Below are 265,365 nucleotides of genomic sequence, written 5' to 3' on the forward strand. Positions count from 1 at the left end.
GTGGAGATACTAGAGACTTATGTACCTTCGGTAGATGGTAATAAATGGGAACAACCGGATACTTAACCATCAAGAACAAATACGTTTCTTTATTAATGTTCCCCTCATCTAGTGCCATTTCTAATAAAGATTTTAATTCGTCCTGGTAGATACTTGTGGGGTCTTTAGCAATTTTCTTATAGAAAGCTATATCATTAAGCTGTCTATGTGCCTCCAAGAGATAATCCCCAAGATTCTGGATAACCAAGCCGCCACCCTTATCGGCTTGCTTGATAATAATCTCCTCATTTTTCATGAGTCTTTGGAGTGCTGCTCTCTCAGATCTTGATAGGTTATCCCGCAGAGCCATAGCATCCCGTTCAGTACACAGCTCCCTAAACTCTCTCATAGTTGTAGTGTAAAAACCCTCAATAAAAGGACCTCTATGCTGCAGAGGATAAAATTCTGATTGTAATTTGAATTTCTTATGATCTATTCCATTAATATCATAGACTTTACTCAATCCTTTAGTATCTGGGACATTCACCACCCCTCCATTTTCACTATAAAGTGATTCTAAAATCCCAAGACATTCGTCATCTTGTCTATCTAAGCATATAGGTGACCCCTTGATGTTTTGTTTATGTAGTGATTTTTTAATAAAATACCTCTTTCTACTTAAAGTGCGCACAAATCTATTGAGATCCACAAAGAGAGTAAAAAGGTTCGGTTTATCCTCAGGGGCAAATTTCAGGCCCTTATTGAGTAAAGAAATCTCAGCTGGTGTGAGGGTTCTTTTGGAGAGGTTGAAAATACTCCTCGCATTTAGAACCTTTTTACGCTTTTTGTGGGCATTCTTGATTCCTCCCCTGCAGCCTCTAACCCTTCCTCTCTTCTTCTTTTTGGAGTGAGTAACATTCTTTGGTTCTCCCACGAGTTGTTCTGTGGGTCCCCCGATAAATGATGTCGCCTTTCTAAAAAATTCACCTTAGTTGACTTGTCCTGGGATTCATCTCTTAAACCATCATTACTTAAAGCAATTGTATCTCTTGGATTCAAAACTTCATATCTGTTTCTATCCCTCCATGAATCTTTACTATGGGACCTCTGTCTCTGAAAACGTTGTTTTTGGGATTTGCTGGAATAATTTCTATTATCATAATGAGCTTGTCTCTGAATTCCTCCTGTATCCCTATGTGAGTATCCCCTATCCCTAGTTGGAAAATGATTATTGTTATAGTATCTTTTTTTTAAATTTGGGGAAACCACATTAAACTGTCTCTTAGTGGAAGAGGTTCTATCTTTCCTATTATACGTCCGTACTTGATCCCTATTGTAATCCTCTCTATCTCTATTTAATTTATTATGTTTCAATGAGATGAGGGTATTCTCAAAATCCTGAACCTTCTTGTTCACCCTCTGATCCTTCCCTTCAAAATCTGGATGATTTGAATGAATTTGTAGTGCTTCTTGTATTTTCTCTATTTTGACCTGAATGGTTTGTATTTTATGTTCTCTATGTTTAATGAGAAGCTTCATTAGACTTCTTGAACAATTGTCCAACATTTCATTCCATTCTAACAAGAAACCGGGGTCATCCTGAAAAGAGCATGATTTAAACAATCTCAGACCCTTCGGGATCATGTTTTTATCCAGGTATTTCTGCAGTGTAACCTGATCCCACCAATGTCTGGTCTCTGGAATGAACAGGTCCTCTAATTCATTGAAGAGGCCAAACATATCCACACATTCTAACGTGGTCAAATGTTCTCTATGATCAGTCTCTTCTGACATATACTGCTGTCTCCTCTCAAGACGCTCTGCCATACACCTCAAAGTAGGCATAATTATTAGTGATAGTGACTATAATTTCACAGATTTTTTAAATTAAATTTCAAAATTCAATAAAATTCAATAAAAATACACACACTAAATAATCAACATAGGTTCATGCAGGCTGCCTCAATGCTAATATGGATAAACCAAATATGGAAAAAAAGAGGAAAGGGCGCCTCCCAGAGCCTATGTTGAAATGCTGCTCGCTGCTCTCAGGGGAATAGGGTATTAGCAATCCCTAGACAATAGAAGACAAAAACTAGAGAGAAGAGAGCGCAAGCAGACTGTCACTGGCCTAGACTGAGGATGTTGTGAACTCGGGGATTCTTCCGATGGTTGGGAAGAGGAACCACAACTGAGCCGGAACAGGGGTGGCCTAATGTAGGATTTCCTCATACAGGACGCTGACAGTGGAGCTTGGTGAAATATTGAATAGCTTTATTGCAGAAAAAGAACAACTTAAAGTCAAATGTCAAAAAGGAATTAATGAGGGAATGTCCAGACCCACTAGAGGGTTTTGTGAGCAATATTAGAGATGCTGGCAACTGAAGAAACTGTGGGAGATGTTTTAAAAGTCACTGATAACTTGAGGAACTTATAAATGGTGGTTAAGGCACAGATGGATAAAGAACTTGTGAGCGGAGGTTAAGACTCTGGTAAATTGAAGAACTTAAGTGCAGAGGTTTAGGAGGCTGATGATTTGCAGAAGTAAGAATGGTGACTGAGACGCTGATGATTTGAAGAACTGAAGTGTAGTGGTTTAAGACGCTGTTGATTTGTAGAACTTGTGTACAGTGACTGAGACGCTGATGATGTGAAGAACTGAAGTGCAGGGGTTTAAGACGCTGTTAATTTGTAGAACTTGAGAACGGTGACTGAAACGCTGATGACGTGAAGAACTGAAGTGCAGGGGTTTAAGACGCTGTTAGTTTGTAGAACTTGAGAAAGGAGACTGAGGGCCGCAGCCCACGCTGATTCCTAGGAGCACCGGTGACTGGGTCGCAGAGAGATACACCGACCGCTGAATACACTGAAACCGGTGCAGGGAGCTGGCACCTGGAAATGCCGGAGACACTGGAGTACAAGCTTCGGAGATCCTTGCCGGGAACAAGAGCGCTGGCATCTACGTCAGGGAAAGACGATACTCAGGCGCTGAGGCTCTGTCCGGCGTCTGACTTTGAATCTCCCGCCACCGCTGGATTGGCGGAGCAGTCTGATGACGTCACCTGCCCCCCGTCCACGTGATGCCGGGTGTCAAGGCGGCGCCCATGCCCTGGAGAACCGCCGGGAGCAGCGCCAGCCAGACGCCGGAGCCCGTGGCCCACCGAAGGCGGAGGCCGCGACACAGACCAGCAGACACGCAGGGGTAAGCGCGGCGAACGCCGCCTCTGGCGTGTGACAGTACCCCCTCCTCCAGGAGTGGCCCCTGGACACTTTCCAGGTTTTGTTGGATGTCTGGAATGGAAAATCCGCACCAGTCGGGGAGCCGTAACTTCAGTAGCTTTGACCCAACTCCTTTCCTCGGGTCCAAAACCTTTCTATTCCACCAAATACTGTAGATTATTGTGAAGATAGCGAGAATCAAGAATAGCTTTGAGTTCAAAGTCCGTACTCTCTTCAGCCTCTGCAGAGGTTGGCCTTGGGGACTTGGAATGAAACCAGTTCAAAACAAGAGGGCGAAGAAGAGAGACATGGAAGGAATTTGGTATCCGGAGATGGGGAGACAATCCCAATTTGCAGACAACCGGATTCAAAACTTGTAACACCGGATAAGGACCAATGAACCTTGGAGCGAACTTCATAGTGGGCACCTTCAAATGGAGATTGCGGGTAGAGAGCCATACCCTGTCACCAACCTTGTATTGAGGAGCTGCCCGTCGCTTCCTATCCGCAAAGAACTTATAGCGGCCAGAAACTCTCTTGAGGTTGGCATGAACTCGACTCCAGATTTGACTGAAGTGCCGAAGAGTAGAGGCTGCAGCAGGAACTTCTTCTGGAGGACAAAAGGGTAATTCTGGAACTTGGGGATGAAATCCATAATTAATGAAAAATGGAGACTCACCAGTCGAGGAGTGATATAGATGATTATGGGCGAACTCGGCCCAAGGCAACAGCTCCACCCAATTATCTTGTGAGGGGGAGAGGTAGACACAGAGAAAAGTCTCTAAGTCTTGATTGATGCGTTCAGTTTGCCCATTGGTCTGCGGATGGTAAGCGGATGAAAACTTGAGTTTTATTTGTAAGGCCTTACAGAGGGCTCTCCAGAATCTTGCCGTAAACTGTACCCCTCGATCAGAAACTATTTCCAGAGGTAACCCGTGCAGGCGGAAGTGTTCCCGAATGAATAACAAAGCCAACTTAGAAGCTGAAGGTAACCCGGTCAACGGAACAAAATGTGCCATCTTAGAGAATCGGTCGATAATCGGTGTTATGACCCTTAGAGAGAGGCAGTTCAGTAACAAAGTCCATAGAGATATGAGTCCAAGGTCTCTTGGGAATGGACAATGGGTGCAACAACCCCGCAGGAGGCAGACGAAGAATTTTGTACTGAGCACATTGAGGACACGAGTTGACATACTCTTGAACGTCCTTCTTCATAGTGTGTGGGAGTAAGATCTTCGTAGAAATTCCCACATCTTTTGAACTCCTGGATGGCCAGAAAACTTGGAAATGTGAGCCCACTGCAACAATCTTGGTCGAAATTTAGCTGGCACAGACATTCTTCCAGGAGGAGGACCCAACGCGGTGGGAGCCACAGAAATAGAAATTGGACTGAGGATTAAAGCCTTTTCAACGGAATTCTCCTCATCTGAAGCTATTAAGGAACGGGATAGGGCATCCGCCTTGGTGTTAAGAGTTCCAGCCCGGTACTTAATGACAAACGAAAATCGGGCAAAGAAGAGCACCCATCTTGCTTGACGGGGATTCAAGCACTGGGCCGTCTTGAGATACAGCAAATTCTTGTGATCCGTGAAAATCGTAATTAGGTGTTTAGCACCTTCCAAAAGATATCTCCATTCTTCCAAGGCAGATTTTATTGCCAACAGCTCTTTGTCTCCAATGGTGTAATTTAGCTCAGCAGGGGAGAACTTGCGAGAATGGAAACCACATGGATGTAACTTCCCATCTGGAGCGTACTGCGAAATTACGGCACCAATGCCTACCGTAGAAGCATCAACCTCCAGAAAGAATGGTTTTAAAAAGTCTGGTTGCTGAAGTACCAGAGCGGTCATAAAGGCTGCCTTCAACTGAGCGAACGCTGCAACAGCTTCAGAGGGCCAATGGCTTGGGTCAGCCCCCTTCTTGGTTAGGGCAGTAATAGGCGCCACAATAGTAGAGAAACCCCTTATGAATTTCCGGTAGTAATTTGCGAACCCTAAAAATCGTTGCACTGCTTTCAAGGAAAGAGGCTGAGTGCAGTCCCGAATAGCAGAAAGTTTCTCCGGATCCATACGCAACTCCGTGCCTGAAATAATGTAACCCAAAAATGGAATAGAGGGGACCTCAAAGGTGCACTTGGAAATCTTGCCGTAAAGATGGTTCTTTCGCAACCGAAGAAGTACCTCCTTAACTTGTATTCTGTGCTCAGTGAGATTCTTCGAAAATATCAGGATGTCATCCAAATATACCACTACATTTAGGTATAACATGTCCCGAAAGACTTCATTAATGAATCCTTGGAAGACGGCGGGGGCATTGCTGAGGCTGAACGGCATTACCAAGTTCTCATAATGCCCGTCCCTAGTATTGAAGGCCGTCTTCCATTCGTCCCCTTGTCGGATACGTATCAAGTTATAAGCTCCCCTTAAATCGAGCTTAGTGAAGACTCGAGCTCCGCGGACTCTATCAAAAAGCTCCGTGATGAGCGGCAAAGGATACTTATTCTTAATGGTGACTTCATTTAGACCACGATAGTCGATACATGGCCTCAGGCCTCCGTCCTTTTTCTTCACAAAGAAGAAGCCTGCTCCCGCCGGGGAAGTAGAGGGACGGATGAATCCCTTCTGCAGATTAGACTTGATATATTCTGACATGGCTTGAGTCTCGGGTACTGACAAAGGATAAGTACGACCCCGAGGTGGCATTTTCCCCGGAATGAGCTCAATAGGACAGTCCCAGGGTCTATGCGGTGGTAACTTATCGGCCGCCTGTTCCGAGAACACATCTGTAAACTCTCAATAAGCCTCTGGAATAAGCTCCTCGTCCGACTTGGAAGACACACGAAGCGGGTAGACAGGAGTGAGACAATTCGAGTGACAAAATGGACTCCAAGAAATTATCTGTGTCGACCTCCAGTCGACGTGAGGGTTGTGAAGCTTGAGCCAGGGAATACCAAGGACTAGATCGTGAGGCATCTCCTGAATCACAAGGAACTCCAGATGTTCTTGATGCAAAGCTCCCACTTGCAACTTGATTGGCATAGTACGACTTGAAATCAGAGCATTAGGAATTTGGGTACCATTAATAGCAGTTATCGTAATAGGTCGTTCGACCGACTGTAACTTCAAACCCAGATTCTGGGCGCAGGAAAGGGAAATAAAATTCCCCGTAGCCCCTGAGTCCAACAGTGCCTTAACGGTTTTGACTTCAGACTCAGAAAACAGAGACACGGAGAGTAAACAGTCCACTGCCGGAGAAGATTGAGAAAAAACCCCTAGCTCGACTTCTCCAGAACAAGCTAGGACTGCCCGTTTCCCGGGCGAGACTTGCAAAACTTGAGGAAATGATCCGCCGCTCCACAGTAGAGACAAAGTCTACCCTCACGACGACGCTGACGTTCTTCTGGAGACAACCGAGACCGATTAATCTGCATGGGTTCATCTGGACTTGAAATAACTGTTTGCTTAGAAGGAAGAGATCGGACTCTCGTCCGGTCTGACCGACTACGTTCACCACCTCGTTCCTGCATGCGAAGATCCACCTTTACACAGAGTGAGATCAACTGTTCCAAGGAATCTAACAGATCTCTAGTAATCAATTCGTCCTTTAAACGATCCGAGAGCCCGTTCCAAAAAGCAGCCCGAAGGGCATCATTATTCCAGCTCAGTTCAGAAGCTATAGTTTGAAAGTGAATCACATACTGTCCCACTGTACGAGAGCCTTGTCGAACTCTGAGCAAGTCAGCAGAGGCAGCAGTCGTCCTGCCGGGCTCATCAAAGATCCTTCGGAATGACGTGATGAAGTTGGTATAACTAGAAACTAACGGATCTGATCGCTTCCACAACGGTGACACCCACTCCAACGCTGAACCCTCAAGCAAAGAGCTAATGTATGCCACTTTAGACCGATCCGTAGGGAAGTTATGTGAGAGGAGTTCGAAATGTACCTCACACTGACTGAGGAATCCACTGCAATTTTTTGGATTCCCGTTATAACGAGGAGGAGTGGGAAGCTGAAGGCGTGACCTGGTTCCAGACATGGAGGGAACATTGCCAGATACAACCACTGGAGCGGATACTGGAACTGGAGCTGGAACCACTGAAGCCAGAGAAGTCTGGATTTGATCCAGCCGGCCAGATAATTCCTGGAGATAATGCATCACCTGATTCTGTGCTGCTTCCTGACTCTGTACTCGGGAAACCAGGTCCTGCATGGTGCTTGCCTCTGGGTTCCGATTCCCCGGGTCCATGTGGCCTGAGTATACTGTCACTGGCCTAGACTGAGGATGTTGTGAACTCGGGAATTCTTCCGATGGTTGGGAAGAGGAACCACAACTGAGCCGGAACAGGGGTGGCCTAATGTAGGATTTCCTCATACAGGACGCTGACAGTGGAGCTTGGTGAAATATTGAATAGCTTTATTGCAGAAAAAGAACAACTTAAAGTCAAATGTCAAAAAGGAATTAATGAGGGAATGTCCAGACCCACTGAAGGGTTTTGGGAGCAATATTAGAGATGCTGGCTACTGAAGAAACTGTGGGAGATGTTTTAAAAGTCACTGATAACTTGAGGAACTTATAAATGGTGGTTAAGGCACATATGGATAAAGAACTTGTGAGCGGAGGTTAAGACTCTGGTAAATTGAAGAACTTAAGTGCAGAGGTTTAGGAGGCTGATGATTGCAGAAGTAAGAATGGTGACTGAGACGCTGATGATTTGAAGAACTGAAGTGTAGTGGTTTAAGACGCTGTTGATTTGTAGAACTTGTGTACGGTGACTGAGACGCTGATGATGTGAAGAACTGAAGTGCAGGGGTTTAAGACGCTGTTAATTTGTAGAACTTGAGAACGGTGACTGAAACGCTGATGACGTGAAGAACTGAAGTTCAGGGGTTTAAGACGCTGTTAGTTTGTAGAACTTGAGAACGGAGACTGAGGGCCGCAGCCCACGCTGATTCCTAGGAGCACCGGTGACTGGGTCGCAGAGAGATACACCGACCGCTGAATACACTGAAACCGGTGCAGGGAGCTGGCACCTGGAAATGCCGGAGACACTGGAGTACAAGCTTCGGAGATCCTTGCCGGGAACAAGAGCGCTGGCATCTACGTCAGGGAAAGACGATACTCAGGCGCTGAGGCTCTGTCCGGCGTCTGACTTTGAATCTCTCGCCAACGCTGGATTGGCGGAGCAGTCTGATGACGTCACCTGCCCCCCGTCCACGTGATGCCGGGTGTCAAGGCGGCGCCCATGCCCTGGAGAACCGCCGGGAGCCGCGCCAGCCAGACGCCGGAGCCCGTGGCCCACCGAAGGCAGAGGCCGCGACACAGACCAGCAGACACGCAGGGGTAAGCGCGGCGTGTGACACAGACTCCTACAATTGAACAGTTTTAATCATAAAATATGCACAATCATCACATAATAAAATGGTATACATATACCTAAAATTAACAAAATTGTAGCCAATAAATATTAAAACAGGATCCGCACTAAACTTCCTATACTTCCATAGAACCAGTGCACTATTAGATCATAAATAGGAACCGATATAATGGTGATCTTTTATATTGGAACCAACATGTCCCTTGATTAATCCAAGAAATGACAGCTGATGGTTACCGCTGAAAGTTTTATGTATTATCCACAGATCAGTCCCATAATTGAAAGTGGATGTATAACAAGTGCACTGTTATTTTGTGTTTTTCGTGAAGTAAGACCTCTATTTGTTAAATACCAAATACCGCACCAGTTCAATCTGCTATTCTGATTAATGTAGCAGCGTGTCGGGATGATCCCGCTTACCACTTCCTCGGTGTAACAACGGCACTAACAAGTGCTTGGATGCCGCTAACTCCAGTTCAATCTGTTATTCTGATTAATGTAGCAGCGTGTTGGGATGATCCCGCTTACCACTTCCTCGGTGTAACAACGGCACTGACAGGTGCTTGGATGCCGCTAACTCCAGAGGCTAAGTCTCACACTATCTCCCTGCCACAGCGTGTCAGACCACTGACCGCTTGTCGCCTCCAGAAAACATCCAACGGCGCTGTAAATGTCCAAAAACACCGCTGGCCTGGGGAGAAGATTTTGTAGCCACGGTCCCCGTATTTCAAATGGGAGCAATACAGGTGGCTTTGCTCGGGCAAATTCAACCCGACAATAGATGGGAGCTGAAGCGGGTGGAGATCGTGGAGGGTGGAGGTGATCAGATAGAGGTAGTCGGATCCTGAGTCCAGAACACAACAACATGGATCCTGAGTCCAGCCCTGACGCGTTTCTCGACCGGCAGTGTCTGGTCGTTTCCTCAGAGGGTTAGAATGATCCCATCCTTCTAGTTCACCATATTTAAAGGGATCATGAAATACTCATTAGTGCAGGCACCTGAACAGCACCTGTTTGGCTCACTATTAGGAGTGTGTGCATATAGAGTTATAATCATCTCTATATTTGGATCCAACAATCTAAAGTATATATATATGTATACATTCACTGATAGCAAAGACGTTTCATTATCATACATAGACAATAAATACAACAAAATAATAAAGTACCATAAACTCAAACTTATAAATATTATTAATTTATCATCAACATTGCTATTATTTGTGGAGAAGGAGACAGCAGTATAAAAATATGAAGGATATATACATGTATGGCAGCATACACACACATATATTCATGGAGTGTACCAAGACATGCTTACCATATACAAGTAAATATATATATAAATAATAGATAAATTAGTATAACTAAGGTAATCACTAATTAGACGAATTCCTTCCAATTAGACATGACCATACTAGTAGTTAGTATTAAATAGACCATAATCATAGTGAAGATATTAACCCCATTCACCTAGAACCATGGAATATATAAAGAATATTCACTCAAATTTTTCCACCATAGGGACATTCATCCAATTATATCTTATTTGTAAGACATATATATAGAAAAGAAAAAATGTGTGTATTCTACAGACCTAAAAAGTATTAAAAATAAAATGAAAGATGGGTATACCCAGTCACTGTTATTGTGTCTGAACAGTTGTATAAATACATACCAAAAATAAAATAAAATACTAATATTAGAAGAATACTAGATAAATGATTGTATAAATAGAATACACATTCATAATAGATGAGGGACAAGGAGAACATATATATTTCTACTGCATTGTGCAATACATACTGGGTCGAGAGATTGGACGGACTCACCCCCAGAGGGCAGAGAGATATATTTAAACTCGATATGCCCAAGAGGGGCGGGTATCCGTCCAATCTCCCGACCCACACAGGAACACAAGACAGGAGACCAGAGGAAAAAATATTGGAAGATATTCATAGGGATGACTGAGTCATACCCTATATTGGGAACAGACCTACCACCACTACCCACACAACCAATAGGAACTGGCACAGAAGGGAGAGGTTGTTTATATAGCATTAAGTTCCACAGTGTCATTAAGGCCATGTGGACTCAAAGTATGTAATTGGAAGATCCAGAATGCTTCACGCATGCAGAGTCTTCTATATCTATCACCTCCCCTCATGGTTGGAGGCATTCTGGTTAGCCCTGAAAAAATGTAACTGTGAAACGCGCGTCGGCGATTCACACTGCGCTACTGTGTTTAATTATAATGTGCTAAACTAATTGTCTGTCAGGAATTTAGTGCGATCTGTACTTCAGTATAGCTGTTATGTGTGAGGCTCCATGACACTGATGGAGCTCACAACCCCTCCTGTGTTGAGATAATCATATAGTCACATGTGATCCAGCAAGCTGCATGAGATAGCAACAGTGTAGCAAAGACTTAGATACATTGTCTAACGCAGCACTTGTGACATTTCCTCAGTACTGTCTGTTACATTACAACTAAAATAGCCAGTCAGATCATATCACTGAGTGATTTATAATAACTGGCGGAGTGCTATAATACACTGCATTATTGTAATATTTAAACAGCTCATTAAGCTTTGTGCCTCACAGTTGTTACACTTATTACATATCCAGTTATGAAATTTTGGACCATGATAATCTAAGGCTGGTGTAAATAGGAAGATTCATATAATACAGTATGGGGGAAGATCGAACTGTGTACCCCACTCATTAATTACAGTTGCAGTACCTGCTGCAGTACTCCAGTTGAGCCACGTGTTATAGTCACATTCATATATATTGTCATTGACAGGCGCAAATATTGCTGAAAGCTGTATGTGCACACATATCATGGGACAGTATAATGTTCCTTACCTACAACATTATTAGAGATCACTGTGACTATCTATCCTCACTAAGGATTTGAATATATGGTAACACTGACCAGTACCCTGATAATTACACAGCCAAGGAGAAGTGATGACTACCACACATTGTCCTATGTATATGAGGTCATAATCTGGAAAATAAATCTAAGCAGTATTGAGGGAATCTAGCCTATGTATAATCCTAGGGCTGAATTAAGATGTCACTTTAAGAATTACTTGTTGTATCAACAGACCCACTGTATTATCAGTCAATACAAACATAATATTGGCCTATATGAACCATTGTATATAATGGAGGTTTAATTATACCGATAACCACTGACTAAGAGCCTGATTTATTGAGTGTAGGATCACATAGTTACTTCATAACGTAAAATTATACCACGCATTCTAGGAGATTACATTATATAACCCACTGGCAATAAAACAAGTCCATGTGGGAATATACGGGAGGACAGCCAAGAGAATTCATTCATTTGAGCACTCAGCCTGACAATGTATACAATTAGAATAAGGGGTCAAAGTACCTATAATTTACTGCATATGTGTAGCACTACACAGTCAGCACAGTGTGTGTTTTTAACCACACATACCACATTTTGTGTTGTCACTTTTTTGGTTTCGGTTTTAATATTTCACAGCTACAGGCTTTTAAATATATTCTAATAAAAGTTAAATTTTATTTCTCAATTTATTGTTTGAGTGCGCCACTTCAAGTCCAATTCTTTTCTGTCTTTGTGTATAACTTTATATTGGCAACAATATATTCAGTGGCAACACCCCCCAACCCCCCACCCCCCCACCCCCCCAGAATTCAAACATATGATATAGAATATAACAAGGGGTTTTCTTTGCTTTATCTTTGAATTTTTCATACTTTGCTAGTGCAGTAGTATCCCCTCCCCTTTTCCCACGACGTAAGAACCTTAATCTGGAACTGGTTACAACAATATACACTTTGACTCAAATATTTAATATTTTGGTACGAGACTGTGGTTTAACTCATATACCTAGTCCCTCTGGCTGTTTAATTTAGTCATTGAAAGTATAATTTGACAACATGGTAATTCTTGACAGTCAATCAGTGTTCAGACAATTGTCTATAACAAATTGTTCAAATATTGTAACTCTAGTAGCTACTTTGCTATACTCTCAGTGATAAATGTTATTACTCAATATACTTGCTAAACTATTGAACCTATAATTATATAGTGGTTTTAACCACATAAAGGAATATCTAATTCTTATTGTCACACTATGTAGATTTCAATTCTTATATCTTCATAACAGACTTGAGTGACTAATAAATACAAAATGAATGGTACTTCTCACTGTGAGGGATGTCATATATTACAGTAGTCACGCTCCAAGTCTGCCACTGCATTGCACTAATCTGCCCTTATCTATGTCCTGTCAACAACCTTATGCGAGTACCGTATCTCCTTCTGCAGGTGAGCTGTGCTTTGCCATGGCCCTGGATGTTAATGAGTGTGAGGCAGAAACAGCACAGCCCTGGTATAGGCAGTCCCCATTATGACATCATAGCATGACCTCACAGACCCCACCAGACAGGCTAGGACTGGTTATCTCTGGTTTGAGGCCCATTATGACAAAACAGCCACTGTTGTCTTTTGCATGACTGACCTAAGGGAAATGTGATTTTACTCATTATTTTAAACTATTAAATTCACATCAGAATCCAACGTAATAATTTTTATGGCAAAATTTCCCTATTAATCTTTGGTTATGTGAGGTTTTGTAAGAACCCAATTTTCACTGTAGTTACATTGTTTTATACTGTTATTGTCTATCAGTGATCACGCATTGTTTTATACTGTTATTGTCTATCAGGGGTGTAGTACGGGTGACCGGCGGTCTCCTGACCGCCGGTCACCTTACCGACGCCGGGATCCCGGCAGCATACCGACGCCGGGATCCCGGCGGGGAGGGGCGAGTGCAGCAAGCCCCTTGCGGGCTCGCTGCGCTCGCCACGCTGCGGGCTCGGTGGCGACCTGCGGTCGCCACGGGTTCTATTCCCACTCTATGGGTGTCGTGGACACCAACGAGTGGAAATAGTCCCTGTTGGTCGGCATGCCGACCATCGGGATAGTGAGCCGTCGGGCTCACGGAGGAGGTCATGTGACTGTCGGTCAGCCGACCGGCGGTCACATGACTACCACCCGTCTATCAGTGATCACGCATTGTTTTATACTGTTATAGTCTATCAGTGATCACCTGAATTAAGGATAAAAACTGTTTATGGCACTGCCCACCCTCGGAATAATTAGATATTTTTAATTAAACATCATTTCTCATACGTCCTAGAGGATGCTGGGGTCACATCAAGAACCATGGGGTATAGACGGGATCCGCAGGAGACATGGGCACTTTAAGACTTTCAAAGGGTGTGAACTGGCTCCTCCCTCTATGCCACTCCTCCAGACTCCAGTTTAGAATCTGTGCCCAGGCAGACTGGATGCACTCTGAGGAGCTCTACTGAGTTTCTCTGAAAAGACTTTAAGTTAGGGTTTTTATTTTCAGGGAGAACTGCTGGCAATAGTCTCCCTGCTTCGTGGGACTTAGGGGAGACAAGTCAGACCTAGTTTTGTGAGTTTCAAGGCTCTGCTTCTTTGGCTACAGGACACCATTAGCTCCTGAGGGTTTGATCACTAGGTACGCCTAGGGGCTCATTCTCAGAGCCGGCCGTCACCCCCCTTGCAGAGCCAGAACTCAGAAGACAGGTGAGTAGAAAAAGAAAAGAAGACTTCAGTGACGACTTTGAGGTACCGCACAGCGATTGCGCTGCGCGCCATGCTCCCACACACAGCAGCACTACAGGGTGTGGGGGGCGCCCTGGGCAGCATATTTAGCCTCTATAACTAACTGGCAAGAGTGGACATAGTGCCAGGGCACTATACGGACCCCCGCCAGTATAAAAATGTATTTAAAAAGAGCAGGTCTGAAGCGTGCCATTACGGGGGCGGAGCTTAGCCCTCACAGCACACAGCCCGGCGCCATTTTCTCTACACACGGCTGCAGAGACGCTGGTCCTTCCCCACACTACTGCATAAGTATCAAAGTGAAAAACGGGGGGGGGGGGGGAGGGGGGGGGGCACAGTTATTTTGGTGCGTTATATGTTAATTATAAAATCGCTGCAGGTCTGGGGCATTTTCTGTGGTGTTTCAGACCGGAATTGAGCGCTGGGGTGTGAGCTGGCAATAACTCCCTCTGTGTCTCTCTGACAGGCTTTAATGTGGGTCTTTCCCCTATAGGCCCAGTATGTCTGCGTGTGTTGGGTGCGCGTGTGTCGGCATGTCTGAGGCGGAGTGCTCTTCCCAGGAGGAGACTGTATTAGGGACACAAACAGCTGTGGGAGTGACCCTGTCGGCACCTGATTGGGTGAATGTTTTGTGGGCTTTGAATGCTAATGTGGCTCTGATAAATAAGAGATTGGATAAATCTGAGTCTCAGAACCAGGCATGGAAGAAATCCGTAGAGGATGTATTGTTTCAAGTCCAGACCCCCTCGGGTCACAAAAGCCTTCATTTGCCCAACTGGCAGACACAGATACCGACACGGACACTGACTCAAGTGTCGACTATAGTGAGGTCAGATTAGATCCAAAACTGGCAAAGAGCACTCAGTACATGATTGTGGCAATAAAAGACGTATTACATATCACTGAGGACCCTACTGTTCCTGATACTAGGGTCTGTATGTATAAAGGAAAGAAACCTGAGGTAACGTTTCCTCCCTCTCATGAATTGAACACGCTTTGTGAAAAGGTTTGGGAAAATCCTGACAAAAAGTTTCAGATTCCCAAAAGGATTCCAGTGGTGTATCCGTTTCCCTTTGGGGATAGGGAAAAATGGGAGTCACCCCCCATTGTGGACAAAGCTTTATCACGGCTGTCCAAAAAGGTGGCTCTTCCGTCCCCTGACACGGCAGCCCTATTAGGTTCCTGCGGATCTTAGGCAGGAAAATACATTGAAATCCATTTATGTCACCACAGGTACGCTACTCAGACCAGCCATTGCATCTGCGTGGGTGAGTAGTGCTATCGAAAAATGGGCAGATAATTTGTCATCTGAAATAGATACCCTGGATAAGGATATCATTCTTTTGACACTGGGTTATATCAGGGATGCTGCAGTCTACCTAAAGGAAGCTGCGAGGGATATTGGCCTCTTGGGAGCAAGGGCCAATGCCATGGCAGTCTCAGCTAGGAGAGCATTGTGGATTCATCAATGGAATGCTGATGCCGACTCTAAGAAAGCTATGGAGTCTCTACCGTATAAAGGTGGTGTATTGTTTGGTGACGGCCTCGCTGACTTGGTATCTACGGCTACCGCGGGTAAGTCATAATTTTTACCTTATGTGCCTGCACCACAAAAAGAAAGCACACCACTATCAGATGCAGTCCTTTCGGCCCAGTAAATACAGAAAGGGCCGAGGGTCTTTCTTCCTTGCTACTAGAGGAAAGGGAAGGGGTAAACGATCACCGGCCGTGGCCGGTTCCCAGGAGCAGAAGACCTCTCCGGCTTCAGCCAAATCCACCGCATGACGCTGGGGCTCCTCTGCGGGAGTCCGCACCGGTGGGGGCACGTCTCAAGCTCTTCAGTCAGTTCTGGGCTCGTTCGGCCCCGGACCCATGGGTTTTAGAAATAGTGTCCCAGGGATACAGACTGGAGTTTCAAGACGTTCCCCCTCACCGATTTTTCAAATCGGCCTTACCAGCTTCTCTTCCGGACAGGGAGGTGGTATGCGCAGCAATACAAAAATTGTGTCACAATCAAGTCATTGTCAAGGTTCCCCAGTCGCAACAGGGAGAAGGCTTTTATTCGAGCCTGTTCGTGGTCCCGAAGCCAGATGGCTCAGTCAGACCAATCCTGAACCTCAAATCCCTCAATTTCTACCTAAACAAATTCAAATTCAAGATGGAATCTCTCCGGGCAGTGATCTCCAGTCTGGAGGAGGGGGATTTTATGGTGTCACTAGACATAAAGGATGCCTACTTACATGTTCCCATTTATCCTCCACATCAGGCTTACCTGAGGTTTGCAGTTCAGGATTGTCATTACCAATTTCAGATGTTACCGTTTGGTCTGTCCACGGCTCTGAGGGTTTTCACCAAAGTAATGGCCGAAATGATGGTACTCCTGCACAAGCAAGGAGTCACAATTATCCCGTACTTGGACGATCTCCTGATAAGGGCGAGATCCAAGGACCAATTACTACAGAACATTACGCTCTCCCTGACAATTCTGCAGCAACATGGTTGGCTCCTAAACTTGCCAGAATCACAGTTGGTTCCGACGAGACGGCTGTCGTTTTTGGAAATGATTCTGGACACAGAATTACAGAGAGTTTTTCTTCCAGTGGAAAAGGCTCTGGAAATTCAGAACCTGGTCAAACAAATTCTGAAACCAGCAAGAGTATCGATCCATCAATGCACTCGGTTACTGGGGAAGATGGTGGCGGCCTACGAGGCCATTCAGTTTGGCAGGTTCTATGCCAGAGTGTTTCAGTGGGACCTGTTGGACAAGTGGTCTGGGTCCCATCTGCACATGCACCGAAGGATAATCCTGTCTTCCAAGACCAGAATCTCACTCCTGTGGTGGCTGCACAGCTCTCACCTCCTAGAGGGACGCTGGTTCGGGATCCAGGACTGGATCCTAGTGACCACGGATGCGAGACTCCGAGGCTGGGGAGCAGTCACGTAGGGGGAAAGCTTCCAGGGAAGATGGTCAAGCCTGGAAATTTGTCTTCACATAAACGTTCTGGAGTTGAGGGCCATTTACAATGGCCTTCTACAAGCGGAATATCTTCTTCGCAATCGGCCCGTCTTGATTCAGTCGGACAACATAACAGCAGTAGCGTACATAAACCGCCAGGGCGGAACAAAGAGCAGTGCGATAATGGCAAAGGCCACAAAGGTTCTCCGCTGGGCGAAAAGGCATACAAGCGCTCTGTCAGCGATCTTCATTCCAGGAGTGGACAACTGGGAAGCAGACTTCCTCAGCAGACACGATCTCCATCCAGGAGAGCGGGGTCTTCATCAAGAGGTCTTTGCAGAAGTGACATTGGGGAATCCCTCAAATAGACATGATGGCATCTCGCCTCAACAAGAAACTTCAGAGATATTGTTCCAGGTCGAGAGACCCTCAAGCAATAGCAGTGGACGCCCTAGTGACACCATGGGTGTTTCAGTCGGTGTATGTGTTTCCTCCGCTTCCACTCGTTCCAAAAGTGATAAAGATCATAAGAAGAACAAAGGTTCAAGCGATCCTCATTGTTCCAGACTGGCCAAGGAGGGCTTGGTATCCAGATCTTCAGGAATTACTCATAGGAGATCCCTGGCCTCTTCCTCTGAGGGATTATCTGTTACAGCAGGGGCCGTGCGTGTTCCAAGACTTACCGCGACTTCATTTGACGGCTTGGCGGTTGAACGCCGGATCCTAGCCCGTAAGGGTATTCCCAAGGAAGTCATCTCCACTCTTATTCAGGCCGGAAAAGGAGTAACATCTAAACATTACCACCGTATTTGGAGAAAATACGTGTCTTGGTGTGAATCCAAGAAGGCTCCTACGGAAGAATTTCAGTTAGGACGTTTTCTCCATTTTCTACAAGCTGGTGTGGATGCGGGCCTAAAGTTGGGCTCAATTAAAGTACATATTTCAGCCTTATCGGTTTTCTTCCAAAAACAATTGGCCTCCCTTCCAGAAGTTCAGACTTTCGTGAAACGCGTCTTGCACATCCAACCTCCCTTTGTGCCCCCAGTGGCACCATGGGATCTTAACGTGGTGTTGCAATTCCTTCAATCTCATTGGTTTGAACCTTTACAGAAGGTAGAGTTGAAATTTCTCACTTGGAAAGTGGTCATGCTGTTGGCCTTGGCATCCGCAAGGCGGGTGTCTGAATTAGCGGCCTTGTCTCACAAGAGCCCTTATTTGATCTTCCATGAAGATAGAGCAGAGTTGAGGACTCGTCAGCAATTTCTGCCTAAAGTGGTTTCGTCGTTCCACTTGAACCAACCTATTGTGGTACCAGTGGTTACTGATCCCTTGCTGGAATCGAAGTTTCTCGATGTAGTCAGAGCTTTGAAAATTTATGTCGCCAGAACGGCTCAGTTTAGGAAAACGGAGGCTGTTTGTCCTGTATGCAAGTTGGAGCTCCTGCTTCCAAGCAGACTATTGCGCGCTGGATCTGTCGCAGCAGGCTCATTCTACGGCTGGATTGCCGTTACCGAAATTGGTGAAGGCCCATTCTACCAGAAAGGTGGGCTCGTCCTGGGCGGCTGCCCAGGGGGTCTCGGCATTACAACTTTGCCGAGCGGCTACGTGGTCAGGATCAAACACCTTTGCGAAGTTCTACAAGTTTGATACCTTGGCTGATGAGGACCTCATGATTGGTCAATCGGTGCTGCAGAATCATCCGCACTCTCCCGCCAGTTCTAGAGCTTTGGTATAACCCCATGGTTCTTGATGTGACCCCAGCATCCTTTAGGACGTATGAGAAAATAGGATTTTAATACCTACCGGTAAATCCTTTTCTCTTAATCCTTAGAGGATGCTGGGCGCCCGTCCCAGTGCATACTGTATCTGCAGTTTTTTGTTACGTTTCAACACATGTTGTGTTCCATTTTTAGTCAGCCTGTTGCTGACGTTGTTCATGCCGTTGACTTGCGTTATGTTGAATGCCACGTTGTACGGCGTGCTTGAGGTGTGAGCTGGTATGTATCTCACCTTAGTTTAACAATAAATCCTTTTCCTCAAAATGTCCGTCTCCCTGGGCATAGTTCCTATAACTGGAGTCTGGAGGAGGGGCATAGAGGGAGGAGCCAGTTCACAGCCTTTGAAAGTCTTAAAGTGCCCATGTCTCCTGCGGATCCCGTCTATACCCCATGGTTCTTGATGTGACCCCAGCATCCTCTGCGGACTAAGAGAAAAGGATTTACCGGTAGGTATTAAAATCCTATTATTAGTCATGAAACTCAGAGCACCACATTCGCTCCTTTCTCCTTTAGGATTTGCAGAGCAACTATGGGAAGTGTTATCCAATTGTCAAGTAGAAGTTTGTTTATAAAAATAAACAGATAAATAGATAACAAAATATAAAAACCAAAAAAAATCCCAAACTACTAACACAATATACGGAATAATTAAGACCAGGATTCTTAGGTTCTAACCTATTCTAATCCTTTCCCACTTCTCTTAAAATGTCAATTTTTCTTTTATGTTTTATGTACCAGAGAATAACATACTTAATTTCTACAGGATCTAAAATGACCTAATCTCAGTGTTAGTACCTAAAGTGACCTATTTTGACTGACCTAATTCTGTTATTTAAGTTGAAACTATTCAGGTTGCATCATTGTTTGATGAAGATCACAAACGCAATCGCAGCTGCACAGCACATGTGTACACATGATATAAAGCTATACATAAGAGCTATAAAGTTACTGGCCACAATATAACGACAGATTATATTGTGGCCAGTAACTTTATTTAGCTGTTGGAATCTACTTATACCCCTTTCACATCGCACAAATAACCCGGTATCGACACGGCATATTGCCGTGTCGAAACGGGTCAGTGTGCGATGTGAAAGCACCTTTGCCGAATTAGCGGGTCGCCTGACCCAGTAATTCAACCCGGTTAAAAAGAAGGGTTATTACCGGGTTGAATACCGGGTCAGGTGCAGTGTGAATGGGAGCCGTTTCGATGCGACACGGCTCCCATTCACAGCATAGGGAGAGGCGACGCAGGAGATGAGCTCATCTCCCAGCGCCCCCTCCACCCCCGCCCCTGCTGCTGCTGCGCCCCCCGCTGCTATGGCAACCGACCCGGTATATTGCCGGGTCGGAAAGCCAGCAGAGGAGAGCAAATGCCGGATCCCACCCGGTAAGGACACGTTTTTCTTACCGGGTAGGATCCGGCATTTGCGATCTGAAAGCAGCATTATTTTGCAACACATTTGCTGACCATAGTAATCACCATGTAATTACCAATCTAGCCATGTCCCTCAATGCATGGAACAGTCCATGCTACACGCCTGTTGATAATGAAAGCTAAAATTGCATGATAACTATAATTAACAGTATTGATAGCATTGCTGACATTGGTGACAGCTGTATGTATTGCTAATTAATGTATAATTGGGGTCTGGGACTCCAGGTCGACAACAAAAAGGTCGACACACCTTAGGTCGTCGCCAATTGTCGACACACCTTAGGTCGACATGGACAAAAGGTCGACAGGAACAATGTTGACATGGGAAAAGGTCGACATGAGTTTTTAATGTTTTTTGTGTCGTTTTCTGCGTAGAGTGACCGGGAACCCCAATTAGTGCTTCGCTCCGCTCCGCTTCGCTCGGCACAGATTACCGTTCCAATCATAGTCCACGTGGATCGTTAAGTATGAAAAAGTTCCAAAAAAGAAAAAAATTGTGAAAAACGCATGTCGACCTTTTTCCATGCCGACCTTGTTCACGTCGACCTTTTGTCCATGTCGACCTTTTGTCCACGTCGACAGAAGGTGTGTCGACCAATTGGTGTCGGCCTAAGGTGTGTCGACCTTTTTGTTGTCGACCTGGAGTCCGGATACCGTATAATTGATACGATTTCAACATAACTATATGTACCCTATTATATTATAGCACTTAATGGCTTAAACCTCTTATTATATATTTTTGCCTTGTTTTGCTCCTAGTCAGTTTGGTTAGGGCCTGGGAGACACTAATGTGCTTATAATATGTATTGTTATTTATATTTCAGTACCATGACTATATTATTGATGCCTTGATAAAGATTCCAGTAAGGAGTCGAAACGTTTGCGACCTTGCATGCAATAAAACCTTGAAGCCTTACATATCAACTCTGGAGGTGCCTGTCTTACTTATTTCATACGTATGTGTGTATATATATATATATATATATATATAAAATATCGAAATGGTAGGCGGCACTCAGAGACTCATTAAACGATGTAAATAATGTGCATAAAAGCCCCGTGGGGCATGCTTTATTGGTGACGTTTCGGGGATAACTTCCCCTTCCTCAGACAAAGCTTAAGTGACAAACAGTGATCTTAAATACATTAAAGGACTTACCCCCTCCCCGTTTGTCACAGCAGGCTCCCGGTCCCTGCGGCCGCCTTCCTGCAGCGGGCACTTCCGGACGCGGCTGGACTCGTCGCTCCGGAAGTGACATCATCCGTCCGGCACCCGGGGCCATGACAACCAGCTATAAACAAATAAGGGATAGTGTAAACGTCCTCACAGTACACAAAACCAGATCATAAGAGCAGGACCTATCAGCCCCGCATTGAGTGAACACAACAATGTTTAAGTGATAAATACGATTCCTAAATTTTAGAATCGTGACATACTAAACACATTCTAGATACACGACTTTAATCGACACTGCTTGTGTCAATACCGACAATTAAAAACTAATTTTAAGTTGTGAACTAGTTTAGTGATTACCTAATATAAACAAAGTGACCAACAATATTAAAAAAGAAAAAGTCCTTTTTGAAGGCAAGGGTACTCTCCCAAGCAAGGGATCCCTTCACAAAAGGAATCCATACAACACTGTCTGAATCAAAAAGATACTATTTACTGATATACCGCTGCCATCTAGTGGCCCAAATATAAACTGCATCAGGATATCTATATAGAAATATGTTCAAGGAACCAAGGCCCTCATTCAGAGTTGTTTGCTCGTTGCCGAGTTTCGCTATATTGCGATTAGTCGCTTACTGCGCATGCGCAAGGTTCGCAGAGCGCATGCGGGTAGTTATTTTACTCAAAAGTTAGGTATTTTACTCACGGCATAACGAGGATTTTTCATCGTTCTGGTAATCGGAGTGTGATTGACAGGAAGTGGGTGTTTCTGGGCGGACACTGGCCGTTTTATGGGTGTGTGCGGAAAAACGCTGCCGTTTCTGGGAAAAACGCGGGAGTGGCTGGAGAAAAGGGGGAGTGTCTGGGCGAAGGCTGGGTGTGTTTGTGACGTCAAACCAGGAACGAAACTGAGTGAACTGATCGCAGTGGCAGAGTAAGTCCCGAGCTACTCAAAAACTGCAAAGAAATTTCTATTCGCAATTATGCAAATCTTTCGTTCGCAATTCTGCTATGCTAAGATACACTCCCAGAGGGCGGCGGCTTAGCGTGTGCAATGCTGCTAAAAGCAGCTAGCGAGCGAACAACTCGGAATGAGGGCCCAAGATCGTTAGAAATCACTACCAGCTATGGGCCTAATTCTGAGTTGATCACAGCAGGAATTTTGTTAGCAGTTGGGCAAAACCATGTGCACTGCAGGGGAGGCAGATTTAACATGTGCAGAGAGAGTTAGATTTGGGTGGGGTGTATTCAAACTGAAATCTAAATTGCAATGTAAAAATAAAGCAGCCAGTATTTACCCTGCACAGAAACAAAATAACCCACCCAAATCTAACTCTCTCTGCAAAGGTTATATCTGCACCCCCGCCAGTGCACATGGTTCTGCCCAATTGCTAACAAACTTGCTGCTGCGATCAACTCAGAATTACCCCTTTTATCGTCATAGAAAAATACAAAAATACAACCAAAGGACCTTACTCATCTAGTCTGTGCAACCCATTTACTGGGGAAATCAAATACCTTACAAAAAATGACTTAGAATGAGTGATTCGTTTAGGCCCTTGGGGGCCGCACAGTTCAGGCGGAAAATCCATCTGGATTCTAATTGTAATAATAGCTTCCCCCTGTGCCCTCCTCGTCATAGCTTTATATTTTAAACTGACAAGGTTATATTTGTGTGTTAAAAAGTGGCGGGCTACCGGTTGGTCACTATCGCCCCTGGCTATGGCTGCTCGAATGGCTGATCTATGTTTTGGTAAGACGTACCTTGAGTTGACATTCTGTCTTCCCAATATAGTACAGCCCGCATGGGCAGATAATGACGTATACCACGTATTTGCTGGTGCAAGTCAGTGGCCACTTTATACTAAATCTCTTGCCAGTGTGAGGATGGGGGATGGAATCTCCTATTACCAAGTACGAACAAGTCGTATAACCCAAGCAACGAAAACAGCCGTTCTTTCTGCTAAGAAAATGTTTAGGGGTCTGGCTGTCAAGAAAACCAGTGACGTCTGTTTTTACCAGTAAATCTTTCAGATTCTTGCCCCGTGCGTAGCTGGGCATGAGTCGGCTTTTGTGATAGCAGCCCAAATCTGGATCTATGGACACTATTTGCCACAGCTCTTTAGCCTTACTGAAGGTGCGTGGGCTCTGCGTGTAATACTCATTTACCCATGTCACGGTATTGCCTTTCCTGGTGGTCTGAGACCTGGCCTTACAGAGATGGTTAGCTACTGCTTTCTTGCGTGCCTTGGAGAGTTCTACCGTAGAATACCCCCTTTCTGCAAACTTTTTTGTCATGATATCCAATTGTTTTTCCTGTATATTGGGATTACTATTGTTTCTGCACACCCTCAAGAATTGGGAGTAGGGGAGGCTACGAATGGTGGCTTTTGGATGGAAATAGGGCTATCCGCATGCAATACTGTGTTGCGGTCTGTGGGCTTAGTGTAGAGGGATGTGTGGATCTGGCCCTCACTGAGCTCAATCTGAATGTCCAGAAAACAGATTTTCTGCTTATCTTTCGTAATGGTGAACTTTATAGGGCTATCAGACTCATTCTGTTTACGAATGATTTCCACCAACTTGCTGACATCTTGTTGCCAAAATATCAGCAAGTCGTCTATATATCTATAGTATAGGCACAGTGAGTTGGAGATGGTCACATCCTCAAAGAAAAGCCCTTTCTCGACCTCCCACATGAAGCTATTAGCGAACGAGGGTGTGACGGAAGAACCCATCGCACACCCCGTTAGCTGTTGGTAATAAGTACCATTGAACATAAAAAAATTATGTTCCAATGTGAAAGCTAGTAGTGTAAGAAAAAGATCCACATCTGGGCCCTGGTACATACAATTCCCTGTAATTAACCGTCTCACTGCTGCCAGACCCACTTTGTGTGGAATGGACATATACAAACTGGTTACATCCAACGTAACCAGTGTGGTACTGTATCTTCGGAAACCGTACCTGAATCTTTAAGATATGTAAACGTGTTTTGAATGCATGGTTGCAAAAATGTGTCCAGCTACCGGCTCGCACAGAAAACCCCTGGCCGAGATGATGGGTCTGCCCTGGGGGCTCTGTGCGTCCTTGTGTATCTTGGGCAGCGTGTAAAATATAGGTAGAATGATGTGGGCTGTGGACAATTTTTCACATATTACCTGAGACAACAACCCATCATCTTTTGCCTGTTTTAAAATGGCATCCAATTTTAGTTTGTAAGCCTTTGTAGGATCTTGATCAAGCTTACAATATGTTGCAGAATCATTTAATAAACGATTACACTCTGCAATGTACGCTGCTGTGTCCTGTATTACAATAGAGCCCCCCTTATCCGCTGATCTCACAATAATGTCTTTACGACTTGGTAGCTGAATGAGGGCTCCTCACTCCTTCCAGGATAGGTTGTGTCTGGTGGACACTTCACCCGTGTCAATACTCTCCTCCAGTAACTGGTGGAACGTTTTTAACGAGGCATTAGACGACTGTGGTTAAAATTTTGATCTCTGGCCCAGTCTTTATATCCTAGTGGGCATATTGCCTGTTGTAGCGGCAGGATGTTTGAAGAAATGTTCTTTTAACTTGAGGGATCTGTTTAATTTGTACATGTCAACTTTCCATTTGAGGCGATCTGGTTGGTTCGTAGGAACAAAAGAAAGTCCTTTACTCAATAACTGCTGTTCTTGTGCAGTGAGGACATGTGAAGACAGATTGAAAATTAAATTTATTTGCTTCTCCCCGTCTTTCTTCCCTGCCTGCCTCCGCGATTGCCCCCCCCCCCCCCCTGCGCACTGGCCTCTTCCTCGGGCCCCTGCCCGGATGCTTACCCCTAAAGGGGTCATTGTAGAAGGGGTATTGGCTATGTTTTGAACCTGATCTTCTGATTCACTAGCAGAAGTACTTGAAAATCTTACTCTCTGTTGTCTTCGATGTTGTAAAAAATGTCTTTTGCATGCTTACCGACATTCTGGCTGCTCTCTGCGGGAGAGAGCAGCCATGTCGGCTCAGAGGGTGGGCAGGGGAGGCTGTGATGTAGAGGAGGGGGTGGGCCGGAGGCGGGACGGGGGTGGAGCAAGGGCGGGATGGGGACGGAGCAAGGGCGGGGTCATGGTGACGCCTCCTTTAAGCCACGCCCCCGCTCTGTAATGCCGCGATCACCGGCATTACACTGCAGGGGGCGTGGCTATGATGACGCGATTCAGCAAGAATCGCGTCATCAACTGCCCAGACCGCCCACTTTACACACTAAGTGGCCGGACGGGCAGGGGGGACCCCGCAAATCGGGAGACTTGCCTGCTCTTCCGAGGGGCCGGGAGGGTCACCCGATTTTCGGGAGCCTCCTGGCCATTCCGGGAGAGTAGGCAAGTATGGTCTTTTGCCTGTAGAGTTACCCGTCTGATGCAACCATTGATACACCCGATGTTCGGTATAATCCACCACTACTTTTTTACATTTCTCTCTTTTATACTTCAAGAGGTAATTTTTATAAGTATCCACTTGTGACTGGAGTTTAGCTAACCAGTCTGTCGATGTGTCAGTGGATAAAGTGGCCAGATGTTCTTTCTCAAATGCGGCAATATTGTGCTTAGTGACATTCCATTCACGTGTGGACTCCTCAATCACCAGGAGTATAAGATCCATGGAGCATTTGTTTAGGATTGAGATCCATCTTTTACAAAAATTGACGTTATGCCGCCCTATTGTGGAGGTATTGTGGATCCTAAAGCCCAGCGGGATCTGTTCAGCCCGGTGAAGGTCAGAAAGCGTCCTGCTGTGGTATAGAAAATCAAGTTCTCTTTTCTTTAACTTATACAGTTCTTTGAATACATACTTATTACCAACAGCTAACGGGGTGTGCAATGGGTTCTTCCGTCGCACCCTCGTTCGCTAATAGCTTCATGTGGGAGGTCGAGAAAGGGCTTTTCTTTGAGGACGTGACCATCTCCAACTCACTGTGCCTATACTATAGATATATAGACGACTTGCTGATATTTTGGCAACAAGATGTCAGCAAGTTGGAGGAAATCATTCGTAAACAGAATGAGTCTGATAGCCCTATAAAGTTCACCATTACGAAAGATAAGCAGAAAATCTGTTTTCTGGACATTCAGATAGAGCTCAGTGAGGGCCAGATCCATACATTCCTCTACACTAAGCCCACAGACCGCAACACAGTATTGCATGCGAATAGCTTCCATCCAAAAGCCACCATTTGTGGCCTCCCCTACTCCCAATTCTTGAGGGTGTGTAGAAACAATAGTAATCCCAATATACAGGAAAAACAATTGGATATCATGACAAAAAAGTTTGCAGAAAGGGGGTATTCTATGGTAGAACTCTCCAAGGCACGCAAGAAAGCAGTAGCTAACCATCTCTGTAAGGCCAGGTCTCAGACCACCAGGAAAGGCAATACCGTGACATGGGTAAATGAGTATTACACGCAGAGTGCACCTTGTGTAAGGCTAAAAAACTGTGGCAAATAGTGGCCATAGATCCAGATTTGGGCTGCTATCACGAAAGCCGACTCATGCCCAGCTACGCACGGGGCAAGAATCTGAAAGATTTACTGGTAAAAACAGACGTCACTGGTTTTCTTGACAGCCAGACCCCTAAAAATTTTCTTAGCAGAAAGAACGGCTGTTTTCGTTGCTTGGGTTGTACGACTTGTTCGTACTTGGTAATAGGAGATTCCATCCCCCATCCTCACACTGGCAAGAGATTTAGTATAAAGTGGTCACTTACTTGCACCAGCATAAACGTGGTATACGTCATTATCTGCCCATGCGGGCTGTACTATATTGGGAAGACAGAATGCCAACTCAAGGTACGTCTTACTCAACATAGATCAGCCATTCGAGCAGCCATAGCCACGGGCGATAGTGACCAACCGGTAGCCCGCCACTTTTTAACACACAAACATAACCTTGCCAGTTTAAAATATAAAGCTACGACGAGGAGGGGACAGGGGGAAGCTATTATTACAATTAGAATCCAGATGGATTTTCCGCCTGGACTGTGTGGCCCCCCAAGGGCCTAAACGAATCACTCATTCTAAGTAATTTTTTGTAAGGTATTTGATTTCCCCAGTAAATGGGTTGCACAGACTAGATGAGTAAGGTCCTTTGGGTGTATTTTTGTATTTTGCTCCACCTCCCCCTTGGAAAAGCCTTCCGCTTCAGACATGTCGACACCACGTACCGACACCCCACACACACAGGGATTAACCTATAAGGGGACAAAACCCCAACCAGGCCCTTAGGAGAGACAGAGAGAGAGTATGCCAGCACACACCCAGCGCTTAATAACACTGGAAAAATATGACCAGATAGCGCTTTTATATATATATATAAAATGACCAGATTCCCACTCACTGCGTTCAAAATGCCCCCCTCCTCTTTTTTCCAGCCTGAATGTTCAGCAGGGGAGAGACCAGGGAGCCAGCGTTTTCCTCATGCAGCTTCTGTGGAGAAAATGGCGCTGGTTAGTGCTGGGGATCAAGCTCCGCCCACCCGACGGCGGGCTTCGGTCCCGGTGATTTTTTTATAGAAAATGGCGGGGGATCGTAGAATTACTGCCCAGCAGCCTAATCTACCTTGTCAGTGCCCAAATGTGAGGTTTATTGCTGCCAAGGGCGCCCCCCCCTGCGCCCTGCACCCTTCAGTGCTGCTCTGTGTGTGTGTGTGACTGGGAGCAATGGCGCGCAGCTTACCGCTGTGCGCCTTACCTCATGAAGACCTGATGTCTTCTGCCTTCTCATACTCACCCGGCTTCTATCTTCGGCATCTGTGAGGAGGACGGCGGCGCGGCTCCGGGACGAACCCCAGGTAAGACCTGTGTTCCGACTCCCTCTGGAGCTAATGGTGTCCAGTAGCCTTAGAAACAGAGCCCAACCGTTAAGCCAGCCCTGTTTCTCTCCCCTCAGTTCCACGATGCAGGGAGCCTGTTGCCAACAGGACTCCCTGAAAATAAAAAACCTAACAAAATTCTTTTTCAACAGAAAACTCTGGAGAGCTCTCTGCAGTGCACCCATTCTCCTCTGGGCACAAGATCTAACTGAGGTCTGGAGGAGGGGCATAGATGGAGGAGCCAGTGCACACCCATAGTAAAAGTTCTTTTTAGGTGCCCTATCTCCTGCGGAGCCCGTCTATACCCCATGGTCCTTACGGAGTCCTCAGCATCCTCTAGGACGTAAGAGAAAAAAAGATTATAAGCATAAAGCATAACAAGCCTCAATAGCAGTGGGATATCAATAATGTTGCGTGGGCAATAGTCTTAAATCAATCCTTTATACTGTATATCAATCAAATTAAAAGTAATACAATTACTGGGCATAATACAAATTAGTTTATTTAAAGGAAACACGACCATTGTATATTGGGGGTCATTCCGAGTTGATCGTAGCTGTGCTAAATTTAGCACAGCTACGATCAGGCACTCAGACATGCGGGGGGATGCCCAGCACAGGGCTAGTCCGCCCCGCATTTCAGTGCAGCCACACACCCCCCCCTCAGAAATGCGAAAGCATCGCACAGTGGCGATGCTTTTGCATTTCAGGAGTAACTCCCGGACAGCGCAGCTCCTGCGGCTGGCCGGGAGAACCTCCTCGCTGCCCGTGTTGCATCGGCTGCGTGTGATGTCACGCAGCCGCCGCGGCCCACCCCCCCCCAACGGTCTGGCCACGCCTGACTATTACTTTGTTGTATATGGCCTATGCTGTTCAAGATGAATGGCAGCATCTGGTCGACACTATATGGCCCTCACTGGTCTCTTATTACCAGTGACGTGCGGTGAGGTCACTGCCTGGTGAGGCACACATGGAGGTGGGCCTGACCATCCCCTGCCACACTGCGCCCTCCTGCACCAACACCTCCTGCCACAATGAACCCACCTGCAACGCCACCCCCTACCACACTGAATCCACCTGCACTGGCACCCCCTGCCACACTGCACCACCACCTTCTGCCACACTGCACCCACCAACACTGCTATCCCCTACCACACTGCACTACCACCTTTTGCCACACTGCACCCACCTACAATGACACCCCCTGCCACTCTGCCCATACCTGCACAGCTACCCCATGCCAAACTTCACCCACCTGCACCGTCACCTCCTTTCACAGTGTGCCCACCTGCACTGCCACCCCCTGCCACTCTGTACATACCTGCACCGCTACCCCTTGCTAAACTTCACCCACCTGCACTGACACCCCCTGCCACGCTGCACCCAGCCGGCAAATACAGCAGTGATGGCAGCCCCCCTCTCTCGCCCCATCAGCTGCTGACAACCTCCCTCTTTGTCCACCACCCGCAGCAGCCTGCAACTCGCCTCTCTCCCCCCTGCAACAGCCGGCAACCCTTCTCTCTCCCCCCGCAGCAGCAGCCAGCAAACTCCCACTCTCCCCCCACAGCGGACGGCAACCCTTCTCTCTCCCCCCCGCAGCAGCGGCTGGCAACCCACTTCTCTCCCCCGCAGCCGGCAACCATTCTCTCTCCCCGTGCAGCAGCGGCCAGCAACCCGCTTCCCTCCCCCCGCAGCAGTGGCCAGCAACACTTCTCTCTCACCCCCTCACACCCCCCCCCCCCCCAAAGAGTGTCTATTTGCCACCAGCTGTCAGCAAACCCCGCTCTCTTCCCCCGCAGCAGCTCTCTTCACCTGTAGCGGCCGTATTCGGGTGAAGGTCCAGGTAAGAGATCAGAGCAAACCATGGCCGGCCTGAGGATCATCTTGCAATCCTCCCCTTCAGCGATGTCCAATAACATCTGCCTCACTGACAGGGGCAAGTCTTGAGGTCGGTTGAAGGCACAGCCCCATCAATGAGGCAGATGTACTAGTGCCGCTTCTCCTCATATTTTCAATGGGCTTTTCCTGCCCACGGCTTAGCCCCGCCCCCTGCTCACCCCCCGCTTCACACACTTTAGTATAGTCAGTGGGAGGCAGCGCTTTTTCTGCCTCCCATCTAGATGTGGCTGCATTTTAAACAGCATTAATGATTGAAATAATACAAACAAGATATTTATGACATGGAATGTGTTATAAATATCTTCTTTGTATTATTTTAATCATTATGACAGGGGAGGCACTGCCTCCCCTGCCTCCCCTGACTGCACGTCCCTGCTTATTACTATTAGGGGGATAGGGAAAAGTATTGTAACTTCATCCAATAGGATACGAGGACATGCACTGAGAATTTGCGGAAAAATTACTTCACAGGGTAGTGGACAAGTGGAATAGCCTCCCATCTGAGGTGGTAGAGGCAAAGACAGTAGAGCAATTTAAACATGCATGGGATAGACATAAGGATATCCTTACAAAGATATAAGGATCAAATAAGGTTAGAGATAAAAATAATGTAAAAAAAAAAAAAAAGGGGCAGACTAGATGGGCCAAGTGGTTCTTATCTGCCGACAAATTCTATGTTTCTAACCAACTACTCATGAAATAACTACCAGTCACTATATTACGAAGATTTATGATAACGCTCATTCCTACCAATCTATTTTTTTCTGTGCAATACTATTTCATTGCTTAATGTTAAATAAATACCTTTCATGCCAGTTAATCAAATTCAGACATTTTTATTGCAATTGGAAAAGAATTGAGAAAAGCGAACACAGTATTATTATACTGTGAAAAACTGCTGGCATGGCAGGTTTACTACATGGGTTTATTTTTATTTTGTACAACTCTATAACTGTGACTTCAACAATGAAGATGGAGAATAGTCCATATGAACAATATGTGTGTGACATTCCAAAGTCTAATCTTAATAATAGAAAGAGAAGTAGTGAGAATGATTCTGTGCACAAACTAGAGCAGCTTGTGAGTTAAAACACTCCTTGAAGGTATCCTCCACCCTTCACCAAAAGTGCATATAGTTCAAAAAAATGGAGAGATAACTTAACCAGCGCTCCTTAGTCATCTTAGCTCTCTGATGGTCTCAATTTATCCTCATTTCAGCATAATTCATACCAGTATGAAAATTAGGAAAAAACTGATATAGTGAAGTACAGTTTAATAATATATTAAAAACAAACAATGTGCATTGATAAACAATTCCAATAAACGTATTCCTTATATAAAATAATTGAAGCAGTGCCCTTTGAGTGGCAGTTCTTAAATCACTCTGCATAGAGGATAATTACCGAAGATGTTGGAACTGAGATTAGACAGTTCATATACAGCATGAGAGTCTGTGGGAGACAAATTCCCGGGATTTCCCCACAAGCAACCCGCTGTCGTCAGGTAATCAGCGCTGCCGAGCAAATGAAGAACGCCTCCACACCAACGCGTTTCTACCCTTCACTTGGGTGTTTTTCAAGGTGCCAAACATGTTAGCTTGTGGGGAAATACGTTTTATATAAGGAATCAATTTATTGGAATTGTTTGTCAATGCACATTGTTTGTTTTTAATATATTATTAAACTGTACTTCACTATATCAATTTTTTCCTCATTTTTATACTGGTATGAATTATGCTGAAATGAGGATAAACTGTCTGAGACCATCAGAGAGCTAAGACGACTAAGGAGCGCTGGTTAAGTTATCTCTCCATTTTTTTAAACTAGTCTTAATAATAATCATAATAAACAAATTCCACTTATATCTTCGTGTGATCATTATTATAATGAAAGCAATATTACTAATACATATCAAAATTGTTCTGTTCATTTTTACCATGCAACCTGAGTTCCTGTGGTCCATATGCTAAGATCCCCGTCTTCAGGTCCTATCAAAAAGGAAATGGTTAATATCTGAAACATTTAGCCAAAATACCCCTTAGAAGGAAGGATATTCAGGCCCCCATCTTTCATAAGGCTATCGAAACCATTTGGCATTTGTATCTGCTAACAATTCCACCAGGCACTCTGGGCCTGATTCAGGTTTGTTAGTAAAGCAAAAAAGCACACAACTGGCCAAAGCTATGTTGCACTACAGATGGAGCCTGGCGCTACCCGCTCAGCAAAGGGATGCAGAGCAGGTAGACGCCTGGCTAGAGAGGCACTCTCCCTGCTCTGCATCCCTGCTGCTGTGTCACCCTGCCCCCTCTGCTGCTGCCGGCTGCTGTGCCCGTCACACTGTATGACAGGCAGCGGCGTCGGCAGCATGAAGCCTCCTCCCCTCCCCCTGGTGAGTGTCAGTGCTGGGCATGTAAAAGGGGGTCGGGCTATGCGGACAGAGGGGTGGAGCTACTGGGACTGAGGGGGCAGAGCTACATAGGACCAGACTTCTACAGAAGATTTCTACAGCTGCTCCAGATCCTGCCAGCAAGACTGTGATAGGTAAGTGGAGGAAGGGAGAGTGAGTATGTGTGTATGTATGTATGTATGTATGTATGTATGTATGTGTGTGTGTGTGGGGGGGGGGGGGGGGCTTGGGCAAAATAAGATTTTAAACCTACCGGTAAATCTTTTTCTCCTAGTCCGTAGAGGATGCTGGGGACTCCGTAAGGACCATGGGGTATAGACGGGCTCCGCGGGAGACATGGGCACTATAAAGAAACTTTAGAATGGGTGTGCACTGGCTCCTCCCTCTATGCCCCTCCTCCAGACCTCAGTTAGAGAACTGTGCCCAGAGGAGACGGACAGTACGAGGAAAGGATTTTTGTTAATCCAAGGGCAAGATTCATACCAGCCCACACCATCCACACCGTATAACCTGGAATATACGCAACCAGTTAACAGTATGAACAAAACAGTATCAGGCAAAGACTGATTTCAACTGTAACATAACCCTTATGTAAGCATTAACTATATACAAGCCTTGCAGAAAATAGTCCGCACTGGGAAGGGCACCCAGCATCCTCTACGGACTAGGAGAAAAAGATTTACCGGTAGGTTTAAAATCTTATTTTCTCTTACGTCCTAGAGGATGCTGGGGACTCCGTAAGGACCATGGGGTTTATACCAAAGCTCCAGACCGGGCAGGAGAGTGCGGATGACTCTGCAGCACCGACTGAGCAAACGCAAGGTCCTCATCAGCCAGGGTATCAAACTTATAGAACTTTGCAAAAGTGTTTGAACCCGACCAGGTAGCTGCTCGGCAAAGCTGTAAAGCCGAGACGCCTCGGGCAGCCGCCCAAGAAGAGCCCACCTTCCTAGTGGAATGGGCCTTTACCGAATTTGGTAACGGCAATCAAGCTGTAGAATGCGCCTGCTGAATCGTGTTACAGATCCAGCGAGCAATAGTCTGCTTTGAAGCAGGAGCGCCAAGTTTGTTGGCTGCAAACAGGACAAACAGTGCCTCTGTTTTCCTAATCCGAGCCATCCTGGCTACATAGATTTTTAAGGCACTGACTACATCCAGGGACTTGGAGTCCTCCAAGTCACCCGTAGCCACAGGCACCACAATAGGCTGGTTCATATGAAATGATGAAACCACCTTGGGCAAAAATTGAGGACGAGTCCTCAACTCCGCTCTATCCATATGGAAAATCAGATAGGGGCTCTTGTGAGACAAGGCCGCCAATTCGGACACCCGCCTCGCAGATGCCAAGGCCAACAACATGACCACCTTCCAAGTGAGAAATTTTAATTCAACCATCTGAAGCGGTTCAAACCAATGAGAGTTTAGGAACCGTAACACCACGTTAAGGTCCCATGGTGCCACTGAGGGCACAAAAGGAGGCTGGATGTGCAGCACTCCCTTGACAAAAGTCTGTACTTCTGGGAGAGAAGCCAATTCCTTCTGAAAGAAAATAGATAGGGACGAAATCTGTACCTTAATAGAGCCTAACTTCAGGCCCATATCCACTCCTGTCTGTAGAAAGTGGAGAAAACGGCCCAGATGGAAATCTTCCGTAGGAGCATTCTTGGCTTCACACCAAGATACATACTTCCTCCAGATACGGTTATAATGTTTCGCCATCACCTCCTTCCTAGTCTTTATCAGCGTAGGGATGACTTCTTCCGGAATACCTTTCCCAGCTAGGATTCGGTGTTCAACCGCCATGCCGTCAAACGTAACCGCGGTAAGTCTTGGATCACGCAGGGCCCCTGCTTCAACAGGTCCTCCCTGAGAGGAAGAAGCCACGGATCTTCTGTGAGCATTTCCTGAAGATCTGAATACCAGGCCCTTCGAGGCCAATCTGGAACAATGAGTATTGTCTGCACTCTTTTTCGTCTTATGATTCTCAATATTTTTGAGATGAGAGGAAGAGGAGGGAACACACAGACCGACTGAAACACCCATGGTGTCACCAGGGCATCCACCACTACTGCCTGAGGGTCCCTTGACCTGGCACAATACCTCCGAAGCTTCTTTCCTGGAATGAAGACTGCTGACAGAGCACTTACATGATTTTTCGCCCAGCGAAGAATCCTGGTGGCTTCCGCCATTGCCACTCTGCTCCGTGTCCCGCCTTGGCGGTTTACATGAGCCACGGCTGTGACATTGTCTGATTGAATCAGAACCGGTAGGTCGCGAAGAAGATTCTCCGCTTGTCGTAGGCCGTTGTATATGGCCCTCAATTCCAGTACGTTGATGCGTAGACAAGCCTCCTGGCTTGACCATAGTCCCTGAAAATGTCTTCCTTGTGTGACTGCTCCCCATCCTCGGAGGCTCGCGTCCGTGGTTATCAGAACCCAGTTTTGAATGCTGAACCTGCGACCCTCTAGAAGGTGAGCACTCTGCAGCCACCACAGGAGAGACACCCTGGCCCTGGGGGACAGGCTTATCTTCTGATGTATTTGTAGATGGGACCCGGACCACTTGTCCAGAAGGTCCCACTGAAATGTCATCACATGGAACCTGCCGAAGGGGATGGCCTCGTAGGCTGCCACCATTTTCCCCAGAACTCGAGTGCATTGATGAACAGACACTCTTTTTGGTTTTAGCAGGTCTCTGATCATGTTCTGGAGGTCCTGGGCTTTTTCCATTGGGAGAAAAACCCTCTTCTGTTCCGTGTCCAGAATCATGCCTAGGAATGATAGACGAGTCGTTGGAATCAACTGAGACTTTGGCAGATTTAGAATCCAACCGTGCTGTTGTAGCACTCTCAGGGAGAGCGACACGCTTTTCAGCAATTGATCTCTCGATCTCGCTTTTATCAGGAGATTGTCCAAGTACGGGATAATTGTGACTCCCTGTCTGCACAGGAGCACCATCATCTCCGCTATCACCTTGGTGAAAATCCTCGGGCCGTGGAAAGCCCAAACGGCAACGTCCGAAACTGGTAATGACAGCCCTGTACAGAAAATCTCAGGTACTCCTGATGAGGAGGAAATATGGGGACATGAAGGTATGCATCCTTTATGTCTAGTGACACCATAAAATCCCCCCCTTCCAGGCTGGAGATCACTGCCCGGAGCGATTCCATCTTGAATCTGAACTTTTTCAAGTACAGGTTTAGGGATTTTAGATTTAAAATGGGTCTGACCGAGCCATCCGGTTTAGGGACCACGAACAGGGTTGAATAGTACCCTTTCCCCTGTTGGACTAGGGGAACCTTGATAATCACTTGCTGTTGACACAGCTTTTGATTTGTAGCTAACACTATTTCCCTCTCTGGGGGAGCAGCTGGCAAGGCCGACTTGAAAAATCGTCGAGGAGGCACCTCTTCGAATTCCAGTTTGTAGCCTTGGGACACAATTTCCATCGCCGAAGGATCCACGTCTGACAGAACCCAGACCTGGCTGAAGAGTCGAAGACGTGCCCCCACCGGTGCGGACTCCCTCAGTGGAGCCCCAGCGTCATGCGGTGGATTTAGTGGAAGCCGGGGAGGACTTCTGCTCCTGGGAACTAGCCGTAGCAGGCGTTCTTTTCCCTCTACCCTTACCACTGGCGAGGAAGGATGAGCCCCGACCTCTTCTGGACTTATGCGACCGAAAGGACTGCATCTGATATTGTGGAGTTTTCTTTTGCTGTGGGGGAACAAAAGGCAAAAAAGTAGATTTACCCGCGGTAGCTGTGGAAACCAGGTCCGCGAGACCTTCCCCAAATAAAACCTCACCCTTGTAAGGTAAAACCTCCATATGCCTCTTTGAGTCGGCATCACCTGTCCATTGGCGGGTCCACAGGACTCGCCTAGCCGAAATCGCCATGGCATTGGCTCTCGAACCTAGCAGCCCAATGTCTCTCTGAGCGTCTCTCATATATAAGACTGCGTCTTTAATGTGACCTAAGGTCAATAAAATGGTATCCCTATCTAGGGTATCATTGTCACCCGACAAGGTATCTGTCCAAGCTGCAACTGCGCTACATACCCATGCCGATGCTATTGCTGGCCTGAGTAAAGCACCCGTATGTGTATAAATAGATTTTAAGGTAGTTTCCTGTCTGCGATCAGCAGGATCCTTGAGGGCTGCCGTGTCTGGAGACGGTAGCGCCACCTTCTTGGACAAGCGCGTTAAAGCCTTGTCCACCCTGGGTGAGGATTCCCACCGTACCTTGTCCCGTGCAGGAAAAGGATACGCCATAAGAATCCTCTTGGGAATCTGCAGTTTTTTATCTGGAGTTTCCCAAGCTTTTTCAAATAACTCGTTTAGCTCATGAGATGGGGGAAAGGTTACTTCAGGTTTCTTTTCCTTAAACATGTGCACCCTCCTGTCAGGGACAGAGGGGTCATCTGTGATATGCAAAACATCTTTTATTGCAATAATCATATAATGAATACTTTTGGCCACCCATGGGTGTAACCTTGCATCATCGTAGTCGACACTGGAGTCATAATCCGTGTCGGTATCAGTGTCTGCTATTTGGGATAGAGGACGTTTTTGGGACCCAGAAGGGCCATGTGACACAGCCAAAGCCATGGATTGACTCCCTGCTTTTTCCCTGGACTCTGCTTTGTCCATCCTTTTTTGTAATAAAGTCACATTTGCATTTAAAACATTCCACATGTCCAACCAATCAGGTGTCGGCGTTGCCGACGGAGACACCACAATCATCTGCTCCACCTCCTCCTTAGATGAGCCTTCTGCTTCAGACATGCCGACACACTCGTACCGACACCCCCACACACACAGGGATATATTTATATGGAGACAGTTCCCCAATAAGGCCCTTTGGAGAGACAGAGAGAGAGTATGCCAGCACACACCCAGCGCCAACTCACACTGGAAACAAAATTCCCAGATAAATGGCGCTTTTATATATAATTATCTGTATATAATACACTCACTGCGCCTTACAAATGCACCCCCCCCCCCTCTTTTCTGCCCTGTGTCACCGTGTTCAGCAGTGGAGAGTCCGGGGAGCCAGCTTCTCTGCAGTGCTCTGTGGAGAAAATGGCGCTGGTTAGTGCTGTGGGATCAAGCTCCCCCCCCCCCCCCCAGCGGCGGGCTTCGGTCCCGCTCAATTTTGTAATACTGGCGGGGGATTTTCATATATACTGCCTCCGCAGCCTATATATGTACTAGCCAGTCCTAGAGGTGTAATATTGCTGCCCAGGGTGCCCCCCCCTGCGCCCTGCACCCATCCGTGCCTGCAGTGTGTGGGAGCAATGGCGCTGCGCGTTACCTCAGAGAAGATCTGAAGTCTTCTGCCGCCTTTGAAGTCTTCTTTCTTCTTATACTCACCCGGCTTCATTCTTCCGGCTCTGTGAGGAGGACGGCGGCGCGGCTCTGGGACGAACGGCGAGGGGAGACCTGTGTTCCGACTCCCTCTGGAGCTAATGGTGTCTAGTAGCCTAAGAAGCAGAGCCTATCACTTAAGTAGGTCTGCTTCTCTCTCTCAGTCCCACGATGCAGGGAGCCTGTTGCCAGCAGTGCTCCCTGAAAATAAAAAAGCTAACAAAATTCTTTTTTCAGAGAAACTCAGGAGAGCTCCCTGTAATGCACCCAGTCTCCTCTGGGCACAGGAACTAACTGAGGTCTGGAAGTGCCCATGTCTCCTGCGGAGCCTGTCTATACTCCATGGTCCTTACGGAGTCCCCAGCATCCTCTATGGACTAGGAGAAAAAGATTTACCGGTAGGTTTAAAATCTTATTTTGCCCAAGCCCCCCCCACACACACACATACATACATACATGGTCCTTACGGAGTCCCCAGCATCTTTTTCTCGTAGTCCGTAGAGGATGCTGGGGACTCCGTAAGGACCATGGGGATAGACGGGCTCCGCAGGAGACATGGGCACTTTAAGAAAGACTTTAGGTATGGGTGTGCTCCACCCTCTATGCCCTTCCTCCAGATCTCAGTTAGAGAAACTGTGCCCAGAGGAGACGGACAGTACGAGGAAAGGATTTTTGTTAATCCAAGGGCAAGATTCATACCAGCCACACCAATCACACCGTATAACTTGTGATATACTAACCAGTTAACAGTATGAAAACAACATAGCATCAGTCCAAGACCGATGAAACTAAAACATAACCCTTATGTAAGCAAAACTATATACAAGTCTTGCAGAAGTAGTCCGCACTTGGGACGGCGCCCAGCTTCCTCTACGGACTACGAGAAAAAGATTTACCGGTAGGTTTAAAATCTTATTTTCTCTTACGTCCTAGAGGATGTTGGGGACCTTGTAAGGACCATGGGGATTATACCAAAGCTCCCAAACGGGCGGGAGAGTGCGGATGACTCTGCAGCACCGATTGAGCAAACAGGAGGTCCTCCTCAGCCAGGGTATCAAACTTATAGAACTATGCAAAGGTGTTTGAACCCGACCAAGTAGCAGCTCGGCATAGTTGTAGTGCCGAGACCCCTCGGGCAGCCGCCCAAGACGAGCCCACCTTCCTAGTGGAATGGGCCTTAACCGATTTTGGTAACGGCAATCCAGCCGTAGCATGCGCCTGCTGAATCGTGTTACAGATCCAGCGAGCAATAGTCTGCTTTGAAACAGGGGCGCCAACCTTGTTGGCTGCATATAGGACAAACAGTGCTTCTGTTTTTCTGAATCTAGCCGTTCTGGCCACGTAAATTTTCAAAGCCCTGACTACATCCAGGGACTTGAAATCCTCCAAGTCTCGCGTAGCCACAGGCACCACAATAGGTTGGTTCATATGAAAAGATGACACCACCTTAGACAAGAATTGAGGACGGGTCCGCAATTCCGCTCTATCCATATGGCAAACCAGATAGGGGCTTTTATGAGACAAAGCCGCCAATTCCGACACTCGCCTAGCCGAAGCCAAGGCTAATAACATGACCATCTTCCAAGTGAGATATTTTAACTCCACTGTTTGAAGTGGTTCAAACCAGTGCGACTTAAGGAAACTCAACACCACGTTAAGATCCCAAGGCGCCACCGGAGGTATAAAAGGAGGCTGAATATGCAGCACTCCCTTCACAAAAGTCTGTATTTCTGGGAGAGAAGCCAATTCTTTTTGAAAGAAAATGGATAAGGCCGAAATCTGAACCTTAATGGAGCCTAATTTTAGGCCCAAATTCACTCCAGTCTGTAGGAAGTGAAGGAAACGGCCCAGATGGAATTCTTCCATAGGAGCATTCCTGGCCTCACACCAAGAAACATATTTTCGCCATATACGGTGATAATGTTTAGCTGTCACGTCCTTCCTAGCCTTTATCAGCGTAGGAATGACCTCATCCGGAATGCCTTTTTCCGCTAGGATCCTGCGTTCAACCGCCATGCCGTCACACGCAGCCGCAGTAAGTCTTGGAACAGACAGGGCCCCTGTTGCAACAGGTCCTGTCGTAGAGGAAGAGGCCACGGATCTTCTGTGAGCATTTCCAGCAGATCCGGATACCAGGTCCTTTGTGGCCAATCTGGAACAATGAGAATTGTTCCCACTCCTCTTTTTCTTATTATTCTCAACACATTGGGTATGAGAGGAAGAGGAGGAAACACATAGACCGACTGGAACACCCCCGGCGTCACTAGGGCGTCTACCGCTACCGCCTGAGGGTCTTTTGATCTGGCGCAATACCTCTGTGGCTTTTTGTTGAGGCGGGATACCATCATGTCTATCTGGGGCAGTCCCCACTGATTTGCAATCTGTGCGAAGACTTCCTGATGAAGTCCCCACTCTCCTGGATGCAGGTCGTGTCTGCTGAGGAAGTCTGCTTCCCAGTTGTCCACTCCCGGAATGAACACTGCTGACAGTGAGCTTACATGATTTTCCGCCCAGCGAAGAATCCTGGCGGCTTCCGCCATTGCCACTCTGCTCCTTGTGCCGCCTTGGCGGTTTACATGAGCCACTGCGGTGATGTTGCCTGACTGGATCAGAACTGGTTGGTCGCGAAGTAAGGTCTCCGCTTGACGTAGGGCGTTGTATATGGCCCTCAGTTCCAGGATGTTGATGTGAAGACAAGTCTCTGGACTTGACCAAAGACCTTGGAAGTTTCTTCCCTGTGTGACTGCTCCCCAACCTCGGAGGCTCGCGTCCGTGGTCACCAGGATCCAGTCCTGAATGCCGAACCTACGGCCTTCTAGAAGGTGAGCACTCTGCAGCCACCACAGGAGAGATACACTGGCTCTGGGGGACAGGGTGATCAACTGATGAATTTGTAGATGTGACCCGGACCACTTGTCCAGTAGGTCCCATTGGAAAGTCCTCGCATGGAACCTGCCGAAGGGAATGGCTTCGTGTGATGCCACCATCTTTCCCAGGACTCGAGTGCAGTGATGCACTGACACCTGTTTTGGCTTCAATAGGATCCTGACCAGAGTCATGAGTTCCTGAGCTTTTTCTATCGGAAGATAAACCCTTTTCTGGTCTGTATCCAGAATCATGCCCAAGAAGGTCAGACGAGTCGTAGGAACCAACTGCGACTTCAGGATATTGAGAATCCAGCCGTGTTGCTGTAACACCTTCAGTGAAAGAGAGACGCTGTTCAGTAACTGCTCTCTTGATCTCGCTTTTATGAGGAGATCGTCCAAGTATGGGATAATTGTGACACCCTGCTTGCGCAGGAGCACCATCATTTCCGCCATTACCTTGGTGAAAATTCTCGGGGCCGTGGAAAGCCCAAACGGCAACGTCTGAAATTGGTAATGACAATCCTGTACCGCAAATCTCAGGTACGCCTGATGAGGTGGATATATGGGAACATGAAGGTACGCATCCTTTATGTCCAGAGATACGATAAAATCCCCCCCTTCCAGGCTGGCGATGACTGCCCTGAGCGATTCCATCTTGAACTTGAACCTTTTCAAGTATAGGTTCAGGGATTTTAAATTTAAAATGGGTCTGACCAAACCGTCCGGTTTCGGGACTACAAACAGGGTTGAGTAATATCCCCTCCCTTGTTGAAGTAGGGGAACCTTGACCACCACCTGTTGAAGATACAATTTGTGAATTGCATTTACCACTATCTCCCTTTCTGGGGAAGAAGTCAGCAGGGCCGATTTGAAAAACCAGCGAGGAGGCACCTCTTCGAATTACAGCTTGTAACCCTGAGAAACAATTTCTATTGCTCAGGGATCCACCCGTGAGTGAACCCAGATGTCGCTGAAAATTCGAAGACGTGCCCCCACTGGGGCGGACTCCCTAAGCGGAGCCCCATGGATTTTGTAGAGGCCGGGGAGGACATCTGTTCCTGGGAACAAGCTGTGTTGTGCAGCTTTTTCCCTCTGCCCTTACCTCTGGCAAGAAAGAACGCACCTCGTACTCTATTGTTTCTTGTGACCGAAAGGACTGCATTTGATAATGTGGTGCTTTCTTAGACTGTGAGGGAATATAAGGCAAAAATTTTAATTTACCAGCTGTAGCTGTGGAGACCAGGTAAAACCTCCTATGCCTCTTTGAGTCGGCATCACCTGTCCATTGCTGGGTCCATAGGACTCGTCTAGCAGAAATCGACATAGCGTTGATTCTAGAACCCAGTAGGCCAATGTCTCTTTGAGCATCTCTCATATATAAGACAGCATCGTTAATATGACCCCGGGTCAATAAAATGGTACCCCTATCCAGGGTATCAATTTCCGTCGATAAGGTACCTATCCACGCTGCTACAGCACTACAAACTCCAGCCGACACTATTGCCGGTCTGAGTAAGGTACTATAATGTTTGTAAATGGACTTTAAGGCAGCCTGCTGATTGCGATCAGCAGGATCCCTGAGGGTAGCCATATCTTGGGATGGCAGCTTACTTTTTTGGATAAGCGTGTCCACGCTTTTTTTCCCCCTTGGGGAAGATTCTCACCGTATCCTGTCCTTAGTCGGGAAAGGATACACCCTAAGAATCCTTTTGGGAATCTGCAGTTTCTTGTCTGGAGATTCCCAAGCCTTTTCAATAACTCGTTCATGAGATGGGGGAAAGGTTACCTCAGGTTTCTTTACCCTATACATGTGTACCCTCGTGTCAGGGACAGGGGGTTTCTCTGTGATATGCAAAACATCTTTTATTACAATAATCATATATTGAATACTATTTGCCAATTCTGGCTGTAACTTTGCATCATCGTAGTCGACACTGGAGTCAGAATCCGTGTCGGCGTCAGTGTCTACTATTTTGGATAGTGGGCGCTTTTGAGACCCTGGAGGTCCCTGCGACATAGGGGAAAGGCAGAGTTTGACGCCTGTACATTCCCTAGACTCAGTGCAATAAATTCACATTAGCACTAAAACATTCCACATATCCAACCAGTCAGGTGTCGGTGTTGCCGAAGGAGACACCACAGTCATTAACGCCACCTCCTCCCTATGAGAGCCTTTTACCTCAGACATGCCATCCGTGCCTGCAGTGTGTGTTGTGTGTGGGAGCAATGGCGCTGCGCGTTACCTCAGTGAAGATCTGAAGTCTTCTGCCGCCTCTGAAGTCTTCTTTCTTCTCATACTCACCCGGCTTCTATCGTCCAGCTCTGTGAGGAGGACGGCGGCGCGGCTCCGGGACGAACTCTAGGGTGAGACCTGTGTTCCGACTCCCTCTGGAGCTAATGGTGTCCAGTAGCCTAAGAAGCAGAACCTTGAAACTCACAGAAGTAGGTCTGCTTCTCTCTCCTCAGTCCCACGATGCAGGGAGTCTGTTGCCAGCAGGCTCCCTGAAAATAAAAACCTAACAAAATACTTTCTGACAGGAAACTCAGGAGAGCTCCCTGTAATGCACCCAGTCTCCTCTGGGCACAGTATCAAACTGAGGTCTGGAGGAGGGGCATAGAGGGAGGAGCCAGTGCACACCCATACCTAAAGTCTTTCTTAAACTGCCCATGTCTCCTGCGGAGCCCGTCTATCCCCATGGTCCTTACGGAGTCCCCAACCTCCTCTAGGACGTAAGAGAAAATGTGAATAAGATGCGCTACTGCTGGTGGTGTTATGTGTAAGCTGCACTATGGGGGCGTTATGTGTAAGCTGCGCTACTACTGGGGCGTTATGTGTAAGCTGCGCTACTACTGGGGGCATTATGTGTAAGCTGCACTACTGCTGGGGTAGTTATGTGTAAGCTGTGCTACTAGTGGGGGAGTTATGTGTAAGCTGCACTACAGGGGCGTTATGTGTAAGCTGCGCTACTACAGGGGCGTTATGTGTAAGTTGCGCTACTACTGGGGGCATTATGTGTAAGCTGCGCTTCTACTGGGAGCGTTATGTGTAAGCTACGCTATTACTGGGAGAGTTATGTGTAAACTGCACTTCTGTGGGTGTTATGTATAAGCTGTGCTACTACTAGGGGTGTTATGTATAAGCTGCACTCTACTGGAGGCGTTATGTATAAGTGGTGCTACTACTGGAGGCATTATTTATAAGTGGCACTACTACTGGGGGCGTTATGTGTATAAGCGACGACACAACAGGAGGCATAATGTGTGTAATCGGCGCCAGTACTGGGGGCATTATGTGTAAGTGGCGCCAGTACTGGGGAAATGTGTAAGTGGCGCCACTACTGGGGCATTATGTGTAAGCAGCGCCACCATGGGAGGCGTTATGTGTAAGCGCCGCTGGTGTAAGCGGTGCCACTACTGGGGCATTATGTGTAAGTGGTGCCACTACTGGGGGCGATATGTGTAAGCGGCACCACTACTAGGGGCATTTTGATTATGCGTCACTATGTGTATAAGCAGTACTACTACTACTTGCGGTGTAATGTGAATAAGATTGTGCTACTGTTTGGCGTAATTTTAAATGGGGGTGCTATTGCGTGGTCACGCCCCTTCCTTGTTAGACCACACCCCTTTTTGACCCTCGCTGTCCCTTTTAAAAGTATGTCCGACTTAACACATTTCGGGCGCATCCATGAAGGATGCAACAGCAGTGTGATTGACAGCAGAGGGCATTCGTGGGGCTGCGGTGGGACGTTGGGGGGGGGGGGCAGGGCAGACCAAACGGAGGCATGCCGTTACCGTTTTCAGGGCGGCTGCTTGACGTCACACGCATCCGCTCCGGCTAAAAAATGGCAGACAACTGCCTGACAGCGCAGCCAGGCTGCACTGCCAAGAGTCAACCTTATAGGCCCTACACACTGGCCGATTTTTTGAAAGATATGAACGATCTCGTTCATAAATGAACGAGAACTCGTTCATATCTTTCAGTGTGGAGACTCCAGCGATGAACGATGCGCGTCCCCGCGCTCGATCATCGCTGGTCTCCCGTCGGCTGTGCATGCAGGCCAATATGGACGATCTCGTCCATATTTGCCTGCACTTCAATGCAGCCGCGTGACGGGGGGAGTGAAGAAACTTCACTCCCCCCGTCACTGCCCCCCCGCCGCCGGGTCGCTCGTCGGCCGTATCCGCCGTCGGGCAGCTCGGCGGCGGGTCGGCCAGTGAGTAGGGCCCTTTAGTTTGATGCGTCCGCAATTCATCGGAAGGTGGCCTGTCACACATGCTGGGCGGCCTTGCCCTGTGTTGGGTGGCCCCCAGTATGTGAGGAGATGGACGCAGATCTGGCTGCGTATGCAGCGATCGGCGTCCATCTCTGAATTAGGTCCTTATCGCATATTGCTGAAGGTGGGGGTTTTTTTACGTTTTGAGGAAGCATACATTTATTTTCATTTACTTTGATACAAGCTTTTTATTATCTTCGCAATAAAAAGTGATCATTTTTGCTTGAAACATGACGTTTGGAGCAGTTCCAGTTTTGTTTTTCTTGTATCTGGATAGTTGATCTCTTTACTAACTTGTAAATTTCAATTTGTGGCTTCTGCGTGCAGTTCATTGTTTATAGCTTATGCAGTAACATGTAAATAAATCACTAATTTCACTAATTAAACTGCAATCGCCCATCTCACAGTGAAGGATGCCCGACCAGTGACAGACGGGAAGCCGCCTATACTACTATTATCCGTAGTTAGAAAACGAGAAGCAGCTCAGTTGCTGCAGCTGCTACGCCGGAACAGTTGCGAGTGTTGCTTTGTTTCCCCCCGGTAGGCGATGTGTGTAACACTCATCCTCCCCATTCAGCGCCGCTGCTGGTGACATCTCTGCACGGGTGTAACGAGTCAAGACCGCGGCACAGACGGAATCGCGTCCGGTACCGGTGCACAGCGCTGTACATACTGACCGAGCGGGGCCGGGGGCGCGCACCCTGCCTGTGGGCGCGCCTCCCTGTAGCCGCAGCTTCCTCGTTTCAGACCAAAATGAACTTGGAACGCCTGAGGAAGAGAGTGCGGCAATATATAGAGCAGGTGAGGCCACGTGACGCAGTGCCGCATCATGTGACATGGCAGCAAGCATCCTAGCGTCACTGGGTGCCCTGTTATAGAGCTGGTCATTATGTGCCATATTGCATACCTCCCAACATGACCCTCCCCAGGAGGGACAAGAATGCTCTGCTTCTGGACTTTTCTCTTAATTTATGATTGCCAGCATCTGTGTTGAACAGGTCTATGGATTAGAAAGGTCTTTCACCACAGGTGCTGGCAATCATAAATTTAGAGAAAAGTCCAGGAGCAGAGCATTCTGTCCCTCCCTGAGAAGGTCATGTTGGGAGGTATGATATTGTACAACACCGATGTGCTGATTCTCTCTGTGATATGCACATATTCAGTTCTTACTGTCATTTACATCCCTTTCTCTGACGTCCTAGTGGATGCTGGGAACTCCGAAAGGACCATGGGGAATAGCGGCTCCGCAGGAGACTGGGCACAACTAAAGAAAGCTTTTAGGTCACCTGGTGTGCACTGGCTCCTCCCACTATGACCCTCCTCCAAGCCTCAGTTAGATTTTGTGCCCGGCCGAGGTTGGATGCACACTAGGGGCTCTCCTGAGCTTCTAAAAAGAAAGTATATAATTAGGTTTTTTATTTTACAGTGAGACCTGCTGGCAACAGGCTCACTGCAGCGAGGGACTAAGGGGAGAAGAAGTGAACCTACCTGCTTGCAGCTAGCTTGGGCTTCTTAGGCTACTGGACACCATTAGCTCCAGAGGGATCGACCGCATGGAACTGGCCTTGGTGTTCGGTCCCGGAGCCGCGCCGCCGTCCCCCTTACAGAGCCAGAAGCAAGAAGAGGTCCGAAAAATCGGCGGCAGAAGACATCAGTCTTCACCAAGGTAGCGCACAGCACTGTAGCTGTGCGCCATTGCTCCTCATACACACTTCATATTCCGGTCACTGAGGGTGCAGGGCGCTAGGGGGGGTGCCCTGAGCAGCAATAAAAACACCTTGGCTGGCAAAAATACCACAATATATAGCCCCAGAGGCTATATATGTGATAATTACCCCTGCCAGAATCCATAAAAAAGCGGGAGAAAAGTCCACAAAAAAGGGGCGGAGCTATCTCCTTCAGCACACTGGCGCCATTTCTCCCTCACAGCTCCGCTGGAAGGAAGCTCCCTGGCTCTCCCCTGCAGTCTACACTACAGAAAAGGGTAAAAAAGAGAGGGGGGGCACTACATTTAGGCGCAGTATATATAACAGCAGCTATAGGGGACATAATTCAGTTAGTCCCTGCATTATATAGCGCTCTGGTGTGTGCTGGTATACTCTCACTCTGTCTCCCCAAAGGGCTTTTGTGGGTCCTGTCCTCTGTTAGAGCATTCCCTGTGTGTGTGCGGTGTGTCGGTACGGCTGTGTCGACATGTTTGATGAGGATAATGATGTGGAGGCGGAGCAGATGCCTATAGAAGGGATGTCACCCCCTGCGGGGCAGACACCTGAGTGGATGGACTTATGGAAGGAATTGCGTGCACGTGTCGACTCCTTACACAAAAAATTTGACGACATGCCAAATGCGGGACAGTCGGCTTCTCAGCTCGTGCCTGTCCAGGCATCTCAAAGGCCATCGGGGGCTCTAAAACGCCCGCTACCTCAGATGGCAGACTCGGATGTCGACACGGATACTGACACCAGTGTCGACGACGATGAGTCTAGTCTAATGTCCACTAAGGCCATTCGTTGCATGATTGAAGCAATGAAAGAGGTGTTACAAATTTCTGATATAAACCCAGGTACCACTAAAAAGGGTATTATGTTTGGGGAGAAAAAACTACCCGTAGTTTTTCCCCCATCAGAAGAATTAAATGAAGTGTGTGAAGAAGCGTGGGCTTTCCCTGATAAAAGATTGGTAATCTCTAAGAAGTTACTAATGGCGTTCCCTTTCCCGCCAGAGGATAGGTCACGTTGGGAGACACCCCCTAGGGTGGATAAAGCGCTCACACGTTTGTCTAAAAAGGTGGCATTACCGTCTCCGGATACGGCCGCCCTCAAGGAACCTGCTGATAGAAAGCAGGAGGCGATCCTGAAGTCTGTATATACACACTCAGGCATTATACTTAGACCAGCTATTGCGTCAGCATGGATGTGCAGTGCTGCCGCTGCGTGGTCAGATTCCCTGTCAGAAAATATTGACACCCTAGACAGGGACACTATTCTGCTAACCATAGAGCATATAAAAGACTCGGTCTTATACATGAGAGATGCACAGAGGGAGATCTGCCGGCTGGCATCTAAAATAAGTGCATTGTCCATTTCTGCTAGGAGAGGCTTATGGACTTGCCAGTGGACAGGGGATGCAGATTCAAAAAGGCACATGGAAGTTTTGCCTTATAAGGGTGAGGAGTTATTTGGGGATGGTCTCTCGGACCTAGTTTCCACAGCAACTGCTGGGAAGTCAGCATTTTTACCCCATGTTCCCTCACAGCCTAAAAAGGCGCCGTTTTATCAGGTACAGTCCTTTCGGACTCAGAAAAACAGGCGTGGAAAAGGCGGGTCCTTTCTGTCCAGAGGCAGAGGTAGGGGAAAAAGGCTGCAACAAACAGCAGGTTCCCAGGAGCAAAAGTCCTCCCCCGCTTCTTCCGAGTCCACCGCATGACGGTGGGGCTCCACAGGCGGAGCCAGGTACGGTGGGGGGCCGCCTCAAAAATTTCAGCGATCAGTGGGCTCGCTCACAGGTGGATCCCTGGATCCTGCAAATAGTATCTCAAGGGTACAAACTGGAATTCGAGGCGTCTCCACCCCACTGGTTCCTAAAATCTGCCTTGCCGATTACTCCTTCAGACAGGGAGGCTGTGCTAGCGGCAATTCACAAGCTGTATTCCCAGCAGGTGATAATCAAGGTGCCCCTACTTCAACAAGGACGGGGTTACTATTCCACACTGTTTGTTATACCGAAACCGGACGGTTCGGTGAGACCCATTTTAAATTTGAAATCCTTGAACACATACATAAAAAAATTCAAGTTCAAGATGGAATCGCTCAGGGCGGTTATTGCAAGCCTGGACGAGGGGGATTACATGGTATCCCTGGACATCAAGGATGCTTACCTGCATGTCCCCATTTACTATCCTCACCAGGAGTACCTCAGATTTGTGGTACAGGATTGCCATTACCAATTCCAGACGCTGCCGTTTGGACTCTCCACGGCACCGAGGGTGTTTACCAAGGTAATGGCGGAAATGATGAAACTCCTTCGAAGAAAGGGAGTTTTAATTATCCCTTACTTGGACGATCTCCTAATAAAGGCGAGGTCCAAGGAGCAGTTGTTGGTGGGAGTAGCACTATCTCAGGAGGTGCTACACCAGCACGGTTGGATTCTGAACAGGTTCCATGCCAGAATCTTTCAGTGGGACCTGTTGGACCAATGGTCCGGATCGCATCTTCAGATGCATCGCCTAATAACCCTGTCTCCAAGAACCAGGGTGTCTCTGCTGTGGTGGCTGCAGAGTGCTCATCTTCTAGAGGGACGCAGATTCGGCATACAGGACTGGGTCCTGGTGACCACGGATGCCAGCCTTCAAGGCTGGGGGGCAGTCACACAGGGAAGAAACTTCCAAGGACTATGGTCGAGTCAGGAGACTTCCCTACACATAAATATTCTGGAACTAAGGGCCATTTACAATGCCCTAAGTCAGGCAAAATCCCTGCTTCTACACCAGCCGGTACTGATCCAGTCAGACAACATCACGGCAGTCGCCCATGTAAATCGACAGGGCGGCACAAGAAGCAGGATGGCAATGGCAGAAGCCACAAGGATTCTCCGATGAGCGGAAAATCACGTACTAGCACTGTCAGCAGTGTTCATTCCGGGAGTGGACAACTGGGAAGCAGACTTTCTCAGCAGGCACGACCTCCACCCGGGAGAGTGGGGACTTCATCCAGAAGTCTTCACGCTGATTGTAAATCGATGGGAACGGCCACAGGTGGACACGATGGCGTCCCGCCTAAACAAAAAACTAGAGAGATATTGCGCCAGGTCAAGGGACCCTCAGGCGATAGCTGTGGACGCTCTAGTGACACCGTGGGTGTACCAGTCAGTTTATGTGTTCCCTCCTCTGCCTCTCATACCAAGGGTACTGAGAATAATAAGAAAACGAGGAGTAAGAACAATACTCGTGGTTCCGGATTGGCCAAGACGAGCGTGGTACCCGGAACTTCAAGAGATGATCTCAGAGGACCCATGGCCTCTGCCGCTCAGACAGGACCTGCTGCAGCAGGGGCCCTGTCTGTTCCAAGACTTACCGCGGCTGCGTTTGACGGCATGGCGGTTGAACGCCGGATCCTGAAGGAAAAGGGCATTCCGGAGGAAGTCATTCCTACGCTGATTAAAGCCAGGAAAGATGTAACTGCAAAGCATTATCACCGCATGTGGCGGAAATATGTTGCTTGGTGTGAGGCCAAAAAGGCCCCAACAGAGGAATTTCAACTAGGTCGATTTCTGCATTTCCTACAAGCAGGAGTGACTATGGGCCTGAAATTAGGCTCCATTAAGGTACAGATCTCGGCTCTGTCGATTTTCTTCCAGAAAGAACTAGCTTCACTACCTGAAGTTCAGACGTTTGTGAAAGGAGTGCTGCATATTCAGCCCCCGTTTGTGCCTCCAGTGGCACCTTGGGATCTCAACGTGGTGTTGAGTTTCTTAAAATCACATTGGTTTGAGCCACTTAAAACCGTGGATCTAAAATATCTCACGTGGAAAGTGGTCATGTTATTGGCCTTGGCTTCAGCCAGGCGTGTGTCAGAATTGGCAGCTTTGTCATGTAAAAGCCCTTATCTGATTTTCCATATGGATAGGGCGGAATTGAGGACTCGTCCCCAGTTTCTCCCTAAGGTGGTATCAGCTTTTCACTTGAACCAACCTATTGTGGTGCCTGCGGCTACTAGGGACTTGGAGGATTCCAAGTTACTGGACGTAGTCAGGGCCTTGAAAATTTATGTTTCCAGGACGGCTAGAGTCAGGAAAACTGACTCGCTATTTATCCTGTATGCACCCAATAAACTGGGTGCTCCTGCTTCTAAGCAGACTATTGCTCGCTGAATTTGTAGCACAATTCAGCTGGCGCATTCTGCGGCTGGACTGCAGCATCCTAAATCAGTAAAAGTCCATTCCACAAGGAAGGTGGGCTCATCTTGGGCGGCTGCCCGAGGGGTCTCGGCTTTACAACTTTGCCGAGCTGCTACTTGGTCAGGGGCAAACACGTTTGCAAAATTCTACAAATTTGATACCCTGGCTGAGGAGGACCTTGAGTTCTCTCATTCGGTGCTGCAGAGTCATCCGCACTCTCCCGCCCGTTTGGGAGCTTTGGTATAATCCCCATGGTCCTTTCGGAGTTCCCAGCATCCACTAGGACGTCAGAGAAAATAAGATTTTACTCACCGGTAAATCTATTTCTCTAACGTCCTAAGTGGATGCTGGGGACTCCGTAAGGACCATGGGGAATAGCGGCTCCGCAGGAGACTGGGCACATCTAAAGAAAGCTTTAGGACTAACTGGTGTGCACTGGCTCCTCCCCCTATGACTCTCCTCCAAGCCTCAGTTAGATCTCTGTGCCCGAACGAGAAGGGTGCACACTAGGGGCTCTCCTGAGCTTCTTAGTGAAAGTTTTAGATTAGGTTTTTTATTTTCAGTGAGACCTGCTGGCAACAGGCTCACTGCATCGAGGGACTAAGGGGAGAAGAAGCGAACTCACCTGCGTGCAGAGTGGATTGGGCTTCTTAGGCTACTGGACATTAGCTCCAGAGGGACGATCACAGGCCCAGCTTGGATGGGTCCCAGAGCCGCGCCGCCGGCCCCCTTACAGAGCCAGAAGGCAGAAGAGGTCCGGAAAATCGGCGGCAGAAGACGTCCTGTCTTCAACAAGGTAGCGCACAGCACTGCAGCTGTGCGCCATTGCTCTCAGCACACTTCACACTTCGGTCACTGAGGGTGCAGGGCGCTGGGGGGGGGCGCCCTGAGACGCAATAAAAACACCTTGGATGGCAAAAAAAATGCATCACATATAGCTCCTGGGCTATATGGATGCATTTAACCCCTGCCAGAATCCATAAAAAAGCAGGAGAAAAGTCCGCGAAAAAGGGGCGGAGCCTATCTCCTCAGCACACTGGCGCCATTTTCCCTCACAGCTCCGTTGGAGGGAAGCTCCCTGTCTCTCCCCTGCAGTCACTACACTACAGAAAGGGTTAAAAAAAAGAGAGGGGTGCACTAATTAGGCGCAGTATTAACTATACAGCAGCTATAAGGGGAAAAACACTTATATAAGGTTATCCCTGTATATATATATATAGCGCTCTGGTGTGTGCTGGCAAACTCTCCCTCTGTCTCCCCAAAGGGCTAGTGGGGTCCTGTCCTCTATCAGAGCATTCCCTGTGTGTGTGCTGTATGTCGGTACTTTTGTGTCGACATGTATGAGGAGAAAAATGATGTGGAGACGGAGCAGATTGCCTGTAATAGTGATGTCACCCCCTAGGGGGTCGACACCTGAGTGGATGAACTGTTGGAAGGAATTACGTGACAGTGTCAGCTCTGTATAAAAGACAGTGGTTGACATGAGACAGCCGGCTACTCAGCTTGTGCCTGTCCAGACGTCTCATAGGCCGTCAGGGGCTCTAAAGCGCCCGTTACCTCAGATGGCAGATATAGACGCCGACACGGATACTGACTCCAGTGTCGACGGTGAAGAGACGAATGTGACTTCCAGTAGGGCCACACGTTACATGATTGAGGCAATGAAAAATGTTTTACACATTTCTGATAATACGAGTACCACCAAAAAAAGGGGTATTATGTTCGGTGAGGAAAAACTACCTGTAGTTTTCCTGAATCTGAGAAATTAAATGAGGTGTGTGATGATGCGTGGGTTTCCCCCGATAACAACGGATAATTTCTAAAATGTTATTGGCATTATATCCTTTCCCGCCAGAGGTTAGGGTGCGTTGGGAAACACCCCCTAGGGGGGATAAAGCGCTCACACGCTTGTAAGGGCTCTACCTTCGCCTGAGATGGCCGCCCTTAAGGATCCTGCTGATAGAAAGCAGGAGGGTATCCTAAAAGGTATTTACACACATACTGGTGTTCTACTGCGACCAGCAATCGCCTCAGCCTGGATGTGCAGTGCTGGGTTGGCGTGGTCGGATTCCCTGACTGAAAATATTGATACCCTAGATAGGGACAGTATATTTTTGCCTATAGAGCATTTAAAAGATGCATTTTTATATATGCGTGATGCACAGCGGAATATTTGCCGACTGGCATCAAGTCTAAGCGCGTTGTCCATTTCTACCAGTAGAGGGTTATGGACACGTCAGTGGTCAGGTGATGCGTATTCCAAACGGCATTTGGAAGTATTGCTTTATTAAGGGAGGAGTTATTTGGGGTCGGTCTTTCAGACCTGGTGGCCACGGCAACAGCTGGGAATTCCACGTTTGTACCCCAGGTCGCCTCTCAACATGAGAAGACGCCGTATTATCAGGCGCAGTCTTTTCGTGGACAAGCGGGTAAAAGGTTCCTCATTTCTGCCCCGTGACAGAGGGAGAGGAAAAAGGCTGCAGAAATCAGCCAGTTCCCAGGAACAGAAACCCTCTCCCGCCTCTGCCAAGCCCTCAGTATACGCTGGGGCTTTACAAGCAGAATCAGGCACGGTGGGGGGCCCGTCTCAATGAATTTCAGCGCGCAGTGGGCTCACTCGCAAGTAGACCCCTGGATCCTTCAGGTGATTTCTCAGGGGTACAAATTAGAATTCGAGACGTCTCCCCCTCGCCGTTTCCTAAAGTCGGCTTTACCGATGTCTCCTTCTGACAGGGAGACAGTTTTGGAAGCCATTCACAAGCTGTATTCCCAGCAGGTGATAATCAAGATACCCCTCCTGCAACAGGGAACGGGGTATTATTATTCCACACTGTTGTGGTACCGAAGCCGGACGGCTCGGTGAGACCGATTCTAAATCTAAAATCTTTGAACACTTACGTACAGAGGTTCAAATTCAAGATTGAGTCACTCAGAGCAGTGATTGCGAACCTGGAAGAAGGGGACTACATGATGTCTCGGGACATCAAGGATGCTTACCTTCATGTCAAAATTTACCCTTCTCACCAAGGGTACCTCAGGTTTATGGTACAGAACTGTCACTATCAGTTCAGACGCTGCCGTATGGATGGTACACGGCACCCCGGGTCTTTACCAAGGTAATTGCCGAAATGATGATATTCCTTCGAAGGAAGTGAATTTTAGTTATCCCTTCCTTGGACAAATCCCTGATAAGGGTAAGATCCAGGGAACAGTTGGAGGTCGGTGTAGCACTATCTCAGGTAGTGTTGCGGCAGCACGATTGGATTCTCAATATTCCAAAATCGCACCTGGTTCCGACGACGTGTCTTCTGTTCCTAGGGATGATCCTGGACACAGTCCAGAAAAAGGTGTTTCTCCCGGAGGAGAAAGCCAGGGAGTTATCCGAGCTAGTCAGGAACCTCCTAAAACCGAGCCAAGTCTCAGTGCATCAATGCACAAGGGTTCTGGGTAAAATGGTGGCTTCCTACGAAGCAATCCCATTCGGCAGATTCCACGCAAGAACTTTCCAGTGGGACCTGCTGGACAAATGGTCCGGATCGCATCTTCAGATGCATCAGCGGATAACCCTGTCACCAAGGACAAGGGTGTCCCTCCTGTGGTGGTTGCAGAGTGCTCATCTTCTAGAGGGCCGCAGATTAGGCATTCAGGACTGGGTCCTGGTGACCACGGATGCCAGCCTGCGAGGCTGGGGAGCAGTCACACAGGGAAGGAATATCCAGGGCTTATGGTCAAGCCTGGAGACATCACTTCACATAAATATCCTGAAGCTAAGGGACATTTACAATGCTCTAAGCTTAGCAAGACCTCTGCTTCAAGGTCAGCCGGTGTTGATCCAGTCGGACAACATCACGGCAGTCACCCACGTAAACAGACAGGGTGGCACAAGAAGCAGGAGGGCAATGGCAGAAGCTGCAAGGATTCTTCGCTGGGCGGAAAATCATGTGATAGCACTGTCAGCAGTATTCATTCCGGGAGTGGACAACTGGGAAGCAGACTTCCTCAGCACGACCTCCACCCGGGAGAGTGGGGACTTCACCCAGAAGTCTTCCACATGATTAAAAACTCGACAGGTATTGCGCCAGGTCCAGGGACCCTCAGGCAATAAGCTGTAGACGCTCTGGTAACACCGTGGGTGTACCAGTCAGGGTATGTGTTCCCTCCTCTGCCTCTCATACCCAAGGTACTGAGATTGATAAGATGGAGAGGAGTAAGCACTATATTCGTGGTTCCGGATTGGCCAAGAAGGACTTGGTAACCGGAACTTCAAGAGATGCTCACGGAGGATCCGTGGCCTCTACCTCTAAGAAGGGACCTGCTCCAGCAAGGACCCTGTCTGTTCCAAGACTTACCGCGGCTGCGTTTGACGGCATGGCGGTTGAACGCCGGATCCTGAAGGAAAAAAGGCATTCCGGATGAAGTCATCCCTATCCTGATCAAAGCCAGGAAGGATGTAACCGCAAAAACATTATCACCGCAATTGGCGTAAATATGTTGCGTGGTGCGAGGCCAGTAAGGCCCGACGGAGGAAATTCAACTGGGTCGATTCCTACATTTCCTGCAAACAGGAGTGTCTATGGGCCTGAAATTGGGGTCCATTAAGGTTCAAATTTCGGCCCTGTCAATTTTCTTCCAAAAAGAACTAGCTTCAGTCCCTGAAGTTCAGACGTTGTAAAAGGGGTACTGCATATACAGCCTCCTTTTGTGCCTCCAGTGGCACTTTGGGATCTCAATGTAGTTTTGGGTTCCAAAAGTCACATTGGTTTGAACCACTTAAATCTGTGGAGTTAAAATATCTCACATGGAAAGTGGTCATGCTGTGGCCCTGGCCTGGGCCAGGCGCGTGTCAGAATTGGCGGCTTTATCCTGAAAAAACCCTTATCTGATTTTCCATTCGGACAGGGCGGAATTGAGGACTCGTCCTCAGTTTCTCCCCAAGGTGGTTTCAGCGTCTCACCTGAACCAACCTATTGGTGGTGCCTGCGGCTACTAGGGACTTGGAGGCCTCAAAGTTGCTAGACGTTGTCAGTGCCCTGAAAATATATGTTTCCAGGACGGCTGGAGTCAGGAAATCTGACTCACTGTTTATCCTGTGTGCACCCAACAAGCTGGGTGCTCCTGCTTCTAAGCAGACTATTGCTCGTTGGATTTGTAGTACAATTCAGCTTGCACATTCTGTGGCAGGCCTGCCACAGCCAAAAATCTGTAAATGCCCACTCCACAAGGAAGGTGGGCTCATCTTGGGCGGCTGCCCCGAGGGGTCTCGGCTTTACAACTTTGCCGAGCAGCTACTTGGTCAGGAGCAAATACGTTTGTAAAATTCTACAAAATTGATATCCTGGCTGAGGAGGACCTGGAGTTCTCTCATTTGGTGCTGCAGAGTCATCCGCACTCTCCCGCCCGTTTGGGAGCTTTGGTATAATCCCCATGGTCCTTACGGAGTCCCCAGCATCCACTTAGGACGTTAGAGAAAATAAGAATTTACTTACCGATAATTCTATTTCTCATAGTCCGTAGTGGATGCTGGGCGCCCATCCCAAGTGCGGATTGTCTGCAATACTTGTACATAGTTATTGTTACAAAAATTGGGTTATTATTGTTGTGAGCCATCTTTCAGAGGCTCCTCTGTTATCATGCTGTTAACTGGGTTCAGATCACAGGTTATACGGTGTGATTGGTGTGGCTGGTATGAGTCTTACCCGGGATTCAAAATCCTTCCTTATTGTGTACGCTCGTCCGGGCACAGTATCCTAACTGAGGCTTGGAGGAGGGTCATAGGGGGAGGAGCCAGTGCACACCAGATAGTCCTAAAGCTTTCTTTAGATGTGCCCAGTCTCCTGCGGAGCCGCTATTCCCCATGGTCCTTACGGAGTCCCCAGCATCCACTACGGACTATGAGAAATAGAATTATCAGTAAGTAAATTCTTATTTTCTCGTAGTCCGTAGTGGATGCTGGGCGCCCATCCCAAGTGCGGATTGTCTGCAATACTTGTACATAGTTATTGTTAACTAAAGGGTTATTGTTGAGCCATCTGTTGAGAGGCTCAGTTGTTTTCATACTGTTAAACTGGGTATAGTATCACGAGTTATACGGTGTGATTGGTGTGGCTGGTAAGAGTCTTACCCGGGATTCAAAATCCTTCCTTATTATGTCAGCTCGTCCGGGCACAGTGTCCTAACTGAGGCTTGGAGGAGGGTCATAGTGGGAGGAGCCAGTGCACACCAGGTGACCTAAAAGCTTTCTTTAGTTGTGCCCTGTCTCCTGCGGAGCCGCTATTCCCCATGGTCCTTTCGGAGTTCCCAGCATCCACTACGGACTACGAGAAATAGATTTACCGGTGAGTAAAATCTTATTTTTCCACTAAATCCTGGGTCTGACCCGGGGAGTTGAACATGGTTTTAATCCGTGTCACAGTAGCTTGAAACCCCGCTCACACCGCATGCTGGTTAGTCTTCGGTAGATGCTAGAATCAAGTGGGCTAAAGGACCTCTGACTTCAGGGGGAGGAGTTAGGTCAGCGGGATAGTACCTTCACTATCCACGCCAACAACTACCCCCTTTAGTAACCCAGTGGTGAGAGGAGCGGAGCGAGCCACCGAAGCAAGCACGCAATTATATACTTCGGGTACCCTTTTTCGGAGCCTTCGTCTCCCACTGGTGACGTCAGAGGTCCTTTCCCCAACTTGGTTTAAGCCATAACCGTGGCTCTTCCCTTTGCTGACTCTTTATAGACTCTTTATAGGCTTATAACAGAACCGGGGGCACCCATTTATACTGCACCATTACTCAGGTTATTTTTCATGGACCCTTTTACACTGAGCCGCAACCTAAGTAGACATGGCAATAATCCGGCTTATTGCGGCAGCGGAAAAGGGTTTTACAGTGTTATTCATACTCATACCTCTTTTATACCTAATGGTGTGTACACACGGTGAGATATTTTCTTACGATTTTTTTATATATATAGTCAAAATATTAAGAAAAGTTCGTGCAGATCGCAAGGTGAAAGTCACCTTGCAATCCTGATTCGATGCCGATGCGCGGTCGGCATCGCAAGAATAGATAGACTGTGCAAGCAAGTCAATTTTGACTATCTCATAGAAGAGAGAGTCAAAATTGACACTTAGCCAAAATCGCACATAGTCAGTATCGCAAGCACATTCATTATGTGCTTGTGATGCCGACCTAGCCCCTGTCGCATAGGGAGAATCGGGCATAGCCCGAATCTCACCGTGTGTATGGGCCTTAAGACCCGGGTATAGCCCAGGACACTGAACGCGGATTTCAAGCCATGTCACAATGACTTGCAACCCGTTCACACCACTGGCTGGACCAGGTATATTGCCGGGGCTTACCTCTGCCGGCGCTTGTAGATGGCATCATCTCCAAGTGCCAGAAATGCATCTCTATGAAAAGTACCTTGGCCCAGCCAAGCTCTCTACTGCCCCTGAGTGCACGGGACCTGGGTCACCTATTCACACTGCCCTATAACCCAGGTAGCTACCTGGCTTGGAACCCTTGGTCACTTGATCGGGGGTAACCCCTTTACATTGAGCTGAAACCTGACAATAACCCGGGTTTTTTCGGTGGTGTAAAAGAGAGGTATCAGTCAACACTGATATTTACTTTTAAGTTACAAAGTCAAAATATCCCTTCACCACATACCATTTCTATACATTCAATAATAAGTGTTTTTTGTTTTTTTACCAGTCGAGCAATATGTTACATAATAATATGCATAATACTACAAATGATAAAAAAAAAACACCTATGGAAAAATCAAACGTTATCACAATATAATGGAATTGCCGTTGCTGGGCAGATTAATCGCAATCAAACTTCACGCGAGCCTACACAGATTTCACCATAGCATAACTGATGTTCATGATTTTGGAATAGGGAAGTTACTCTTTAGGCTTGTGACTTAGGGGGAGATGTACTATTGTACCGCTATAGCTCTTTCTGCTTTTCCTCTTATCGAGGTAAAGCAGGAAGCAATAATGCCAAGATGATCTATTAACATCTTGGCCACCGGAGTTGGGGAGGGAAAGACCCACAGAACATCAGTCTAGTGCTGATGCACTGTATTTTCCCTCCTGGCTGGCCCCACTGCACATGTGCAAGATCTTGCAATTAACGTGAGCTGTTGTGTACAGCCAGACCCCCGCAGAAGCTGCCGCAGGCTAGCACACATACCGGCGAGTAATCCTGCCGAAATGTGAAAAAAAGGATAGGCAAGAAATAGTGCGCTTACCATTTTTTAATAACATCTGAATGATTTTCAGTATGGTGACGACAAAATCATTTGATGTTTGCTGATAATGTAGAGAAAATTATTTTTCTCTGTTATTTGCTTTCATACACCCCAATGTTCGTGGTTAGTGTTAAATAGTGCTGGTTAGAGTGCATTTGACACTACCTCTTCTCACATTTCCCCCTTAGACACTAAGAGGGCAATTCAATTGTTTGTGTTCCTGATCTCCCGTCTAAAGTTGCAGAAGATCAGAGGAGCTATTCAGCATATTTTTTTTATTTAAATCTCACTGATCGCACCCTGCAGTGCTAGGTTTAGCAGCGTAAAATGGCTAAACCCGATTAAAGTTTTGGGCGAGATGCAAAAAAGTGTTGTTTTGGCACCTTTACAGGTCACTTCGCACACAGGGGCTGCCAGCAGAAATGCCAGCACTGCCTGCTGTTAGCACCCGAATGGAGCAACAATTGAATTGCTCTGTTTGGCGCCCGGCACTAACAACCACCGGCCCAAGCAATTGAATTCACCCCTAAGAGAAGGTAATGCTGCAGCTCTACTGGAATTTTTTTTTTCTGAAACAGTGACTTGCGGTGGGGTAAGCCTTTCCTGTCATACTAACGTTTGTGCCAGAGTTCTGACTGTATAAAGTATGTGAAAAATACAAATAAAATGTTTGAAATATCTTCTTTGCATTATTCTAATTATTTTTATAGTCACATCTCTGGAGTAAAAAGTCTATGGCAGCCTATCTTTTCCACACATCTGTGATCAAAACTCACCAAATTTCCAGGAGTTTATACTGCTGTACCTGTGTATAATGCCCAGATGTACCCTTTGGCTCATATATTGCGTGTAAAAGCCATTTAGCTCACAGCACATCACTAGGACTCTGAAGAAGTGAGCAGTGTACCCCTGAAACGCATAACGAGATTATGCTGTTAATCTCCCATATGCCTTATGCAAGATTGTGTTTTAACCAACTGCAGTGAACTTTTAAATATATTTGAAGCCATTTATAAGATGTGGTATTGTCTCTTTGTGTTGGTAGAACCAAAAAAAGGACCTTCCCTATTCCAAAGTCACCACGAGAGGTTATGGAACCCTCTCCTTCCTTTAAAAAGGCAGCAACCACTGCCATTCGATTCACCTAGCTCCTTCAGTAAGAGGCCATAGATCTTTTTATTCACTGTTGTGCATGGTTATAATGTTTATAATATTTTCCCAATCATTGTATTTACCATGTGGGCACTGATAACGTAAGGGGTGATCAAATAAGAAGTCTTCTCTTTAGAACAGTGTCTTTTAAAACACAATTTCAAGTTCTAGAACACTGTGGTGTAAATATCACTTTCATTTGTGTTTCTGCGTCCCATCGTGACTGTAGACAGGTTGCTCCTTCACATAGGAGGGACGCAGTTAAGGAAAAATAAGTTGTAGTGGATCTGTGAAAGGTATTACACAGAAATATGGCCCTAATTCATATCTGATCGCTGGGCTGCGTTTTTTGCTGTCCTGCGATCAGATAGTCGCCGCCTACAGTGGGAGTGTATTTTCGTCATGCAAGTGTGTGTTCACATGTGTAGCTGAGCTGCATGTGCAGTCTGTGCGCAACCCAGGACTTACTCCTCCAGTGCAATAAGAACAGGCTGATCGGGCCGGAGTTGACGTCAGACACCCTCCCTGAAAACACTTGGGAACGCCTGCGTTTTTCCGGACACTACCTGTAAACGGTCAGTTACCACCCACAAACGGCCTCCTCGTGTCAATCACCTTGCAAGTGCCCGTTTTTCGCACCATCCCATTATTGACCGGTGATGCATGTTGCTGTTGTCCGGCGCAAGTACACATTGCGGTACATATGCATGCGCAGTTAGGATCTGATCGCCCGCTGTGCGAAAACGCACAGCAGCGATCAGATCCGAATTACCCCCTATGTCCAAACAATGTTTCTTTTTCATCCACTAGGGGTCACTGGAGTACTCTTGGGATATGGACGGCTTCCACAGGAACAAGGCACTGAATAAATTAATTTTGGAACTACTCCTCCCCTCCATATCCCAGAGTACCTCAGTGTTTTTTCTGTGCTCGACACAGCAAGAAGGCTTGTGGAGTTTATCCACATTCATTGGAATTTTTTTTTTTCTATTTTTTTTCCCCAACAATTTCCACATCCCTTCCCCCCCTTCCAATAGGCGTGGGTCCGGGATAGTGGAAGCTGCTACTAGCAGCTGTGGGGGTCGGGCCTCTCTAAAAAGAGCTCCCTCACACCACGTGCAGGACTGCCTGCAGGAAAGCTGGACGGAGCTTGAACAAGAAGCCCTGTCATAGCCCTCACTACAGGGAGTCCAGGTATGTTGGGTTGGGGCGGTCAGCTCACGCTGCTGCCCCGCTGTGTGGGGAACTGTATTGGGCAATTCTTCTAAGGCGCTGGACTTAGGGGGGGGTGTTAGGAGAGCCGCCCGCCGCCGCTGCTTACAAGTCCCCGCCGATACCGCTCCCTGAGCCGCGTGTGCGTAGGCCGCTCCACGGCTCTATGCTGTGCGCTCCCCGGTTTCCGCTAGCCGCCTCCCGGCCTCTTCTCAGCCGCATGTAAGCCCGGCTCCGTGTACCGAGAGCGGTACACGGAGCACGGGGGGGGGGAGGCACATAGTAAGAAGGCAGTAGTGAATGCCCTTAGCAGCAGCAGCGCTGCAGGTTTTTTTTAGTAGGCTATTAAGCCTTGGCTATCAGGATATATATGCAGTTTAGTGGGGGTAATCTGCATTTTGTGTTATACTTAGTGTTCATTCTAGCACCCTGCACCTTTCAAAACATGTGCAGTTCCTCTTCCCTGCCTGGAGTGTCGCTCTCTGCTCTGGTGCTTCTATCACACTCTGATCTGTTTTTCAGTGCTGAAAACAGGCCAGTGTGTTATGAGAAGCACCTGAGCAGAGAGTGACACCCTAGGCAGGGAAGAGGAACTGCACATTTTTTGAAAGGTGCAGGGTGCTAGAATGAACACTAATACTGGAAACTTGGCATATTTAACCATGCTTCCTGTTTTTTCTTCTTCTCTCTAACGTCCTAGTGGATGCTGGGGACTCCGTAAGGACCATGGGGAATAGACGGGCTCCGCAGGAGACATGGGCACTTTAAGAAAGAATTAAGATTCTGGTGTGCTCTGGCTCCTCCCTCTATGTCCCTCCTCCAGACCTCAGTTTGAATCTGTGCCCGGACGAGCTGGGTGCTGTTCAGTGAGCTCTCCTGAGCTTGCTGTAAGAAAGTATTTTGTTAGGTTTTTTATTTTCAGGGAGCTCTGCTGGCAACAGACTCCCTGCATCGTGGGACTGAGGGGAGAGAAGCAGCCCTACTCTCTGAAGATAGGTCCTGCTTCTTAGGCTACTGGACACCATTAGCTCCAGAGGGGTCGTACACAGGATCTCACCCTCGTTGTCCGATCCCAGAGCCGCGCCGCCGTCCCCCTCGCAGAGCCGGAAGACAGAAGCCGGGTGAGCATAAGAAGCAAGAAGACTTCGAAATCGGCGGCAGAAGACTCCAGTCTTCACTGAGTTAGCGCACAGCACTGCAGCTGTGCGCCATTGCTCCCACACACACCTCACATACTCCGGTCACTGTAAGGGTGCAGGGCACAGGGGGGGGGGGGGGGGGCGCCCTGGGCAGCAATTGGGACCTCTTTGGCAAAAGTTTAGCATATATACAGTTGGGCACTGTATATATGTATGAGCCCCCGCCAAGTAAATGTATATTTCTCTGACGTCCTAGTGGATGCTGGGAGCTCCGTAAGGACCATGGGGAATAGACGGGCTCCGCAGGAGACTGGGCACTCTAAAAGAAAGATTAGGTACTATCTGGTGTGCACTGGCTCCTCCCTCTATACCCCTCCTCCAGACCTCAGTTAGAATCTGTGCCCGGCCAAAGCTGGATGCACCTAGTGGGCTCTCCTGAGCTTGCTAGAAAGAAAGTATTTGTTAGGTTTTTTATTTTCAGTGAGATCTGCTGGCAACAGACTCACTGCTACGTGGGACTGAGGGGAGAGAAGCAAACCTACCTGCGTGCAGCTAGCTTGTGCTTCTTAGGCTACTGGACACCATTAGCTCCAGAGGGTTCGAACACAGGGCCTGACCTCGATCGTCCGTTCCCGGAGCCGCGCCGCCGTCCCCCTTGCAGAGCCAGAAGACAGAAGAAGGAGATAAAATCGGCGGCAGTAGACTCCGGTCTTCATTAAGGTAGCGCAGAGCACTGCAGCTGTGCGCCATTGCTCCCACTGTACACCACACACTCCGGTCACTGTAGGGTGCAGGGCGCTGGGGGGGGGGGGGGGGGGGCGCCCTTGGCAGCAATGAGTATACCTTTTGGCAATATATACACATAATACAGTCTGGAAAACTGTATATGTGTAAAACCCCCGCCATTTTTAGTCAGAAACAGGACAGAAGTCCGCCGCTGAGGGGGCGGGGCCTTCTTCCTCAGCACACCAGCGCCATTTTCTCTTCACAGCTCCGCTGGAAGGAAGCTCCCCAGGCTCTCCCCGGCAGTATCCTGGGTGAAGAGAGAGGGGGGGGGGGCACATAAATTTAAGCGCAAAAATTTGTATATACAGCAGCTACTGGGTAAACAGAGTTGTAGTGTAATCCCTGGGTTATATAGCGCTGGGGTGTGTGCTGGCATACTCTCTCTCTCTGGCCTTGTGGGTGAACTGTCCTCAAATAGAGCATCCCCTGTGTGTGTGGTGTGTCGGTACGCGTGTGTCGACATGTCTGAGGTAAAAGGCTCCTCTAAGGAGGTGATAGAGCGGATATGTGTGTGAGAGGGTGTCTCCGTCGACAACGCCGACACCTGTTTGGATATGTGTAAGTGCTAAGGTGAATTTATTGCACAAAAGGTTAGGGAACAGACAGGAAATCTACCCATGTCTGTCCCTATGTCACAGAGACCTTCAGAGTCTCTCAATGCTCACTATCCATAATAACAAACACTGGTATCGACATGGAGTTTAACTCCACTGTCGACTACGATAATGCAAAGTTACAGCCAAGATGGCTATAAGGTATTCAATATATGATTATTGAAATAATAGATGATTTGCATATCACTGATGACTCATCTGTCCCTGACACGAGAGTACACATGTTTAAGGGGAAGAATGCTGAGGTAAATTTCCCTCCTCTCATGAGGAAAAAGAGCGGGAATCTCCAGACAGGAGACGGCAGCTTCCCACAAGAGAATTCTCAGGCTGTATCCTTTCCCCACTAGGGCCAGGATATGTTGAGAATCTTCCCCTGGGGTGTCCTGTTTGCACAGATGGTAGCACTTGCTATTCTCAGGGATCCTGCAGATAGCGTGCACATTCTAGTATACTACCCAGACCGGCGATTGTGTCGGCATGGGTTTATAGCGCTGTGGCAGCGTGGACAGGTACCTTATCAGCAGAGATGAGACCCTAGTATGCAATATAAATATATTAAAGATGCTGTCTTAAGTGATAGATATATAGTTATAAAGCATGCCCAAAGAGACATTAGTCTACTGGGTTCTAGAGTCAACGCTATGTTGATTTCTGCTTGACGTGTCCTGTAGAATATGCAATGGACAGGTGATGCCGACTTAAGAGGCATATGGAAGGCTGAGGATTGTGTGGAGAAGGGTTCTCGGGCCTGGTCTCCACAGCTATAGCTGGTAATTCTGCTAGTTTGCCTTATATTCCTGCACAGCCTAAGAAAGCACGACATTATTAAATGCAACCTTTCGTATAAAGACACAAGAAAGTCTGAGGGGCGTCCTTTCTTGTCAGAGCCGGGCAGCTAGTTCCCAGGAACAGAAGTCCTCCCCGGCCCCTACAAAAATCCACCAATGTCGCTGGGGCTCCACAGGCGGAGCTAGGCCCGGTGGGGACACGCCTTCGTAAGTTCAGCCACAAGTGGGTTCACTCCCTGTTCGATCCCTGGGCAATAGATATTGTATCTCAGGGATACAAGCTGGACTGTGAGAAGATGCCCCCTCACCGACGGCCCTGCGGGCTTCCCCCCAAGAGAGGGAGCCAGTGTGATCTGCAATTCACAAATTGTATCTTTAACAGGTGGTGGTCAAGGGTCCCCTACTTCAACAAGAGGGTGTTATTAGACCATGTTGTAATCCCGAAACCAGACGGTTCGGTCAGACCCATATTGAATTAAAAATCCCTGAACATATACCTGAGAAGGTTCAAGTTCAAGATGGAATCGCTAAGAGCGGTCAGTGCAAGCCTAAAAAGGGGGAGACTTTATTGTGAATCGGGACATAAGGGATGCATACCTTCAGGTCCCCATTTATCCACCTCATTAGGCGTACCTCAGAATTGCAGTACGGGATTGTCATTACCAATTTCAGATGTGGCCGTTTGGTCTCTCCACGGCCCCGAGAATATTCACCATGGTAATGGCGGATATGATTGTGCTCCTGCGGAAGCAAGGTGTCACTATTATCACGTACTTGGACGAGCTCCTCATAAAAGCGAGATCAAGAGAGCAGTTGCTGAACAGCGTATCACTTTCTCTGGAAGTGTAACTGCAACACGGCTGGATTCTATATATTCCAAAGTCGCAGTTGTTTCCTACAGCTCATCTGCATCTCCTAGGCACGATCCTAGACACAGACCAGAAAAGGGTTATCTCCCGATAGAGAGAGCTCAGGAGCTCATGACACTGGTCAGGAATCTATTAAAACCAAAACAGGTGTCAGTGCATCACTGCACTCGAGTCCTGGGAAGGATGGTGGCATCATACGAGGCCATCCCCTTAGGCAGGTTCCATACGAGGACCTTCCAATGGGACTTACTGGACAAGTGGTCCGGATCACCTCTTCAGAGGCATCGGTTAATCACCCTATCCCCCAGGGCCAGGGTGTCTCTCCTGTGGTGGCTGCAGAGTGCTCACCTTCTCGAGGGCCGCAGATTCGGCATTCAGGACTGGATCCTGGTGACCACGGATGCAAGCCTGTCCACAATTTCTGCCAAAAGTGGTGTCATCTTTTCATATGAACCAACCTATTGTGGTGCCTGTGGCTGCTCGTGACTTGGAGGATTCCGAGTACTGGATGTGGTCAGGGCTTTGAAGGTTTATGTAGCCAGAACGGCTAGAGTCAGGAAAACGGAGTCGCTGTTTATGCTGTATGCATCCAACAAGCTGGGTGCTTCTGCTTCAAAGCAAACTATTGCTCGCTGGATCTGTAACACGATTCAGCAGGCTCATTCTGCGGCTGGATTGCCGCTGCCAAAATCAGTTAAAGCCCATTCCACTAGGAAGGTGGGCTCTTCTTGGGCGGCTGCCCGAGGGGTCTCGGCATTACAACTATGCCGAGCTGCTACTTGGTCAGGTTCAAACACTTTTACAAAGTTCTACAAGTTTGATACCCTGGCTGATGAGGACCTATTGTTTGCTCAATCGGTGCTGCAGAGTCATCCGCACTCTCCCGCCCATTTTGGGAGCTTTGGTATAATCCCCATGGTCCTTACGGAGTCCCCAGCATCCACTAGGACGTTAGAGAAAATAAGATTTTACTTACCGGTAAATCTTTTTCTCGTAGTCCGTAGTGGATGCTGGGCGCCCGTCCCAAGTGTGGACTTCTTCTGCAATACTTGTATATAGTTATTGCTGCAATAAGGGCTATGTTATTGTTGCATCAGGGTTGAACTGATGCTCTGTTGTTGTTCATACTGTTGACTGGGTAAGTTTATCACAAGTTATACGGTGTGATTGGTGTGGCTGGTATGTATCTTGCCCTGGATTACCAAAATCCTTTCCTTGTACTGTCAGCTCTTCCGGGCACAGTTTCTCTAACTGAGGTCTGGAGGAGGGACATAGAGGGATTAGCCAGAGCACACCAGAATCTAAATTCTTTCTTAAAGTGCCCATGTCTCCTGCGGAGCCCGTCTATTCCCCATGGTCCTTACGGAGTCCCCAGCATCCACTACGGACTACGAGAAATAGATTTACCGGTAAGTAAAATCTTATTTTTTTCCTATCTGTTTCCAGAGTTCCTATACTACATCTCTACTTCACTAAAGGCGCAGGGGTGTTAGGGGGGAATTTGGGATCAGGTTTTTCATATTGCTGGCGTGCACTGCACTTAGCCATATATATATATATATATATATATATATATATATATATATATATATATATACATACATACAAGAACCTTAGTGCTATTTACTGAGTCGTGCAAATTGTCTGTGTTTGTAGTTTGTATTGTCTGTCTGCATAATGAGTAAGGCACCAGCAAAGACTAAAAAGCAATTTCCCTGCCATGTCTGTAAAAGTGTGTTGCCTGATGGATCTACCACATGTACAGTATGTTTTGTGAATTCAGCTACAAATACAATTTCCACTACGGTTTTAAAGCCAGTTTCATCTCCGGACCCTCCATGGGCTATGCTTGCAAATGTCTTGGTTGGATTGCAATCAGAATTGACCGCCACTCGTCAAGAGCGGGAAGCGGCAAGATCTGAGTCTAAGGTGAGACCGCTAGAGTTACCGGAGGGGTCTCAATCTTACCAAAAGTCCAAATCCACTTTGGGTGGAAAGGATAAGTTTCTTTTGTCTTATGATTTGCCAGTTTCTGCTAGGTTGTTTTCTGATAATTCTATGCTAGACCTCACTGCGGATGAGGGTGAGGAGGGCGACGTAGACCAGCAGTTAGATAGTGACGATTTTGACAGCCCGGGCATTGATAATCTCATCAGAGCAGTGCGTCAGTCTCTGAAGTTTACAGAAACTGAGGAGCCTCTGATAAATGATGAAGTCGTCTTTACTAAACGACAGAGATCTCCGATGTGTTTTCCTGTTTCGGAATCTCTTAATAAAATGTTACTAGAAACACAAAAGAATCCGGATAAACGGTTTTCTATACCTCGCAGATTTAAGTCAAGTTACCCGTTTCCAGAGTCCATGACAGCTACATGGGAGAATCCGCCATTGGTGAATTTGTCCGTATCTAAACTTACAAATAAATTAACCATACCAGTACCAACTGCTACTACTCTTAAAGACCCTTCAGACCGTAAAATAGAAGCTATGCTAAAGTCCATGTATATAGCAGCAGGAGTGCTGCTGAGACCTGGGTTGGTTGGCATTTGGGTAACTAAGGCGCTAATGGTATGGATAAAAGAGCTCAAGTCTGCTCTACAGGACGATCATCTTATACTTCTCGCTGATCAAATCTGGGAAGCTGCTGATTATCTATGTACAGCTTCTACTGACGTCTGTCAGCTCACTTCTCGCCTTTCATCATCGCTAGTTACAGCACGACAAGCACTCTGGCTACGTTCTTGGCAAGCGGAGGCGGAGGTCAAAAAAGGTATAGAGGCGTTACCTTACGGTGGCGAGAAGCTGTTCGGTCCTGAATTGGGCAAATGGATTTCTGAGGCCACGGGAGAAAGTCTGTTTTCTTACCATTGCCTCCAATGGTACCAAGACGCAAATACTCTGGTCCGGCGTTCAAATCCTTTAGACCTCAGTCCTTTCGTGGGCGCGGCAGAGGAGCGGCCACACCTGGTAGAAGAGGTCGGGGACGTGGTTTCCAACAAACCAACACAAGTCGTCAGGACGCTAAGGTCGCCAACAAGCCAGTGGCATGATGGGTTCCCAGCCCATCTCGGATCTCCAATTGTGGGACCACGCCTTCAGACGTTCCAGGGGGCGTGGCTTCAGACGTCCACAGATGGGTGGATCCGCAATTTAGTGTTAAAAGGTTACAAAATAGAGTTTGATTGTCTTCCGCCAATGCAGTTTTTCAAGACAGGTCTGCCTGTGTTGGACGACAAGAAGGCGGTTCTGCAGATTGCCATTCAGTCTCTGCTGAATGCAGCAGTTTAGATTCCGGTCCCTGTACAACAACAGGGTCAGGGTTATTATTCCAGTCTGTTTGTGGTACCAAAGCCGGATGGCTCGGTCAGGCCAGTATTGAACTTAAAAGGTCTCAATCAGTACGTCACTTACTACAGATTCAAGATGGAATCTCTGCGGTCAGTAATTGCAGGTTTAGAGCCACAGGAATTCATGATTGCACTGGATCTCAAAGATGCGTACTTACACATTCCGATTTGGCCACCTCATCAGAGGTACTTGCGGTTTGCAATACGGCAGGACCTTTACCAGTTTCAGGCTCTACCGTTTGGCCTTTCGTCAGCGCCTCGGGTATTCACCAAGGTGATGTCAGTGATGATAGCTCATCTCAGATCCCTGGGAGTAATAATTGTTCCGTATTTGGACAATTTGCTCATCAAGGCTCCGTCTCAACAGATGCTCCTCCAACAGGCGTTGCTAACATACAATGTACTAGTTCGGCACGGTTGGATAGTCAATTTCAAGAAATCACATCTGATTCCGTCTCAAACGACTTCAATTCCTAGGTATGATTCTCGATACGGTAAATCAAAGAATTTACCTACCAGAACAGAAAGTACAGGTCATTCGTCATCTAGTACAATTAGTACTCAAGCCACGCACAGTCTCGGTACATTTGTGCATTCGCCTCTTAGGCACAATGGTGGCGGCTTTCGAAGCGCTTCAGTTCGGAAGATTTCACTCACGTCCTTTTCAACTAGATGTGCTAGCACAGTGGTCGGAATCGCATCTGCAGATTCACCACAGGGTGAAGTTGTCGCCACAGGCCAGAGTGTCTCTTCTCTGGTGGCTCAAAGTACACAATCTAACCGCAGGGAAATGGTTCGGCGCCTGGAATTGGATAATTCTATCGACAGACGCGAGTCTCAGAGGTTGGGGAGCTGTAGTTCAAAGTTATCGGCTCCAGGGTCTCTGGGCAGATCACGAAAGATTGCTGTCTATAAATGTCCTGGAACTCCGGGCAATTTACAATGCGCTACGACAAGCAGTGCGCATGTTTCGGTTTCAGACTGTTCAGGTGCAGTCAGACAATGCGATGGCGGTCGCATACATCAACAAACAAGGAGGAACGAGAAGCCGCATGGCAATGCGGGAAGTAGCTCGGATCCTCAGGTGGGCCGAGTATCACCAAGTGATGTTGTCGGCAGTGTTCATTCCGGGAGTGGGCAACTGGAAGGCGGATTATCTCAGCCGTCGGGATTTTGATCCAGGAGAATGGGCATTAAATCCAGAAGTGTTTCACATGTTGGTCCAGAGGTGGGGTTACCCTCAGGTGGATCTGATGGCATCTCGCCACAATCACCAAATGCCCCAGTATGTGTCCAGAACGAGAGATCCAAAGGCGGTGGCGGTGGATGCTCTCACAATCGCGTGGCCGTACAGCCTCGTGTATCTGTTTCCACCGTTTCCGCTGCTCCCTCTGTTGCTAAAACGGATCAAGAGAGAGTCCGTCACAGTCATACTAGTGGCGCCTCATTGGCCTCGGAGAGCTTGGTTCTCGGATCTCCGCGGACTACTCTCAGACGATCCTTGGCCGCTCCCACTACGTCCGGACCTGTTACAACAGGGTCCGTTCCTTTACCCCGATTTAGCGCGGCTGCGTTTGACGGGGTGGCTGTTGAGACTGCCCTCTTAAGAAGAGAGGGCATTCCAGAATCGGTTATACCAACCATGTTACGAGCTAGGAAGCCGGTTACGGCAGCTCATTATTACAGAATCTGGCGTGCCTATATAGGTTGGTGTGAAGCTCGAAAGTTTCCGACATCATCTTTCAAGTTATCCCGTCTTTTGTTATTTCTACAGATGGGGTTAGATGGAGGACTGCGTCTATCCACACTAAAAGTGCAGATATCTGCGTTGTCAATTTACTTTCAAAGAAGATTGGCTCTTTTGCCATCGGTACACACGTTTCTGCAGGGTGTCCTCAGAGTACAGCCTCCATTCATTCCACCTACAGCGCCATGGGACTTGAATCTGGTTTTAGATTTCTTACAGTCCTTATACTTTGAACCCTTACAACAAGTGGATATTAAATTTCTCACTTGGAAAACAATTTTTCTCTTAGCCTTAGCTTCAGCAAGGCGTGTTTCAGATTTGGGTGTCTTGTCGTGCAAGCCACCGTATTTGGTGTTTCATGATGACAGAGCGGAACTTCGGATGAATCACGCTTTCCTACCAAAGGCAGTGTCATCTTTTCACATCAATCAACCAATAGTAGTTCCTGTGTTAACAGGAGATTCTGGAACGTTGGATGTGGTACGCGCATTACGCGTTTATGTATCCCGAACGTCGACAGTTCGTAAGACGGCTACGTTGTTTGTTCTCTATGATGCTGCCAAGATGGATTGGCCAGCTTCTAAGCAGACCTTATCAAGATGGATTAAACTGACCATACGTCAGGCTTACCTTCATGCTAGGTTACAGCCGCCTACATCAGTAACAGCTCATTCCACACGTGCTGTGGGAACGTCATGAGCAGCGAGTCGTGGAGCTTCTACGACACAGCTTTGCCGTGCGACTACATGGTCTTCAGTGCACACGTTTGTGCGCTTTTACAAGCTTGATACGTTTGCGGCATCAGCATCTAGCTTTGGCCGCCTAATGTTACAGGTGCCAAACAGCTCTCCCGCCCACGGGGGAAACTTTGGTACGTCCCAAGAGTACTCCAGTGACCCCTAGTGGATGAAAAAGAAAATAGGATTTTGGTACTTACCAGGTAAATCCTTTTCTTTGAATCCATAAGGGGCACTGGACGCCCACCCAGAGCAGTTTTACCTGGTTTGGGGTAAGTTCAGTAGATCTTATGGTAACACATTCTCACCGACTGGTTCAAATTATCAAGTTCTAATCGGTTATGGTGTCAACTGTTTAGTTGTCAGTAATGTTGTGTCAACTTTATTGTTGTCCGTTATGTTATATGTAATTCTCCATTGTCAACCTCTCTATAGCTCCTGTTCGGCTCAGTAAAAAACACTGAGGTACTCTGGGATATGGAGGGGAGGAGTAGTTCCAAAATTAATTTATTCAGTGCCTTGTTCCTGTGGAAGCCGTCCATATCCCAAGAGTACTCCTGTGCCCCCTATGGATTCAAAGAAAAGGATTTACCTGGTAAGTACCAAAATCCTATTTTCTTCAAATTGCAGGAAGTTATATTAACTGTATAATACAGACAGCAAAATTTAAAATAATTGTCATATATTTTAAATTTCAATCCTTGCATCATTATTTCTCATACGTCCTAGAGGATGCTGGGGATGACATCAAGACCATGGGGTAAAGACGGGATCCGCAGGAGACATGGGCGCTCTAAAGACTTTTCGATGGGTGTGAACTGGCTCCTCCCTCTGTGCCCCTCCTCCAGACCTCAGTTTTAGAAATGTGCCCAGGTCGACTGGATGCACTCTGAGGAGCTCTACTGAGTTTCACTGAAAAGACTTATGTTAGGTTTTTTATTTTCAGGGAAATCTGCTGGCATCAGACTCCCTGCTTCGTGGGACTGAGGGGGCAGAAGCAGAACCAACTTCCTCAGAGTTTCATGGCTCTGCTTCTGGCTGACAGGACACCATTAGCTCCTGAAGGGAACTGAACGCTAGCCGTGTCTAGATGCTCACTCCCACAGCACGCCGTCACCCCCCTCACAGAGCCAGAAGTCAGAAGACAGGTGAGTAGGAGAAGAATGATCTTCAATCAAGTAAGAGACGGCTGAGGTGCGGTGCGGCTGGCGGGAGCGCATCGCGCCATTGCTGCCCACACACACAGGCACTGGAGCCCTACCCCCGCCAGTATAAATAATAAGTCAATATACTGAGTGTAAGGACGCGCCATTGTGGGGGCGGAGCTTCATCCTCAGGCAGCCAGCACACTACTCAGCGTCATTTTCTCTCCTCAGGCTGCAGAGAACACGCTGGTCCTCTCCTCCACTTCTGACAAGTACAGGGTGCTATAAAGGGGGGGCACAAAGCGATTGTGGTGCATTTGATAGTGTATATTGCTATTTAAAAGCGCTTTGGGCTGTGGACATACTGTGTTCACAGGAAATACTGGCGCTGGGTTTGTGAACTGGCTGCTCCTATCCTGTGTCCCTCTGACAGATTTTACTGTGGGTCTGTCCCCAAAATAAGTCCCAGTGTGTCTGTGAGTGTGGTGTACATGTGTGAGGCATGTCTGAGGCAGGGAGTTCCTCCCCGGAGGAAGCCATTTTAGGGACACAGTTGTAATGTGGTGGCACTACCGGCATACCAAGAGCCTGCATGGGTGAAAAAGCTATGTGACAGTATGCATCTGATTAACCGTAGATTGGATAAGTCTGAATCTAAGGCTGCATGCTGGAGAAAATCTGTGGAAGATGTGATTTTTCAGGATGCTGTTATTCCTTATGCGGGCGGCCCCTCTGGGTCACATAAGAGACCAATTGCAAATGTTGTAAACACTGATACCGACACGGATTCTGATTCTTGTGTCGACAATAGTGAATCCAGAGAGAGAGAGATCATAAATTGGCAAAAAGTATACAATATATGATTGTGGCTATAAGGGACGTGTTGGAGGTTACAGAAAGCACTCCTGTACCTCAGGAGAAAGCTTATTTATGTAAGGAAAAGAAATCCAAAGTCACGTTCCCTCCTTCACACAAACTAAATGCTCTGTTTGAAGGGATGTGGGTGAATCCTGATAAAAAATTTCGTATTCCCAAAAGGATTCACATAGCTTATCCTTTCCCGGTTGAAGACAGGAAAAAATGTGAGTCATCCCCTGTGTTAGACAGTGCACTTTCCAGGTTGACAAAGAAGGTAATTCTCCCTGCTCCTGGCACGGCTTCACTAAAAGAGCCGGCAGACCGCAAAATGGAAACGACATTGAAATCCATTTATGTTACCAATGGTACACTGCTCAGGCCCACTATTGCCTGCGCATGGGTGAGTCGCGCTATTGAAAAATGGTCAGAAAGCGTGTCATCAGAAATTGACACGATTGATAAAGATGAGATACTCCTTAAGTTAGGGAATATCAAGGACGCTGCCGCCTACATGCTGGAAGCAGTGAAGGATATTGGACTCTTGAGTTCACAAGCCGCTACCATGGCAGTATCGGCTAGGCGGGCGTTAAGGATTCGCCAGTGGAACGCGGATGCAGATTCCAAAAGAAACATGGAGGCTCTCCCATATAAAGGTGAGGCCTTATTTGGCGATGGCCTGGATGCGTTAGCCTCGGCGGCTACCGCAGGTAAGTCAACATTTTTGCCCTCTGCGCCTGCACCGGCAAAAAAGACCTATCACCCGCAAATGCAGTCCTTTCGGCCCAATAAATACAAAAAGGCGAGAGGTTCCCCCTTCTTTGCAGGTAGGGGAAGGGGAAAGAAGCCCACACCGGCTCCAGGTTCCCAAGAGCAGAAGTCTACCCCTAATTCTGCCAAATCCCCAGCATGACGCTGGAACTCCCTTGCGGGATACCGCTCGGGTGGGGGCACATCTCAAACTCTTCAGCCAGGATTGGATTCTGTCTGGCCTGGATCCCTGGGTGTTGCAAATAGTATCCCAGGGATACAAACTAGAGTTTCAAGACGTTCCCCCCATGCCGATTTTTCAAATCGACCTTGCCAGCTTCTCCGCCAGAGAGAGAAGCAGTAACAGCGGCAATCCAAAAATTATGTCAAGACCAGGTTATAGTCCTGGTACTGTTGTCACAACGAGGGCGGGGTTTTTATTCAAGCCTCTTTGTTGTTCCGAAGCCGGACGGCTCGGTCAGACCGATCCTAAATCTAAAAGATCTGAATTTCTTCCTGAAAAGGTTCAAGTTCAAGATGGAATCACTTCGGACGGTGATTGCCAGTCTGGAGGAGGGGGACTACTTAGTGTCGGTGGACATAAAGGATGCTTACCTGCATGTTCCCATTTATCCTCCTCACCAGGCTTATCTGAGATTCGCGATTCAGGATTGCCATTACCAATTCCAGACGTTACCTCTCGGTCTCTCCATGGCGCCGAGGGAATTCACCAAGGTGATGGCGGAGATGATGGCCCTCCTTCGTCAGAAAAGAGTCAATATAATCCCTTATCTGGACGACATATCCCTCTCCCTGTCAATACTCCAACAACACGGATGGATCATAAATTACAGACGACAAGGTTGTCTTTCCTCGGGATGATTCTGGACACAGAAGTTCAGAGAGTATTTCTTCGGTTGGAAAAGGCTCTGTAAATCCAGAAAATGGTAAAATAGATATTAAAACCATCAAGTGTGTCGATCCATCAGTGCATTCGGTTGTTGGGGAAGATCTTGGCGGCCTATGAGGCCATACAGTTTGGCAGGTTCCATGCCAGAGTATTCCAGTGGGACCTGTTGGACAAGTGGTCGGGGTCACACCTACACATGCACAGAAAGATAATCCTGTTGTCAAAAACCAGGATTTCGCTCCTGTGGTGGTTGCACAGCTCTCACCTGCTAGAGGGACGCAGGTTCGGGATTCAGGACTGGGTCCTAGTGACCACGGATGCAAGTTTCCGAGGCTGGGGAGCAGTCTCTCAGGGAGAAAACTTCCAAGGATGTTGGTCACATCAGGAAGCCTGCCTTCACATAAACGTACTGGAGCTAAGGGCCATTTACAACGGCCTTCAACAAGCAGTACATCTTCAAGACCGTCCCGTGCAGATCCAGGCGGACAATGTAACAGCAGTCGCATACATAAACGGGCAAGGGCGGAACGAAAAGCAGAGCGGCAATGGCGGAGGCGACAAAAATCCTCAGCTGGGCAGAAAAACATCTACAAGCTCTGTCGTCAATATTCATTCCGGGAGTAGACAACTGGGAAGCAGACTTCCTCAGCAGACACGATCTCCATCCAGGAGAGTGAGGCTTCCACCAAGAAGTCTTCCCAGAGGTAAGAAGTCTTTGGGGAGTTCCTCAAATAGACATGATGGCGTCTCGTCTCAACAAGAAGCTTCAGAGATACTGTTCCAGGTCGAGAGACCCTCAAACAGTAGCAGTGGATGCACTGGTGACCCAGTGGGTGTTTCCGTCAGTGTATGTTTTCCCTCCACTTCCGCTGATCCCAAAAGTGCTCAGGATCATAAGAAAGACAAGGGTTCGAGCAATCTTCATTTCCCCAGACTGGCCAAGAAGGGCTTGGTACCCACATCTTCAGCAGTTACTCATAGGAGATCCTTGGCCTCTTCCTCCTCTGGAGGACCTACTGCAGCAGGGGCCGTGTGTGTACCAAGACTTACCGCGGCTACGTTTGACGGCATGGCTGTTGAGCGCCGTATCCTAGCCAGGAAGGGTATTCCTAAGGAGATCATCCCCACCCTTATTCAGGCCAGAAAGAGAGTAATGTCAAAACATTACCACCGTTTTTGGAGAAAATATGTGTCTTGGTGTGAATCCAAGAAAGCTCCTACGGAATAGTTTCTCCATTTTTTGCAGGATGGTGTGGAGACGGGCCTACGATTGAGATCAATCAAGGTCCAGATCTCTGCCTTGTCAGTGTTCTTCCAAAAACAATTGGCCTCTCTTCCAGAGGTTCAGACCTTCGTGAAAGGGGTTCTGCACATTCAGCCTCCATTCGTGCCTCCAGTGGCACCATGGGACCTTAACGTGGTATTGCAGTTCCTTCAATCGGATTGGTTTGAGCCTCTACAAAAGATAGAGTTGAATATTCTCACTTGGAAAGTGGTGATGCTTTTGGCATTGGCATCTGCAAGGCGGGTGTCGGAATTGGGGGCCTTGTCTCACAAGAGCCCTTACCTGATTTTCCATGAAGATAAGGCAGAGTTGCGAACTCGACAACATTTTCTTCCAAAGGTGGTTTCTGCTTTTCACATGAACCAACCTATTGTGGTGCCAATAGTTACTGACACATTCACTGATTCAAAGTCTCTAGATGTGGTTAGAGCTTTGAAAATCTATGTTGCTAGAACAGCTCGTATACGGAAAATAGAGGCTCTGTTTGTCCTGTATGATCACAATAAGATTGGCTGTCCTGCTTCCAAGCAGACTATTGCACATTGGATTAGGAATACGATTCAGCAAGCTCATACTACGGCTGGATTGCCGTTACCGACGTCGGTAAAGGCCCACTCCACTAGGAAGGTGGGCTCATCCTGGGCGCCTGCCCGGGGGGGTCTCGGCATTACAACTTTGCCGAGCAGCTACTTGGTCAGGGTCAAACACATTTGCTAAGTTCTACAAGTTTGACACCTTGGCCGATGAGGACCTAAAGTTTGGTCAATCGGTGCTGCAGGGTCATCCGCACTCTCCTGCCCGTACTGGAGCTTTGGTATAGACCCCATGGTCTTGATGTCGTCCCCAGCATCCTCTAGGATGTATAAGAAAATAGGATTTTGATAACCTACCGGTAAATCCTTTTCTCCTAGTCCGTAGAGGATGCTGGGCGCCCGTCCCAGTGCGTACTTTACCTGCAGTTTAGTTTTTACAGTTACACAAGTTGTGTTATCTTGGTTTCAGCATGTTGCTGCAATTAGTTCATGCCTGTTGGCGTGTGTTAAGTTGAATGCCATGTGTGCGGCATGGTTGAGGGTGTGAGTTGGTAGATATCTCACCACTAGTTAAGTAATTCCTTTCCTCGGAATGTCAGTCTCCCTGGGCACAGCTCCTACAACTAAGGTCTGGAGGAGGGGCACAGAGGGAGGAGCCAGTTCACACCCAACGAAAAGTCTTTAGAATGCCAATGTCTCCTGCGGATCCCGTCAATACCCCATGGTCTTGATGTCGTCCCCAGCATCCTCTACGGACTAGGAGAAAAGGATTTACCGGTAGGTTATCAAAATCCTATTTTCTCTAACGTCCTAGTGGATGCTGGGAACTCCGTAAGGACCATGGGGAATAGCGGGCTCCGAAGGAGGCTGGGCACTCTAGAAAGATCTTAGACTACCTGGTGTGCACTGGCTCCTCCCACTATGACCCTCCTCCAAGCCTCAGTTAGATTTCGTGCCCGGCCGAGGTTGGATGCACACTAGGGGCTCTCCTGAGCTCTTAGAAAGTTATAGTCTTAGAATTTGTTTTTTTCAGTGAGACCTGCTGGCAACAGGCTCACTGCAGCGAGGGACTAAGGGGAGAAGAAGCGAACTCGCCTGCTTGCAGCCGGATTGGGCTTCTTAGGCTACTGGACACCATTAGCTCCAGAGGGATCGACCGCAGGCCCAGCCTTGATGTTCGGTCCCGGAGCCGCGCCGCCGTCCCCCTTACAGAGCCAGAAGCAGGAAGATGGTCCGGAAAATCGGCGGCATGAAGACATCCTGTCTTCACCAAGGTAGCGCACAGCACTGCAGCTGTGCGCCATTGCTCCTCATACACACTTCACACTCCGGTCACTGAGGGTGCAGGGCGCTGGGGGGGGGCGCCCTGAGGCAGCAATAAAAACACCTTGGCTGGCTAAAATACCTCAATATATAGCCCCTGGGGCTATATATGAGGTAAATACCCCTGCCAGAATCCCAAAAAAAGCGGGAGAATAGGCCGCGAAAAAGGGGCGGAGCCTATCTCCTCAGCACACTGGCGCCATTTTTCCCTCACAGCTCGGCTGGAAGGAAGCTCCCTGGCTCTTCCCTGCATTTCTACAGTACAGTAAGAGGGAAAAGAGAGGGGGGGCACTAAATTGGCACTGTATACAGTATAAGCAGCTATTAGGGACATAACTCAGTTAGTCCCTGTATATATATAGCGCTCTGGTGTGTGCTGGCATACTCTTACTCTGTCCCCCCAAAGGGCTTTTGTGGGTCCTGTCCTCTATTTGAGCATTCCCTGTCTGTGTGGAGTGTGTCGGTACGGCTGTGTCGACATGTTTGAGGAGGATAATGATGTGGAGGGGGAGCAGATGCCTTTAGCAGAGATGTCACCCCCTGCGGGGCAGACACCTGAGTGGATGGTATTATGGCAAGAAATGAGTGCACGTATAGACTCCTTACATAAAAAATTTGACGACATGCCGACTGTGGGACAGCCGAGTCTTCAGCTCGTGCCTGTCCAAGGGTCTCAAAAGTCATCAGGGGCTCTAAAACGCCCGTTATCTCAGGTGGCACAAGTAGATGTCGACACGGATACTGACGCCAGTGTCGACGACGATGAGTCAAATTTAATGCCCGTTAAGGCCATTCGCTGCATGATTGAGGCAATGAAAGAGGTGTTAAATATTTCTGATTTACATCCAGGTACCACAAAAAAGGGTATTATGTTTGGGGAGAAAAAACTACCTGTAGTTTTTCCCCCGTCAGATGAATTAAATGAAGTGTGTGAAGAAGCGTGGGCTTCCCCTGATAAGAAATTGGTGATTCCTAAGAAATTACTAATGGCGTTCCCTTTCCCGCCAGAGGATAGGTTACGTTGGGAAACACCCCCGAGGGTGGATAAAGCGCTCACACGTTTGTCAAAAAAGGTGGCACTACCGTCCCAGGATACGGCCGCCCTTAAGGAACCTGCTGATAGAAGGCAGGAGGCGATCCTGAAGTCTGTATATACACACTCAGGCATTATACTTAGACCAGCGATTGCGTCAGCTTGGATGTGCAGTGCTGCCGCTGCATGGTCAGATAACCTGTCAGAAAATATTGACACACTAGACAGAGACACGATCCTGTTAACAATTGACCATATCAAAGACTCAGTCTTATACATGAGAGATGCACAGAGGGAAATCTGCCGGCTGGCATCTAAAGTAAGTGTACTATCTATCTCTGCTAGGAGATGCTTATGGACTCGCCAGTGGACTGGAGATGCAGATTCCAAAAGGCACATGGAAGTTTTGCCTTATAAAGGGGAGGAATTATTTGGGGATGGTCTCTCCGACCTAGTTTCCACAGCAACGTCTGGGAAGTCAGCATTTTTACCCCATGTCCCCTCACAGCCTAAGAAGGCGCCATTTTATCAGGTTCAGTCCTTTCGATCCCAGAAAAACAAGCGGGGAAAAGGAGGGTCTTTTCTGTCAAGAGGCAGAGGCAGGGGAAAAAGGCTGCAGCAAACAGCAGGTTCCCAGGAACAAAAGTCCTCCCCCGCTTCCTCTTCCAAGTCCGCCGCATGACGGTGGGGCTTCACAGGCGGAGCCAGGTACGGTGGGGGCCCGCCTCAGGAATTTCAGCGATCAGTGGGTTCGCTCACAGGTGGATCCCTGGATCCTTCAAATAGTATCTCAGGGATACAGGCTGGAATTCGAGGCGATTCCACCCCGCCGTTTCCTAAAATCCGCCTTGCCGATTGCTCCCTCAGACAGGGAGGCAGTGCTAGCGGCAATTCACAAGCTGTATTCCCAGCAGGTGATAATCAAGGTACCCCTACTTCAACAAGGCCGGGGTTACTATTCCACACTATTTGTGGTACCGAAACCGGACGGTTCGGTGAGACCCATTTTAAATTTGAAGTCCTTGAACACATACATAAAAAAATTCAAGTTCAAGATGGAATCGCTCAGGGCGGTTATTGCAAGCCTGGACGAGGGGGATTACATGGTATCCCTGGACATCAAGGATGCTTACCTGCATGTCCCCATTTACAATTCTCACCAGGAGTACCTCAGATTTGTGGTACAGGATTGCCATTACCAATTCCAGACGCTGCCGTTTGGACTCTCCACGGCACCGAGGGTATTTACCAAGGTTATGGCGGAAATGATGATACTCCTTCGAAAAAAGGGAGTTTTAATTATCCCATACTTGGACGATCTCCTAATAAAGGCACGATCCAAGGAACAGTTGTTAGTGGGAGTAGCACTATCTCAGGAAGTGCTGAGCCAGCACGGTTGGATTCTGAATATCCCAAAGTCACAGCTGGTCCCCACGACACGTCTAATGTTCCTGGGAATGATTCTGGACACGGCCCAGAAAAAAGTGTTTCTCCCGGAGGAGAAAGCCAGGGAGTTGTCTTCTCTAGTCAGAGACCTCCTAAAACCAAAACAGGTATCGGTGCATCACTGCACGCGGGTCCTGGGAAAGATGGTAGCTTCTTACGAAGCAATTCCATTCGGCAGGTTCCATGCCAGAATCTTTCAGTGGGACCTGTTGGACAAGTGGTCCGGATCGCATCTTCAGATGCATCGTTTAATAACCCTGTCTCCACGAACCAGGGTGTCTCTTCTGTGGTGGCTGCACAGTGCTCATCTTCTGGAGGGCCGCAGATTCGGCATACAGGACTGGGTCCTGGTGACCACGGATGCCAGCCTACGAGGCTGGGGGGCAGTCACAAAGGGAAGAAATTTCCAAGGACTATGGTCAAGTCAGGAGACTGCCCTTCACATAAATATTCTGGAACTAAGGGCCATTTACAATGCCCTAAGTCAAGCAAAATCCCTGCTCCTACACCAGCCGGTGCTGATCCAGTCAGACAACATCACGGCAGTCGCCCATGTGAATCGACAGGGCGGCACAAGAAGCAGGACGGCGAGGGCAGAAGCCACAAAAATTCTCCGATGGGCGGAGAATCATGTACTAGCACTGTCAGCAGTGTTCATCCCGGGAGTGGACAACTGGGAAGCAGACTTTCTCAGCAGGCACGACCTCCACCCGGGAGAGTGGGGACTTCATCCAGAAGTCTTCCAAATGATTGTAAATCAATGGGGTCGTCCACAGGTGGACATGATGGCGTCCCGCATAAACAAAAAACTAGAGAAGTATTGCGCCAGGTCAAGAGACCCTCAGGCGATAGCGGTGGACGCCCTAGTGACACCGTGGGTGTACCGGTCAGTGTATGTGTTCCCTCCTCTACCTCTCATACCAAAGGTACTGAGAATAATAAGAAAGCGAGGAGTAAACACAATTCTCGTGGTTCCGGATTGGCCAAGAAGAGCGTGGTACCCGGAACTTCAAGAGATGATCTCAGAGGACCCTTGGTCCCTGCCGCTCAGACAGGACCTGCTACAGCAGGGCCCCTGTCTGTTCCAAGACTTACCGCGGCTGCGTTTGACGGCATGGCGGTTGAACGCCGGATCCTGAAGGAAAAGGGCATTCCGGAGGAAGTCATTCCTACGCTTATTAAAGCCAGGAAAGATGTTACGGCAAAACATTATCACCGCATATGGCGGAAATATGTTGCATGGTGCGAGGCCAAAAAGGCCCCAACAGAGGAATTTCAACTGGGTCGATTCCTGCATTTCCTGCAAGCAGGAGTGAATATGGGCCTAAAACTAGGCTCCATTAAAGTACAGATCTCGGCTCTGTCGATTTTCTTTCAAAAGGAACTAGCTTCAGTACCTGAAGTTCAGACATTTGTGAAAGGAGTGCTGCATATTCAGCCCCCATTTGTGCCTCCTGTGGCACCTTGGGATCTCAACGTGATGTTGAATTTCTTGAAATCACATTGGTTTGAGCCACTAAAAACCGTGGATCTGAAATATCTCACGTGGAAAGTGGTCATGTTATTGGCCCTGGCATCAGCCAGGCGAGTGTCAGAATTGGCGGCTTTATCATGTAAAAGCCCTTATCTGATTTTTCATATGGATAGGGCAGAATTGAGGACTCGTCCCCAGTTTCTCCCTAAGGTGGTGTCAGCGTTTCACCTGAACCAGCCTATTGTGGTGCCTGCGGCTACTAAGGATTTGGAGGACTCCAAGTTGCTAGACGTTGTCAGGGCCCTGAAAATATATGTTTCCAGGACGGCTGGAGTCAGAAAATCTGACTCGCTGTTTATCCTATATGCACCCAACAAGCTGGGTGCTCCTGCTTCTAAGCAGACTATTGCTCGTTGGATTTGTAGTACAATTCAGCTTGCACATACTGTGGCAGGCCTGCCACAGCCAAAATCTGTCAATGCCCATTCCACAAGGAAGGTGGGCTCATCTTGGGCGGCTGCCCGAGGGGTCTCTGCTTTACAACTTTGCCGAGCAGCTACTTGGTCAGGGGCAAACACGTTTGCAAAATTCTATAAATTTGATACCCTGGCTGAGGAGGACCTGGAGTTCTCTCATTCGGTGCTGCAGAGTCATCCGCACTCTCCCGCCCGTTTGGGAGCTTTGGTATAATCCCCATGGTCCTTACGGAGTTCCCAGCATCCACTAGGACGTTAGAGAAAATAAGAATTTACTCACCGGTAATTCTGTTTCTCGTAGTCCGTAGTGGATGCTGGGCGCCCATTCCAAGTGCGGTCTATCTGCAATACTTGTACATAGTTATTGTTAACTAAATCGGGTTATTGTTGAGCCATCTGTTGAGAGGCTCTATCGTTTCATACTGTTAACTGTGTTTCATATCACGAGTTGTTCGGTGTGATTGGTGTGGCTGGTATGAGTCTTACCCGGGATTCAAAATCCTTCCTTATTGTGTACGCTCGTCCGGGCACAGTACCTAACTGAGGCTTGGAGGAGGGTCATAGTGGGAGGAGCCAGTGCACACCAGGTAGTCTAAGATCTTTCTAGAGTGCCCAGCCTCCTTCGGAGCCCGCTATTCCCCATGGTCCTTACGGAGTTCCCAGCATCCACTACGGACTACGAGAAACAGAATTACCGGTGAGTAAATTCTTATTTTCGTTTTGCAAATCGTTCTGTATTTCACAATGGTTTTGATTAGAGTAGTAAAACCAAAGGGGCACAAAGCTAAAAGAACATTGTTTCTCTAGCATCCATAAGGGATATTTGGGACAGATTAGTACGATGGGTATAAACGGGTCCAAAGGAGCCAGTGCACTTTAAATTTCTTCAACTCAGTGTTCTGTCTCCTCCCCTCTATGCCCCCTCCCACAGGCGGTTTAGAAAAAAGTGCCCTCAGGAGAGGATGCACACTGCAAGCTACAGAGTTTTTCTTCAATTTCATTTAAACTTTTGCTTATTTAGGTATGCTGTTTGGGCAACAGCATACCTGCACAGTGGGAGTTAGGGGGGAGACGGTCACGGGCCTCATGAAGTCCCGAGCCGCTTCTCCACTGCAGGACCACTGTCCTGAGGGGCTGTTTGTTCAGCGGGGCACTGCGACTTAGCTGTCGCAGCTTGCCGTACACCCCTAACAGAGCCTGAAGGTAATCGTTGTGGTGAGTACAAACCGGGGGCCCCCCCCTTTTCATTGTGCAGCAGTAGCGTGGGTGAGGCGTACGGTTCCCTCCTGGGGGGGACCCGCTGGTGCCCCTGCGTGAGACTGGCTGGAGGTTTGTTTGTACCAAGCATTTATGTGAGGCTACAAAGCCTGTTGGAGACATAGCCAATATAAAACTTAGTCGTAGCTCCAGCGCCATGGCGGGGAGTGAAGCTACATCAGAGCGGGCTCAGCTGCATTTTGGCGCCTTCCTCTGCAGCAGCAGCAGCCTCATACAGCTCCTCCAAACAGTCACAGGATCACTGGTACCGGGTGTAGAGGGGGAGAGCCGCTATTAGTGCACAGTTTACATTCCTCTGGGGAATTTTCTGTACAGCAGTATCACTGTTATATATTACTACATAAAACGCTGACAGTCTCACTGGGGCTGTACAGCGTTGGGTGCGCTGGTGTCCTCTCTTCTGTGTCGCCTCTCACATGCAATAGGGCAGGCTTGTATTGTATTCAGTCTGTGTTGTATGTGTATTGGCCCTCATTCCGAGTCGTTCGCTCGGTATTTTTCATCGCATCGCAGTGAAATTCCGCTTAGTGCGCATGCGCAATATTCGCACTGCGACTGCGCCAAGTATCTTTGCTATGAAGAAAGTATTTTTACTCACGGCTTTTTCATCGCTCCGGCGATCGTAATGTGATTGACAGGAAATGGGTGTTACTGGGCGGAAACACGGCGTTTTATGGGCGTGTGGCTGAAAACGCTACCGTTTCCGGAAAAAACGCAGGAGTGGCCGGAGAAACGGGGGAGTGGTTGGGCGAACGCTGGGTGTGTTTGTGACGTCAAACCAGGAACGAAAAGCACTGAACTGATCGCACAGGCAGAGTAAGTCTGAAGCTACTCTTAAACTGCTAAGTAGTTTGTGATCGCAATATTGCGAATACATCGGTCGCAATTTTAAGATGCTAAGATACACTCCCAGTAGGCGGCGGCTTAGCGTGTGTAACTCTGCTAAATTCGCCTTGCGACCGATCAACTCGGAATGAGGGCCATTGTTTCTGTATTTCATTATGGTGAAACAGAAGTCATGCAATGTATGCAATGCCAGATTCTCCCCTATTTCATCCGGCTCCATATCATGTGAGCAGTGTAGTCAAGTCATCACAAAATGCTGATAACAACATAGGGGAGAGTCCAGAGCCTTCCTGGCTGGGGGCTATTAAAACTATGATGTCGGATATGTCATCTCAGCTCACTGCCAATGCCAATAAAATGCAAGAACTGCAACAAGCAGTGGCTAGCCTAACTGGCAAGACTGATACTTCCCATCCCCCGCTGTCTACTACAGGTGCACAAAACGTGCTTTGCCTGCAATCCTATCAGATTCTGATGATGATGTACATGTGGATGGGGATGATGGGGATTCCATTAGTGGGGATTACACCCCTACACATGGTATCGAACCCCTCATATTGGCCATACGGAATGTGTTAAAGCTCCCCCTGGAGGACGCTACTAATCAGCAGTCATTTTTCCTCCAACAAGACACAGTCACTTTTCCTGATTCCAAGGAATTGGATGATTTATTTAAATTAGCCTGGAAAAATCCAGATAAAAAATATCAGGTGTCCAAAAGGTTTTTAAATACCTTCCCATTTGCCCCTGAAGCCAGGAAATTCTGGGAAGAATCTCTAGCAGTAGACGTCTCATTCTCTCGCTTTTCTAAAAAGGCGGTGCTCCCTGCTGTGTCTGCGCGCAGAGCCATATGGTTGCGTCATTGGATTGCAGACGCTGACTCCAAATGTAATGTGAAATCTCTTCCCTTCACAGGTGAATGGCTCTTTGGAGGTGAATTGGACGCATGGATCTCCAAAGGTTCTGCTGGGAAATCCACGTTTCTCCCTTCAGGGGCTCCGCCCGCTAGGCGTACCTACCCGGGACCGTCTACTCAGTCCTTTCGGTCCTCCAGATTTCGATCTAGGGCCCGGGGTGCCTCCAATGCAGCTAGAGGCTCCAGAGGTAAGCCTAAGAAACCAGCCGTTGCAGGCTCTCAGGAACAGAGCACCAGTTCAGCATCCACAAAGACTTCGGCATGACGGTGCCCACCCACCCCGAGGGGATCTCCTGGTGGGTGCACGGTTACGTCACTACAGCCACATCTGGGACGGTTCCTGCCACAATGCCTTGGTAAGGGACCTTATCTCTCAGGGTTACAAGCTGGAGTTCAATGGTGCGCCTCCCCAACGATTTTTCAAATCAGGCTTAACAGTTTTGGAACATATGCATGTTACGCTACTACTGGTCATCGACAAGTTGGTCCAGTTCCAGGTCATTATTCCAGTGCCCCTGCTACAGCAAGGACAAGGTTACTACTCCAGTCTGTTCGTAGTGCCAAAGCCAGACGGGTCTGTGAGACCCATTTTGAATCTGAAGTCCTTGAATCCTTACCTGAAGATTTTCAAATTCAAGATGGAATCGTTGAGAGCGGTGATCGCAGGCCTGGACCAGCAGGAATTCCTCGTGTCCGTAGATATGAAGGACGCCTACCTCCATATCCCAATTTGGCCTCCTCATCAGGCCTATCTGCGGTTCGCCCTACTGAACGATCACTACCAGTTCCAGGCATTGCGCTTCTGCCTGTCTACAGCTCCGAGGGTGTTCACGAAGGTGATGGCGGAAATTATCTTCCAGCTCAAAGTCCAGAGGGTCAAGATTGACCCTTACCTGGACGATCTCCTGATAAAAGCAAGTTCCAGGTAGATTCTACTGCTCCATATAGATCGCACTATCCAACTTCTGTCTCACCACGGGTGGATCCTCAATGTACAGAAATCTCAACTGGAACCGTCTCAAAGGCTCCTGTTTCTGGGTATGATACTGGATACTGTAGCTCAGAGAGTGTTCCTCCCAGAGGACAAGGTGAGAACACTTCAAGAGATGGTTCGCATGGTTCTCCGACATGCTCGAGTTTCCATTCATCTTTGCATAAAATTGTTGGGAAAAATGGTGGCCTCGTACGAGGCGATACAGTTCAGAAGGTTCCATGCCAGACCCTTCCAATTGGACATCCTGAACAAATAGTCCGGTTCTCATCTTCAGATGCAGCGGATGATTCAGCTGTCACCGCAGGCCAGGATTTCACTCCTGTGGTGGTTAGTGTTCCAACCTGCTGGAAAGTCGACGTTTCGGGATTCAGGATTGGATCCTCCTCATGACGGATGCGAGCCTGAGAGGATGGGGAGCTGTCACCCAGGGGGCGCAATTCCAGGACAGGTGGTCTGCCCAAGAGGCCCTACTTCTAATCAACATTCTGGAATTTTGGTCTATTTACAGTGCTCTGATTCAGGCCTCCCCTCTACTCAGGGATCAGGCGATCCAGGTTCAGTCGGACAACGCCACGGCAGTGGCGTACATCAATCGACATGGAGGGGCAAAAATCAAGGCCTGCATGTGAGAAGTGTCAAAAATACTTCTCTGGGCAGAAAGAAATGCAGGGGCGCTGTACGCAATTTTCATTCCAGGAGTGGACAACTAGTAAGCGTACTTCCTGAGTCGCCATGACCTCCACCTGGGGGAGTGGGGATTACACCTTCAGGTGTTTCAACAGATTGTCGACAGGTGGGGATGCCCGCAGATCGACATGATGGCATCTCGCCTCAGTAAGAAACTTCACTGCTACTGCTTGCGAACCAGGGACCCTGAGGCGAGTGCAGTGGATGCGCTGACGTCACCTTGGCCTTACCGGCTGGTCTACCTATTTCCTCCGATTCCGTTGATCCCAAGGGTGCTCCAGCGGATCAGACATCACAGAGTACAAACAATCCTAATTGCGCTGGATTGGCCCCAAAGGGCGTGGTACGCAGCTCTTCTGGACATTTCCATGGAAGACCCTTGGCCTCTGCTGCTAAGAAAGGATCTTCTTCAGCAAGGATCGTTCGTCTACCCGGACTTACGGCGGCTTCGTTTGACGGCATGGAAGTTGAGCGGAACATCCTAGCTCACAAAGGGCTTTCCAAAAAGATCATTGCCACTGTGGTGCAAGCCAGAAAACCTGTGACGTCTAAACACTATCATCATATCTGGAGGAGATATGTCTCTTGATGCGTTGAATGCACGTATCTGCCTGCGGAGTTTCACCTGGGATGTTTCCCACGTTTCCTGCAGGCTGGTGTGGATAAGGGCTTACGTTTGGGCTCCGTTAAGGTCCAGATTTCAGCTCTCTCAATTTTCTTTCAGAAGAAATTGGCTGTGTTGCCAGAAGTTCAGACCTTCTTGCAAGGGGTACTCCACATACAACCTCCCTTTATGCTGCCTACGGCACCTTGAGCTTTGGATGTGGTGTTGAAATTTCTACAGTACTCCTGGTTTGAGTCTCGACGGTAGAAGACAAGTACCTCACATGGAAGACAGTGATGTTATTGGCCCTGGCTTCTGCTATACGCGTCTCAGAATTGGGGGCCTTATCATGTAAAAGTCCCTACTTGGTCTTTTACGAGGACAGAGCGGAGCTCCGGACTAGACCGCAGTTCCTGCCGAAGGTTGTCTCCGCATTCCACCTATTGTGGTTCCGTCCTGTTCTGACGCTTCGGCTTCTCTGGAGTCTTTGTATGTTCATGCTTTGAAGATCTATGTCAGGTGCACAGCTCGGGTCAGGAAGACGGATTCCTTGTTCGTGCTCTTTGATGCGCAGAAAAAGTGTTGTCCTGCTTCAAAGCAGTCCATTGCTCGTTGGTTTAGGCTTACTTTCCAACAGGCCTATGTGTCGGCAGCCTTACCTGTTCCTCAGTCTCTGAAGGCTCACTCTACAAGGTCCGTGGGCTCTTCCTGGGCGGTTGCCCGTGGAGTCTCGGCCTTGCAACTATGCCGAGCGGCTACCTGCTCAGGGAAGAACACCTTTGTGAAATTCTACAAATTTGATACCCTGGCCAAAGAGGATACCCAGTTTGGGCAGGTAGTGCTGCCGCAGTCTCCGCACGCTCCGGCCCCTTATGGAAGCTTTGGGACATCCCCATCGTACTAATCTGTCCCCAATATCCCTTATGGATGCTAGAGAAAATAGGATTTTAAATACCTACCGGTAAATCCTTTTCTCGTAGTCCATAAGGGATATGGGCCCTCATTCCGAGTTGTTCGCTCGCTAGCTGCTTTTAGCAGCATTGCAAACGCTAGGCCGCCGCCCTCTGGGAGTGTATCTTAGCTTAGCAGAATTGCTAACGAAAGGTTAGCAGTTCTGCTATTAAATATTTCTCTAACGTCCTAAGTGGATGCTGGGGACTCCGTAAGGACCATGGGGAATAGCGGCTCCGCAGGAGACTGGGCACATCTAAAGAAAGCTTTAGGACTATCTGGTGTGTACTGGCTCCTCCCCCTATGACCCTCCTCCAAGCCTCAGTTAGATCTCTGTGCCCGAACGAGAAGGGTGCACACTAGGGGCTCTCCTGAGCTTCTTAGTGAAAGTTTTAGTTTAGGTTTTTTATTTTCAGTGAGACCTGCTGGCAACAGGCTCACTGCATCGAGGGACTAAGGGGAGAAGAAGCGAACTCACCTGCGTGCAGAGTGGATTGGGCTTCTTAGGCTACTGGACATTAGCTCCAGAGGGACGATCACAGGCCCAGCTTGGATGGGTCCCAGAGCCGCGCCGCCGGCCCCCTTACAGAGCCAGAAGGCAGAAGAGGTCCGGAAAATCGGCGGCAGAAGACGTCCTGTCTTCAACAAGGTAGCGCACAGCACTGCAGCTGTGCGCCATTGCTCTCAGCACACTTCGGTCACTGAGGGTGCAGGGCGCTGGGGGGGAGCGCCCTGAGACGCAATAAAAACACCTTAGATGGCAAAAAAAATGCATCACATATAGCTCCTGGGCTATATGGATGCATTTAACCCCTGCCAGAATACATAGAAAAACAGGAGATAAGGCCGCCGATAAGGGGGCGGAGCCTATCTCCTCAGCACACTGGCGCCATTTTCCCTCACAGCTCCGTTGGAGGGAAGCTCCCTGGCTCTCCCCTGCAGTCACTACACTACAGAAAGGGTTAAAAAAGAGAGGGGGGCACTAATTAGGCGCAGTATTAACTATACAGCAGCTATAAGGGGAAAAACACTTATATAAGGTTATCCCTGTATATATATATATAGCGCTCTGGTGTGTGCTGGCAAACTCTCCCTCTGTCTCCCCAAAGGGCTAGTGGGGTCCTGTCCTCTGTCAGAGCATTCCCTGTGTGTGTGCTGTATGTCGGTACTTTTGTGTCGACATGTATGAGGAGAAAAATAATGTGGAGACGGAGCAAATTGCCTGTAATATCCCTAGGGGGTCGACACCTGAGTGGATGAACTGTTGGAAGAAATTACGTGACAGTGTCAGCTCTGTATAAAAGACAGTGGTTGACATGAGACAGCCGGCTACTCAGCTTGTGCCTGTCCAGACGTCTCATAGGCCGTCAGGGGCTCTAAAGCGCCCGGTACCTCAGATGGCAGATATAGACGCCGACACGGATACTGACAAATGTGACTTCCAGTAGGGCCACAAGTTACATGATTGAGGCAATGAAAAATGTTTTACACATTTCTGATAATACGAGTACCACCAAAAAGGGGTATTATGTTCGGTGAGGAAAAACTACCTGTAGTTTTCCTGAATCTGAGAAATCAAATGAGGTGTGTGATGATGCGTGGGTTTCCCCCGATAACAACTGATAATTTCTAAAATGTTATTGGCATTATATCCTTTCCCGCCAGAGGTTAGGGTGCGTTGGTAAACACCCCCTAGGGTGGATAAAGCGCTCACACGCTTGTAAGGGCTCTACCCTCGCCTGAGATGGCCGCCCTTAAGGATCCTGCTGATAGAAAGCAGGAGGGTATCCTAAAAGGTATTTACACACATACTGGTGTTATACTGCGACCAGCAATCGCCTCAGCCTGGATGTGCAGTGCTGGGTTGGCGTGGTCGGATTCCCTGACTGAAAATATTGATACCCTAGATAGGGACAGTATATTTTTGCCTATAGAGCATTTAAAAGATGCATTTCTATATATGCGTGATGCACAGCGGAATATTTGCCGACTGGCATCAAGTCTAAGTGCGTTGTCCATTTCTACCAGTAGAGGGTTATGGACACGTCAGTGGTCAGGTGATGCGTATTCCAAACGGTATTTGGAAGTATTGCTTTATTAAGGGGAGGAGTTATTTGGGGTCGGTCTTTCAGACCTGGTGGCCACGGCAACAGCTGGGAAATCCACGTTTGTACCCCAGGTCGCCTCTCAACATGAGAAGACGCCGTATTATCAGGCGCAGTCTTTTCGTGGACAAGCGGGCAAAAGGTTCCTCATTTCTGCCCCGTGACAGAGGGAGAGGAAAAAGGCTGCAGAAATCAGCCAGTTCCCAGGAACAGAAACCCTCTCCCGCCTCTGCCAAGCCCTCAGTATACGCGGGGGCTTTACAAGTAGAATCAGGCACGGTGGGGGGCCCGTCTCAATGAATTTTAGTGCGCAGTGGGCTCACTCGCAAGTAGACCCCTGGATCCTTCAGGTGATATCTCAGGGGTACAAATTAGAATTCGAGACGTCTCCCCCTCGCCGTTTCCTAAAGTCGGCTTTACCGATGTCTCCTTCTGACAGGGAGACAGTTTTGGAAGCCATTCACAAGCTGTATTCCCAGCAGGTGATAATCAAGATACCCCTCCTGCAACAGGGAACGGGGTGGTATTCCACACTGTTGTGGTACCGAAGCCGGACGGCTCGGTGAGACCGATTCTAAATCTAAAATCTTTGAACACTTACATACAGAGGTTCAAATTCAAGATTGAGTCACTCAGAGCAGTGATTGCGAACCTGGAAGAAGGGGACTACATGATGTCTCGGGACATCAAGGATGCTTACCTTCATGTCAAAATTTACCCTTCTCACCAAGGGTACCTCAGGTTATGGTACAGAACTGTCACTATCAGTTCAGACGCTGCCGTATGGATGGTCCACGGCACCCCGGGTCTTTACCAAGGTAATGGCCGAAATGATGATATTCCTTCGAAGGAAGGGGATTTTAGTTATCCCTTACTTGGACAATTCCCTGATAAGGGTAAGATCCAGGGAACAGTTGGAGGTCGGTGTACTACTATCTCAGGTAGTGTTGCGGAAGCACGATTGGATTTTCAATATTCCAAAATCGCAGCTGGTTCCGACGACGTGTCTTCTGTTCCTAGGGATGATCCTGGACACAGTCCAGAAAAAGGTGTTTCTCCCGGAGGAGAAAGCCAGGGAGTTATCCGAGCTAGTCAGGAACCTCCTAAAACCGAGCCAAGTCTCAGTGCATCAGTGCACAAGGGTTCTGGGCAAAAGGGTGGCTTCCTACGAAGCAATCCCATTCGACAGATTCCACGCAAGAACTTTCCAGTGGGACCTGCTGGACAAATGGTCCGGGTCGCATCTTCAGATGCATCAGCGGATAACCCTGTCACCAAGGACAAGGGTGTCCCTCCTGTGGTGGTTGCAGAGTGCTCATCTTCCAGAGGGCCGCAGATTAGGCATTCAGGACTGGGTCCTGGTGACCACGGATGCCAGCCTGCGAGGCTGGAGAGCAGTCACACAGGGAAGGAATATCCAGGGCTTATGGTCAAGCCTGGAGACATCACTTCACATAAATATCCTGAAGCTAAGGGACATTTACAATGCTCTAAGCTTAGCAAGACCTCTGCTTCAAGGTCAGCCGGTGTTGATCCAGTAGGACAACATCACGGCAGTCACCCACGTAAACAGACAGGGTGACACAAGAAGCAGGAGGGTAATGGCAGAAGCTGCAAGGATTCTTCGCTGGGCGGAAAATCATGTGATAGCACTGTCAGCAGTATTCATTCCGGGAGAGGACAACTGGGAAGCAGACTTCCTCAGCACGACCTCCACCCGGGAGTCTTCCACATGATTATAAACCGTTGGGAAAAACTCGACAGGTATTGCGCCAGGTCAAGGGACCCTCAGGCAATAGCTGTAGACGCTCTGGTAACCCCGTGGGTGTACCAGTCAGTGTATGTGTTCCCTCCTCTGCCTCTCATACCCAAGGTACTGAGATTGATAAGATGGAGAGGAGTAAGCACTATATTCGTGGCTCCGGATTGGCCAAGAAGGACTTGGTAACCGGAACTTCAAGAGATGCTCACGGAGGATCCGTGGCCTCTACCTCTAAGAAGGGACCTGCTCCAGCAAGGACCCTGTCTGTTCCAAGACTTACCGCGGCTGCGTTTGACGGCATGGCGGTTTTGAACGCCGGATCCTGAAGGAAAAAAGGCATTCCGGATGAAGTCATCCCTATCCTGATCAAAGCCAGGAAGGATGTAACCGCAAAACATTATCACCGCATTTGGCGAAAATATGTTGCGTGGTGCGAGGCCAGTACGGCCCGACGGAGGAAATTCAACTGGGTCGATTCCTACATTTCCTGCAAACAGGAGTGTCTATGGGCCTGAAATTGGGGTCCATTAAGGTTCAAATTTCGGCCCTGTCAATTTTCTTCCAAAAAGAACTAGCTTCAGTCCCTGAAGTTCAGACGTTTGTAAAAGGGGTACTGCATATACAGCCTCCTTTTGTGCCTCCAGTGGCACTTTGGGATCTCAATGTAGTTTTTGGGGTTCCAAAAGTCACATTGGTTTGAACCACTTAAATCTGTGGAGTTAAAATATCTCACATGGAAAGTGGTCATGCTGTTGTCCCTGGCCTGGGCCAGGCGCGTGTCAGAATTGGCGGCTTTATCCTGTAAAAGCCCTTATCTGATTTTCCATTCGGACAGGGCGGAATTGAGGACTCGTCCTCAGTTTCTCCCTAAGGTGGTTTCAGCGTTTTCACCTGAACCAACCTATTGTGGTGCCTGCGGCTACTAGGGACTTGGAGGACTCCAAGTTGCTAGACGTTGTCAGGGCCCTGAAAATATATGTTTCCAGGACGGCTGGAGTCAGAAAAACTGACTCGCTGTTTATCCTGTATGCACCCAACAAGCTGGGTGCTCCTGCTTCTAAGCAGACTATTGCTCGTTGGATTTGTAGTACAATTCAGCTTGCACATTCTGTGGCAGGCCTGCCACAGCCAAAAATCTGTAAATGCCCACTCCACAAGGAAGGGGGCTCATCTTGGGCGGCTGCCCGAGGGGTCTCGGCTTTACAACTTTGCCGAGCAGCTACTTGGTCAGGAGCAAATACGTTTGTAAAATTCTACAAAATTGATACCCTGGCTGAGGAGGACCTGGAGTTCTCTCATTTGGTGCTGCAGAGTCATCCGCACTCTCCCGCCCGTTTGGGAGCTTTGGTATAATCCCCATGGTCCTTACGGAGTCCCCAGCATCCACTTAGGACGTTAGAGAAAATAAGAATTTACTTACCGATAATTCTATTTCTCGTAGTCCGTAGTGGATGCTGGGCGCCCATCCCAAGTGCGGATTGTCTGCAATACTGGTACATAGTTATTGTTACCAAAAAAAAAATCGGGTTATTGCTGTAGTGAGCCATCTTTTCTAGAGGCTCCTCTGTTATCATGCTGTTAACTGGGTTCAGATCACAAGTTGTACGGTGTGATTGGTGTGGCTGGTATGAGTCTTACCCGGGATTCAAAATCCTTCCTTATTGTGTACGCTTGTCCGGGCACAGTATCCTAACTGAGGCTTGGAGGAGGGTCATAGGGGGAGGAGCCAGTGCACACCAGATAGTCCTAAAGCTTTCTTTAGATGTGCCCAGTCTCCTGCGGAGCCGCTATTCCCCATGGTCCTTACGGAGTCCCCAGCATCCACTACGGACTACGAGAAATAGAATTATCGGTAAGTAAATTCTTATTTTATGGTACAGAACTGTCACTATCAGTTCAGACGCTGCCGTATGGATGGTCCACGGCACCCCGGGTCTTTACCAAGGTAATGACCGAAATGATGATATTCCTTCGAAGGAAGGGAATTTTAGTTATCCCTTACTTGGACAATTCCCTGATAAGGGTAAGATCCAGGGAACAGTTGGAGGTCGGTGTAGCACTATCTCAGGTAGTGTTGCGGCAGCACGATTGGATTTTCAATATTCCAAAATCGCAGCTGGTTCCGACGACGTGTCTTCTGTTCCTAGGGATGATCCTGGACACAGTCCAGAAAAAGGTGTTTCTCCCGGAGGAGAAAGCCAGGGAGTTATCCGAGCTAGTCAGGAACCTCCTAAAACCGAGCCAAGTCTCAGTGCATCAGTGCACAAGGGTTCTGGGTAAAATGGTGGCTTCCTACGAAGCAATCCCATTCGACAGATTCCACGCAAGAACTTTCCAGTGGGACCTGCTGGACAAATGGTCCGGGTCGCATCTTCAGATGCATCAGCGGATAACCCTGTCACCAAGGACAAGGGTGTCCCTCCTGTGGTGGTTGCAGAGTGCTCATCTTCCAGAGGGCCGCAGATTAGGCATTCAGGACTGGGTCCTGGTGACCACGGATGCCAGCCTGCGAGGCTGGAGAGCAGTCACACAGGGAAGGAATATCCAGGGCTTATGGTCAAGCCTGGAGACATCACTTCACATAAATATCCTGAAGCTAAGGGACATTTACAATGCTCTAAGCTTAGCAAGACCTCTGCTTCAAGGTCAGCCGGTGTTGATCCAGTAGGACAACATCACGGCAGTCACCCACGTAAACAGACAGGGTGACACAAGAAGCAGGAGGGCAATGGCAGAAGCTGCAAGGATTCTTCGCTGGACGGAAAATCATGTGATAGCACTGTCAGCAGTATTCATTCCGGGAGTGGACAACTGGGAAGCAGACTTCCTCAGCACGACCTCCACCCGGGAGAGTGGGGACTTCACCCAGAAGTCTTCCACATGATTATAAACCGTTGGGAAAAACTCGACAGGTATTGCGCCAGGTCAAGGGACCCTCAGGCAATAGCTGTAGACGCTCTGGTAACACCGTGGGTGTACCAGTCAGTGTATGTGTTCCCTCCTCTGCCTCTCATACCCAAGGTACTGAGATTGATAAGATGGAGAGGAGTAAGCACCATATTCGTGGCTCCGGATTGGCCAAGAAGGACTTGGTAACCGGAACTTCAAGAGATGCTCACGGAGGATCCGTGGCCTCTACCTCTAAGAAGGGACCTGCTCCAACAAGGACCCTGTCTGTTCCAAGACTTACTGCGGCTGCGTTTGACGGCATGGCGGTTTTGAACGCCGGATCCTGAAGAAAAAAAAAAAAAAAGGCATTCCGGATGAAGTCATCCCTATCCTGATCAAAGCCAGGAAGGATGTAACCGCAAAACATTATCACCGCATTTGGCAAAAATATGTTGCGTGGTGCGAGGCCAGTAAGGCCCGACGGAGGAAATTCAACTGGGTCGATTCCTACATTTCCTGCAAACAGGAGTGTCTATGGGCCTGAAATTGGGGTCCATTAAGGTTCAAATTTCGGCCCTGTCAATTTTCTTCCAAAAAAGAACTAGCTTCAGTCCCTGAAGTTCAGACGTTTGTAAAAGGGGGTACTGCATATACAGCCTCCTTTTGTGCCTCCAGTGGCACTTTGGGATCTCAATGTAGTTTTTGGTTCCAAAAGTCACATTGGTTTGAACCACTTAAATCTGTGGAGTTAAAATATCTCACATGGAAAGTGGTCATGCTGTTGGCCCTGGCCTGGGCCAGGCGCGTGTCAGAATTGGCGGCTTTATCCTGAAAAAGCCCTTATCTGATTTTCCATTCGGACAGGGCGGAATTGAGGACTCGTCCTCAGTTTCTCCCTAAGGTGGTTTCAGCGTCTCACCTGAACCAACCTATTGGTGGTGCCTGCGGCTACTAGGGACTTGGAGGCCTCCAAGTTGCTAGACGTTGTCAGTGCCCTGAAAATATATGTTTCCAGGACGGCTGGAGTCAGGAAAACTGACTCGCTGTTTATCCTGTATGCACCCAACAAGCTGGGTGCTCCTGCTTCTAAGCAGACTATTGCTCGTTGGATTTGTAGTACAATTCAGCTTGCACATTCTGTGGCAGGCCTGCCACAGCCAAAAATCTGTAAATGCCCACTCCACAAGGAAGGGGACTCATCTTGGGCGGCTGCACGAGGGGTCTCGGCTTTACAACTTTGCCGAGCAGCTACTTGGTCAGGAGCAAATACGTTTGTAAAATTCTACAAAATTGATACCCTGGCTGAGGAGGACCTGGAGTTCTCTCATTTGGTGCTGCAGAGTCATCCGCACTCTCCCGCCCGTTTGGGAGCTTTGGTATAATCCCCATGGTCCTTACGGAGTCCCCAGCATCCACTTAGGACGTTAGAGAAAATAAGAATTTACTTACCGATAATTCTATTTCTCGTAGTCCGTAGTGGATGCTGGGCGCCCATCCCAAGTGCGGATTGTCTGCAATACTGGTACATAGTTATTGTTACCAAAAAATCGGGTTATTGCTGTAGTGAGCCATCTTTTCTAGAGGCTCCTCTGTTATCATGCTGTTAACTGGGTTCAGATCACAAGTTGTACGGTGTGATTGGTGTGGCTGGTATGAGTCTTACCCGGGATTCAAAATCCTTCCTTATTGTGTACGCTCGTCCGGGCACTGTATCCTAACTGAGGCTTGGAGGAGGGTCATAGGGGGAGGAGCCAGTACACACCAGATAGTCCTAAAGCTTTCTTTAGATGTGCCCAGTCTCCTGCGGAGCCGCTATTCCCCATGGTCCTTACGGAGTCCCCAGCATCCACTACGGACTACGAGAAATAGAATTATCGGTAAGTAAATTCTTATTTTCCCTGCAGTTTCTGAGTAGCTCCAGACCTACTCCTAGATTGCGATCACTGCAGACTGTTTGGTTCCTGGTTTGACGTCACAAACACACCCTGCGTTCAGCCAGCCACTCCCCCGTTTCCCCAGCCACTCCTGCGTTTTTGGCTGGCACGCCTGCGTTTTTTAGCACATTCCCGGAAAATGCTCAGTTACCACCCAGAAACACCCACTTCCTGTCAATCACTCACCGATCAGCAGAGCGACTGAAAAGCGTTGCTCGGCCCTGTGTACAATTGCATAGTTTTGTGTGAAAGTACTTAGCGCGTGCGCCCTGCGGCCCATACGCATGCGCAGAACTGCCGGTTTTTAGCCTGATCGCAATTCTGCTAAAAACGGCAGCGAGCGAACAACTCGGAATGACCCCCATTGGGCGCCCGCCTCTGTGCGGTGACTTTCCGCAGGTTCTCTGTTATGTGTTACCTGTTCAGCTGTTGCTGTTTTCTGTTGCCTGCCGTTGCTGACCCGGTTATGTTATGGTGTGCTGGTGTGTAAATCTCACCACACTTATTGTTGTTAGGACATACTTGAGAGAAGGAACATTTCTCCTTTGGGCACTGTTTTACCTATAACTGCCTGTGGGAGGGGGAATAGAGGAGGGAAGCCAGCACACCCAGTTGAAGAAATTTAAAGTGCACTGGCTCCTTTGGACCCGTCTATGCCCATCGTACTAATCTGTCCCCAATATCCCTTATGGACTACGAGAAAAGGATTTACCTGGAGGTATTTAAAATCCTATTTTCTCTCTTTTACATCAAGGAGTTCTTTCCTAGATCTGTAATACTGTAAAGCTGAATGGCAAAATTGGCCATGTGTACAGTAAATAAACAAAAAATGGATGCCGAAAGAGCGGGAAGCGGTTACAATACCGCTAGTCTGGATCCCGGACGTCACAATGCCGACGCCGGAATCCCAACTAGCGATGAAATACCTTCTCCGAAAGCCACAGGCTTTTCTCTGTCGTGGACACCCATAGAGGGAGAATATAACCTGTGGCGAGCACAGCGAGCCACCGTGCCTGCAGTGTGGTAAGCCCGCAAGGGGCTTGTTAGCGCTTGCCCCGCGGATGGCACACCAGTGGCCGGAATCCCACTGTCGGTATACTGATGGCTGGTATCCCGGCCACCGTTTTTTCATACCGATCCCGATAGAGCTAATCTCCTAAGCAATACAATGTCTGAGGCTATGGGATGTGGCAGAAAGGCTTTATTGAGGCTCCTGGGTAGCACCACTAAAACTGAACCTGGGCTGGTGGCTATTCATACCCATTGCACATATAGATGTTATGCAGCTCCAATGTGTATATTCTGTAGCCAATCCTTACATTGTGGGTGCCTGGTTCATGTTGTCCATAAACAGACAGGACAGTACACATATATGTACAAATCAAACAGTATTTCAAGTAAAAAATCTAGAACATATTTGATCTATGTTTGAAAACTCCATGTCTCCTTAAAGCTATATCACCTTACCTATTTGTGCCAACGCGCTTTTTGTGATTGAGATGCTCTGCATGGGCAGCAATCCGTACTTCTTCCTGAATTTTGTGTTTTATTCGTATTGTAACAGTCACAAAGAAATTGGTATAAAATCGCAGATAATGATGTGCTCATATCTTAACTCTCTTTTACCATGGTGGTCATTCCGAGTTGTTCGCTCGCTAGCTGCTTTTAGCAGCATTGCACACGCTAGGCCGCCGCCCTCTGGGAGTGTATCTTAGCTTAGCAGAATAGCGAACGAAAGGTTAGCAGAATTGCTACTAAATAATTCCTTGCAGTTTCTGAGTAGCTCGAGACTTACTCCTAGATTGCGATCAGCTCAGTCCGTTTAGTTCCTGGTTTGACGTCACAAACACGCCCTGCGTTCGGCCAGCCACTCCTCCGTTTCCCCAGCCACTCCTGCGTTTTTGCCTGACACACCTGCGTTTTTTAGCACACTCCCGGAAAACGCTCAGTTACCTCCCAGAAATGCCCCTTTCCTGTCAATCACTCACCGATCAGCAGTGCGACAGAAAAGCGCTGCACGAACAACAGCAAAACTGCTACGTTTTTAGTTAAATAACTAAGTGCATGCGCGCTGCGTACCATGCGCATTTAGCAACAAATCGCAGCATAGCGAAAATCGTCAACGAGCGAACAACTCGGAATGACCACCCATACACCCAGATTAGCTTTTAATGGCTCACAGAAGCCAGCACCAGTAGTCAATGTATTATATTGCATTATACTTTTGTAATAGTGATGCGACTAAGAAAGAGCTGCTTAGTCTGAGAGACTGCGGTGCACCAGATGGGGCTATTTTCCGCTATTTGTGCACAGGTGTATATGGACACAGAGGTGTATGTGGACACATGGTGCAGAATTTTTGCACATACAGTATGGGTGTATTTCCACAAAAGTTATGTGATGTCACAGAATAGCATATGAGCTGTGCACTGTTGTATCTGAGCTTGAGAGTGGCAGCTCATATTCTATATGCAGAATGTGCTTTGTATAAAGTTTTTCATAGCTAAACGTGAAATTGTTCTGTCTTTTGCAGCAACAGTACCACAGTGCCTTATTTTGGGCAGATAAGGTTGCTTCGTTGTCGCACGGTAAGTGCTCTTGTTATTACTAATTTGTAATGCATTTGCTCAGATACCGTATAAGTGTCCTTTTATACATGAGTGTAAACAGCATCTAACATCACATATAACATGTTTTAGAATGAATGTTCTTCCCAGATGTGGCAGATCGGTAGGCATTTGATAATGCCGGCTGTCAGGATCCCGGCACTCACCGTACTGGCGCCGGGATCCCACAGCCGGTACACCGGCAACTAATCTCCCTCTTGGGGTGTCCACGACACCCCTGGAGGGAGAAAGCGCCACTGTGTCTGCAGCGATCCCGCAATGGGCTGTTTTGCGCTCGCCCCGCTGCCTGCATGCCGGCGGTTGAGATCACGGCGCCGGTATGCTGGGCGTCGGGATCCCAAGTGCCGGCAAAACGTAGTAGACCCGGCAGACCCATACGCTAAGGGAGCTTTTAAACCTCCTATTGTTCTGTCCCATTTTGCATGGATGTAGGGTCTTCACTTTTGGATCCCTCCATAATTTGGTTGGGAACAGGACAATACAAATACCTATAACTTGTTTTTCATGATTTTTCTTTGTAATGAACGAAAACTTTCTCATCCAATGTAACAGTACGGATTGTGTAATGGTTAGCATTACTGCCTCACAGCACTGAGGTCATGGGTTCGATTCCCACCATGGTCCTAACTGTGTGGAGTTTGTATATTCTCCCCATACTTGCGTGAGTTTCCTTTGGGTACTCCGGTTTCCTCCCACAATCCAAAAATATACTTGTAGGTTAATTGGCTCCCAGCAAAATTAACCCGAGCATGAATGTGTTTGCGTGTACATGTGATAGGGAATATAGATTGTAAGCTCCACTGGGGCAGGGACTGATGTGAATGGCCAAATATTCTCTGTAAAGCGCTGCGGAATATGTGTGCGCTATATAAATCACTGGTAATAAATAAATTATTATAAATAACATAGTAACATAGTTATTGAGGTTGAAAAAAGACAAAATGTCCATCTAGTTCAACCTTTTTTATAATTCTTACACTAATCTGTATTTAACACTATTTAACTATACTGACCCAGCTGAAGTTAAGTTAATAAGTCTAACTACCACTACAAATCATGCTTTTTCTAAACTACACTCACTCACTAAATGCTATATCCTTTGATATTTCTTTCAGTTAGAAATTTATCTAATCAATTTTTCAACATATTGATTGAGTCCACCATTACTACCTTCTCAGGCAGTGAATTCCAAACCCTTACTGTGATGAACCCTTTCCTTCATTGGGTATGAAATTTTCTCTCCTCTAACCTCAGATGGTGTCCACGTGTCCTGTGTAAAGATTTTTCAATAAACAAATCTCCTGATAGATCCTTGTATTGTCCCTTTATATACTTGTAAATACTAATAATAATGTCGCCTTTTTTCGAGTGTGAACATACCTAACCTAGTCAGCCTTTCCTCCGTACCAATGATTTGTACAATGGCAGGATTACACTCTCATCCCTTGACTCAATTCCCTGCTTTATGCATGCTAGCACCAACCTTGCTTTTGATTCTACACTATGACTCTGGGTACTGCTACTAAGTCTATTATCAATGAGCACCCCCAAATCCTATTCAACTACCGTTTCCCCTACATTTTTCCCATTTAGTTTATAGGTTGCATGATTGTTTTTAGTCCGAAAAGTGCATAACTATATTTTTCTATATTGAACCTCATTCTCCAATTATCTGCTCAAGCTTCCAATTTAATAGTCGTTCTGTGGATACTCAACATCCTTGTCTGAACTAATTATTCTACACAGTTTAGTATCATCTTCAAAAATTGACACTCTGCTCTCCAGACCTTCTAGGTCATTAATAAATGTGTCAAACAGTAGTGGCCCGATTACGGACCCTTGCGGTATTCCACGGAGTACTGAGGCCCAGTCGGAAAACATCCTGTCAACCACCACTCGCTGTTCCCTGTTATCCAGTTAATTACTTACCTAAGTACAAATATTGTTTCCTATACCAAGTTCTCTTAATTTGAAAATCAGACTCGTGTGTGGCACTGTGTCGAAGGCTTTTACAATATATAACTAGACCACATCTACTGCTTTTCCCTGATCAATATTTTCGCTCACTTTCTCATAGAAGCTAATTAAGTTAGTTTGACATGACCTGTCCCTCACAAAACCATGCTGGTGACTAGTAATAACCTTGGAGGTACCAAGTATTCCTGAATGCTATCCCTTATTATACCTTCCAGTAATTTCCCCACTATAGATGTCAAACTTACTGGTCTATAGTTACCAGGATAAGATTTAATTCCCTTTTTGAATATTGGGACTACCTCTGCTATTCGCCAGTCCTTTGGTATCATGCCTAAAGTAATTGAATCATAGAAAATCAAATATAAAGGCCTTGCTAGTTCTGAGTTAAGCTCCATTAGAACCCTTGGGTGAAGTCCATCCGGACCTGGAGATTTATTTATCTTAATTTTACTTAGTCTCTCCCGGATTACTTCCTCATTTAACCAAGTACTTAGCAACAGGACTTTATCACAGCTTTCGTTGTGCACTACTCCCCCAAAATGGTCCTCTCTAGTAAACACGGATGAAAAGAATTTGTTCACTAAATCTACTATCTTTGTCATAATTTACCAAGACACACAGTTCGCCCTTTAATGGTCCTATATTTTCCTTATTTAACCTTTTACCGTGTGTGTATATATATATATATATATATATTTATTTATTTTTAAATGTAGGGTTAGTTTTACTCTCCCTGGCGATTCGCTTTTCATTTTCTATTTTAGCGCTCTGATTTCTTTTTGACCTTTTTCTTTATTACATTCCTTGTAGTACTGGAATGATCCCGTCGGATTTAAAAATTTGAAAGCCCGCCTCTTTGTATCCATTTCTTCCTTAACCACCTTATTACGCCACATAGGTTTTAATTTAATACTCCTGCATTTGCTGCCCATGGGAATGAACATATAAGTGTACTTATTGAGCAACATTTTAAAAGCATCCCACATTTCAGCCGTATTCTTACCATGAAACAGTTTCCCAATCTACGTCCTTTAGTTCTCGTTTCAGCAAGTTGAAATTCGCTTTTCTAAAGTTAAAAGTTTTAGTTGAACCCTTATAATGATGTTTTTGAAAGATAATATCAAACCTGATCTTATTCGTGATTACGTAGCATACACCAGGTTCCGCCATAGATGCAACGTTTCCGTATATGTCTGTACAGGGCAGAAACTACTTCTCTACTGTTCAAGAGACTATACCATGGTACTAGGGAATTATCAAGACATGAACAAATTATATATGAGACAATCCTTTACCAGACCTCTATAAGCAACAATGCATTGATACAGTGAGAAAATTACAGAACATTGCATAGTTGTACCCTATCCATATGTGGGACCTGTCAAGCAAAACAATACAACAACCAATTTTATAGATAAAAATAAACTTTTTATTGTAAATGCAAAGAACATTATCAATACATGTAACCTCTGTCAGCTCTCTGGGGTTTTCTTGACCTGGGTATAGAATCCTAGGGCTGGCTTCTGTATTAGGAGAGTAGATGAAGCTAGGTGGCTTGATGGACCTTCTGCTCATGCAGGCAGAATACAGAGTAGTCTTGAGAGCTGCCTTGCAGCCTGGTGTAACAGACAAACTGGATCAGTTTCTGGAACCAATACTCTAATTCAACAAGGCTAAATTGGTACACCAACCAGATAGCACAGGATGGATCAAACCAGTACAAAAGACTGCAGAGCCACAGGAGGCAAGTAGATGAGTTTTAGCAAGTATATTAAATTGCTGAGGCTGGTTAGTAGGGTCTAGTGCACAGCCAGAGATAAATGATCCCACAGAGTATTTACAGTATTACGAATAAGCACAACTAATTTGCCAATTATGAAAACCAAAGGCTACACAGAAAACCACTTGGCATTCTAAGTATCCCAAAAGACTAAAAGTGCCACAACACTAGAACAAATCAACCAGAAAGAAGAGAGGCATTGAATGTCACACTAAGTAAGTTCAAAACCACAGGGTGAAATATGTAGTAACAAAAACTATACATGCAGGTAAAAGTAAATCTTGAAGCATAGGGGGTCATTCCGAGTTGTTCGCTCGCAAGCGGATTTTAGCAGATTTGCTCATGATAAGCCGCCGCCTACTGGGAGTGAATCTTAGCATCTTAAAATTGCGAACGATGTATTCGCAATATTGCGATTACACACCTCGTAGCAGTTTCTGAGTAGCTCCAGACTTACTCGGCTTCTGCGATCAGTTCAGTGCTTGTCGTTCCTGGTTTGACGTCACAAACACACCCAGCGTTCGCCCAGACACTCCCCCGTTTCTCCAGCCACTCCTGCGTTTTTTCCAGAAACTGTAGCGTTTTTTCCCACACGCCCATAAAACGGCCTGTTTCCGCCCAGTAACACCCATTTCCTGTCAATCACATTACGATCGCCAGAACGATGAAAATGCCGTGAGTAAAATTCCAAAGTGCATAGCAAATTTACTTGGCGCAGTCGCAGTGCGGACATTGCGCATGCGCATTAAGCAGAAAATCGCTGCGATGCGAAGATTTTTACCGAGCGAACAACTCGGAATGACCCCCATAGAATGATGTCTAACTCAGAGAACCAGTCCTTTGAAGAATCTTTCAGGTGAGTGATGTATTATTGTCCCATGAACATGTAATTAGAAGACAACAACATTATAGTGCAGTGAATTCAAAACAAAAAGTTGAATATTGAGATAATGATGGCGTGATCATTCAGAAAGTAATATGAAAAGCTGATACTTGTGCTTAAAACACCAGAATACGACACCCCATCGTGAATGCACTTCCACATGTGTCCTTGCCAAGGTTGCAGCTATTCGTGGTAGTGTTATTGTGAAAACAGTGCCTACAAATGCGCTACGTATGCGCCCCAAAGAGAATGTATTTGCATCCGTGACTATTTGCAAATAGTAACTGTCGTGATGTGTGCGCACATTCGCATTGCAGCAAGGATGAGGACCACATCTGTACATTACATTCTCTTGTTGAGTAGTATATAGAATAATGGGGCAGATGTATTAAGCCTGGAGAAGGCATAAAGAAGTGATAAAGCGGTGATAAGTGCAAGGTGATAGCGCACCATCCATTCAGCTCATAACTATCAATTTACATATTGAAGCTGACTGGTACGTTTTCACCTTGCACTTATCACTGCTTTATCACTTCTTTATGCTTTCTCTAGGCTTAATACATCTGCCCCATTGATTGACATCTTTAGATCTAAAATACTGTACCTGTATTGCGCTACTTTAGATCTTGAGTGTAAAACCAAGAATAGAAGAGGAGAAATGGGATCTACTGTAAGAAAGCTTATTTAAATCATATAAAAAAAAATATTGTCAAATAACTGATATTAAAAATTAAATATCAAGCATTACAAATAATCATTTAAAATATGGTCCTGGAAATTTCTTGGACAACCATGTATCACAAAGTATCTGCTATTCACTGATGTTAAACCTCAGGGAAGTGAATACCTAAGATGACTTGTTGTATAGGCAGTGTTCCATTAACATATAGTTTAAAAGGAAAGCAGACCAAGGGCCCCATTCAGAGCTGCACTGCAACTGCGATTTCAAATGCAATGGAAAATAGGATTTTAATTACCTACCGGTAAATCCTTTTCTCATAGTCCGTAGAGGATACTGGGGTCCATATTAGTACCATGGGATATAGACAGGTCCACTAGGAGCCATGGGCACTTTAAGAATTTGATATTGTGGGCAGGCTACTCCCTGTCAGATCCGGGTGTTTTTGTGAATCCGTTAACCCGGAACCAACCACAGGTGTAGGTGCTGGGGTATGAAGAAAGCAGGGAGGACGAAGAAAGTTCCGTTTCATATATTTATTGAAAATAACAATTCAGTAAAGTGGTAAATGGCAAGTTATTAATCACCATAGTATACTGACGTATTGCATGAATAATAGAAATAATATGCAGGATATATCTTAGAAAAAATAAAAGAAATGTTCATGGAATTGCGTTTAAAACAGGCTGGAGAATAAATGTTAAATTGTCCAAATATAAACAAGCTTTGATGCTGAACTGTAGAATGTGTTTAACTGGGTAATGCAGACATGAAGAAATAACTGTGAGGATTTGCAATGAAGTTTTGAGAGGTAACTGAGAGACTGTGAAGAATTATCCTTGTAATGGCAACATAGAAAGAAAAAGTACTAAATTGGGTTACTTGCGGGTTCCGGAGATCACTGTGAAAACTGTAGCAGATGACAAGGTGATGAACGGGTTAAATGCAGAGTAGAACAAACGAACAGCTGAGGGTAGTGGAATCCTCCAAACTTTGTATGGTTGAAGACAGGCAGACAAGGTAACCTCATGCAGGACTCTGGGAATCCAACTATTTCCAGTAGGTGTGCAATTAACTGACAGCACAGCGGAGAGCCGGTGGATCTTTAGCAGTGAAGGCTGCAGACGAACCTCTGGGAACGGAGGCGATATCTGGACCACGGGAATCACACAGGAATGCACGGAGAAAGCTCAGAGCTAGAGCACAGCGTTGATACAACAAAGCACTGGCCCAGAGTAACATAATCCCAGCCTACTTAAAGGCAGCACAAGCACGGGATTGGTTTACACCTGCCCACAGGTGTTTTCACAAGTGCTCTGTATTACCTATTTGGTCTCCAACATGGCCACCTCCTATACAGCAGACACACCGCAGTGCCTTAGGCCATTTGGTCCCCGCACTCACAGTTCCCAGATTCTGCATTACCTGTGCCACTGATCACGCCGCGTCCCCACACGGGTGCACAGCACCGCGAGCAACCGCACTGGCAACGGATGAACCCCAGAACCCGCAAATGTGAGAGACCGGTTCGTGACAGTACCCCCTCTTCTACGGGTGGTCTCCGAACACCTTTGAACCTTGTCAGGATTTTTGGAGAAGTATTTCTGTACCAGTCTTGGAGCATGAACATCTTCAGAGAAGACCCAGGATCTCTCCTCCGGACCGTAACCCTTCCAGTCGACCAAAAACTGTAAACGTCCATATCGGGAACGTGAGTCCACAATCTCTTTAACTTCAAATTCCTCATTCTGCAAAGAGTGAACTTTAGGAGATTTGGACTGGGTAGTACGGAATTTATTGAGAAGCAAAGGCTTCAGTAAAGATGTATGAAAGGCGTTAGGAATTCTCAAAGACGGTGGCAACTTGACTTTGTATGACACAGGGTTGAGTACCTTTACAATGGGAAATGGACCAATAAACTTGGGAGCAAATTTCTTAGAAGGAACTTTGAACCTGAGATTGCGCGTAGAAATCCAAACTTGGTCTCCCACTTTGTAATTCGGTACAGCTTTACGTTTTCTATCAGCAAAAGATTTATAACGAGCGGAAGTTTTGACCAAGGACTTACGTACACAACTCCAGATTCTAGATAGACGTTGAAGCTCTTGATCTGCCGCTGGAACCTCTAGGGCTGGCAATGGATGGAACTCTGGCACACGAGGATGAAAGCCGAAGTTAATATAAAAGGGCGTAGATTCTGAAGATGAATGGAAGAGATTATTATGAGCAAATTCTGCCAATGGAAGGTAGTCAACCCAGTCATCCTGTGAGGACGATATATATAGCCGGAGAAATGTTTCAAGGTCTTGGTTGACTCTCTCAGTTTGTCCATCTGTCTGAGGATGATATGCAGAAGAAAAATTCAACTTGACATTTAAAGATGAACAAAGCGACCTCCAAAACTTGGCCACAAACTGTGTTCCCCGATCAGAGATGATCTCTCGAGGAAGGCCATGCAACTTGAAGATTTCAGAGATGAACAATCTGGCTAGTAAAGGGGCTGATGGTAACCCAGTTAATGGAATGAAATGTGCCATTTTCGAAAATCGATCCACTATCACCCAAATGGTATTTTGCCCTTTTGATGGAGGTAGATCGGTCACGAAATCCATTGACATATGAGTCCAAGGTTGTTTGGGTATGGATAATGGATGTAATAAACCTGATGGAGAACTTCTTGGACTCTTATGTTGGGCACATTTAGGACATGCTGCTATAAACTCTTGGACATCGGCTTTGAGACGTGGCCACCAATAAGACTTGAATAAATTTGAGAGTCTTTAGAACCCCAGGATGACCCATGAAGGAAGAGGAGTGAGCCCAGGTAAGCAGCCGTTTTCGAAGATTTGTGGCAACAAAGGTCTTGCCAGGCGGAGGAACTGGAGAGGTTTGAGTCATTAAAAAGGACGTAGGATTCACAATGGCTTGATTCGTGGTAGCATCATTTAATTCAGAAGAAGCAAAGGACCGGGAAAGGGCATCTGCCTTTTTGTTCTGAGACCCTGGACGATAGGTGAGCTTGAAATTAAATTGTGTGAAGAAAAGCGCCCATCGAGCTTGTCGTGGATTCAAGCACTGAGCTGACTGCAGATATAGAAGATTCTTATGATCAGTATAAACTGTAATGCGATGTTGTGCTCCTTCTAGAAGGTATCTCCACTCCTCAAATGCCAACTTGATGGCAAGTAATTCTTGCTCACCGATTGCATAATTACGTTCTGCCGGGAGGAACTTACGGGAGAAATATCCGCAGGGATGGACCTTTTTATCTTCAAAGACTTGTGACAACACAGCTCCTACTGCTTCTGTAGATGCATCCACCTCTAGTAGAAAGGGACGATTCAAATCAGGCTGTCGAAGAATGGGGGCTGACCCAAAGGCTTGCTTTAAATCAGAGAAGGCTTTGATTGCTTCAGAAGACCAGTTCGTAGGATTTGCTCCCTTGCGAGTTAGGGCTGTGATGGGAGCAGCTAACGAAGAATAATTCTTAATGAATCTCCTATAGAAATTATCAAAGCCAAGAAATCGCTGAATCCCCTTGAGAGTTGTAGGAGTGGACCAATCTCGGATAGCTTGTACCTTACCGGGATCCATACATAGCTCTGATCCAGAAATGATGTAACCAAAGAACGGTATGGAAGATACTTCAAAGGTGCACTTCTCTAACTTACAATAAAGTTGATTTTTCCTCAGACGTGTCAGTACCTCTTTAACTTGGTGACGGTGAGACTTTAGATCCTTAGAGAATATTAGGATATCATCCAGGTACACTACTAGACACTTGTAGAGAAGATCACGAAAAAGTTCATTCACATAGCTTTGAAAAACTGCAGGTGCATTACAAAGACCAAAAGGCATTACAAGGTATTCGTAATGCCCATCCCGGGTATTAAAAGCAGTCTTCCACTCGTCCCCTGCCCGGATGCGGATTAAATTGTAGGCCCCTCGGAGATCCAATTTTGTAAACACAGTAGCTCCCTTTACCCGGTCAAATAATTCTGGAATTAAGGGTAATGGGTACTTGTTTTTCACAGTGATCTCATTGAGTCCACGGTAATCTATGCATGGTCGTAACCCACCGTCCTTCTTCTTAACGAAGAAGAATCCGGCTCCTGCAGGTGAAGAAGATGGTCTGATAAATCCTTTGGTTAGATTTTCCTGTATATAATCAGACATAGCTTGCATCTCTGGGATGGATAGCGGATAAATTCGTCCCCTAGGAGATGTTTTACCCGGAACCAGGACGATTGGGCAGTCCCATTCGCGATGAGGAGGTAGAGAGTCTGCTGCTTGTTTACTGAAAACATCCGCAAAAGATTGATACACCGGAGGTAGGTCGGGAAGGCTAATTGACCGGAGAGGTACAATTGAGGCTAAACAGTCCTTGGTACAAGATTTACCCCACGAAAGGACTTCCATGGTTTGCCAATTAAGTTGAGGATTATGCTTCTGCAGCCAAGGTAAACCAAGTATCACATGTTGAGAGGCTTTGGGAATCACGTAGAAGGAGACGTATTCGGAATGGAGCACACCAACTTTCATCTTGAGACATACGGTTCGATGAGTAATTATACCATCTGGAATTCGACTTCCATCCACTGCTGTAACAGCAACTGCTGCTTCCAGAGGCATGGTTTGAACTTTAGACCGTAAGACAAAGGCTGAGGAGATGAAGTTCTCGGCTGCCCCGGAATCTAGGAGAGCTGAAACTTTCACTGTAGAACTTGGAACTTCTAATTGAATAGACAAGGTCGGCTCTTTCCCAGAACGTGATTCTAAAGTAACTCCTAGCTTAACCTCTCTTGAATAAGCTAGGAGCGAGAGTTTCCCGGTCGGAGTTTGCAGAATTTAACTAAGTGTTCGGAGGACCCACCGTACATGCAGAGGTTACCCTGTCGACGACGAAGTCGTTCCTCCTCTGTGAGGCGAGAGCGCCCAATCTGCATAGGTTCTTCTGTCGTTACCGGAGACTGTGATGAAGAATCTTGTCGAGGCCTAGGATGATAACGTGGACTGGATCGCTCTGCCCTGGATTTCTCTAAACATCGCTCCCTGTAGCGTAGGTCAAGTTTGTTACAGAGAGAAATCAATTCATCCAGTTTAGTTGGCACATCCCGGATAGTTAAATCATCCTTGATTTTCTCTGAAAGTCCATTCCAAAACGCGGCGATCAGGGCCTCCTCATTCCAGTTTAACTCTGAAGACAACGTGCGAAACTGAATAATATATTGACTGACAGGACGTAAACCTTGACGTAGACGGAGAATCTCCAAAGATGCTGAGGTGGTCCTGCCTGGTTCGTCAAAGATTCTCCGGAAGGATGATACGAACTCCTTGTAATTAGAGAGGATAGAATCACCTCTTTCCCATAATGGTGATGCCCACTCCAGAGCCTGACCGGAAAGGAGGGCAATAATATATGCAACCTTAGAACGAGCTGATGGGAAACTGGCGGACAACAGTTCGAACTGGATCTCACATTGATTCAGGAATCCTCTGCAAAGTTTTGGAGTTCCGTCAAACTTACTCGGAGAGGGTAACTGCAAGCGGGACGTAGGCAGCGTCACAGGAGAAGCTGTAGTGGTAACTGGGACAACCGGAGTTGGAATCAGGACTTGAGACGTTTTAATAGCCGTATGAAGAGTCTCTAAACGGTCTGCCATAGTTTGCATAAACTGTACTATTTGTGTCTGTATAGACTCCTGGTTTTCCAGACGGGAAAGGATATCGGACGTAGCACCGCCTCCTGCGAATTGGTCACTTGACGGATCCATGTGGCCAGTGCTTACTGTCAGATCCGGTGTTTTTGTGAATCCGATTACCCGGAACCAACCACTGGTGTAGGTGCTGGGGTATGAAGAAAGCAAGGAGGACGAAGAAAGTACCGTTTAATATATTTATTGAAAATAACAATTCAGTAAAGTGGTAAATGGCAAGTTATTAATCACCATAGTATACTGACGTATTGCATGAATAATAGAAATAATATGCAGGATATATCTTAAAGAAATAATAAAATAAATGTTCATGGAATTGCGTTTAAAACAGGCTGGAGAATAAATGTTAAATTGTCCAAATATAAACAAGCTTTGATGCTGAACTGTAGAATGTGTTTAACTGGGTAATGCAGACATGAAGAAATAACTGTGAGGATTTGCAATGAAGTTTTGAGAGGTAACTGAGAGACTGTGAAGAATTATCCTTGTAATGGCAACATAGAAAGAAAAAGTACTAAATTGGGTTACTTGCGGGTTCCGGAGATCACTGTGAAAACTGTAGCAGATGACAAGGTGATGAACGGGTTAAATGCAGAGTAGAACAAACGAACAGCTGAGGGTAGTGGAATCCTCCAAACTTTGTATGGTTGAAGACAGGCAGACAAGGTAACCTCATGCAGGACTCTGGGAATCCAACTATTTCCAGTAGGTGTGCAATTAACTGACAGCACAGCGGAGAGCCGGTGGATCTTTAGCAGTGAAGGCTGCAGACGAATCTCTGGGAACGAAGGCGATATCTGGACCACGGGAATCACACAGGAATGCACGGAGAGAGCTCAGAGCTAACGCACAGCGTTGATACAACAAAGCACTGGCCCAGAGTAACATAATCCCAGCCTACTTAAAGGCAGCACAAGCACGGGATTGGTTTACACCTGCCCACAGGTGTTTTCACAAGTGCTCTGTATTACCTATTTGGTCTCCAACATGGCCACCTCCTATACAGCAGACACACCGCAGTGCCTTAGGCCATTTGGTCCCCGCACTCACAGTTCCCAGATTCTGCATTACCTGTGCCACTGATCACGCTGCGTCCCCACACGGGCGCACAGCACCGCGAGCAACCGCACTGGCAACGGATGAACCCCAGAACCCGCAAAGGTGAGAGACCGGTTCGTGACACTCCCTCTATGACCCTCCTACCAGACTCAGTCTAGGAAACGGTGCCCGAGAAGACGGACATACTTTGAGAAAAGGATATAAAAGGATAGTGGTGAGGTTCCGAACCAGCACACACAAACTAGAGAAAAGCCAAGCTAACCAAACTTTAAACCAGGAACAGCAACCGCTGAACCAACAATACTTAACCAAGTAACAGTGCAGGAAGAAACAAAGCACTGGGCAGGCGCCCAGTATCTTCTATGGACTACGAGAAAAGGATTTACCGGTAGGTAATTAAAATCCTATTTTCTCTTACATCCTAGAGGATACTGGGGTCCATATTAGTACCATGGGGATGTACCAAAGCTCCCAAACCAGGTGGGAGAGTGCTGAGGTTCCTGCAGAACTGATTGACCAAACTGAAGATCCTCCGTGGCCAAAGTATCGAACTTGTAGAACTTAGCAAACGTGTTCGAACCTGACCAAGTAGCTGCTCGGCAGAGCTGTAAAGCCGAGACACCCCAGGCAGCCGCCCAGGAAGAACCCACCGACCTAGTAGAGTGGGCCTGTACAGATTTTGTACACGGCAAACCTGCCGTGGAATAAGCATGCTGGATAGTAAGCCTGATCCTGCATGTAATTGTCTGCTTTGAAGCAGGACACCCTATCTTATTGGGATCATAGAGAACAAACCGCGAGTGAGATTTTCTGTGACGAGCTGTCTGCTTCACATAGCTCTTCAAAGCCCTCAGAACATCCAAGGACTTTGAAGTAGCAGGGTGTCGGTAACCACTGGAACCACAATAGGTTGATATGAAACGCAGACACCACCTTTGGAAGAAATTGCTGATGAGTTCTGAGTTCAGCCCTACCTTCGTGAAAAAATCAAATAGGGGCTCTTGTGAGACAACGCCCCCAGCTCCGACATACGCCTCGCAGAAGCCAATGACAACAGCGTGACGGCCTTCCACGTAAGAAACTTGACGTCTACGTCCTGTAAAGGCTCAAACCATTCCGATTGCAGGAACTGCAACACTACGTTGAGATCCCAAGGTGCCGTAGGAGGCACAAAGGGCGGTTGGATGTGCAGAACCCCCTTCAAAAATGTCTGAACCTCAGGGAGAGAAGCCAATTCTTTCTGGAAGAAAATAGATAAGGCCGAAATCTGGATTTTTATGGAGCCCAAACGTAGGCCCACAACCATACCGGACTGCAGAAAAAGGAGAAACCGTCCCAGTTGAAATTTCACCGCAGGAAATTTCCTTTTCTCACACCAAGAGACCTTTTTTTTCCAAATACGGTGGAAATGTTTAGACGTTACCCCCTTTCTGGCTTGGATCAGGGTTGGAATAATCCTATTCGGGATCCCTTTCCGGGCTACAATTTTGACGTTCAACCTCCATGACGTCAAACGTAGCCGTGGTAAGTCTTGATAGACGAACGGCCCTGTTGGAGAAGGTCCTCGCAAAGAGGTAGAGGCCACAGGTCCAATAGGAGCATCTCCAGTAGATCCGCATACCAGGCCCTTCTTGGCCAGTCCGGAGCAATAAGAATTGCTCGAACCTTTTCCCTTTTTATTCTTTTGAGAATCTTTGGAATCAATGGAAGTGGTGGAAACACGTACACCATCTAGTAGACCCATGGAGTCACCAGAGCATCCACCGCTTGTGGGTCCCTCGGCCTGGAACAATACCGCTTGAGCTTCTTGTTGAGATGAGAGGCCATCATGTCGATTTGTGGAATTCCCCATGACGTGTCACGCACCTGAACACCTCCGGGTGAAGGCCCCACTCCTGGGTGGAGGTCGTGTCTGCTGAGGACGTCTGCTTCCCAGTTGTCTACTCCCAGAATGAAGATCGCGGACAACGCCACAGTGTGTCTTTCTGCCCAGAGGAGAATCCTTGTTACCTCTGACATTGCTGCTCTGCTCTTCGTTCCGCCTTGTCGGTTTATGTACGTTACTGCTGTCACATTGTCCGACTGAACTTGAATTGCTTGATCTTGAAGAAGATGCGATGCCTGTAGAAGGGGGTTGTATATGGTCCTTAGATCCAGAATGTTGATCGGAATAATGATTTCCTGACTTGACCATTTTCCTTGGAACTGTTCCCCTTGGGTGACTGCTCCCCAACCTCTGAGGCTTGCATCTGTGGTTAGCAGAATCCAATTTTGAATCCCGAACCTTTGGCCCTCGGTCAGGTGAGAAGTCTGAAGCCACCACAGAAGAGAAATCCTGGCTTTTGGGTACAGACGGACCCTCTGGTGCATGTGTAGATGCGACCTGGACTACTTATCCAACAGATCCAGTTGGTAGGGCCTTGCATGGAACCTTCTGTACTGTAGCGCCTCGTAGGCGGCTACCATCTTCCCCAGAAGGCGAATGCATAGATGCACCGATACCCGGGTTGGTTTCAGAACATCCCGCACCATCAACTGGATCACCAATGCCTTTTCCAAGGGAAGGAATACCTTCTGTGCCTCCGTATCCAGTATCATCCCCAGGAACGGAAGCCTCCGTGTTGGTTCCAGATGAGATTTTGGTAGGTTCAGAATCTATCCGTGATCCTGGAGTAGTCGGGTTGAGAGGTTAGTGTTGTCTAACAACCTCTCCCTGGATGGTGCTTTTATCAGGAAATCGTCCAGGTACGGAATTATGTTCACTCCCTGTTTGCAGAGTAGAAACATCATCTCTGCCATTACCTTGGTGAACACCCTCGGTGCTGTAGAGAGGCCAAATGACAGGCCTGGAACTAATAGTGACAGTCCTGTAAGGCAAACCTTAGATGAGCCTGATGAGGCGGCCAAATCGGAATATGAAGGTACGCACCCTTGATATCCAGAGACACCAAGAATTCCCCCTCCTCCAGACCTGAGATCACCGCTCTCAGAGACTCCATCTTGAACACCAGTAAGTACGGGTTCAACGACTGGAGATTTAAAATGGGCCTTACCGAACCCTCCGGTTTCGGTACTACAGACAGGTTGGAATAATAACCCTGGTTTGCAGCTGAAGCGGAACTGGAACAATGACCTTAGTCTGTACCAGTTTTTGAATGGCTTCCTGTAAAGTCATACTTGCTTCTTGAGAAGCTGGTAAGCCTGATTTGAAGAATCTGTGAGGTGGGAGTTCCTGAAACTCCAGTCTGTAGCCCTGGGCTATAAGATCTTTGACCCAGGGATCCTGGCATGACGTTTCCCATTATGTGACTGAAGAATCTTAAACAGGCTCCCATCTGCCTGTCTTCCAGGCAGTGCGGTCCACCGTCATGCTGAAGGCTTAGAGGAAGCAGATCCGGGGTTCTATTCCTGTGAACCTGCTGATTTTCTGGGTTTACCTCTATTGCCTTTGAAGACCGTAGAAGAACCTTTGGTTTTGTTTTTAAACTTCGCCGTCCGAAAGGAGTGCAGAGTTGGAGCAGTGTAGGATTTTCTAGCCGGGGGAGCTGTGGAAGGAAGGTATGTAGACTTACCCGTCGTAGCCTTGGATATCCACGTATCCAGTTCATCTCCAAAAAGGGCTTCACCTGTGAAAGGTAGGCTTTCCACGCCTTTCCTGGAATCCGTGTCCGCAGTCCACTGGCGTAGCCACAAGCCCCTGCATGCTGACACTGCCATGGCAGTGGTGTGTGCATTGAGTAAACCAATTTCCTTTATGGCCTCCACCATAAAGTTAGCAGAATCCTGTATATGCTGTAGGAGTAAAATTATCTCCCCCCTGGATAAGGAATCTAACCGTCAATTAGATTGCCTGACCAAGTTAGCAGAATCCTGTATATGCTGTAGGAGTAAAATTATCTCCCCCCTGGATAAGGAATCTAACCGTCAATTAGATTACCTGACCATTTTGCAATGACCCTAGAGATCCATGCACAAGCTATAGTGGGTCTCTGGGCCACCCCCGCAGCTGTGTACAGAGATTTGAGAGTGGTCTCAATCTTGCGGTCTGCAGCATCCTTCAAGGAAACTGCCCCAGGAACAGGTAAAACTGTCTTACGTGACAGCCTAGAAACCAGTGCTTCAACTATCGTTGGATTTTCCCATTTTTTCCTATCATCCTGAGGAAATGGGAAGGATGTGAGTAACCGTTTTGGGACCTGAAACTTCTTGTCAGGATTTACCCCATTTTGCTTCAAATAGGGAATTTAATTCCTTAGATACAGGGAAAGTAGCTGAGGATTTCTATTTCACATTAAAATAAGATTCTTCCTCGTCCTCTGACACCTTATCAGGAATGTGCAGGACATCTCTAATAGCTTCTATTAGGGCCTGTATACCATGTGACAAAGCTGCATCCCCCCCTCCCGAGTCCACCTCACCCTCCTCCAGGTCTGATACATCATCATCATCGGTATCGTCCTGCATGATTTGGGCCAGAGTACGCTTCTGTGGACAAATGGCAGGGGTCTGAGACGCTGGAATGGCCACTGAATCTCTATTCATCAGGTCGTCAACAGATTGCCTTAAGTATTGCGTCTCCTTCTCATTTTGGGATAATTTATTCAAAATATTTGAAATCATCCCTTTTACTGAATCTAACCATACTGGTTCAGATCCACTAGCCTGAGAATGTGTCCTATCCTGAGTACACTACAGTGATCCCTCAGATTGAGAAAAGCACTCTGCTGTGCATGATACACACTCCTTTGACATAGTAAATGTGAAAGAACACACACACACACACACACACACACACACACACACACGAAATAGGTTAAAAGCACAGTTAACCCACACAGAGCCCTTCTAGGGAGACACAGAGTATAATGGAGCCAGCCACACAGCGCCCCTGTAGCTAAAGAACAAGTTTAGCTGGGTCGCAAACTAAGTATCTTTAATAGGGCTTAGTACACCAAATATTGCTCCCCCCCTGCTATGACCCCCTGGTACTGTTGAGGTGTTCTGGAGTCCTCGTGGAGGAGCTGCGCTTCCCTGCCAATCTGCCTGTGTATAGCTGCAGAGGTAAAATGGTGCTGGTGAGCTTCTGGATCCGCTCATAGTGAAGCACTGCCCCCTTAATGGCGCGCGGACTTCCCGGGTTTTTTATACTGGCTGAGGTATATATTCTGTTCTACAGTGGGTTAAAACCCCTGTAGTGTACTGCCAGCGTGGGTATCATTAGTGGCTTCAGCTCGCCCCTCACAGCGGTCACACAGTGTCTCTGAAGCCTGGAGCGCAGCCTGCATGTCAGCGCTGCGCTCCTACCCTTGTGCCGCCATTACAGCCGGCGACCCGCTAATCGGGACACCAGCCACCTACTCACCACTCTTCTGACTTCTGGCTCTGTTAAGGGAGGCGGCGTGCTGCGGGTCTGTACGCTCGCCATGGTGGGACTTGCGAATAGGACCCTCAGGAGCTCAGTGTCCTGTCAGCAGGGAATGGGGCCATTAACCCTAGGGAGGTTGGGCCGTTCCCCACCCTAAGTCCCACGAAGCAGGCAGTCTGGTGCCAACCAGACCTGACTGAAAATAAAAAATAGAAAATAAATGCAGAAAAGTCTTCAGGAGCTTCCCAAGCGTGACCGGCTCCTCCGGGCACATTTTCTAATGTGAGTCTGGTAGGAGGGGCATAGAGGGATGAGCCAGCCCACACTATCAAACTCTTAAAGTGCCCATGGCTCCTAGTGGACCCGTCTATACCCCATGGTACTAATATGGACCCCAGTATCCTCTAGGATGTAAGAGAAAATATGCTAATGATTCAGTCGCTGTCTTGTGTGCAGAGCCACCCACTGCCAGTGCCTCCAATCCGCTACTTATGTACAAAAGATGCAACATTTGGAACATCAGTCACACCATCGGCAGCAAGCCTATGTCTCAGAATGTCTGGCTCATCTAAGACACCTGGGGCAGTCCAACTGTGAATGAATTTGCAGTGGTCGACCAGAAAATGGTGGTGACATGCCTGCATTTTGTAGCAACCACCCCCAGATGGTCACTAACTCTCACTTACTTTGCATATACCGTAAATCCTCATTGTGTCCGCCTTCAGTAATCAGTCACTGCATGTGTGCAAAACAGCTGACGCATGCTCGGTTTAAAAAAATTCCTCCACTGTGTCCAACTTCTACATTGCGTGTGTCTCTAAAAAAAGGTCCCAAGTACGTCTGTGAGATGGATTCATCAGAGGGCAAATGGATTAGAGGATTGCCTTCCAGGAGAGAGTCCCAGTTTACACAGGGTTGATACTGTTTAATGGTGTTCGGCGGCATGTTTACATGTTTACTTCCAGCCAGGGACTGGCTGCCATTAGAAACCTATGGCCCGAATTCAATTTGCTGCAGGTTCCGTTAACGCAACCGTTACCGTGGGTAAAAAAATCTGCAGCTGCGACTTAGTTTGCAGCTCCTGAGCAGATGGAAAGTAGGTCAAAATTTGTATTTTAAAGTAAAAATGTCAGAATGTGCAGTACCTCTGGCACACCTCTTACAATGAACAGTCATGCACTTGGAGGCATTTAAATAGCAACATCTGGCCCTTAATGTCATGTCATTCTAAAGTAATTTTCTGTAAAAAAAAAAAACTCTTAATGGTTTTAATTGTGTGGGACTTGTATTTTGAGGTGTTGTATAGAGTGGACATGGATTTTTTGTACTTTTGAATTGGAGATAAAACTTTTCCCCCAACTTTTTTAAACGTAAAAATAATTAAAAATCACATTTTCTTATCTTCAAAATATTCTAGATGCTTTAATTTGGTGCAAAACACCTCTTTACTATAATTTATCCACTATGGGTAAAAAATGTAAAAATCCACATCTTTAAAAATCTCATATACTTTGATTATGGCCACTAATAACCTTATATACTGTTATCCAGTGTTATTTGACACTCTCTGGTCTTTTTTTCTTGAATCCCCCTCAGGTTGCGCACTGTAGAATTACTGTGCGGGTGCTGTAATAAGCATTTTCTAATTGATTAGTGCAGATCGCAGTAGGGGCAGACTAGATGGACCAAGTGGTTCTTATCTGCCATCAAATTGTATGTTTCTATGTTTCACTAGCGTACATGCTGAAAATATCCCGCAGTATATATTTGCCAGTCAAAAATTTTCACTTACTGCGGCTAATTGAATCAGCCCCTTTAACACTTTCTTTTCAAAGTTGCAGTAGATCACGTTATGAGATTAATGCAAGACCTTTTTTAGCATAAACAATAGATGAAGTATTGCTAACTGGTAAAGCTTATATGACTATGCACACTGCCTCTAGAAATAGTGGCTCCCTTGGAATAGAACCAAAGGAAATATTATGAGGGCCATCTGAGGGTTGGATGAGGCTCCCTGAGAAACAACACTAGCCTCATGCTTAATGTGGCCATCAGACTCCTCATTAACTTCTAGTCATCTAACCTGTGCGGTGCATTAGGTTAAATACTGTGATAAGATGTCTGGATATAAAGACCAATTGTTTGTTTGTTTGCAGAGGAGCCGCAAGATATTTATTGGCTGGCACAATGTCTGTATCTGACTGCTCAGTACCACAGAGCTTCACATGCACTAAGGTCACGGAAATTGGATAAAGTAAGTTTCTATTCATCATGGTGATCATGCTCTAAGTTCTGAAATATCAGTTCTTCAAACATAATTTTAGATGTGCTGGAACCTGCAATAATTAGCAGCAATAGAGTACCGAAAATCTCTCACTCACCCACCCACAAATGCCCCCAGTCACGTGGTGCTACAATTATAGTTTTGGCCAAAGTGAATAGTTTAGAAATTAGGACAGCTGAAATGTTGTTGGACAATTATTCATTTTGTTTGCACAGAAACCACAGTATATTGGGGGTCATTCCGACCCGATCGCTCGCTGCAGTTTATCGCAGTGGAGCGATCGGGTCGGAACTGCGCATGTGCCGGCGCATGCCGGACGGCCGAAGACCGTCGGTCCCTGTCAATCAGGCAGAGGCAGGAGGGGGCGGCACGGCGGCGTTTGGCCGCCATTTTGGGGGCGCGGTCCGGCCAACGCAGGCATGGCCGGACTGTGCGGGGGGTGGGCCGCAGCGGCTGCGTGACATCACACGCAGCGCTGCGACCAGGGGCAGCGACGAGTAACTCCCGGCCAGCCGCAGGAGCTGCGCTGGCCGGGAGTTACTCAACAAGTACAATAGCATCGCCGTTGTGCGATGCTTTTGTACTTGGGGGGGCGGACAGACATGCGGGGCGGGCGTCCCCCCGCATGTCTGGGAACATAATAGCTGTGCTAAATTTAGCACAGCTACGATCAACTCGGAATGACCCCCATTGTCTGAAGCTAGTTCAATGCACACTATAGTGCAAGATCATACAACCTATAGGAATACTGTATAACATAATTTACTGCATTGTTTTCTGTACATAATACTGAGGGTGGTCTTCAGTATGCCGACTGACGGGATCCCGGCGCACAGTATACCGGCGCCGGGATCCCGACAGCCTGCATACCGACACTTATTCTCCCTCGTGGGGGTCCACAACCCCCCTGGAGGGAGAATAAAATAATGTGGCGCGCGTAGCACCATGCCCGTAGCGTGGCGAGCGCAGCAAGCCCGCAAGAGGCTCATTTGCGCTCGCCACACTGTCGGTAAGCCGGCGGTCGGGCTCCCGGCACCGGTATGCTGGTCGCCGGGAACCCGAGCGCCGGCATATCGTAGTGAACCCAATACTGATGGTCCTCCAAACAGAACTAACAAACTGTTTGGAGCATCACTTATTTTAATTGTTTAAACCACTATATAACGAATTGCTGCTTGGTGCCCATGGCCATTGTAGTATAAACTCCTCTCTCTTCACAACTATGCTGGCCAAGTCAGTCATGAAGAGTGATACAGTAGAATGCAGGTATGAATTGTGCAGGTATTATAGGACCTTTGTTTTGCTCTTTATGACCTTCATTTTCCTTCTACCTTTTCCATATCAGGTGTTTGAGGCATGTCGTTACCTTGCAGCCAGATGTCATGTAAGTAATATCACTAAGCTCTCACTAATGCAGGTTTAATGTGTCGTCAATCTGATCATGGCTGCAAACTAGACAGAATATTTAAATTTCAGTAGCAATTTATGGGGAATCATTTTGAACAGTATGTTAAATAAATCACTAAACTAATACAATTGGCAGTACGGATGGTGTAATGGTTAGCGTTACTGCCTCACAGCACTGAGGTCATGGGTTCAATTCCCACCATGGCTCTACCTGTGCGGAGTTTGTATATTCTCCCCGTACTTGCGTGGGTTTCCTCCCACAATTCAAAAATATGCTGGTAGGTTAATTGGATCCCAACAAAATTAACCCTAGTATGAATGTGTGCGCGTGTACATGTGTTAGGGAATATACACTTGATAATGTCGATTATCTTACAGGAAAGAAAGCTATACCTTATACACACTTAGAATACACTTTACCGTGGAGCCGCTGCTGCCGCTAAACTTAGTACACACGCTACGTAATTTATACACTGTTTGCGTACGGAGTCCCGTATCACTGTACAGACTTAGCGTACAAACGCCGCGCTGGGGGTACAAAGTACACACAGCGCGCACACACCCAGAGATACACTTTAAACTTTCACAGTAATGCAATGCAATGATACAACACTTTAAACCTTAGCAGGGCAATGAAGACACGACACCAATTGTGATTTAACCGCTGGGTTCCGACACCACAGTGGATTATTGCTGAAAGGGGGTTACAATATAAATAATACAATACAATATAACAGAGTAAATGGCTACATTCAATGGTACATACTTGAGTAGATTCGCTTGCGCTTCCCGGCCCGGTCCTCGGTCATCAAATAGATAACTTTGTGAGTCTTGTGATTTACCAGGCCAGAAGCAGGCTCTCTTTATACACTTCTTCCAAAAGCAATACAATAGATACTGTAATCCCTTTGTCCATTGGACACAGGAATGCACTTTTACAGTACAGGAGAGGTCATAGGTCGGTTTGAATAGGTGGGCGATGTCTTTCCCAACTGCTCTTGTGGGTGGTCTCCTCTGGATTCCCGCCGCATACATAATGTACAGTAAATACAGTTTATATCTATATTCTGCTTCTGCACATAACTATCTGCAGGAACATGCGATCTTCCTCAAACCAACACCGGAATGTTACCCTTAAAATACCCTACAGCTGGATACCAAACACCACCTTATGACCTTGTTCTGTCCCCTCCTATTCTGTAAAGGCGAATCCCTTTGTTCTGAAACCATTTAAACTGTTGTTTATTTCGTATGTGGTGCAGGGGGACTATGTGTACATTGTGCACTATTTGGATTAAATATGTAATGTGTTTTGATAGCTCTCCATGCGTTCACAAACTCTATCGTAAATACCCATACCACGCGCTGATGCGCAGGACCGCGGGAGCGACCATACGCAAATTGCGGATATGTGCACGCACGGCAGAACAAGTACACGCGCAGAGGCCATCTGTGTGTGGTTTGTACGTGATGTGTGTACTGCAATATTTTTCGACTTTGACAGTCCACCCTTTGGCAGTCACCAATAACTGCCACTATCTAATCACTAAACAGAAAAATATCTACACAATATCTACAGAAGTTTGGATAGTCGGGAGAGAGGGGTAGGTAGGAAATGTATGACCTAGTGGGATAGTAAAAAGCATGTATGTATGAATCCGTGTCTGAGGGGCATGTATCATTGTGCCGTATATGTTCTACTGAGCCTCATTTTGACTTGTTTAAAGGACATTACATAAAAGTTGGATCAGCCTGTAGTGTGTTTTTCCACTTTAATTTTGAGGGTGACTCCAAATCCAGACCTCCATGGGTTAATAAATTTGATTTCCATTGAAATTTTTTGTGTGATTTTGTTGTCAGCACATTCAACTATGTAAAGAACAAAGTATTTAATAAGAATATTTCATTCATTCAGATCTAGGATGTGTTATTTTAGTGTTCCCTTCATTTTTTTGAGCAGTGTATATTGTAAGCTCCACTGGGGTAGAGACTGATGTGAATGACCAAATATTCTCTGTAAAGCGCTGCGGAATATGTGTGCGCTATATATAACTGGTAATAAATAATACTAGTCCATTATTTCTCTAACGTCCTAGAGGATGCTGGGGACTCCGTAAGGACCATGAGGATAGAGGGGCTCAGCAGGAGACATGGGCACTTTAAGAAATAATTTAGTTCCTGGTGTGCACTGGCTCCTCCCTCTATGCCCCTCCTCCAGACCTCAGTTTGATACTGTGCCCAGAGGATGCAGATTTCCAAACGGATTCTTATGGCGTATCCTTTCCCGTCAACGGATAGACTACGATGGGAATCCTCCCCTAGGGTAGACAAAGCTTTAACACGCTTATCCAAAAAGGTAGCCCTGCCGTCCCAGGATACGGCTACCTTCAAAGATGCTGCTGATTGCAAACAGGAGGTTACCCTGAAGTCCATTTATACACATTCGGGTACCTTACTAAGACCGGCAATTGCGTCGGCCTGGGTGTGTAGTGCTGTAGCGGCATGGACGGATACCTTATCTGAGGAATTAGATACCCTAGATAAGGATACTGTATTATTGACCCTGGGGCATATAAAAGACGCTGTCCTATATATGAGAGATGCTCAAAGAGACATTAGTCTACTGGGTTCTAGAATAAACACTATGTCGATTTCTGCCAGAAGGGTCCTGTGGACTCGGCAATGGACAGGTGATGCCGACTCAAAAAGGCATATGGAGGTTTTACCTTACAGGGGTGAGGAATTGTTCGGGGAAGGTCTCTCGGACCTGGTCTCCACAGCTACAGCTGGAAAGTCAAATTTTTGGCCTTATGTTCCCTCACAGCCTAAGAGAGCACCGCATTATCAAATGCAGTCCTTTTGTTCACAAAGAAACAAGAAAGTCCGAGGTGCGTCCTTTCTTGCCAGAGGTAGGGGCAGAGGAAAGAAGCTGCACAACGCAGCTAGTTCCCAGGAACAGAAGTCCTCACAGGCCTCTACAAAATCCACCGCATGACGCTGGGGCTCCACTGGCGGAGCCGGGCCCTGTGGGGGCACGTCTTCGGAATTTCAGCCACATGTGGGTTCACTCCCAGGTGGATCCTTGGGCAATAGAAATTGTGTCTCAGGGTTACAAGCTGGAATTCGAAGAGGTGCCTTCTCGCCGGTATTTCAAATCGGCCCTACCATCTTCCCCCCCAAGAGAGGGAAATAGTGTTAAACGCAATACAAAAATTGTATCTTCAGCAGGTGGTGGTCAAGGTTCCCCTCCTTCAACAGGGAAGGGGTTATTATTCGACCATGTTTGTAGTCCCGAAACCGGACGGTTCGGTCAGACCCATATTGAATTTAAAATCTCTGAACCTATACTTGAAAAGGTTCAAGTTCAAGATGGAATCGCTAAGAGCGGTCATCGCAAGCCTGAAGGGGGGGATTTTATGGTGTCACTGGACATAAAGGATGCGTACCTTCATGTCCCCATTTATCCACCTCATCAGGCGTACTTAAGATTTGCGGTACAGGATTGTCATTACCAATTTCAGACGTTGCCGTTTGGTCTCTCAACGGCCCCGAGGATTTTCACCAAGGTAATGGCGGAAATGATGGTGCTCCTGCGGAAGCAAGGTGTCACAATTATCCTCTACTTGGACGATCTCCTCATAAAAGCGAGATCAAGAGAGCAGTTGCTGAACAGCGTATCTCTTTCACTGAAAGTGTTACAGCAACACGGCTGGATTCTCAATATTCCAAAGTCGCAGTTGGTTCCTACGACTCGTCTGCCCTTCTTGGGCATGATTCTGGACACGGACCAGAAGACCGTTTATCTCCCGATAGAGAAGGCCCAGGAACTCATGACTCTGGTCAAGAACCTATTGAAACCAAAACAGGTGTCAGTGCATCATTGCACTCGAGTCCTTATTCGACCATGTTTGTAGTCCCGAAACCAGACGGTTCGGTCAGACCAATATTGAATTTAAAATCTCTGAACCTATACTTGAAAAGGTTCAAGTTCAAGATGGAATCGCTAAGAGCGGTCATCGCAAGCCTGGAAGGGGGGGATTTTATGGTGTCACTGGACATAAAGGATGCGTACCTTCATGTCCCCATTTATCCACCTCATCAGGCGTACCTAAGATTTGCGGTACAGGATTGTCATTACCAATTTCAGACGTTGCCGTTTGGTCTCTCAACGGCCCCGAGGATTTTCACCAAGGTAATGGCGGAAATGATGGTGCTCCTGCGGAAGCAAGGTGTCACAATTATCCCGTACTTGGACGATCTCCTCATAAAAGCGAGATCAAGAGAGCAGTTGCTGAACAGCGTATCTCTTTCACTGAAAGTGTTACAGCAACACGGCTGGATTCTCAATATTCCAAAGTCGCAGTTGGTTCCTACGACTCGTCTGCCCTTCTTGGGCATGATTCTGGACACGGACCAGAAGAGAGTTTATCTCCCGATAGAGAAGGCCCAGGAACTCATGACTCTGGTCAAGAACCTATTGAAACCAAAACAGGTGTCAGTGCATCATTGCACTCGAGTCCTGGGAAAGATGGTGGCGTCATACGAGGCCATTCCCTTCGGCAGGTTCCATGCGAGGACTTAACAATGGGACCTACTGGACAAGTGGTCCGGGTCACATCTTCAGATGCATCGGTTGATCACCCTGTCCCCCAGGGCCAGGGTGTCACTACTGTGGTGGCTGCAGAGTGCTCACCTTTTTGAGGGCCGCAGATTCGGCATTCAGGACTGGATCCTGGTGACCACGGACGCAAGCCTCCGAGGTTGGGGAGCAGTCACACAGGGAAGAAATTTCCAGGGTCTTTGGTCAAGTCAAGAGACTTGTCTTCACATCAACATCCTGGAGCTAAGGGCCATATACAACGCCCTACGTCAAGTGGAGACCTTACTTCGCGACCGACCAGTTCTGATCCAGTCAGACAACATCACCGCAGTGGCTCATGTAAACCGCCAAGGCGGCACAAGGAGCAGAGTGGCAATGGCGGAAGCCACCAGAATTCTTCGCTGGGCGGAGAATCATGTAAGCACACGGTCAGTAGTGTTCATTCCGGGAGTGGACAACTGGGAAGCAGACTTCCTCAGCAGACACGACCTACACCCGGGAGAGTGGGGACTTCATCCAGAAGTCTTCGCACAGATTGTGAGTCGGTGGGAACTGCCACAGATAGACATGATGGCGTCCCGCCTCAACAAAAAGCTACAGAGGTATTGCGCCAGGTCAAGAGACCCTCAGGCAGTAGCGGTAGACGCCCTAGTGACACCGTGGGTGTTCCAGTCAGTCTATGTATTTCCTCCACTTCCTCTCATACCACAGGTGTTGAGGATAATAACAAGAAAAGGAGTGAGAACAATCCTCATTGTTCTAGATTGGCCAAGACGGACCTGGTATCCAGATCTGCAGGAACTGCTCACAGAAGATCCGTGGCCTCTTCCTCTAAGACAGGACCTGTTGCAACAGGGACCCTGTCTGTTCCAAGACTTACCGCGGCTGCGTTTGACGGCATGGCGGTTGAACGCCGGAACCTAGCAGAAAAAGGCATTCCAGTTGAGGTTATCCCTACGCTGATAAAGGCTAGGAAGGAAGTAACAGCAAAACATTATCACCGTATATGGCGAAAATATGTTTCTTGGTGTGAGACCAAGAATGCTTCTACGGAAGAATTCCATCTGGGTCGTTTCCTTCACTTCCTACAGACTGGAGTGAATTTGGGCCTTAAATTAGGTTCCATTAAGGTCCAGATTTCGGCCCTATCCATTTTCTTTCAAAAAGAATTGGCTTCTCTCCCAGAAGTTCAGACTTTTGTAAGGGAGTGCTGCATATTCAGCCTCCTTTTGTGCTTCCGGTGGCACCTTGGGATCTTAACGTGGTGTTAAGTTTCCTAAAGTCACACTGGTTTGAACCACTTAAAACGATGGAGTTGAAATATCTCACGTGGAAGGTGGTCATGTTATTAGCCTTGGATTCGGCTAGGCGAGTGTCTGATTTAGCGGCTTTGTCACATAAAAGCCCCTATTTGGTTTTCCATATGGATAGAGCAGAATTGCGGACCCGTTCACAATTTCTGCCAAAAGTGGTTTAATCTTTTCATATGAACCAACCTATTGTGGTGCCTGTGGCTACACGTGACTTGGAGGATTCCGAGTTACTTGATGTGGTCAGGGCTTTGAAAATTTACGTAGCCAGAACGGCTAGAGTCAGGAAAACTGAAGCGCTGTTTGTCCTGTATGCATCCAACAAGATTGGTGCCCCTGCTTCAAAGCAAACTATTGCTCACTGGATTTGTAACACGATTCAGCACGCGCATTCTACGGCTGGTTTGCCGTTACCAAAATCGGTCAAGACCCATTCCACTAGGAAGGTGGGCTTTTCTTGGGCGGCTGCTGGGGGGGGTCTCGGCACTTCAGCTGTGTCGAGCTGCTACTTGGTCTGGTTCAAACACTTTTGCAAAATTCTACAAGTTTGATACCCTGGCTGAGGAGGACCTCATGTTTGCTCAATCGGTGCTGCAGAGTCATCTGCACTCTCCCGCCCGTTTGGGAGCTTTGGTATAATCCCCATGGTCCTTACGGAGTCCCCAGCATCCTCTAGGACATTAGAGAAAATAAGATTTTACTTACCGGTAAATCTATTTCTCGTAGTCCGTAGAGGATGCTGGGCGCCCGTCCCAAATGCGGACTTCTTCTGCAATACTTGTATATAGTTATTGCTTCAATAAGGGTTATGTTATAGTTGCATCGGTCTTGAACTGATGATATGTTGTTTTCATACTGTTAACTGGGTAGTTATCACAAGTTATACGGTGTGATTGGTGTGGCTGGTATAAATCTTGCCTCTGGATTAACAAAATCCTTTCCTCGTACTGTCCATCTCCTCTCGGCACAGTTTCTCTAACTGAGGTCTGGAGGAGGGACATAGAGGGAGGAGCCAGTGCACACCAGGAACTAAATTCTTTCTTAAAGTGGCCATGTCTCCTGCGGAGCCCGTCTATCCCCATGGTCCTTACGGAGTCCCCAGCATCCTCTACGGACTACGAGAAATAGATTTACCGGTAAGTAAAATCTTATTTTTTATTTGTTAATATGGTGCAACATCATAAACATTTAACATTAACAATGTGAAGTGTTCTATTTTGTTTTTCTGTTAAGTATGCCGCAAAGGAGTACCAGCAGGCTCTAGATATCCTGGATATGGAGGAACCGATTAGCAAGAAATTGTTTGAAAAGAGTATTAAGGATGAGAAAATCTTAAAGGATGGTTCTGGAGAATGGCAAATGTCACAGTCCTCGGTACGGTTATTTTGTTTTGTATCTTACAGTGGAACATAGGTTTGTGATATTTGTTTTTTCCTATGGTTGTTCTATTATAGGCTTCACACGTTGTGTAGATGTATGTGGACCAACGCCTGCATGATATTTGTATATGGTATGTATTTAGCATTTCAACAACTAAATATATGGTGCAAAGTAAATCTGATACATTTGCAATTTTTTTTTTCTAAAATTAGAGTTATTCAGAAAAGATTAAGACACATTAAATACCAGAGGCTAGCAAACATGGCTTAGTAATACATTGTGCGTCTTAACCATTCTTATGGGCTGTAACAACATTATTTATATTTATTAGGTTACAAATTATCTATATACAATTTATATCAGATTATATGAGTCAGAACATAACGAGCCTTCAGTCTAATTCACATTTGTTTTAGAACAAACGTGAAATAATTAAATACAAATTAATTATAACAGACTGTTGTTGACACAGTTGAAGGTCTGCAATGACCTATGCTTCTGTGTAGTTCTAATGCAAAAATAGGATTTTAATACCTACCGGTAAATCCTTTTCTCTTAGTCCGTAGAGGATGCTGGGGACACTTCAAGAACCATGGGGTATAAACGGGATCCGCAGGAGACATGGGCACTTTAAGACTTTAAAAGGGGTGTGAACTGGCTCCTCCCTCTATGCCCCTCCTCCAGACTCCAGTTATAGGAACTGCCCAGGGAGATGGACATTTTGAGGAAAAAGGATTTATTTTGATTTAAACTAAGGTGAGATACATACCAGCTCACACCTCAAGCATGCCGTACAACATGGCATTCAACCCAACGCATGCAACGGCATGAATAACGACAGCAACAGGCTGACTATAAACGCAACACAACACGTGTGTAACCATAACCAAGAACTGCAGATACAGTACGCACCGGGACGGGCGCCAATCATCCTCTACGGACTAAGAGTAAAGGATTTACCGGTAGGTATTAAAATCCTATTTTCTCATACGTCCTAGAGGATGCTGGGGACACTTCAAGGACCATGGGGTTTATACCAAAGCTCAAGAACGGGCGGGAGAGTGCGGATGACTCTGCAGCACCGATTGACCAAACAAGAGGTCCTCCTTAGCCAGGGTATGATACTTGTAAAACTTTGCAAAAGTGTTTGAACCCAACCAAGTAGCAGCTCGGCAAAGCTGTAATGCAGAGACCTCCCGGGCAGCCGCCCAGGATGAGCCCACCTTTCTGGTAGAATGGACCTTCACTGATTTCGGTAACGGCAATCCAGCCGTAGAATGAGCTTGCTGAATCGTATTACAGATCCAGCGTGCAATAGTCTGCTTGGAAGCAGGAGCCCCAATCTTGTTGGGATCATACAGGACAAACAGAGCCTCCGTTTTCCTAATCTGATCCGTCCTGGCTACATAAATTTTCAAAGCTCTGACCACATCTAGAGACTTTGATTCCGCTAAGGCGTCAGTAGCCACTGGCACGACAATAGGTTGGTTCATGTGAAACGATGACACCACTTTCGGCAGAAATTGCGGATGAGTTCTCAACTCCGCTCTATCTTCTTGGAAGATCAAATAGGGGCTCTTGTGAGACAAAGCCGCCAATTCAGACACCCGCCTTGCAGAGGCCAAGGCCAATAGCATGATCACTTTTCAAGTGACGAATTTCAACTCTACCTTACGTAAAGGTTCAAACCAATGAGATTGCAGGAACTGCAACACCATGTTAAGATCCCATGGTGCCATCGGGGGCACAAAGGGAGGTTGGATGTGCAGCACGCCTTTCACGAAAGTCTGAACTTCCGGAAGGGAGGCCAATTCTTTTTGAAAGAAAATTGACAAGGCCGAAATTTGTACTTTAATTGAGCCTAACTTTAGGCCCGCATCCACACCTGCTTCCAGAAAATGGAGAAAACGGCCCAGCTGAAAGTCTTCCGTAGGAGCCTTCTTGGATTCACACCAAGACACATATTTTCTCCAAATACGGTGATAATGTTTCACCGTTACTTCTTTTCTAGCCTGAAGAAGTGTGGGAATGACTTCACTGGGAATACCCTTTCGGGCTAGGATCCGGCGTTCAACCTCCAAGCCGTCAAACGCAGCAGTGGTAAGTCTTGGTACACGGACGGCCCCTGCTGTAACAGATCCTCTCGTAGAGGAAGAGGCCAGGGATCTCCTATGAGCAATTCATGAAGATCTGGATACCAGGCCCTCCTTGGCCAATCTGGAACAATGAGGATTGCATGAACCCTTGTTCTTATTATGATCTTTATCACTTTTTGAACGAGTGGAATCGAAGGGAACACATATACCGACTGAAACACCCACGGTGTCACTAGGGCGTCCACCGCTATTGCTTGAAGGTCCCTCGACCTGGAACAATATCTCAGAAGTTTCTTGTTGATGCGAGACGCCATCATGTCTATTTGAGGAATTCCCCAACGACTTGTCACTTCTGCAAAGACCTCTTGATGAAGACCCCACTCTCCTGGATGGAGATCGTGTCTGCTGAGGAAGTCTGCTTCCCAGTTGTCCACACCTTGAATGAAGACCGCTGACAGAGCGCATACATGCCTCTCCACCCAGTGGAAAACTTTTGTGGCCTCTGCCATTGCCGCTCTGCTTTTCGTTCCGCCCTGGCGGTTCATGTACGCCACTGCTGTTATGTTGTCTGACTGAATCAAGACGGGCAGATCACGAAGAAGATGTTCCGCTTGTAGAAGGCTGTTGTAAATGGCCCTTAATTCCAGAATGTTTATGTGTAGACAAGCTTCCTGTGTGACTGCACCCCAGCCTCGGAGACTCGCATCCGTGGTCACCAGGATCCAGTCCTGGATACCGAACCTGCGTCCCTCTAGGAGGTGAGAACTGTGCATCCACCACAGGAGTGAGATTCTGGTCTTGGAAGACAGGATTATCTGTCGGTGCATGTGCAGATGGGACCCGGACCACTTGTCCAACAGATCCCACTGAAACACTCTGGCATGGAACCTGCCAAACTGAATGGCCTCGTAGGCTGCCACCATCTTCTCCAGTAATCGAGTGCATTGATGGATTGACACTCGCTGGCTTCAGAATTTGTTTGACCAGACTGAATTTCCAGAGCCTTTTCTTCTGGAAGAAAAACTCTCTGTAATTCTGTGTCCAGAATCATTCCCAAAAACGACAGTCGTTTTGTCGGACTCAACTGTGACTTTGGCAAGTTCAGGAGCCAACCATGTTGTTGCAGAACTGTCAGGGAAATCGTAATGCTCTGCAGTAATCGGTCCCTGGATCTCGCCTTTATCAGAAGATCGTCCAAGTACGGGATAATTGTGACTCCCTGCTTGCGCAGGAGAACCATAATTTCCGCCATAACTTTGGTGAAAACCCTCGGAGCCGTGGATAGACCAAACGGCAACGTCTGAAATTGGTAATGACAATCCTGAATCGCAAACCACAGGTAAGCCTGATGCGGAGAATATATGGGGACGTGTAAGTAGGCATCTTTTATGTTGACCGACATCATAAAATCCCCTTCCTCCAGACTGGAGTTCACTGCTTGGAGAGATTCCATCTTGAATTTGAACTTTCTCAGATAGAAATTGAGGGATTTTAGGTTCAGAATTGGTCTGACCGAGCTGTCTGGCTGCGGGACCACGAAGAGGCTCGAATAAAAACCTTCTCCCTGTTGTGACGGGGGCACCTTGATAATGACTTGATTTTGACACAGCTTTTGTATCGCATCGCATACTACCTCCCTGTCCGGAAGAGAAGCTGGTAAGGCTGATTTGAAAAATCGCCGAGGGAGAACGTCTTGAAACTCCAGTTTGTATCCTTGGGACACTATTTCTAACACCCATGGGTCTAGGGCCGAACGAACCCAGAACTGACTGAATAGTTGGAGACGTACCCCCACCGGTGCGGACTCCCGCAGAGGAGTCCCAGCGTCATGCGGTGCATTTGGCAGAAGCCGGAGTGGACTTCTGCTCTTGGGAACCTGCCACAGCCGGTGACCTTTTTCCCTTTCCTCTTCCTCTAGAAGCAAGGAAGGAAGACCCTCGTCCTTTTTTTGTATTTATTGGGCCGAAAGGACTGCATCTGATAGTGGTGCGTTTTCTTTTGTTGTACAGGAACATAAGGTAAAAATGATGACTTACCCGCGGTAGCCGTAGATACCAGGTCAGCGAGGCCGTCCCCAAACAAGACACCACCTTTATACGGCAGAGACTCCATAGCCTTCTTAGAGTCAGCATCAGCATTCCATTGATGAATCCACAATGCTCTTCTAGCTGAGACTGCCATGGCATTGGCCCTTGATCCCAAAAGGCCAATGTCTCTCGCAGCTTCCTTTAGGTAGGCTGCAGCGTCCTTGATATAACCCAGTGTCAAAAGAATGCTATCCCTATCCAGGGTATCTATCTCAGATGACAAGTTATCTGCCCACTTTTCAATAGCGCTACTCACCCACGCCGAAGCAACGGCAGGTCTGAGCAGAGTACCTGTAGTGACATAAATGGATTTCAATGTATTTTCCTGCTTACGATCCGCAGGTTCCTTTAGGGCTGCCGTGTCAGGGGACGGAAGCGCCACCTTTTTGGACAGTCGTGACAGAGCCTTGTCTACAGTGGGGGGTGACTCCCACTTTTCCCTATCCCCAGAGGGGAGCGTATATGCCACCGGAATTCTCTTGGGAATCTGAAACTTCTGGTCAGGATTTTCCCAAACCTTTTCAAAAAGCGAGTTCAGTTCATGAGAGGGAGGAAACGTTACCTCAGGTTTCTTTCCTTTAAATATACAGACCCTTGTATCAGGAACAGCAGGATCCTCCGTGATATGTAACGCGTCTTTTATCGCCACAATCATGTACTGAATGCGCTTAGCCAGTTTAGGATTTAATCTGGCATCACTATAGTCGACACTGGAGTCAGAGTCCATGTCGGTATCTGTATCTGCTATCTGGGTAAATGAACGCTTTTGTGACCCCGAGCGGGTCTGGACCTGTGACAAAACATCCTCAACGGATTTTTTCCATGCCTGGTTCTGAGACTCAGATTTATCCAATCTCCTTTTTAATAGAGCCACATTTGCATTCAAAGCACTCAAAACATTTACCCAATCAGGAGTCGGCGGTGCCGACATGGTCACTCCCACAGCCGTTTCTGTCCCTAATCCAGCCTCCTCCTGAGAAGAGCACTCAGCCTCAGACATGCCGACACACGTGTACTGACACCCACAGACACACTGGGCATATAGGGGACAGACCCACAGTAAAGCCTGTCAGGGAAACACAGAGGGAGTTTGCCAGCTCACAACCCAGCGCTTATCCCGGTTCTGAAAACTCTTATACAAAGCTTCAGACCTGTTAGCGCTTGTATAAATACATATATAGCACCAAAATAACTGTGCCCCCCCCCCCCCCCCTGCTTTGCACCCTGTCACTTGATACAGAAGTGTAGAGGAAGGACCAGCGTCTCTGCAGCTCTGTGAAGAGAAAATGGGGCTAAGCCCCTCCCCCTTAATGGCGCGCTTCAGCCCTGCTATTTTTTAAAATATTTATACTGGCGCCCTTGGCACTTAAAAACCACCTTCTTATATGAGGTTTTTCAGTGCTGCCCAGGGCGAACCCCCCCCCCCCCCCCCCCGCGCCCTGCACCCTGTAGTGCCGATGTGTGTGGGAGCATGGCGCGCTGTGCGGTACCTCAAAGCCGTCGCTGAAGTCTTCTGATCTTCAACTCACCTGTCTTCTGACTTCTGGATCTGCAAGGGGGGTGACGGCGGGCTCTGGGAACGAGCATCTAGGCGTACCTAGCGTTCAGACCCTCAGGTGCTAATGGTGTCCTGTAGCCAAAGAAGCAGAGCCTTGAAACTCAAAGAAGTAGGTCTGCTTCTCTCCCCTCAGTCCCACGAAGCAGGGAGCCTGTTGCCAGCAGGTCTCCCTGAAAATAATAAACCTAACAAAAGTCTTTTTCCAGAGAAACTCAGGAGAGCTCCTCAGTGTGCATCCAGTTTCACTGGGCACCGATTCTAAACTGGAGTCTGGAGGAGGGGCATAGAGGGAGGAGCCAGTTTACACCCCTTTTAAAGTCTTAAAGTGCCCATGTCTCCTGCGGATCCTGTCTATACCCCATGGTTCTTGAAGTGTCCCCAGCATCCTCTAGGACGGAGGAGAAATATAAATATTTGTATGACTGAACAGAAAATAAATTTAGACAGTGAAATTTATGGTGACACTAAGCACAAAATGAATAGTCTTGTTTCGTCCTCTGGAGGACACTGGTAGATGATGGGTTATGTGAGGAGGCTGAGAATAGGCTCTATATAAATAACGCCCGACCACCATTGGTAATTCAGCTTTTTGATTACTTGCCTTTGGAGGAAGGCACAAAGATATGCTAGGAGGGTTTTTTTATTTTACTACTAGTCTTTTGTTTTCAGACACCACTGCTCTCTTGTGAAACTCAGTGTACAAATGGAGTGGGGTTCACAGTGCTGGTAATCGGTATTGTTCCTCTGCTGCAGACTACTCTGGCCCATGTGCATTTGATAGCCAGACATCCCAAACTATGGACGACACTATCTTTGAGAAGATGTCGAGTTCACTACAGCCTTCCAGAGGTAGTGATGGATTGGCTAGGAGTTGCTAATAATGCCTGGAGTAGAGCTCTGGGGCTCCGGTCCTTGGCAGTAGGTAAAAAGGGAATCTATTGTTGGCAGGCCTTTTTATATTGGTTGCATTGTTTGGCACAGTTTCTTTGTATAGTCCACGCCATCTTGGTTGTGGCAGCAGGCAGTCACCAGCCTTTAAAGAGATTCCTCCTACCTTAGATCCTTGCGCTATGTAGCTAATTCTGCTGCACTCCTGAGTTGTGAGTTGCTATGGAAGAGCACTGAGTTTGCAGTTTAGTTATATTACTACTTTGTTTATTCTAACTGCTGTTGGTAGGCGTAGGTGAAGCTGCTGCTGTCAATATTGCAGACTGTATGCTTTTGATCTAAGCCACTGTGGTAAACCCTGGGTTTCTGGTGTCACTATCAGTGTGGGGAAAAAAAGGTTAAGGGTTGTTTCTCATACGTCCTAGAGGATGCTGGGGTCACCATTAGAACCATGGGGTATAGGCGGGATCCGCAGGAGACATGGGCACTTTAAGACTTTGAAAAGGGTGTGAACTGGCTCCTCCCTCTATGCCCCTCCTCCAGACTCCAGTTTTAGAATTGTGCCCAGTGAGACTGGACGCACTACAGGGAGCTCTACTGAGTTTCTCTGAAAGATACTTTTCGTAAGGTTTTTTATGTTCAGGGAGGCTGCTGGCAACAGTCTCCCTGCTTCGTGTGACTTAGGGGAGAGGAGTATGACCCACTTCCAGTGAGTTCAAGGCCTCTGCTTCTGGCTACAGGACACCATTAGCTCCTGAGGGTGCTGATCGCTGGGTACGCCTAGATGCTCACTCCCGCAGCCGGCCGTCACCCCCTTACAGAGCCAGAAGTCAGAAGACAGGTGAGTAGCTGAAGAAAAGAAGACTTCAGTGACGGCATTCTCTGAGGTACCGCACAGCGCGCGGATGCTGCGCGCCAAGCTCCCACATACACACAGCACTACAGGGTGCCCTGGGCAGCTAATAAATCCTCAGTGGACACTGGCAAGAGGGGACATTAGTGCCGAGGCACTGTCCTAAACCCCCGCCAGTATAATCATATAGTAAAAGAAGCGGGACGGAAGCGCGCCATTAAGGGGGCGGAGCTTCGTCCTCACAGCTCACTTGGCGCCATTTCCTCCCCAACAGGCTGCAAAGACGCTGGTCCTTCCTTCACACTAACAAGTATCAGGGTGCAAAACTGGGGGGGCACTGGCTAATTTGGTGCCATATACTTTATATTAAAAGCGCTGCAGGTCTGGGGCATTTATTGGGCGCTTCAGAACCGCTGATTGAGTGCTGGGGTGTGAGCTGGCAAATCCCCTCTGTGTCTCTCTGACAGGCTTTACTGTGGGTCTGTCCTCTATATGCCTGGTGTGTCTGTGGGTGTTTGGTGCACGTGTGTCGAAATGTCTGAGGCTGAAGGCTCTTCCCAGGAGTAGGCTGTATTAGGGACACAAAAGGAAGTGGGGGTGACCGTTTCGGTACCGCCAACGCCTGATTGGGTAAATGTGTTGGACAGCCTTGAATGCTAATGTGGCTCTTATTAGTAAGATATAAATAATATATATTAGGCGCTAAGTTTGTACTATCAAATTTAAATAGTAATTGCAGCTCACACAAGGAGGATCTGGAAGTCCTCCTGAACAAAGGGAACTGTCCCTATACACAAATTTAAAACGTATGAGCGCACAAATATTCAAAAGTGGTTAATTAGGCTGCTGGTTTGGTAAATAAAATATATTTTTATTAAAAGAACAGCAAACTAAATAAACATTCATAGATATAAAAACATCATGCTGGAAATCGCAGAATAATTAGTATCATACTTATAATCACTGCATGAAATTCAATAGATACCCCCGCATTAGCCAATTGGACTTATAATTAATTTAAAGCATGCATGCTTAATTGGTTAGCTGGTTAGTTAGTTGGACCAGTAATCAGTCCCAGTATACAGTCCTGGTTGTTAGTAACTGTTAATCCCTCCAGGGATTTTGTTATATTGATGTTAATAATTAGTTTGGTTAGATAGACAGAAATGTCCCTGGGTATATATGTCAACACAGTCCTTTTAAGATAGTGAAACTTTCTTCTGGTGATATTTCTGTGCCAGTTTATTCCATATAATGTAATATTGAGAGATTTACATAACCACTTAGTAACCCGTCGTGGCACTCATAGGGGCACTGCTTACCCTCCACTCTGCGGCGGTATTGGTGTCCACGATTGGGTTGAGGCACTGTATAGCTGGAAAGTTTCCTATCTGGCTGAGGCGGTGACACGCTGCCTGCGTGTAGCTGGGAGCGCTTGGCCGCGTGTCGCGGCTTCCGGGTTGTGCAAAGCTTCCGGCTTACGATGCGCTCCAGCTGCGTTCCACTTGACGTCGTTAGGGTCACCTGACGCGTTTCTCCGCCTTTTGTGGGTGGCGGTTTCTTCAGAGGTTTTTAGAGGTCTAGATGTGCGGTCACTATTTATCCCCCTCAGGGATATTCCTCATTGGTTGCAATTAAGATCGTTATTAATAGCATCTGTATCGTCCTTCTCAGGGATACCCTGATTTTACCAGCCATATCCAATTAACTAAACCACTATTATGTATATATATGATACGATTAGATTTCCTCTTTTTAAAAAGACAGAATTAGTATAAAAATAAATATAAACATATACATAAAAATTTATTATTATTATCACTCATGACCACAATGAGATGTTCTAATGTGCAAATAGCATTCAATTATGTATATACGTATATACCTAATTAGATTCAATAATGAATATTCTATTATCTTTTTTATTTATTTATTTCATTATGTGTATATATGGAACACTAATTGGAGAAAGATATATGTAATTTTTAACCTAGTTGGTTAATAAAATAGATAATTCTTTTTTATTAGTTTAGTATCTAAAATATAGACCCATATATAGGGAGAAGTAAACACATAATATTAATATAAACAGACACATAAAAAATGCTCAGAATACTGAAACTCCATAATAAAATAGAATATATATTTTTCCGATAGGATTCTTCTATATAGAGCAATATACATATAAATATGGAGTCATAAGAAGAGAGAGAAGGGAAGAAGAGACGGAGGAAGAGAGCAGGAGAGATATAATATATTCATATATGTAAACCTGTGGAAAAGAAATATATAGAGATCTCTTTATCTCGCTCTAGGCAAGAATTTTACACTAACTTAATAATATTATACTACAGGTATATATTATATCCAGAGATGTTTTGCCATATCTAACGACTTTATTTTATTGTTTTACATATAGAATCAATTTTGAAACATCAATGTCTAAAGTATGCAATATAAGGGCTATATTGCGGATGGTAGTTCTTACTGATGAAATTATTTATCCTAATGTATGTGTTCCCAGAATTCTAAGGAATATACATCACATAAGGAATATAACTAGAAAAAGGGAGAGAAGAAGAAATGAAGAAAAAGTGAAGAAGAAAGGGGAGAGGGGGGGATTTATTAACCCCTCATGTTACATGTTGTTAAGTTCTATATTTTCATTCAGACCCTGTGGTTCTAAAGTCTTTAAGCGAAAGATCCAATATGCTTCTCTCCTGCATAGGGCATTGAATCTGTCGCCTCCCCTTTCTGTTTGACCGACCTGTTCAAGAGCTTTTAAACGAATATTAGAAATATTCCCCTGCTGACAATAATTCGTATGCCTAGAGACGCTATGTGTATTGCTTTTATTCATAATATTCCGTCTGTGTTCAAGGAATCGTGTTTTTAATTTTCTAATGGTACGACCTACGTATTGGTATCCACAGCCACACTCAATAAGATAGACTACATATGTAGATTCACAATTTAGGAAGCCCTCTATCTCAAAGGATTCTCCCGTTACCCTAGATCCAAATGTCTTACTGCGCAAGTTGACATTCGAGCAAGTAAGACACCTGGTCCTGGCACACCTGAAGAATCCCCTGGGTTTCTCCCGTAATTCGTCTAGAGAATTAGTATTCAGTGTCCCCAATAACTCGTTGTTCCTATGAATTTTTTTCTTTTTATTTTTCTTTTTATCAGGATTAAACATACTAGGTGCTAATTTTATCTGTAGTGTCTCTGATTTTTTATATACTGTTCTAATATTTTTACCTATTACAGGTTCCAACAGAGGATCTATCAACAAGAGTGGGGTGTTTTTCTTTATTATTTGTTTTATCTTAGTGGCATGTGTATTATATTGTGTTACAAATATACATTTTTCTTTATAGATATCTCCCTTGTACACATTTTGATGTTGTTGCTTTTTGCGCGATTTTTTTGTGAGAAGATTATTCCTATCTTGTTTTTCTACGTCCTTAAGTGCTTTCTGAAGGATATAATCTGGGTAACCCTGTTGTTCAAAGGAGGAATGTACTTTCATTACCTGTTCTTGATATCTATAATCCCTTGAGCAATTTCTCTTCACTCTTAGAAATTGACTCTTTGGGATGTTATCTCGCCAGGCTTTAAGGTGGCTGCTGCTATATTTCAAAAAGTTGTTAGTATCTACCGATTTAAAGTAAGTCTCTGTATGGATGTTCTCGCCATCAGACAGTAGGGCAATATCCAGGAATGTGATATGGTGAGGATCGCATGTGTGAGTAAATTTTAATCCATAAGTGTTCGTGTTCAGATGTGATACAAATGATGTAACAGAATTTAGATCCCCATCCCAAATAAAGAATAAATCATCTATATACCTGCCATAGAGGACCAGGCTCCCCCCGAGGTCTGCCCCCCAAATGAGTTCTAAGAGTGAAGAGAAATTGCTCAAGGGATTATAGATATCAAGAACAGGTAATGAAAGTACATTCCTCCTTTGAACAACAGGGTTACCCAGATTATATCCTTCAGAAAGCACTTAAGGACGTAGAAAAACAAGATAGGAATAATCTTCTCACAAAAAAATCGCGCAAAAAGCAACAACATCAAAATGTGTACAAGGGAGATATCTATAAAGAAAAATGTATATTTGTAACACAATATAATACACATGCCACTAAGATAAAACAAATAATAAAGAAAAACACCCCACTCTTGTTGATAGATCCTCTGTTGGAACCTGTAATAGGTAAAAATATTAGAACAGTATATAAAAAATCAGAGACACTACAGATAAAATTAGCACCTAGTATGTTTAATCCTGATAAAAAGAAAAATAAAAAGAAAAAAATTCATAGGAACAACGAGTTATTGGGGACACTGAATACTAATTCTCTAGACGAATTACGGGAGAAACCCAGGGGATTCTTCAGGTGTGCCAGGACCAGGTGTCTTACTTGCTCGAATGTCAACTTGCGCAGTAAGACATTTGGATCTAGGGTAACGGGAGAATCCTTTGAGATAGAGGGCTTCCTAAATTGTGAATCTACATATGTAGTCTATCTTATTGAGTGTGGCTGTGGATACCAATACGTAGGTCGTACCATTAGAAAATTAAAAACACGATTCCTTGAACACAGACGGAATATTATGAATAAAAGCAATACACATAGCGTCTCTAGGCATACGAATTATTGTCAGCAGGGGAATATTTCTAATATTCGTTTAAAAGCTCTTGAACAGGTCGGTCAAACAGAAAGGGGAGGCGACAGATTCAATGCCCTATGCAGGAGAGAAGCATATTGGATCTTTCGCTTAAAGACTTTAGAACCACAGGGTCTGAATGAAAATATAGAACTTAACAACATGTAACATGAGGGGTTAATAAATCCCCCCCTCTCCCCTTTCTTCTTCACTTTTTCTTCATTTCTTCTTCTCTCCCTTTTTCTAGTTATATTCCTTATGTGATGTATATTCCTTAGAATTCTGGGAACACATACATTAGGATAAATAATTTCATCAGTAAGAACTACCATCCGCAATATAGCCCTTATATTGCATACTTTAGACATTGATGTTTCAAAATTGATTCTATATGTAAAACAATAAAATAAAGTCGTTAGATATGGCAAAACATCTCTGGATATAATATATACCTGTAGTATAATATTATTAAGTTAGTGTAAAATTCTTGCCTAGAGCGAGATAAAGAGATCTCTATATATTTCTTTTCCACAGGTTTACATATATGAATATATTATATCTCTCCTGCTCTCTTCCTCCGTCTCTTCTTCCCTTCTCTCTCTTCTTATGACTCCATATTTATATGTATATTGCTCTATATAGAAGAATCCTATCGGAAAAATATATATTCTATTTTATTATGGAGTTTCAGTATTCTGAGCATTTTTTATGTGTCTGTTTATATTAATATTATGTGTTTACTTCTCCCTATATATGGGTCTATATTTTAGATACTAAACTAATAAAAAAGAATTATCTATTTTATTAACCAACTAGGTTAAAAATTACATATATCTTTCTCCAATTAGTGTTCCATATATACACATAATGAAATAAATAAATAAAAAAGATAATAGAATATTCATTATTGAATCTAATTAGGTATATACGTATATACATAATTGAATGCTATTTGCACATTAGAACATCTCATTGTGGTCATGAGTGATAATAATAATACATTTTTATGTATATGTTTATATTTATTTTTATACTAATTCTGTCTTTTTAAAAAGAGGAAATCTAATCGTATCATATATATACATAATAGTGGTTTAGTTAATTGGATATGGCTGGTAAAATCAGGGTATCCCTGAGAAGGACGATACAGATGCTATTAATAACGATCTTAATTGCAACCAATGAGGAATATCCCTGAGGGGGATAAATAGTGACCGCACATCTAGACCTCTAAAAACCTCTGAAGAAACCGCCACCCACAAAAGGCGGAGAAACGCGTCAGATGACCCTAACGACGTCAAGTGGAACGCAGCTGGAGCGCATCGTAAGCCGGAAGCTTTGCACAACCCGGAAGCCGCGACACGCGGCCAAGCGCTCCCAGCTACACGCAGGCAGCGTGTCACCGCCTCAGCCAGATAGGAAACTTTCCAGCTATACAGTGCCTCAACCCAATCGTGGACACCAATACCGCCGCAGAGTGGAGGGTAAGCAGTGCCCCTATGAGTGCCACGACGGGTTACTAAGTGGTTATGTAAATCTCTCAATATTACATTATATGGAATAAACTGGCACAGAAATATCACCAGAAGAAAGTTTCACTATCTTAAAAGGACTGTGTTGACATATATACCCAGGGACATTTCTGTCTATCTAACCAAACTAATTATTAACATCAATATAACAAAATCCCTGGAGGGATTAACAGTTACTAACAACCAGGACTGTATACTGGGACTGATTACTGGTCCAACTAACTAACCAGCTAACCAATTAAGCATGCATGCTTTAAATTAATTATAAGTCCAATTGGCTAATGCGGGGGTATCTATTGAATTTCATGCAGTGATTATAAGTATGATACTAATTATTCTGCGATTTCCAGCATGATGTTTTTATATCTATGAATGTTTATTTAGTTTGCTGTTCTTTTAATAAAAATATATTTTATTTACCAAACCAGCAGCCTAATTAACCACTTTTGAATATTTGTGCGCTCATACGTCTTATTAGTAAGAGGCTGGATAAGTCTGAGTCTCAGACCCAGGCATGGAAGAAATCTGTGGAAGATATGTTATTGCAAAGTCAGCTTCCCTCAGGGTCACAAAAACGTACGTTGGCCCAGCCGGCAGACACTGCTACCGACACGGACTCTGATTCCAGTGTCAACTACAGCGATTCCAGATTAGATCCAAAATTGGCAAAAAGCATTCAGTACATGATTGTGGCGGTTAAAGAGGTATTACATATCATTGAGGACCCAGCTGTCCCTGATAAAAGGGTCTGTATGTATAAGGAAAGGAAACCTGCGATAACGTTTCCTCCCTCTCATGAACTGAACACGCTATTTGAAAAAGTATGGGAAGGTCCTGACAGAAAGTTTCAGATTCCCAAAAGAATTACGGTAGCTTATCCGTTTTCCTCAGCGGATAGGGAAAAGTGGGAGTCATCCCCCACTGTGGACAAGGCCCTGTCACGTTTGTCTAAAAAGGTGGCGCTCCCGTCACCTGAAACGGCGGCCCTTAAGGATCCTGCGGATCGTAAACAAGAAACTTCGTTAAAGTCCATTTATGCGACCACAGGTACGCTACTCAGAAAGTCATCCTTTTTGCCTTATGTTCCTCCACAACAAAAGAAAACGCACCACTATCAGATGCAGTCCTTTCGGCCCAATAATTACAGAAAGAGCAGAGGTTCTTCCTTCCTTGCTACTAGAGGAAGAGGTACATGATCACCAGCCCGGTGGGGGCCCGTCTCAAACTCTTCAGTCAGTTTTGGGTTCGTTCGGACCTAGACCCATGGGTTTTACAAATAGTATCTCAAGGGTACAAGCTGGAGTTTCAAGACGTTCCCCCTCGCCGTTTTTTCAAATCGGCCTTACCAGCTTCTCTTCCAGACAGGGAGGTAGTTTGCGACGCAATACAAAAGTTGTGTCAAGTTATCGTCAGGGTTCCCCAGTTACAACAGGGAGAAGGTTTTTATTCGAGCCTGTTTGTGGTCCCGAAGCCGGACGGCTCGGTTAGACCAATCCTAAAACTGAAATCCCTAAGTTTCTTCCTAAAGAAATTCAAATTCAAGATGGAGTCTCTCCGAGCAATGATCTCCAGTCTGGAGGAAGGGGATTTTATGGTGTTGGTAGACATAAAGGATGCCTACTTACATGTTCCCATTAATCCTTCGCATCAGGCTTACCTGAGGTTTGCAATACAGGATTGTCATTACCAATTTCAAACGTTGCCGTTTGGTCTGTCCACGGCTCCGAGGATTTTCACCAAAGTGATGGCGGAGATGATGGTTCTCCTTCGCAAGCAAGGAGTCACGATTATCCCGTACTTGGACGATCTTCTGATAAAGGTGAGATCCAGGGACCAGTTGGTGCAAAACGTTGCACTCTCCCTGACAGTTCTTCAGCAACATGGTTGGCTCCTAAACTTGCCAAAATCACAGTTGATTCCGACAACGCGGTTGTCGTTTTTGGGAATGATATTGGACACAGAACTACAGAGAGTCTTTCTTCCAGTGGAAAAGGCTCTGGAAATTCAGAGTCTGGTCAAACAAATTCTGAAACCAGCAAGAGTGTCAATCCAGCAATGCATTCGGTTGGTGGGGAAGATGGTTGCGGCCTACGAGGCCATTCAGTTTGGCAGGTTCCATGCCAGAGTGTTCCAGTGGGACCTGTTGGACAAGTGGTCCGGGTCCCACCTACACATGCACCGAAGGATAATCCTGTCTTCCAAGACCAGGATATCACTCCTGTGGTGGCTGCACAGCTCTCACCTCCTAGAGGGGCGCAGGTTCGGGATACAGGACTGGATCCTAGTGACAACGGATGCAACCTCAGAGGCTGGGGGGCAGTCACAATGTGAGAAAACTTCCAAGGAAGATGGTCAAGTCAGGAAACTTGTCTCCACATAAATGTTCTGGAGTTAAGGGCCATTTACAACGGCCTTCTGCAAGCGGAACATCATCTTCGAGTTCTGCCTGTACAGATCCAGTCGGACAATGTAACGGCAGTAGCGTACATAAACCGTCAGGGCGGAACGAAAAGCAGAGCGGCAATGGCAGAAGCCACAAGGATTTTCCGCTGGGCGGAAAAGCATACAAGCGCTCTGTCAGCGATCTTCATTCCAGGAGTGGACAACTGGGAAGCAGACTTCCTAAGCAGACACGATCTCCATCCAGCAGAGTGGGGCCTCCGCCAAGAAGTCTTCGCAGAGGTGACAGGTCGTTGGGGAGTTCCTCAAGTAGACATGATGGCTTCTCATCTCAACAAAAAGCTTCAGAGATATTGTTCCAGGTCAAGGGACCCTCTAGCAATTGCAGTGAATGCTCTGGTGACACCGTGGGTGTTTTAGTCGGTGTATGTATTCCCTCCACTTCCTCTCATTCCAAAAGTTCTAAAGATCATAAGAAGAACAAAGATCCGGGCGATCTTCATTGTCCCAGACTGGCCAAGGAGGGCTTGGTATCCAGATCTTCAGGAATTACTCATAGGAGATCCCTGGCTACGTTTAACGGCGTGGCAGTTGAGCGCAAAATCCTAGCCCGTAAGGGTATTCCCAGTGAAGTAATTCCCAGGCCAGAAAAGGGGTAACGTCTAAGCATTACCACCGTATTTGGTGAAAATATGTTTCTTGGTGTGAATCCAGGAAGGCTCCTACGGAAGAGTTTCAGCTAGGACGTTTTCCCCATTTTCTACAAGCAGGTGTGGATGCGGGCCTAAAATTGGGCTCAATTAAGGTACAGATTTCAGCCTTATCGGTTTTCTTTCAGAAACAATTGGCCTCCCTTCCAGAAGTTCAGACTTTAGTGAAAGGCGTATTGCACATCCATCCTCCATTTGTGCCTCCAGGGGAACCATGGGACCTTAATGTGGTGTTGCAGTTCCTTCAATCACATTGGTTTGAACCTTTACGGAAGGTGGAGTTGAAATTCCTCACTTGGAAAGTGGTCATCCTGTTGGCCTTGGCATCTGCAAGGCGGGTGTCTGAGTTGGCGGCCTTGTCTCACAAGAGCCCTTATTTGATCTTCCATGGAGATAGAGCTGAATTGAGGACACGTCAACAATTTCTACCGAAGGTGGTTTCCTCTTTCCACATGAATAAACCTATTGTGGTGTCTGTGGCTACTGACGCCTTCGCTGAGTCAAAATCTCTGGATGTGGTCAGAGCTTTGAAGATTTATGTCGCCAGAACGGCTCAGATTAGGAAAACAGAGGCTCTGTTTGTCCTGTATGCTCCCAACAAGGTTGGGTGTCCTGCTTCCAAGCAGACCATTGCACGCTGGATCTGTAACACGATTCAGCATGCTCATTTCACGGCTGGATTGCCGTTACCGGAATTGGTGAAGGCCCATTCTACTAGAAAGGTGGGCTCATCCTGGGCGGCATTGCAACTTTGCCGAGCAGCTACTTGGTCGGGGTCAAACACATTTGCAAAGTTCTACAAGTTTGACACCTTGGCCGATGAAGACCTTAAGTTTGATCAATCGGTACTGCAGAGTCATCTGCACTCTCCCGCCTGTTCTAGAGCTTTGGTATAACCCCATGGTTCTAATGGTGACCACAGCATCCTCTAGGACGTATGAGAAAATAGGATTTTAATACCTACTGGTAAATCCTTTTCTCTTAGTCCGTAGAGAATGCTGGGCGCCCGTCCCGGTGCGTACTGTATCTGCAGTTATTAGTTGTGGTTACACACATGTTGTGTTACGTTTATTGTCAGCATGTTGCTGCAATTGTTCATACCGTTGGTTTGTGTTCTGTTGAATGCCACGTTGGGCGGCATGCTTGAGGTGTGAGCTAGTATGAATCACACCTTAGTTTAACAATAAATCCTTTCCTCGAAATGTCCGTCTCCCTGGGCACAGTTCCTATAACTGCAGTCTGGAGGAGGGGCATAGAGGGAGGAGCCAGTTCACACCCTTTTCAAAGTCTTAAAGTGCCCATGTCTCCTGCGGATCCCGTCTATACCCCATGGTTCTAATGGAAACCACAGCATCCTCTACGGACTGAGAGAAAAGGATTTACCGGTAGGTATTAAAATCCTATTTTTTGCCAGTCCTGTTTTCCTCACTAGCTCCTGTGCTTTTAACTTAATATATATTCTCTGCTTGATCTCTTTGAGCTTAAGCAGGATTTTTATCCCACTTCTCGGTGTGCTGTTAGTATGATGTACCCTGCTTTGCCTTGGGATGGTAAGCAAAGGTTAAGCAGGGGGCTGCTCAGGTTTTGCATCGTGTTTGAGGAAAATGCTTTAACAAACTTCCAGGTGGCAACACAGAAGCCTCTGTGTATCATGCAAGTCATTTGGTGCATGTGTGAGAGTTTGCTGGCTCTAGAGGAGATGCCTGTTTTGGGGAATGTTTTGGCTCAGGCCATTGCAGATCTCGCCCATCAGGTAATTTGGCAGACAGTGATAAGCGATTACACTATTCCTGAGCTCAGGCATTTATTACTCCCAGGTTTCCTGTCCCTGTGGATCAGGGTAGTTCTGTAGAACCTGAGAGGGCACATAATATCAAGAGGGGTCTATCCAGAGTCTGTTACTCTTTGGAGAAGGTTATTGGCTTCTCCGTATGGATGCGTACTAGCAGCGGGGGATCCTTCTTGGCATCTACCTGCTCACCCAATTTATCACTGGAGACACAGATTTTGAGATCCAGACAATTGTCAGAGGCAGTGGTGCAAGCCATGATTAAGGCCCATCAGTCAGTGACTTTTTTCTAGTTATCATCAGGTCTGGAAGGCATAAATTGGCTGGTGTGAATGCCAGGACATTTCTGCCTCTTCGTTTCGCATGTCTTGTATTCTTTCCTTTCTTTAGGTGGGCCTGGACCAGGGCCTAAGGGGTTTACTTACGAAGAGTCGAGTTGTAAAACCTGACACTTCTGTGCATGTTTATGCCTTACATTTAAAAGTGCAATGTTTTTCTAGCTGTGTCTTACTAGTAAAAGCATTGCCCTTTTAAAAATCAGGCATAAACATGCTCAGAAGTGTCGGGTTTTACATCCCGACTCTTCGTAAACAAACCCCCAAGCCTTTCTTCCTTAAAGGGCAAAACCAGGCTTTGTAAATGATTGCCTCTTTTTAAAAAAAAAAAAGGTATCGTCCGGCATCCCGCACGTCCTGCAATCTCGGACTCCATTACATCCCACGCTCCGCCTCCTTATTATCTGCTTGTTCCACCTTGGGACTTGAAATTTGGTACTGGATGCTTTTCAGTGGGCTTCATTTGAACCCGTTCAGTCAACTAACATGCGGTGGCTTACATGGAAAGTTTATATTGCTGGCTGTAGCCTTGGCTAGGAGAGTCTCTGAATTGGTGTCTGCTCTGTTAATTTTTCACCCTGGCATGGTGCTATTTTGCACAAACCCATCTTTTCATTGTGCTGCCAGTTTTTCGGCAGTCTAGCTTTTCTATCCATCTTACGCATGTTGTCAGGGAACTGTGCTTTTATGTGGATTAGACTGCTGGGCAGTCTCTAAACCAGACATGTCAAATTCAAAATCCCAACTGGGCGGAATAATCAAGGTCTAAGATTGTGTGGGCCGCAAGAAAAAGAAAAGTCTAATATGCAATTTTGAAAGGTTTATTATTAAGAAAACCCAACAATAGGGTTTAATCAAAGAGATGTCCAGTGTCCTGGGGAAGGAAACATTAACTTTAATGTTTACATCCTGGTACTTGACATCTTTTTGCTGTCACCAGTTTTCCAATTTCAGGAGAAATCTTATTGGATGTGATTACTTTTAAAACTGAACCAAGATGAGTCTGTCATTCTGGACTTAGCAGGAGACCTGTTTCCTTTCATTAATGAGAATAATTGGGCACACTGGTAGGTACTTCCAAACATTGAAAACATTTTCACATGCGAACCTGCAAGTTTCTACAAATTGTGCAGGCAAATACTTATAAAAGTCAGGTACACAAAGTTATTGAATTGAATTTGCGCTTCAAATTTGAATAGCATTGAATCTCGCACAGTGTGAGGGTGCCTCTCCTCTATATAATAATACCACATATCAGTGTGTGCTGGGAGCTGTTATTCCCCATCATGTGTCACTGTACAGACCCCTCTCCTCTATATAATACAGGTTGAGTATCCCATATCCAAATATTCCGAAATACGGAATATTCCGAAATACGGACTTTTTTGAGTGAGAGTGAGATAGTGAAACCTTTGTTTTGTGATGGCTCAATGTTCACAAACTTTGTTTAATACACAAAGTTATTAAAAATATTGTATTAAATGACCTTCAGGCTGTGTGTATAAGGTGTATATGAAACATAAATGAATTGTGTAAATGTACACACACTTTGTTTAATGCACAAAGTTATAAAAAAATATTGGCTAAAATGACCTTCAGGCTGTGTGTATAAGGTGTATATGAAACATAAATGCATTCTGTGCTTAGATTTAGGTCCCATCACCATGATATCTCATTATGGTATGCAATTATTCCAAAATACGGAAAAATCCCATATCCAAAATACCTCTGGTCCCAAGCATTTTGGATAAGGGATACTCAACCTGTAATACCAGTGTGTGCTGGGACCTGTGTTATTTCTTCTCGTATCACTGCATTCCCCTCTACTGTAAATAATAATAAAAATACCACATATCGGTGTGTACTGGGAGATAATTAAATTAATACTGCTTCCCTTTACCATCCCTGCCAGTGTCACCTTAGATAGAGGGGACACAGGGGGCATGTGACTGCAGGGACAGAGGGGGCTGGAAGAAGGGACACATATTCCATGTTAGAGAGAAACCACTATATAGTTAAGACTTGCCTATATAGTGGTTTCTCTCTAACATGGAACATGTGTCCCTTCCAGCCTCCTTTGCCCCTCCAGTCCAGCCACATACTCCCTGTGTCTCCTCTTGCTCCCTGTGTCCCCTTCAGCTGCAGACCCTCTGTGCCCCCTGTTCTGCGTCTATTCATCCTCCAACCCTTGTGCCAGCCGCCTACAATTTACCTGCTTAGAAAGCCGTCTGCTCTTCTTCCAGATGAATCTTGCATTTTGTGGGCAGCCGGGCACACACACATACAGGGCGCGGACAGCGTGACTTCATCAGTGCTAACGGTGCTGAGCAGGCAGGATAGGGCTGTGGGTAGAGGTTTGTGGAGTCAGAACTGCAAAGGTAACTGGGCATGCGCAGCAGCTCCCCCCGCGGACATTTCCCTGTCTCTACATAGACTAGTTCTGCGCATGCACAGAACTGTGAATGCTGCCCCGTTCATGGTAGCTGGGCCGCATTCAACTGGTTTATACAATAGTAAATACAAAATATTATAGTTTCCAAACCTTCATTTTAAAGAAGCCAGTTATGGGCACAAGATTTTGTGCATGGCATTGCTGGGGCATACCTCCCCTCTAAGCTTTCTTGGGGAAGTCCCATTGTCAGAATCCCCCAGATTGGACGAAAGAGGAAACATACAGTTTTACTCCCCATAAAATCAATTCCTATGAGTCCACCTCATGGACATTGGGTTGCCGTCCTGTCTTTATTTTGTTTCTGTTTTTTATCGTGCTTGGTGCAAGTTTGTTTACTTCATCATTAAGCTTTGTTAAATAATGACTGAGTTGCCAGCGGAGGCAGGAGGGTTACCGTTGAGGGGGGGGGGGGGGGGGGGGGTTTCAGCCTTAATACCATTAAATATTTTGGGCCTGCTTCTCATCCTCCCCATTTAACATTAAGCTGGGTACATGCTATACAATGTGCAAATTACTGAATTAGGTATCTTGCATTGTTTGATCATGGTGTGTATACACTTGACAATGCGGTCGATTTGTTGTTCCAGTTTGGCTCCAAACTGCTAATCAGCCAAAATATAGTCGAATGTGTACCCAGTTTTAATTGTCTACCAGTGCCAGTGCCCCTCATAGTAAAAATCCTGTTTTATTTATTGTGTGTATGTATGTATGTGTATGTGTATATATATATATATATATATATATATGTTTATATATATATATATATATATATATATATTGTGGAACATGGTGATTTATACTTTTCTTGTTTTTCCTCACAACAGTTTTGTTTGCTGAATATCATGTAGAAGTTTGTAGGGAATACATGTGTTTCACCGGCATACAGGATGCCGGCTTTTAAAGTATACCGGCTGTTGGGAATCCGGCGAGAGTCTTCTGAACGCCGGGATCCCGATAGCAGGTATTTTAATTGCATCCTATTACTAGAACATACTGCCACGTATCCGAGATCCTACTTAACATCCAAAGTTACAGGCTTGGCCATTAAATAAACTGCAGTGTTAGAAGCAATGTGTGCAGTAACAAACATTTTAACTATTTACATAATAGCACTTTTAATGTAACAAACTACATGATCTAATTTGTCAGTTTTTGCCTTAGAATGTTGTTAGGTTTTCTATTATAGAAGCACCTTTCAGAGATGGTTCTCTTTTTATCTAAAGCTGATCGCAGTATGCTGATGTTAATCAGCAAAAATACCATTTATTACAGTACATTAGTATATATTGATCAATACCCCTTACATGGATTTTCTGTATCATCCATAAGTGATACTGGGAACACTTATTATGATGGGGTATAGATGGGGTCCAAAGGAGACGGTGCACTTTAAATTACTTCAACAGGGTGTGCTGGCTCCTCCCCTCTAAGCCCTCCCTCACAGCGCAGTTTAGAAAAACATGCCCTCAGGAGAGGATGCACACTCTGGAGCTCCAGAGAATTTTCTTCAGATTATTTCCATTGTTTATTATTTTCATATAGGCTGTTGGGCAACAACCTACCTGCACCGAGGGACGTTGGAAGGGGGGAGGGTTGGGGGGGGGGGGGGGGACCGACACCGGCCTCCTGGTGGTGCTGAGTCGGATTCCACTGACAGGACCGGTCCTGGGGGTCAGTGTACCACAGACATTGCGCTCTTGAGCAGACACCAGCAGCATGCCACACACCCCCAGCATGGAGCGTGAAGATCAAGAGTGGTGAATGTTGCCGGGGGAATACCGCTAGTAGGGTCCCCCCAATCCTTGGTGCGGGGCGCGCATATGGACTCCCCCTGGGATGATCCCATAGCCCCCCCCCCGCGCAGACTGGCAACACAGTGGAAATAGGTGATGGGGCCTCATTTCACACACTATTAGGAGTCTTTTGCCAGTATAAAGATTATTATAGCGCCGGCGCCATTGCAGGGGGCGGAGCTATCTCAGAGTGGGACCACAGGCTTCCTGGCGCCATTTCTGTGCATGCAGACACTGCAGCAGATTGCCTGCCCCTCCAGGGGTACTCCAACAACCTACACACGGTACAGGAGTTATTATAAGGGGGAGAGCCGCGGCAGGAACCTTAAACAGGTTACTAACACATAAACTAACCATATAACCTTGCATTCTTACTAAGTTTGTTAAGGCTGGTGTGCTGGTTCCTCCTCCTTGGGTTTCTTTCCACACATACTGGGCTGGACTGGCTTGCTTGTACCTCTGTCTATATGTGTGTGGTGGAAGTGTACTTCATATCACTCCGGGTCCCCCCCCCCCCTCCCCCCCCCCCCCCCTTCCCCTCCCCTACTGGGTGACTAAGCTCGATAAAGTTGGCTCAGACTGGTTTTCCTCTAGGTGGTGTGTATTCCCATCTTATAAGTGAAACAATGGTGGTCATTCCGAGTTGTTCACTCGCTGCCGATTTTCGCAGTGCAGCGATCAAGTGAAAAAACAGCAAAAATGCGCATGGTTTGCAGCGCGCATGCGCCAAGTACTTTCACACAAAACTTTGTAGATTTACACAAGCTCGAGTGACGTTTTTTCATCGCTCGAGTGATCGTAGTATGATTGACAGGAAGTGGGTGTTTCTGGGCGTAAACTGGACGTTTTCAGGGACTGTGCTCAAAAATGCAGGCATGCCAGGTAAAAACGCAGGAGTGGCTGGAGAAACGAGGGAGTGGCTGGCCGAACGCAGGGCGTGTTTGTGACGTCAAACCAGGAACTGAACGGACTGAGGTGATCGCAGTCTAGGAGTAGGTCTGGAGCTACTCAGAAACTGCAGGGAATTATTTAGTAACAGTTCTGCTAATCTTTCGTTCGCTATTCTGCTAAGCTAAGATACACTCCCAGAGGGCGGCGGCCTAGCGTTTGCAATGCTGCTAAAAGCAGCTAGCGAGCGAACAACTCGGAATGAGGGCCCATGTTGCCTACTACAGAGGATAGACAAGGCAGCAGTGGATGGGGGAAAATACACAGGACTATGAGTGCCTGCTATCTTCGAATACTATGATGCTGACATGTATAGACTAACTAGCTGCTGTTAAACAGGAGCTTTTAAAAGTCTGTGACAAATCTAATGTATAAAAGATAGAGCACAGACAAGCGTCTCACCCTAATATTCTAACAGCACAGAGATGCATGTTACTGACTGTCCTCCTCTAAACATATGGGGGGGAATTCAAATGTTTGAAAAGTCGGTTGGGTGTCTGTTTTTTCTAGAGATGAGCGGATTCGGTTTTACTCGGTTCTCAAAACCGAATATTATTGGCTATCCAAAACACGTGACATCCGTGAGCCAATAAGATTCGGTTTTGAGAACCGAGTAAAACCGAGTAAAACCGAATCCGCTCATCTCTAGTTTTTTCAAGTCTATTAGATAGGAAAAAACAGGCACCGAACTGACTTTTCAAACAATTGAATATCCCCCATGAAGAGGAGATGCCAGGGATTGAAGGGGAGAGAAACTAGTACTTAAAGAAGTAGTAGAATAAGAGATGTGTTACATATAATTCTTCAGGAAAATCTCCATTAAGGAGTTAACTGATTCTTTCAGCCCTTGACCCTCCCTACTGTGGATGGAAAGGTCTGGGAAATCTCCTTACAGTGGGTACCTTGATATCTATACTGTCCAAGTAAACAGTACTACCTGTTCAATGGGTTATCTCTCTAAGAGAGCCTGCTAACCCAAAAAAATAAAAAATTCCCCCTGACGCCTCAGTGTCACGCTTGTTTAAAAAGACAGTAATGCTGGTTCCAGGGGCTACGGCCTTAAAGGAACCCGCAGACATGAAAATAGAGACGTAAAATCTATTTATGTTGCAGCAGGGGCATCCGAAAGGCTAGTTATTGCAGGTTGTTGGGTGACTCACGCCATGCATACTTGGGCTGGTAACCTTCAGGAGGGCCTCACTGGGTATAAGTCCCTGGCTGATATGGTGATGCTGATTCAGCACATCCAGGATTCTGCCTGCTTCCTCTATGATACCATCAAAGGAATTGGCGTTATGAATGCCCGTACCTCTGCCATGGCAGTTTCTACATGCAGAGCGTTATGGTTACGTCAGTGGGTGGCGGAGGCAGAGTATAAAAAGAGTGTGGAAGCCTTACCCTTCACAGGAGATTGGCTGTTTGGAGGTGAATTGGATACCTGGATTTCGAAAGCGACCGCTGGAAAGTCCACATACCTCCCCTCTGCTGCTCCGCCAGCTAGGCGCTCTTACACTGGACCTTCTCTGCAGTCCTTTCGGACCCAGCGCTTTAAAAGTAGAGCCAGGGGTGCCTCAAATGTGGCACGAGGATCCAGAGGTAAGTCACGCAAACCTGCTATCACAGGTTCTCAGAACAAGAACGTCAGCTCTGGCTCCTCAAAACCCTCAGCATGACGGTGTCCCTCTGCTCCAGGGGGATCTCAGGGTGGGAGCTCATCTGAGATTCTTCAGCTCCATTTGGAACAGCTCCTACCAGGATGCCTGGGTAAAGGACCTGAATCTCCCAGGGCTACAAACTGGAGTTCGACAATTCTCCTCCTCAAAGGTTTTTCAAATCGGGTTTACCGGCTTCAGAAACCATGTGCCTCACCCTACAGGAGGCCATTCAAAAGTTAGTCCAGACCCAGGTCATTGTTCCCGTGCCACTTCAGCAATGGGGCGAAGGACACTATTCCAGCCTTTTTGTGATGCCCATTTTTAACTTCAAATCGTTAAACCCATATCTGCAGGTTTTCCGGTTCAAAATGGAGTCTTTGAGAGCTGTGATCTCAGGTCTGGAGGAGGGAGAGTTCTTGGTATCTCTGGACATAAAGGACGCCTACCTCCATGTCCCATTATGGCCGCCTCATCAGACATTCCTCAGGTTTGCTCTGATGGAGGATCACTATCCGTTCTGAGCGCTGCCCTTCAGCTTATCCACAACCCCAAGGGTTTTCACCAAGGTGATGGCAGAGATGATGTTACAACTTAGGGTTCAGGGGGTGAACATTGTCCCCTACCTTGACGATCTGCTTATAAAAGCAAGGTCAAAGGAACTTGTGCTGGACAGCAAATGCACATCCCTGTTGTCATGCCATGGTTGAATTCTGAACTTTCAGAAATTCCACCTGCAGCCAACCCAATGCCTCCAGTTCCTGGGGATGATCCTGGACACGGTGGCTCTAAAAGTCTTCCTTCCTGCAGACAAGGCGAAGGCGTTTCAGGAGTTGGTTCGAGTGGTTCTACAACCAAACAGGGTCTCGATACATCTTTGCACCCATCTGCTGGGAAAGATGGTGGCCTCCTTCGAGGCCATTCCCTTTAACAGATTCCATGCAAGGACTTCCAAGTGGATCTCCTGAAGAAGTGGTCGGGTTCGCATCTGCAGATGCACCAGGTCAATACGTCTGTCACCACAGGCCAGGATTTCTCTTCTGTGGTGGTTACAGCCCTCCAACCTATTGGCAGGGAGGAGCTTCGGCATCCAGGATTGGATCTTCGTGACCACAGACTTTGAGACTGGGATGCTGTTACCCAAGGGGCACAGTTCCAGGGCAGGTGGTCGATACTCGAGGCCTGCCTTCCGATAAACATACTGGAACTCAGAGCGATATACAATGCTCTGCTTCTGGGGGCTCCTCTACTCCGAGGTCAAGCCATTCAAGTTCAGTCAGACAATGCCACAGCAGTGGCATACGTCAATCGTCAAGGAGGAACAAAGAGTAGGGCCTGCATGCGGGAGGTATCCAAGATACTCCTTTGGGTCAAAAAGAATGCAAAGGCGGTGTCTGCCATTTTCATTCCCAGAGTGGACAACTAGGAGGCGGACTTCCTCAGTCGTCACGACCGCCACCCAGGAAAGTGGGGTCTCCATCCACAGGTGTTCTGGATGATAACAGATCTGTGGGGAAGTCCGCAGATCGATCTGATGGCCTCTCAGCTCAACAATAAGCTTCCGTGCTATTGTTCCAGGACGAGGGACCCTCTGGCAGCGGCAGTGGACGCGCTGACAACACCGTGGGCTTACCAGCTAGTGTACCTGTTTCCTCCAATTCCACTGTCCCCCAGGATTCTGAAAAGAATCAGAAGAGAGGGAGTACAGGCAATTCTCATTGCCCCTGACTGAACTCGAAGGGTTTAGTATGCGGATCTTCTGGCCATGGCAATAGGAGACCCCTGGGCCCTCTCGCTAAGGGAGTATTTTCTTCTGCAAGGGCCGTTCGTCTACCCGGACTTACGGTGGCTTCGTTTGACGGCATGGCGGTTGAGCAGAACATTCTAGCTAAGAAGGGTATTCTGGATAAAGTCATTACCACCATGGTTCAAGCCAGAAAGGCTGTCACGTCAAAGCACTACAACCATATCTGTAAACGATACATCTCCTGGTTTGAAGGCCGCGGGTGTCTGGCTGCGGATTTCAACCTGAGGCGCTTTTTGCGTTTCCTACAAGCTGGTGTGGATATGGGCCTACAGTTGGGCTCCATAAATGTTCAGATCTCTGCCTTGTCCATCTTCTTCCAGAAGAAATTGGCTGCTTTACCTGAAGGGTGTCCTTCACATTCAACCTCCCTTTGTGCTGCCCACGGCTCCTTGGGATCTCAACGTGGTTCTGAAATTTCTACAGTCCTCTTGGTTTGAACCTCTGATGTCAGTGGAGGACAAGTACCTCCCATGGAAGACGTTTATGCTCTTGGCCTTGGCTTCTGCTAGGCGTGTTTTAAAACTGGGTGCTTTGTCCTGTAGGAGTCCCTACCTGGTCTTTCATGTGGACATAGCAGAACTCAAGACTCGTCAGCTGTTCCTGCCAAAGGTGGTCTCTGCGTTCCACCTAAATCAGCCTATCGTGGTTCCGGCTGCTTTGGCCACTTCCTCTCTTCCTGAGTCCTTGGATGTGGTATGAGCCCTGAAGATTTATATCAAGAGGACTTCTGCCATCCGAAATTTGAATTCCCTCTTTGTGCTGTATGATGCTCGCAAAAAGCATCGTTCGGCTTCAAAGCAGTCAGTTGCCTGTTGGATTAGGCTTATTATTCAACAGGCCTACGCTTCGGCGGCCTTTCCTATTCCTAGGTCTGTCAAGGACCACTCTACGAGGTCTGTGGGTTCTTCCTGGGCTGCTGCCCGTGGTGTCTCAGCCTTGCAACTGTGCTGGGCCGCTACCTGGTCAGGGACAAACACATTTGTCAAGTTCTCCAGATTTGATACCCTGACTACGGAGGATGTCCAGTTTGGACATACGGTGTTGCAGGCGTCTCAGCAGGTTCCCATCCGTTCTGGGAGCTTTGGGATGTGTTCCCAGTATCCCTTATGGATGATAAAGAAAAGAGGATTTTAATTACCTACCGGTAAATCCTTTTCTCGTAGTCCACAAGGGATACTGGGCACCCGCCTCTGTGCTTCACCTTTCCTGCAAGTTATTGTTCTTGTGCTATTATTATCAGCTGTTGCTGTTTTTTGGTTTCACTAGCGGTTGCTAGTTTGTTGTTGCTGTGTGCTGGTTCGTTACTCTCACCACTCGTGTATGGTCATGTTTCCTCCTCTCAAGTATGTCCTCCTCCTTCGGGCACAGTTTTCCTAGACTGAGCAGTGAGGGAGGACATAGAGGGGAGGAGCCAGCACACCCTGTTGAAGAAATTTAAAGTGCTCTGACTCTTTTGGACCCCATCTATACCCCATCGTAATAAGTGTTCCTAGTATCCCTTATGAACTACGAGTAGGTAACAAAATCCTCTTTTTCAAACAAGTTTTATCTTTTGTTTATCTAATTTTTCATTTCTGTTTTTTATGACTGTAAATGACTCTGAATGGCCTGACTTACATGGGTATAATCTACAGGTTAAACTCAGTCATAATTATTATATGTTTATAATTGTTGTGTTCATTTATACTCTCTGTGGGAGTCTCATGGGGTGTCTTAATGCTTTCTTTGCAGATTAAAAGCTCCATTTGCCTTTTGCGTGGAAAGATCTATGACGCTCTGGATAACAGAACGCTGGCAACCTATAGCTACAAAGAGGCTTTGAAGTTTGATGTTTACTGTTTTGAAGCATTTGACCTATTAACAGCGCACCATATGCTAACAGCACAAGAAGGTTAGTAAAGAACATCTCTGCCATCACTACAAATATATGAGGTGTTATTTCTTCTTTTGTGTACAGTGTAAATAATATACATCCTAACAGTGCATGTTTTCAGGGTGTCCACATGAAATCACAAGCAAAATAATTAGTACCACCACCCCCTGCAGCTCTTTTAGAATGTGTCAGCTAGTAATGAATACATTTGTTTTCCAGCAAGGAAATATGGAAAACATGCACCATAAGGGTTTCCAGAGACATATATTTCCTAAGCCTCCACCAGGCATGTCCACTTTCTCTGTACTCTACTAAATGTAATGCTAAAAATCATCCTTTACTAAAAACCCCTACTTCCATACTAGTATTAGCTCTCCCTGACTTTCCAGACTAAGGGCTGTATTCAATAACTGTTGGAAGCTGCCGTCTTGTCGGAAAACACGTGAATCGGCGGAATATTCAATGATTTGGCCATTCTTGACAATGCCAATCCGACTTTTTTTTAAAGTCGGTTTGACATTGTTGGAAACGGGGCTAAACCTGTCGTATTTCAGCCGTGAATCCAACAAAACATGTGGATCCGCAGCTAATCCGCGGATCCACGTGTTTTCCGACAAGTCGGAATTTGCCAACCTGTCGGAAAACGGCATCCCCATTGAATAGGTTGGAACAGTTTGCGACCTAAAAAAGTCAGAAACTGCCGTCTGTCCGACAAGAGGGCAGTTCCGACTTCAATTGAATACCCACCTATGTACTTGTGAAGGTGAGAATCATTTATCCTACAATATAATACATTATACCAACGGATTTTTACACACCTGCTGGATTTCCTACTGTACCTTTAGGACAGTGGGAATAATGTACTCTAGAGAAGGCTGTGATATACAATAGGGCAGCAGCACCAGCTGGGAGACTTGCACTACCAGTATTTGAGATTGGAATAAGTGGGACCTGTTATTGGGTAATCATCAGCTCTATGCTCTGAATGCCAGAGATGTGAGCAAACTTTTTTAAGATAAATGTTTCAACCTGATTAAGTTGACTCTTCTCACTAACAGCTTGCTATCTGTGGAGAACTGTAATTTGAGCTATTTCTTGCAATAAGCTGATCCCGGCAGTCAAAATGGCGACGCCAGAATCCCGACACTTCGGAATGTCGACACCGGCATCCCCGAATAGTGTCATTATCCCGGTGCCGGAAACCCGACCGCCGGGATCCTGAACGAGCGTCAGCCGAACACTCTGACAGGTACGCTGTGAGTTGAGGAAGGGGGTTTAGGTTTAGGCTGCAAGGAGGGGGGGGTAGGTTTAGGCACCCCCGGGGGAGGGTTAGTTATAGGCTGCGGGGAGGGGGGTTCAGGTGTAGGCTGCGGGGGGATGGTTAGATTTAGGCTGCAGGTGGGGGGGGGGGGGGGTTAGGCTTATGCTGGGGGGGGGGGGAGATTTAGGCAACTCCGGGGAGGGTTAGTTTGGGGTAGTGTTAGGCTGCGAGGGGAGGAGGGTTAGATTTAGGCTGCAGGTAGGGGGGGTTAGGTTTATGCTGTTGGGAGAAAGGGGGGGATTTAGGCAACTCCGGGGAGGGTTAGTGTTAGGTTGCGAGGGGGGGGGAGGGTTAGGTTTCGGCTGCAAGAAAGGAGGGTTAGGGGGCCTTCCCCTGTCGGGATTCTGCACATCGCAATGCCACGGTCGGTCTTCTGACCGCCAGCATCCCACACTGCAGCATTTCGATCCCAACCTGCAATAAGCTACTAATACCACTATTACTTCTACTGCGAATACTATTATTACAGAAAACAGCTTTATTAACATAAAGGGCGGTATTCAATTCTATCTGCCCCCTTCTGCACCCGTTCGTGTTAAACTGTTTCTGACGATGGGCACGATATCATAATTTCAGCTCGCTACCCCCTGGGGTGGCGAGCTGAAATGTGCAAAAAGTGACCCGTTTGGACACCCAAACTGGACTTTTTCGCGATTGCACACATTACTTTAGTTGGTTAAACCCGACTGCTATGGGCCCTATAGGGGCGATAAGGTGATCAATTGAATATCGCCCCACGATCTCTCGTCACTAAAAATATAGTCATGATACTGTTGTGATAAGCTATACTTTCAGAAGAAAATTACTGATCTGCAGAATACATAAATATATATACAAGCAGACTGAAGTATATGATTATCACAAAGAAAAAAATAGCTTAAAACTGGCGCTCTCTCTACACAAATAAAAGATCTTTAATATTGACACGCAGAAATCCCCTGTGTATTCTCTCTTCTGGAAAAACACTTACAGGTGGTTTCTTTCACGTGTGTCCATAAAGGTATCTTTAAACGGCTTAACGATTTCACCCACTGGTATCACAGTATTCTTTCAATATTTAGCTTGACAGTATGTAACTTACATTAAAATTCTGTCCCGCGTTCCCATAAAGGTATCTTTATCCTCTCTGTATGTTGGTGTCCAATAGGGATTCCCAGCAGAACACACTTGTTTTCCAAAAAAGGATTTTTATTTAAAATGCAAAAAAGTCATAAAAAATAATAATAGGTAAGTCCGCATACATGCATTGGAACTGGGTGTCGGCAGTTGATGTAAAACCCCGTGAAGAGACGCACCGGCTGCAGACAGGTAAGCGTACCGCACGGAATCTGAATCACCGATCTCCAGGACCTTCTGTATGCAGACACAGGACGGCTTCGACGCGTTTCCGGGAGTCCACTCCCCTTTTTGAAGTGAAGTATATGATTGGAACTGCTCATAAAGCCGTATTATTGCTGGTTTTATTATTTGAATTCATTCTAATTGTTGTTTTTATTTTATACTGGTCGGTGTGTGTAAAAAATTTTTTATTGCAGTAATAAATATCCTGCTCCCAGGCTCTCTTTCCCCTTTTCCTTCTTTATGTAAGTCTGCTTGGCCAAACTTATAGGCCATACACACTGGGCGATATGACTGAAAGATATGAATGATCTCGTTCATAAATGAACGAGATACCGTTCATATCTTTCAGTGTGGAGGCACAAGCGATGAACGATGCGCGGCCCCGCACTCGTACATCGCTTGTGCCACGTCGTTTGTGCATGCAGGCCAATATGGACTATCTCGTCCATATTTGCCTGCACAGCTATGGAGCCGGGTGACGGGGAAAGTGAAGAAAATTCCAAGTGTCAAAAAAGTTTTTGCGCACTTTCCCATTTGCTCCTGAAGGTAGGAAATCCTGGGAAGAACCCCCGGGGGTTGATGTATCGGTCTCTCGACTGTCCAAAAAGGCGGTGCTGCCTGCCTCGGGCTCCTTTACCATGAAGGATGCTGGGGACAGAAAGATAGAGACTACACTTAAATCAATTTACATAGCAGCAGGTATATCGCAGAGGCCGGTCATAGCAGGTTGATGGATGATCCATGCCATTCACACATGGACTATTCAGATTCAGGAGGGCCTCTCCAGGGCTTTGCCTCTGGTCACTATGGTTACTCTCCTCAAGCACATTCAGGACACTACACGCATCCTGTGTGACTCGCTCAAGGAGATGGGGAATATTAATGCTAGGACTTCTGCCATGGCAGTGTCGGTACGCAGGGCTTTGTGGTAGCGTCCGTGGATAGCGGACACAGAATCAAAGCGCAGTGCAGAATCCCTCCCCTTTTCGGGGGAATGGCTCTTTGGGGTTGAGTTGGATACGTGGATTTCCAAAGTCACTGCTGGGAAATCCACGTTTCTACCCTCTGGGGCCCCACCGGCTAGGCGTTCCTACCCGGGGCTGTCTGTTCAGTCCTTTCGGTCTAACAGATTTCGTTCTAGGGCCAGAGGTGCCTGCAATGCAAATAGAGGCGCCAGAGGTAAGTCAAAAAGACCTGCAACCACGATTCTCAGGAACAGAGCACCAGTTCTGCTTCCACTAAGCCCTCAGCATGACGGTGCCCACCCACCCCGAGGAGATCTCGAGGTGGGAGTCCGACTGCATCACTTCAGCCGCATCTGGGAAAACTCCTGCCAGGATACCTGGGTAAGGGACATCATTTCTCAGGGCTACAAGTTGGAGTTCGACGGTGCTCCTCCCCAACAATTTTTCAAATCAAGCTTACCAGCTTTGGAGGATACGCAAGTTACGTTGCAACAGGCCATCTGAAAGTTGGTCCAGTCCCACGTCATTGTTCCAGTACCGATACCACAACGAGGCAGGAGTTATTACTCCAACCTGTTTGTGATTCCAAAGCCGGATGGCTCGGTACGGCTTATTTTGAATCTAAAGTCCTTGAATCCTTACCTAAAGGTTTTCAAGTTCAAAATGGAATCCCTGAGGGTAGTGATTGCGGGTCTGGAAGAACAGGAGTTCCTGGTTTCCCTGGATATCAAGGACGCCTACCTTCATATTCCAATTTGGCCACCTCATCAGGCTTATCTGAGGTTTGCCCCTACTGGACGATCACTATCAGTTCCAGGCACTACCCTTTGGCCTGTCCACAGCGCCAAGGGTATTTACGAAAGGTATGTGCGGAGGTGATGTTCTAACGCACGGTCCAGGGGGTCAATGTTGTCCCTTACCTGGACGATTTTCTGAAAAAAGCAAGATCCAGGGAGCTTTTATTGCTCCATATCGACCACACTATCCAACTTCTGTCACGCCATGGGTGGATTCTCAATCTACAGAAGTCCCACCTGAAACCGACTGAGCGGCTCCTGTTCTTGGGGATGTTACTGGATACTGTGGCCCAGAAGGTGTTCCTCCCAGAGGACAAGGCGAGAACACTTCAGGAGATGGTCCGCATGGTGCTCCGACCTGCTTGTGTATCCATCCATCTTTGCATCAGATTGTTGAGGAAGATGGTCGCCTCCTACGATGCGATCCAATATGGGAGGTTCCATGCCAGAACATTTCAATCGGATCTCCTGAGCAAGTGGTCCGGATCACATCTACAGATGCACCGGATAATTCGGCTGTCACCTCAGGCCGGGATTTCCCTTCTGTGGTGGCTGCAGTCCTCCAATCTCCTAGAAGGCCGGAGTTTTCGGGATTCAGGATTGTACCCTCCTCACGACGGATGCGAGTCTGCGAGGATGGGGTGCTGTCACCCAAGGGGCACAGTTCCAGAGCAGGTGGTCAGCCCACGAAGCCCACCTTCCGATCAACATTCTGGAACTTCGGGTGATCTACAATGCTCTGCTTCAGGCCTCTCCTCTGCTCACGAATCGCGCAATCCAAGTTCAGTCGGACAACGCCACTGCTGTGGCGTACATCAATCAGCAAGGAGGGACAAAAAGCAAAGCCTGCATGCAAAGGTGCCAAAGATACTCCTCTGGGCGGAAAGAAATGCAAGAGCAATGTCTGCAATCTTCATTCCGGGTGTAGACAACTGGGAAGCGAACTTCCTCAGTCGTCACGACCTCCACCCGGGGGAGTGGGGACTCCACCATCAGGTGTTCCAGCAGATCATCCACCGGTGGGGCTGCCCGCAGATAGACATGATGGCTTCTCGTCTCATCAAGAAGCTTCACTGGTATTGCTCTCGAACCAGGGACCCTCAAGCGAGGGCAATGAACGCACTGACGTCGCCTTGGCCTTACCGGCTGGTCTACCTGTTTCCTCCGATTCTGTTGCTCCCAGGGGTGCTCAAGTGAATCAGAAATCAAGGAGTCCAGGCAATTCTGATTGCTCCGGATTGGCCTCTGAGGGCGTGGTACGCGGATCTTCTGGACATGTCCGTCAAAGTCCCTTGGCCTCCACCACTAAGAAGCGATCTTCTTCAACAAGGACCGCTCGTCTACCCGTACTTACGGCGACTTTGTTTGACGGCATGGAGGTTGAGCGGAACATCCTAGCTCACAAGAGCCTTTCCAAAAAGGTTATTGCTACCGTGGTTCAGGCCAGGAAGCCTGTGACGTCAAAACACTATCATCATATCTGGAGAAGATATGTCTCTTGGTGCGAGGAACGCACGTATACACCTGCAGAGTTCCACTTGGGACTTGGGAAGTTAAGACCTTCTTGCAAGGGGTGCTCCACATACAACCTCCTTTTGTGCCGCCTACGGCACCCTGGGATTTGAATGTGGTGTTGGAATTTCTACAGTCCATCTGGTTTGAGCCTCTGATGATGGTAGAAGACAAGTACCTCACGTGGAAGACAGTGATGTTACTGGCCCTGGCTTCTGCTAGGTGTATCTCAGAATTGGGGGCCTTATCATGTAAAAGTCCATACCTGGTCTTTTATGAGGACAGAGCGGAGCTCAGGACTAGGCAGCAGTTCCTGCTGAAGGTTGTCTCTGCGTTCCACCTGAATCAACCTATTGTGGTTCCATCCAGTTCTGACACTTCTGCTCTTCCGGAGGCATTGGATGCGGTGCGAGCCTTGAAAATCCATGTCAAGCGGATGGCTCGGATCAGAAAGATGGATTCCTTGTTCGTGCTCTATGATGCGCAGAAAAGGGGTTGTCCTGCTTCGAAGCAGTCCATTGCTCGTTGGCTTAGGCTTACTATCCAACAGGCCTATGTGTCGGCAGCCTTACCTGTTCCTAAGTCTTTGAAAGCCCACTCTACAAGATCTGTGGTCTCTTCCTGGGCGGCTGCCCGAGGAGTCTCGGCCTTGCAACTATGCCGAGCTGCTACCTGGTGGGGGAAGAACACCTTTGTAAAGTTCTACAAGTTTGATACCCTGGCCAAAGAGGATAGCCAGTTTGGGCAGGCGGTGTTGCAGCAGTCTCCGCACATTCCTGCCCGTTCTGGAAGCTTTGGGACGTCCCCATCTTAATAAGTCTCCCCAATATCCCTTATGGATGCTAGAGAAAATACGATTTTAATTACCTACTCGTATATACTTTTCTTGTAGTCCATAAGGGATATTGGGTGTTGACTTTTCAGCAGGTTCTCTGTTATGTGGTTACCTGTTAGGCTGTTGCTGGTTGTTTTATGTTCGTGGTGTGCTGATGTTAAATCTCACGCGTCACCACTCTTTGTTGTCATGTTGCTTCTCTCATATATGTCCTATCTCCTTTCGGGCACTGTTTTACCTATAACTGCCTGTGGGAGGGAGCATAGAGAGGAGGAGCCAGCACACCCAGTGAAGAAATTTAAAGGGCACCGGCTCCTTTGGACCCTGTCTATGCCCCATCGTACTAAGTCTCGCCAATATCTCTTATGGACTACAAGAAAAGGATTTACCGGTAGGTAATTAAAATCCTATTATCCACTCAATGTGCAGTGCTGCATAGCATATCAGCTCTTTAAAAATAAAACATAATAATTATATTGTAAAGAATGAGAATGTTATGTTGCACATGATACCTCTACGACTGTTGTTTTTATATTGTTGCAGTGCTTCTCAAAAAGAGATGCCATGGTATATCAATAGACCTATAACCTCGGCACACTACTGTATTCTGTTTACTTTCTTTCCATAGAGAAAGAACTTCTTGAGTCTCTACCACTCAGTAAGAAATCTATGGAAGACCAAGAGCTTCTCCGTTTCCTCTTTGAAAACAAGTTGAAAAAGGTGAAGAAAAGCTTGACTATATTTATCAGCCTTATGAAATGGGTGGTCTGTGATTAACAAGGGCTATTCTAATTTTTACATAACTGACAGGTAAAATACAGGGAATACAAGTACTTTGGCACACAGTCATATTCCTTCTATCTTACTTTCAAAATATTTAAAAATTGGATATTTTCAGGATGCACACACTCTGCTGACACGCCTGAAAATGATCCCATAATTCACTGGCATACCAATGGTACTCCTCTGCAGATATTGGTCCTTCTTGCTGATATTAGTGTGGAACTTAAAGTTAAATTAACAAATGTGTTTATTTTTCTGTGGAAGTTCCCAGCACATTTATTTAAATACTTCCCTTTCAGTACAACAAACCCAGTGAAACGGTGATACCAGAATCCGTAGATGGACTTCAGGAAAACCTGGATGTAATAGTTTCTTTAGCAGAAAGACATTACTACAACTGTGACTTCAAGATGTGCTATAAACTTACATCTGCGTAAGTATATTTAATAACATTTGCTGTGAACACTAAAATGTCAATACCATGTTTTTTGTTGTATTTCTAGAAGTATATTCCTGTCAGTTTTATATTTGCATGAAGAAGCTACATTAGTGAATTGACAAATGTAAAAACATCAAATACATATATCTCAGGTGTATATACTTTAGCAAAGTACTAACCTCAATTGCAATTTATTTATTTATTTTTTTAAATTGGCACACACTGAAATGGAAAGACGTTTGCAGTGCATGCAAAATATGCTGTAGCACAGTTGTAGGATCTCTGAACTTAACTCAAATTGAAAATACACTCTTGAATCCAATAGATTAATTGGAAAAAAATGTCCCACCAAAAACTATTAAGTCATTGATTTGGTATCTTCTATTTTATTATATTGGATTGATTGTCACCAACACAAACATTGATTCTTTAACAGTTTAATGAAACAAACAAATAAATAAATAAATATCAGATTCATGATATCTTCTATGGACAGTTTAGCATTCTGTGTACATGTTCCCTTTATTTCAGAGTTATGGAGAAAGATCCCTTCCATGCAAATTGTTTACCTGTACATATAGGAACTCTAGTAGAACTGAACAAAGCCAATGGTGAGACTTACTGTAGATGTTCCCTCATTGGGCAAGAAAAAATGTTTTTCCCCTCTTTATTGAAGTTAGTATTTTGAACATTATGGTTTCCTTTTCAGAACTTTTCTACCTTTCACATAAACTGGTTGATTTGTACCCTAATAATCCGGTAAGTGCTGACATGATTTCCTATTCAAACACATGGAAGTGTGCAAGGTGCAGGGAAAACTAGACTACAGGGTAGGGATGGCCATTGACCATCGATGATTCAAAATTATTGATGGTTTATGGCCGAGGTAGAATACTCTTGCCATCGATGGGGGAGAACCAGATGGTTTCCCTCCATCGATGGAAAGGTATAACCACCAAATATATATATTTTTTTATGTGGTGCCGGGACACGGAGAGCCATCGATGGTTTTCCACTGCATAGTTGGCAGCCATCAATGGTTACTTTCCATATCGCCATCGATGGTAACCATTGATGGCAACCACACCGATGGCCATCCCTACTACAGGGAAGCATGACAGCTTCCCTGGGCTAGAGAGGGGCGCGTTATCTCTGCAGGGGAAGCTGGGCTAGAGGGAAGTGTGCTACCTCTGCATGGAAAGTTAAGCTAGAGGGAACTGTGCCAGTTGAAGTGAAACTGGGCTAGAGGGAAGCATACTGGCTGCAGGGAAACTTGGATTAGAGGGAAGCATTTTTCTTGTAGAGAAACTGGACTAGAGGGAAGTGTGCTAACTGTGGGGAACACTGGGATATAGGGAAATGTGCTAGCTTCAGGGTAGGCTGGGTTAGTGGAATGCATGCTATCTCTGCAGGGAAATTTGGGCTAAGTTAAGCGTACTAGCTACAGGGACATCTGGACTAGAGGGTAGTGTGCTAGCTGAAGAGAAAACTGGGCTAGAAGGAAGTGATAGCTGCATGGAAGCTTGGCTAGAGGGAATATTCCTGTTGCATAGAAAGTTGAGTGTAAAGACAAGTGTGCTAGCTGCAGAGAAAACTGGGCTAGAGGCTAGCACTCTAGCTGCAGGAAAAAAACTTTGCTAGAGGAAAGCATTCTAGATGTAGAGGAAGCTGATCTTAGAGGGAAACCTGCTAGCTGCAAGGAAAGCTGGAAAAGAGCAGGATGTTAGCTGGAGGGAAAGCTGTATTTAAATGGAGGTACAGTATGTACAATAGCAGCTGAGAGGGGAGATTTGGGTTTAAAGGGAAGTGTGCTAGCTGCGGAGAAAGCTGGTACTAGAGGAAAGTATGTATGGTAGCAGTTGGGAAAGCTGGGTTGAGAGGGAAGTACTGTATGCTAGCTGCAGAGAAAGCTAGGCAGATAATTAAATAGCTGAACGCACCCATGAGAATGTGAATAAATGTCATACCAGTGGAGAACTTTAGTGTTGTAATTACAATAGTGCAATCGTAGGTAGATACAATAATTAGAAATATACTGGTATATTTTTGTTTTAATAGGGCAACATATTTCAGATACTTTCAGAAGCTTTATTATTAATAAATGTATTTGGTTTGTAGGAGACTTTGGTATTTTAGCAGACCACAAACTGGTGGTACCAACCTTGCTAGGAACATTAATCTCTTTATTATTCCAAAAACAAACAAAAATAAAATACAATTGTTAAATTAGGAATGTGGGTAGTGGGGAAAACCATGAATGTAGAATGAAAGTTTTTATTAATCATTGTGTTTTTCTAACTGGCCTCAGGTGTCCTGGTTTGCAGTAGGTTGTTACTATCTCATGGTGGGGCATAAAAATGAACATGCCAGGAGATATCTCAGGTGGGAAATGCACTAATTCTTACTTTATTGCATTGTGTCATGATGATAGGATTCACATGTTCCACACCTGTACATTTCTCTGAAAGAGTGATCTGTTGTATTCCAGCAAGGCCACCACATTAGAGAGAAGCTATGGTCCTGCTTGGATTGCGTATGGACATTCATTTGCAGTGGAAAGTGAACATGACCAGGCAATGGCTGCTTACTTCACTGCAGCACAGCTGATGAAAGGGTATGCTTATTAATCACTGACCAGGACATGACCCACATTACATTGCGACCACATTTTCACAGTAGAAATACATTTCTGATATCAATAAATTTTTATTTATTTTCTCTTATGTCCTAGAGGATGCTGGGGTTTACATTAGTACCATGGGGTATAGACGAGTCCACCAGGAGCCATTGGCACTTTAAGAGTTTGAGAGTGTGGGCTGGCTCCTCCCTCTATGCCCCTCCCTCCAGACTCAGTTTAGAAAATGTGCCCGGAGGAGCCGGTCACAGCTAGGGGAGCTCCATAGGAGTTCTTTTAGTTTTGATTAGAGTTTAGGCACAGGGAGGCTGCTGGCAACAGCCTCCCTGCTTCGAGGGACTAACGGTGGGGGATGGGGGTAGTGTCCGCCCTGCAAGGTCTGAGCCACTATCTCCGCTGACAGGACACTGAGCTCCTGAGGGGATCGAACGTTCCCCGCCACAGGGGATCGCTCACCCCAGCAGCATGCCACCACCCCCTTACATAGCCAGAAGATCAGTGCCAAATTTGTCACAGGCCACCCTGGCAAGCAGGGAGCCGGTGTGAAGATGGCGGCAACAGGGTATGGAGCGCAATACTAACTGCGCTCTGGGGCTCAGCGGTACATAGTGCGGCGCTGTGAGGGGCGCCCTGAGCCAGCGCCTACACTGTCCAGAAAGCCCGTCAGGGTCCCAGGATCACTGCCAGCACAATTCCTCAGGCCAGTATAATCTACAGGAGAGCGGGAAGCAGCGCCATGACAGGGAGAGCTGTCCCTCCAAATCAACTCCTGCTATCTTTACGGTACCAGGGGGTTGTAGAAGGGGGGGGAGGCTGAATATATCTGTACTGTGACACCTATTAAGGTACACAGTAAGCGCTGGGAAGAGGTTTCCCTATCTTGAAGCGCTGTGTGTGGGTTGGCTCCAATCTCTGTGTCTCTCTTGGCATTCTTAGGGGGGAAACTCTGCCTGCCCCTTCCCTGTGTGTGTGGGGAGTGTTTGTTGTCTCCATAAACTATGTCCAGGGACTCTGTGTCATATGCTGCAGAGGATAATTCCTCTCAGGATGATCCCATTCCATGTAATCAGGATTGCACTGTGTTAGCACAGGTCCCCCTGCAAGGGAGCCAGAGTGGTTAGCCTCTCTTAAAAATATGATTTCTCGGATTTCTACTAGGGTTGCACAAAATGAGACTGCAACTCAGGTTTTACAGAACTCTATGGCAGTTTGGTCCGGTTCTGTTACCTCAGGGCCCCCTAACGTGCGCTCTCAAAAACGTGATCTTGCCCAGATTATGCAAGATGATACGGATACCGAATCTGACACAGCAGACGGTGATGGGGATGTGCTGCGGGGGGCGGCATCTCTTGCAAAAGGGGTGCAGTTGATGATTGAGGCCATTAGAGATGTGTTAAATATTACTAATACAACAGCTGATCAGGTTGAGGAGGCTTACTTTACTGACAATAAGAAAGCCTCGCTAACCTTCCCTGCGTCTAAGGAATTAAACGATATACAGGTTGAGTATCCCATATCCAAATATTCCGAAATACGGAATATTCCGAAATACGGACTTTTTTGAGTGAGAGTGAGATAGTGAAACCTTTGTTTTTTGATGGCTCAATGTACACAAACTTTGTTTAATACACAAACTTATTAAAATATTGTATTAAATGACCTTCAGGCTGTGTATATAAGGTGTATATGAAACATAAATGAATTGTGTGAATTTAGACACACTTTGTTTAATCCACAAAGTTATAAAAAATATTGGCTAAAATGACCTTCAGGCTGTGTGTATAAGGTGTATATGTAACATAAATGCATTCTGTGCTTATATTTAGGTCCCATCACCATGACATCTCATTATGGTATGCAATTATTCCAAAATACGAAAAAATCCCATATCCAAAATACTTCTGGTCCCAAGCATTTTGGATAAGGGAGACTCAACCTGTATTGGAAAAATCCTGAGAAAACCTGGAGAAAAAATTTCAGATCCCTAGAAAGGTTCTGGTTGCTTTCCCTTTTCCTGAGGAGGATAGGAAAAATGGGAAAACCCACCCATAGTGGACGCATCTGTTTTCAGACTATCAAAAAAGGTGGTTTTACCTGTGCCAGGATCTACCGCGTTAAAAGAACCGGCTGATCGCAAAATTGACACTACGCTGAAATCCATATACACGGCTTCAGGGGCGATACTATGTCCTACTATTGTCTGTGCATGGATTTCTAAATATATAGTAAAGTGATCAGGCACGTTACTTGAGGATTCAGATACAATGGATAAAAGTGACGTTGAATTGTTTTTACGTAACATACAGGATTCTGCAGGATTTATGGTGGAATCCATGAAAGACCTGGGTTTGATGGCTGCAGGGATATCTTCCATGTCTGTCTCAGCTCATAGAGGAGTTTGGCTGCGCCAGTGGTCTGCCGACGCGGAATCCAGGAGAGGTGATCTGCTAATAAAGGCATCGTCCAAGGAGAAGCTGTTACAGTCCATTGTTCTCACGACTCACCTGCTCAGAGAACTCATTGGATCCTGAATCTTCCGAAATCACATTTGGAACCGACCAGGAAGTTGTCTTTTCTGGGAATGATCCTCGACACGGAAGTGCAGACGGTATTTATTCCGGAGGAGAAAGCGTTGGGTGATACAAACAATGGTCCGGGATGTCCTGAAGCCAGCCCGGGTGTCGGTTCATCAGTGCATTCGCCTTCCGGGGAAGATGGTGGCTTCTTAGGAGGCTCTGCAGTGCGGGAAGTTTCGTGCTCGGCCGTTCCAACTGGATCTCCTGGACAAGTGGTCGGGATCTCATCTACACATGCACCAGAGAATACGTCTGTCGCCAAAGGCCAGGATTTCACTCCTCTGGTGGCTCCAATTACCTCACCTTCTGGAGCGCCGCAGGTTCGGGATTCAGGACTGGATCTTTCTAACGACGGATGCAAGTCTCCGGGGCTGAGGCGCAGTCACTCAAGGGGAAACCTTCCAAGGAAGGTGGTCAAGTCTGGAAGCCGGCCTACCGATAAACATTCTACAACGGTCTTCTCCAAGCGGCCCATCTTCTGAGAAATCAGGCCATTCAAGTGCAGTCGGACAATGTAACGACAGTGGCTTACATAAACCGACAGGGTGGAACGAAGAGCAGAGCTGCAATGTCAGAGGTAACAAGAATCATCCTCTGGGCAGAAAAACACGCGTTGGCACTGTCAGCAATCTTCATTCCGGTAGTAGACAACTAGGAAGCGGACTTCCTCAGCAGACACGATCTCCATCCAGGGGAGTGGGGTCTCCCTCCGGAAGTGTTCAGGGAGGTAACAGATCTTTGGGGTGTACCTCAAATAGATATGATGGCCTCTCGTCTCAACAAGAAGCTTCGGCGATATTGTTCCAGGTCGAGGGACCCGCAAGCCATGGCGGTGGACGCCCTAGTGACTCCGTGGGTGTTCCAGTCGGTGTATGTGTTTCCTCCACTTCCACTCATTCCAAGAGTTCTAAAGCTCATAAGGAGAACAAGAGTTCAAGCAATCCTTATTGCTCCAGACTGGCCAAGAAGGACTTGGTACGCGGATCTTCTGGATCTACTTCTAGAAGAGCCGAGGCCTCTTCCTCTTTGGGAGGACCTGCTGCAGCAGGGGCCGTTCGCCTGTCAAGACTTACCGCCGCTACGTTTGACAGCATGGAGTTTGAACGCCAGATATTAGCTCGGAAGGGCATTCCGAACAAGGTTATTCCTACCCTGATACAGGCTAGGAAAGGAGTAACATCTAAACATTACCATCATATTTGGAAAAAATATGTATCTTGGTGTGAGTCCAAGAAGTTTCCTACGGTGGAGTTTCAACTGGGACGGTTTCTCCTCTTCCTGCAAGCAGGTGTGGATATGGGCCTGAGGTTGGGATCCGTGAAGGTCCAGATTTCGGCCTTATCCATTTTGTTCCAGAAACAAATGGCTGCCCTCCCTGAGGTTCAGACTTTTTTGAAGGGAGTTCTGCACATCCAACCTCCCTTTGTACCGCCTACGGCGCCCTGGTATCTTAACGTGGTCTTGCAGTTCCTCCAATCGGATTGGTTTGAGCCTCTACAGGAGGTTGAGGTCAAGTTTCTCACGTGGAAGGCGGTCACTTTGTTGGCCTTAGCTTCTTCTGCTAGACGTGTGTCGGAGTTGGGGGCTTTGTCCTGTAAAAGCCCCTTCTTGATCTTCCATGAAGATAGAGCTGAGCTCCGGACACGTCAGCAGTTCCGTCCGAAGGTTGTGTCGGCTTTTCATATCAACCAACCTATTGTGGTGCCAGTTGCGACTGACTCCTCAATTTCATCAAAGTCCTTAGATGTTGTAAGGGCTCCGAAAATCTATGTGAAGAGTACTGCTCGTCACAGAAAATCGGACTCTCTGTTTGTCCTGTATGATCCCAAGAAAATTGCTTCTAAGCAGACGATCTCTCGCTGGATCAGGTTCGCTATCCAGCATGCGTATTCTACGGCAGGCTTGCCGTGTCCTACGTCTGTTAAGGCCCACTGTACTCGTAAGGTGGGTTCTACCTGGGCGGCTGCCCGGGGTGTCTCGGCTTTACAACTCTGCCGAGCGGCTTCTTGGTCTGGGTCGAACACGTTTGCAAAGTTTTACAAGTTCGATACTTTGGTCTCTGAAGACCTAAAGTTTGGTCAATTGGTTCTGCAGAAGCCTCCGCGCTCTCCCTCCCGTTCTGGGAGCTTTAGTACATCCCCATGGTACTAATGTGGACCACTGCATCCTCTAGGACGTAAGAGAAAATAGGATTTTAATTACCTACCGGTAAATCCTTTTCTCGTAGTCCGTAGAGGATGCTGGGCGGCCCTGCCTAGCGCGTCGTTTTCCTGCAGTGGTTATCTGGTTCAGTACAACTTTGTTTTTAGTTGAGTACTGCATTGTTACTTGGTAAGTAATATTTCAGCAGTTGCTGTGTTTCAAGCTAGTTATCTTGGTTTGCCTTGTATGTGTGAGCTGGTATGAATCTCGCCACTATCTGTGTATAATCCTTCTCTCGAAGATGTCCGTCTACTCGGGCACAGTTTCTAGACTGAGTCTGGTGGGAGGGGCATAGAGGGAGGAGCCAGCCCACACTCTCAAACTCTTGAGTGCCAATGGCTCCTGTTGGACCCGTCTATACCACATGGTACTAATGTGGACCCCAGCATCCTCTACGGACTACGAGAAAAGGATTTACCGGTAGGTAATTAAAATCCTATTTCTCTGACGTCCTAAGTGGATGCTGGGACTCCGTAAGGACCATGGGGAATAGCGGCTCCGCAGGAGACTGGGCACAACTAAAGAAAGCTTTAGGACTACCTGGTGTGCACTGGCTCCTCCCACTATGACCCTCCTCCAGACCTCAGTTAGAATTTTGTGCCCGGCTGAGCTGGATGCACACTAGGGGCTCTCCTGAGCTCCTAGAAAGAAAGTATATTTAGGTTTTTTATTTTACAGTGAGATCTGCTGGCAACAGACTCACTGCAGCGAGGGACTAAGGGGAGAAGAAGCGAACCTACCTAACAGGTGGTAGTTTGGGCTTCTAAGGCTACTGGACACCATTAGCTCCAGAGGGATCGACCGCAGGACCCGACCTTGGTGTTCGTTCCCGGAGCCGCGCCGCCGGCCCCCTTACAGAGCCAGAAGCAAGAAGTGTTCCGTAAAATCGGCGGCAGAAGACTTCTGTCTTCACCAAGGTAGCGCACAGCACTGCAGCTGTGCGCCATTGCTCCTCATGCACACCTCACACTCCGGTCACTGATGGGTGCAGGGCGCTGGGGGGGGGGGCGCCCTGAGGGCAATATAAGACACCTTGGCTGGCAAATCATCACAATATATAGTCCCAGGGCTATATATGTGATAAATTACCCCTGCCAGAATCCATAAAAAAGCGGGAGAAAAGTCCGCCGGAAAAGGGGCGGGGCTATCTCCCTCAGCACACTGGCGCCATTTTTTCTTCACAGTGCAGCTGGAAGACAGCTCCCCAGGCTCTCCCCTGTAGTTTTCAGGCTCAAAGGGTTAAAAAGAGAGGGGGGGCACTAAATTTAGGCGCAATATATGTATACAAGCAGCTATTGGGGGAAAAATCACTCAGTTATAGTGTTAATCCCTGCATTATATAGCGCTCTGGTGTGTGCTGGCATACTCTCTCTCTGTCTCCCCAAAGGACTTTGTGGGGTCCTGTCCTTAGAGCATTCCCTGTGTGTGTGCGGTGTGTCGGTACGGCTGTGTCGACATGTTGGATGAGGAAGGTTACGTGGAGGCGGAGCAGAGGCCGATAAATGGGATGTCGCCCCCTGTGGGGCCGACACCAGAGTGGATGGATAGGTGGAAGGTATTAACCGGCAGTGTCAACTCCTTACATAAAAGGCTGGATGACGTAACAGCTGTGGGACAGCCGGCTTCTCAGCCCGCGCCTGCCCAGGCGTCTCAAAGGCCATCAGGGGCTCAAAAAAAACGCCCGTTACCTCAGATGGCAGACACAGATGTCGACACGGAGTCTGACTCCAGTGTCGACGAGGTTGAGATATATACACAATCCACTAGGAACATCCGTTACATGATCTCGGCAATGAAAAATGTGTTACACATTTCTGACATGAACCCAAGTACCACATAAAAGGGGTTTTATTTTTGGGGAGAAAAAGCAGCCAGTGTTTTGTTCCCCCATCAGATGAATGAATGAAGTGTGTAAAGAAGCGTGGGTTCCCCCGATAAGAAACTGGTAATTTCTAAAAAGTTACTGATGGCGTACCCTTTCCCGCCAGAGGATAGGTCACGTTGGGGTGGATAAGGCGCTCAAACGTTTGTCAAAAAAGGTGGCACTGCCGTCTTAGGATACGGCCACCTTGAAGGAGCCTGCTGATAAAAAGCAGGAGGCTATCCTGAAGTCTGTATATACACACTCAGGTTCTATACTGAGACCTGCAATTGCCTCAGCATAAATAGTGCTGCTGCAGCGTGGTCTGATACCCTGTCAGATAATGTTAATACCCTAGACAGGGATAATATTTTGCTAACATAGAGCATATTAAAGACGTCGTCTTATATATGAAGGATGCACAGAGGGATATTTGCCGGCTGGCATCCAGAATTAATGCAATGTCCATTCTGCCAGGAGGGTATTAGAAACCCGGCAGTGGACAGGTGATGCTGCCTTTAAAAGGCACATGGAGATTCTGCCTTATAAGGGTGAGGAATTGTTTGGGGATGGTCTCTGGGACCTCGTATCCACAGCAACAGCTGGGAAGAAAAATTTTTACCTCAGGTTTCCTCACAGCCTAAGAAAGCACCGTATTTTCAGGTACAGTCCTTTCGGCTTCAGAAAAGCAAGCGGGTCAGAGGCGCTTCCTTTCTGCACAGAGGCAAGGGAAGAAGGAAAAAGCTGCACCAGACAGCCAGTTCCCAGGATCAAAAATCTTCCCCCGCTTCCTCTGAGTCCACCGCATGACGCTGGGGCTCCACAGGTGGAGACAGGTGCGGTGGGGGCGCGTCTCGGGAACTTCAGGGACCAGTGGGCTTGCCCACAGGTGGATCCCTAGGTTCTGCAAGTAGTATCACAGGGATACAGGCTGGAGTTCGAGGCGACTCCCCCTCGCCGTTACCTCACATCAGCCTTGCCTGCTGCCCTCGGAGAAAGGTAGTCATGGCGGCATTTCACAAGCTGTACTTCCAGCAGGTGAAATCAAGGTACCCCTCCTTCAACAAGGCCGGGGTTACTATTCCAAAATGTTGTGGTACCGAAACCAGACGGTTCGGTGAGACCCATTCTAAAATTGAAATCCTTGAACACTTATATACGAAAGTTCAAGTTCAAAATGGAATCGCTCAGGGCGATTATTGCAAGCCTGGAGAATTTCATGGTATCACTGGACATCAAGGATGCTTACCTGCATGTCCCTATTTACCCTCTTCACCAGGAGTACCTCAAAATTGTGGTACTGGATTGTCATTACCATTTCCAGACGTTGCCGTTGGTCTGTCCCCGGCACCGAGGTATTTACCAAGGTAATGGCCGAAATAATTATCCCGTACTTGGACGATCTCCTTATAAAGGCGAGGTCCAGGGAGCAGTTGTTCGTCGGAGTAGCACTATCTCGGGAAGTGCTACAACAGCACGGCTGGTTTCTGAATATTCCAAAGTCGCAGCTGGTTCCTAAGACGTGTCTACTGTTCCTGGGTATGGTTCTGGACACAGAACAGGATAAAAAGGGTTTCTCCCGGAGGAGAAGTCCAAGGAGTTGTCGTCTCTAGACAGAGACCTCCTAATACGTATACAGGTGTCGGTGCATCAATGCACGCGAGCCCTGGGAAAGATGGTAGCTTCTTACGAAGAAATTCCATTCGCCAGGTCCCATGCAAGGATCTTCCAGTGGGATCTGTGGGACAAGTGGTCCGGGTCGCATCTTCAGATGCATCGGCGGATAACCCTGTCTCCAAGGGCCAGGGTGTCGCTGTTGTGGTGGCTGCAGAGTGCTCATCTTCTAGGGGGCCGCAGATTCGGCATACAGGACTGGGTCCTGGTGACCACGGATGCCAGCCTTCGAGGCTGGGGGGCAGTCACACAGGGAAGAAACTTCCAAGGCTATGGAAAAGTCAGGAGACTTCCCTACACATAAATATTCTGGAACTAAGGGTCATTTACAATGCCCTAAGTCAGGCTAGACCCCTGCTTCAACACCGGCCGGTGCTGATCCAGTCAGACAACATCACGGTGGTCGCTCATGTAAACCGACAGGGCGGCACAAGAAGCAGGATGGCGATGGCAGAAGCCACAAGGATTCTCCGATGGGCGGAAAATCATGTGTTCGCACTGTCAGCAGTGTTCATTCCCGGAGTGGACAACTGAGAAGCAGACTTTCTCAGAAGACACGACCTCCACCCGGGAGAGTGGGAACTTCATCAAGAAGTCTTCCAAATGATTGTACACCGTTGGGAAAGGCCACAGGTGGACATAATGGCGTCCCGCCTCAACAAACAGCTACAAAGATATTGCGCCAGGTCAAGGGACCCTCAGGCGATAGCTGTGGACGCTCTGGTAACACCGTGGGTGTACCAGTCGGTGTATGTGTTCCCTTCTCTGCCTCTCTTACCCAGGGTAATGAGAATAATAAGAAGGAGAGGAGTAAGAACTATACTCATTGTTCCGGGTTGGCCAAGAAGAGCTTGGTACCCAGAACTCCATGAAATGATCTCAGAGGACCCATGGCCTCTGCCGCTCAGACAGGACCTGCTGCAGCAGGGGGCCTGTCTGTTCCAAGACGTACCGCGGCTGCGTTTGACGGCCTGGCGGTTGAACGCCGGATCCTGAAGGAAAAGGGCATTCAGGAGGAAGTTATCCCTACGCTATTTAAAGCTAGGACAGAAGTGAACGCAAACCATTATCACCGCATATGGCGGAAATATGTTGCGTGCTGTGAGGCCAGGAAGGCCCCAAAGGAGAAATTTCAGCTAGGTCGATTTCTGCACTTCCTACAGTCAGAGGTGACTATGGGCCTAAAATTGGGTTCCATTAAGGTCCAGATTTCGGCTCTATCGATTTTCTTCCAAAATAGAACTGGCTTCACTGCCTGAAGTTCAGACTTTTGTTAAGGGAGTGCTGCATAGTCAGCCCCCGTTTGTGCCTCAAGTGGCACCGTGGGGATCTCAACGTGGTGTTGGATTTCCTGAAGTCGCATTGGGTTGAGCCACTTAAATCCGTGGAGCTACAATACCTCACGTGGAAAGTGGTCATGCTGTGGGCCTTGGCGTCGGCCAGGCGTGTATCAGAATTGGCGGCTTTGTCATACAAAAGCCCTTATCTGTATTTTATATGGATAAGGCGGAATTGAGGACTCGTTCCCAATTCCTTCCAAAGGTGGTATCAGTTTTTCATGTGAACCAACCTGTTGTGGTGCCTGCGGCTACTTGGGACTTGGAGGATTCCAAGTTACTGGACGTAGTCAGGGCCCTGAAAAGTATATGTTTCCAGGACGGCTGGAGTCAGGAATACTGACTCGCTATTTATCCTGTATGAACCCAACAAGCTGGGTGCTCCTGCTTCTAAGAGGACTATTGCTCGCTGAATCTGTAGCACGATTCAACTTGCACATGCTGCGGCTGGACTGCCGCACCCTAAATCTGTAAAAGCCCATTCCACGAGGACAGTGGGCTCTTCTTGGGCGGCTGCCCGAGGGGTCTCGGCTTTACAACTTTGCCGAGCTGTTACTTGGTCGGGTTCAAACATTTTTGCAAGAGTCTACAAGTTTGATACCCTGGCTGAGGAGGACCTAGAGTTTGCTCATTCGGTGCTGCAGAGTCATCCGCACTCTCCCGCCCGTTTGGGAGCTTTGGTATAATCCCCATGGTCCTTACGGAGTCCCAGCATCCACTTAGGACGTCAGAGAAAATAAGATTTTACTCACCGGTAAATCTATTTCTCGTAGTCCGTAGTGGATGCTGGGCGCCCATCCCAAGTGCGGATTGTCTGCAATACTTGTTTATAGTTATTGCTTAACTAAAGGGTTATTGTTGAGCCATCTGTTGAGAGGCTCAGTTATATTTCATACTGTTAACTGGGTATAGTATCACGAGTTATACGGTGTGATTGGTGTGGCTGGTATGAGTCTTACCCGGGATTCAAAATCCTTCCTTATTGTGTCAGCTCTTCCGGGCACAGTATCCTAACTGAGGTCTGGAGGAGGGTCATAGTGGGAGGAGCCAGTGCACACCAGGTAGTCCTAAAGCTTTGTTTAGTTGTGCCCAGTCTTCTGCGGAGCCGCTATTCCCCATGGTCCTTACGGAGTCCCAGCATCCACTACGGACTACGAGAAATAGATTTACCGGTGAGTAAAATCTTATTTTTTTGTTTCTCTTAAGGTCTGTTTTGCATATATTTCCTATGGGACTTATTAGCAAATGTCACCCTTTGCCTACCTCTTGGCATTTTCTACACTAGCAGAGTGCCCTGAAGCTCTTTGCCTACAGCTGGCCTTTTCATATACACTACAAGCCCAGTGTCATTAAATTGGAATTTAGTAGCTGAAATAGATCTTTGCCTTGCTGGGTCCCAATCCAGCAGGATAAAGACTTACTACTGCTAGCCCACTGAAGATGGCAGGAGCTTCAGGATAGGTACTATATAGAGTACTAGATGATGCAGAATTGGTCAGGAATCGGGTGTATTTGCTCACACATTACATGCATCTGATTAAATGCATATATTCATGCGTGTCCTGAGTTGTGTGCACTTTCACCGGAATACATATGATATCCCGGCAGACAGGATGCTGGCTGTCAGTATACAGACAGCGGCATCCCGTCTGCCAGAATCCCGGTAGCGACGCATCCAATCCACTCGCAGGCTTGCTATCGCGATTCGGGCCCGGTGGCTCACTGCGCTCGCCACAGGTTATAGTCCAATTGGTTGGTGGCATGGACTCACCAACCGAGTGGGAATACGAGGAGGTGTTCAGGATTCCGGGCGTTGGTAATTTACCAGCTGTTAGGATTCCGGCGTCCGCCTCCTGAACGCCGGGATCTCGACAGCCAGTATTGTAACTTCATCCCCTTGCACCAGCCTGTGCTTTGGTATACTTGGAAACAGACTTCTGATAGAATATTGGCTATATTGCACAGTTATGATCTAATCCCCGCACCGCTGCCTCTAAAAACAAAAAACTTTGTAATAAGATTTTAAGATTGCTTTTGGGTTTTTTGCCAAAAGGTGTCTTTTGTTTGAAAACGAATTTCAATATTTATACTTTGCAGCCCAAGACTGCATAAGGGTATCCAATGCAGACGCTGTCATGGTGGATACGTTAATATCCCAAAGGATGGGATCCTGGCATCAAAATACCGACAGCCAGAATCTCGGTCATTCCTACAGCGGGGCGCTCACGTCCTGCCGTGGGGGTGGGAGGTTAGGTTTACCCTTTAGAAGGTGGTTAGGGTGCAGGGACGGGAAGGGTATCTTTAGGTATTGGGGAGGGAGGGAGGGTTAGGTTTAGGCAGTGGGGAAGGGAGGGTTAAGGTTAGGCACCACTCGGGAGGGTTAGGGTTAGGCACCACAGGGGAGGGTTAGGCATCCAGAAGGGAGGATTAGGTTACTTTCCATGGTGCTGCCGGGATTCTGACGGTCGAGATGCCCCTGTCTGTATTGTGACCGCAGGCATCCCGTCCATCGGGATATACTGAATCCGTGTTGGTGTGTGGCAATGAAATTGCTGCATTGTTAAGCTTGTTGCATTATATTTTACACATAGAATTAGCTTAGACAAAGGTACAGGAGGATTGGAGAAGTTTTATCATATTAGTGTATTTAAAAGACATTGCAGTACAATGAGAAATAATTGGTTGTTTTGCCCAATATGGAACCAGCCCAGTTTACATATGCCACCTGCCCTGCCCTTGTTACAGTATAACTATAGATTCTACAATATATGCTTAAAATGTTTATTATATGCTTTTTTTTTTTTATTCAGATGCCATTTACCAATGTTATATATTGGACTGGAGTATGGCCTGACCAATAACTCTAAGTTGGCAGAGAGGTTTTTCAGTCAGGCCTTGAGTATTGCACCAGAAGATCCTTTTGTTATGCATGAAGTCGGTGTGGTGGCATTTCAAAACGGAGAGTACGTATAAAAGTAACTTCTTACTTTATCATAGGTAACAGGACATAGGGCGGTATCCTATTAGCTGCGGTAAATTACCACGGCTCATGGTCTCTGCCGGGGCTGTCCTATCCTTGCACCGGCTTATCTGCTTCAAAACCTGGAAACAGCCCCTCTTTTCAAGCAAAAACAGGGCTGTATCTCATGAAAACACACAGGTTTCACTGAACCTGTGTATATTCGGAAGAAAGGATATTGGTGGTCATTCCGAGTTGTTCGCTCGTTGCCGATTTTCGCTATATTGCGATTAATCGCTTACTGCGCATGCGCAAGGTTCGCAGAGCGCATGCGGTTAGTTATTTTACACAAAAGTTAGGTATTTTACTCACGGCATAACGAGGATTTTTCATTGTTCTGGTGATCGTAGTGTGATTGACAGGAAGTGGGTGTTTCTGGGCGGAAACTGGCCGTTTTCTGGGCGTGTGCGAAAAAACGCTGGCGTTTATGGGAAAAACGCAGGAGTGTCTGAAGAAACGGGGGAGTGTCTGGGCGAACGCTGGGTGTGTTTGTGACGTCAAACCAGGAACGAAACTGACTGAACTGATCGCAATGGCTGAGTAAGTCTGGAGCTACTCAGAAACTGCTAAGAAATTTCTATTCGCAATTCTGCGAATCTTTCGTTCGCAATTATGCTATGCTAAGATACACTCCCAGAGGGCGGCGGCTTAGCGTATGCAATGCTGCTAAAAGCAGCTAGCGAGCGAACAACTCGGAATGAGGGCAACTGTTTTTACATTCAATCTAATGGGATAGCCTGTAAAAAAAAAATGAAAAATCCAGAAAAACGTTTGTTTTTTGCACCCAATGTTTTACTGCGGCAAATAGGATACTGCCCATAGTATTCACTTGTTTCTCTGACGTCCTAGTGGATGCTGGGAACTCCGTAAGGACCATGGGGAATAGACGGGCTCCGCAGGAGACTGGGCACTCTAAAAGAAAGATTAGGTACTATCTGGTGTGCACTGGCTCCTCCCTCTATGCCCCTCCTCCAGACCTCAGATTTCTGTGCCCGGCCCGAGCTGGTTGCACACTAGGGGCTCTCCTGAGCTCCTAGAAAGAAAGTATATGTTAGGTTTTTTATTTTACAGTGAGACCTGCTGGCAACAGGCTCACTGCAACGAGGGACTAAGGGGAGAAGAAGCGAACCTACCTGCTTGCAGCTAGCTTGGGCTTCTTAGGCTACTGGACACCATTAGCTCCAGAGGGATCGACCGCAGGACCCCTCCTTGGTGTTCGTTCCCGGAGCCGCGCCGCAGGCCCCCTTACAGAGCCAGAAGCATGAAGATGGTCCGGAAAATCGGCGGCAGAAGACATCAGTCTTCACCAAGGTAGCGCACAGCACTACAGCTGTGCGCCATTGCTCCTCATACACACTTCACACTCCGGTCACTGAGGGGGGGGGGGGGCGCCCTGAGCAGCAATAAAAACACCTTGGCTGGCAAAATAATCACAATATATAGCCCCAGAGGCTATATATGTGATAATTACCCCTGCCAGAATCCATAAAAAAGCGGGAGAAAAGTCCGCGAAAAAGGGGCGGAGCTATCTCCCTCGGCACACTGGCGCCATTTTCTCTTCACAGTGTAGCTGGAAGACAGCTCCCCAGGCTCTCCCCTGTAGTTTTCAGGCTCAAAGGGTTAAAAAGAGAGGGGGGGCACTAAATTTAGGCGCAATATTGTTTATGCAAGCTGCTATTGGGGAAAATTCACTCAGTGATAGTGTTTATCCCTACATTATATAGCGCTCTGGTGTGTGCTGGCATACTCTCTCTCTGTCTCCCCAAAGGGCTGTGTGGGGTCCTGTCCTCAGTCAGAGAATTCCCTGTGTGTGTGCGGTGTGTCGGTACGGCTGTGTCGACATGTTTGATGAGGAGGCTTATGTGGAGGCGGAGCAGATGCCGATAAATGGGATGTCGCCCCCTGTGGGCCGACACCAGAGTGGATGGATAGGTGGAAGGTATTAACCGACAGTGTCAACTCCTTACATAAAAGGCTGGATGACGTAACAGCTATGGGACAGCCGGCTTCAGCCCGCGCCTGCCCAGGCGTCTCAAAGGCCATCAGGGGCTCAAAAACGCCCGCTCCCTCAGATGGCAGACACAGATGTCGACACGGAGTCTGACTCCAGTGTCGACGAGGTTGAGACATATACACAATCCACTAGGAACATCCGTTACATGATCCCGGCAATAAAAAATGTGTTACACATTTCTGACATTAACCCAAGTACCACTAAAAAAGAGTTTTATGTGTGGGGAGAAAAAGCAGGCAGTGTTTTGTTCCCCCATCAAATGAGTGAATGAAGTGTGAAAAAGCGTGGGTTCCCTCGATAAGAAACTGGTAATTTCTAAAAAGTTACTGATGGCGTACCCTTTCCCGCCAGAGGATAAGTTACGCTGGGAGATATCCCCTAGGGTGGATAAGGCGCTCACACGTTTGTCAAAAAAGGTGGCACTGCCGTCTTAGGATACGGCCACTTTGAAGGTACCTGCTGATAAATAGCAGGAGGCTATCCTGAAGTCTGTATTTACACACTCAGGTACTAGACTGAGACCTGCAGATAGTGCTGCTGCAGCGTGGTCTGTAACCCTGTCAAACAGGGATACTATTTTGCGAACATAAGACGTCGTCTTATATATGAGGGATGCACAGAGGGATATTTTGCCGGCTGGCATCCAGAATTAATGCATTGTCCATTCTGTCAGGAGGGTATGAGAGTCCCGACACTGGACAGGTGATGCTGACTTTAAAAGGCACATAGAGCCTTATAAGGGTGAGGAATTGTTTGGGGATGGTCTCTGGGACCGCGTATCCACAGCAACAGCTGGGAAGAAAAATTTTTACCTCAGGTTTCCTCACAGCCTAAGAAAAGCACTGTATTATCAGGTACAGTGCTTTCGGCTTCAGAAAAGCAAGCGGGTCAAAGGCGCTTCCTTTCTACACAGAGACGAGGGAAGAGGGAAAAAGCTGCACCAGTCAGCCAGTTCCCAGTATCAAAATTCTTCTCCCGCTTCCTCTGAGTCCACCGCATGACGCGGGGACTCCACAGGCGTAGCTAGGTACGGTGGGGGGCCGCCTCAAAAATTTCAGCGATCAGTGGGCTCGCTCACAGGTGGATCCCTGGATCCTTCAAGTAGTATCTCAGGGGTACAAGCTGGAATTCGAGGCGTCTCCCCCCCGCCGTTTCCTCAAATCTGCCTTGCCGACAACTCCCTCAGGCAGGGAGGCTGTGCTAGAGGCAATTCACAAGCTGTATTCCCAGCAGGTGATAGTCAAGGTGCCCCTACTTCAACAAGGACGGGGTTACTATTCCACACTGTTTGTGGTACCGAAACCGGACGGTTCGGTGAGACCCATTTTAAATTTGAAATCCTTGAACACATACATAAAAAAATTCAAGTTCAAGATGGAATCGCTCAGGGCGGTTATTGCAAGCCTGGAGGAGGGGGATTACATGGTATCCCTGGACATCAAGGATGCTTACCTACATGTCCCCATTTACCATCCTCACCAGGAGTACCTCAGATTTGTGGTACAGGATTGCCATTACCAATTCCAAACACTGCCGTTTGGACTGTCCACGGCACCGAGGGTCTTTACCAAGGTAATGGCAGAAATGATGATACTCCTTCGAAAAAAGGGAGTTTTAATTATCCCGTACTTGGACGATCTCCTTATAAAGGCGAGGTCCAAGGAGCAGTTGTTGGTCGGAGTAGCACTATCTCGGGAAGTGCTACAACAGCACGGATGGATTCTATACATTCCAAAGTCACAGCTGGTTCCTACCACACGCCTACTGTTCCTGGGGATGGTTCTGGACACAGAACAGAAAAAAGTGTTTCTCCTGCAGGAGAAAGCCAAGGAGCTGTCATCTCTAGTCAGAGACCTCCTGAAAACAAAAACAGGTATCGGTGCATCACTGCACACGAGTCCTGGGGAAAATGGTAGCTTCTTACGAAGCAAAATTCCATTCGGCAGGTTCCATACAAGAACCTTTTAGTGGGACCTCTTGGACAAGTGGTCGGGATCGCATCTTCAGATGCATCGGCTGATAACCCTGTCTCCAAGGACCAGGGTATCTCTACTGTGGTGGCTGCAGAGTGCTCATCTTCAAGAGGGCCGCAGATTCGGCATACAGGACTGGGTCCTGGTAACCACGGATGCCAGCCTTCGAGGCTGGGGGGCAGTCACACAGGGAAGAAATTTCCATGGACTTTGGTCAAGTCAGGAGTCGTCCCAACACATAAATATTCTGGAACTGAGGGCCATTTACAATGCCCTAAGTCTGGCAAGGCCTCTGCTTCAAAACCAGCCGGTACTGATCCAATCAGACAACATCACGGCAGTCGCCCATGTAAACCGACAGGGCGGCACAAGAAGCAGGATGGCGATGGCAGAAGCCACAAGGATTCTCTGATGGGCGGAAAATCACGTCTTAGCACTGTCAGCAGTGTTCATTCCGGGAGTGGACAACTGGGAAGCAGACTTCCTCAGCAGACACGACCGACACCCGGGAGAGTGGGAACTTCATCCAGAAGGCTTCCAACTGTTGGTAAACCGTTGGGAAAAGCCACAGGTGGACATGATGGCGTCCCACCTAAACAAAAAACTAGATATTGCGCCAGGTCAAGGGACCCTCAGGCAATAGCTGTGGACGCTCTAGTGACACCGTGGGTGTACCAGTCGGTTTATGTATTCCCTCCTTTGCCTCTCATAACAAAGGTACTGAGAATAATAAGAAAACGAGGAGTAAGAACGATACTCGTGGTTCCGGATGGGCCAAGAAGAGCTTGGTACCCAGAACTTCAAGAAATAATATCAGAGGACCCATGGCCTCTACCGCTCAGACAGGATCTGCTACAGCAGGGGCCCTGTCTGTTCCAAGACTTACCGCGGCTGCGTTGGACGGCATGGCGGTTGAATTCCGGATCCTAAAGCAAAAGGGCATTCCGGAGGAAGTCATTCCTACGCTGATAAAAGCCAGGAAAGAAGTAACCGCAAACCATTATCACCGTATTTGGCGAAAATATGTTGCGTGGTGTGAGGCCAGGAAGGCCCCAACAGAGGAATTTCAGCTGGGTCGTTTTCTGCACTTCCTACAGTCGGGAGTGACTATGGGCCTAAAATTGGGTTCCATTAAGGTCCAGATTTCGGCTCTGTCGATTTTCTTCCAGAAAGAACTGGCTTCACTGCCTGAAGTTCAGACTTTTGTAAAGGGAGTGCTACATATTCAGCCCCCCTTTTGTGCCTCCTGTGGCACCGTGGGATCTCAACGTGGTGTTGAGTTTCCTGAAATCACATTGGTTTGAGCCACTTAAAACTGTGGATCTGAAATATCTCACGTGGAAAGTGGTCATGTTATTGGCCTTGGCTTCGGCCAGGCGTGTGTCAGAATTGGCGGCTTTGTCATGTAAAAGCCCTTATCTGATTTTCCATATGGATAGGGCAGAATTGAGGACTCGTCCCCAGTATTTCCCTAAGGTGGTATCAGCTTTTCACTTGAACCAACCTATTGTAGTGCCTGCGGCTACTAGGGACTTGGAAGATTCCAAGTTACTGGACGTAGTCAGGGCCTTAAAAATTTATATTTCCAGGACGGCTGGAGTCAGGAAAACCGACTCGCTTTTTATCCTGTATGCACCCAACTAAATAGGTGCTCCTGCTTCTAAGCACACTATTGCTCGCTGGATTGTAGCACAATTCAGCTGGCGCATTCTGCGGCTGGATTGCCGCATCCTAAATCAGTAAAAGCCCATTCCACAAGGAAGGTGGGCTCATCTTGGGCGGCTGCCCGAGGGGTCTCGGCTTTACAACTTTGCCGAGCTGCAACTTGGTCAGGGGCAAACACGTTTGCAAAATACTACAAATTTGATACCCTGGCTGAGGAGGACCTTGAGTTCTCTCATTCGGTGCTGCAGAGTCATCCGCACTCTCCCGCCCGTTTGGGAGCTTTGGTATAATCCCCATGGTCCTTACGGAGTTCCCAGCATCCACTAGGACGTTAGAGAAAATAAGATTTTACTCACCGGTAAATCTATTTCTCGTAGTCCGTAGTGGATGCTGGGCGCCCATCCCAAGTGCGGATTGTCTGCAATACTTGTTTATAGTTATTGCCTAACTAAAGGGTTATTGTTGAGCCGTCTGTTGAGAGGCTCAGTTATATTTCATACTGTTAACTGGGTATAGTATCACGAGTTATACAGTGTGATTGGTGTGGCTGGTATGAGTCTTACCCGGGATTCAAAATCCTTCCTTATTGTGTCAGCTCTTCCGGGCACAGTATCCTAACTGAGGTCTGGAGGAGGGGCATAGAGGGAGGAGCCAGTGCACACCAGATAGTACCTAATCTTTCTTTTAGAGTGCCCAGTCTCCTGCGGAGCCCGTCTATTCCCCATGGTCCTTACGGAGTTCCCAGCATCCACTACGGACTACGAGAAATAGATTTACCGGTGAGTAAAATCTTATTTTTACAACATATAAAATGTTGGGTCTGAAAGAACGGAACAGCTTTTCATTTGCTCTATTGATATATTGGCATTATAAGCTGGAAGCCTTATGGTCACATTGAGGGCTTTCACTTCTAGACATCTGTACTAGTATTTTCACCACTTCTTCTTTTTGCTGTGCAGCTGGAAAACTGCTGAGAAATGGTTCCTAGAAGCCCTAGAAAAAATCAGAGCCATTGGAAACGAGGTAATGTTTTATCATCACTTACTGACTACCCCATCTGTGTCACCTGTGTGCCCCTCCCCTTTAGAATGTAAGCTCTAACGAGCAGGGCCCTCCTCCCTCATGTGCTTTTCATCCTCTTACTTAAACCAACTTCGATGGCAACAAATCCTGCGGTTTTCTGCCACCCTAATACTTATCTCAGTGTTGTCTGCTGCTGTATATATGTTTACTTACCCTGTACTTGTCCTATGTTATCTTCAACTGTAAGCTATTGTTTTCCTGTATTGCTTATTTCTCTAACGTCCTAGTGGATGCTGGGGACTCCGTAAGGACGATGGGGAATAGACTGGCTCCGCAGGAGACTGGGCACTCTAAGAAAGATTTAGTACTACTGGTGTGCACTGGCTCCTCCCTCTATGCCCCTCCTCCAGACCTCAGTTAGAATCTGTGCCCGGATAGAGCTGGGTGCATTTTAGTGAGCTCTCCTGAGCTTGCTAATAAGAAAGTATTTTAGTTAGGTTTTTTTTTATTTTCAGAGAGCTTCTGCTGGCAACAGACTCTCTGCTACGTGGGACTGAGGGGAGAGAAGCAAACCTACTAACTGCGGCTAGGTTGCGCTTCTTAGGCTACTGGACACCATTAGCTCCAGAGGGATCGAACACAGGAACCTAACCTTGGTCGTCCGTTCCCGGAGCCGTGCCGCCGTCCCCCTCGCAGAGCCAGAAGACAGAAGCCGGCGGGTTGAAGCAAGAAGACGTCAAAATCAGCGGCAGAAGACTCCTGTCTTCATATGAGGTATCGCACAGCACTGAAGCTGTGCGCCATTGCGCCCACACTAACCCACACACTCCGGTCACTGTAGGGTGCAGGGCGCAGGGGGGGGGCGCCCTGGGCAGCAATTGATTACCTCCTGGCAAAAAAGAAGCATATATACAGCTGGGCACTGTATTATGCATGAGCCCCCGCCATTAATTTTACACAAAATCGCGGGACAGAAGCCCGCCGCTGAGGGGGCGGGGCCTTCTTCCTCAGCACTCACCAGCGCCATTTTCTCTCCACAGCTCCGCTGAGAGGAAGCTCTCCCCTGCAGACTCACGGTAGAAAGAGATGGATAAAAAGAGAGGGGGGGGCACATAAATTTAGCGCTTTAATCATATATACAGCAGCTACTGGGTAAACACTAAGTTACTGTGTGATTCCTGGGTCATATAGCGCTGGGGTGTGTGCTGGCATACTCACTCTCTGTCTCTCCAAAATGCCTTGTGGGGGTCCTGTCCTCATTTAGAGCATCCCCTGTGTGTGTGGTGTGTCGGTACGCGTGTGTCGACATGTTTGACGAGGAGGGCTATGTGGAGGCAGAGCAGGTGCAGATGAATGACGTGTCTCCGCCGACGGCGCCGACACCTGATTGGATGGATATGTGGAAGGTGTTAACTGATAATGTAAACTCCTTGCATAAAAGGTTGGATAAAGCTGAAGCCTTGGGACAGTCGAGGTCTCAGCACATGCCTGATCCTACAGCGCAGAGGCCATCAGGGTCTCAGAAGCGCCCACTATCCAAAATTGTTGACACAGATATCGACACGGATTCTGACTCCAGTGTCGATGACGATGATGCAAAATTGCAGCCTAAAATGGCTAAAGCCATCCGCTACATGATTTTAGCAATGAAGGATGTATTGCACATATCAGAGGTAAACCCTGTCCCTGACAAGAGGGTTTATATGTATGGGGAGAAAAAGCAAGAGATGATTTTTCCCCCTTCACATGAGTTAAATGAGTTATGTGAAAAGCGTGGGATTCCCCCGATAGGAAAGTGCTGATTTCCAAAGGTTACTTATGGCGTACCATTTCCCACCAACGGACAGGATGCGCTGGGAATCCTCCCCTAGGGTAGATAAAGCTCTGACACGCTTATCTAAGAAGGTGGCCCTGCCGTCACAGGATACGGCCTCCCTAAAGGATCCTGCCGATAGGAAGCAGGAAAGTATCCTGAAGTCTGTTTATACACATTCAGGTACTCTACTGAGGCCGGCAATTGCGTCGGCCTGGATGTGTAGTGCTGTAGCAGCATGGACAGATAATCTGTCTGAGGAACTGGATACCTTAGACAAGGATACCATTTTACTGACCCTGGGGCATATAAAAGACGCTGTCCTATATATGAGGGATGCCCAGAGGGACATTTGCCTACTGGGCTCTAGAATAAATGCAATGTCAATTTCTGCCAGAAGGGTCCTGTGGACTCTGCAATGGACAGGTGATGCCGACTCCAAAAAGCACATGGAGGTTTTACCTTACAAGGGTGAGGAATTGTTTGGGGACGGTCTCTCGGACCTAGTTTCCACAGCTACGGCTGGGAAGTCAAATTTTTTACCATATTTCTCTCACGTCCTAGTGGATGCTGGGAACTCCGTAAGGACCATGGGGACTAGCGGCTCCGCAGGAGACTGGGCACAAAAGTAAAGCTTTAGGACTGCCTGGTGTGCACTGGCTCCTCCCCCCATGACCCTCCTCCAAGCCTCAGTTAGATTTTTGTGCCCGGCCGAGAAGGGTGCACACTAGGGGCTCTCCTGAGCTTCTTAGTGAAAAGTTTAGTTTTAGGTTTTTTATTTTCAGTGAGACCTGCTGGCAACAGGCTCACTGCATCGAGGGACTAAGGGGAGAAGAAGCGAACTCACCTGCGTGCAGAGTGGATTGGGCTTCTTAGGCTACTGGACACCATTAGCTCCAGAGGGACCGAACACAGGCCCAGCCTCGGAGCTCGGTCCCGGAGCCGCGCCGCCGGCCCCCTTACAGAGCCAGAAGCAAGAAAAGGTCCGGAAAAATCGGCGGCAGAAGACATCAGTCTTCAACAAGGTAGCGCACAGCACTGCAGCTGTGCGCCATTGTTACTCAGGCACACTTCACACTCCGGTCACTGAGGGTGCAGGGCGCTAGGGGGGGGCGCCCTGAGCAGCAATGTAAAACACCTTGGCTGGCATAAATACACCACATATAACCCCCAGGGCTATATGGGTGTATTTTAACCCCTGCCAGAACTCACCTAAAAAGTGGGAGAAAAGGCCGCCGAGAAGGGGGCGGAGCCTATCTCCTCAGCACACGGGCGCCATTTTTCTCTCACAGCTCCGTTGGAGGGAAGCTCCCTGGCTCTCCCCTGCAGTTACTACACTACAGAAAGGAGTTAAAAAAGAGAGGGGGGCACTAATTAGGCGCAGTATAACAATACAGCAGCTATAAGGGGAAAAACACTTATATAAGGTTATCCCTGTATATATATATATATATATAGCGCTCTGGTGTGTGCTGGCATAATCTCCCTCTGTCTCCCCAAAGGGCTAGTGGGGTCCTGTCCTCTATCAGAGCATTCCCTGTGTGTGTGCTGTGTGTCGGTACGTTGTGTCGACATGTATGAGGAGGAAAATGAGGTGGAGGCGGAGCAATTGCCTGTAACAGAGATGTCACCCCCTAGGGAGTCGACACCTGAGTGGATGAGCTTATGGAAGGAATTATGTGACAGTGTCAGCTCTTTACAAAAGATTGATGACATGAGACAGCCGGCGACTCAGTCTGTGCCTGTCCAGGTGTCTCAAAAGCCATCTGGGGCTCTAAAACGCCCGTTACCGCAGATGGCAGATACAGACGCCGACACGGATACTGACTCCAGTGTCGACGATTAAGAGACGAATGTGACTTCCAGTAGGGCCACACGTTACATGATTGGGCTATGGAAAATGTTTTTACACATTTCTGATAATACCAGTACCACTAAAAAGGGTATTATGTTGGATGAGAAAAAACTGCCTGTAGTTTTTCCTGCATCTGAGGAATTAAATGAAGTGTGTGATGATGCGTGGGTTTCCCCCGATAAAAAACTGATAATTCCTAAAAAGTTATTGGCATCATACCCCTTCCCGCCAGAGGATAGGGCACGTTGGGAAACACCCCTTAGGGTGAATAAAGCGCTCACACGCTTGTCTAAACAGGTGGCACTACCGTCCCCGGATACGGCCGCCCTTAAGGAACCTACTGACAGAAAGCAGTAAAATATCCTAAAATGTATATACACTCACACGGGTGTGATACTGCGACCAGCAATCGCCTCAGCCTGGATGTGCAGTGCTGGGGTGGCTTGGTCGGATTCCCTGACTGACAATATTGATACCCTAGATAGGGACAGTATATTACTAACTATAGAGCATTTAAAAGATGCATTTCTATATATGCGTGATGCACAAAGGGATATTTGCCGACTGGCATCAAGAGTAAGTGCGCTGTCCATTTCTGCCAGAAGAAGGTTATGGACAAGACAGTGGTCAGGTGATGCTGATTCCAAAAGGCATATGGAAGTATCGCCTTATAAAAGGGAGGAGTTACTTGGGGTAGGTCTAACAGACCTGGTGGCCACGGCAACGGCTGGAAAATCCACATTTTTACCCCAGGTAGCTTCTCAACCTAAGAAGACGCCGTATTATCAGGCGCAGTCCTTTCGGCCCCATAAAGCGGGCAAAAGGCGCCTCATTTCTGCCCCGTGGCAGAGGGAGAGGAAAAAGGCTGCAGCAAACAGCCAATTCCCAAAAAAGCCCTCTCCCGCCTCCGCAAAGTCCTCAGCATGACGCTGGGGCTTTACAAGCGGTCTCAGGCACGGTGGGGGCCCGTCTCAAGAAATTCGAGACGTCTTCCCCTCGCCGTTTCATAAAGTCTGCTTTACCGACGTCTCCCTCAGACAGGGAGACAGTATTGCAAGCCATTCACAGGCTGTATTCCCAGCAGGTAATAATCAAGGTACCCCTCCTGCAACAGGGAAAGGGGTACTATTCCACACTATTGTGGTACCGAAGCCGGACGGCTCGGTGAGACCAATTTTAAATCTAAAATCCTTGAACACTTACATACAAAGGTTCAAATTCAAGATGGAGTCACTCAGAGCAGTGATTGCAAACCTGGAAGAAGGGGACTATATGGTCTCTCTGGACATCAAAGATGCTTACCTACATGTCCCAATTTACCCTTCTCCAAGGGTACCTCAGGTTTGTGGTACAGAACTGTCACTATCAGTTTCAAACGCTGCCGTTTGGATTGTCCACGGCACCACGGGTCTTTACCAAGGTAATGGCCGAAATGATGATACTCCTTCGAAAGAAGGGAGTTTTTAGTTATCCCTTACTTGGACGATCTCCTGATAAGGGCAAGATCCAGGGAACAGTTGGAAGTCGGGGTAGCACTATCTCAGATAGTGCTGCGGTAGCACGGTTGGATTCTCAATATTCCAAAATCGCAGCTGATCCTGACGACACGCCTTCTATTCCTAGGGATGATCCTGGACACAGTCCAGAAAAAGGTGTTTTCTCCCAGAGGAGAAAGCCAGGGAGTTATCCGAACTAGTCAGAAACCTCCTAAAACCAGGCCAAGTGTCAGTGCATCAGTGCACAAGGGTCCTGGGAAAAATGGTGGCTTCCTATGAAGCAATTCCATTCGGCAGATTCCACGCAAGAACTTTCCAGTGGGACCTGCTGGACAAATGGTCCGGATCGCATCTTCAGATGCATCAGCGGATAACCCTGTCACCAAAGACAAGGGTGTCTCTCCTGTGGTGGTTGCAGAGTGCTCATCTTCTAGAGGGCCGCAGATTCGGCATTCAGGATTGGGTCCTGGTGACCACGGATGCCAGCCTGCGAGGCTGGAGAGCAGTCACACAGGAAAGAAATTTCCAGGGCTTGTGGTCAAGCCTGGAGACATCACTTCACATAAATATTTTGGAGCTAAGGGCCATTTACAATGCCCTAAGCCAAGCAAGACCTCTGCTTCAAGGTCAGCCGGTGCTGATCCAGTCGGACAACATCACAGCAGTCGCCCACGTAAACAGACAGGGCGGCACAAGAAGCAGGAGGGCAATGGCAGAAGCTGCAAGGATTTTTCGCTGGGCGGAAAATCATGTGATAGCACTGTCAGCAGTGTTCATTCCGGGAGTGGACAACTGGGAAGCAGACTTCCTCAGCAGGCACGACCTCCACCCGGGAGAGTGGGGACTTCACCCAGAAGTCTTCCACATGATTGTAAACCATTGGGAAAAACCAAAGGTGGACATGATGGCGTCCCGCCTAAACAAAAAATTGGACAGGTATTGCGCCAGGTCAAGGGACCCTCAGGCAATAGCTGTGGACGCTCTGGTAACACCGTGGGTGTACCAGTCAGTGTATGTGTTCCCTCCTCTTCCTCTCATACCAAAAGTACTGAGAATTATAAGACGGAGGGGAGTAAAAACTATACTCGTGGCTCCGGATTGGCCAAGAAGGACTTGGTACCCGGAACTTCAAGAGATACTCACGGAGGACCCGTGGCCTCTACCTCTAAGAAGGGACCTGCTCCAGCAAGGACCCTGTCTATTCCAAGACTTACCGCGGCTGCGTTTGACGGCAGGGCGGTTGAACGCCGGATCCTGAAGGAAAAAGGCATTCCGGATGAAGTCATCCCTACCCTGATCAAGCCAGGAAGGATGTAACCGCAAAGCATTATCACCGCATTTGGCGAAAATATGTTGCGGGGTGCGAGGCCAGTAAGGCCCCGATGGAGGAATTTTCAACTAGGTCAATTCCTGCATTTCCTGTAAACAGGAGTGTCTATGGGCCTAAAATTGGGGTCCATTAAGGTTCAAATTTCGGCCCTGTCAATTTTCTTCCAGAAAGAACTAGCTTCAGTTCCTGAAGTTCAGACGTTTGTAAAAGGGGTACTGCATATACAGCCTCCTTTTGTGCCTCCAGTGGCACCTTGGGATCTCAATGTAGTTTGGGGTCCCTAAAGTCACATTGGTTTGAACCACTTGAATCTGTGGAGTTAAAATATCTCACATGGAAAGTGGTCATGTTGTTGGCCCTGGCCTCGGCCAGGCGCGTGTCAGAATTGGCGGGTTTTATCCTGTAAAAGCCCTTATCTGATCTTCCATTCAGACAGGGCGGAATTGAGGACTCGTCCTCATTTTCTCCCTAAGGTGGTTTCAGTGTTTCATCTGAACCAGCCTATTGTGGTACCTGCGGCTACTAGTGACTTGGAGGACTCCAAGTTTGTTGGACGTAGTCAGGGCCTTGAAAATATATGTTTCCAGGACGGCTGGAGTCAGAAAATCTGACTCGCTGTTTATCCTGTATGCACCCAACAAGCTGGGTGCTCCTGCTTCTAAGCAGACTATTGCTCGTTGGATTTGTAGTACAATTCAGCTTGCACATTCTGTGGCAGGCCTGCCACAGCCAAAATCTGTAAAAGCCCATTCCACAAGGAAGGTGGGCTCATCTTGGGCGGCTGCCCGAGGGGTCTCGGCTTTACAACTTTGCCGAGTAGCTACTTGGTCAGGGGCAAACACGTTTGCTAAATTCTACAAATTTGATACCCTGGCTGAGGAGGACCTGGAGTTCTCTCATTCGGTGCTGCAGAGTCATCCGCACTCTCCCGCCCGTTTGGGAGCTTTGGTATAATCCCCATGGTCCTTACGGAGTTCCCAGCATCCACTAGGACGTGAGAGAAAATAAGAATTTACTTACCGATAATTCTATTTCTCGTAGTCCGTAGTGGATGCTGGGCGCCCATCCCAAGTGCGGATTGTCTGCAATACTTGTACATAGTTATTGTTACAAAAATCGGGTTATTATTGTTGTGAGCCATCTTTTCAGAGGCTCCTCTGTTATCATGCTGTTAACTGGGTTCAGATCACAGGTTGTACGGTGTGATTGGTGTGGCTGGTATGAGTCTTACCCGGGATTCAATATCCTTCCTTATTGTGTACGCTCGTCCGGGCACAGTATCCTAACTGAGGCTTGGAGGAGGGTCATGGGGGGAGGAGCCAGTGCACACCAGGCAGTCCTAAAGCTTTACTTTTGTGCCCAGTCTCCTGCGGAGCCGCTAGTCCCCATGGTCCTTACGGAGTTCCCAGCATCCACTACGGACTACGAGAAATAGAATTATCGGTAAGTAAATTCTTATTATTTCCCTTACAGCCTAAGAAAGCACCGTATTACCAAATGCAGTCCTTTTCGTTCACAAAGAAGCAAGAAAGTCAGAGGTGCATCCTTTCTTGGCAGGGGTAGAGGAAAGAAGCTGCACCATACAGCTAGTTCCCAGGAACAGAAGTCCCCCCCGGCTTCCACTAAATCCACCGCATGACGCTGGGGCTCCACAGGTGGAGCCAGGAGCGGTGGGGGGCGTGTATCCGAAATTTCAGCCACCAGTGGGTTTGCTCACAGGTGGATCCCTGGGCTATACAGATTGTGTCTCAGGGATACAAGCTGGAATTCGAAGTGATGCCCCCTCACCGTTACCTCAAATCGGCCCTACCAGCTTCCCCCATGGAAAGGGAAGTAGTGTTAGCGGCAATTCACAAGTTATATCTCCAGCAGGTGGTGGTAAAGGTTCCCCTCCTTCAACAGGGAAGAGGATACTATTCCACAATGTTTGTGGTACCGAAACCGGACGGTTCGGTCAGACCCATATTGAATTTAAAGTCCCTGAACATTTATCTGAAAAGATTCAAGTTCAAAATGGAATCGCTCAGAGCGGTCATTGCAAGCCTGGAAGAGGGGGATTTTATGGTGTCTCTGGACATCAAGGATGCTTACTTGCATGTCCCCATTTATCCACCTCATCAGGAGTACCTCAGATTTGTGGTACAGGACTGTCATTACCAATTCCAGACGTTGCCGTTTGGGCTCTCCACGGCACCGAGAATATTTACCAAGGTAATGGCAGAAATGATGGTGATCCTGAGAAAGCAAGGAGTCACAGTTATCCCATACTTGGACGATCTCCTCATAAAGGCGAGGTCCAGAGAGCAGTTGCTGATCAGCGTAGCACACTCTCAGGAAGTGTTGCAGCAGCATGGCTGGATTCTGAATATCCCAAAGTCGCAGCTGATTCCTACGACGCGTCTGCCCTTTCTGGGCATGATTCTGGACACAGACCAGAAGAAGGTGTTTCTCCCGGCGGAGAAGGCTCAGTAGCTCGTGACTCTAGTCAGAGACCTCTTAAAACCGAAACAGGTGTCGGTGCATCACTGCACGCGAGTCCTGGGAAAGATGGTGGCATCGTACGAAGCTATTCCCTTCGGCAGGTTACATGCGAGGATCTTTCAGTGGGATCTGTTGGACAAGTGGTCCGGATCGCATCTTCAGATGCATCGGCTGATCACCCTGTCCCCGAGGGCCAGGGTGTCTCTTCTGTGGTGGCTGCAGAGTGCTCACCTTCTCGAGGGCCGCAGGTTCGGCATACAGGACTGGGTCCTGGTGACCATGGATGCGAGCCTCCGAGGATGGGGGGCAGTCACTCAGGGAAGAAACTTCCAAGGGTTGTGGTCAAGTCAGGAGGCTTGTCTGCACATAAATATCCTGGAACTAAGGGCCATATACAACGCCCTGAGTCAAGCGGAGCCTCTGCTTCGAAACCAACCGGTGCTGATTCAGTCAGACAACATCACCGCAGTGGCTCATGTAAACCGCCAGGGCGGCACAAGAAGCAGAGTGGCGATGGCGGAAGCCACCAGGATTCTTCGTTGGGCGGAGAATCACGTGCAAGCACTGTCAGCAGTGTTCATTCCGGGAGTGGACAACTGGGAAGCAGACTTCCTCAGCAGGCACGACCTCCACCCGGGAGAGTGGGGACTTCATCACGAAGTCTTCACTCAGATTACAAATCGATGGGAACTGCCACAGGTGGAACAAAGGTATTGCGCCAGGTCAAGAGACCCTCAGGCGATAGCTGTGGACGCACTAGTAACACCGTGGGTGTTCCAGTCGGTCTATGTGTTTCCTCCTCTTCCTCTCATACCCAAGGTGCTGAGAATCGTAAGAAAAAGAGGAGTGAGAACAATACTCATTGTTCTGGATTGGCCAAGAAGGACTTGGTACCCGGAACTGCAAGAAATGCTCACAGAGGACCCATGGCCTCTGCCTCTCAGACAGGACCTGTTGCAACAGGGGCCCTGTCTGTTCCAAGACTTACCGCGGCTGCGTTTGACGGCATGGCGGTTGAACGCAGGATCCTAGCGGAAAAAGGCATTCCGGATGAAGTTATTCCTACGCTGATAAAGGCTAGGAAGGATGTGACAGCAAAACACTATCACCGTATATGGCGAAAATATGTGGCCTGGTGTGAGGCCAGGAAGGCCCCTACAGAGGAATTCCAGCTGGGCCGGTTCCTGCACTTCCTACAGTCTGGAGTGATTATGGGCTTGAAGTTGGGGTCCATAAAGGTCCAGATTTCGGCCCTATCCATTTTCTTTCAAAAGGAACTGGCTTCTCTTCCTGAAGTTCAGACGTTTGTTAAGGGAGTGCTGCATATTTAGCCCCCTTTTGTGCCACCAGTGGCACCTTGGGGTCTCAACGTGGTGTTGGGTTTCCTGAAATCACACTGGTTTGAGCCACTTAAGATCGTGGAGCTAAAGTATCTCACGTGGAAGGTGGTCATGCTATTGGCCTTAGCTTCGGCTAGGCGTGTGTCAGAATTGGCGGCTTTGTCATGTAAAAGCCCCTATCTGGTTTTCCATATGGACAGGTCAGAATTACGGACTCGTCCGCAATTTCTGCCGAAGGTGGTGTCATCTTTTCATTTGAACCAACCTATTGTGGTGCCTGCGGCTACTCGTGACTTGGAGGATTCCAAGTTGCTTGATGTAGTCAGGGTTTTGAAGATCTATGTAGCCAGGACGGCTGGAGTCAGGAAGACTGACTCACTGTTTATCCTGTATGTATCCAACAAGCTGGGTGCTCCTGCTTCAAAGCAAACCATTGCTCGCTGGATCTGTAACACGATTCAGCAGGCTCATTCTGCGGCTGGATTGCCGCATCCAAAATCAGTGAAAGCCCATTCCACAAGGAAAGTGGGCTCTTCTTGGGCGGCTGCCCGAGGGGTCTCGGCATTACAGCTTTGCCGAGCAGCTACTTGGTCGGGTTCAAACACATTTGCTAAGTTCTACAAGTTTGATACCCTGGCTGAGGAGGACCTTGTGTTTGCCCATTCGGTGCTGCAGAGTCATCCGCACTCTCCCGCCCGTTTGGGAGCTTTGGTATAATCCCCATGGTCCTTACGGAGTCCCCAGCATCCACTAGGACGTTAGAGAAAATAAGATTTTACTCACCGGTAAATCTATTTCTCGTAGTCCGTAGTGGATGCTGCGCTTCCGTCCCAAGTGCGGACTTTCTGCAATACGTGTATATAGTTATTGCTTAATAAAGGGTTATGTTATGGTGGCATCCATTGTTTGATGCTCTACTGTTGTTCATACTGTTGACTGGGTAAGTTTATCACAAGTTATACGGTGTGATTGGTGTGGCTGGTATGAGTCTTACCCTGGATTCCAAAATCCTTTCCTTGTAATGTCAGCTCTTCCGGGCACAGTTTCCTTAACTGAGGTCTGGAGGAGGGGCATAGAGGGAGGAGCCAGTGCACACCAGTAGTACTGAATCTTTCTTAGAGTGCCCAGTCTCCTGCGGAGCCCGTCTATTCCCCATGGTCCTTACGGAGTCCCCAGCATCCACTACGGACTACGAGAAATAGATTTACCGGTGAGTAAAATCTTATTTTGTTTCTGTACTCCATATAAATAAAAGATAATCTTCTGACAGAGGACTGTGGGCACTGTCTTAAGGGCCCCATACACTAGAGCGATGATGCCCAATTTCGGCCATTCGGGCCGATATATCCGATGACATTGGGCATTTTGGATGTGTTTTACATCCGATCCGATCGGATGCGCAGTCCCGTGAGCATTGGATCGGATCCCCTAGATTGACACTCGGAATATGTCGGACCCCGCAGGCATGGCTGGGATCGCACAAGACATACATAGTACTGCGATGTCAGGAGCATCCATTAAAACCAATACATGCATTAAGACTACAATAATGCTTTCATTAAACCAAAATAACGGAAACAGTTTCCACCAATACAAATGCTTTGTATTGTTTCACTGTTTCCACTTGGAGGGGTGGATAACTCAGCTCAATGGGAGATATTTATAAGTGCTGGTGCAGTAGCTGTGCTGACAAGTTGCAGCAGTAAAGAAGGAAGAACCATATTTCTAAAATATATAATACTGTATCTTAGTGAAAACAGTGCTGTTTTATCTCATGAAGCCCTATCCCCAATGTTGTCATTGTCCAATCTCTATTTATTACAAGGAACAGTGAATTTCAGGTTTCTAGCAGTTTAAATACCACATAGTAGTACCAAGCCTGCAAATGATTCCATGTGCAGAATGGTGTAAGAAAGCTCTTTAAATAGATGAAAAAATAGCTGGGTTAGGAAATATCCAAGCCAAGTCCTTTTGTTATGAGAAGTACTGTATGTATATTGTGTTTTCTTTTTCTCATCTTCTCTCTCTGTCCATTCACTTTGCGGCTGTGTATCTCCGTGTTACGTTAATATTGACATATGTTCTGGTACTTGCTGAATGTGCCATACAAATCATGTGAAAATTATGTAACTGATCCCTGTGGAGATGAACAATCTGCGTTAACATTAACCACAAAAAGCATTACACCAGTCAGCAGTCCTGGTTTATCCAGCGTTCTATATAAACTTGTTCATAATCCCTGTACCTCATGATGTATTGACAGTGTTCTACAAAAGAAAGAAAAAAATCTGCAGCCTTGTATACAGCATTGTTTACTGCGCCCTGTACACGGGATACAGTTACGCGACCGGCGCTCACAATCCCACCTGTCGGGATGCCGACAAACAGGGACCATTCTTACTCGTGGGTGTCTACGACACCTATAGAGTGAGAATAGAACCTGTGGCGAGCGCTGAGCCTGCTGCATGGCAAGCGCATCGAGCCCGCAAGGGGCTTGTTGTGCTCACCCTCCCCAGCCGGCATTCCTCCGCCAGGATACCGCTGTCGGTATTGGTCACGCATAACCAACCCTTCTACACAACATTGTTTACTGCAATCTTGTACACAACATTGTTTATACACAATCTAATAGAAATATGCTATGCGACTTCCGGTGGGCGGGGCATCCAGCATGGCCGCTTTTTAATCTTTGTCTGCACAGGGGCTCGAGTAATCTACATCAATCCTCCTTTTCTTACTTTCATGGGAACATAAGCTTTGTGGGAGTGTGTTCCCCAAGTGCTGAGGAACAATTTGCTACCCTACTCGCCCCTGTGGACCTATTTTTCACCGAAGTCGGGCCGTTTTATGTGAACGGTATGAATGGCTGCTTCCTTTTGGTGCTAGCCCCGGGGGGACCGCGCCTAGAGCACTGAAGCGCCGAATACCCTGCCCCCCCCCCTTCCTTTCTACGCCCTCGCACTGCTGACCCCATCTGTCTGAGGGTTTAATCGCGGAGCACCCCTCTGCATACTTTGGGAGGTGTCGTCTCCGCTGTGGCTGCCCGACTCGTGGCCTGTGGACTCCCGGGGCTGGTCTTTGGTGACCCGGACTGTCGGGCGGAGGGCATTGCCGCTGGAGCACCGCCGCCGGGTGTACGGACCCTTCTGGAGCTGCAATCCGCCCGACGGGGGACGTAATGAGGTGTCTGCTCTCCCCCTGCCGCACATCGGTTCAGCTACGCAGTGCTGGTCCAGCCGGGACGGCCGAATCAACTGATACTCAGCTTCTGTGCCGCCGGTGGTGCCTGCAGGGGCTAAACGCTTGGTTCCGTCGCTGATACTCTCCGTGCGGTGTGCTTCTCGCCCCCTGCAGCTGCTTCTCTGAGCCGATATCCGCACCCTGGAGAGTGGATTGTGGAGGTGCTGTGCGGCTATAAATCCATCCTTACTTAAACGAAAGGGGATCGTGATGTCCCCCCTCCTTTCTCCGTGCTGCTGAGGATTGCTACCATTTATTCCTGCTGCCGACGTCTGAGGGAACCTGGGGATGCAGTATTTGGACTCACTCGCTGGCCGGTGGCCCTGGGAGTGCCTCCATACCCACACCTACCTTACTCTCCAGTGGTGCTTCTGAGACATTCTAATTCCCCCTACGCCTGGGTGATACTTGTACTTTTCCATAGTTTACTATTGTTTGACACCATTACATTAACAGTGCATTCTCTTTAATTATATATCAGCTGATTTATAAAGTACCTGATTGCATGTTCATTTAGCTATTGATCTGACTGAAAGTCATTGGTATCACTTTTATTTACTATTGGAATTTTGTAATATTTTCTCTCACTGCTTCGTAGTTTTTAATATATTATTCTAGTCGAGCCCTTACGATTTGCATTTTATCAGCACCACCTTGTGGCATCCTTACTTGCTACTTATTGTATGTCATTTCAAGTTTTACTACTGAATGCCCGGGCCTATTGTCTCTCAAATCAGGTCATTAGGACATAAAGTCTGTTTCTACTAATCGTGTTTTAACGATGCTACCTGTACACTCCTCTTTGGCAACGGAGCTGGCGGAAGCCATTGCCAAGCTTCTACTGCCTCAGATTGACAGACGGATAGATAGCATCACATCACAAATAGATGTTGCTCTTCCCACAGGGGTGTCACCAGCAAATTCTGCAAGTATGCTTGGTCCCGGCTCTTTGTCTGTTGCCATTGTGCCCATGCCCCCCCTTGGAGAGGCTAGTGATAATTTCACAATGGCACCTTCCAGCCACTTTACTGCCTCTATATTGCAGATTAGCTCTGCTACTCTCTATTTTGCTGCACAGGGTTTACCTAGCGAGCTGGAGGCTTTCCCAATGCATGTTACAAATCCCTCAACCCGTGATATTGATCTCATGTCGAAATCATTGATTGCCGTTTGCAAGTGTTAGTTTGTCCCCTGCAGTTTTTGGTTGGGTTCCCCGGTTTATGGAATGCGACCATTGTTTTCCCGGCAACTTATCTCCCCCCCGTTGTGTATGCTCTACCTTTTTTTCAGGATCTCGGGGGCAGTTACATGATTGATCCCTTCATTTCTCTCTGTTCTTTTGTTTTACCAAAGTCAGACACATTTATATGACATAGACCATGATACTGGATACCTAAGACGTGACTATCGATCGTCTTCAAAAGTTACTTTATTTAGATTACACTAGACATCTAGGATTGTTAGTGAACGGTTCACACTATAATTTCTCTGACGTCCTAAGTGGATGCTGGGACTCCGTAAGGACCATGGGGATTAGCAGCTCCGCAGGAGACTGGGCACAACTAAAGAAAGCTTTAGGACTACCTGGTGTGCACTGGCTCCTCCCACTAAGACCCTCCTCCAGACCTCAGTTAGATTCTTGTGCCCGGCTGAGCTGGATGCACACTAGGGGCTCTCCTGAGCTCCTAGAAAGAAAGTATATTTAGGTTTTTTATTTTACAGTGAGATCTGCTGGCAACAGACTCACTGCAGCGAGGGACTAAGGGAAGAAGAAGCGAACCTACCTAACAGGTGGTAGTTTGGGCTTCTTAGGCTACTGGACACCATTAGCTCCAGAGGGATCGACCGCAGGACCCGACCTTGGTGTTCGTTCCCGGAGCCGCGCCGCCGTCCCCCTTACAGAGCCAGAAGCATGAAGAGTCCGGAAAATCGGCGGCAGAAGACTTCGGTCTTCACCAAGGTAGCGCACAGCACTGCAGCTGTGCGCCATTGCTCCTCATGTACACCTCACACTCCGGTCACTGATGGGTGCAGGGCGCTGGGGGGGGCGCCCTGAGGGCAATATATGACACCTTGGCTGGCAAATCTACATCATATATAGTCCTAGAGGCTATATAGATGTAAAATTACCCCTGCCAGTATTCCAGAAAAAGCGGGAGAAAGTCCGCCGAAAAAGGGGCGGGGCTTCTCCCTCAGCACACTGGCGCCATTTTCTCTTCACAGTGCAGCTGGAAGACAGCTCCCCAGGCTCTCCCCTGTAGTTTTCAGGCTCAAAGGGTTAAAAAGAGAGGGGGGGCACTAAATTTAGGCGCAATATATGTATACAAGCAGCTATTTGGGGGAAAATCACTCAGTTATAGTGTTAATCCCTGCATTATATAGCGCTCTGGTGTGTGCTGGCATACTCTCTCTCGATCTCCCCAAAGGACTTTGTGGGGTCCTGTCCTCAGTCAGAGCATTCCCTGTGTGTGTGCGGTGTGTCGGTACGGCTGTGTCGACATGTTGGATGAGGAAGGTTACGTGGAGGCGGAGCAGAGGCCGATAAATGGGATGTCGCCCCCTGTGGGGCTGACACCAGAGTGGATGGATAGGTGGAAGGTATTAACCGACAGTGTCAACTCCTTACATAAAAGGCTGGATGACGTAACAGCTGTGGGACAGCCGGCTCCTCAGCCCGCGCCTGCCCAGGCGTCTCAAAGGCCATCAGGGGCTCAAAAAACGCCCGTTACCTCAGATGGCAGACACAGATGTCGACACGGAGTCTGACTCCAGTGTCGACGAGGTTGAGACATATACACAATCCACTAGGAACATCCGTTACATGATCTCGGCAATGAAAAATGTGTTACGCATTTTCTGACATGAACCCAAGTACCACATAAAAGGGGTTTTATTTTTGGGGAGAAAAAAGCAGCCAGTGTTTTGTTCCCCCATCAGATGAATGAATGAAGTGTGTAAAGAAGCGTGGTTTCCCCCGATAAGAAACTGGTAATTTCTAAAAAGTTACTGATGGCGTACCCTTTCCCGCCAGAGGATAGGTCACGTTGGGAGATATCCCTTAGGGGGGATAAGGCGCTCACACGTTTGTCAAAAGGTGGCACTGCCGTCTTAGGATACGGCCACCTTGAAGGAACCTGCTGATAAAAAGCAGGAGGCGATCCTGAAGTCTGTATTTACACACTCAGGTTATATACTGAAACCTGCAATTGCCTCAGCATAAATAGTGCTGCTGCAGCGTGGTCTGATACCCTGTCAGATAATATTAATACGCTAAGACAGGGATAATATTTTGCTAACATTGAGCATATTTAAGACGTTGTCTTATATATAAAGGATGCACAGAGGGATATTTGCCAGCTGGCATCCAGAATTAATACAATGTCCATTCTGCCAGGAGGGTATTAGAAACCCGGCAGTGGACAGGTGATGCTGCCTGTAAAAGGCACATGGAGTTTCTGCCTTATAAGGGTGAGGAATTGTTTGGGGATGGTCTCTGGGACCTCGTATCCACAGCAACAGCTGGGAAGAAATTTTTTTTACCTCAGGTTTCCTCACAGCCTAAGAAAGCACCGTATTTTCAGGTACAGTCCTTTCGGCTTCAGAAAAGCAAGCGGGTCAAAGGCGCTTCCTTTCTCCACAGAGACAAGGGAAGAAGGAAAAAAGCTGCACCAGCAGCCAGTTCCCAGTATCAAAAATCTTCCCCCGCTTTCTCTGAGTCCACCGCATGACGCTGGGGCTCCACAGGTGGAGACAGGTGCGGTAGGGGCGCGTCTCGGGGACTTCAGGGACCAGTGGGCTTGCCCACAGGTGGATCTCTAGGTTCTGCAAATAGTATCACAGGGATACAGGCTGGAGTTCGAGGCGACTCCCCCTCGCCGTTACCTCACATCAGCCTTGCCTGCTGCCCTCGGAGAAAGGTAGTACTGGCGGCAATTCACAAGCTGTACTTCCAGCAGGTGAAATCAAGGTACCCCTCCTTCAACAAGGCCGGGGTTACTATTCCAAAAAGTTGTGGTACCGAAACCAGACGGTTCGGTGAGACCCATTCTAAAATTGAAAGCCTTGAACACTTATATACGAAGGTTCAAGTTCAAAATGGAATCGCTCAGGGCGATTATTGCAAGCCTGGAGAATTTCATGGTATCCCTGGACATCAAGGATGATTACCTGCATGTCCCTATTTACCCTCTTCACCAGGAGTACCTCAATATTGTGGTACAGGATTGTCATTACCAATTCCAGACTTTGCCGTTGGTCTGTCCCCGGCACCGAGGTATTTACCAAGGTAATGGCCGAAATAATTATCCCGTACTTGGACGATCTCCTTATAAAGGCGAGGTCCAGGGAGCAGTTGTTCGTCGGAGTAGCACTATCTCGGGAAGTGCTACAACAGCACGGCTGGATTCTGAATATTCCAAAGTCGCAGCTGGTTCCTACGACGCGTCTACTGTTCCTGGGTATGGTTCTGGACACAGAACAGGATAAAAAGGGTTTCTCCCGGAGGAGAAGTCCAAGGAGTTGTTGTCTCTAGACAGAGACCTCCTAATACGTATACAGGTGTCGGTGCATCAATGCACGCGAGCCCTGGGAAAGATGGTAGCTTCTTACGAAGAAATTCCATTCGCCAGGTCCCATGCAAGGATTTTCCAGTGGGATCTGTTGGACAAGTGGTCCGGGTCGCATCTTTAGATGCATCGGCAGATAACCCTGTCTCCAAGGGTCAGGGTGTCGCTGTTGTGGTGGCTGCAGAGTGCTCATCTTCTAGGGGGCCGCAGATTCGGCATACAGGACTGGGTCCTGGTGACCACGGATGCCAGCCTTCGAGGCTGGGGGGCAGTCACACAGGGAAGGAACTTCCAAGGCTATGGAAAAGTCAGGAGACTTCCCTACACATAAATATTCTGGAACTGAGGGCCATTTACAATGCCCTAAGTCAGGCTAGACCCTGCTTCAACACCGGCCGGTGCTGATCCAGTCAGACAACATCACGGCGGTCGCTCATGTAAACCGACAGGGCGGCACAAGAAGCAGGATGGCGATGGCAGAAGCCACAAGGATTCTCCGATGGACGGAAAATCATGTGTTAGCACTGTCAGCAGTGTTCATTCCCGGAGTGGACAACTGAGAAGCAGACTTTCTCAGAAGACACGACCTCCACCCGGGAGAGTGGGGACTTCATCCAGAAGTTTTCCAAATGATTGTACACAGTTGGGAAAGGCCACAGGTGGACATGATGGCGTCCCGCCTCAACTAAAAGTTACAAAGATATTGCGCCAGGTCAAGGACCCTCAGGCGATAGCTGTGGACGCTCTGGTAACACCGTGGGTGTACCAGTCGGTGTATGTGTTCCCTTCTCTGCCTCTCTTACCCAGGGTAATGAGAATAATAAGAAGGAGAGGAGTAAGAACTATACTCATTGTTCCGGGTTGGCCAAGAAGAGCTTGGTAACCAGAACTCCAAGAAATGATCTCAGAGGACCCATGGCCTCTGCCGCTCAGACAGGACCTGCTGCAGAAGGGGGCCTGTCTGTTCCAAGACGTACCGCGGCTGCGTTGACGGCATGGCGGTTGAACGCAGGATCATAAAGGAAAAGGGAATTCCGGAGGAAGTTATCCCTACGCTATTTAAAGCTAGGAAAGAAGTGAACGCAAACCATTATCACCGCATATGGCGGAAATATGTTGCGTGCTGTGAGGCCAGGAAGGCCCCAAAGGAGAAATTTCAGCTAGGTCGATTTCTGCACTTCCTACAGTCAGAGGTGACTATGGGCCTAAAATTGGGTTCCATTAAGGTCCAGATTTCGGCTCTATCGATTTTCTTCCAAAATTGAACTGGCTTCACTGCCTGAAGTTCAGACTTTTGTTAAGGGAGTGCTGCATAGTCAGCCCCCGTTTGTGCCTCCAGTGGCACCGTGGGATCTCAACGTGGTGTTGGATTTCCTGAAGTCGCATTGGGTTGAGCCACTTAAATCCGTGGAGCTATAATACCTCACGTGGAAAGTGGTAATTCTGTGGGCCTTGGCGTCGGCCAGGCGTGTATCAGAATTGGCGGCTTTGTCATACAAAAGCCCTTATCTGTATTTTATATGGATAAGGCGGAATTGAGGACTCGTTCCCAATTCCTTCCTAAGGTGGTATCAGTTTTTCATGTGAACCAACCTATTGTGGTGCCTGCGGCTACTTGGGACTTGGAGGATTCCTAGTTACTGGATGTGGTCAGGGCCCTGAAAAGTATATGTTTCCAGGACAGCTGGAGTCAGGAAAACTGACTCGCTATTTCTCCTGTATGCACCCAACAAGCTGGGTGCTCCTGCTTCTAAGCAGACGATTGCTCGCTGGATCTGTAGCACGATTCAACTTGCACATTCTGCGGCTGGACTGCCGCACCCTAAATCTGTAAAAGCCCATTCCACAAGGAAAGTGGGCTCTTCTTGGGCGGCTGCCCGAGGGGTCTCGGCTTTACAACTTTGCCGAGCTGTTACTTGGTCGGGTTAAAACATTTCTGTAAGAGTCTACAAGTTTGATACCCTGGCCGAGGAGGACCTAGAGTTTGCTCATTCGGTGCTGCAGAGTCATCCGCACTCTCCCGCCCGTTTGGGAGCTTTGGTAGTCCGTAGTGGATTCTGGGCGCCCATCCCAAGTGCGGATTGTCTGCAATACTTGTTTATAGTTATTGCCTAACTAAAGGGTTATTGTTGAGCCATCTGTTGAGAGGCTCAGTTATATTTCATACTGTTAACTGGGTATTGTATCACGAGTTATACGGTGTGATTGGTGTGGCTGGTATGAGTCTTACCCGGGATTCAAAATCCTTCCTTATTGTGTCAGCTCTTCCGGACACAGTATCCTAACTGAGGTCTGGAGGAGGGTCTTAGTGGGAGGAGCCAGTGCACACCAGGTAGTCCTAAAGCTTTGTTTAGTTGTGCCCAGTCTCCTGCGGAGCCGCTAATCCCCATGGTCCTTAAGGAGTCCCAGCATCCACTACGGACTACGAGAAATAGATTTACCGGTGAGTAAAATCTTTTTTTTTTTCATATTTCTTACATTGTTTACTTACTTCAGTTTTCCATATTCCTGCCTCAGTCCCATGTTATATTATACATCTTATTGCTGTACCAGGGTTTTGTGGGCTCTGCAATATGGACACTATGCTACTTTATACAAATACATAGGTTCTTCTGGATATGACTACCTCGGGACACTGTTGTGCGATGGACACGTTTAATCGTGTTTTTGTTTTTGCAAAGCATATGTGTCTTGATTACGGTGTTAATCTTTCATGAACAAACTATCTTTGTTATAGTCGTTTGAGCACCCACTAGGTTTTGTGAGTCACACATACTGCTTTATGATCAATAACATATTCCCCTCAAATTAATAATTTCAGCCTGTCTAGAATAGTGTGGCTAGTCTTCTAGTAGTTCACCCTCCCTGTCCATTTCCCTTCCATCCCTGTTTACTTCCGAGCTAATACAGTTCACGTAGGCTGGTTTAGTATCTCCCCCCCCCCCCCTCACGCACACACACACATCTACCCCTACATCTACACCTTCTCCCCTTTTTTTTTTTTTTTCTTTATACTTTCATGTTTTGTTTTGGGATTGAATTCCCATTTATTTTCCAGGGACGTAGACTGCTGACCAGCAGCTGCCTCCCAGTTTGTTTGGTTTGGAAAATGTAGAAATAGTAGTGGTGAAGCTGAGCATCAAGCACTACCAACATATTGGGTATCTGATTTTTATTTATTTCTCTTCTCAAGTAGATTTTGTTTTTCGCTGTTATGCTTTTTTCTCACCATCCTTCTGATCAGTTTGTAACAGTAACAATATTGTCTCTGAGATTAATATACAGGTTGAGTCTCCCTTATCCAAAATGCTTGGGACCAGAGGTATTTTGGATATGGGATTTTTCCGTATTTTGGAATAATTGCATACCATAATGAGATATCATGGTGATGAGACCTAAATCTAAGCACAGAATGCATTTATGTTACATATACACCTTATACACACAGCCTGAAGTAATTTTAGCCAATATTTTTTATGACTTTGTGCATTAAACAAAGTGTGTCTACATTCACACAATTCATTTATGTTTCATATACACCTTATACACACAGCGTGAAGGTCATTTAATACAATATTTTTAATAACTTTGTGTATTAAACAAAGTTTGTGTACATTGAGCCATCAAAAAACAAAGGTTTCACTATCTCACTCAAAAAAGTCCGTATTTCGGAATATTCCGTATTTCGGAATATCTGGATATGGGATACTCAACCTGTACTTATGTCAAAATGTTGCAGGTGCTACACTGTACCTACTATATGTAATATCTGTATTTGATGCTTGTGCATCAATAAAAAGTTGTAAAAAAATAAATAAATATGCTATTAATAGCTGTAATCCTCCCTTGCTTTGCAGGTTACAGTTGACAAGTGGGAACCTTTACTAAACAACTTAGGTCATGTACGCCGAAAACTCAAGTAAGGAAATTAAGTTAATCAATTAAGTAATCTCATTTAAATATTTCTGTCTTCTGTGGATCCACTTTCTCATCATTATGAGCATTGGGCCTAATTCATGTTTGTACACAATTTTCGCAATTGCGCTTTTTAAGGCTTCGGAACTGGCAAGTATTAAGTTCGTTTAACTTTCAGGGAAATGCAATACCTTATAATACTATGGTTCAGGCCGCTACGGCCGCTGAATGCAATCGATAACCCCTGCGATGTGTATGCAGGATGCGTATACACGCCGACATGCTATGCGCACTATACAGTGACACGTGTGGCTGAATACACCTCTATACCCAAACAAGAATGGAATGCGACACCAGTTGTATATGTTATGTTGTGGCCCAACGCAGCAACAAATATTTACTAAAAGGGATATACACAGAAATACAACAATATCACAAGAGAGGAGCTACAACCAATAGTACATACGTTTGTTCGCCTGCGCCTCCCGGATCCGGTCCTCAGTCAGTCTTAGCAAGATGACCTTCAGAGAACAGACTGAGGCCAGCCAGGAGGCCCTTTATTTATACAATGATCCAAAACACAATACAAAGGAAACTGTAAGCTCTTCTTCCATAGGTCAAGGGGCAGGTAATTTACAGTACATGAGGGTTCATAGGTTGGTTTGAATGAGTGGGCGATGCTTGGTCCAGGTGTGCTTGCAGGTTTCCACTACCTGGTTCCCGCCCAATATATCATGAGTACAGTAATTACAGTATTTGCAAATATTACAATTCTGCGCGTATCTATGCGCAGAAACATGTGATTAACTGCAGATAACGACCGGTACGTAGGTCTCAAAATATGCAAATCTGGATACCAAACACTAAGTCCTGACCTGGTTCTGTCCCCTCACATCCTGTAAAACTGGATATCTCTATTGTTCTGCCCTTTGAGTAAATGTAACTTGCTGGCTATGTGTGTGGAGACACTGTAAATTGTGCGCTATGTGAATTTAATATTTAATATGTCTTTGTAGTGTCTCTATGTCAACGCGTATGCGCAGGGCTTCGCGAGCCAATGTACGCAAGGTGCGGGTATGCGCACGCACTGCAGAACACGTGCACGCACAGTGGCCATTCTGTGTGGTGTTTGCACGTGCTGAGTGTAGGTGTAATATTTTCGACTTCGACACAAGTGAAGCCTCCGCCCAATAAAATAGACGCCCACCAGAGCCATTGCAAACTCATTTGCAATTGCGTGCACATACGGAGCCTATATGCAACAACAAGGAATATCGACTGCAAGAGTAGCCCCATGGCTACGCAGATTGGACACGGCAGTAGCAGCTGACGACTTATACATAGCCAAAAATGGACATGACACGCCTGCGTTTTTACTGCTACTCCTCGTTAACTCGCCAGGCGGCCCCTTCCTGTCAGTCACTCTACAATAACAATCTCAGTGCAAGCGCAATGGCACCTTGACACGTGCATAGCGCGACTGCTGCGCATGCGCAATCTGCTGATAATCACACACTTACATGAACATTGCATACAAATATGAATGAGGCCCATTGTGCTAGTGCAAAACTATACCCGATGATTTGCCTTTAGCATGATTGGTAACGACTGTGATCATAGGCTAAAACATCGAGGTTACAAATAGTATTGTACAGTACAAATAGTATTAAACCGTATACCAGACCAGACAACTACAGTTCCCTCTGATCACTTGGGCTTTTTATTGTTGGCTTTGTTGCCATCTGTTGTACTGATATATCATTTTGTGTTTTGGGTGCTATGAGTTACTTATGTAATAAAGTTGAAAATACCCTTATATTACATCAAAGTCTTGATTGTTGGTTTCTTGGTAAATTTCCAACAAAGTATAGTAAGTCTATACTGTACATGACAACCAAGTTTTCTCTTTCCTTTACTAAGCCTCTTAGGTCACATAGGGGCAGGTGTATTAAGCCTGGAGAAGTGATAAAGAAGTGGTAAGTGGAAGGTGATAACGCACCAGCCAACTGATTTTTCAAACCCGTAATGATTGGCTGGTGCTTTATCAACTTCTCCTTATCACTTCTTTATCACTAATCCAGGCTTAATACATCTGTCCCATTATTAGTAACTAAATATTAGAAATGGCAGTGTTTTTATTCTCTTAAGTTTTATTTTATGTGCATGAATTGTATTTTGCTTTGTTGCCTTTGCAGAAAGTATGAAGATGCTTTGGAATACCATCGACAAGCCCTGGTTCTGATACCACAAAATGCTTCCACCTATTCTGCTATCGGATATGTGCACAGTTTAATGGGAAATTTTGAAAGTGCAATTGATTATTTTCATACGGTAAACTTTTATCTTTCAAATATCTCATTTCTATCTAGAGAAAAGACAAAGACAAAATGGTTATTATTCATGACAATGTATATACTTATACTTAGAAATCATTTAAAGTTAAAACTGTAGTCTATTTAAGGGTTGTTTGACCAAGTGTCAGGTCACCTTTTGTTACAATCACCTATATGTCTATACAGGTTGAGTATCCCATATCCAAATATTCCGAAATACGAAATATTCCGAAATACGGACTTTTTTGAGTGAGAGTGAGATAGGGAAACCTTTGTTTTCTGATGGCTCAATGTACATAAACTTTGTTTAATACTCAAAGTTATTAAAAAATATTGTATTAAATGACCTCCAGGCTATGTGCATAAGGTGTATATGAAACAAATGAATTGTGTGAATGTACACACACTTTGTTTAATGCACAAAGTTATAAAAAATATTGGCTAAAATGACCTTCAGGCTGTGTGTGTATATTAGGTGTATATGAAACATAAATGCATTCTGTGCTTAGACTTGGGTCCCATCACCATGATATCTCATTATGGTATGCAATTATTCCAAAATACGGAAAAATCCGATATCCAAAATTCCTCTGGTCCCAAGCATTTTGTATAAGGGATACTCAACCTGTACCAGTGATGGGGAGCCTTTGGCACTCCAGCTGTTGTTGAACTACGCATTCCAGGATGCCCTGCTACAGTTTTGCTCTGAGGCCATGCTAAAACTGTAGCAGGGCATGCTGAGATGTGTAGTTCAACAACAGCTGGAGTGCCAAAGGTTCCCCATCACTGGTCTATACCATCTGTATGTTTCTATTTTCGAAGTGGGTGGGGGTAAAATATCATATTGCTAAATATTTCATAAGAACATTTCCAGAAACATAGAGGTTTTAGGATTGTGAACAGTGGCGGCTCCTACCTTCTGGTAGGAGGAGGGCTGCCGCTACCCGTGCCGTGTTAGGAGAGGAGAGACTTGGCCCCGCCCATGCTCACAAGAGGCTGCTGGACTGCACATGCGCAAAACACCGGCTTTTATGGACTGTATCAGATGCAGCCCATAGAAGCTGGCTAGGGTTGCTGCAAGGCAGGGAGTGGTGATGAGGCAAATAATTCCCTTTTATGTACTGAAGTACAGTTTTCTCATATATTCATTTTGGTGGGTCAGAACGATGGGTATAAACAATACCTCCCAGGTGAAAAAAAAATCACCCCAGCAATAACCCTAGTGTCCATAGAAGGTAAACTTGGGTCTAAATTAGGGCCCTGTCATTTTAGCTGTGTTTTTAGTCTCTTTTTAGCTTCCCACTTTCCCAGTCACAAGTAGTAGGTTAGAACCCTTCTGTGGGATGTGCATGATAACGAGGAACGCCACTCATATGAGGAGACCCTCAATGAGCGAGGCTCATAGCCATTCAAAGGGAACCCCCATCTCACCTAATATCGATGGAAAAGTATTGCCTTCCATCAGTTTTGCAGTGGACCAGCTTTAAAGCACGTTCACACTTCCCTGTAGAGCCTGGCTTGGCAATTCAAGGAACAAGGCTTCAAGCTGGGAACCAATAAGCCCTTCTACACACAACTTCTCCTACATAGTTCTCTGTGTATTTCCTCCTGTTGGTACAACCCACTTGCTTAGGTATGAGGTTGCAGAAGAATGAGTTTGTTTTTCCTAACCACCTTGAGGGAGGGAGGCAAGGTTATATATTCCCCAATAAGTTACACAAGAAGATTAGTTTACTTTAATATTATTAATTAATACTACAAAAAAACCACTTTTTAATATTAATATTACTATATATTTGTATGCTATACTAAGTGCTTTATGGTTTTATTTGCAGGCTCTTGGTCTAAGGAGAGACGATACATTTTCTGTTACAATGCTTGGACACTGCATAGAAATGTATATTGGAGATTCTGAAGCGTACATTGGTAAGGTTTCATATTAATGATTGTGTGCTTGGGAAGTTCAAAGTCTGGGTGACGAGGACCTACATGTCCCACTGAAAGCTGATTGATGACTAGTAAGGGAGTAGGAATTGCTAGTACTGACATCTTTTTATTAGAGTAAGACTGACCAGTCTATTTTACTTACATTTTGAACCAGGGGCCTTTTAATAAAGGAGAGGACCAGCTTACAACCTGCGTTGCGTCCCCCTCCTTTCCAGCAGCTAGTAGACTCTGGCATACTGACAGAGTCTAGTGCACATGCGCAGGTCTCTGGGAACATGGCGCCTGCGCCTTGTTCCAGGGGACATCGTGAGCAATTATCATATGTGTCGGGCATGTGGAAAGTCTTTTCATGCCTGTACAGCCAATCGTTGCTGGTTGGTTGAGATCATACACTGGTCAATTATCAGACCGATCAGCTGATCATCTGCTGATCAGGCCATTAATTAAACAGTGTATGGCCTCGTGCAGATGTAACCAGGGATTTGTTTGATAGAAGGGTGTTATGTGAGTTCGGCGTAATCATCTATGCCTGTCAGCACTAACTGATCATAAGGCTGATTGTGGTCCTCTTTTCTAAAATGATCACATATATTTGAACTGGCTGTCAAAACATGGTAATGCACATTTGCATTGCTTCATTGTCAATATATGCATCAATAAAAAAAGACTGTTTTTCTTAAGAGAATGTAGTATGTTTGAGGAGGCGAATTAGTGACCTCTTTTATGGGGTTGTAGCATCTAATTTTAGATTAACAAGTTGTAGACATGAAACGATGTAATGGATAAAAAATATATTAGACTAAGTGAAAAGTAAGAGTTGATGTGAGATATTTATTATACAAATATTTTCCGCAGTTTTAAGAATATTTTCAATGTTACATATTACACTCTGCAGTTATGTAAATTTGGTCCAATGTTGAAGCATCTAAAATGATTTATCATCCTCTTAGGGACCGAGATAAAGGACAAGCTAAGATGTTACGACTTTGATGTGCACACTATGAAAACCTTGAAGAACATTATATCGCCTCCCTGGGAGAGGGAGTTTGAGTTACAGCGGCAGTCCCTTGATGAAAGTGGCATTATAACCTTAGAGACTTCTCATCTTGTACCTAAATCCTCTGATGCCAGGTCCCCGGTTGAGGAAGCTCTTGAAATTGAGATGAATGAAAGTGATATGATGCTGGAGACTTCAATGTCAGACCATAGCACATGAGTAGACCGCCACGGAGCTTGCCTTATGCTATCTGGGACTCCTTTTTACACCATTAAATCTAGATATTTTATAGTGAACAGACACACAACTTCTTGCCTAAACTGGGAATTACCCCCCACTAGCGGTATGCTGATGAGCAATGGATTGCTGTAATAAATTGAAACGTGTATTACACTAAAGAGGTTTTACATTTTTACTGTTAACCATTGTAAATTGTATACAGCCTATTATGTTTTTTAAACATTGTACTGTGGACATTATGATCACAAGAAAGTGCTGCACATTTACAGTATTCACATGTAAAACAGGAATTACTTGTGAATAAAAATATTTTAGTGCATTTAGTTGAAAAGAGTGTTCTATGTCCACAGGCCACTCCATGTGATAATGTGAAATTGCGTTTTTCAAACATACAGTACATGCATCACATTTTGTCATTGTCTGTAATAAAGACTGAAAAGGGCAAAATGTGGAGGGGGGTTGCTGTTGTTTTTTTTTTAATACTTATTAAAAGTATAACTTCAGTTAGGTCATGTTTTGTGTGTCTGTCTTTTTATTTCAGAATCACTGGGACAGGGGTCCCTGTGTTCAGTAAACGAACATTGATCGCGATCACATTACATTCTATTTTGTCCATCCGCACGTGCGATCGGCACACTCGAGTAAAGGTGATAGTTGACTAGTTTTTCCTCACCGCCTTTTAAGATGCCATAATTTTTTTACTATTGGACAGACCTATAAGCTATGAAAGATATCTGTTTCTGGGTTGCTTCATTTTGCCTGCCATATTTAGAAGTAGTCAAAGCAGTATCAGGTTTAATTTGCATTAAATATTACTGACCTTTTAAATCTGGCAGGCAAAATCTAAAAAAAATGAGGGTTTTGAAAATCCACTTCTTGGTAAATGTACCCCAATGTCTCATTGCTGTTAAGGTTTATCTGGTTTTAAGTAAATGTGAAAACATAGGGACATATATAACCTTGCCACTAATTGTTTGCTAGGGGTCTTATTCAGGTTTGTTAGCAAACCAAAAAAGTTAGCAATTGGGCAAAACTATGTTTCACTGCAGGTGGGCCAGAAGTAACAGGTGCAGAGAGAGATTGGGTATGGGATTCAAGGTCGACACCCATTGGTCGACAATGGTTAGGTCGGCACTTGAAATATGTCGACATGGCCATTAGGTCGACATGAAAAAAGGTAGGATCACATACGCTGTCAGCCCCAGGATTCAACCCCCCCCCCCGGTTATCCTTAGCGTCACTAGACTCCGCCTTAATGCGTTTCATCATCGACTTCGTCAGAAGTCTGGAGTCAGTGACGCTGAGATCCTCTTTTATGGATCCATAAAAGAGGATCTCAGCGTCACAGACTCCAGCCTTCTGTCTAGTGACGCTAAGGATCACCGGGGCTGTTGAATCCTGGGGCTGACGGCGTATGTGATTCTACTCGCGGCTCTCCAGGAGCAGTGATTGACGGCGGGGTGAGGACTCCAGCACAGCCGAGCGGCCCGTGTTCCAGCGTTTGCCGGGTGAATAATTTGTGGAATCGTGGTAACCAGCCCACACTGGTTACCTGTTGGTACGAGTTACATTTTACCGTGTGTCCATTTTATTGTATTTTATTAAAAAGACTTTTATGCACTATGGAGCGCCCCCTTTATGTGCTTTTTTAACAGATCTATACGTCCGTGGGAATTTGGATTGATTCAAGGGGAGCAGCGGTCCCAAAAAATACTAGAGAGGATCTAGTGACCCTGTGCACTTATCCAAGTGCAGTGATTCCATATACATACATGTGTTTTTTATTTACTGCTACAACTCCATAGGATTAATCAGCGCTTTATCTGTCTATGTTTGTGTGTGTGTGTGTGTGTGTGTGTGTGTGTGTGTGTGTGTGTGTGTGTATATAAAATTTCTCTTACGTCCTAGAGGATGCTTGGGACTCCGTAAGGACCATGGGGTATAGACGGGCTCCGCAGGAGATATGGGCACCTAAAAAGAACTTTTCCTATGGGTGTGCACTGGCTCCTCCCTCTATGCCCCTCCTCCAGACCTCAGTTAGATTCTGTGCCCAGAGGAGAAAGGGTACACTGCAGAGAGCTCTCCTGAGTTTTCTGTAGAAAAAGAATTTTGTTAGGTTTTTTATTTTCAGGGAGTCCTGTTGGCAACAGGCTCCCTGCATCGTGGGACTGAGGGGAGAGAAGCAGACCTACTTAACTGATAGGCTCTGCTTCTTAGGCTACTGGACACCATTAGCTCCAGAGGGAGTCGGAACACAGGTCTCACCCTGGGGTTCGTCCCGGAGCCGCGCCGCCGTCCTCACAGATGCCGGAAGATAGAAGCCGGGTGAGTATGAGAAGATAGAAGACATCTCAGGCGGCAGAAGACTTCAGATCTTCGTGAGGTAAGGGTGCGCGCCATTGCTCCCAGAAACAACACACAGAGGCAGCACTGAGGGGTGCAGGGCGCAGGGGGGGCGCCCTGGGCAGCAATAATCCTCAATTTTGGGCACAATAAGAGTATGATTAGGCTGCGGAGGCAGTAAATCACAGATCCCCCGCCATTTTATTACAATTGCACTGGGACCGAAGCCCGCCGTTGGGGGGGCGGAGCTTGATCCTCAGCACTAACCAGCGCCATTTTCTCCACAGAAGCTGCATGAGAACGCTGGCTCCCTGGTCTCGCCCCTGCTGAACACTTCACAGGCTGGAAAAAGAGGAGGGGGGGGCACATTGGTAACGCAGTGAGTGGGAATTTGGATAGTATATAAAAAAGCGCTATCTGGTCATTTTGTTTTTCCAGTGTTATTTGAGCGCTGGGTGTGTGCTGGCATACTCTCTCTCTGTCTCTCCAAAGGGCCTGGTTGGGGATTTGTCCCCTTATAGGTATATCCCTGTGTGTGTGGGGTGTCGGTACGTGCGTGTCGACATGTCTGAGGCGGAAGGCTTTTCCAAGGAGGAGGTGGAGCAAATGAATGGTGTGTCCCCGTCGGTTGTACCGACTCAGGAATGGACATGTGGCATATGTTGAATGCAAGTGTGGCTTCTTTACATAAGGGGCTTGATAAGGCTGAATCAGGGGAGGCATCAGGGGGTCAATCCTCGGATTGGACCGACTCACAGGGCCCGTTGGGGTCTCAAAAACGTCCCTTGGCACAAATTGTGGACACTACTACCGACACGGACTCTGATTCCAGTGTCGACTATGATGAAGTAAAATTGCACCCTAAGGTGACAAAAAGCATTCAGTGTATGATTGTGGCAATAAGGGATGTGTTGCATATTGCTGATGAACCCTCTGTTCCAGACACGAGGGTACACATGTTTAAGGGAAAGAAACAGATTATAAATTTTCCCACATCTCATGAACTAAATGAGTTCTTTGAAAAGGCTTGGGAGACTCCGGAAAAGAGACCGCAGATCCCCAAAAGAATTTATATGGCATACCCCTTCCCTAAGCAGGACAGGGTGCGTTGGGAATCACCTCCCACTGTGGACAAGGCCTTAACGCGCCTGTCCAAGAAAGTGGCGCTACCGTCTCCAGACACAGCGACCCTCAAGGATCCTGCGGATCGCAGGCAGGAGACTACTTTAAAGTCTATTTATTCGCATACTGGAGCTGTGCTAAGACCGACAATTGCGTCGGCATGGGTATGTAGCGCAATTTCAGCATGGACAGATGATCTAACGGCTGAATTTGGTACCATGGATAGAGATACTGTATTGTTAATTCTAGCCCATATTAAAGATGCAGTCTTATTATGAGAGATGCTCAAAGGGATATTGGATTGCTGGCTTCCAGAGCCAATGCCATGTCTATCTCAGCGAGACGATCCTTATGGACTCGCCAATGGACGGGTGATGCGGATTCAAAAAAGCATATGGAAGTCCTACCCTATAAGGGAGACGTATTGTTTGGGGATGGGCTGACGGACCTGGTTTCTACAGCTACCGCAGGTAAATCAAATTTTTTACCATTTATTCCCCAACAGCAAAAGAAAATACCACCGTCTCAGATGCAGTCCTTTCGGTCGCAAAAGTCCAGAAGAGGTCGGGGGTCCTCCTTCCTTGCCAGAGGTAAGGCTAGAGGGAAAAGAGCACCCGCTTCGGCCGGTGCCCAGGAACAAAAGTCCTCCCCGGCTACAACAAAATCCTCGGCATGACGCTGGGGCTCCCCTGCGGGACTCCGCACCGGTGGGGGCACGTCTTCGACTTTTCAGCCAGGCATGGGTCAGCTCAGACCTGAATCCTTGGGTGTTGGAAATAGTTTCCCAGGGTTACAAACTGGAATTCGAGGAGGTGCCCCCGCGCCGATTTTTCAACTCGGCATTACCAGCTTCTACACCAGATCGGAATGTAGTGTTAGCTGCAATTCAAACGCTGTGTCTACAGCAAGTAATAATCAGGGTTCCCTTGAACCAGCAGGGAAGAGGCTACTACTCAACCCTCTTTGTGGTCCCGAAACCGGACGGTTCGGTAAGACCTATTTTGAATCTAAAATCCCTAAACCTGTACATGAAAAGATTCAAATTCAAGATGGAATCGCTCAGGGCGATTATAGCCAGTATGGAGGAGGGGGAGTTTATGGTGTCACTGGACATAAAGTATGCGTACCTTCATGTCCCCATATATCCCTCCCATCAGGAGTACCTGAGATTCGCTGTACAGGATTGTCATTACCAATTTCAGACGTTGCCGTTTGGGCTTTCCACGGCCCAAGGATTTTCACCAAGATAATGGCGAAAACGATGGTGGTCCTGCGCAAGCATGGAGTCACAATTATCCCATACTTGGACGATCTCCTGATAAAGGCGAGATCAAGAGAGAAATTGCTGAGCAGTGTAACGCTCTCTCTGAGAGTGCTCCAGCAACACGGTTGGATTCTGAATCTACCGAAGTCACAGTTGATTCCGACAACTCGACTAACGTTCCTAGGTATGATACTGGATACGGAACAAATGGAGGTTTTTCTCCCGTTGGAAAAAGCCCAGGACATCCAGAACATGGTCAGAGACCTGCTAAAACCGAAAAGGGTGTCAGTTCATCAATGCACTCGAGTTCTGGGAAAAATGGTGGTGGCCTACGAGGCCATCCCCTTCGGCAGGTTCCATGCGAGGACGTTTCAATGGGACCTTCTGGACAAATGGTCCGGGTCGCATCTGCACTTACATCGGAAAATAACTCTGTCCCCAGGGGCCAGGGTGTCTCTCCTATGGTGGCTGCAAAGTGCTCACCTGCTGGAGGGTCGCAGGTTCGTAATTCAGGACTGGATCCTGGTAACCACGGACGCAAGCCTCCGAGGGTGGGGAGCAGTTACCCAAGGAAGAAATTTTCAGGGACTGTGGTCAGACCAGGAGTCCTGTCTACACATCAATGTGTTGGAACTCAGGGCCATATACAACGGCCTTCGACAAGCGGAGAGTCTTCTTCGAAACCTACCAGTTCTGATTCAATCAGACAATGTCACTGCAGTGGCTCATGTGAACCGCCAAGGCGGGACAAGAAGCAGAGTCGCGATGGCGGAAGCCACAAGGATTCTTCGCTGGGCGGAAAATCACGTAAGCGCTCTGTCGGCTGTCTTCATTCCGGGAGTGGACAACTGGGAAGCAGACTTCCTCAGCAGACACGATCTCCATCCAGGAGAGTGGGGACTTCATCAAGAAGTCTTTGCAGACATAACACGTCTTTGGGGAATTCCTCAAATAGACATGATGGCGTCACGCCTCAACAAAAAGCTTTGGAGGTATTGTGCCAGGTCTCGGGACCCTCAGGCAGTAGCAGTAAACGCCCTGGTAACGCCGTGGGTGTTCCACTCGGTCTACGTGTTTCCTCCTCTTCCTCTCATCACAAAAGCGTTGAGGATCATAAGGCGAAGAAGAGTACAGACGATACTCGTTGTTCCAGACTGGCCTCGAAGGGCCTGGTACTCAGATCTTCAAGAGATGCTCACAGGAGATCCCTGGCCTCTCCCTCTGAGGGAGGACCTGTTGCAACAGGGGCCCTGTATATTCCAAGACTTACCGCGGGTACGTTTGACGGCATGGCGGTTGAACGCCGAATCCTAGCGGAGAAGGGGATTCCGGAGGAGGTCATCCCTACTTTAATAAAGGCTAGGAAGGAGGTGACGGTGAAACATTATCACCGTATCTGGCGAAAGTATGTGTCTTGGTGTGAAACCAAGAACGCGCCTACGGAAGACTTTCATCTGGGGCGTTTTCTCCACTTCCTGCAGACAGGAGTGGATATGGGACTGAAATTAGGTTCTGTTAAGGTACAAATTTCGTCCCTTTCGATTTTCTTTCAGAAGGAATTGGCTTCTCTTCCAGAAGTTCAGACGTTTGTAAAGGGAGTGCTGCACATCCAGCCTCCTTATGAGCCTCCAGTGGGACCTGAACGTGGTGTTGCAGTTCCTAAAATCACACTGGTTTGAACCACTTAACAAGGTTGAGTTGAAATTTCTTACCTGGAAGGTGGTCATGTTGTTGGCCTTGGCATCGGCAAGGCGAGTGTCAGAATTGGCGGCCTTGTCTCACAAGAGCCCATACTTGATTTTTCATGTGGATAGAGCGGAATTGAGGACACGCCCTCAATTTTTGCCTAAGGTGGTTTCTTCATTCCATCTGAACCAACCTATCGTGGTGCCTGTGGCTCCGAGTGACTTGGAGGATTCCAGGTCCCTGGACGTAGTCAGGGCTTTGAAGATTTATGTAGCCAGAATGGCTAGACTTAGGAAAACAGAAGCACTGTTTGTCCTGTATGCTGCTAATAAGTTTGGCGCACCTGCTTCGAAGCAGACTATTGCTCGCTGGATCTGTAATACGATTCAGCAGGCTCATTCTACGGCTGGATTGCCGGTTCCAAATTCGGTTAAGGCCATTCCACTAGGAAGGTGGGCTCTTCTTGGGCGGCTGCCCGAGGCGTCTCGGCATTACAGCTTTGCCGTGCGGCGACTTGGTCGGGGTCAAACACCTTTGCTAAATTCTACAAGTTTGATACCCTGGCTGATGAGGACCTAGCTTTTGCTCAGTCGGTGCTGCAGAGTCATTCGCACTCTCCGGCCCGATTGGGAGCTTTGGTATAAACCCCATGGTCCTTACGGAGTCCCCAGCATCCTCTAGGACGTAAGAGAAAATAAGATTTTAAACCTACCGGTAAATCTATTTCTCCTAGTCCGTAGAGGATGCTGGGCGCCCGTCCCAGTGCGGAAACTCTGCAAGACTTGTATATAGTTGTTGCTTACATAAGGGTTATGTTACAGTTGGAGTCGGTCTTGGACCGTCACTGTTGTTCATACGGTTAACTGGTTATGTATGTTCCAGGTTACATGGTATGATTGGTGTAGGCTGGTATGAATCTTGCCCTTGGATTTTTAAATCCTGCCTTGTATTGTCCATCTCCTCTGGGCACAGTTCTCTAACTGAGGTCTGGAAGAGGGGCATAGAGGGAGGAGCCAGTGCACACCCATAGGAAAAGTTCTTTTTAGGTGCCCATATATATATATGTAGGGAGCGCCAATAGTGCATTAAAAGTGTATAACAATTTTATTTAAAAATCCAAGTCTGTAACAAGTGTGAACCTGTACCATAAAAGGCGGTTAAACCACCGCTTATATAACCAGCATAAGATTTACCCCACAGTGCAAACCAGCGTTCTCAGTTCAAAGTCCATACGCGTTTCGTCATTCGAAGTCGAATGACGAAACGCGTATGGGCATGGTCTGACGTATGGACTCTGAACTGAGAATATTTTAGATTTGTAGATCTAAAATAACAATAGCCCCGCCCTTATCGGCGGGTCTGATTATAATATCGTCATAAGACGCCAAAGCTTCAAGGGCTTTGGTTTCCGCCCTAGAGAGATTAAACTTAATTTTAGCTGGGGCTGCTGAAAATTTAGTAATGGAGTCATCAAGCAGCCGGTGGAAGGATTTAAGAGAAGCGTTAGAAGAAACTGGATCAAACGAAGACCTTGATGCACGTTTGAGAAAACTTGAAAAAATAGAGGTGTCACTGGTGTCAGGAGAATCCTGGAAAAACTCTTTAAGCCTCAGTTTGCGTGAGAATGCGTGAATGTCCTTGGACCAACTAAAGGCATTATGTAGGTTAGTGGGGACGAAACTCAGGCCCTTGCTTAGCACCGATATTTCGGCCTGCTCTAGTTTCCGCTGGGATAGATTAAAAATTAGCGATGTTGACGCTGTGTTACTGCACGTACCCCTTTTGTTTTGGCCACCCCGGCGGGTGGCAGCGAGGTTGTAGGTTTTGAGGTAGCTCGGGTACCTTTCCCTAAAGGGGCTTCCTTGTTGCCAGGTACATCCTCACCTTCAAATGCAGCAAATTCACTATCCGAACTTGAGCGTGGCCCATATCTATCCCTGGTAGATATGTTTTTATGCCAGGGTCTCCTTGTTCTAGGGAATCTTTGGTGGACTTTCACTGGTTCACTCCCTGCTAACCACCTATACACCTGATAGTCCTCATAATCTGCATCCACAGCCAATTTTTTATTACGCTTACATTTTAGCAGGTCTTTTTTGTATTGTTGGCATTGAGTTTCCAGTTTCCTGATCCAGTCTTGAGATGGATCTTCTTCCAAAAGTTTAAGAGAATCGGTTTCAAACACCGCAATCTTAGACCGGGTGGCCATCAGTTCTTTATTGGCTTCGTCGATCACCAAGATCATGAGGTCAAACGCGCATTTATTTAAAATGGCGATCCATTTACGGACAAAGTCCGGGTTATTACGCCCTATGGTAGGGACGTTCCTAACCCGAAAACCCCTAGGAATTTTATGTTCCCTAAAATATTCTGAGAGGGAACTGCCATGTAACATATAGTCAATTTCTCTACGTTTCAACCTCCAGATCTGGTGAAATAATGTTTCTGCATTAACAGCCTTATCAGGGTCTATAATAACTTCTTGGCAGAGGATTTGATCAATTTCAGCTTATGAGAAACTGAATGTTTCCCCCATGTCAGTGATCCGAGAGCCCTGGCATCCAGGTGCATCCTGGGGAGGAAGCATGACAGGCTCCATCATCAGACTGTGACTTTAAAATCAAGTAGCAGAGTAGGTGCTGTAAACATACAAGGAGGGTGCCATGCAACGTGTGCTCCAGTGCAGGGGCACTAACATACACATCCAGCAGCAGCCGGCACTCCAACAACGAAATCACTGATGCTCAGGTGCCAGGACCAATCATCCTTAAACATCCACCAATGAACGGCACTCAGAGACAGCACATATGAAGAAAGTTATATTCCATGAAGTCAATGTTTCGGGGATCAAGTCCCCATCGTCAGGACAAATATACAGCAGTATCACATCAAATAACCAACACTTACCCTCCTAAATACCCGAGTGATCCTGGCGCTGCCGTCCGTCTCGTGCACGCCCGCATCTCGAGCCCCGCTTCCGCGTGCGTCATCCAACATCCGCTTCCGTCGTCAGCCGTCTCCAAGGGAACCATAGCTTGCGGTTCACCTCGTCTCCGGCTGCGTTCCACCAGCAGGAAAGGACGCAGGCCTGACCCACGGGGGAGGAAGGACTGTGGACATTTTAGATCTACAATTCTATAGAGAAGAGATTTATCAAACAGAGAAATATATCAACTGCGCTGAAATGCAAGGGGTCATATATAAAAAAGGGACGAGTTTGCACACTAAAAATTATTTCAAGCCAACAGATAGTAACTCCTATATACATACCAGCAGCCATCACCATCCAAGATGGTTACATAATGTTCCAAAAGGCCAAATACAACGTATAAGACGAAATTGTACGGAGGATGGTGTTTTTAAGCTGCAAGTTGGAGAATTAAGAAATAAATTCATCAATAAAGGTTATGCAGAATCACAGATAGATCAGGATATTGCGGAAATAGGTGCATCCACACAGGAAGATCTCATAGTATATAAGGAAAATAAAAGTGGGAGAAATCCTGTGTTACCTTTTATTACCACATTCAACAATGAATATAAACAAGTTGAAAAGATTTTTTCCAAACATTGGCCCCTATTGCTTCAGGACCCAATACTAAAGACTATAATTCCACCAAAACCACAATTCACATACAGAAGAGCTGCCAATATAAAAAATAAAATTGTGAGAAGTGCTGTACCTGAAAAACGCACAGGTAGAATAAAAACAGTTGGTTTTCATAGATGTGGTACATGTATAGTGTGTAGAACACATACAAAACAAGACAGCAAAATAATAACTATAGATTTTAAACAAAAAAAGGATTATAAAATAACAAGTTTCATTACGTGCACAAGCAAAAACTGCATCTATTTGATACAATGTGAATGTGGATTGGAATATATTGGGCGGACTTCGAGGATGTTAAAAGAAAGATGGGGGGAACATCTGAGAAACATTAAAAAAGGTTTTGAGAATCATACAGTCTCAAAACACTTTAAAGACATACATGAATGCAATACAAAGGGGATTAAAAAAATGGTAGGAATTAGAAAGATCGAAGGTAATTGGAGGGTGAAAGGAACAGAATCTGCTCTAGCAAAAGCAGAAATGAAGTTAATATACGACATGCAAACACTTGAACCAAGAGGGCTGAATAGTGAGTTTGAACTCAAGTGATTTTTGAAATAGGAAAAAAATGCACTAAGACACTAATAGATGCAATTAATTGTGGAATATAACAATGTGATTCCTGTTAAAAAAAGGTGACTCTCTGAGGAATATGTATATTTTAATCTAGTTGATTTTTTGGATAAGGTATATGTATTTATCATAGAAAAGAATCTCTCTGGCAATGCAAACATATGGGATATAAAAATAATTAATAAACTAACAGTTCCTAGATGGTATATCCCATTTAAGATCATTGTCCCCATGCAATATGGGAGAAACCACTTTAATAGCACGTTACTCAAATAATATGTACTTTGAAACAGAGGGAAGGTGATTCACAATACAGCACGATCAGGAAGCTGTAGGCTTATGCAGCTGGAACGCATTTGCGGTCCACAAGGATAGAAAGAAAAAGACGCGATCGCGTCAGCCGGAAGTGACCGGTGGAACGCAGATGCGTTCCATGGGCCGGAGCGTCATCGCGCACACCGGAAGTAGCCGGTGGAGCGCAGATGCGTTCCACCGATATAGTTGGAAGGAGAGTACTATGGAGCAAGGAGATCAAGTTAAAATGGGGGGAACTATACTGTGAGGAATATAGAGAGGAGAGCAGTAACCCGAACGGACCGGAAATATTAATGACTACTTCCGGAAAAACGGAATTTAAACAAATAAAATCCGTATGAATGCATATCCAGAGTGATTTTTCAGTGGATAAGGGTATGTACAGGTTGGGGATACTGTAGAATGTTAAAATGGTTTATAACTGAGTGAAATTGAGGATTGGAAATGTATTAATGAATGTAAGACCGCCCACTGACTTGTGATTGGCTAGTAGTAGTATAAATATAGAAGGCCTGACAACCACCAGTACACCTTGAAAAAGACTTTATGTTGAAACGCGTTGGTGGATCAAGGCAGAGACTGATACAGCGTGGAACCTTGAAGGGCAGAACAGCTGGACCGTGGAGGAGTTACACCCGGGATTAACCCTTTCATGTGCAACACATGCCTTGTATAGGCCCACTCTGGTACGCAGTTACTCTGTATGGTGGTGGATAACTTGTTGATTGTTATCTTATGAATTTTAAAAGTTTTAGAATAAATGGAAAAAATTGTTTTACGCTATGAGAGGCGTCTTTTCTAATCTCATTTGAGGTATCTTGGACGTCTATGTGAGAAGATATCAGAACGCGAATTATTGTCATCATTATTCCTTGCAAGAATCTGATGGACATTACGCTTTGGTGATATATATCCCAATTGGGGAGCGCTATTCATATTTTTTTGTTTCAGAGAAGAGATTTATGCCCAACTTGCTGATGTGGAAGTGTATCGGAAACTGCCATCGTATCCAACTCTCCTGTTTCAGAAAGAGCTTGCGGGGATTCTCAATTCAGCTAAATTGGCTGGTAAATTACCAGAAAAAATTGTCAAAGCACTCAGTGTCAGTCATCCTAGGGTCCCGTTATTGTACACACTCCCCAAGTTACACAAGAATCCACATAAGCCCCCGGGACGTCCGATTATTTCGGCCCCAGATTCCTTATATAGATCAGTTGCCCAGCTACTGGACTCCATCTTGCAGCCTTTGCTGCTATGCACAAAATGGAAAGCTGCTCAATCAGATTGTAATGTCACTCAGGTGCTAAAAGGGAGGGGTAATTCTGTGTAGGAAAAAAACATGTGTTCCCTAATGCACACCGAGTGAAAAATATTACTACATAATAGTCAGATAATACGGAGATCTTAGTTGCGTATATCTGCAGATATAGGGTTAAGCCCCCAGGCCGATCGACAAGGCTTCTCTGTCACTGGGGGTCCCTAATACTAGGTATGGGTCCGGGGCGCAGGACCCCACGATGTCGGCACAGGGCGGCCACCCCACGTCAGCACACAGGTGAGAATTAATAGGGGTTAATAAGAAGCACAGAAGTGCTATGTAAGTGGTGTGATTAAAATAATATATACAAAGTGATAGGGAAAATCATAAGTGTTAATAAAGTGTTAGGGTGTGCCGACCTGAAGCAGCCCAGCCATACCGACACAGGGGCCACCGCACCCCACACCCACCCCATAAATAATTACAAATATGTCTGGGTTAAATTCCCAGTGTAAGGCCACATGGTAATGGCTCCTACAGCATCTGAGAGCCAGCTTACCTGGGGATACCCCTGGCTTCCCCTATGGCACTCTGGAGTCAGCAATCCCTCCTAATGCTGACCCATCCATGCCTCTAAATACAATGCACAAAATGGAAAGCTGCTCAATCAGATTGTAATGTCACTCAGGTGCTAAAAGGGAGGGGTAATTCTGTGTAGGAAAAAACTATGTGTTCCCTAATGCACACCGAGTGAAAAATATTACTACATAATAGTCAGATAATACGGAGATCATAGTTGCGTATATCTGCCGATATAGGGTTAAGCTCCCAGGCAGATCGACAAGGCTTCTCCGTCACTGGGGGTCCCTAATACTAGGTATGGGTCCGGGGCGCAGGACCCCACGATGTCGGCACAGGTCGGCCACCCCACGTCAGCACACAGGTGAGAATTAATAGGGGTTAATAAGAAGCACAGAAGTGCTATGTAAGTGGTGTGATTAAAATAATATATACAAAGTGATAGGGAAAATCATAAGTGTTAATAAAGTGTTAGGGTGTGCCGACCTGAAGCAGCCCAGCCATACCGCCACAGGGGCCACCGCACCCCACACCCACACCATAAATAATTACAAATATGTCTGGGTTAAATTCCCAGTGGAAGGCCACATGGTAATGGCTCCTACAGCATCTGAGAGCCAGCTTACCTGGGGATACCCCTGGCTTCCCCTATGGCACTCTGGAGTCAGCAATCCCTCCTAATGCTGACCCATCCATGCCTCTCTAAATACAATGCACAAAATGGAAAGCTGCTCAATCAGATTGTAATGTCACTCAGGTGCTAAAAGTGAGGGGTAATTCTGTGTAGGAAAAAACCATGTGTTCCCTAATGCACACCGAGTGAAAAATATTACTACATAATAGTCAGATAATACGGAGATCTTAGTTGCGTATATCTGCAGATATAGGGTTAAGCCCCCAGGCCGATCGACAAGGCTTCTCCGTCACTGGGGGTCCCTAATACTAGGTATGGGTCCGGGGCACAGGACCCCACGATGTCGGCACAGGTCGGCCACCCCAGGTCAGCACACAGGTGAGAATTAATAGGGGTTAATAAGAAGCACAGAAGTGCTATGTAAGTGGTGTGATTAAAATAATATATACAAAGTGATAGGGAAAATCATAAGTGTTAATAAAGTGTTAGGGTGTGCCGACCTGAAGCAGCCCAGCCATACCGACACAGGGGCCACCGCACCCCACACCCACCCCATAAATAATTACAAATATGTCTGGGTTAAATTCCCAGTGTAAGGCCACATGGTAATGGCTCCTACAGCATCTGAGAGCCAGCTTACCTGGGGATACCCCTGGCTTCCCCTATGGCACTCTGGAGTCAGCAATTCCTCCTAATGCTGACCCATCCATGCCTCTCTAAATACAATGCACAAAATGGAAAGCTGCTCAATCAGATTGTAATGTCACTCAGGTGCTAAAAGGGAGGGGTAATTCTGTGTAGGAAAAAACTATGTGTTCCCTAATGCACACCGAGTGAAAAATATTACTACATAATAGTCAGATAATACGGAGATCTTAGTTGCGTATATCTGCAGATATAAGGTTAAGCCCCCAGGCCGATCGACAAGGCTTCTCCGTCACTGGGGGTCCCTAATACTAGGTATGGGTCCGGGGCGCAGGACCCCACAATGTCGGCACAGCTCGGCCACCCCAGGTCAGCACACAGGTGAGAATTAATAGGGGTTAATAAGAAGCACAGAAGTGCTATGTAAGTGGTGTGATTAAAATAATATATACAAAGTAATAGGGAAAATCATAAGTGTTAATAAAGTGTTAGGGTGTGCCGACCTGAAGCAGCCCAGCCATACCGACACAGGGGCCACCGCACCCCACACCCACCCCATAAATAATTACAAATATGTCTGGGTTAAATTCCCAGTGTAAGGCCACATGGTAATGGCTCCTACAGCATCTGAGAGCCAGCTTACCTGGGGATACCCCTGGCTTCCCCTATGGCACTCTGGAGTCAGCAATCCCTCCTAATGCTGACCCATCCATGCCTCTCTAAATACAATGCACAAAATGGAAAGCTGCTCAATCAGATTGTAATGTCACTCAGGTGCTAAAAGGGAGGGGTAATTCTGTGTAGGAAAAAACCATGTGTTCCCTAATGCACACCAATTGAAAAATATTACTACATAATAGTCAGATAATACGGAGATCTTAGTTGCTTATATCTGCAGATATAGGGTTAAACCCCCAGGCCGATCGACAAGGCTTCTCCGTCACTGGGGGTCCCTAATACTAGGTATGGGTCCAGGGCACAGGACCCCACGATGTCGGCACAGGTCGGCCACCCCAGGTCAGCACACAGGTGAGAATTAATAGGGGTTAATAAGAAGCACAGAAGTGCTATGTAAGTGGTGTGATTAAAATAATATATACAAAGTGATAGGGAAAATCATAAGTGTTAATAAAGTGTTAGGGTGTGCCGACCTGAAGCAGCCCAGCCATACCGACACAGGGGCCACCGCACCCCACACCCACCCCATAAATAATTACAAATATGTCTGGGTTAAATTCCCAGTGTAAGGCCACATGGTAATGGCTCCTACAGCATCTGAGAGCCAGCTTACCTGGGGATACCCCTGGCTTCCCCTATGGCACTCTGGAGTCAGCAATCCCTCCTAATGCTGACCCATCCATGCCTCTCTAAATACAATGCACAAAATGGAAAGCTGCTCAATCAGATTGTAATGTCACTCAGGTGCTAAAAGTGAGGGGTAATTCTGTGTAGGAAAAAACCATGTGTTCCCTAATGCACACCGAGTGAAAAATATTACTACATAATAGTCAGATAATACGGAGATCTTAGTTGCGTATATCTGCAGATATAGGGTTAAGCCCCCAGGCCGATCGACAAGGCTTCTCCGTCACTGGGGGTCCCTAATACTAGGTATGGGTCCAGGGCACAGGACCCCACGATGTCGGCACAGGTCGGCCACCCCAGGTCAGCACACAGGTGAGAATTAATAGGGGTTAATAAGAAGCACAGAAGTGCTATGTAAGTGGTGTGATTAAAATAATATATACAAAGTGATAGGGAAAATCATAAGTGTTAATAAAGTGTTAGGGTGTGCCGACCTGAAGCAGCCCAGCCATACCGACACAGGGGCCACCGCACCCCACACCCACCCCATAAATAATTACAAATATGTCTGGGTTAAATTCCCAGTGTAAGGCCACATGGTAATGGCTCCTACAGCATCTGAGAGCCAGCTTACCTGGGGATACCCCTGGCTTCCCCTATGGCACTCTGGAGTCAGCAATCCCTCCTAATGCTGACCCATCCATGCCTCTCTAAATACAATGCACAAAATGGAAAGCTGCTCAATCAGATTGTAATGTCACTCAGGTGCTAAAAGTGAGGGGTAATTCTGTGTAGGAAAAAACCATGTGTTCCCTAATGCACACCGAGTGAAAAATATTACTACATAATAGTCAGATAATACGGAGATCTTAGTTGCGTATATCTGCAGATATAGGGTTAAGCCCCCAGGCCGATCGACAAGGCTTCTCCGTCACTGGGGGTCCCTAATACTAGGTATGGGTCCGGGGCACAGGACCCCACGATGTCGGCACAGGTCGGCCACCCCAGGTCAGCACACAGGTGAGAATTAATAGGGGTTAATAAGAAGCACAGAAGTGCTATGTAAGTGGTGTGATTAAAATAATATATACAAAGTGATAGGGAAAATCATAAGTGTTAATAAAGTGTTAGGGTGTGCCGACCTGAAGCAGCCCAGCCATACCGCCACAGGGGCCACCGCACCCCACACCCACCCCATAAATAATTACAAATATGTCTGGGTTAAATTCCCAGTGGAAGGCCACATGGTAATGGCTCCTACAGCATCTGAGAGCCAGCTTACCTGGGGATACCCCTGGCTTCCCCTATGGCACTCTGGAGTCAGCAATCCCTCCTAATGCTGACCCATCCATGCCTCTCTAAATACAATGCACAAAATGGAAAGCTGCTCAATCAGATTGTAATGTCACTCAGGTGCTAAAAGTGAGGGGTAATTCTGTGTAGGAAAAAACCATGTGTTCCCTAATGCACACCGAGTGAAAAATATTACTACATAATAGTCAGATAATACGGAGATCTTAGTTGCGTATATCTGCAGATATAGGGTTAAGCCCCCAGGCCGATCGACAAGGCTTCTCCGTCACTGGGGGTCCCTAATACTAGGTATGGGTCCAGGGCACAGGACCCCACGATGTCGGCACAGGTCGGCCACCCCAGGTCAGCACACAGGTGAGAATTAATAGGGGTTAATAAGAAGCACAGAAGTGCTATGTAAGTGGTGTGATTAAAATAATATATACAAAGTGATAGGGAAAATCATAAGTGTTAATAAAGTGTTAGGGTGTGCCGACCTGAAGCAGCCCAGCCATACCGACACAGGGGCCACCGCACCCCACACCCACCCCATAAATAATTACAAATATGTCTGGGTTAAATTCCCAGTGTAAGGCCACATGGTAATGGCTCCTACAGCATCTGAGAGCCAGCTTACCTGGGGATACCCCTGGCTTCCCCTATGGCACTCTGGAGTCAGCAATTCCTCCTAATGCTGACCCATCCATGCCTCTCTAAATACAATGCACAAAATGGAAAGCTGCTCAATCAGATTGTAATGTCACTCAGGTGCTAAAAGTGAGGGGTAATTCTGTGTAGGAAAAAACCATGTGTTCCCTAATGCACACCGAGTGAAAAATATTACTACATAATAGTCAGATAATACGGAGATCTTAGTTGCGTATATCTGCAGATATAGGGTTAAGCCCCCAGGCCGATCGACAAGGCTTCTCCGTCACTGGGGGTCCCTAATACTAGGTATGGGTCCGGGGCACAGGACCCCACGATGTCGGCACAGGTCGGCCACCCCAGGTCAGCACACAGGTGAGAATTAATAGGGGTTAATAAGAAGCACAGAAGTGCTATGTAAGTGGTGTGATTAAAATAATATATACAAAGTGATAGGGAAAATCATAAGTGTTAATAAAGTGTTAGGGTGTGCCGACCTGAAGCAGCCCAGCCATACCGCCACAGGGGCCACCGCACCCCACACCCACCCCATAAATAATTACAAATATGTCTGGGTTAAATTCCCAGTGGAAGGCCACATGGTAATGGCTCCTACAGCATCTGAGAGCCAGCTTACCTGGGGATACCCCTGGCTTCCCCTATGGCACTCTGGAGTCAGCAATCCCTCCTAATGCTGACCCATCCATGCCTCTCTAAATACAATGCACAAAATGGAAAGCTGCTCAATCAGATTGTAATGTCACTCAGGTGCTAAAAGTGAGGGGTAATTCTGTGTAGGAAAAAACCATGTGTTCCCTAATGCACACCGAGTGAAAAATATTACTACATAATAGTCAGATAATACGGAGATCTTAGTTGCGTATATCTGCAGATATAGGGTTAAGCCCCCAGGCCGATCGACAAGGCTTCTCCGTCACTGGGGGTCCCTAATACTAGGTATGGGTCCAGGGCACAGGACCCCACGATGTCGGCACAGGTCGGCCACCCCAGGTCAGCACACAGGTGAGAATTAATAGGGGTTAATAAGAAGCACAGAAGTGCTATGTAAGTGGTGTGATTAAAATAATATATACAAAGTGATAGGGAAAATCATAAGTGTTAATAAAGTGTTAGGGTGTGCCGACCTGAAGCAGCCCAGCCATACCGACACAGGGGCCACCGCACCCCACACCCACCCCATAAATAATTACAAATATGTCTGGGTTAAATTCCCAGTGTAAGGCCACATGGTAATGGCTCCTACAGCATCTGCGAGCCAGCTTACCTGGGGATACCCCTGGCTTCCCCTATGGCACTCTGGAGTCAGCAATCCCTCCTAATGCTGACCCATCCATGCCTCTCTAAATACAATGCACAAAATGGAAAGCTGCTCAATCAGATTGTAATGTCACTCAGGTGCTAAAAGTGAGGGGTAATTCTGTGTAGGAAAAAACCATGTGTTCCCTAATGCACACCGAGTGAAAAATATTACTACATAATAGTCAGATAATACGGAGATCTTAGTTGCGTATATCTGCAGATATAGGGTTAAGCCCCCAGGCCGATCGACAAGGCTTCTCCGTCACTGGGGGTCCCTAATACTAGGTATGGGTCCGGGGCACAGGACCCCACGATGTCGGCACAGGTCGGCCACCCCAGGTCAGCACACAGGTGAGAATTAATAGGGGTTAATAAGAAGCACAGAAGTGCTATGTAAGTGGTGTGATTAAAATAATATATACAAAGTGATAGGGAAAATCATAAGTGTTAATAAAGTGTTAGGGTGTGCCGACCTGAAGCAGCCCAGCCATACCGACACAGGGGCCACCGCACCCCACACCCACCCCATAAATAATTACAAATATGTCTGGGTTAAATTCCCAGTGTAAGGCCACATGGTAATGGCTCCTACAGCATCTGAGAGCCAGCTTACCTGGGGATACCCCTGGCTTCCCCTATGGCACTCTGGAGTCAGCAATTCCTCCTAATGCTGACCCATCCATGCCTCTCTAAATACAATGCACAAAATGGAAAGCTGCTCAATCAGATTGTAATGTCACTCAGGTGCTAAAAGGGAGGGGTAATTCTGTGTAGGAAAAAACTATGTGTTCCCTAATGCACACCGAGTGAAAAATATTACTACATAATAGTCAGATAATACGGAGATCTTAGTTGCGTATATCTGCAGATATAGGGTTAAGCCCCCAGGCCGATTGACAAGGCTTCTCCATCACTGGGGGTCCCTAATACTAGGTATGGGTCCGGGGCGCAGGACCCCACGATGTCGGCACAGGTCGGCCACCCCAGGTCAGCACACAGGTGAGAATTAATAGGGGTTAATAAGAAGCACAGAAGTGCTATGTAAGTGGTGTGATTAAAATAATATATACAAAGTAATAGGGAAAATCATAAGTGTTAATAAAGTGTTAGGGTGTGCCGACCTGAAGCAGCCCAGCCATACTGACACAGGGGGAACCGCACCCCACACCCACCCCATAAATAATTACAAATATGTCTGGGTTAAATTCCCAGTGTAAGGCCACATGGTAATGGCTCCTACAGCATCTGAGAGCCAGCTTACCTGGGGATACCCCTGGCTTCCCCTATGGCACTCTGGAGTCAGCAATCCCTCCTAATGCTGACCCATCCATGCCTCTCTAAATACAATGCACAAAATGGAAAGCTGCTCAATCAGATTGTAATGTCACTCAGGTGCTAAAAGGGAGGGGTAATTCTGTGTAGGAAAAAACCATGTGTTCCCTAATGCACACCGAGTGAAAAATATTACTACATAATAGTCAGATAATACGGAGATCTTAGTTGCGTATATCTGCAGATATAGGGTTAAGCCCCCAGGCCGATCGACAAGGCTTCTCCGTCACTGGGGGTCCCTAATACTAGGTATCGGTCTGGGGCACAGGACCCCACGATGTCGGCACAGGTCGGCCACCCCAGGTCAGCACACAGGTGAGAATTAATAGGGGTTAATAAGAAGCACAGAAGTGCTATGTAAGTGGTGTGATTAAAATAATATATACAAAGTGATAGGGAAAATCATAAGTGTTAATAAAGTGTTAGGGTGTGCCGACCTGAAGCAGCCCAGCCATACCGACACAGGGGCCATCGCACCCCACACCCACCCCATAAATAATTACAAATATGTCTGGGTTAAATTCCCAGTGTAAGGCCACATGGTAATGGCTCCTACAGCATCTGAGAGCCAGCTTACCTGGAGATACCCCTGGCTTCCCCTATGGCACTCTGGAGTCAGCAATCCCTCCTAATGCTGACCCATCCATGCCTCTCTAAATACAATGCACAAAATGGAAAGCTGCTCAATCAGATTGTAATGTCACTCAGGTGCTAAAAGGGAGGGGTAATTCTGTGTAGGAAAAAACTATGTGTTCCCTAATGCACACCGAGTGAAAAATATTACTACATAATAGTCAGATAATACGGAGATCTTAGTTGCGTATATCTGCAGATATAGGGTTAAGCCCCCAGGCCGATCGACAAGGCTTCTCCGTCACTGGGGGTCCCTAATACTAGGTATGGGTCCGGGGCGCAGGACCCCACGATGTCGGCACAGGTCAGCCACCCCACGTCAGCACACAGGTGAGAATTAATAGGGGTTAATAAGAAGCACAGAAGTGCTATGTAAGTGGTGTGATTAAAATAATATATACAAAGTGATAGGGAAAATCATAAGTGTTAATAAAGTGTTAGGGTGTGCCGACCTGAAGCAGCCCAGCCATACCGACACAGGGGCCACCGCACCCCACACCCACCCCATAAATAATTACAAATATGTCTGGGTTAAATTCCCAGTGTAAGGCCACATGGTAATGGCTTCTACAGCATCTGAGAGCCAGCTTACCTGGAGATACCCCTGGCTTCCCCTATGGCACTCTGGAGTCAGTAATCCCTCCTAATGCTGACCCATCCATGCCTCTCTAAATACAATGCACAAAATGGAAAGCTGCTCAATCAGATTGTAATGTCACTCAGGTGCTAAAAGGGAGGGGTAATTCTGTGTAGGAAAAAACTATGTGTTCCCTAATGCACACCGAGTGAAAAATATTACTACATAATAGTCAGATAATACGGAGATCTTAGTTGCGTATATCTGCAGATATAGGGTTAAGCCCACAGGCCGATCGACAAGGCTTCTCCGTCACTGGGGGTCCCTAATACTAGGTATGGGTCCGGGGCGCAGGACCCCACGATGTCGGCACAGGTCGGCCACCCCAGGTCAGCACACAGGTGAGAATTAATAGGGGTTAATAAGAAGCACAGAAGTGCTATGTAAGTGGTGTGATTAAAATAATATATACAAAGTAATAGGGAAAATCATAAGTGTTAATAAAGTGTTAGGGTGTGCCGACCTGAAGCAGCCCAACCATACCGACACAGGGGCCACCGCACCCCACACCCACCCCATAAATAATTACAAATATGTCTGGGTTAAATTCCCAGTGTAAGGCCACATGGTAATGGCTCCTACAGCATCTGAGAGCCAGCTTACCTGGGGATACCCCTGGCTTCCCCTATGGCACTCTGGAGTCAGCAATCCCTCCTAATGCTGACCCATCCATACCTCTCTAAATACAATGCACAAAATGGAAAGCTGCTCAATCAGATTGTAATGTCACTCAGGTGCTAAAAGGGAGGGGTAATTCTGTGTAGGAAAAAACTATGTGTTCCCTAATGCACACCGAGTGAAAAATATTACTACATAATAGTCAGATAATACGGAGATCTTAGTTGCGTATATCTGCAGATATAGGGTTAAGCCCCCAGGCCGATCGACAAGGCTTCTCCGTCACTGGGGGTCCCTAATACTAGGTATGGGTCCGGGGCGCAGGACCCCACGATGTTGGCACAGGTCGGCCACCCCAGGTCATTACACAGGTGGATCTTCTTCCAAAAGTTTAAGAGAATCAGTTTCAAACACCGCAATCTTAGACCGGGTGGCCATCAGTTCTTTATTAGCTTCGTCGATCACAAAGATCATGAGGTCAAACGCGCATTTATTTAAAATGGCGATCCATTTACGGACAAAGTCCGGGTTATTACGCCCTATGGTAGGGACGTTCCTAACCCGAAAACCCCTAGGAATTTTATGTTCCCTAAAATATTCTGAGAGGGAACTGCCATGTAACATATAGTCAATTTCTCTACGTTTCAACCTCCAGATCTGGTGAAATAATGTTTCTGCATTAACAGCCTTATCAGGGTCTGTAATAACTTCTTGGCAGAGGATTTGATCAATTTCAGCTTGTGAGAAACTGAATGTTTCCCCCATGTCAGTGATCCGAGAGCTCCGGCATCCAGGTGCATCCTGGGGAGGAAGCATGACAGGCTCCATCATCAGACTGTGACTTTAAAATCAAGTAGCAGAGTAGGTGCTGTAAACATACAAGGAGGGTGCCATGCAACATGTGCTCCAGTGCAGGGGCACTAACATAGACATCCAGCAGCAGCCGGCACTCCAACAACGAAATCACTGATGCTCAGGTGCCAGGACCAATCATCCATAAACATCCACCAATGAACGGCACTCAGAGACAGCACATATGAAGAAAGTTATATTCCATGAAGTCAATGTTTCAGGGATCAAGTCCCCGTCGTCAGGACAAATATACAGCAGTATCACATCAAATAACCAACACTTACCCTCCTAAATACCCGAGTGATCCTGGCGCTGCCGTCCGTCTCGTGCACGCCCGCATCTCGAGCCCCGCTTCCGCGTGCGTCATCCAACATCCGCTTCCGTCGTCAGCCGTCTCCAAGGGAACCATAGCTTGCGGTTCACCTCGTCTCCGGCTGCGTTCCACCAGCAGGAAAGGACGCAGGCCGGATCCACAGGGGAGGAAGGACTGTGGACATTTTAGATCTACAATTCTATAGAGAAGAGATTTATGCCCAACTTGCTGATGTGGAAGTGTATCGGAAACTGCCATCGGATCCAACTCTCCTGTTTCAGAAAGAGCTTGCGGGGATTCTCAATTCAGCTAAATTGGCTGGTAAATTACCAGAAAAAATTGTCAAAGCACTCAGTATTAGTCATCCTAGGGTCCCGTTATTGTACACACTCCCCAAGTTACACAAGAATCCACATAAGCCCCCGGGACGTCCGATTATTTCGGCCCCAGATTCCTTATATAGATCAGTTGCCAGCTACTGGACTCCATCTTGCAGCCTTTGCTGCTACATAGAGACGCTTTCCTGAAGGATACTACTTCATTCCTGAAAAAGTTACAATCCGTTCCAGATATTCCTCCAGGAACTCTATAATGCTGTCTCGATGTTTGCAGCCTTTATACGGCCATTCCCCACGGTGAAGGCCTACTGGCTATGAGGAACTTTTTGAAGGCTGAACTTCCTGAACAGTTATTTGATCATGAGCTATTTCTATCCCTCCTTGAGTTAACCCTCAATCATAATTATTTTTTGTTTGATGGATCTTTCTTTCTACAGTTGAGAGGGTGTGCGATGGGGTCCCCATCGTACGCCAACATTTTTATGTTTGAGCAGGAACAACAAATTTTCTTTTCCAATTCGGAGATTAGCGACAATATTTTATTATATTGTCGCTATATAGATTATATTTTTTTGTTGTGGGGTGGGGGGCAGGACGCGCTTGTGGATTTTTTAGGTAGGACCAATGGTTCTGATTCTTCCATTAAATTTACCTACACATGTAGCCTGACAGACATCTATTGTCTTGATGTAATGATTCATCTCGAAAATGGCTGTTTGTCTACAGAGGTTTTTCATAAACCCACCGATCGTAACACCCTAATATTAGCGTCTAGTCATCACCCTGGGCCCCTCAAGAAAGGGCTCCCACGCTCCAAGATGATGAGAATAGCACGGATCGCGTCAGATCCTTCTAAAATTCCCGGAGAGCTTGATTCTTTGGTACAGATTTTTGCATCCCGTGGTTATGACCTTGATATGCTTAAGGCACAGAAAGAGGAAGTATTAGGTATGTCTCGGCAATCCCTTCTGGAACCGACGAGTAGACACCTTAAGAATATTATTCCCTTTCCCAGTGACTTCACCTCTTCTAGTGTTGGGATCAGTAGGGCAACTAAGGCCTTGTGGCCAATAGTGTCGTCTGACCCTGAGCTTAAAGTGTTCCATCATACTACCCCCCTTATGCCGTTCCGTCGTGGACGTAATATCAAAGATAGAATTGTTAGAACAGACATTACTGGTATGGGAAATGCGAGACTCCCTAACGTCTATTACAAATCCGGTGGGTGCTACCGTTGTAGCGGATGCGCTACGTGTAAGTTGATGTTGAACTGTAAATCCTTTAAACACCCCCACTGCAACAAAATATATGACATTAGGTTTGTGTTAACCTGTTCATCCTCTTTTGTTGTTTATATTATTATTTGCCCTTGTGGGTTAATGTATGTAGGTCAAACTACTCAAAAGTTTTCTGAAAGGATGGCGGCTCATAGATCAGCTATCAAGCTTACCCTTGAGGGTAAACCCATAGACCAGCCGGTAGCAAAACATTTTAAAAGTGCTGTACATTCTTTAGAGTCTCTCCGGTATTTTATTATTGATCACGTGCCCCTCAGTCTGAGGGGTGGTGATCGTGCAAAGTCCCTTTTAGTCAAAGAAACTAGATGGATCGTGAGACTGGGTACCTGTGCCCCGGGTGGATTAAATGAAAAAATTAATTGGAATATGCTTGTCTAACTTATTCCCTTTATGTATATGGGGGGTATATAGTATATGGATATTGCGGGTTTTGCTGACGGTTTCTATTGTTTTTCTGTATATATGTATTTGTTACTTTTTTGTCTAGTATGTCTATGTATTTGGGTTTGTTTTACTATGCTGTCGTTGTCTGTGTCCACAGTCCTTCCTCCCCCGTGGGTCCGGCCTGCGTCCTTTCCTGCTGGTGGAACGCAGCCGGAGACGAGGTGAACCGCAAGCTATGGTTCCCTTGGAGACGGCTGACGCCGGAAGCAGATGTTGGATGATGCACGCGGAAGTGGGGCTCGAGATGCGGGCGTGCACGAGACGGACGGCAGCGCCAGGATCACTCGGGTATTTAGGAGGGTAAGTGTTGGTTATTTGATGTGATACTGCTGTATATTTGTCCTGACGACGGGGACTTGATCCCCGAAACGTTGACTTCATGGAATATAACTTTCTTCATATGTGCTGTCTCTGAGTGCCGTTCATTGGTGGATGTTTATATATGTATACTGTATATATATATATACACACAATTTGTAGAAACAGATGGCGGCACTCTTTAGACTAAATGTAAAAAGAAGCACACGACTAACAAGTCCTTCGTAGTTCAACGTTTCGGTGTCTCCATCTGTATGAAGAACTCACAATACAATAAAACATACACGTACCTTAAATACATCTCCATGACAGTGCTCCACAAATCACGAACACGCCCCATCCCCGCCATTTGGAAGGCGCCCTTCCGCATCCCGCCATCCGGGCCACAAACGGCTTCTGGCTACGCCCTGTCTATGCGTTCCAAACGATGCGTTCCATTGTCACTGTGTCATGCATAATGACCTAGGCATCTTCCCAGCGGCGGGGGCGGAGACCTCCGTACTATACCAGGCGTCACCATAGAAACTAGACACATAGTGAAAGATGCAGCGGTATTGCTTAGATGATACTGGTTCATAATGCATGATATCGTACATGAATGTCTGTTATGGTATATAGTAATGCATCTGTAAGTACGGATATCATACACTACAGTGAACATATATAACCTTCAATTACCAACAGTCACATTTGTTCTGAAATTACACCCATAATGGACCTAACCCCCACATTAAGCAACATAGGTGGACGTACTTTACTACAAAAACTAGTCAGAATGTGCAGCCATATAATCTAGCTGTACGGTACAACACAATCCATATGAATTGCGAACATATAATAATAAGCAGCAATAATGAGGCTCCAAATGGACTTGGGACACATATCAGATATACTAAATGTACATACACTAAAACCACAACCCAAAGCACGCTGTATATACATTACCACCTATTCCAAAAAGCAAGAAAAAGAAATAGTCTGATTCAGTCCCCAAGGGACATGTATGACAACATGGCCAGAGAGCAGTGGCGGAACCTGCACCTGTGTAACCGATGCATTGCACCGAGGCCCAGCGCAGTGAAGTGGCCCACAGCCGATTGCATTTAAATGAGTCACACTGACTGATTTACATGCCAACAGCGCCGCCGCCAGCAGCCCCGGGCCAGTACATCGAGGGCTGCCCGCAGCCACGCTCTGCGTGCATAGAGTACGGCTGGCTGCAGGAGGCATACTGAGGACACTCCTCCATTGCCGCAAGCAGCCAAGGCTCAGATGCTGGAAAAGGAAGATGGCGCTGCGGAGGCAGTGTACAGCTGGAGGGGAGCAGGGAGGAAGGGGTCGCTGAGGATTGAGACAAGGACTTTCAGACTTAGGGGGACATTTACTAAGCATTGATAATAGCGAAGAAGTGAGTCAGTGGAGAAGTTGCCCATGGCAACCAATCAGAACTGAAGTAACATCTATAATTTGCATACTATGAAATTATAGAGCTGCTGATTGGTTGATGGGGCAACGTCTCCACTGGCTCACTTCTCCGATCTTATCACTGCTTTGTAAATGTCCCCCTAAGAGCTGCGCTGGATCCGGGGCTGCTGCGGACAGGAGAGGAGCTGGTGACTTGGGAGGCTCTGGCGGCATCCTGACTGACGTCCTTGGAGTGAAAGCTGGACAGGTGAGAGCTGGCATATGTGGCCCGGTGGCTGCTCAGTGTTTCTACTGCATGTACACACACTCCCACTGTGATCTGCCAGCCATTTCCACAGCATCCTAATACCCTATTTCCCATGAATGTGGACTGAATAAGATATTTGGTGCTAATACTTTAGTGTGGATAAATAAACAACAACAGTAACACACTTTGGGTTTGTATAATGCACCATAAAGAAAAATACTTTTCCATGACTATAGGACTATGGGGGTTATTCCGACCCGATCGCACGCTGCAATTTGCGAACGGGTCGGAACTGCGCATGCACGGTGGACGCATTGCGCATGCGTATCGTTGCCTGGCGACGCAGCGATGCTGCCAGCAGAAAAAGTGATTGCAGCAGCGATCGCAAGAAGACTGACAGGTGGGAGGCGTTCCAGGGCGTTTTCCAGGCGTGGTGAGGCGAACGCAGGCGTGTCTAGGCATTTGGAGGGCGGATGTCTGATGTCAATTCCGGGACCTTCGTCGCTGGATCCGTCGCACAGGGTAAGTAGGTCTGACCCTGGTCTTGTTGTGCAGGAAACTTTTTTAGCATAGCAGGGCTGCACAAGTGATTGCAGCCCTGCTATGCTAAAATACACCCCCCCGTAGGCGGCGAGCAGCAAAAAGATGCTACGTGCGATCAACTTGGCATGAGGGCCTATGTTGTAGAGTTTGTATGCTTTCCCTGTGTTTGTATGTGCTTCTTCTTTGTTCTTGGATTTGCTGCTACAGTCTTAACCATTCTGGTAAGTAAATGCATGTTAGAGAACTTAGAAGTACCACTGAAGGCAGGTTTGGTATGATATGTCGACATTCAACATGACTGTAAGAATGTCATCACATGTAAATAGGGTTAGGATTAGGCTATGGGGCATATGTAATATGGTCAGAGTGTGCGGGATGTCGGCTGATCTCGGAAGTTTTTTGTGGCAATCATTTAACAGGCAAAACCATGCCTTGTAAATGATTGCTGCTTTAAAAAAATAAATCCAAGATCACCCGACATCACGCACATCCAGCAAATTTGGACCCTATTACATATGACCCATAGCCTACTCCTAACCGTATTTACATGTGATGACATTTTTACAGTCAATGTTCTAGTCATTTTGAATATGTTTTCATCACGATCTCTTTCCACTTTGCGAAACCCTAACAAGGAGCCACCCTCTACATGCTGAAGTTCTACCGTGGTACAGTAGGTGGTAAGAAAATTGAATTATATTTGTCACCCATTGTCAGCACACTCTGCCTCGGCCCATCACCCAGTGGCTGTCCTCGTCACCCTCTTTCTCTCTCTCCCCATCACCCACAGCCTCTCCCTTTCACCTACTCTCCGTCACCCTCTGCCTATACCTGTCACCTTCTCCCCATCACCCACAGTCTCTCACCATCACCCTTTCTCTGTCAACCTCAGCCTCTCCCCATCACTCTCTACCTCGCCCTGTCACCTACTGCCTCTCCCTGTCATCCTCTCTCCATCACCCTCTGTCAATCCCATCAACCTTTCCTTATATCCCACAGCCTCTCCCCATCACTCTTTACCTCTCCCTGTCACCCACTGCCCATTATCCTTTACCTCTCCCTGTCACCCTCTGCCTTTCCCTGTGATCCTCTGACTCTCCCTGTCAATCTCTACCTCGCTCTGTCACCCTTTGCTCATCACTCCTTACATCGATCTGTCACCTGCTGCCATGTGGCATATTATTAACTTGGGGTGGGGCAGAGGAGTGGGGCCCAAAGCAAATTTTTGCACCTGGGCCCACCACTCACAAGTTCCGCCACTGCCAGAGAGTGTCTATGTTCTTTGAAATGTCTGGCCACTGGTTGATCCACTTCCTTGCCACCAAGAGCTTGTCTGATGGCCGAGCGATATTGTGTCATCCTCTCTCTAAAAGTACAAACTGTCTTCCCAATGTATATAAGGCTGCAGGGACATTTGATGTAATATACTACAAATCTACTTGTGCAAGTTAAAACATTCAGCTGGTCATACATGTGGCACAGCGACAAAGGGCATCTTTTTGCATCATTAATATTTCACTAAAGCACTTTATTACACGCTTTTGCACGGAGCACCTGACACTTTATTGCATCAATGGCATCTGGCAGCAACAAAGACACCCTTAACCCCTCCGATGGCAGTGGTTTTCTGAATTTGCATCTTCCCATAGGTGAAGTACTAAGCTTCAGGGAGTCTGAAGCTGAAAGTGTATATTCTAAGGACTTCTTTAAGAAATCAGCTGGGTCTGATCCGGCGGAAGAATTATTTCAAACACTGTTCAAACTGAAAAGAAGGAGGTGGACTACTACTTGTATTTGGTAACTATGACAGACTATCATAAAGAGCGCAAGATACCCCGGGGCTTTAAGGTGAAAAATGTCCCCACAATTGGTAGAAATAACATTGACTTTGGCAGGCGCTGGGTGGCAGTTTTTAATGAATGTTCGTTAGATCTTATACTGCTAGTTATTGAGTAATCAGCTTGCAAACTGAGCTCCATAAAGGAGAAAATTGTATCATATGAAGTACTCAACAAGACAACATTGGAGACAGATAGCCAAGTTAATTGGTTGGAGAAAAGTGGGGTCCAGGTGGATGAATATAAAAGAAATCTGGTTAAGTATAAGAAGGACAAACTTGCCAAGGTGAACACAGATTATCGAGAACAGCATGTGTACACATGGGCCACGGGTCGGCAACCAGAGGGTAAATACAAATGTGGTAACAGATGGGCATATAACCGGCATTTGGAAACTGATGGCTCAAGTGGTCCAATGTCAACTGCAAGTGACACTGACTCAATCTCCAATTCAAGCCAGAAGCCCCTTTTAGGAGTCACCAGACGTGCCTGCAAAAATGGCGGCGGCGCACGAGACGTGGTGGCCAAAGGGAGAGGCAAAAAACATACCAGTGAATTATATGGTAGTTAACTTGTCTAATCGTAACATCAGTGCCATAGAAAGACAAGTACTAAACAAAGGTCTGACGTTTATACCGACCAATTCGTATAAAAGCTTTGAATGGAAGAAGGAAATGTGGAGGCTGCATCGTAGCATCAAACTGAAAGAATTTTTCTCTACATCAAATGACACAGAGGACTTTATTACATCATGTCCAGTATGGAAACAATCCACATTTGAGCCTCAATCACACAATCCCTCAATAAAAAGCTTTACCTGTTTATTGGATCATAAAGTTATGGCACATCATAGAACTCCTCTCACCCCCGACAAGGGGGTCATTCCGAGTTGATCGCTCGCTAGCAGTTTTTAGCAGTCGTGCAAATGCTAAGCCGCCGCCCTCTGGGAGTGTATTTTAGCTTAGCAGAAGTGCGAACGAAAGGATCGCAGAGCGGCTACAAAAAAAAATTGTGCAGTTTTAGAGCAGCTCCAGACTTACTCAGCGCTTGCGATCACTTCAGACCATTCAGTTCCGGATTTGACGTCACAAACACTCCCTGCATTCGCCCAGCCACGCCTGCGTTTTTCCTGGCACGCCTGCGTTTTTTAGAGCACTCCCAAAAACGCCCCCTTCATGTCAATCACTCTGCGGCTGCTATTGCGACTGAAAAGCTTCGCTAGACCTTGTGTAAAAATATATTGGCCGTTGTGAAAGTACGTCATGCGTGCGCACTGTGCCGCATGCGCAGAAGTGCCAGTTTGTTAGCTAGCGATCAACTCGGAATGACCCCCATAATCTGACTAGAGATGAGTTTGCAGCCCTAAAGGCATTAAGTGAGGCTGCTTCTATAGTTACATGCCCAGTGGCGGAGCTCTTGTAATTCAAGACATTTCTTCCTAATTCGAGATGTATAGGCAATTGAATGACAAGGATGTGTATCAAGGAGATCCAACTTATATCTATAAAAAGGAATTAGACTCTTTACTATTGGAAGCGGAGAAAAACAAGTAGATTTCTGAGTCTACAAAGAAAGCCCTTCAAATAGACAAACCTTTGGTCCCAGTTATCTATACTTTCACCATATCTCCGCACGACAGTGACTCTACAGCAGCATTTCCAAGTATCTAGACTATTGATTGCCCATTGAACCATCCATTGAAGCACCCATTGATTGCCCTTGAACCATCCTTCTTAAGGGACACAAATATGTTGCTAGGAAAATTGGATGCATTACAAGACCTCCCGTAGCAATCACTGTTATGCACTATAGATGTTGCCTCACTATATACCAGTATTCCGCAACAACCAGGACTGAATAGCGTCAAATCATATCTACAGAACCGTTCTAACTATCAGGGTCCAAACATTGACTTTTTCATTAGTCTATTAAAGAAAACTTTAGTGCATAATTATTTTTTGTTTAATGACCAGTTTTTTGTCCAAAAGAGGGGGTGTGCGGTAGGTTCCCATGTAGCCCCCTCGTTTGCAAACATTTATATTTTTGAAGTGGAGGAGGAAGTGTTTTTGCGTAACCCTGAGTTTTATCCGTTTGTGAACGTCTTTTGACGCTACATAGATGACATCTTGGTGCTGTGGACCAGGACTTCTTTACAATTTGAACTTGCTATGGCCAGGATTAATTCATTGCATCAAATATTAAATTTCTCCTGCAGGGTCCACAGGTTATCCACAGGATAACATTGGGATATGAGGTAGCGACAGCAGATTGGCACCAAACAATCAAAGCTTTCGGCCTCCCAGAATGCAACGGGCCAGTCCCTATATCTCCGCCTCCTGGCTCAGGCAATTCAGTTTTTTGTTTGGTGCATCAGGAGTGGGACCATGGTCAATGGGCTGCTGGTTTTTAGCAGCCAGAAAGTTTTTTATTTAATTTTTATAGTCTTACTATATTTTTTGAGTGACCTTTCTAAAAAGCGTCTTATACCTACCTTAGAAAGAGTCGCTCCAACAACTCCCCGCCGGGTCACGACAACGCTTACCCACGTGTACAGTGCTGTTTCGGCGGGTGTCTGTGTAGTGATGTACTAGCAAGCCCAGCAGACGTTACCAGGCTGTGGCCGGAGCACGGGTAGAAGGTAAGGCATTGGTTCCGCTTTGTAAGCACAGACACAGCCGCACAGTTTTGGGATGGAGACTACCGAACAGTCGCTGACGCGGCTGCCACCTCGGGTGCACCAACACTAGGCCTCAGGGTTCATAGGCTCTAGGGGTAGTCTGAGGCAGCAATCCTTAGGGTTGATGTCATCCGCAGGAAGTATGATGCTCCCTTGGTCGCCCCTCCCCCCGGTTCATGACCAGTTTCCTCCAAGTATCCGGCCATGAACTGAGTTTCCACTTCCATCCGAGACGCTGTGTATATAAAAGGACCCAGTCGCAGCATAGGCAGCTGTATGACTGGTGCATCGGTGTTCACTTGGGCGTCTGTGTTCACTGTAGGTTCATGGGGCAATTGTGTACACTAATAGCATCTGGATCTACTCAGCGTTCACTAACGTATTGATCGATCCTGGAAGCGAGGTGAAGTCTCCCTGTATCCCACTCTCCTGAGCCGGGTGATACAGCACTAAGGGATACATTTACTAAGCAGTGATAAGAGCGGAGAAGTGAGCCAGTGGAGATATTTCCCCATCAACCAATCAGCAGCTCTGTATCATTTTAAAGTATGCTAATTATAGATGTTACTTCAGTGCTGACTGGTTGATGGGGCAACTTCTCCACTGGCTCACTTCTCTGCTCTTATCACTGCTTAGTAAATGTACCCCTAAGTCTCTATCTACCTTTGGTACGAATAGGTGGATAAGTGCCTGATACATATGAGTCTGTAAACTATTGCTGCTGTTTTCTTTTGCTGTGCGACTGAATACGTCTAAACTCCTATATAAGGTAATGCAGTAATATGTTTCTCCTACATACTTGAAATGTATCTGTAGTTGATTATGTGCTCATATTGCTTATTATACTAATGTATAACCTATGACTGATTGCTAGTGTGTTTGCTGACTTTACTATTTTCTGTCAGTTTTCTCTGTATTCCGATCCTCAATGTTGGTGCAAAGCAAGGAGGGATCGGATTGTATGTCACTTTAACAAATTTTAAACTGATTGCAGTCACAATTTGTGTAGTTAACACTGTAAAGGTAGGTGATTTATTTATCATGTGTAAGAGAGCCAAGGGTGAGGAGGATACACTCTCCACAGCAGCACCAACACTCATGTCATGTTTGTCTTGCAAAGCTGGGTTAACATCTCAGGATCTGCTTCAGAATGGATTATGTGCAAACATTTTTCTCTGACGTCCTAGTGGATGCTGGGAACTCCGTAAGGACCATGGGGAATAGACGGGCTCCGCAGGAGACTGGGCACTCTAAGAAAGAATTAGGACTACTGGTGTGCACTGGCTCTTCCCTCTATGCCCCTCCTCCAGACCTCAGTTAGAACCTGTGCCCGGCTCGAGCTGGTTGCACATTAGGGGCTCTCCTGAGCTTCTAGTAAAGAAAGTATTTATTAGGTTTTTTATTTTCAGTGAGATCTGCTGGCAACAGACTCACTGCTACGAGGGACTTAGGGGAGAGAATCGAACCTACCTGCTTGCAGCTAGCTTGGGCTTCTAGGCTACTGGACACCATTAGCTCCAGAGGGATCGAACACAGGCCCAGCCTTGGTCGTCCGGTCCCGGAGCCGCGCCGCCGTCCCCCTTGCAGAGCCAGAAGCAAGAAGAACGTCCTGGAAATCGGCGGCTGAAGACTCCGGTCTTCATTAAGGTAGCGCACAGCACTGCAGCTGTGCGCCATTGCTCCCTATGCACACCACATACTCCGGTCACTGATGGGTGCAGGGCGCTGGGGGGGGGGGGGGGCGCCCTGGGCTGCAGTTAGAGTACCTTAAATTGGCAAAACAGCACATAATATAGTCTAATAAACTATATATGTGTAAAAATCCCCTGCCATAATATTAATAAAAGAGCGGGAGAAGCCCGCCGAGAAGGGGGCGGGGCTATCTCCCTCAACACACTGGCGCCATTTCCTCTTCACAGCTCCGCTGGCAGACAGCTCCCCAGGCTCTCCCCTGCAGTTTCCAGGCTCAAAGGGTAAAAAAGAGAGGGGGGGCACTAAATTTAGGCGCAAACTGTATTGTATAGCTGCTATAGGGAAAATCACTTTGTGTAGTGTAAATCCCTGTTTATATAGCGCTGTGGTGTGTGCTGGCATACTCTCTCTCTGTCTCGCCAAAGGACTTTGTGGGGTCCTGTCCTCAGTCAGAGCATTCCCTGTGTGTGTGCGGTGTGTCGGTACGGCTGTGTCGACATGTTTGATGAGGAGGCTTATGTGGAGGCGGAGCAGGTGCCGATAAATGTGATGTCACCCCCTGCGGGGTCGACACCAGAGTGGATGGATATGTGGAAGGTTTTACATGACAGTGTCAACTCCTTACATAAAAGGTTCGATGACATAACAGCTGTGGGACAGCCGGCTTCTCAGCCAGTGCCTGCCCAGGCGTCTCAAAGGCCATCAGGGGCTCAAAAACGCCCGCTACCTCAGATGGCAGACACAGATGTCGACACGGAGTCTGACTCCAGTGTCGACGATGACGAGACTAATGTACATTCCACTAGGGCCATCCGTTGCATGATTACGGCAATGAAAAATGTGTTGCACATTTCTGACATTAACCCAGGTACCACTGAAAAGGGTATTATGTTTGGGGAGAAAAAGCAACCAGTGGTTTTCCCCCCATCAGATGAGTTGAATGAAGTGTGTGAAGAAGCGTGGGCTTCCCCTGATAAAAAACTAGTGATTTCTAAAAAGTTACTGATGGCGTACCCTTTCCCGCCAGAGGACAGGGTACGTTGGGAGACATCCCCGAGGGTGGATAAAGCGCTCACACGCTTGTCAAAAAAGGTGGCACTACCGTCTCAGGATACTGCCGCCTTAAAGGAGCCTGCGGATAGAAAGCAGGAGGCTATCCTGAAGTCTGTATATACACACTCAGGTACTATACTGAGACCTGCTATTGCTTCAGCATGGATGTGCAGTGCTGCAGCAGCGTGGTCTGATTCCCTGTCTGATAACATTGATTCCCTTGACAGGGACACTATATTGCTAACCATAGAGCATATTAAAGACGTAGTCTTATATATGAGAGATGCACAGAGGGATATTTGCCGGCTGGCATCTAGAATTAATGCAATGTCCATTTCTGCCAGGAGAGTATTATGGACTCGGCAGTGGCTAGGTGATGCGGATTCTAAAAGGCACATGGAGGTTTTGCCTTACAAGGGTGAGGAATTGTTTGGGGATGGTCTCTCGGACCTCGTTTCCACAGCAACAGCTGGGAAGTCGACATTTTTACCTCAGGTTCCCTCACAGCCTAAGAAAGCACCGTATTATCAGGTACAGTCCTTTCGGCCCCAGAAAGGCAAGCGGGTTAAAGGCGCGTCCTTTCTGCCCAGAGGCAGGGGTAGAGGGAAAAAGCTGCACCATACAGCCAGTTCCCAAGAACAAAAATCCTCCCCTGCTTCCACTAAATCCACCGCATGACGCTGGGGCTCCACTGGTGGAGCCAGGTGCGGTGGGGGCCCATCTCTGGAACTTCAGCGACTGGTGGGTTCGCTCACAGGTGGATCCCTGGGTTCTACAAGTGGTATCTCAGGGATACAAGCTGGAATTCGAGACGTCTCCCCCTCGCCGTTACCTCAAATCAGCCTTGCCAGCTACTCCCCCAGACAGGGAGGTAGTGCTGGCGGCAATTCACAAGCTGTACCTCCAGCAGGTGATAATAAAAGTTCCCCTCCTTCAACAGGGACGGGGTTACTATTCCACAATGTTTGTGGTACCGAAACCAGACGGTTTGGTGAGACCCATTCTAAATTTGAAATCCTTGAACACTTATATAAGGAAGTTCAAGTTCAAAATGGAATCGCTCAGGGCGGTTATTGCAAGCCTGGAAGAAGGGGATTACATGGTATCACTGGACATCAAGGATGCTTACCTGCATGTCCCCATTTACCCACCTCACCAGGTGCACCTCCATTTTGTGGTACAGGACTGCCATTACCAATTCCAGACGTTGCCGTTTGGTCTGTCCACGGCTCCGAGGGTATTTACCAAGGTAATGGCCGAAATTATGATACTCCTTCGAAAGAAGGGAGCTATAATTATCCCATACTTGGACGATCTCCTTATAAAGGCGAGGTCCAGGGAGCAGTTGTTGGTCGGAGTAGCACTATCTCAGGAAGTGCTACAACAGCACGGCTGGATTCTGAATATTCCAAAGTCGCAGCTGGTTCCTACGAAGCGTCTGCTGTTCCTGGGTATGATTCTGGACACAGAACAGAAGAAGGTGTTTCTCCCGGAGGAGAAGGCCAAGGAGTTGTCATCTCTGGTCAGAGACCTCCTGAAACCAAAACAGGTGTCGGTGCATCACTGCACGCGAGTCCTGGGAAAGATGGTAGCTTCTTACGAGGCAATTCCATTCGGCAGGTTCCATGAAGGCTCTTTCAGTGGGATCTGTTAGACAAGTGGTCCGGATCGCATCTTCAGATGCATCGGCTGATCACCCTGTCCCCGAGGGCCAGGGTGTCTCTGCTGTGGTGGCTGCAGAGTGCTCATCTTCTAGAGGGCCGCAGATTCGGCATACAGGACTGGATCCTGGTGACCACGGATGCAAGCCTCCGAGGTTGGGGGGCAGTCACTCAGGGTAGAAACTTCCAAGGACAATGGTCGAGTCAAGAAGCTTCCCTACACATAAATATTCTGGAACTAAGGGCCATTTACAATGCCCTAAGTCAGGCAAGACCCCTGCTTCAAAACCAGCCGGTGCTGATTCAGTCAGACAACATCACGGTGGTCGCCAATGTAAACCGACAGGGCGGCACAAGAAGCAGGATGGCGATGGCAGAAGCCACAAGGATTCTCCGATGGGCGGAAAATCACGTGATAGCACTGTCAGCAGTGTTCATTCCGGGAGTGGACAACTGGGAAGCAGACTTCCTCAGCAGGCACGACCTCTACCCGGGAGAGTGGGGACTTCATCCAGAAGTCTTCCAACTGATTGTAAATCGTTGGGAAAGGCCACAGGTGGACATGATGGCGTCCCGCCTCAACAAAAAGCTAAAAAGATATTGCGCCAGGTCAAGGGACCCTCAGGCAATAGCTGTGGACGCTCTAGTGACACCGTGGGTGTACCAGTCGGTTTATGTGTTCCCTCCTCTTCCTCTCATACCAAAGGTGCTGAGGATAATAAGAAAGAGAGGAGTAAGAACTATACTCATCGTTCCGGATTGGCCAAGAAGGACTTGGTACCCGGAACTACAAGAAATGATCTCAGAGGACCCTTGGCCTCTGCCTCTCAGACAGGACCTGCTACAGCAGGGGCCCTGTCTGTTCCAAGACTTACCGCGGCTGCGTTCGACGGCATGGCGGTTGAACGCCGGATCCTGATGGAAAAGGGCATTTCGGTTGAAGTCATTCCTACGCTGATAAAAGCTAGGAAAGATGTGACAGCAAAACATTATCACCGCATATGGCGAAAATATGTTGCTTGGTGTGAGGCTATGAAGGCCCCCACAGAAGAATTTCAGCTGGGTCGATTTCTGCACTTCCTACAGTCAGGAGTGACTATGGGCCTAAAATTGGGATCCATTAAAGTCCAGATTTCGGCCCTGTCTATTTTCTTTCAAAAAGAACTGGCTTCACTGCCTGAAGTTCAGACGTTTGTTAAGGGAGTGCTGCATATTCAGCCCCCTTTTGTGCCCCCAGTGGCACCTTGGGATCTCAACGTTGTGTTGGATTTCCTAAAATCACATTGGTTTGAGCCACTTCAGACCGTGGAATTAAAATATCTCACGTGGAAAGTGGTCATGCTTTTGGCCTTGGCTTCGGCTAGGCGGGTATCAGAATTGGCGGCTTTGTCCTGTAAAAGCCCCTATCTGATCTTCCATATGGACAGAGCAGAATTGAGGACTCGTCCCCAATTCCTCCCTAAGGTGGTGTCAGCGTTTCATTTGAACCAACCTATTGTGGTGCCTGCGGCTACTCGGGACTTGGAGGCTTCCAAGTTGCTGGACGTAGTCCGGGCCCAGAAAATCTATGTTTCTAGGATGGCTAGAGTCAGAAAGACTGACTCGCTGTTTATCCTGCATGCACCCAACAAGCTGGGTGCTCCTGCTTCTAAGCAGACTATTGCTCGCTGGATCTGCTCCACGATTCAACTTGCACATTCTGCGGCTGGACTGCCGCATCCTAAATCAGTAAAAGCCCATTCCACGAGGAAGGTGGGCTCTTCTTGGGCGGCTGCCCGAGGGGTCTCGGCTTTACAACTTTGCGAAGCTGCTACCTGGTTGGGTTCAAACACGTTTGCAAAATTATACAAGTTTGATACCCTGGCTGAGGAGGACCTTGAGTTTGCTCATTCGGTGCTGCAGAGTCATCCGCACTCTCCCGCCCGTTTGGGAGATTTGGTATAATCCCCATGGTCCTTACGGAGTTCCCAGCATCCACTAGGACGTCAGAGAAAATAAGAATTTACTCACCGGTAATTCTATTTCTCGTAGTCCGTAGTGGATGCTGGGCGCCCATCCCAAGTGCGGATTGTCTGCAATACTTGTATATAGTTATTGCCTAACTAAAGGGTTATTGTTATGAGCCATCTGTTTAGTGAGGCTCAGTTGTTATTCATACTGTTAACTGGGTATAGTATCACGAGTTGTACGGTGTAATTGGTGTGGCTGGTATGAGTCTTACCCGGGATTCCAAATTCTTTCCTTGTTGTGTCAGCTCTTCCGGGCACAGTTTCCCTAACTGAGGTCTGGAGGAGGGGCATAGAGGGAGGAGCCAGTGCACACCAGTAGTCCTAATTCTTTCTTAGAGTGCCCAGTCTCCTGTGGAGCCCGTCTATTCCCCATGGTCCTTACGGAGTTCCCAGCATCCACTACGGACTACGAGAAATAAAATTACCGGTGAGTAAATTCTTATTTTAGCTTTCACCAAAGCCTCTTGAATAATCTGAGGCAGGCACAGGTTCAAGTTGAACCCCCATGTGCTACTTTTGCATAGACATTATCCAGTATAGCTGAGCGGATAATGCCAGCTCCTATACCAGGGATAGGTTACCCTATTAAACCTTACATGCAACATTCCACTTGGGGGTTATCACATCCAGTACAGGAATCGGCAACCTCCCAACAGAAACAGGCTGAAAGGCCAGTGGTAAGTAATCACAGAGACATGAAACAACATCTTTACCATCTACACATGTTTCAGATGAGGACTCATCGCACTCCGGGTCTGCATACAGAAACGAGGAGGAAGGCCTCGGCTCAGTGGACATTCCTGAGCTAATTAGTGCTATGAAAGCCATTCTATCCTTAGTGGAGGTAGCAGAGCCTTTGTTAAAATCTAAAGCCCCTGTGTTTAAATGTCCCAACATAGTTAGGACTGAGTTTCCTGGGTCAGAACAGCTGACGGAAATTATGCAAGTGGCTTGGCTTACACCCAGTAAGAAGTTTAGAATTCCAAGAAAATGAAATTCCCATTATCCTCTTCCGGCTGGGGACTGATTAAAAAGGGAGGTGGCACCTAAAGTAGATATGCATGTCATCCGATTGGTGCAAAAATCTACATTACCTCTGCCTTCAACACCATTAAATGATGTCACGGATAGGAAAATAGATGGGGGGTTTTTAAACCATTTTCTCCTTGTCTGGGGCAATCATAAGACCAGCCATGGCTTTAGCCTGGATGGCAAAAGCAGTGGCAGCCTGGGCTGATTCATTGGAGGATGACCTTTCAATGGCATCTAGAGAGCAAAAATCCCATATTGCACATATCAAACAGGCAGCTATTTTTATGGAAGAAGCAGCCTTGGATATGGGTACAGTTGCCTCTCAGTCATCAGCCTCAGCAGTAGCAGCTCGCAGAGCAGTTTGGCTACGTACATGGAAAGCTGACTCAGAATCCAAGAAGGTTCTGGAGTCTTTGCCTTTTACTAGAGATATTCTTTTTGGTAAAGAATTAAACAGTAATTTGGAGTCAGAAGCAGACTCCAAGAAAGTGACGTTTTCTTCCACACACAAATCCAAGCCTAGATTTTTAGCTTTTCGGACTCAAGGAAAAGGAAAGGGTTATGGCAAAGTGTCTCAATCTGACAAGTTTGGTAAGACTAAAAAGCATTGGGCTACCAGAGGGCCGGCTTACACATCAGAAGATAAGCCATCAGCCTGATGGTGCGGGCCTCCACCTGGGGACCCCAGGGTGGGAGGCCGACTTTTTCAGTTTGCACAGATCTGGCAGCAGTCTACCACAGATACCTGGGTGCAAGAAGCGGTATCTCATGGTTATGCATTTGCTTTCAAGAAACACCCTCCTCAAAGGTTTTTTTGGACCAGCCCGTCTTCAGTGGAAACAAAGGCCAGTGCTTTGCAAGAGGCAGTTCAGAATTTGCTTCAGTCAGGAGTGATAATTGCAATTCCTCCTGCACAACAAGGACAAGGTTTTTATTCCAACCTGTTTCTAGTCCAGAAGTCAAATGGGTCGTTCCGGACCATACTTAATAACAAAGTGCTGAACAAGTACATTTGGGTGCCCCAGTTTCATATGGAGACTTTACGTTCCATTATTTTGGCCATGGAGTCAGAGGATTTTATGGTAACCCTGGATATCCAGGACGCTTACCTTCATGTTCCTATAGCACTGTCCCATCAGCGCTATCCCAGGTTTGCTATCCTCCAGCAACATTTTCAGTTTCAGGCCCTACCATTTGGACTGGCCACAGCTCCCAGAGTGTTCACCAAAATTATGGTGGTAATGGCATCTTACCTCCGTCAGCAGGGGATAAGGATTTTTCCATACCTCGATGACTTATTAATCCTGGCAAAATCTCAGGAATTACTTCAGTGTCATCTGCGACAGACAATAGCTTGTTTGTAGAGACATGGTTGGCTCATAAATTGGGCAAAGTCGTCCCTGGTTCCGTCACAACAGATGACTCACTTGGGGGCTGTGTTGGATTCCAGTCTTCAGAGAGTAATTTTACCTCTGAACAAAATATCCAAAATTCAATCAAGGATTCAGGAGCTGCTATACAGTCAAAAGTTATCCATTCACACAGCAATGCGTGTGATGGGGTTGATGGTGTCGAGATTCGACATGGTGGAGTATGCTCAGTTCCACTCGAGGCCTCTGCAATGTCTGATCCTTTCCAAATGGAATGGTTTTTCACCAGACAATAAAAACGCAGACTATGGTCCTTCCTCTGGAAGTAAGGAGGTCATTAGCCTGGTGGCTGCAGACATCCCATCTGGAAAAAGGGAGACCCTTTTGGATATCAGATTTGGAAATTCTGACAACGGATTTAAGCCTTCAGGGCTGGGGAGCGGTGTCAGAAAGGAGTTGCTTCCACAGGCAGTGGACCAAGGAAGAAAGTTGCCTTCCAATAAATATATTGGAACTGTGGGCCATATATATGGCAATTATTCAGGCAAAGGACAGTCTGCAAGGAAAACCAGTCCAAATCCGCTCGGACAATGCAAAGGCAGTAGCCTACCTCAACTATCAGGGACGAACTCGCATCCAAAACGCAATGAAGGAGGTAAGTCACACGTTAAAGTGGGCAGAATTCATAATCCAGCCTTGTCCGCAGTGTTCAATCCAGGAGTCCTAAACTGAGAAGTGGAGTTTCTTAGTCGACATGCCATTCATGCAAACAAATGGGCTTTACACTCTGAGGTATTCCAAATTCTGTTAGACAAGTGGGGGTTACAGGAGATAGATCTCATGGCGTCCTGTCAGAACAACAAAGTTCCCGCATACGGGTCAAGAACAAAGGATCCCAAAGCGATCTTTGTGGATGCACACAGGGCCGTCTTTTCGTATGGGCTCAGTGGGCTCTTGCCCAAGGGCCCCAGGAGTATAAGGGCCCTAGGCTGATAGCTGAGGGTCCCCTCTTTCCAGGGGTACCAGATTTTTGAAAATCGGCCCTAGGGAACCAGAGATATCCGACTTCAAAGCAGTGGTCCCCATCCAAGCCTGTTAATTGCTATTCCCAGCCAGATATCTCGGGCTCTGTATGACTTACAGTTTTTCTGAGGAACATTTAAAAAGCTGGGACTCTCCACTTTCGGTGGACACTGGCAGCTTGTCTCTACTATGCAAAGAACCAGAGATATCAGCCTTCAAGCAGCTGGTCCCTGCTCCCGCTCCTCACGCCTGGTATGCAGTTTTATATATTTGTTGGTGGATTGCTCTGGCTCCTGAACTCTGATCCCCAAGTCCCCAGTACCTCCTGACAAGGGAGACACTCTAATTTTTTATCCCATTCAAAGCTAAGAAATCTTTTTCCAGGAACTTGAGATATCTGCAGTCAAGCAAGCTGCCCTCTCACCAGAAAATGATGAATATTGATCCCACTCCACTATCGACCCCTCCTTTACATATTAAACACCCCATACCGCGCTGGAAGTTATGTACCGGGGCCCCTTCATTCAGCCCAGTGCCCCCTTCTACAGTTTAGTGTTCTCCCTCCCACCCCATCTGTGCAGTAAAGGATTAATTAGCAGAAATTACTGCTCCAGGTCCTACATGCTGAGCGGAAGATAGAACACCCCCTACCGCCCGCGGGACATCAAAGCTGCCGCTGATAGCACCCCCACCCATGGAGGATGGGTAGGGGCCCCAGTGCATTGCTGTGCCCAGGGGCCCACACTGCTGTTAAGACGGCCCTGGATGCACAGTCAGTGAGATGGCCTATGTGTTTCCACAAACACATCTGATGATGAAGAAGAGGGGGAGGTGGTCATGGTTGGGGGAAAAGAATTAGTTTTTGTCACAAATGTATCAAAAAATAGAAAGCCAAAGCAGGCCTCTAATCTGTCAGTTGCTAGGAAGGAGGTTGTAGCTAAGGATAAACAGGAAAAAATGGGACAAGGTAAAGCCCAAAGCAAAACTAAACACTTGGAAAGAAATGGTTCTCAGCGGGAGCTGGAGTGGGATCCTGTGGGGATAGAGTTAAGCCAAGCTGTAGGACCGCTGTTAGACGTGGTTGAAGTAGCTCAGTGTCCAGAAGGGGAAGTCCCTCATTCTTAAGGTGAGGTGTTGGTGGTTGATGAAACTCCTGGGTCCCCTGGTGGGGGTGGTCCCGGAGGCGGCTCCTTTATTAGTACCCCAAAGCCCCTGATCCTCCCCCGGACGAGGTGATAAAGGAGGAGGGGTGTGTTGTTGGGGAGGGGATTGGTAGGAAGGGGTCCGAGAGACTACTTAGTGAACTGTGGTCCCTGTTGCTGATAGTGTGAGTGAGGAGGAGGAGGGGGAGGTGGAAGAAATCTCCCTGTCTGACGAGGATGTTATCCCTTTTGGGGTGGCATGTAAAAGAGTTGGATCCTCGGATGAAGACTCTAAAAGACAAGCAAAGAAAAAGTGAATGGCATCCTACTTCTATAATACAAAAAACATGGCTCCCCAACCTATGCGATGTGCCACCATTAATGTGGCTTCCGTGTTTTCTGTGTTGGCCTTTAATTTTTTTCAAAACGGTTGATGTTGATCTTTTATTTTTGCAGGAGACCAGGATAGGTGACCTGGCCACACTTCATCGGGCCAAGGGTCAGTGGAAGCGTGGGCCTTTCTTCTGGTCTCTTGCGGCCGAGGCGTACGGTGGGTTGGCAGTGCTTTTTACTGATATGGTAAACATGCACAGGATTATAGAATTACAGGTGGGCAGGTGCATGGTTTTGGATGTCAACCTGAGAGGACATGACCTGAGATTAATAAACATATATAGGCCCCAAACAGCTTGGGACAGGAAATGTCTTTTCAGGGAGATAAAACCGCTTCTCTTTACGGCCCGGCAGATCGTCTTTGGTGGTGATTTTAACACCGTCATTAGGCCAAAAGATAGGGGAGTCACAAAAATTACCCTGGGCTATGATTCCAATTTTTTAGTTAGCATGATTAGAGAGGCTGGTCTGGTCGATGTGCATTTTCGCCATTTCCCAGACATCACTGGTTTCACCTATCATTGTGGTAGCCGTAGGTCTAGGATAGATAGGTTTTTTGTTAAGGAGTCCTCGAAAACTTTGCCTCCTGAGACATAGCCAGTAGAGTTCTCCGATCACCTTTTTCTGTGTGTTGCTTTGAACGTCTCAGAAACCCCTCAGAAAGGGCGTGGCCTTTGGCGTTTGAATTCCGGGCTCCTGAAGGAGGAGGGAGTTAGACAGTCCTTTAGAGACTTTTTTCAACTGCAGGAAACACTTCTGGAGGCTCGTTGGAGTAGATCTCAGTGATGGGAGGAGTGTAAAAAGAGGACTCAAAGGTTTTTTCAAAGGCTGGTAGTCAGGAGAAACTTGACAAAAAGATGTATTTACCAGAGCCTGAGAAAGGAACTAGATTTCTTGATCTCTGGGCGTGGGGATTGTGGGGAAATCTCCCGGGTGAAGGCTCAGATGAGAGAATATCAGTATAATCATCTGGCTTCTTTGATTTTGGAGAAGGATTATGGGAAATACCACTCTCCTGATCCCTACCAGAGTTGCAGAAAATCAGTTGATTTAAGGGAGGTCTTGGGCCTGTTTGATGACCAGGGTACTCTTCATGGAGACAGGGAGGGTATTTTGGGAGTCATCAAGTCTTATTACTCCGACCTTTTGTCTGAGCAGCCACTCATTAGAGAGAGGATGGATCGGTTCCTGGGGGTGACACCTGGGCTTGAGCAGCTTGATCCTTCTTTTGATTCTTTGGGGAATGATGTGACAGTGGAGGAGGTCAAGAAGGCTATAGACGGTTTGTCTATAAAAAAAATCTCCGGGCCCAGATGGGTTAACATCTGAATTTTTTTCAAGTTTTCTCAGACGTCTTGGCTCCTCGTCTTGTAGAGGTATTTAATGAAAGCCTGGGTGAGGGAGTGCTCCCTCCCTCTATGAGATCCTCTGCTCTCATATTATTGTCTAAAGGCAAGGATCCAGCCCATATTGAGAATTGGCGCCCCATCGCTCTTCTCAATACGGACAGAAAGATTCTGGCAAAGGTACTCTAAAATCGGCTGATGGAAGTTTCCGGGCTGTTACTTTCCCCGTCTCAGCATTGCACAGTAAAGGGTCGAAGCACCTTTAGTGCTGTCCTTGGCATCCGGGAGGCTGTGGAGCAATGTTGGGCTGAAAAATGGGGTAAGTATTTGCTGGCGTTGGACCAGGTTAATCATCAGTACCTGTGGGCTGTGCTGGAAAGGTATGGTCTTCCAGTAAGGGTGGTAGATTGGCTACGTGTCATTTACAATCAAGCTGAGAGCTTCCCGCTTGTCAACGGTTGGGCCCGCATTTTCGGTTGACTCGGGTGTCCGTCAGGGGTGTCCCCTGAGCCCCCTTCTGTACGTATTCGCAATTTACCCCTTTGTGCGGAGGATTGAGTGCGGTACTGTTGCAGTGGTGCAGCTGGGCCCTGGGCTACCACTGAGGGTGGCAGCCTACGCGGATGACATTACTGTGGTCGTGTCGTCTGTGGTAGAGGCGTGAGACATGGAACGTCTTATCTGTGAGTACTCTGAGGCTTAGTGCTCCAGGATCAATCAGGACAAGTGTGAAGCTTTCTGGATGGGGGAGGAAGGTGACGAGTTTGCCCTTCCGGATAGTCTCCCCCGCGCCAGTCCAGAGATAAAAGTTTTAGGTATTAAATTTGTCTGTGGTGATTATGCCACTAAAAATTGGGATAAGAGGCTGGAAGATGCTACTAGAAAGGTGCGGTCCTGGAGAGGGTGGCAGCTCTCTCAGGGAAAGGGTTGATTTGTGCAAAACCTACTTGGTTCCGCTTTTCTTGTATGTCAGTTATGTGTGCTTTTTGCCACAATCTTTGTGGACCAGGACGTATTCTTTATTCTTCCTGATGTTATGGGGGAATGGAATAAATCTGGTCAAGAGAGGGATTACCTACAGATCGAGGGAACAAGGGGGGCTGAGTATGGTCAACCCTGTAGTGTTTTTCGCTACAACTTTTTTAAAGCTAAATCTAGGGAGTTTGTTTCTAGAAACTCCCCCTCAATGGGTAGAAAGTTTTAGGGCCTGGGTGTCTCCCTTCCTCGGGTTATGGATGGATGGTGGCCGAGTAAAAACCCTTGGAGTCTGGCATGGCTACCTCCCGATCTATGTTATACTGTGCTTGAAGATGACGAGGCTTTGGGGTCTGGAGGTGGGTGAAGTCAAAAACTTCTCTAGAAAGGAGTTGGAGAGAAGAATTTTACAGACTCACTTCTATGCTCCGCTGTCGTTAAGGGACTGCCCGGGCAGTGTCTGCTCAGATGGGTAGTCTCTGATTAATTCACGGAGAATCCCACTGAAGTTCAGGGATATTGTCTGACTTTCCTTCCAAAGGAGACTTTATGTGCGGGGTAATCTCAAGTGCCGAATTGCCGATGATCGTGGTTGCCCACGTGAGGAATGTCTAGGGGAGGAGGAGACAATGGACCACTTCCTCCTTGAGTGTCCCTTCAATATAAAGGTTTGTAAAGCGGTTTCAAGGGCCTTACGCATCCCGTGCCTTTCGGGGCATAGTTACCCTGAGTGGGTTTATGGGACGTTCAAAGGATATAAACAGGGCCGGATTAACAATGGGGCGGATGGAGCTGCAGCTCCAGGCCCCCCATTGAAAATAGGCCCACAGGAGCCAATGCGGTGCAGCAAGTGTTGACAGGAAAAAAATAATCCTGTCACCACCAGCAGCTCACCGCACTCACCTCCCAAGGTGCCCAACGTAGCACCAGCTGGCCATTGTGCATAACACCCCATGGCCTTGGCTTGTCAGTTTGACACTCTGCTGCGCTGCTGCCCAGGCAGACCCGCCGGAACTCAGCCCGCCCCCCTGGTTTAATCGAAGCTCCGCTCCCAGATCAATCAGAAGCTCTGTCTTCATACTAGCTCTGCCCCTGATCCCGTCTAAGCTCCGCCCCCAGACCCACCGAAGCTCCGCCCCCCACACCAGTCCGGAGCTTGTCCTCATACCACTTGAAGCTCCGTCCCATATCTGTTGAAGCTCCGCCCCCAGACCAATCCAACGCGTCATCCTCATGCCACAGCAGACAAAAGCTCTGCTCTCTGGCCTGTCTGAAGGACCTCTGTGAGGAGAGGTGGGTTATGGATTGCACAGTGCATGCAGCGGACGTGCAACACCTTAGTAGGAGCAGAGCAGAGCACACCAGGCCCGGAGGTCGCCCTCTTCCTATATTTCAGTAAGTGATCTGTGTCATTAGGTGTATTTGTCTGTGTGTGTCAGTAAGTAATGCCTGTCAGTAAGTGATCTGTGTCATTAGGTGTATTTGTCTGTGTGTCAGTAAGTAATGCCTGTAAGTAAGTGATCTGTGACAGTAGGTGTATTTGTGTGCGTGTCAGTAATGTCTGTCAGTAAGTGGTCTGTCAGTAGGTGTATTTGGCTGTGTGCGTGTCAGTAAGTAATGTCTGTAAGTAAGTGGTCTGTGTCAGTAAGTTTGTCAGCAAGTGGTCTGTGTCAGTAAGTGTATCTGTGTGTGTGTGTCAGTAAGTAATCTCTGTCAGTAAGTGATCTGTGTCAGTAGATGTATTTGTGTGTGTCAGTAAGTAATGCCTGTCAGTAAGTGGTCTGTGTCAGTAAGTGGTCTGTGTCAGTAAGTAATCTGTCAGTAAGTGATCTGTGTCAGTAGGTGTATTTGTGTGCGTGTCAGTAAGTAATGTCTGTCAGTAAGTGGTCTGTCAGTAGGTGTATTTGTCTGTTTGCGTGTCAGTAAGTAATGTCTGTCAGTAAGTGGTCAGTCAGTAGGTGTATTTGTCTGTGTGTGTGTCAGTAAGTAATGTCTGTCAGTAAGTGGTCTGTGTCTGTCAGCAAGTGGTCTGTGTCAGTAAGTAATGTCTGTCAGTAAGTGGTCTGTCAGTAGGTGTATTTGTCTGTGTGTGTGTCAGTAAGTAATGTCTGTCAGTAAGTGGTCTGTGTCAGTGTGTCTGTCAGTAAGTTGTCTGTGTCAGTAAGTTTATTTGTCAGCAAGTGGTCTGTGTCAGTAAGTGTATCTGTGTGTCAGTAAGTAATGCCTGTCAGTAAGTGGTCTGTGTCAGTGTGTCTGTCAGCAAGTGGTCTGTGTCAGTAAGTAATGTCTGTCAGTATAAGTGGTCTGTGTCAGTAGGTGTATTTGTCTGTTTGCATGTCAGTAAGTAATGTCTGTCAGTAAGTGGTCTGTGTCAGGTGTATTTGTGTGTGTCAGTACGTAATGTCTGTCAGCAAGTGGTCTGTGTCAGTAAGTGGGTGTGTGTCAGTAAGCAATGTCTGTCAGTAAGTGGTGTGTGTGTGTGTGTGTGTGTGTGTGTGTGTGTGTGTGTGTGTAAGTTTGTCTGTGTGTGTCAGTAAGTAATGTCTGTTAGTAAGTGGTCTGTGTCAGTAAGTTTATTTGTCTGTGTGTGTCAGTAAGTAGTGTCTGTCAGTAAGTGGTCTGTGTCGGTAAGTTTGTCTGTGTGTGTGTATCAGTAAATAATGTCTGTCAGTAAGTGGTCTGTATCAGTAAGTTTCTGTTTTGTGTGTGTCAGTAAATAGTGTCTGTCAGTAATTGGTGTCTCAGTAAGTGGTGTGTGTCAGGAAGACCCTTACTGACAGACACACCACTTCCTAACAGAATTACTGTAAGGGGTGTCTGTCAGTAAGTGTCTGTGTCAATAAGTGTGTATATATGTGTGTGTCAATGTTTTGTCATTAAGGAGTGGCTGTCAGTAAGGGGTATGTGTCAGTGAGTAGTGTGTGTTAGTGTGTCAGTAAGTGGGTCAATGTCAGTGTGTATCATTTAGTGGAATCTGTGTTAGTAAGGATCTAAGAAGAAACACAGGGTGAGGGTTCCGCACTGGAATGCCCTATGGTTTCCTGTGACCTGCAACAGGATTTATACCAAGGGAAAAAAATCACAAGTAAAGCCAACTACCATATAATTTTAATAGGGTTATCGTGGTGTCCCAGCTATTAGAGGTGTTGGCGGTGCACCCCAGAGTCAGATATAATAGAAACACAAAAGAGAAAGGAAAGACTCTTTGTTGGGGACACTCAGATCAAATTCAACAGTATGTTCATGTGATCAGAAGTTAAAACATAACCTTTATTTGGTATTGGTTAAAAAATATAGTTTAAGCGCCTTTTATGCAGTAATATATATGTATATATGTGTGTGTGTATATGTATGTGTGTATATATATATATATATATATATATAAACAAGCAAGGAAGACCCTAATTACACATATCAAATGTCCATCTGGATATATTTCCTTAACGTCCACCATAAATCAGTGGATAGAAAAAACCTGTCACAGTCTGATTCCTATTCACGTGTGACTCAATATTTTAATGGCTCCATGTTGCCATAATATACATT

At 46.9% G+C, this 265,365-nt stretch overlaps 1 protein-coding gene across 1 annotated transcript; it reads left to right on the forward strand.

Moving 5' to 3' along the window:
- The first annotated feature begins 45,719 nt into the window (after positions 1-45,719).
- On the forward strand, positions 45,720-216,524 carry CDC16 (cell division cycle 16). Its single transcript, XM_063953395.1, has 18 exons — positions 45,720-46,038; positions 100,504-100,558; positions 120,214-120,311; positions 121,687-121,725; positions 128,892-129,032; positions 158,347-158,506; positions 165,888-165,979; positions 166,342-166,475; positions 167,013-167,092; positions 167,191-167,240; positions 168,790-168,863; positions 168,970-169,095; positions 181,577-181,729; positions 188,397-188,460; positions 210,438-210,499; positions 212,691-212,826; positions 214,664-214,754; positions 215,726-216,524. Exons 1-18 carry the CDS (start codon positions 45,991-45,993, stop codon positions 215,989-215,991), a joined length of 1,869 nt encoding a protein of 622 aa, XP_063809465.1. The 5' UTR covers positions 45,720-45,990; the 3' UTR covers positions 215,992-216,524.
- Positions 216,525-265,365: the final 48,841 nt, after the last annotated feature.

The sequence above is a fragment of the Pseudophryne corroboree genome, chromosome 2, assembly GCF_028390025.1.
Source record: "Pseudophryne corroboree isolate aPseCor3 chromosome 2, aPseCor3.hap2, whole genome shotgun sequence".
Taxonomy (NCBI): domain Eukaryota; kingdom Metazoa; phylum Chordata; class Amphibia; order Anura; family Myobatrachidae; genus Pseudophryne; species Pseudophryne corroboree.

Bases quoted from the DNA above. Each gene is read 5' to 3' on its own strand.
- CDC16 (XM_063953395.1), top strand. From the start codon at position 45,991: ATGAACTTGGAACGCCTGAGGAAGAGAGTGCGGCAATATATAGAGCAG. The intron at 46,039-100,503 runs GTGAGGCCACGT...TGTCTTTTGCAG, and splicing joins TGCGGCAATATATAGAGCAG to CAACAGTACCACAGTGCCTT. The intron at 169,096-181,576 runs GTATGCTTATTA...TTTTTTATTCAG, and splicing joins GCAGCACAGCTGATGAAAGG to ATGCCATTTACCAATGTTAT.